At 41.1% G+C, this 288,358-nt stretch overlaps 1 protein-coding gene, 1 long non-coding RNA gene, 1 other non-coding gene and 1 pseudogene across 4 annotated transcripts; 1 reads left to right on the top strand and 3 right to left on the bottom strand.

Moving 5' to 3' along the window:
• Nucleotides 1–9,504: 9,504 nt before the first annotated feature.
• On the bottom strand, nucleotides 9,505–9,973 carry LOC128586486 (cofilin-1-like; annotated as a pseudogene).
• A 46,228-nt stretch (nucleotides 9,974–56,201) lies between these two features.
• On the bottom strand, nucleotides 56,202–56,307 carry LOC128586991 (U6 spliceosomal RNA). Its single transcript, XR_008380434.1, has one exon. It is a non-coding gene; the product is annotated as a U6 spliceosomal RNA (small nuclear RNA).
• Nucleotides 56,308–74,123: 17,816 nt separating this feature from the next.
• PREP (prolyl endopeptidase) lies at nucleotides 74,124–211,390 on the top strand. Its single transcript, XM_053591970.1, has 15 exons — nucleotides 74,124–74,420; nucleotides 92,357–92,431; nucleotides 104,236–104,369; nucleotides 105,792–105,922; nucleotides 109,357–109,566; nucleotides 113,932–114,053; nucleotides 127,659–127,764; nucleotides 155,754–155,945; nucleotides 160,261–160,458; nucleotides 166,471–166,574; nucleotides 200,917–201,053; nucleotides 203,582–203,676; nucleotides 206,357–206,488; nucleotides 207,551–207,707; nucleotides 210,657–211,390. The coding sequence occupies exons 1-15, from the start codon at nucleotides 74,130–74,132 to the stop codon at nucleotides 210,949–210,951; spliced, it is 2,379 nt and encodes a 792-aa protein (XP_053447945.1). The 5' UTR covers nucleotides 74,124–74,129; the 3' UTR covers nucleotides 210,952–211,390.
• Nucleotides 160,389–164,932, bottom strand: LOC128586277 (uncharacterized). Of its 2 annotated transcripts, XR_008380214.1 has the most exons (4): nucleotides 164,622–164,932; nucleotides 161,887–162,164; nucleotides 160,667–160,763; nucleotides 160,389–160,515 (listed from the first exon to the last, which is right to left on the bottom strand). It is a non-coding gene; the product is annotated as an uncharacterized LOC128586277 (long non-coding RNA). The 2 variants fall into 2 exon arrangements; XR_008380215.1 differs by lacking the exon at nucleotides 161,887–162,164.
• Nucleotides 211,391–288,358: the final 76,968 nt, after the last annotated feature.

Raw genomic sequence — 288,358 nt, 5'->3', positions numbered from 1 at the left:
ATAGCTTTTGGGGGGGGTGGTATCGGGGGTTGGTTTTCAGGGTTTTTATTTTGTTGTCGGTTTTTTTGTTTGTTTCCCCTGAGGACTAAACTGACCTTCCTGAGTAGTGAAACCCCAGACTTGGACTTGGGCCAGCTGCCTTTCAGCCTCCCATCATCAAAAACTCTGGAAGGTGCTGTTTAAATGTGAATTTTCCAGTACTCCTTCACCAGACAGGCCATGCTAAAGTGGTTGGGGCATATTTGACACATCTAATCCTAAAAATAAAGAAAAGAGGGAAAGCTTTTAAAAAACATTTATATTGAAGTGAAAGTTTACCACACCTTATAAGACTTCCTAGATAATAGCAAATCTGCAAGTCAATTTAAAGAAAGATGAATATGGCTTCAAACGGAAGTTTTTCTTGTTTTCTGCAGAAAGCAAGCATTCCAGAAATAAAGGGAAGCCACTTACACCTCTCCTTATTTTGATGATTTAGGATTCCCTTGGGCATTGTTGAGATCCCCTATAGGACCTGATTAGCCCAAAGAGAATTATAACAAGTATGCATACAAAAGAGAGAGAGAGAGAAACAGAAAGAAAGAGAGAGAGAGAAACAGAAAGAAAGAGAGAGAGAGGGAGAGAGAGAGAGAGATGGAGGGAGAGGAGGAGTAAGGTGAAAAAAGAAAAATCTGCATTTTCATTAGGTTACTATTCACATTTTAAGCCCACTTTGAGTTGAGACATGCACATGAAAATAACAAAGTCAGCCCAGGAGTCAGCCGTGTTTCGGAGCCGAGCCATACCACCACTGAAGTGAATTTCAATGTGGACGCTGGCCGGCAGGCCTCGCCTTCCCTGAATGTCAGTTCCTCTCTGTAATAGTCTGTGATGGCAGCTGAATGTCCAACCATAAAATAAAGCAGAGGCAGCCAGGCAATTTGGAGACCGTACCCTCATTTCACAGAATTCTATCAACATGTACAAAAACACAATTGTATGGGAGCACACATATAGTCAATTCCTAACCCTAACCAGTTACTGGCAATAATGTTCTCACCTTCACTGACAACACAAAACTAGTTTCTAATTGATTTCAAATTACTATACCTTCTGGTATGTATTTTTGCTTAATCTCATTTTTTTTTTTTTCGAAAAGTAAATTTATTTCAGGTTAATGTGAGGGTGCAAACAACTGGGTCAAAATATTTGATTTTGTTGGTAAAGGCCCTCTTGTGATTATGTCCTGCACACAAAAGGTGTGCCAAACACTCTCACGCTGTGCCCATTCAGTGAGAGCACCCCAGTCCCCTACCCCTGTCCTTCCCTAATTGCTCCTCCCTTCAACTTGAATTGACATGAATTTTTCTATATGGACATGCATCAGATCATCTACCAGCTTCATATTAGTATTTAGTACATTGGATAATTACTTTTCCATTCTTGTGATACTTACTAAGAAGAATGCGTTTCAACTCCATCTAGCATATCACAAAAGATGTGAAGCCACTATCTTTTTTATGGCTGAATAGTATTCCATGGTGTGCATGTACCACAATTTGTTGATATCATTTTACTATCTTTTCTTTTTTTTTTTGAGAAAGAGTCTCACTATGTCCCCCTTGGTAGAGTGCCAGGGTGTCACATCTCACAGCAACCTCAAAACTCTTGGGCTTAAGTGATTCTCTTGCCTCAGCCTCCCAAGTAGCTGGGACTACAGGTGCCCGCCACAATGCCCTGCTATTTTTTGGTTGTAGTTGCCATTGTTGTTTTAGCTGGCCCAGGCTGGGTTCAAACTCTCCAGCCTCGGTGTATGTGGTTGGTGCCCTGCCCACTGAGCTATGGCCGCTGCCCTCGTTTTACTATCTTAATACACTCTGAAGGAATCAGAGGGCTGATTGGTAATAAATAAGAATAACTGAAGAATGGCCGAAAATGTATAAAGAAACAATGAGCATTTACAAAACAGATGGTCAATAGGAAAATACTCAGACTATGCAAACATTTTGTTTTTACTATCTTCTATACTCTTAATTAATTATTTTATAATGGCAATTTAACCTTATATACATTTTCAAATAACTTTCCACTGTGTTTTTCTCAGTCATTTCCAGAACAACACAATGTGCTAAATAAAATATTAATTCTTAATATCTTTGTGACAGAAGTATATGCCTTGGGAGTTTTACTACTTCTGTTTAAATGTGATAACTTTTCCTACTTACAAACCAGGGTTAAGTTGGTGATAATTTTTTTAAAAAATTGACTTTTGACATATTACAAGTTTTGGTAAGGTGAATTACCTTGTGAACATTCTTTCCCCATAGGAATTCCTAGCACTTTGGGAGGCTGAAGTTGGAGGATGGCTTAAGGTCAGGAGTTTGAGACCAGCCTGAGCAACATAGTGAGACTCAGTCGCTATAAAAAAAATACAAAACTTAGCTGGGCACAGTGGTTGCAGTGAGCTATGATCACACCACTACCTTTATACCTAGGCAACAAAGTGAAATCCTGTCTCAAAAAAAAAAAATTATTAAAATATTAAGAAGATAATTTCATGTCTCTTTTTTATAACTTTATAATGAAAAAACACAAAAGCTGAATCTAAACAAGTCTCATAAACTTGAAAATTCTGAGTTACAGCTTACTGATTTTTTAAATCAGTAGGTAACTTTTAGAAAATCAATTCGAACATACCAAGAAAACAAAGGATCGATTTAAACAAGTTGTTAACAAAGGTGACAGTATCAGGACAAATTGCTTCTCCATGAATACTGGATCTTGGTCTTGGTAACTCTCTGTGACGGGTCCCTAGCAAGTAGAAATACGAGAACATTAGCTATGTTCACGAAAAACAAGATCCCAATTTTAGAATTTTGATCCCCTGCTTTTATTCTTTCTACCTACTTTTAAAGGAATTTCCCATTATTATCTGGTCACCAGACTACATATTTTTTAAATTTACATTTTTATTGATGTATTGTTGAAACACACTTGGGAGGATGCCAAAATGTGGACATTGTCATCAATAAAATGTAACGTGAATGCTTTAAAGGAAAGAGTGAGGAAAAAAGAAGGAAGGGAAACCATTTCAAGTCTGAAGTCATATTATTGTCATCATTAAAGTTGAGCTACAGTGAAAGTAGGAAGAGATAAAAGAATGGCACACACATGTGTCCAATCATAGTTATCTCAAAAATATGTCAAATTTCCATTTAAAATGTTATGGTATTTATTATTTCAAACCCATCTAAAACTGCTTCTTACTCAATATTTTGTACTAAGCTCATGCAATGTGAGTGGTTGGAGACAGTTATTTGTCTAACACGAAATTTTCAATCATTAGTAAAGTTATAATGTAATTTCTTTTAATTTTCAGTAAAACTTATTAAATTTGATACTTTTCTGCAATTGAAGCTAGGATTTATGTCTATTGTGATATGAAGCATCTTTAAAATGCTTTTTTTATTACTAAAATATTTCTTATACATCACGAGTTATTTAAATATGTACCAGGCTAAAATTGGTGTTATGAAATTATTGTCATACTTTTTCTAGGACACAAATTGTAACTGTGAATAGAGTTTCCAAAAGGAGTAAATGGTCATTAGGACTCTATTCCTCATTCCTTCAAAATCATTGAAAGAAATTTTCTTGTTGGGACTGAACTAGAGTTTTGTTTTTTTTTTAAATTCATCTATTTCTCCTCCTCCAATTTATGGAGACAGAAAAAAAAGCTGTTACTTAATAATACCACTCTTTCAGGGGCAGGGGGAAGATGGCTGACTAGAAAGAGCTTTCTCCAAAGCTCCTGTCCAGTAGGAGAAAAGTTGGACTGAAGTGAACTCAGAGAGGTTGAAATTGGGGAGTTGAGCACAAGAAGTAATCAAGATGCACATCATCTCCACTGAGACAAGCTGTGAAAGCGAGAAAGAGGAAGAAAGATAACAGAGACCGGGTATGGAGCAACCAGACTGGTGCCAAGGGGACAGGACTTTCCATCAGCCAGCAGGAAACAAAGGACCTCTCACCTCACCTCACAGAGCCATGAGGTCCCAGTTCTGCACCTGGGAATTTCTAACTCTGAGTTCCATTCTGCCTGGTGAGAGAGTGAATATGCTCTCTACAGTGGAAGCCCACAGCCACCTGCCCCTTCTTGGACGCCTGGCAGACTGCCCCCTGCAGAGGCCGGTGTAATCAGGAAGTCCTCTGAGAGACCTCTACATTGTATGGGACACTGAGCCAAGCCACCCCTGCTGCGAGAGGAAACAGTGTCGCTGCAGTTCTAAGGTTGGCATGGGGTGGTGTGATCTCTCCTGCCTCTTACTCCTGCTAGAGCAGACCTTTCCCTAGCCCTCTGGAGAGCTCTTGCCTGTGTCTGTGACCAGCAACCCTCAGAGAGACAGGCTTAGCCTCAGGCAACTGGCACTGGAAAGGTCCAGGAACTAGACTTCCTCCTCAGCCATGGGTGACAGCTGCATTTTATCCAGTCTGCAGCCAGAATGGGGACGGGGGGGTGGGGGTGGTAGGGGTGGGCAGGGGGAAGGACCATGGCTTTCCGAACTTGTTTGTGTGGGTTTGCTTGTGCTAACTGAGTGAGTTGGATCAGAACTCTTAGTCAGAACTGTAGGCAGATTCTTGTTCTCTGGCTGCCACTGGCTGGGGCTGCAGGTTCACTGCTTATTTGAGTTTGTTTGTGGGGCACTGGCACAGGGAGGGGCAAGAACAGTGGGTCAGTCTGTGGATTCCCCTCCTCCAGCTGTCACAGGCAGGGCTGGGGCCATAGCTGTTGGAATCTTTGTGCAGCAGTGGCTCCAGCAAAATACTATGGCACCTTTGAACTGGGTGGAGGACAGGCTGACACCAGGACAGAATCAGGTTGCACTATCACAGTAAGGCTGGCCCTCAGAGACTCTCACTGCAGCCCTGAAAGGAAGCTTCACAAGGCCGTAGGAGAAGGGCCACAAGCACAAGCTTCAGCTCATTGACAAAGGGATGGTTAGTTCCAGTTCCTATAACCTCCAGATCTGGTCTTACTCTGCCAATTTTAGTTGCCAATAGGTCTGTACATTGCTCCCTAAGGATCTCAAAATAGATTATCACTCAATAACTATTCAGAGACAAGCTAACATTTCAACCACAAAAGTATAATTAGTATTTTTTTTAAAGGTGAAAATACCAGGAGGAGCCAGCAGAAGAATTCTGGAAACATGAAAAATCAGAGCAGATCAACTCCCCTAAGAAATTAAAAGGGAGATACAGCAGAAAAATCCCATCCATAGAAAGATTACTAAAATGTTAGAAATAGAATTCAGAATATAGATGGCATATAAGAAGATTGGAATTGAGGAGAAGATGGAAGTAGAAATTAAAAAAACAAAGTCCAAAAGTTGTCTCAAGATATTAGTAAATTTAAAGACAAATGCACCAAGGATATGGACATAGTGTTGAAAGATATAGCAGAGCTTAAAAAATTGAAAGAGGCATTCGAGGAGCTTTGAAAATCAATAGAGATCCTCAGTAATACAGTAAAACATGGAGAAGAAAGAATTTCAGAAATTGAAGACAAGAGTTTTGAACTATCCTTATTATTCAAAGAGGCAGAAAGAAAGAGAACAAAAACAGAATATTCTGAGAGAATTATGGGATTATTCCAAAACATCAAACATCTGAATTATAGGGATTCCTGAAGGAGCAGAGGATGCTCCTAAAAGCACTGATGCTATACTTCAAGACATCATGATGGAGAATTTCCCAAGCATTGCAAGAAACACTGAAATTCAGATAGTAGATAGTTTCAGAACTCCAGCACAACTCAATCCAAACAAAGCATCTCCTAGATACATGCAATTAATTTTGCCAAAGTCAACATGAAGGAGACAATCCTGTAAGCAGTCAAGCATAAGAAAATACTTACCCACAAAGGGAAAAATAACAGGATGACCATAGATCTTTCAGTTGAAAATTTTCATGCCAGAAGAGGATGGTCATCAGCCTTTTACTTTCTTAAACAAAACAATTTTCATCCCAGGATCCTGTATTGTGCTAACGTGAATTTCATTTGTGATGGAGAAATCAAATATTTTACTGACATACAAATGTTGAGGAAATTTGATGTAACTAGACCAGCTCTATAGGAAGTACCCAGACCCATTCTTCATAATGACCAGTACGATGGTCCATGACCAAAGTAAACACATCCAGAAATTAAAGAACAAAGCCTACCTTCCACAATGACACAAGGGATAAAAATAAGCTCTGGACCTCTGAAAAACAGATGACCAAAACTCCACCATACCTATCCATACACTCAATAAATGTGAATTGCTTAAATCCTCTACTACAGAGGCACAGGCTGGCTGACTAGAGACAAAAGTTCAAGCCCAATATCTGCTGTATCTAAGAAACACACCTAACCTCTAAGGATAAAACAAGACTAAGGGTGAAAGGATGGAAAACAATATTCCAGGCAAATGGAAATCAGAAAAAAAGTAGGTGTTGCAGTCTTATTTTCAGGTACATGTGGATTTAAACCAACAAAAATAATAAAAAACAAGGATGGACACTGTTTACTGGTCAAGGGAAGCATGCAACATGAAGAGATTTCAATAATTAACATTTACACACCCAACCTAAATACTCCTTGATTTATAAAACAAACCCTAAATGATACAAAACAAACCCTAATATGGTATCTTCCTGCACAACATAATAGTAAGAGATTTCTTTTCTTGAGACAGAGTCTCACTATGTCGCCCTGGGTAGAGTGCTGTGGAGTCACAGCTCACAGCAACCTCAAACTCTAGGGCTTAAGTGATTCTTTTGCCTCAGCTTCCCAAGTAGGTGGGACTACAGGTGCCCACCACAACGCTAGGCTATTTTTTTGCTGCTGTATTTGTCATTGTTGTTTTTAGCAAGACTGGGCCAGGTTCGAACCCACCAGCCCCAGTGTATGTGGCCGATGCCCTAACCACTGAGCCATGGGCACCAAGCCAATAGTTAGAGATTTTAATACCAATTTGACAGTACTAGACAGATCCTTGAAGTAGAAACTAAACAAAGAAATAATAGACTTAAACATGACCCCAGAACAAATGAATTTAACAGACATATAAAGAACAATTCATCCTAAGAAAACAGAATACACATTTTTCTCTTCAGCCCATAGATTATCCTCCAAAATTGATCATATCTTAGGACACAAATCTAACCTCAACAAATTCAAAAGAATAGAAATTATTCCTTGTTTCTTCTTGGACCATCATGGAATAAAAATTAAACTCAACAACAGAAATCTTTACACCCAAATAAACTCATGAAACTAAATAACCTTCTGCTGAATGACAGCTGGGTTAAAGATGAGATTAAGAAGCAAATCATTAGATTTCTTGAACAAAATGACAACGAAGACACAAGTTGTCAAACCTGTGGGATACTGCAAAGACAGTCCTAAAAGGCATATTTATAGCATTAGAAGTCTTCATCAAGGGAGCAAGTCTTCTTCAAAAGAGCAAGCCAACGACCTAATAGGCCATCTCAAACAATTGGAAAAGGAAAACCAATACAACCCCAAACCTAGCAGAAGAAAATAAACAAAATCAGGGAAGAAGTCAATAAAATCAAGAACAGAAGTATCGTTTGGAAGATCAGCAAAACAAAAAGTTGGTTCTTTGAAAAGATTAATAAAATCAATAAATTATTATTATAGATAGTATTTCATCTGACCCTGAAAATAACCCTATATGATAAGTACTAGTATTATCTTCCCTTTACAGTGAAGAGACTTAGACTCAGGAGGTTGACTAACTTATCCCTGTTGGATGCTACTTCCCAAATTGTAAAATCCTGATGTTCTAGATATAACTATTTACTAATAACTCATTTTCAAGTACTATTAATATTCTGCATATGAGGATATTATGTAATGATGATTCTAGCTTTTAATTACTTAGAAATAAAGATAATGAGATTAGATTCATTTAAAAAAAAATCTTTAATTTAAGAGTAGGTAAACCCTTGTCAAGTCATGTGCCAGTAGTTTGAGTACAGTGTCTGCTTCCTGGGCTACCATAACAAATACCAAAAATTATGTGGACTAATCTAATAGCAATTTATTGGATTAGTTTTGAGGGCTAGAAGTCTGAAATTAAGGCGTTGTCAGTGCCATGTTCTGAAAACTCTAGGGAGAAACCTTCCCTGCCTCTTTTGGCTTCTGGTGGTGTTTTCCAGGGATTCTTTGCATTTGTTGTCCTTTACATGTGTCCCTCCTGTCACATGGCCCTTCGGTGTCTCCTTGGGTATCTTCACCTAATCTTCCACTGTTCTTGCCTTGTGTCCAAATTTCCCCTTTTTGGAAGACCACCAATCATTGAATTAAGGTCCACCCTAATGACTTCATAAAATGAAGTACTTATTGTACATATGAGAATCAATGAACTCTTTCAGTATCCCATTTCTAAATAAGGTCACATTTTCAGGTACTAAGGATTGAGACTTCAATATAGCTTTTGGGGGGATTGGGAGTTCAGACACTTAACTTGTTGGTTACTTTTTCTGTCCCAGACAGGAGAGAATCCTATTTCAATGCAGATAAAAATAGAAACCATTTATAAACATTATCGCAGGAAGGAGAACTCAAAGTTAAAATTAAAAACTATGAAATTTCCCATAAAAAGTAAATAGATTGAGCTATATGAAATTACTAAAAAAAAAATCAACCATTTTTGATCTATAAAAATAGTAAGTTCCTATGCTCCAATTTAAGAAATAAGTAGAAAGGAAAGAGAATAAAGAAATATCAAAGAATCTGAGAAATGAAAAGAAAATAGGCAAGAATGATATATAGGAGATAGACATGGATAGAGGAAATAAAAATTTAAATCAAACAATTCCCTCATCAACATTAACTATTATCTAATTTTTAAAATTTGTTAAAATATATATCAGTGTCTAAAAATATTTCTATCCCAGCACAATTATAATATTATTTGCTCTTACTCATTTGATTTGTGTGTGTGTGTGTGTGTTTTCAATCAAAGTTCCCTCGAAACAGTTCGAACCCCACCCGCGCCTGCCAAACAGCAAAACACTTCCATAAGTGGCTGAGACCAGGGGAAAAGGGAGGGGTCATCTCCGCAACACTCCATTTATACACAGAACTAAACAGACAAGCACAGAAGTTAGAAGTTGGCAGCATGGGAAGGGATGGAATAGGTGAGGTATAGGGATGTTGTTAAGAAAATACAGGCTCCCCCCAACTGGGGTGCCAGTGGGGAACTTGGTCTGCTTCAACCCCAAAACAATCAGAAGATCAAAAGCAGTTTGGGAAAATCAGAACCATCAGGGATGGAGGGAGGAGGAAAATCCAGGGAGTTGGGGGGCTGTTTGGCAACTGGGGTAAAGGGATTGCCCTCTCCCTGCTGGGATCCCCCCAGCCCTTCTAGTTTGGCGAGAAGGGGGCAGCCTGCAACCCTCAGGGGCAGGTCTGGGGCTGCCAGATGCTCCAGGCAGGGGGCAGGAGGGGGCTCACAAAGACTTGCCCTTCAGGGAGATGACGGCACTGCCCCCAGCTTCTCTGCCAGGGTGCAGCGTGCAGCAGTCCTTGACCTCCTCACAGCACTTGCTTGTAATTCATGCTTGATCCCTGTCAGCTTCTTCTTGAGTGCATCCTTGGAGCCGGCATAAATCATTTTGCTCTTAAGGGGAGCACACTCAGGAGCCCAAAAGATAAAACACCAGGTCCTCCTCTTGCTCTCCTTACTCTCATAGGTTGCATCATAGAGGGCACAGCTCCAGTCCTGGTCTGGAAGGATCTTGACAAAGGTGGTGTAGGGATTATGACAGTCTGGTCCACATCACCTACCAGGATGTTGCTCTTTTGGTCCTCACTCAGGAAGAAGAGCACTGCCTTCACCTCTGACTTTAAATATTTGTGCATCTTCATGTCATTGAACACCTTAATGACACCATCAGAGACAGCCACACCAGAGGCCATGTTTCCAGAAGCAAAGGGGTGATGGCAAGGAAAGCAGACCAGAAGACGGCCACTGTCGCCTCTGCTGGGGTCCAACTCCCTACTCATTCAATTTTTAAGTCACTGTATCTACTGTAACTTTTTAATCTCAGAAATCATATCTGTTTTTTAAAGAATGAGTGTAGGCCCTTATCTTACTCCCTATGTCACCTCTAAATGGATTACAAACTTAAATGTAATACCTGAAATTATAGAATTACTAGAAGAAAACTTAAGGGAAAACTTTCACAACATTAGTATGAGCAATGATTACTTGGATATAACCCTCAAAGCACAGGCAACAAAAGTAAAAATAGACAAATGGGACAAACCAAAAAGCTTCTGCATAGCAAAGGAAACAACCAATAGACAACCTCGGATTAAGGGAAAATATTTATAAATCATACATTGGATAAGAGTTGTTAGTATCCAAAATATATAAGGAACTCAAACAACTCAATAGTAAGAAAACAAATGTATATATTAAAAACAAGCGAAGAACTTGAATAGACATGTCTCAAAAGAAAACATGCAAATGGCTAACAGGTATATGAAAAAGTCATTAACTCACTAATCATCAGGGCAATGCAAATCAAAACCACAGTGATTTATCACCTCATATCTGTTAGGATAGTTACTATAAAAAGATGAAAGATAACAGATATAAGCAGGGCATGGAGAAAATAGAGCCCAGGTACACTGTTGATGGGAGTGCAAATTAGTGCAGCCATATTGGAGAACGGTAAGGAGATTCCTCAATAAAACTACAACTAGAACTACCATATGACTCATGAATCTCACTTTGGGTATATATCCAAAAGAGCTAAAATCAGTTATCTCAAAGAGATATCTGCAAATCTATGTTCACTGCATCACTTCTCACAGTAGCCAAGATAATAGAACAAACCAAAGTGCCTATCGATGAATAAATGGATTTTTCAAATGTGGTACATGTGTATATCTATATATACATACAGCTGAACTATATTTCAGTCTTTAAAAGAAGGAAATTCTGTCATTTGTGACAATGTGGATGAATCTACAGGACTTTACGCTAAGTAAAATGATCCAGGCATAGAAAAGACAAATAAAGAAAAATACTGCCTGATCTCACCTATATATGGAATCTAAAAATCTCACATTCATAGAGGTAGAAAGTAGGATGGTGGTTCCCAGAGGCTGAGTAGTTCAGGGTGTCAGATGGGGACAGGGAAGGTGCTGGTGAAAGGGCACAAACTTCATTTAGAAAGGAGGAATAATTTCTGGTCATATATCGATTATAGTTGATAATAATGTCCAACACAATGATTATAGTTGATAATAATGTCCTATACATTTCAAAATTGCTTTAAAAAAGAGGCAAAAAAATAAAAATAAAATAAAAAAGAGGCATTTTTAATATTCTTATTAGAAAGAAATGATAAGCATGTGAGGTGATGTATATGTCAATTACCTTGATTTGGTCATTCTGCCATATACACATGTATCAAAATATCACATTGTACTCTATAAATACATATTTTATTTTTATCAGCCATTTGAAAATAAAGTTGTTTATAAAAGCAACATCAGTGAAAGCCAAAAGATGGTGAAATGATCAAAGAATAAATAATGCAGGAAGGAGGAATGTAGTGCAGCAAGGCAAACCTTCACCATTGCTGTGCTTGGAACACAAACCAGATAGATACAACATTATGGGAATCTCCATCAGAAAAAAAAAATTGTATTCAAATCAGTTTGTTTTTTTAACATAAATAATACTTTTAGATCCCTGAGTATTTGCCCTGCCATTTGATCCTGCAATTCCTCTTCTAGATGTATATCCAAAGGACCAAAAATCATTTGGCAATAAAGATATTTGCACCAGATTGTTCATTGCAGCTCAATTCATAATTGCCAGGTCATGAAAGAAGCCCAAATGCCCATCGACCCATGAATAGATTAATAAGTTGTGGTATATGTATACCATGGAATACTATGCAGCAGTAAAAAAAAATGGAGACTTTACCTCTTTTATGTTTTAATGGATGGAGCTGGAAAATAGTCTTCTTAGTAAAGTATCTCAAGAATGGAAAAAAAAGTATCCAATGTACTCAGTAATACTGTGAAACCAATTTATAATCACTTACACTTGCATATGAAAAATGAAACACAACTTTAGCCTAGGATGAAGGAGAGAAAGGGAGGGAGAAGGGAAGAGATGGGGTGGGAGGGATAGTAGGAGATAGTAGAGGGTGCCACACCTATGGAGCACATCGCAAGTACAAGTTGGATTTATCAGGTGTAGAACACAAATGTCCTAATGCAGAGATCCTCAAACTACAACCCATGGGCCACATGCAGCCCACCGAGGACATTTATCTGGCCTGCCGGGTGTTTTTGCTGCCCTGACTGTCCTGTTTAGCAGCTGACTCGTCCCGGGCCACAGTGTACATGTGTGGAATGTGCACCAACTCTCCGACTCAGCTCCTTCCCTCTGTCTCTCCCCACCCCTCCTTCTCTCTGTCTCTTGACTCCTCCACTCAGTCTCTGGTGTAATCGGAGGAGTCACCAGGTTGCCTGTGCAGAGCCTGCTGCTGCCTAAGGACCAAGGTAAGAACAAGTTAGGATTTTTTTTTTTTTTTTTTTTGCAGTTAAGAGGGGCCTTTTTTTCTGAAGTTAGGAGGTATTTTTTTTTTTGCAGATGGGGGAGCCTTTTTTTTTGAAGTTAGAAAGCCTTTTTTTTTTTAAGTTGGTTAGTTGGTTGGGGGTAGTTTCTAGGGGGGTTGCATCACAGTGATAACGCAAATAGTCAGCACTCAGTGCTAATGCAAATTGTCAGTGCTCAGAGGTAATGCAAATGGTCAGAGCTCAGAGGTAATGCAAATAGTCAGTGCTCAGTGGTTATGATAATTGTAAGTGCTCAGTGTTAATGTAAATTGTTAGTTCTCAGTAGTAATGCAAATTGTCAGCAGTCAGTGTTATCACAAATGGTCAGCGGTCAGTGTTAATGCAAATGGTCAGTGTTCAGTGTTATCACATGGGGGCCCCAAACTGGTAATCTGTCAGGGGCCCCATGGGAACTTAATCTGGCTCTGCAGACAGCTGAGGAGTAGGAAACCAAATTTAATTGACATTAAGTGCATTTATATTCTGATTGCTATTGAGCTGTGTATGATGTTGTATGTTGTATGCTGTATAAGCCCCTGTTCACACTGTTGCGATCTCTGAGCAGTGTGAGTTCAGCCATGTGCTTGTATGGATGAACTTGCATTCAATTCAGAAGAAAAAAGGCATATGTGCCTTCTTTTTTCCTGCAGTGGAATCTGATCACATGGGTGAAAAGACCCATGGTCTCACACAGGCAATCAGATACCTGTGCAAGTTCACAGATTGCAGTGCGGTTCACACAGGGTAGTGTGAATTGGAAAAGTGGTGGAGGAACTGGCTTTGTAATCATGCCTGTTCCTCCACTGCACCAGTGTGAGCCTGAGGTAAAAGCGGAGTTCCACCATATGGGCACTGGCGAGGCTGAAATGATGTGGACCGGTAAGGCTGCATTGATGGACACTGATCAGACTGCATTAATGGGCAGTGCAGTCTATGTATCTCTGTGTGGGCAAATTTATTGCTGGTATATTGTTTTTGGAGTGCTGTATATATATATTAGTATTTTACTAATAGCAATTTGGAATCCCTAGGAAACAATGATATCAAGAAAGAGAAAAATTGACTCGGAGTGTAGGATATTCAAAGAACAGTGAACTTATGATTACTTTTTTGTGCAGTACAAGGAAAGGGCTGTGTGTTTGATATGCCAGAATACAGTGTCTGTGTTCAAAGAATACAGTTTGTGTCGACACTATCAAACTCAACATAAAGATAAATATGATTGTTTGGTCGGAGAAGTGAGAAAAGATAAAATATTAAAACTGAAATATACATTGATAACTCAGCAAAATACTTTTGTGAAGCAAGAACGGCTAAATACTTCATCACTGTGAGCAAATTTTCAAGTTGCCAAGCTAATAGTGTGCACTGGCAGACCTTCATGGAGGGAGAATTTGTTAAAGAATGCCTTCTTTCTGTTGCCACAGAGATGTGTCCAGAGGCCGATTTATTTAGTACAGTGAGTCTTTCAGGACCCTCAATTACACAAGGATTGAAGAAATGGGAGACAATTTGAATCAGCATTTGCAAAACTCCACCAAAAACGTTCCTATTTTTCCTTGGCACTCAACTTCTAATTTTTATTCAGGGATGAATGACTATTTTGAAGTCACAGAGGAGCTTGCTGCACTGCAAAGCATCAAAGGAACAACTACAGGAGAGGATATCTATGAAAAGGTTTGCCAAACTGTGAATAGTTTGGAGCTGGACTGGGAAAAACTAGCCAATGTGACAACTGATGGTGCTCCTAGCATGGTGGGGTATAAGAAAGGAGTAATTGCTCACATTAACCAAGAGATGGACAAACATAACCATTCTCATCCAATAGCCATACACTGCCTCATCCAGCAACAAGTGCTGTATAGTAAATCACTGAAGTGGGACTCTGTTATGAAAACTGTGGTATCTTGTGTTAACTCCATTAGAGGTAATGCACTAAACCACAGACAATTTCAGGAATTTCTGTCTGAGCTAAATATTGCCTCTGAAGATGTTCCGTACCACACAGAAGTCCGTTGGCTAAGTCAAGGGAGAGTTTTGAAACATTTCTATGACTTACTTCCACAGATTACAGCTTTTCTACTTTCAAAAAACAAAGAAGTACCAGAGCTCAATGATGCAGAATGGAAATGGCACCTTTCTGACAGATGTAACAGAGCTACTCAACAGTTTCAATGTGCAACTTGAAGGACAGGGGAAGCTCATCTGTGATATGCAATCATATGTGAAAGCATTTAAAGTAAAATTAGGCCTCTTCATCAAACAAGTGAAGGAGGAAAATTTCTGCCATCTCCCCACAACTCAAAATCTCTTAGTGGAAAATCCATTGGTCATATTCCCAAATAAAACATGTGTGAATTCACTGGAAAAGTTGCAAAAAGAGTTCCAATTTAGATTTAAAGAGCTTCATCTCCATGAACAGGACATACACCTTTTCCATAACCCATTTTTCTATTGACATTGAAAATGTGGATATGATTTATCAAATGGAACTGGCTGAACTGCAGAATTGTGACTATCTAAAAGACGCATTCAAGTCAAGCAGCCTTCCTAATTTCTATGCATCTCTCCCCTCTGAGACATATCCTAATCTCAGGAACCATGCAGTTGAAATGGCAACCATCTTTAACAGCACTTATTTCTGTGAACAGACTTTTTCCAGAATGAAACATCTCAAATCCCCAACCAGATCTAGACTAACTGATGCACACTTACATCACTTGTTACAACTAGCAATGATACATAGGGAACCAGACATTGACCATCTCATTAGCCAAAAGCAGGCCCATAGTTCCCATTGAAATACTGGTAAGTTTGTTGATTTAACTTCACTTGTTCTTCATTTTAAATATTTTATTTGTTCCTGTTTTGTTTTTTTACTTCAAAATAAGATATGTGCAGTGTGCATAGGAATTTTTTCATAGTTTTTTTTTTTTTTTTTAACTATAGTCTGGCCCTCCAATGGTCTGAGGGACAGTGAACTGGCCCCTGTTTAAAAAGTTTGAGGACCCCTGTTCTAATGCTATAATTGGGTAAATGAGGGTAAAGCTATGTTGATTAGTATGATGTAAGCACTTCAATTTGTACAAAGAATCAACACATTGAAAATGGCATAAGTGTATTTATGATCTATGCACAAAAGACTTAATTTAAAAAAATGAGTAAGAACAAAAAGTTAAAAAAAGGAAAACATAATAAATAAATAAGTTAATTAATTAATAATACTTTATTTTGCTTATGATTATGAGGAAGGTAAATTCTGTCAAAACTGAACCGGGCTGTTTAGGGGAAAAGTTTGACCCTCACACTATTTTGGAGCTGTTGTAGAAATGCAGATCCATCAGAGATCATTTGAGGCATTGTCTGCACAGCCTTCCAACATCTTCAGACCACATGGAAAGAGATTTCTAGCATAGCCAGGGCCTGGGAGAGCCCCATAATGAGGCTTTTGATGCAAAACTGCATGGATTAAGTTTAACACCTTGAATTACATGGGAAATGAACAGGAACTGGGGGCAGCTAAGGGAACACAGGTGTGACACGTCCAGAGAAGCCCACATTCTTAAGTGCACAGGCAGCCATAGTCTATTCAAGCTTCTTTCCCCGGGTGGTCCAGCTTACAAAGCTTCCTGTCATAAAGCTATCACTCAGTACAAGGAAAGTGTATTGTGAATGCCAGGTTCAAAATAGTTCATTGAAAACTTCTTGGTTAAGTAATTAAAGCAGTCTGAGCTTTGGGAAGTCCTCAAGGAGGGAGCTGATTTTGAGAACAGCTTTCCAATTCACACGTTTCAGGAGCCAAGGGTAAGCATAGCTCAGATGAATAACACACACACACACACACACACACACACACACACACACAACCCACAAACCGTGGTATTAAAGAATAGAATCAAAGTCAGGGCTAGACCACAGCAGAAGTGAATTGGCTTAAAGAAAACTAGATATTTTGTCACCAAATCCATCTGCTTATTGGATTATTGTGCTTGATTGCTACTTCTTGTATCTCTAGATACAAATCTATATTAGAAAAATTGCAGGTAGAGTTGCCTGCCTACCAACCACACAGCTCAGCTTTTTTTCTCCTTTGGGCAAAAACAAAAAATAAATTATAGGTGCTTCATGTAAATGAAAAGCAAGCAGAATTTTAACTTCTGTCTGTACAAAACAAAATAAAATGGAACCATTGTTCCTAGCGATCTTTAAAACCAAAATGAACATTCACCATCTCTCAGGTCAGGTGGCCAGAAAGATACTGTTTCAAAGTCCCTTCCAGTTCATCATTCAATAGTTTTGTCATCTATGTGGTTGTATATTTTACTTTTTTTTTTTTTTTTTACTTTTAAAAGCAGAGAGAGGGAAGGAGGGAGAGGGGTGGGGCCTTGGTGCATGCCACACCTTCTGGGGGCAAGACATGATTGCAAGAGGGACTTTACCTAACAAATGCAATCAGTGTAACCTGGCTTATTGTACCCTCAATGAATCCCCAGCAATTAAAAAAAAAAATTATAATCAAAGAAAAAAAAGTTGCTTTCATGGTATTTGCATCAGTCTTCTATAATTCTGCCATAACAAAGTACCGCAATTTAGTGGCTTAAAACAACACAAATTTAGTCTCTTACGGTTGCAGAGTTCAGAAGCCCCAAATCATTTTACCAAGCTAAAGTCAAGGTCTCAGCAGGGCTGGTGCCTTCTGGAGGCTCTGAGGGAAAAATCTGTCTCCTTGCCATTCGCAACTTCTCATGGCCACCTGCGTTACTTGGCTTATGTCCTCTTCCTCCATCTTCAAAACATATCCCTCCTGTCCCTCCTTCTCGTCTGACTCCTCCTGCATCCGTTCCTCTTAAAAGAACCATTATGGTTACAGTGGACTCACCTGGTTAATCCAAGATAATCTCCCCATCTCAAGATTCTTAATCACATCTGCAAAGTCCCTTTTTCTGTAAAGGTAACATTCACAGATTCCAAGGATTAGGATATGAGCATCTTTGGGATTTCATTTTTCAGAAAAGGGAGTTGATGTCATTCTACCACATTGTTCTCTGCTCTCAAATTAGAAACACAAAGCCTACATGTACTGAACACTGCTGGCTACTGTTACATCTTTGTACTAACAAGGGCACAGTTCATGCCTTTGAAGGGTTTGTAATCGAGTTTGTAATCAAGCTAGGTAGACATATACATGAGCTCAGTAAGTGGAGCAAAGCACAATGTTACTGAATATCTACTCTGTGAGATGCTGGGCGTGAAAGATGGATGAGTTAAGGTCCTTGCTCTGAGGAGAACAGTGGCTCAGAGAGTGGAGAATTAAGTATGAAAGGAAAGTTATGTTTATAGAGAAAGACTGCAGTGGTATACCCACAATTAATTTATAGATTAGATTGGTGTGATGGGGAAAGCTGTGGATTGCCATAGTCAGGAATTCAGACTTGTCCAACAAATTGGCAAACATTAGTTGTGTATCCTTGGAAAGATCATGTCTCTTCTCCACTCTGAATCCTAGCAACTTCCTAGTTTTAATAGTCTGTGAGTTTTCTGACTACCTTTCAGAATTTTAATGAAGAACTGGAAAAACACAACCCTACAAATTGAGAAGATAGAGAAAAGAATTCAAGATTGCTCCCCTAAAAAAAAAAAAGGTAACAGAAATTGTTATAGATACTGGAATAGTAAAGAATAGAGCAGATTCATAAAGATTGAGCTGCATTGCTCTCCACCCAAAATACAACTGAAGTTTTACATTTCCAGAATGGCCAAGATACATCCAGTTTGGCTTTGCTCGGCAATCGCCATAATCTACAGTGCAGGACATATCTTTATTACATTTTGTGCTCCTGATTGTTGAGGTGGCTAAAGAAGTTAAGAAGTCACTTGTTCCTTGGAGATAAACATTAACTTCTGTGTGAAAACCAGGATTTCCCGGTACATATTCTAGAAAGCCTGAAGGTACCAGAACATTCAGGAGAAAAATAATTGTGATTGACAGCTTTAATTTACATATTTAAATTTTTTTTAAATAATTTCCCAGTTGAAGGGGCTGTGAAAAAATATATGGTGATCTGGGCTGAGGTGAAAAGCTTTAACTTGAAGTATCCAATGCTTATTCAACAATTTAATGCTTTTAACTTTTCAATAGCTCAACTTTAAAGGGTCCCTGAGCCCTTTTTAGTCTTCCCAAAATAGGGTCAGGGGTGAGTATCAGTGAATGGAAAAAGAAGCCCTAAAGGAAAAAAAGGAAACACTTTCTCAAAAATGGCCTGAGATGTAAAAGCATCTGTGGTCACACAGGGAGAGTTGCTGACTGCCTCCCTCTAGCCTTGCGGTGTGAGTTTTCAGGTTGCCGTTGTTGACTGGTGGTATTAATGTGCTTCAGGAGAAAAATAAACAGCTTTCCACTGATCTCTTGATACTTGTGGAAAAGGGAGAAGGGCTATCTGTTGAGCCCTTAGAGGAAAAGGAGAAAAAAATGGGCTCATTTGAGGGAAATGATATAACTTGTAAATGGTGTTTTCAGGAAGTTTCTGATTTGGCCAATAGAAATTGTGTGTCAGCTTACAGACTTTGTTTTTTTCCACAGTTGTAGAAATGATGAAAGTACAGATTTTACTGGAAAAATAAATAATATGTTGAAATGGTTGAACGTGGCTTGTTCCACTAATCTCCCGGGAACAAGCTGCTTGGTGTTTGGTGAGATATGAGCACAAAGAAGCACAGTTCCGAGTGTGAGCAGAGACGGCATAAATACACACGCAGTTTGTTGGTTCCTTAAAATGCCTGTTGCAGGTCTGGAGTTGACAATCCTCAAACACAAGGCCATGTTTTGTTCTAGAACAGTTGAGGTCTGTTTAAATCCACAGCCTTAGAGTACAATAAATTCCACCAATTTCCCTCATGGATTTATTCTTCTTAAGTTCTTTATGTGAGAAACATCACACCATTTGAACCAGTGACATGAAAGTGTTGAAGAGAAGATTTATTCACTTAACAGGTTAATTCCCAAAAGTGTGTTCCTAATTGTTGCATTTAGCAAGTAGAAATACAACATCTGAATAGTTCTACTTATTTACTTTCTTAACAGTAGGTTAAAATAGATTAATATTTTGCAGCCCCACTTTCATTTCATGGTATTTATACCCTGTTATGAAAGCAATCAACAGCCTTTGATTGATGGTGATGCCAATTAATTCAAGGGATCTTTTCCCAGGTGTCCATGGAATTTGTCATTGCTGCTAATAAAATTTACCTTTATACTCTAGACTTTTTCCTTCATTTCCTCCATAGACTTGTCTCAGAACTGGGCACATAGCTGGCTAATGGTTGGTCAACTTGTCAACCTCAGATGCTTAGTAAAATTCACATTTTCCTATTTAAAGACATTAAAAATGTATTCCATTTTGATATTTTCGTGTTTATTTTACCTCAATGCTACTATAGCCACAAAAAGTGTTTAAGTAGAACATTTTTAGTTATATTTCTATTTCCTAGAATGCAAAGTTCTGTCTACATCAATAAGTATTTATTGGTACACAAATGCAATGAAGTATTTTCCATGTTTATACTAATTTTTACCATTCATAAGGTACTTTTTTATCCATTATGTCATTTAATCCATACGAATGCCTGACAATTGGAAAAGACAAGTATAATTTTATCACTGGCAAAAGACAGAAGTTAAATGCCTTGCTGAAGGTTGTGCATCTAGTTACCAGCAGAACCAGATCTTCAACACAAGTCTTCCGGCTGCCCGTGCAGGGCCCTCCCACTCCACCAGGAGTGTTCAACTCTCTCATGAGGAACCTCCTTTCAGTCGACCTACAGGAAGCATTGCAAGGAAATAAAACAGGGGCGCTGGAAAAACATAAAAGCTTTGATTTTAATCTCTTCTAAGGATTGGGAAACTGAATAAATTTTTGTTTGAACAAGATCCATGGCGGGGAGGAGAAAGGGAAAAATAAGAAAAAATGGAAAAGTCACTGCAATCGTCCTGTATACTACACTGTCTCAAATTGCCTAAGCACTACTGGCACAGTGAACATGCTAGTTCAATCATTTTTTTGCTTATACTAATAACTTAGTCCATTTGGGGCAAAAAAGGCAATTACAACAATAACAAAAAAATCATTAGTATTATCCTCAAAGTGTTAAGAACCTGCTTGTCTGTTAATACCAGATTGGATCATCTTTAAAAAGTGTGTCTTCTGCAAACCTATCTACTAATAATAGCAAAATCATGATTTGAGTGAACACAGAGATTTGGCCATAGGTGTGGACAGTGCTAGATGACGACAGAGAGGATGTGATAGACCTTCACCTCCACCTTTTTAGGGTACCACACAGGCCAGCCTCTGCTTCTTTAGGATGCTGTATTCTAACATAATGTGAATAGTTTTTGCTTTTCTGTCTCCAGAGGGATTTATTAGGAGGAACATTAAAATCAATAGATAGATGGGATTTTAGCAAGGCTTTGAGACTGAGGCTACTGGTGACAAGGTTTCCCTCTCCCCCACCTTCTCCCCAACACATGGAGGGGAGGGAGACAAGAACCCTTTTCAGGTGGAGAGTTGGAGTCCAGCAGAGAAGGGTCTAGCATGGCAGCAATAGAGTCAAATTGAGGGACTCGCCCAAATAGAGGCCTGCCCAAATAGAACCCTCCCACCAGGCAAGAGAAAATGTACCAGTTCCTACCCCTCCGACCTTTAACTTCCCACGTGCTGACTTCCTTCTCGAACTCAGCTCACACGCACCCTGGTGGAAATAAAGACAGCATTGCCCACACAGAACCTGGACTCCATTTTCCTTTTGTTCATGCTTCGGAATAATCTTTTATTTTCAGTCTTTGACCTCTCAGGCAGCAGCCCCTTTTCAGTTCCCATCACCCATGTTCTCAGAACAACCCTGACTTCCGCAGACCTTCTCGTTATTCTGTAAATCTTCCAATAAAAACTCTCTTTTAGCCTAAGCTTATGTGAGTTGGTTTTCAATCACCTGTGCTTACCAAAAAAAGCCTTAACACTGCAGTAGATTAAAGTAGTGAAGACAGTAAAGACTTTACAAAGAAACAACTCTGAATTTGAGTCATGACCATTCCAGCCACGTAAACCTGGGCAAGTTTTTTAATTTCTCAAAGCTCCAGTTTCTTTCTCTATTAAGTGGTCATATTATTAACTGTTCTATAATAGAGTTATGGTGATGACACAAACACACAGGTGAAAACTCAACTGTTCTTTCCTGATGTTTTCTTCCATAGGAATATTTCCAAGGCCCCTGATGTATTAATCATTCATTCATTCAACACTTACTTATTAGTCAGGTGTCAACTATATTGTATCTGGCATTGTCAGAGGAAAGTTTAAAAAAAAAGAAAAAAGAATATAAGGTTTCTGATCTCAAGAATTTTGTGTTTTCATTGGAGAAATGTACAAACTATGGGCTTAATTGATATTACAAAAATTGTTGGCATAAATCTAGATGGACAAAACATGAGAGAGTGGCCAGGGAAGTTTCTAAGAGGAAGCTGAATCTGAGCCAAGGTTTAATAGTAAATACAGTTATGCAATTGATTGCCAGAAAGACATTTATAAAGTGAAACGTCCTTCCTTCTTTGCCAAAACTTTCCCGTTCTCAGTCCTTCTGAATGAAACTTTTAGTATCAAATGGCACTCCTGGCTTGAGATTTGACTGTGCATGTTGAATTTCATGCAGACCCAAGTACCTGCCACAGTTTTTACTTTTCTGTTCTAAATTTCTGTCCAGTTATTTGACTTTCTAAAAATGCCTTGCATAAATTACTCTAAATAAGTGAAATGTAAATAGGTACGCACAAAGTATTTTTTTCAGATTTCCCCTGATAGCTCTTGGACTATGAACACCTCCAAAGTCCCCTCTGTCTAGTTGGGTTGAGAATACATGAGGTTTGAACAAATAAGAAAGTGACATCAGTTGTTCATAAAGCTAATTTTGTCTAAAGAAATAATAATATACAGTCAATATACCTAAACACCTGCTCAGGGAACAGACATTAAATGTACTTCTAAGAACTGTTTTGTTTTTATCTTTTATTCAATGCCAAAGCAACACATTTTTTGAAGGAAAGAAGTTAGGTGGTTGTGAAGAATAAGTTGTCAGTGGACTTGGTTAACCTCTCTGAGCCTGAGTTTCCTCTTCTGTGAAATGGAGAAAAAAAGAGTTATGTATCTCACAGAGGTCAGTGAGTATGAAGTGAGAGAGGGGAATATTGATTTAGGGTAATTCTTGGCACACACTCTGGTGGGTATTTTGTAAATGACTCACTTGTGAAAAGTAGTCCTCAGCCCTAGATGCATGGTAGGATCACCTGAAAAGCTTTACAAATAAAGGACATTTTAGACCCACAACAGAGATTCTGAGTTCATTGGTCTGGAGAGAAGCCTGGGCACTGGTAGTTTTTAAAAGCTCTTGCAGTGAGGCAGTGGGTAGCCAGGGGTGAGAACCATTAGGCTTTGACATCTCTTTCAACTCCTCCATATCCCCTGGCACCCAGAAGAAAACAAGTATTTTATTTTACTTTGTTATTTTTATTTTTATTGACAAATAAAAATTGTATGTATTTGTGGTATCTAACAATGTTTTGAAATACGTATACACTGTATAGCGATGGAATGGCTAAATAAAGCCAATTGGCATCTGTCTTACCTCATATGCCTATCATTTTTTTGTGTGTGTGTGATTCAAACACTTAAAACTTTCCCTCTTAGCACTTCTCCAGCATATAATGCACCATTACTAATTATAGTCACATGTTATACACTGGACCTCCCCAGCTTTCTTCTTTTGTCTAATTGAAATCTTGCATTCTTGGACCAATATCTCCCCAAACGTCCCTCTTCCTCCAGCCCCAGCAAGATTGGACTTTGAGCATCCCACGCTCCACATACTACCAGTTCATGCTCTCGTATTTCAATAGGAGGCTTTTCAACCCACCAGGACCCAGTGATCTTATCACCTTTACACTGACCCTAGCACAACCCTTCATTTCTCTCCTTACTCAGCTTTAATTCTGTGGTATGTGATTAAAATCGCTCTTGCATATCATCTCAACTCCTTGACCCCTTCCACTTCATACAGCTTCCCTGACCTACTACCTGAACTTCAAAGACGCGCCCTCGAAACCTGCCTCCCACTATCAGGCCTTCTGTAGTCCCCTCTCATACTGAATCTGGCTGACCTGTGACTCACTTTAACAGAGAGAGTGCAGTGGAAGTAACTCTTATCAGTCCGAGGCTAAGACATAAGAAGGTCTGGCAGCTCTGTGTCTGTATTTTTGGAGAGCCCTAAGCTCCCATCTAGAAATTCAGCACCCTGATGGAGGGACCACATGAAGACTCTCCATGAAGAGGCCTTACGGGAGAAGAACTGGCCGGTCACCCAAGTTTCCTGGCTGAGCCCAGCCTTACAGCTTTCTCTGCCATGGCACCACTTCAGTTAAGCCCAGATGGCCACAGCCCCCACCAACCCCACATGATGCAAAAGAACAGCTTGGTCAATCCACACGATTGTGAGAAATAATACATTGCTATTTTTTTTAAATCATTAAGGTTTTAACATCATAATGAACAAGAGACAAATGTGACAAAGGTTGGTTCCTACGAGTTTGGTGCTAATATAAAGAAAACCCCAAATCTCTGACATTGGCTTTGGAACTACATAGAAGCTAGAAGAGCCTTAGAAAGGCTGTTATTGAAGACTGTAAGGGCAGTGAAGAATTGCTGTTGGAGGCTGGAAAAAATGGGGAATCTGAGTACTAGCCCCAGAATTAGGAAAACAGTTATGTTTCCTGTGAAAGGGTGGATCTGGCTACAGAGATGTTCTGGGAAATGATCCTCTTGCCTAATGGATTAGATTATAATTTTGAAACACAGGAATCCACAAAATTGTTAAAGGAATTAAATACATTTGGACTGAAAGGAACAGAAACAGGTCAAAAGAAAAAGAGCCTTTTGACCGCCAAATTCTTATAGGTAAGAATCAGGATAAGAATGTTATTCAGATACAAACATTTGCCATTTCTTATGAAAAAGAAAGGGTGTTCTCTGTGGAGCCAAGAGTCCAAGGAAGAAGCCAAGGAGAATGACTCCCAGAGAGCAAAGTTGTACTCTGATAAACGTGTATCCATTGTCCCAGGATAGGAGCAAGGGTAGTACGTGCCCAGCTGAATTTCAGAACTGCTATGGACCAGGGACTGTTCCATGTTCCTGCCCTGCCTCTTTTAATTAAAAGTATCTCCTGGAGTTCTCCTGTTCCTGCATCACTACTGAGTGCTGGGCACGTTGGGAGGAGCTGTTATTGTCTCTTTACTTCACAGGTCTTCAGATTCAGAGGAGCTGTACCCAAGGAGCCTCATCCACACCTCATGCTGCAACAAGAGGGAGGTTTGAGGGTCTTGGGAAGTGGGTCAGGATGTTTTATATGTGGAAGAGACGTAAATCAGTGAAAGCCAGATGGTGGATTTTGGTAGCTAGTGGCAAAAAAATCATGTGTCCTCTCCCGCACTGAATCAGTGAAGTGATGCTCGCTGGGAGACCAGTCTCCCTACCTCCCTCAGGTCTTTGTTCAGTACAGCAAAGTGATTCTTCTAAAATGTGAGTCAGACCAGGTCACTGCACTGGTCAAAACCTCCAATGGCTCCATCATGCTCTAGGTGAGAGGCCTTACATGGCTTACAGGGACCTAAAGCATCTGTTACCACCCACCTGCACCAACTTCTTAGGCCTCACTCTCACTCCGCCCCTCCAAGTGGGCACCAGGGCTTTTGCACCCGCTTCTTCCTGGAATGTTCTTCTTCTAAATATCTTCATGCTTCCTCCTTCAATAGTCATAAACACACTTCAGTGGCATCTTTCCAAATAACTTTTTCTAGTGTCATCCAAGAAGTCCCTAATGTCCCTTGCCTATGGCAATTACACCATTTGTGCATCGAGACGGGAAGCGCACTCTTCCTATCACCACTGATACACACGCTCCATGAAACATAAGATTTGTCTCTTTTTAATTCATACTTGTTTCATTTTCAAGAACAGTGCCTAGCACACAATAGGTACTCAGTATATATTTCTTGAATAAATGAATGTGTAGCCTTAATAAAAATACAAATTCTGGAGTTACTAAAATACACAACAACATGGGTGAACCTCAAAAACATTCAGCAGAGTTAAAGACACCAGACCCTAGACTGCATACTGTACAAATGCATGGACATAAAACACTAGAAAAGACAAAGCCAACCTATTACATAAACACAGAAACCAAACTCATGGTTGCAGATCGGTGAGGCTGCAGATGGGTGAGGAAATTGACTGAGAACAGACTACAAGGGTAGTGAAAATACTCTGCCTTGGTTGTGCTTTATCAAATGGTAAATTATATCTCAATCAATTTTACCCATATTTATATTTATAAAAACGTGAAGTCTGTAGTTAGGACCATAAGCCACCAGGTTATGTGAGCAAGTGCCAGAAACAAGAGAGTAAATTTATGCCTTTGGGGTAAAAAGATTCACAGTTATTTTGAAGGGAAGAAAAAGGACAAGTCTCACAAATTGCCATCTATAATAAACACAGTATCTAAAGAGCATGCCGTAAATCATCCTTCCCTCCCCACCTATGTGAGGAATGAACAGTGTCCTAAGATGTTAAACAAATAGGTCATGTCTCACAGTTACTTCTTCAAGTATTTTTTTCTTTCAACAAGATTCATTCATTTCGGGCGGCGCCTGTGGCTCAGTGAGTAGGGCGCCGGCCCCATGTGCCGAGGGTGGCCGGTTCAAACCCAGCCCCGGCGAACTGCAACGAAAAAACAGCCGGGCGTTGTGGCGGGCGCCTGTAGTCCCAGCTGCTTGGGAGGCTGAGGCAAGAGAATCGCGTAAGCCCAAGAGTTAGAGGTTGCTGTGAGCCGTGTGACGCCACGGCACTCTACCCGAGGGCGGTACAGTGAGACTCTGTCTCTACAAAAAAAAAAAAAAAAAAGATTCATTCATTTCTCCTTCTTAATAAATAGAAAATGAAACTAGATTTCAATTAAAATAAAGCCAAGATGGTAGGAGGCTAATATGTAGGCAAGAAGACAGAGTGTAACAGCCTCTGTCTCACTCCAGGTCCTACCAGGAAACTTAAAATAGGGATTTAAAGTAGAAACCATCGTGAGACAACCCAACTGGAACCGTGAACTTAACTGCTTCAGAATACCTGAGAAAATGACACTTTTTAAATCTTATTTTCCAATAAATTTTAAAAGTTAGATAGATCCCTAATACATATATTTATACACATACATATATATATATATCACATAAAAATAAATTTAACAAAAAATGTATAGGAACTAAGTTTTTTTAATGGCAAACATTTCCATGGGTCTCAAAAAGAAACTAATCAATGGAAAAACTATGCCTTCTTCTAAATGGGCCTATTCTCTCTAAAGTAATCTGTAAAGGAAAGAATTGCTGATACAGCAACGGGATAAATTAGTCTCCAGAGAGTCATGCCAAGTGAAAAAAAGCCAGTCAAAAAAGGTTACATACTATCTGATTGCCTATCTGCAACATTCTTGAAATGGCAAAATTATAGAAATGTAGAAGAGATTAGTGGTTGCACAGGATTAAAGAGGTAGGTGGGGGTGGTACCTGTAGCTCAAAGGAGTAGGGCACCGGCCCCATATGCCAAAGGTGGTGGGTTCAAACACAGCCCTGGCCCAAAAATGCAAAAAAAAAAAAAAGAGGTAGGTGGGAACAGGAGGGAATTGGGTGTGGCTATGAACACAACAGGAGGGATCCTTGTCCTGGTGGAAAGGTTCTGCATCTTGACTGCACCAATGTCAAGGTCCTGAGTGATATTGTCCTATAGTTTTGCAAGATAATAGCACAGAAGGATATTGGGTGAGGAATACATGGATCTCTCTGTATAATTTATTCATGTAAATCTCAAAATTTTAAACCTAATTATGAAAAGTGGACCAATTACTTAACCCCTAGAGGGAAAAAATCAAGTCATTCCCCTATTTCATACTTGATATCAAAACTACTTCCAGGAGATTGAAGAGTCAAATGTAAAAACAGCTCATAGCTACCATTTATAGAGATTTATTGAGTAATTACTATGTGCCAGGTATATTCATATATATTTTCTCATTTTTCCTTCCAAAAAACTTGTAATAGGCCTATTATTATCCACATTTTACCAAAGAGGAACATTAGCTATTTTCCCAAATTCATGAATAAAAAAAAAGAAAAATCTACACATGGAAGAGACACAAGCATGTTAACCTTGATTTGGATGAATATGAATCTAAGAGTTTTAATTTTTTCTAATTATTTATATGCACTGGTTTTCTATAATGAATGTGTTTTATATTTTTTTAATTTAAGATTGAGCAAAAATAAAGTAAGGAGTTTTGTCAGGGTCAAGGAACAAATCAGAAAAAGACATGGCTCACACAGCACAACACAAAAAACCCAGGTTAATATAAACCAGTTCTAACCATTGCATCTAATTACAAAGGCAAGCTCAGCATTAATAATGTTTAAAGAAGTTTCAAAAATAACAATTAGCAATTATAAAGGAGAAATTTGGCAACATTCAGGAAATGACTGAACAGACACAATCGTTTTGGAAAGGTGGATTTTGTAATTACTAATTACTTTCTTTTCCAGTTTCTACCCAGTTGAAAGAAAAGTGACAGGCAGGCCTGAGGCGAGTCAGAGACAGCTACCATCCATCTATGCAAAGTATAACCAGGGCCTGGACTTGAGGATAGGAAGGAAGGGACAGAGGATCAGAAAAGCAGAGAAGGAAGTGAATAAGACTTGGTGATTCATGAGCAGTAAAGAACAATGGGCAAAGAAAAGCCAAAGCATGATGTAATAGAAAAAAAACAACGCTGGCTAGAATCTTGGTTTTGCCATAATCCAGATGCGGATCCTTGGACATCATTTAATACACTCTTGGCGTGTTTTCTTCATCCGTGTAATGAGGAAAGGGTTTCTCTGTAACTTCTAAGGTCCCGCCCAAAACTAACTGTAAGCCTAGGCAACCAGAATGATAATAGTAAAAAGAACAGGCATCCTGAGGAGGAATTTGATCAAACTTCTGGGATTTAGATGATTCTGTCCAAGCTGTGTGACCTCAAACGAATTACTTAACCTCTCTGTGTGTCAGTTTCCATTGCAAAATGGTAATAGTGATAATAATAGTGCCTATCTAATAGACTTGTCCTACACAAACCTGTAGGGCAATTGCCTTAATAGATGAGAGCAATAAATTAAAGTGCCATCTGTTCTTAGATTTAAGAATTAAGCAGAGAGACTCTCTAGACACTAAAACCTTTGCCATAAAATTGAACTTTTATTTCCTCTCCTCTTATATATTACTGGAGCAAATGCCAGATGTTTATAGAAAAAATGACTTGCAGTTATCTAGGATATCGAGTGCCTGAGTCACCAGACTTTCAGAGTTACAGCCTGCAGACACTACTTCCTAATGTGAGTGCTCAGTGTCACGTCCACTCTTCCTAGCCTAGCACTGTCATGTCCTAATATTTGTCATAGGTATTACCCCAAAGCAACTGAACATAAAGATCTGAGTCATTCTGCAAAAAAATAAGTGTTGATCCAGTAGCCGTAACTGTAAGAAACAAACCCTTCTGAGCAATGACGTCTGTGCACCAGATTGAGAGAGGTGTAGCTGACCTCCCAGCTCCCAGGTCTGTTGTTATCACTTCAGACCCTGTCTGTAGCAAGAATGGAGCAAGACGGCAAATTTATGCACAGATGTGACTTCCCTCACTGCCCAATTCTGTCCTCTCTGAATCTCGTAATAGGGCTGGCCCTTCAAATAATGTCTGCCAACCAAGAAAAAAAAGTAATGATTTGCCTGGAACCTGGGACTACAAGAAGAAAAGTGTAAGAGTGTCAAGTTCAAGGAGTGAGGGTCCCAAGGAAGAGTCATTACTAGAACACATGCTTTGATGTTAAAACTCTAGGAGACACCTATGTAAAAAATGTAGAGAAATTTTTGTCATCGTTGAAGATTCAGTAGACCGAATTTTATAAAATCTGTGACTTCAGAGACAACTTTCAACCTCAACTTACACAAGGCCACGTACACCAGACTGTCTTCTAAGCTGCCACCCAGAACAGTGCTAAGGGGACTTTCCAGTCCAAAGGCAGGGCAATTCTTTTCTATCCAGTTCACTCCACTTCACTTTAAGGGCCACAAAAATTGGTGGTTCAGAATTTCTGTAACTTAAGGGATAAATGGCAGCTAAAGGATCATTCCTTTGTTTCTCTCTCTAGTGGCAAAGAATGTTCTTGTTGTATCTCTGTTTTCAAAATTCTTTTCATAGTCATTAACATTATACACTGACTAAGTAGAATATTTATACCACACCTGTGAGTCTCCTGTTTAAAATGTTCATAAATGAAGAAAGTGACTCACTGTTCTTTCCTGATCACGGAGCACACATAACACCACTATTGACCTCAAGAGTTAAAACTCAACTGTCATGAGCATGCTGCCTTATACCTTGAATGTTTGCTGTTAGTAACACATTGAAATTTCTCATGGTCTATCCTTCTGTTTACAGGAGGATATCTGTTTACATCTTACTAAGGTCTATTAGTAGATGTGATCTATAGTCTTGATGAGTTTTTTCCAACTCCCAAGCAAAGCTGCAGAGGAGAGAGCAGGTGTTGGAAACAGCCTTGGAAATCGGCTCTTGAGTTCAATCATTGCAGTGATGGCTACAGCCCTTCCAGGAATTTTTTAAGTGTCTATTTTAAAATAGGAGATAGGCTGAGCACAGTGGCTCACGCTTGTAATCCTAGCACTATGAGAAGCCTAGGCAGGTAGATTGCTTGACTCAAGAGTTCAAGAACAGCCTGGGCAAGAGCAAGACCCTGTCTGTACTAAAAGTAGAAAAACTAGCCAGGCATTGTGGCTAGGCACCTGTAGTCCCAGGTACTCAGAAAGCTGAGGCAGTATAGCTTGACCCCAAGAGTATGAGGTTACTGTGAGCTATAATGATACCACCGCACTTTAGCCAGGACAACTCTGTCTCAAAAATTAAAAAATAAAATAAAAGAGGCATGTATTAAATCCCTTTCATTGTAAAATACCTGGAGACATGTCTATTTTCAGCTCAGAAACTAGACTGGTAATTAACACAATTTGTCTAAGACGATGACCCCTGGGGATGGTCCTAACACCGCATTTACAAAGTGAATTGCTTTGCCTAATGCATAAAAACAACCTTTGGAATTGGTTTCCTGGTTACCTCACTCTAAGTTAAGTTCTTTCTATTGGTGTTCCCATTGTACCGGTACTCCTTTTTTGAGATGGGGTCTCACTCTGTTGCTGGGCTGGAGTGCAGCGGCATGATCATAGCTTGATCATAGCTCACTGCAGCCTGAAGCTCCTGGTCTCAAGCCATTCTCCTGCATCCACCTCATGACTTGTTGAGACCACAGGCACTGTTCTTCCAAATATCAAAAAACAAAAATCCGTGAATAAACATAAACAGCTCAGCCAGGAATTCTTAGCTCAAGGAAAGGAACTTTTCTTCATGCTCACTTTCTTATCTACTAAATACTAACAATTGAAAGGATAATGACATTCATGCATCTTGGTGGGATCACGGAAGTATTTGGTTAAGACCTGTAAAGCCAGTGATGAAATGTGCATTAGTAATACACAACTGGCTTAGACTTTACAGAGCTCCACGCGTTGTTGCTTCTCCGTTATTATGCCAGTTTCAAATATGAGAAAACCGAAACTCAGAAAATTTTAACCAAAGTAAAACAGCAAGTGGCCAAGCCAAAACTCAAACCTCAGACACTGTGGTTTAAAACATCATGGCCTGTTCTCTATTCACACTGTTTCTCTGTACATTAGAGATCAGACCTAAAAGATTTAGGCAGAATAATACACGTGTGTGTATATATGTACAAGAAGCACAATATTATACATACAGGAGGCACAAAACTCATCCCAATAGCGCAGGGTCATTAGTTTTCCAGGCGCGTTTCTTGCTACAGCAAAGTTTCTATAATACCAGGATATATTTTAAACTTGATCCTATATATATAAATATATGTGTATATATACACACCTATGCATGCTTGTGTTGGCATGTGTGTTCTTTGACTAACCTCTACGGTTAATTAATACTGATCTTCACTTTTGGATCGCAAGGATGATCCCTGCCTTCATTGAGGCTGAATGTTCCAATTCTATTTTTAGATTGTCCATATATACACATTGAAGCCCTTTAAGCTTAGCACTCATCCTTGTAGTTGTCAGCTCTCACCCCTCTTTGAGTAGTCAGTTTCTTTTCTTCCAGTCCTCCTTTGCCTTACCCTCGGGCACTGTTCTTTTATATCAAAAGCCTTCCTGACTTCATGAAGGGAAATTCTTTCTCCCTAAGGGACGCCTTCAATCTCTCCAAAGGCTTCCTTTTCCGGGGTGTGTGTTGCCTTACCCGCAACTTCAAACTCTTGGGCTTAAGTGAGTCTCTTGCCTCAGCCTCCCGAGTAGCTGGGACTATAGGCCCCCGCCACAACTTGAAGGATCTTCTGACGCATCTCTCTGGGACGTTTGTTCTCTCCTGCTTTTTTGAATTCTGCAGAGCTGTGGGAGCAGGGCCAAAGACAGAGGCATAGTGGGGCAGATCCTTCACCTCAGTACACCTTAAACCCGAGAGAAAGTGTGAACAACAAAAACAAAAATATTAATTTTATTATTTCTTTATTTTTCTTCTGATAGTTGAAAATTAACTGAAATGGCTTGGCGCTTGTAGCTCAGTGAGTAGGGCGCCGTCACATACACCAAAGGGGGTGGGTTCGAGCCCAGGCCTGCTAAACACCAGTGACAACTGTAACCAAAAAATAGCCAGGCATTATGGCGGGCGCCTGTAATCCTAGCTACTGGGGAGGCTGAGGCAAGAGATTCGCTTAAACCCAGGAATTTGAGGTTGCTGTGACACCATGGCACTCTACCAAGGGCAACATTGTGAGACTGTCTTAAAAAAAAAAAAAAAAAAAGCAAAGAAAAGAAATTTAACTGAAATACAATATCTTCACTATGTAACTGAGGACCAGCTATGGGGACTATGTTCTTCTGTTTCAAGTCACTACCCAGGATTTTAAAAAATATTATTTAATAACATTTTAGAATGTTTTTAAGCATGTGGTACCCTGTGTTCTACAGTGTAAGTTTGCATCTATCAGTACAGGGCTTTAATCCGATGTGTCTTACCTTTCTCTCTCTCTCATCTGGATTTGGACATGTGAAAAGGGGGGGAAATGCTGTCAAAAAGTCACTTAGCAAATCAGAAGCTTGCAAACTGAAGAACAGCAAATACACCGTATGATGGAAATGGGACCAAATGATCATGACAGGCTAAAACTATGGACCAGAAGCAATGAGGGAAAATTATAGTAATTCAGGCAAAAGCCTGTGCCTGTGCACAGTAAAACACCTGCGGAAGGTGGGCCTGGTAAACATTTACTGAGTTTATTGAGGATTTTCTTGGTACTGGACCCTCTTCAATGTGCTTTTGCTTGAGTTATCTTATAAATTATTGTAAAAATCTAGCCAGGCATGGTTTCTCATGTCTGTAATTGCCGCACTTTGGGAGGCTGAGGCAGGAGGATCTCTTGAGACCAGAAGTTTAAGACCAGCCTGAGCAACATAGTGAGACCCTCATTCATACAAAATAAAATAAATTAGCCAGGTATGGCAGGAGGATCACCTGAGGCCAGGAGTTTGAGCTTGGGATGATATATGATGACAGCACTGCCCTCTAGCCCATGCAACAGAGTAAGACTCTCTCATTCATAGATAGATAGATAGCCACACTACCATGCTGCAGTGGGGTGAGGTAATCAACATCAATGAGAACAGAGGCTGGGTAGGAGCAGTGTTGTCTTTGTGTTCCTGTTAAGAGTGGGTGGGCTATTTTCTGGTTTTATCTCAGTAAGCGTGAGGAAATGCAGGACTTACGGTTCTCAGTAACCCACACTGCTGGTACGCTGTGTACATAGAGCTACAGCATCCAGTGCTAGTAAGATGGTAGCCACCCTGCCTTCTGGGGAACGCTGCTTCCACCACTAGAGACAATTCTCTGAGTGAGAGACAGGGAGTAGTACCACCTTCAGAAGAGAACAGGGCAGCTCTCATGTTAAGTGGCACACAAGTTCTAAAGTTACCACATTATAAACCACATCTGGTCAACCTTATCTTTGAAAATTTCTAAAATCAATCTTATATTACCAAGACCAAGGTCAAAAGATTAAAAGGCAAAAATTCACTTCTTTTGTTTTCCTGTGTATGTTTTCTGGGGGATCCCTTTTCCTGGTTCACTATGAATCTGATAGGAATGGTGTGAAGAGTGTCAGAAAATGTCCCCTGAAAATATGCCATTTTTTCCCTATTGATTATTTTGAGAAAAAAGCAACTCAGAAACAGCAGCTGTGAAAAAGGCCCTTTGTTCTTCCCTTTTCTGCTTATGGTCAAGGTATATATTTCCCATGAGAAAGGTGCCCTCATGATGCCAGGAAGAAGGAAACATTCCTATCACCAGAAACATAATGGTGGGGGAGCTCATGTGGAGATGAGTCTGCACAAACGGATCTTACTAAAATGATTTCTATTTTCGTTGGTTTCCCTCATATATGTTCCAGTCACTTTCTCACAAATTACTGACCCTAGGAGCCCAAACCCCAATCCTTTGTTTTGTCATATCTCCACAAATTCATTGCACTTTGTTAAAATGGTATATAAGCCCCAAGGTCTAACTGCTTCTTTGAGGTCTTCACTTCTTTCTTATGAAGCCCTTCATGCCACATAAAAATATCGACATTGAATAAAATTTTTATACTTTTTTTCCTGTTAACAATTCACAGGCCCTGGCCCTAAAATCTAAGAGGTTAGAGAAAAAGGTTTTCCTCCCCTACAAATATAAATGGGGAGGGGAGGAAAGGGAGATTCTCTCCTCATTTTTGTTGTTGTTGTTCAGTGCAACTGAGTTTCTATAAGTTAAATGAGTTTTTTAATCCACCTCCATTATGACCAGGAGAGTAAAATAGGCTCAAAATCATGTCGTATAAGTCCAGAAATTCGAGATATTAAGGCTTAGAATAACATAATCACAGGAGATTCCACAGTTACCTTAAAATATTTGAAGGACTCTCCATTGAAAGAGTAATTAGAAAAGAGATGGCCATTTTTTTTAAGAGCTAACTTTTATTTTAAATAATCCATACATATAATTAAAATAAAATTGTTTTTTTTGTTTGTTTGTTTGTTTTTCTTTTTTTTTTGGATCACTATTTATTTTGTTTCATGTTTTTTTTTTTTATTAAATCATAGCTGTGTACATTGATATAATCATGGGGCATCATTCACTAGCTTCACAGACCGTTTACCAAGTTTCACATATACTCTTGTAAGATGCACTGCTGGTGTAATCCCACCAATTCCCTTCCCTCTACTCCCCCCTCCTCTCCCTTTCCTCCTTCCCCCTATTCTTAGGTTGTAACTGGGTTATAGCTTTCATGTGAAAACCCTAAATTAGTTTCATAGTAGTGAAACTATAAAAATACTAGAGGAGAGTGCAGGGAAAACCCTTGAGGAAATCGGTCTGGGTGAGTATTTTATGAGGAGGACCCCTCGGGCAATTGAAGCAGCTTCAAAAATACACTACTGGGACCTGATCAAACTAAAAAGCTTCTGCACAGCCAAGAACACAGTAAGTAAAGCAAGCAAACAGCCCTCAGAATGGGAGAAGATATTTGCAGGTTATGTCTCCGACAAAGGTTTAACAACCAGAATCCACAGAGAACTCAAACGCATTAGCAAGAATAGAACAAGGGATCCCATCGCAGGCTGGGCAAGGGATTTGAAGAGAAACTTCTCTGAAGAAGACAGGCGTGCGGCCTTCAGACATATGAAAAAATGCTCATCATCTTTAATCATCAGAGAAATGCAAATCAAAACTACTTTGAGATACCATCTAACTCCAGTGAGACTAGCCTATATCACAAAATCCCAAGACCAGAGATGTTGGTGCGGATGTGGAGAAAAGGGAACACTTTTGCACTGCTGGTGGGAATACATTCCTTTTGGAAAGAAATATGGAGAACACTTAGAGATCTAAAAATAGATCTGCCATTCAATCCTGTAATCCCTCTACTGGGCATATACCCAGAAGACCAAAAATCACATCATAACAAAGATATTTGTACCAGAATGTTTATTGCAGCCCAATTCATAATTGCTAAGTCATGGAAGAAGCCCAAGTGCCCATCGATCCACGAATGGATTAATAAATTGTGGTATATGTATACCATGGAATGTTATGCAGCCTTAAAGAAAGATGAGACTTTACCTCTTTCATGTTTACATGGATGGAGCTGGAACATATTCTTCTTAGTAAAGTATCTCAAGAATGGAAGAAAAAGTACCCAATGTATTTTTTTTTTTTTGAGATATAGTCCCACTATGACACCCTCAGTAGAGTGCCTTGGTGTCACAGCTCACAGCAACCTCAAACTCTTCGGCTTAAGCAATTCTCTTGCTTCAGTCTTCCAAGTAGCTGGGACTTTAGGCACCTGGCTATTTTTTGTTGATGTTGTTGTTGTTATTGTTTTTTAGCAGGCCTGGGCTGGGTTTGAACCCGCCAGCCCCAGTATATGTGGCTAGTGCCCTACCTCCTGGCGCCGAGCCAGAGAAATGGCCATTTTCAAACAGTTCACATGACTGTCTGGACCTTTGTATTAAAAATAATGTGAAACAGCAACCAAGCTCAGTGGGAAAGAATTCTGCTTGACATTGACAAATGCTTGAAAGAAAGGCAGTGCCCACATGTTGAAAACAGAATGGTTAGGGTCATCATACACTGAGCACTGGAAAGAGGAATTTGTGTGGGGTTTGGAATGTCATTTTCTGTCATGTACCTTGAAAAACCTAGAAAGTTTAAAAAGATAAGGAAAGAATAGTGCAAATTTTCAGAAATGAGAGAATTAACAACCCTAACGTATATTGTTTTTCATTTTTGGTCAGTTTTCACTTCCTCTTGCATTTACTCATAAGGAAATCTATCTATCCTTCCATTAAATTTTCTCTCTTGGCTTTATCTAGTCATCTAGATTTCTGGTTTTTGTAGATCAACAATCCCTAAGAGGTCTATGTGTCTGGGGCATATTTCAATCCCATGTCATTCAATTCAACCAATGTTTACTGAATGCCTGTTTTGCCTCTTATATGGAGATAATGTGGGATCAGTTTTGAATCAGGCCTATGACTAGAATCTATGGAAAATACAAAGAGAATGGCAGGCATAGATGATGAATCAACATGAATAAATGAAGCAACATAATATACAGGTTTTTGTTCTTCCCACCGGCTTGTACATTTTGAGTTTTCTTTAACATTCTGTCCAATTGGGTGCTAATGGGCCCGAGATGTGAGTGGTGGTGCTGAGACAAAGCCCCTCAAATTGTCTCCTGTGTAAACCCAGGAGCAAGAGGAAATTTGACTCAGGAAATGACAGCCAGCAGCCGGGCTCTCTGATGGTAAAGAACACTATCCAGGGAAGCCCTTTAATTAAGCAATATTTTTTTTTTAATTTGTTCGGAAAATACCACCTTAATCTCTGAAGAAAATAAACCTCATTTAAAGTCCTGAGTTGACTCACTGTCCATGATGAATGAGAGACAAGCTTTTATCTCACAAAAAGCATTACCAGGACATAACCAATTTAAAAATTTATCTGTGTTTAAATAATCCAATCAGTTTGACCTCATATGATAGAGAAAGACTCAAGGGTACATCTTTTGGAGTGGCTGTTTTCAGGTATCTTGAAAAATCACAGTATTATCCCTAAGAACATCTAAATGGTATTTTCTTCAGCATTCCTGCCATTATAATGGAAATACCAAGAGCAAAGGTGGGGTAGGAGTAGATCATTAGCTTTTCATTATTCACCATCATAACAGTGGAAATATATGGATATATACAGAGGGTGCCAAAAAACATTTAAGAAAGGAAAAAACAATTAAAATTGTAATGCTAGGAGAGAGATTAAAGATGGTGGCCGAGTTACAGCTTCCCTGCAACTGGGAACAGCGAGTCTGGGGAGACAAGACTACAGGCATCTCTGGCCGGTGGGATCTGCCTATAATCATCCCTTTGAGGATACAGGGAGCCAGCAAGGGACTTCTGAACCCCAAGAGGAGGACAAAAACAGTGGAAAACTGGCAAGTGGTTGTGTGTGTTCGATGGACCTAATCACGCCGGCAACTGTAAGTACAAGCAGCAGTGAGACTGCAAACCGGAAAGGCCTTACCTGTGAAATGTTTTGGTGTTCTTGGACTTGGCACTCAGTTGAACTGCCTTGGGGAGAGCTTGAGCAGGAGTGTGGAGAACTTTGGGCATTGTCTGGGGCCCCAGAATGAGCCACTGAGCTGGGCGCAGGAAGCCATTGTGAAAGAAGTGCCCCGGCAAGTTCTGCCCTCAGGGTCTCAGAGCAAGGATTGGGAGGGTCAAAGTAAACTACTGACTGAGCAGCCTAAAGGCAGGGGCTGAGCTGCCTTACAGCCTTAATCCTTAGGGGCAGAGTGAGACGGTTTTGGCACACTGGAGCCTTGGGCTGTTGCCCTGGGTAGAGTGCTGTGACGTCACAGCTCATAGCAACCTCAAACTCCTGGGCTTGGCGCCGCCCAGACCTCCATAAGAGCTGTGCAGCGACCCCCAACCGGTGACCCGCACCCCCCGGGCCTCCACATTCCCTGACCAAGAACTGCGGGAGCCACGCAACCCTGCGTCCTCCCTCCTGTGTCCTCCCAGCTTCCACACTAGCCCGTTCATCTGGACAGGGACTCTGGTAGCTGCATGCCCTTTGGAGCCCTCCCTGCCTCTGCGCAGAGCTCTTCTCCTGGCCAGAGACTGCTGGAGCCTTGGGCTCTCTGTGCCAAAGCCACTGGGCGCCTGGCACTCCCAGAACCGTGCGCACCACCCCCAGCACTGTTGCTGGATCCAGGTGTGTCACAAACCGGAGCTGCTTCCACAACCAGAACTCACTAGCTAGAGCAGCCCCAGAGGAACTACACAGATCCAGCAACAATAGAGTGATCCCACTGGGGTCTAATCTTGGAGAGACACCTCCCCAATGCTGAGGCCAGCCAGAGGCAACGGTGAAAAACAATCATGACGTGAAATCAACAGAAAAATTCTGGCAATAGGGTCAGATCTACTCTGATTATTCATATTATTGAATAATAATAATCAGATAACAATAATATTATTGAATATGAATAATCAGAGTAGATCAACTCCCCCAAGGATCGATGGGCAGAAACAGCACAAGACCCCATGCACAAACAAATAGCTGAGATGTCAGAAATTGAATTCAGGATCTGGATAGCAAATAAGATCGAATTAGAATTCCAAAAGTTATCTCAAGAATTCAACGGATTCAAAGACCAAATGACCAAAGATTTCGACACATTGAGACAAGAAGTTGCATCCCTCAAAGATCTGAGAAACACAGTAGAATCCCTCAGTAACAGAATGGAGCAAGCAGAAGAAAGGATTTCTGACATTGAACACAAAGCTTTCGAACACTCCCAAATCCTCAAAGAAGAAGAGAAATGGAGAGCAAAAACAGACCACTCTCTCAGAGAGCTCTCGGATAATTTGAAGAAAACCAATATTCGTCTTATAGGGATCCCCGAAAGTGACGGAGTGGCTTCACAAGGCACAGAGTCTCTTCTCCATGAGATTATGAAGGAGAACTTTCCAGACATGCCAAGAGATTCCAAAATTCAGATAGCAGACAGTTTCAGAATTCCAGCACAACTCAACCCAAATAAGACATCCCCCAGACACATCATAATCAATTTCACTAAAGTTAATATGAAGGAGAAAATTCTGAAAGCTGCCAGACGAAAGAAAACCATTACCTACAAGGGGAAGAATATCAGAATAACTGCAGATCTCTCTGCTGAAACCTTTCAAGCTAGAAGAGGATGGTCATCGACTTTTAATCTCCTAAAACAAAATAACTTTCACCCAGGATCCTTACCCAGCTAAACTGAGCTTCATTTATAACGGAGAAATTAAATACTTCAACGACATTCACATGTTGAAGAAATTTGCCACAACTAAACCACCTCTCCAGGACATTCTTAGACCTATCCTCCATAAAGACCAGCGTAATTCTCCACCACAAAAGTAAACCCACCCAAAAAATTTTTGATCAAATTCCAACTTCCACAGTCGCAAAAGGATTAAAAATGTCCACCGGTCTCTCGAAAGGCTTATCAATACTCTCAATTAATGTGAATGGTTTAAATTGTCCTCTAAAGAGGCATAGGTTGGCAGACTAGATACAAAAACTCAAGCCGGATATCTGCTGCATCCAAGAATCACATCTTACATTAAAAGACAGATATAGACTCAAGGTGAAGGGATGGTCATCTATATTCCAGGCAAATGGAAAGCAGAAAAAAGCAGGCATTGCAATCCTGTTCTCAGATGCAATAGGCTTTAAACCAACCAAAATAATTAAGGATAAGGATGGACACTTCATATTTGTTAAAGTTAATACTCAGTATGATGAGATCTCAATTATTAATATTTATGCATCCAACCAGAACGCACCTCAATTTATAAGAGAAACTCTAACAGACATGAGCAACTCTATTTCCTCCACTTCCATAGTAGTTGGAGATTTTAACACCCCTTTTGCAGTCCTGGATAGATCCTCTGAAAAGAAGCTAAGCAAAGAAATTTTAGATTTAAACTCAACCATTCAACATCTGGACTTAACAGACATCTACAGAACATTTCATCCCCCAAAAACGGAATACACATTCTTCTCATCAGCCCACGGAACATACTCCAAAATCGACCACATCCTAGGCCACAAATCTAACCTCAGCAAATTTAAAAAAATAGAAATTATTCCTTGCATCTTCTCAGACCATCATGGAATAAAAGTTGAACTAAATAACAACAGGAACCTGCATACCCATACAAAAACATGGAAGCTAAACAACCTTATGCTGAAGGATACACGGGTTATAGACAAGATTAAGAAGGAAATCACCATATTTTTGGAACAAAGCAACAATCAAGACATGAATTACGAGAACCTCTAGGATATGCAAAGGCAGTCCTAAGAGGGAAATTTATAGCGCTGCAAGCCTTCCTCAAGAAAACGGAAAGAGAGGAAGTCAATAACTTAATGGAACATCTCAAGCAACTGCAGAAAGAAGAACACTTCAACCCCAAACGCAGCAGAAGAAAAGAAATAACCAAAATCAGAGCAGAATTAAATGAAATTGAAAACAAAAGAATTATACAACAGATCAATAAATCGAAAAGCTGGTTTTTTGAAAAGATCAATAAAATAGATAAACCTTTGGCCAACCTAACCAGGAAAAAAAGACTAAAATCTCTAATTTCATCAATCAGAAATGGTAATGATGAAATAACAACAAACCCCTCAGAAATTCAAAAAATCCTTAACGAATACTACAAGAAACTCTACTCTCACAAATATGAAAATCTGAAAGAAATCGATCAATACCTGGAAGCACGCCACCTACCAAGACTTAGCCAGAACGAAGTGGAAATGTTGAACAGGCCTATATCAAGTTCTGAAATAGCATCAACTATACAAAATCTCCCTAAAAAGAAAAGCCCAGGACCAGATGGCTTTATGTCAGAATTCTACCAAACATTTAAAGAAGAACTAGTACCTATACTACTAAACCTCTTCCAAAATATAGAAAAAGAAGGAATATTACCCAGCACATTCTACGAAGCAAACATCACCTTGATCCCCAAACCAGGGAAAGACCCAACAAGAAAAGAAAATTATAGACCAATATCACTAATGAATATTGATGCTAAAATACTCAATAAGATCCTAACAAACAGAATCCAGCAACACATCAAAAAAATTATACACCATGACCAAGTCAGATTTATCCCAGGGTCTCAAGGCTGGTTCAACATACATAAATCTATAAATGTAATTCAACACATAAACAAACTTAAAAATAAAGACCATATGATTCTTTCAATTGATGCAGAAAAAGCTTTTGATAATATCCAGCATCCCTTCATGATCAGAACACTTAAGAAAATTGGTATAGAAGGGACATTTCTTAAACTAATAGAGGCCATCTACAGCAAACCCACAGCCAATATCATATTGAATGTAGTTAAATTGAAATCATTTCCACTTAGATCAGGAACTAGGCAAGGTTGCCCATTGTCTCCATTGCTCTTTAACATTGTAATGGAAGTTTTAGCCATCACAATTAGGGAAGAAAAGGCGATCAAGGGTATCGACATAGGGTCAGAAGAGATCAAACTTTCACTCTTTGCAGATGATATGATCGTATATCTGGAAAACACTAGGGATTCTACTACAAAACTTTTAGAAGTGATCAAGGAATATAGCAATGTCTCAGGCTACAATACAAACACCCATAAATCTGTAGCCTTTATATATACCAACAATAACCAAGCTGAACAAACAGTCAAGGACTCTATTCCTTTCACAGTAGTGCCAAAGAAGATGAAATATTTAGGAGTATACCTAACAAAGGACGTGAAAGATCTCTACAAAGAGAACTATGAAACTCTAAGAAAAGAAATAGCCGAAAATGTTAACAGATGGAAAAACATACCACGCTCATGGCTGGGAAGAATCAACATTGTTAAAATGTCCATACTGCCCAAAGCAATATATAATTTTAATGCAATTCCTATTAAAGCTCCATTGTCATACTTTAAAGATCTTGAAAAAATAATACTTTATTTTATATGGAATCAGAAAAAACCTCAAATAGCCAAAACATTACTGAGCAATAAAAACAAAGCAGGAAGAATCACAGTACCAGACCTGAGACTACTATAAATCCATAGTGACCAAAACAGCATGGTACTGGCACAAAAGCAGAGAAGTAGATGTCTGGAACAGAATAGAGAACCAAGAAATGGATCCAGCTACTTACTGTTATTTGATCTTTGACAAGCCAATTAAAAACATTCAGTGGGGAAAAGATTCCCTATTTAACAAATGGTGCTGGGTAAACTGGCTGGCAACCTGTAGAAGATTGAAACTGGACCCACACCTTTCACCATTAACTAAGATAGACTCTCACTGGATAAAAGATTTAAACGTAAGACATGAAACTATAAAAATACTAGAAGAAAGTGCAGGGAAAACTTCTGAAGGAATCGGCCTGGGTGAATATCTTATGAGGAGGACTCCCCAGGCTATTGAAGCAGTATCAAAAATACACTACTGGGACCTGATCAAACTAAAAAGCTTCTGCACAGCCAAGAACATAGTAAGGAAAGCAAGCAGACAGCCCTCAGAATGGGAGAAAATATTTGCAGGTTATACCTCCGATAAAGGTCTAATAACCAGAATCCACAGAGAACTCAAACGTATTAACAAGAAAAGAACACGTGACCCCATCTCAGGGTGGGCAAGGGACTTGAAGAGAAACTTCTCTAAAGAAGACCGACGCAAGATCTACAAACACATGAAAAAAAGCTCATCATCCTTAATCATCAGAGAAATGCAAATCAAAACTACTCTGAGATATCACCTAACCCCAGTAAGAGTAGCCCACATAAAAAAATCCCAAAACCAGAAATGTTGGCATGGGTGTGGAGGAAAGGGCACACTTCTACACTGCTGGTGGGAATGCCCACTAATACATTCCTTCTGGAAGGATGTTTGGAGAACACTTAGAGACCTAAAAATAGACCTGCCATTCAATCCTATAATTCCTTTACTAGGTTTATACCCAGAAGACCAAAAATCACAATATAACAAAGACATCTGTACCAGAATGTTTATTGCAGCCCAATTCATAATTGCTAAGTCATGGAAGAAGCCCAAGTGTCCATCGACCCACGAATGGACTAGCAAATTATGGTACATGTATACCATGGAATACTATGCAGCCTTAAAGAAAGATGGAGACTTTACCTCTTTCGTGTTTACATGGATGGAGCTGGAACATATTCTTCTTAGCAAAGTATCTCAGGAATGGAAGAAAAAGTATCCAATGTACTCAGCCCTACTATGAAGCTAAATTATAGCTTTCACATGAAGACTATAACCCAACTATAGCACAAGACTATGGGGAAAGGGCCAAGGAAAGGGAAGGGAGGGGGGAGGTTTTGGTGGAGGGAGGGTAATGGGTGGGGCCACATCTATGGTGCATCTTAGAATGGGTACAGGCAATTGCACTAATGTACACAGCTATGATTTAACAATAAAAAAAAAAGCAAAAAAAAAATTGTAACGCTCAAGTCATGTTTTACTTCTGCAGTTACAAGAGATACAAGATCCAATATGCAGGATAACAATGTTATTGATATGTATTATTACAATCTGAATAGAGTTTTTTTCCTTTCTTCAAATGTATGTGTATTTTTTTTGCACCCTCTGTATATAGACCATATATATGCTCATCTAAGTGTGTATAGGTGAACATACACACAGTTCTACGTACTTTATGGAAATATTTAAAACAATGTGTGGTTTAGACCATTTTATGTTATAAATAATTCAGAGTGGCACTGAATATCAGAGAGAGCAAAGCGTCAGGGTCACATATGAGCTGCTGCTGCTGCTGGCAAAGCATTACTTTCTGTACATTGGACGTATCACAAGAGTCTAGCTTGAGGTGCCAAAGTTGTGGATGACTCCTACTTCAGCAGATCATCCTGGCTCTCTACAGCTGAAGGAATGTGCTAATGGCGGCACCTGCTCCCTTTGGAACAGCGCACAGCCCTGGATCCAATTACCAACTACTTTAGTGAAAAGCAGTAATAATAAATAAGAGACAACACAGTGATTTATCCTCACCAGAAACTCTTCTATAAGGATAGTAATTGTCTAAAATCTTTAGTGTTTTACTTTAGGCATTAGAATCGAGGGTGACTGAAAGTATAAGTGAATAACTCTGGAGACTAACTCCTCTGTTTCTTAGAAAGTCTGCTCCACCGTACACATGGCTTTCTTTCTGCTGTTCCCATCTGTGGCTCAAGATGCAGCCATTGATTACGGCCTTACTGCCAGGCCTGCCCCTAATATTTCCAGGCTTGGGGCAAGAGTACAAATAGAGGGCCATATCCCAAATGTCTAAATATTTAACAGTTATAAATCAAGCTAACAAGCTGATAAAAGAAACAGATTGTATCCTCCTACCTTAATAAATTTGCCTAAGTGACTTGGGGTCTGGTTCAAGTTTGGGATTTTTTGATTCTTTAGGATTCTGTGGCAGAGCATTCTACCTGTACCCTACTATCTCTTTATTTCCATGACTTATGTATACCCCAAAGAGAGGAGTCCTACATCCATGCATGTGGACATCCTGGCCCACGTGTCCACACTCCATCCAACTCCCCCAAATAGACTCCTCAGTCATCCCGCTGGCTCGGAGGCCCCTTGATGCTGCTCTCCACCCTTGGACAGACAGCCACAGGAAGAGGCTTGCACAGGCCCTGAAAGCAGGCTCGGAGCCACTGGGACATAGAAGTTCAGAGTTTGAGGCCTGCAACAGGCTCCCTATGGTCGCAAAGTGTATGCTGTCAAGCAAGTTGCACAACTGGAGTTTAATCCCACCGTGGAGACCTAACCCAAGGGTCACCCCAACCAAGGGCCACGGAAGCTGGGGTGTCTCTGCAACTGCTCCCCCCAGCCATCAGTTGGAGATGGTTCCCAGAAGGCTTTAATTCCCTGGCACTTCTGGCCTGCTCTGTGCATGGGCAGGGTCGGTGCTGATGGCCAAAGAAACCTCATAAGCAGAGTCACAGGTGTTGTCTGTTGGAAATCTGGTTGATGCACAAGAAAAGAGTCAGTACTAAGGGGATGCAGAAGACACTGGCAGCGGCTGCTGCAGCCTGTCTCTGGCATCCTTAGATCCACTAGCGCCCATGTGAAGTGGACCCCCAATTGTCACAGATTATTCACAGTGGTGTTAAAATAATAATAATAATAATAACAAGGAGGGTTAGTGAGTTATCGAGACCAGCTATGGTCCCACTGTGCTTAGCCTCAAGGCTGTAACTGACATTCTCCATTTCTTCTATTACCCAGGTTCACTGCCAGGTTCGGCCACACTTCTGCTGGTCCAGGCTGCTTGCCTGGCTGGTAGCCCAGACCTTCGTCACTGTGGAATCCAAACCACAGTGGGCTCAGGTTGCCCACTGTGATTGCTGAAATGGCTCATTTGTGGTTGTCAGCAGGTACGGAGAGCACCAAGCAGTGTCCCAGGGAGTCCCTGAATTTCAGATATTCTCCTCCCTGACCACATTTTGTAGCAGTAATGCTATTTTTTTGAAAGTTGTTCATGGTTAATTTCTGCCTCCAGTATTGTAATGTCTTTCTCACCCTGCTTATCTGCCATCCAGAGGAGCCCAAAATAAGCAGTCAGCACAGACATATTGGGAACCTTGAATGAGTAGCACTCCCACCTCGGGAATCAGACCCTCTACCCCAGTGAAGTCAGAAGTGCTGTTGTGGGAAACACAAGTGAGTTACCGGGAGTGACAGTAAGTGGAGCGACGTCTACTCGCCTCTTTCCCAACACTGGATCCCAGATCCACGTATTCTACTCATCAGTGACAGCACCACACAATGGCCACGACTCAACGTACCATCCCAGGGGACAAAAGTACAGAAGTGACACAAAGTGATCTTCTACTTTGTCAGAGGATCCTTAGTTGACAGCAACAAAAATATCTCCAAGCCACAACATCAAAAATCGTTAAAATATGCTCAGAAATGGCACAGCCTGGGGAAATGCCCAGTCCCCACCTGAAAATCCCTGACTAGATGCAGGTCCTGGGGTTTATATAGCTGATCCCAGGACCAGCACCACTGCTGTCCCCAAATTAAGTGCCTTTGCCGCTATCTCACCAGAAAATGGACTCTGCAAAGCTCCTCATGCTGTTGCCTCTGAATTGAAGTCTTGATACAGTTTATCAAAACAGCAGTGCCCAGGTCACATGCTTTGGCTGTACCTGCATGAGATCCTAGGAAAGTAACTATTGCCTTGCTCATGGGGAACCAAGATTGCAAGAGGGACTTTACCTAACAAATGCAATCAGTGTAACCTGGCTTATTGTACCCTCAATGAATCCTCAACAATAAAAAAAAAAAAGAAGAAGAAGCTAAATTAACTAAAATGTAAAAAAAATAAAAATAAAGTGGGAAATTCTCCACACTCAAGAAAGTTCTTCAAAAGATTACAGGTTCGGTGCTGTGGCTCACTCCTGTAATCCCAGCCCTCTGGGAGGCCAAGGCAGGTTGATTGCTTGCACTCAGGAGTTAGAGACCAGCCGGAGCAAGAGTGAGACACTATCTCTAAAACACAGCCAAGTGTTGTGGCAGGCACCTGTAGTCCAGCTACTCAGGAGGCTGAGGCAAGAGAATCACTTGAACCCAAGAGTTTGAGGTTGCTGTGAGCTGTGATGCCACAGCACTCTACCAAAGGCAACAAAGTGAAACTCTGTCTTAAAAAAAAAAAAAAAAAAGATTCTAGTCAGCCAGAAACACACAAATATTCTTTCTGTCATCCAGAGGGCTTATTCCCCAGGCCTACCTGATATCTAAATGATTAATAACCTAGTTTGGCAAAAGATTGCCAACCACCCTCCAGGAACTTTCTCTCTTCCTTTGTCATCCTGGGTCTCTGCTGTGGCATCACAGCTCACAGCAACCTTACACTCATGGGCTCAAACGATCCTCCTGCCTCAGCCTCCCAAGTAGCTGGGACTACAGGCACCCACCACAATACCCAGCTATTTTTAGAAACAGGGCCTCGCTCTGGCTCCCTTCTTCCTCTCAGCAATGGACCTTTCTCCAGGTTTACCTGGACGTGTAGCACCACCCTAGAGTCTGCATTTCTCAGCCTCCTGGGCAGATACGACATTGACTAAATTCTCAACAATGGGATCTAAGAACAAGATAGTATTTGTAGCTCCTGGATCTTCTTTTTTTTTCATTTATTTTTTATTTGTATGGCGTTGTGGGGTACAAGTGCAATTTTGCCCCACTGATACATTGTACTGTGTGAAGTGAGAGCCTTCAGTGCATCCATCACTAGAACAACACACATGGTCCCCTCTGAGCACCTCCCATCGTCCAGACACCCTCCTGCCTCCCCCCTCGCCAAGTCCCCACTGCCATGACTGCAGACTCGGCATCCATGTGTGCACCTTATTTAGCTCCCACTTATAAGTGAGAACATGCTGTATTTATCTTTCTATGTCCGAGTTGTTTTAATTAAGACAATGGCCATCAGTTCCATGTTTCTGTGAAAGACATGATTCATTCTTTACCATGGTGGACTAGTATTTCATCATGTATATATATATTACGTTTTCTTCAACTCCTGGAACTTTTCTTAAAGATGAAGGTCTTAACCTGTCCTTCCTCCTTCCTGCTTCCTCTGGCTTAGAAATGGCAACAACTGGACTCACTGCTTTAGATACACATATGGACACAGACATTGATGAGGGCAGAACAAAGTCACAGCCTAGTGTGTAGCCAACTGACACAGTAGTGGTTCCTGGGTGACTCACAGCACAGCCATGCCTATCCAGTCCAATTAGAGCCCCTTTGGACTTGGACATGAAATAGAAATAACATCTACATTAATTAAGTTGATATATGGTTCTAGCAGCTCGGCCTCCACACTAACTGATATGCTTAGTCATTCAAGAGACAACACGGGTGTTTTTGTAGCCCTTGATCTGCCTGAAGCCTGGAGGTAGGCTAAGAAGTGCATGGTATCCCAGGCGTCTTCCCAAGTGATGCATAACAAACAGGAACCCTATGGTATGCCTCTGCGTTGCTGTCAATCTCCCGGGCAGCTCATGGAATATCACAGACAGTTAGTGGATGCTAGCACGTTCTCCAACCCTTCTTTCTCAGGCATCATGGCAGCTGAATGTCCTTAATCAGGATTCAGGATTAAAAAAAAAAAAAAAAAACACTCTTGGGTGGTGCCTGTGGCTCAGTGAGTAGGGTCCCATATACCAAGGCTGGCGGGTTCAAACCCAGCCCCGGCCAAACTGCAACAAAAAAATAGCCGGGCATTGTGGCAGGCGCCTGTAATCCCAGCTACTCTGGAGGCTGAGGCAAGAGAATCACCTAAGCCCAGAAGCTGGAGGTTGCTGTGAGCTGTGTGACACCATAGCACTCTACTGAGGGCGATAAAGTGAGACTCTGTCTCTAAAAAAAAAAAAAAAAGCTCTCCCAGAGAAGATGGTCACATTGTTGTCACAGGTGTGTTCCAGCTTAGATTTACTCAGATAAGAACTGAGCAAAAGGAGGGAACTAGGTTTAAGTCTGATCCTACATTTTCCCCAAAATATATAACTTGTTTAGGCAGAATGCTTATAAAGATGGGGTGACTGGTTTACATTTGAAACCTATTAGAAAAGAGCCCTTCCTACAATATTTCTTTCTTTTTTTTTTTTTTGTAGAGACAGAGTCTCACTGTACTGCCCTCAGGTAGAGTGCCGTGGCGTCTCACAGCAACCTCTAACTCTTGGGCTTACGCGATTCTCTTGCCTCAGCCTCCCAAGCAGCTGGGACTACAGGTGCCCACCACAACGCCCAGCTATTTTTTTGTTGCAGTTTGGCCGGGGCTGGGTTTGAACTCGCCACCCTCGGCATATGGGGCCGGCGCCCTACTCACTGAGCCACAGGCGCTGCCCTCCTACAATATTTCAATGGATGCTAACCAAGAGCTCTCTACCCATGGAACTGGGGAGAAGGGACCCACCTTGCTTGGACAAGGCTAATCCTCAGACTGGGAAAGGAAGTCATCACAGGGGCATGTTGTGCTGAACGAGTGGGGAAGCCCAAGGTTAGGGGTTGGGGAGAATAAAGGAACTATCACAGGACAGAAGAGGAGACTTCAAGCAGTACTATAATAACTGTGACTCCGTCTAGCCCCTCCTTACATCGCACACCCATCCATCCATCCATTCATTAACTTTAGTGGTGTTTACTGAGCACCCACCGTGTACCAGTTGCTGTGAGCCACGAATGAAACCACAGTAATGGCAGGAGATATAAGTGACAGGGGTGCTTATATATGATATCCCATACATAGGATAGTTGGGGAGGCTTTCTGAGGGGGGGGAAATCTGAACAAAGACTCAAATGAAGAGAGGAAGCCTTGTGGTCATATATCTGGGAGGTCTAGGCACAGGGAGCACGCAGGACAAAGGCTCTGAGGAGGAGTTAACTTGGCAAATTTGAGGATTAGAAAGGAAGGCGGTATGGCCAGAGTGTGGCATGGTAAGAGCAAAGTTATTAGAGATGCAAGTAAGGGAGCTGGGGCTAGGTGACACAGGTCTCAGAGGTTATGGTAAAGGACCCAGCAGACCATTCCCAGGCCACTGGGCATGGAGTTGGGTCTCACTCACCCAAAGTCCCCTGTAGTGCCCTGCATAGTGTTTTAATACTGTACACAGTGTACAAAGGAACTGGAATGAACTCCAGGTAACTCTGGAATAAACTGTAAACTGGCACATTAGGTATACCCAGCCATGAAAAATGCTTAAATAATGTTTACTTAGAGATTGTGGCAATTCTCTGCCCAAATAAGCTTGTCTTTAATAATCAACCAGTTACATATGCTGCAACAAAAGAATGATTGTTTTTATTTCTGTATAACTAACTGATCTTGCAACTTAAAAGGCAACTGCTTAAAATAATAAATGGCCAAAATGTCCTAAGACCTGGAGTAGAAGTGGCGCGAGTGTACTGTGCTCAACATTTTGTCAGATTCAATGGAAGCAGCATTTGCTGGGCAATGGACTTCGGCAGAGTCCTGAGACAATTACCCAGGAAGTGCAAAAGAACGGGGCCTGCAGAAAAGATTCCATATTTTGGTGGCAACATCTTGCACACCCAGATCCTCTAAGGAAAACTATGAAACGGCATTGTTTAGTTTAGAAATGTTCTTCAATGTATATTCATGCATTGTTTACGTTGAAACATCTCCCTTTGTCTTGTTTTAAGGAAGATGTTTCAATGAGGGGGTTTTCTTTTTTCCTCAGGCAAAATCGGCCTTTGACTCAAGGTTAGATTAAGATACTCTATGAAGGATTTGAGGGCTCTGTGATGGCAACAGGAAGCCCAAGAAAAAAGAGAACCTTGCTGAAGGATCCAACCCCGGGAGGGCAGGGCGGGCTGGGGAGGGGGCGAGGGGAGGAAGGCAAGGAGTGAAGCAGATGAAGGAGACCTGGAAGTGACTATTATTTCAAGAGATGGCCCTGATAAACTTATTGTAGAGCGTGGAGCTTGCTCAGTGACCTCTAACTGGACTCAGGTTACACTTGCTGTCACTATTCAGTCATCACAGAGCTAGTCCTATCCTTACGAAAGACACATGCAAGGTATAGTTCAACCGAAACCATGTCTGCAATAGCATGAGGGTTTCCACCCGCTCTGTGTAACATCCACATAGGTGTTTAAGACAGTTGTGCTTTCTAGGTACCTACCACCTGCTACACTAAGCAGGGTGCCATGGTTCCCAATCTCAGCATAATAGTGGTGGATGTTCAAATAGGGAGAGAGAAGGTGATTGTTGCCAGGGGTAGGAAAAGCATTTTGAGGAGGACAGAGAAGGAATACATAAGACGGTGCCTTAGAGATTTTACCATCTTTACGTATGTTTTTACAGTCGTTTTACAAATACGTATTCTTGAATAGTTCTATTTTTAAGACTTTTTTAAAAGACTTTCTTCATTTTGTTTTCTCTTTTTCCCCCAGAAGAGATGCCATCTCTTATTTTTAAACTTCCTTTGAAAGAATTTAGTTTTATAGTGCCCTCAAGACCAAAAATATGTCAGTTTACTGGGGCAAGATGCTTAATTGCTTCAGAACATTCACATTTTGAAAAATAAACATGTTTCCTTTTCTCCTTGGTCAATTTGGCAGCATAAAGTGACTTATTTGTGGCTGTTATTTGTCTCTACGATTTCCCTTAATAATAGGTTTCACCGTCTTTATATTCATGAAGCATTTCCTTATGTCTGGACCAAATCCCTTTTCTCTCTAATTTGAGGCCAGTGACTCTATGGAGTTGCTCGCAATTGTCTATTGGATAGAAAAACACTTGGAGTTTGTTTTGAAAACTCACTGCAGCCTTCTCTTCCCTAGAATAAACAATCCCCAGCTTCCACAGCCCTCCTTAAGGACATTATAACATACTCACGAAAACGTGCTTATATACAAAATTGGATGTGGTTCAACAGTCTCATGACTAGTTGAGAAAAATGAAATACAAAATTGACTTAATTCTATTATCTCTTGTATTTGAATAGTACTTTAAGTTACAAAGTATTTTTCATAAACAATGGCTCATTTTTCCTCGCTAAACAAATCTGTGGGATGGAATATTACTTATTTTTCTTTTCCTTTTTAAATGAGGTCACCAACTCCTGGACCCTATTACCAGTTAAGTGGGACCCAAGCCTCACTCTTCTGAGACTGGAGGGATTTCCACTACCCGGCATTTATTTGCACAGCTCTGTGCTTAGTGTTGCAAAAGATATACTATAACTACATCCCATATGAAAAGAATCTATAAGGAGGGGTCTTCAAAAAATTCTTGGAAAATACGTATTATGAAACTACTATGCATATGTAATCAAAATTGTTTTGCACCAAAATAAACTCACAGGATCTTGTTATAACATGTCTGAATGAAATCTAGTTTGAGGCACTAAAAAGGATAAGACATCAGTTTGAAAAGCCCCTATCAGAGCAACTTGAATGCTGCTAAAGTCAAAGCAAGAATAAACATTTATGGTGAATCTTGGGGGGAAGAATGGTGAAATCATCAACACTTTAGAGTAAGTCTATGGAGATAATACCCCAAACAAATCAGCAATTTACAAATTGATAACTTATTTTAAGAAAGAATGAGATGGCCAGGCATATCATCTCACACCTGTAATGCGAGCACTTTGGGAGGCCAAGGCAGGAGGATCTATTGAGCTCAAGAGTTCAAGACCAGCCTGAGCAAGAAAAAGACCTCCCTCCTACAAAAAAAAAAAAAAAAAAAATGAAAATTAGCCAGGCATGGTGGGGCAGGCCAATAGTCCTAGTTACTTGGAAGGCTGAGGCAGGAGAATTGCTTGAGCCCAAGAAATTGAGAGTTCAAGGCAGTGAGTTACAACAGTGAGACCACTGCCCTCCTGCCTGGAGGAGAGAGAGAGATCCTGTCTCAAAAAAAAGAAAGTCATGACATTTGAGATGCTCAACACATTTTGTTTGTCAGCTCTCTGGAGGGTCAAAGAACAATACCATCTGATTATTATGAGAGTTTTTTGAGAAAGCTAATCAAACCTTCAGCAGAAAAACACCCAGGAAAGCTTCACCAGGGAGTCCTTCTCTACTACATCAATGCTGTTGCTTAGACCTTTCATCAGACGAAGGAAATTTTGTGAGGGTTTCAATAGGAAGTCACTGGGCACTCACGTTAAAGTCCTGATTTGGCTCCTTCTGACTTCCTTTTATTTCCTAATCTTTAAAAAAAACCTTTAGGGTAACATATTCTGCTTAGTAAAACATCACAAGAATGCAGAAGCAAGAATCCAATGTACTCAATTCTGATATGAAGGCAGTGATGGGCTAATACAAGGTGGTGGGTAGAGGAATGAGGGGGTGGGGAGAGGGGAGGGGGAGGGGGTTACAGTGTATGGCACACTCTTGGCAGCGGGACACAATTATAAGAGGGACTTTGACAAATGCGATCAATGTAACCTAATTCTTTGTACTCTCGATGAATCCCAAACAATAAAAATAAATAAATAAAATCTTTAACATGCTCCCCTTTTTCTTCAGTTAATGTTAAATGGATTGTATTGACATCATTAAATTCTCAGGGCCGTCTGTTCTTTAGGGATAGACTAAATTGCTTACACAAGTGTCTTGAGCTTGATGGAGCTTCTGTTGAGAAAGAAAGTTTATATTTTTTTATTTTTATCTTTTAAACATTTGGAAGTCCCCTGGTTTGAGTAATCAATGCCGGCAGACCTGCTTGTCAGGGTAAAGAAAAAGGTCTTGGGAAGGAAGTGGGATGAGTTGAGTTCTGAGCATGACGTAGGGATTGAGTATGTGGAGAAGAAAGTTAAGAGCATCCCCGGGACAGGGGAACTGCCTGTGGGAAGGCACGTTTTGTAAGATCATTGCACCGTAAGTTTGTCTGTTCTTAAGGTAGGGGACATATTTGGAGAGGTGATACAACTTTATGATTAAAGAACTAGAGCTGCAGAGTCCCAGAGCCCTGAATTTGAATCCTGGTTTCAGGATTGCCCTTTGTGGTCCAGGGCAATTCCTTCACCTCTTGTGGCTTCATTTTCTCATCTGTAACATGAAGGATTAAATGTAATAATTGCTGTAAACATGCAATAAACTTCAGCTATCATGGCACGAAAGAAACTACTAATATGCAGCACCGAGTGAGAATAAGGGGTACACACGGGCGTTCCTCGGTCATCTCAGGGCATCTTACTTCTCAAATCTATGCCGTGATTCCAGAGCAGTCACCACCCAGTTCCTTGTGCTAATAAATAAGATCATTCCAATTTTCACTCTCATTGAAATGGGAAAGAAGGAAGCACGATTTGGTGGGCGAATGACTTTATCCTTTCCACAGAGATAACTTTAGTTCTCACTGTTGAATATTAGTGAGTTCAATGAACCTAAATTGTGCGCACACACACAAACTAATAGGATTCAAAAACAAATAAACTTCTTAATTGGCATAAACTGTCATTTGCTTTCTGTCTTAGAATGAAAGTTTTAAATAGGTGTTGTGCATGATTTGCATTTTGTTTGACTATTTCTGTAAACATTCACCTTTCAGTGGTGTCCCCAATCCTGAACCAGAAATAAAGGAATACAGCTGGAATGACAGTTCATTCCTTGGGGCTTGAGTCTAACCCTGAGTACTCCCAACGAAATGTGTCATGCCTGGGACAGCCTTCCATCACATGTGCTCTAGACAAAAAGAAAAATTAAGTGACCAGTTTACGGGACAGTGGAGAGGGCTGTGTTGGAGAGAGAAGCAATGCTGTGAGGTTGATGGGCATTCAGCATGAATTATTACATTTAATCCCCCACAGTATCTGGAATAGCAGGTCTGCCTGTGAACTTGGAGAGAGGCAAGAAAAGAAGACAAAAATAGTTAAGGTGGCACATGCCTTGCTCACCTTCTGCCATCCAACCTTACGTTCTTTGTCTTAGCTGCACTAAGGGCTTCCCCTGCCACAGGCACCATCAGTCCCCACTTGGAGGAATACTGAGAGTTTCAGTACAAAGTTCTCGTGACCTCTACCATGTCCTTTAGCAATCTCCTTACTGCAGCTAACGTGGGCACATACTAATGCCAGGTTGGTCTTTTGTAGGCTTCCCCTTCCATCTAAGCATTCAACTTCCCTTTCCAAAATGCCTCAAGACAACGGAACTTGACCTGATTTACGGAAAAGCAACACACAGCTTTATATTTTTAAAATTCATGTCATGACTCCGTCTATCCAGTTAACTGGAGATCTTCAAAAAGGAGTAGCTCCCCACCCCTCCAAAAAAAACAGACATTAGAAATATTTCAAGAAAGAGAAATTCAATTATAAAAGCATACGATATAAAACTTCAATAGTGCTGAAAGAACTTGTATTATTTTTTTCATTCCTTCTTTTGTACAAGAGTAAGAATCAAACCACTAACATCAAAGAAAATGAAACTGTCTTGTTTTGTTTTCAGTATTTTCACTCTGTCAGAGGCTACAACTCTATAAATTTTCTTGGTAGTCCATTCTAAAGTTGAACAGTTCTCCTATCTGGAATGCATTCTGGTATAACCTAGTTTAAATGCATGTATTCATTTATACTCTTAGTAGAAATGTAGAAAAATCTGCTTTTAAACTTTATTATGTTTAGATTCCTGAAGACCTTTAGCACTGTTTATCTTTGCTAGGTTGGCTACATATAAAGCTAGAGAACATGATATATGTTTTGGCAAGATTTGTGGTAACAGTCATGCCCTACAGTGTCTCATCTGGACCCACGTGCACCATGTGTGAGTACATGTGTGTGAGTGTGTGTGTGTGTGTGTGTGTTGCTCTTTTAAAAACAGAATTACTGCAGAACCCCATCCACATGGGACATGTGGAATTCCTGCCAAATTCCATTTTTTTTCCAAATCAAATAATCCAAGTCTCATTGAATTTTGTTTCAAAAATTCATTTATAATCTTCAAAATGAACTATTAAAGGAAGCAAGAACCACCCTGGTACTCATATGTAGCTACATGTCTGGGGTGATTAAGAGTCAAGCTTTCCTAATAACAGGAGAATAAGTAAATGAGCTTTTTTTTTATTTCCTTCTAACATTAGAATTCTGTGAGACAGAACCAAATATATCAACAGACATTTGCATATCCGATAGGTTTGCAGCGCTGATAGAGGCTCGTGGACCAGATGAGTTTCCCTGCCATTCTTGCGCAGGGGCCAGGCTAATCCTCTCGGCATCGTTCCAATTTCATGGATGCGCTACTGAAGTGAGCACAGGTGGACCAGGTGAGGAATGAGTTTTGTGACGGGCTTGAAATGTGCACAGGTGGGACTTGTCTCAGGAGTGCAAGTAGAATCATTGACTGACAATTTACAGGCTCCCCATTCACCCAGGTGGAGCTCAAAGTGGACTTCTGGTAGTTTTCCCCAAATGAACTCTCAAAAATACTCAGATATGATTGATCAAAATATATTCATCATTCAAATTATGTCCCATTACAGACATCCTACCTATGGTGCACTTTAATTTTTAATAAATCCTGTAATTATTTTATGAAAAGTACAATTATGTCGCATTGCTATGTATTAAAAGCATTAGTTTATTAACCATAAATATTTACAATATACTACAATTTTTATAGCCCTGTTATAAGATTGGGGCATGGTCTGGGGCCTCTGCCTACCTCTGGGAGGCCCTATACATGTAAAGTCCCATCTTGGCTTTTGAGCCTTTCAGTAAGCACCCACAAGTTCCCATGTGTGGCAGTGTGCCAATGTCCTAAAGAAGCAGGATCTGCCTTTATTGACCTGAAGCTTTGATGGCCTTTGATCAGGCCATTGTACCAGAGCAGCCAAGATACAAAGCAAGATGTGGCCTTTCAGTAACCTTCCTTTCTTGTGTGAGAGTAAGACAAGTTAATTGGGCTTGACAGTACAGATGACCCTTTCAAGTCGGGTAAAATGAGCCTGTTGTGCTTATCACAGGTAGATAACCATTAATATTGCTTATACTGTCTTTGGGAAGAGAAAGGGGCTTGTTTGTTTTAAATGTTTTTCAAGGAAGGCAACAAAGACTCCCAGGAAGGGTTGCTGGCCAGCTCCATCGAAGGAGACAATAGAGCCATTGGAAGGGTTCAAGACACATTGAAAGGCAGAGAACACACTCCCATTGATAAATTATTATTGATAACCTCTTCTTTCTCCTTTATTCCACATAATTGTCAAAGTTCAGACTGCTGGACTCACTAGTGGACTCACTTTAGATCTGTCTTTGGAAAGTCATATCTGAAAAGGGAGTCTTTGTGTGCTTTAGCAGTGATGGAATATCCCAGGCATCTGAACTCATATTGTTTTCCTCACAATACATTCTGGGGATATTTTTCCCTTTTTATTAGTTTGATTCTTTTTATGATCAAGGCCAATGACCACACATGTATTCCCTGAGGAAGAGGGAGATCTCCTCTCCCCGCCCCCTCCAAAAAAAAATCACTCTCTTTTCTCATTAGGCAAAGTTTCCAGGGTTGCAAGACATCACCATCCACTCTTCTTCTTTGTAACCTCCCCTCCCAAACTACAAGCTGCTCTCAAGGAATCAAAGACCTTTGGCGATAGTGTGACTACCTCAAAGGTAGCTGACTGTTCCAGTGTCAACAGTTCAGAATCTACTTTAGAAAGAAAGGGTGAGAGGGAGAAGAAGCAGGAAGGTAGTGGGCTAAGAGGAGTTCTTAGGCACCTGCGGTGGGCTCTGCTCCCTGCGCACACAGCCCCGGATTTAAGACTGTGATCTAGGGACTGACATGATGTGCATCATGTCAGTAGAGGGAGATTTGCAAATTACTCTGAGGTTTACTACTGATATGAGAAATCTGAATTCTGTTGGCTAGCACTCATGGAATGTCATCATGAATAGTGCTGGCGGGGCTTCAGAAAGAGAGGTTTGTCCATGCGTGGTTCTAAGCTTTGTCAGAATGGCAGCATTTCTTTTGGAGAACAACTTGAGAATGAATATCCAATACCAGAAAACATAATAATCCTATTTTTTTGAAACATATCTTAATAACTCAAGAGGAGAAAATGATATTGTTGGAAAGAATCTTTAAACAAAAAGATATGCTTAGACAAGCAGCACACCATCCCAAACTGGAAAGAATCTAAATTTTCAATAATGGAGGGAAACTGAGTAGTGAAGGGCCAACGGCGTGGAATGTTAACAACCATGAAAATAGTAAGTGTGGTGGGTGGGCAGTGAGAAATATTTAAGAAGTAAAAAGTAAAAAAAAAAAAATCAAAATTCTATATATATTATATAATATTTATATTTATATAATATTATATATTATTTCATGATGTAGTCTTCTGTATATATAGAATTAAAAATTCTGTATATTAAAAAGGTGTTAATAAATAAACAAAATGCATTTTATAGGATTTTTTGGCTATTAGAAGTTTCTGACATAATACTTCAAAACATAACAAACTGGCTCAGTGCCTGTAGCTCAGTGAGCAGGGCGCCAGCCACATACACTGAGGCTGGTGGGTTTGAGGCCGGCTGGGGCCTGCTAAACAACAATGACAACTGCAACCAAAAACTAGCAAGGCATTGTGGTGGGCGCCTGTAGTCCCAGCTACTTGGGAGGCGGAGGCAAGAGAATCACTTAAGCCCAAGAGTGTGAGGTTGCTGTGAGCTGTGACATTGCAGCACTCTACAGAGGGTGATATAGTGAGACTCTATCTCAAAAAACAAACAAACAAAAATAACAAGCTGTGGTATATGTATACCATGGAATATTATTCAGCCATTAAAAAATAGAGACTTTGCAACTTTTATATTAACCTGGATGGAGTTGAAACACATTCTTCTTAGTAAAGTATCACAAGAATGGAGAAGCAAGAATCCAAAGTACTCAATTTTAATGTGAAGCCAGTAGATGATCAAATACATGCTCGCATAAGAGAAAAACTCCAATCAGTTCAAGTTGGGGGGGGCAGGGGAATGAGGGAACAGGGAGAAGGGAGAAGAGTGGGGGATGAGTGTGCTCCCACTTAATTGGCACAATATTAGGGTGTTATGGCACACCTCTTGGGGGTGGGACATGATTATAAGAGGGACTTTACCTGACAAATGCAAACATTGTAACCTAATTCTTTGTACCCTCAATTAGCCTGAAACAAAAAAAAAAAAAAAACTTTAAAACTGGTTTAATCGGGCGGTGCCTGTGGCTCAGTCAGTAAGGCGCTGGCCCCATATACCGAGGGTGGCGGGTTCAAACCCGGCCCCGGCTTAACTGCAACCAAAAGATAGCCGGGCGTTGTGGCGGGCGCCTGTAGTCCCAGCTACTCGGGAGGCTGAGGCAAGAGAATCGCTGAAGCCCAGGAGTTGGAGGTTGCTGTGAGCTGTGTGAGGCCACGGCACTCTACCGAGGGCCATAAAGTGAGACTCTGTCTCTACAAAAAAAAAAACTGGTTTAATCAAAACTAATTTATAATAAAATTCCTTCATATTCAGTGAATGAGTGATTGTTGGCAGAGTACCTTTCCTTATATCACCCTATAGGGGATATTAGGAGATCTGTTTAGGCACCAAACTTATTATACAGAAAGTATGGTTCACTTGATACAGTTGAAAAGAGCAAAACTTTTGAATCCAACTCTTTCTTTCCCAGAATAATCAATGGATAAAATTTTTCTTCATCATCTAAAAAATAAAAACAGAATTACCATGTATAGTTTCAGAAAAATAGTGAAAGTATGTGATATAAACAGAACCAATTTGCACTCATTTTGAAAATTAGTTCAAGAGCTTTTGTTTCAACGTTAATAAACTAATAAAAATACTCTAAGTAGGACATAATCTTATAAGCAAAGCAAAAATTAGTTTTTTTTAAGTTCTACATGTGACAAATGTGTTTGGATGAAGACATATGTTTACTTCTTTGTTGTCTTTGAAAGTCTGTCCCTTGGTATCAGAAGCTCCTTGGAGGACAAATAATTTGCTTTTCTATCATTTAAATATACCACCACATACCTCCAGCACCTAGGGCATAATCGGTGTCTAATATTTGCTCAAATGACTAACAAATGAACAAACCAAGCCAAATTTTAAACAAATCCTTTTCCCCCTTTTAATTTCTATATCCTATGTTATATTAGAGTATGTTTAATAAACTAACACTACCATCTTTGATAGAAAACCAAAAAGACTTCAACATTTATTAGTAGAGTCAATTCTATCATAAGCAGAGCCGGAGAGGACCTCTGCTTTTATATCTTATATGCTTCTGGCTTCTTTTAATTTCTTATTATAAAAACCATATGTTTCTTCCATAATTTTTTTAAAATAAGATTAAATAAAAGAGTGAAAATGTTTTCTTTTGGCATGAACATTCACAGTTTAGGAATTTACTGTTCCTAAAAGGGTGGGGACCAAAGGAAGTTTCAAAGGTGCTGAAGCACAGAGACTATTTAATGTAAACATTAAGATTCACATAACTAGAACTTAGAAAAATGCTGTTGAACCAGATCTCCCCAGTCCATTGCTAAAGCAATTAAAGAGCATGTTTTCTTCCCCCTTTAAAGCAATAGACTATTTTTACTAGACTGTGGAGGTGGGGTGGGGGAATCGCGTTGTTTTGCTCTGCCTAAGTATGAATGCACATTAAAGAAGCAGAAGCCCTTCTCTTTCCCCCCAGTAATTTTATTCCAGGATAGTAAGAACTTATAAGACTGCTGTCCAAGTTACCTAAGAGTCTCAAATCCATGTCTAACCATTGAGGAGATTTGACTCCAAAATTCAATTTATAATGACTTCAGAATGAGTTAAATCTTCCCATGCCTTAAGATTTGTTCAAAAGATTTGTTTAAAATGCAAAGGGATTTTCTTCCAGAGCCTACAGAAAGGACAGGGGAATGAGAGTAACTTTACAGTGGTGACACCCAACAAACACTACCCCAGTCAAATGAGTAAGGTTAGAGCAACAGTGTTGAGATAAGTCTTGCCAATAGCACATACCTGGAGAGGCTATGATGAGAAGGGCACTTCACGTCTGTGGTCTTTACCCCCTCAAACCAAAAGTCTGGTCTGATCATGGGGAAAACATCAGACAGATCTCAACCGCAAAACATTCTACAAAGTACCCAACCAGCACTCCACCAAAGAGACAAGCAAGTGGATTTCTTCATGCACACAAGTTCTGGCTGTGAGAAGTAGGCACCAGTCTGCGCCTTAGTATCACTCAAAATTAGTATCACTTCAGATACAGCTCTGAAGATTGGAAGAGGCCTTAGGACTATACACACCCAAATCCTTCATGAGTTAGTGCAGAGCTCAGAGGTGGAGCCAGAAGGCAAACTCAAGACCCCTGACTCCACACCCTCAATCTGTGAAGATTCCCTCCAGCCAAGTGTCAATTGAACAAAAAGGACTCTAAGCTGTCTGCCACTCCACTCACAGTCTGCCTTGGCTTTTGATTGGTTAATTCCTATGGAAGGATGAGACTCACAGCCAGAAATTTGGTATAATTGCCTAATATTTTCCAATAACTTAAAATCTCAAGTAATCATTTCTTGTTTCTTTGCTTTACAGTTGCTCTATAACCACGGAGTGTCAGAGCCAGCACATCTAGACTTCTATTGGCTCAAAATCTGAGCAAGTTTTACATCCTGGAGCATCCCCTAGAGGGAGCGCTGACCATACCTTCCAGCCACATGTGTCCACATCAGCGACCACAACCGGATATTAGAAACGGCACTAGCTTCAGGGAATGAAGATTCTCTTTTACTTTCCCATCACTAGTTGGAGTGACTGAAAATGTCTGAGGATGTAACTAAAATACCTTAATAGAGTGCCCTTCACAGGCAAGATTACTAGATTTTATAGCATTTCCCTTCCAGAACAGAGCAAATCCATTTTAGAGACCAGTCGGGCTTCTTGGCTTCCTTCCAATACACTATTCTGGACACTCAGTTGTGGTCATTTGAATTGTTGGAATCAGATCTTATTATTTAATCTAACATTTCAAACAAATCAAAACTAAATCCAGACACCGTTCTATTTCATAAAAATAATGCACAATATCAAATACTGGATCTAAAGATTGTCTGGATATGTTCACCACAAGCTATATCCAAAATACTAGAACTACCCTGCCACTCAGAAGGATGTATTCATTCTTCCTGAGAGCTCCTTTTTAAATTGTTTTAGCCTTTGAAAAGGGACGGTAATGTTCTGAAATGTCATTCTAGAATATCACACCAACACAAAATACAGTTGTCCCTCAGTAACCCTGGGAAAGTACCAAAATCTGTGGGTGCTCAAGTCCCTAAAATAAAATGGCAGAGTATTTGTATATAACCTATGCATATACCCCTGGATATTTTAAATCATCTCCAGATTATTTATAATACCTAATGTAGTGCAAATACTATGTAAATAGTTATTACACTATATTGGTTTTTATGTGTATTTTATTTTATTGTTGTACTATTTTTTTCCCAAATATTTTTCACCCAGGGTTGGTTGAATCCATTGAGGGTGGAACCCATGGATATGGAGGGCTGATTATAATGTAGTCGATATTTTCACTGAGAAAAAAGCCACTTCCATTGAACTTGTTTCCACAATTCCAGGCCATGAAGGAGAATAGGTAGAGTTGGCTGACTCATCGTAACTCTTATAAAGTAGAAGAATAATCACATTAACTAGGTTCACTCATAGATCAAAGACCAGATATCACACAGAGTGCATTGCGACTGCATATCCTGTGCCCGAGCTTCTTAAATACATCCAGGCAGTCAAGACAGTTCAGGACAGAGAGGGTCAAAGAGTAACCTACTGTATATGGCCTATCTTCTATATTTGATGGCACATCTGTCCAGTGATAGCTAGATATATACATTTTATTATGTTCCAAAGTGAATAATGAACCCCTTGTAGGTGGAAGAAAAACTTCTCTATATTATGTGGTAAGTTACCTTAAAAAAGGATTTCATCAATAGACTTTTCCTTTCAAAAGTATGATATTTTAATTTGGGGGATATACCCCAGTGATTTAAACAATAACATTATCAACTTTGCTACACAGAGAATCCATTGGTTGAGGAGAGTAATTTGAAAGCAAACATACCATTTCCTTCCAATGTGCATCTTATATTTTTCTGATTGTAAAAGGTGGGCATTATAAACAGAAAGGGTCATACCTGTAGACAACCATAGTGTTCCACATTTGAGACCAGCATTCTCCAGCAGAACTTTCTATAACAATGCAAACACACTGTGTTCATGCTGTTCTAGCTGGTAGCCACCAGCTAGATGCAGCTACTGAGCAGTTGAAATGTGGCTACTGAGGAACTAAATTTTATTTGTATTTGATCTACATTTAAATAGCCATGGGTATCTCATTGGCCAGTGTAGCTGCAAACAATGGGAGAAGTAGAAGGAATACTGCTCATGGACCACGGTAAGATCTAGTTTAGGTACAAAATTACAAATGTGAAGTTTGGAGAATACAAGGCTTTCTTCAGGTCATTAAATCTCTTCAGCTGTAAAATGGAAATTTTTGACTCATCTGAAAAGGATGTACATACTTACAAAAAAGGTTAAGAGTATTTTTCAGATTTTTGTATGAATCATATATTCCTAACCAACCAACAAGACTGTATCTTTTATTTTTCCAGCCTTCCTTTGTCTATCATAGGTTTTTCTGTAATCTTGATAATTGACTTGATGGTGGTCATGTGTATAAACTAACACATTTGTTTTAATGTAAAGAATTTTATAAAGATTCAAACACTGTCAATAAATAATGTAATGAAATCTCCTCGTCAAGTGATCTGATTATCTTAGTCACTTAAAGTTCTATGTTCACAGCAAGTTCATTTGTGTCTATACTAAGGCTCTTTTTCTCATATGAAGGCCAAGAAGAGATGTTCAGGAGACAGTTGAATGGGCAAGTCTGAAATTTGGAAGAGCTCACACCCTCTCATTAATTTTCATGGAGTAACACTCTATCTATAAATTCACTTTAAAATTGTAAATTGCTTTAGGGCGGCGCCTGTGGCTCAGTGAGTAGGGCGCCGGCCCCATATGCTGAGGGTGGCGGGTTCAAACCCAGCCCCGGCCAAACTGCAACAAAAAAATAGCCGGGTGCTGTGGTGGGCACCTGTAGTCCCAGCTACTCGGGAGGCTGAGGCAAGAGAATCGCTTAAGCCCAGGAGCTGGAGGTTGCTGTGAGCTGTGTGATGCCACGGCACTCTACCAAGAGGCATAAAGTGAGACTCTGTCTCTACAAAAAAAAAAAAAAAAAAAAAAAATTGTAAATTGCTTTAAAAGACTCCACCTGCAAGATAGCTCCTATCATCAAGAGTCTTTTCCACAGCATTCTACCCACCTTCCTGTACAATTGCTTTGTTGACAACATTAAATGAAATGGAATTAAAAGGCATAAATCCATTATCCATATGTGTTTTTAAATTTGTGTTCTAGCACGTGGCAATAAAACCTGTGGACAGTAGAAATGTCAAAGTTCTAAAACATCCCATTCATCTCAAACTGTTAAAAATTAGAATGATTTTAACAAACAAATAAATTTTACATTTTCCAAAAGTTCTTTGGAATTCATTTTAACAAGATATGGGCTATGACAAAATGTCAAATATAGTATTGTAATGTTGCTATGTATATTAACTTTTTTCTAATACACTTAGTATAAAAATACCAAACTATTTGGCAGTGGAACAAGCCTATTTAATGGGATTTCTAAGATGCCTCTGCAATTCCTGACTTTTTTCCCTTAAATCAACATTTAAGTAGGGCTGATTGGTGACTTTTCCCTGATCTCTCAAATCTCCCTTTCAGATTCTTCCTTCCTTAGTCTCCTCCACAACTGTGTAAAAACATATTGCCATAATAAATTTTTATCCATTAAAAAATACCAAATTTATACAACATTTAAAAAGAAACTCTTGAAGGCATTAGACTATCTTTTCACATCTAAGTTAAAAATAAAGATATAAATAAAATATCTGTTCTGAATATCACTTTCTATGGCAGTTTTAGTGCCCTAATACCTTTGCCCATATTAAAAATGACAATAAGAAAAGAAACATTTTAATCTTAAAAGCCCTACTTTTTGATCTATATTACAACATGCATTCCTTCCATCACAAAGTATCTTTAGGTGGGGAACTTTTGTTTTCTCATCATGTTTAAAAAGAACAAAATTAACCAAACATTCTCTGAAATTTGGAGAATAAATCAAAGCCAGCTACCTTTCTCTTACCTCTACTCAACTAAAAATTGAGTTTTTGCTGCCACCTGTTGTCAATAATTGTAAAGAAGAAATTTTGTCTACACAAATCACAAACTTCCATACTTGAAAAAGTCCTTAAAAACTCATCCATACTACTTCCTTTATTTAGCTAGAAGAGCTAAGGGACTTTCCCAGTCACTCAAAGAACACAGGTCTGAGACTAGAATATAGATTTGGGCGTTGGAGTTCAGTGTTTATTTCCTATCTCCGTTATCAGACTCATGTAGGCAGCAGAACACCCAAAATGCATAGTGCTATTTACATGGCATTATGAAAAACTGATATGCTTACATCTATTATGTTATTAATAACTATTAATATGTTTTACCTATTACAGAGGAACAGTACAATTCTTTGCCTGCCTAAAAATATTGTATCGAGCCTGTCCATTGGATATGACATTGAAACAAGTCTGGATATGTGTAGAAGACGGGCAGGGTAGGCCCACCAGGCAGCCACCTGTGTGAGTAACCCCAGGGCCTTCTGGGAAAGAGCTCAACTCTATGGCAGAAGAGAGTTGAGGACCACAAATCTGTCCCAAGAGGACATGGGAGATCCTGAACATAGGTTAATGTGTTTTGAGTCTGTGAGATTAGGAGCTGAAATTAAAGAGTCAGTAAAAACTAAAAGAGCTCTTCCCACTCTGTGGCACTCTGGAGACACTGAATCCTAAGTGAGGGGAGACGGTCCCTGTGAAACTTCGGCCTATTTAATATGCACCATCATCACTCTGGGAGGAGCAGAAACTCCTTCAACACCAGCATCAAGGGCTTAGCAGGGACTGTCACCTTGTTGAATCAGGGCAGGGACAGACCTTGATCAGGGCACCTAACTGACCATATTTATTAGCACATAGTACACAACCCCCAGGTCTCCTGGAATTAGTTGAGAGGAGAGGGCTTGGAGTTCTGCCGATTGCTAGAAAAATGCTATGTTGTTTCTACTACTATGAGTACCAGGCCCGTGCCACAGAACTGCATGTCACTTGGGTTTTTTATTCATGTTTGTTTGAGTTAGAGAGTCACTCTGTTGCCCAGGCTAGGGTGCCATGGCATCAGCCTAGCTCACAGCAACCTCAAACTCCTGGGCTCAAGCAATCCTCCTGCCTCAGCTTCCTGAGTCTCTGGGACTACAGGTGCCTGCCGCAACATCCAGCTAACTTTTTTATTTTTAGTAGAGACGGGGTCTGGCTCTTGCTCAGTCTGAACTCAAGCGATCCTCCTGCCTTGGCCTCTCAGAGTGCTTGGATTACAGGTGTGAGTCACAGTGCCCAGCCGTGCATGTCAGTTTGAATACTACAAATAGAAGTTTGAAAAGTTGTAGATAATTTTTTTAAGCCCAAGCTGCTAATCATGATAACCTAATCTAAAAGAAAGTTATTTGATATTAAAAAAATTATTTCATCTCTTTGGACCTTGGCTTCCTCACATGTAAAATGAGCAAGTTATTAACCTACCCTTCCCATCTCCCTGATGTCTGAGAATATGCTTTAACATGGTAAGAATTACTAAAATGGAAAGGAATGTTTATTAATTTAGCTCATCCTTTGTTCCTTATTGATATACAGTTAATTATGACCATATGACTTCCTTTGGCCAATAAAGTATGAACAGAAGTGACATATCACTTCCAGAAAGAAGTTTTAAAAGCTAGTATGTATTTTGATACATTCTCTTCACTCTTAACATGGCGACCATGGAACATTAGGATGGAGCTCTGTTGATCTGGTCCCTGAGTGACTATGCAAGTACTGAGCCACACTGGACATATAGAATAAAGGAAAACACACATTTGTTGATTTCAGCCACTGAGATTTAGGAATTATACGTTACCTCAACATTCCCTGGTCTATCCTGACTGATTCAAGGGTCTAGCCACATCTTGGATACAAAAGTAAAATGTAAAGAAAACTATCTCAGTCAAATAGAGCTGAATGAAGGAGGGATTCTTGGAAAACGTGTTTTTGGTAAAGATATTTTTAAAAACTAAGACAAGAAAAGGTGGATTACTAATGAAACAACTACCCTGTTTCCCCAAAAATAAGACAGTGTCTTATTTTAAGGTGTGCTCCCAAAGATGCACTAGGTCTTATTATCAGGGGACATTTTATCTTTCCTGTAAGTAGGTCTTATTTTCAGAGGATGTCTTATTTTCGGGAAAACGGGTATTATATTCATATGGCTAGCTGAATTTGAAATATGGCTAAGAATCAAATGGTTAATAATAACTATGTAATGTTTTTAGACAATATCAAAATATTAACTTCTCACATATAATGCTTACAATGGCTTTAAGCATTCTGTACCTGGATTTCTATGAGGTTTGGATATTACCTAAAACTATAAATTAAAAAAGTCCTAACATTAAACTTCCTTTTTTTTCCCTTAACTTTCCTCCTTTTTCCTTTTCTTCTTATTTTGCTTATCATGCCAGGGAGGTTTCTGAGTCATGAGCACAGACATATGATTTTTTAGGTGTGTGAATCTGGACAAAAATGAGACAAACTCAAGGGATTTACACAAATAGAAACAAATTCTTCATCAACAAAGTCCCTGTCCCTCCTCACCTCGGCTGAATGTCAGTTTTAAACTTTTGATGAGAAGAGGAATGTTCAAATCTTGATTTTACCACTTTCACCCACACCTTAACAATGTTACGAAAGATGACCTAGAAGATGTTGCTGAGTGAAAGGATACATTAGCAGGGTGACACAAGTGAAGGAAATAGCAAATAATAAAGCCTTTGATGGGGAGCCCCGGATTTCCCAACAGCAAAGAAAAAAAGATCAGTGCTTATTTTAATAAAAGCAGCGTCCTCAACTCCCATTAAAAAAGAAAAGAGATGGCGGTACCTGTGGCTCAAAGGAGTAGGGCACCGGCCCCATATGCCAGAGGTGGTGGGTTCAAACCCAGCCCTGGCCAAAAAAAAAAAAGAAAAAAAGAAAGAGAGAGAGAGAGAGACAAAGAGAGAGAAACTCCCTGGAAGAAACCCTGAGCAGAGTGGTTCACAGTGCACTCCAATCCAGACATGTCGAACTTCTTTGCCCTTCCTGAGTGGAATATGAAGAAAGCATTTACACAAAGGAAATATTTTTGTTGGCAGTCACTTCAGAATATGCTGACATCCCTGTTTTTAACAATCAACTGGTCAGTTTGGGTGTGGTTCTCTTTTGAAGTTTGGTCTTGAGGAAGTAGGTCAAGTGAGCCAATACTATGTTCTCCTCTGCGTGCCTGAATCCTTGCATTCATTATGTGTGTGTTCCTTTGGAACTGTCATCTTGCTGACACAGAGTGCCTCCTACTGATTCACCAACCAGCATTTCTGGTTACCCCAACCAACCAGCAGGGTTGGCCTCTCTCCTTAGAGCAGGCTGAGTGGGGCAAGCAGAGCGTCACGCTAGAGTGCAAGGAGACTGATCAAAGCATGAATTAGTTGAGGAAAGACAGGCAGCTAGGGTTGAGATAAATAATCCAAGAGTTCCAACATACAATTGCATGAGGGAATTAGAAAATGAAAGAAGACCAAAACTATCCAAAAATCAGAGGCCACCCAACAAAGGGCTCTGAGGGAAAGGTGTGAGCAATGGTTCTGATTCGCAGCTCACCAGCTCTTCCCTCTATCAATGTGGCAGAGACTGCCAGCCATCCAGACTGCCAAAATCCATCTCCTCTTCTTCCTTGACATAAAACTGGGCTCCATTTTCCAGATTCCCTTGTAGTGTGGCCATGTGACTGGGTTCTGACCAGTGGAACGTGAAAGGAATCAATGTGTGCTACTTTCAGACATGACCCATGAAAGACACCTACTCACAATCCCCTTCTCCCCTCCTAGCTGTCCAGGCTATGGACATTGTGTTGAAGGTAGCACAGCTGCAGGCAGCTGGGGTCTCTGCAAGGAGCAGAGGCCACTTTCCCCCTTTGCTATTCTAGGCTGCTGACTTGGAACCACTTGGACCTGTAAGGTGACAAAGAAAGAAACTTTCTGTTCTCCAAGTTCTTGAATGTTTAGATCTTTGTTATAACAGCAAAGCCTGCCCTGACTCATAATTTTCATCACATCCATGAGATTATCTAACTCACACCCTCCATGAGCTATTTACCATAAAACCAGTGCACAACTCTATTTCCCATAGGAGACTTGCTTAATTCAACCAGTTTTCTTCTCCAGCTTCATCTCTCCTCACTCTCACATTGCTCTATAGATTCCAACCACACCAAACTCACATTTTCTCACCTGTCCGTCTTCGTCAGCTCCCAGCATTTCTATAGGATCCTCCCTTCAACATTCTGCACCTTCCCCCCTCCCACCTCCAGATCTTTAACTGGTAAATTCTTTTTTTATTATTATTATTAAATCATAGCTGTGTACATTAATGCAATCATGGGGTACAATGTGCTGGTTTTATATACAATTTGAAATATTTTCATCAAACTGGTTAACATAGCCTTCACGACATTTTCTTAGTTATTGTGTTAAGATATTTATATTCTACATTTAGTGAGTTTCACATGTAAATTCTTATTAATTTATAGAACTCAGCTTAGATATTACTATCTTGGGGAATACTTCTCTATTCCTCCAAGACTAAGTTAGGTGACCTCTGTGCTCCCACAGCACCCTGTCCTATGGGTCCTAACACATTAAATTATAGTTACCTCCTAAAATGGGCTCCATGAATCTCCAGTTCCTCTCATAGTGCCTATAAGGTGGTAGGTACTCAATAAATGTTTATTAAATGAAAGACTAGCTCCTAAAATGGCTGTCAAAATCCTAATACAATAATATGAGGCCTGGTGCAGTGGCTCACATCAGTAATTCTAGCAATCTGGGAGGCTGAGGTGGGTGGATGACTTGAGCTCAGGAATTTAAGACCAGTTTGAGCAAGAGCGAGACCTCATCTCTAAAAATAAATAATAATAAAAAACGAGATAATGTTTGAGATAAAGCCAACATATTTTGTATCTTGTAATTCCACTGTTTAATTTAGTGCCCTGTAATGTCACACGTACAGATCTGTTAAGTGACTATTTTTGAGGAAGAGTTATATTGTGTTATTAAAGAGAAAAATGGGTGAAATTTTGATGCATGACCCAATATTTGTGTTTTATCCTTCAAATGGATTTTAATCCTTTTTCCTGTATGTACAGAGTAATAGTAATATCAGGTCAGGTTTAGAAGTGAGGGGCTTTAGTAGGGTATCAAATCCTGTAGGCCAGCAAATACATATTTGATCAAGAATTCTTTTATTTTGAGACAGACTCTCACCATGTCACCCTCAGTAGAGTGTGGTGGTGTCACAGCTCACAGCAACCTCAAATTCTTAGACTTAAGCGATTCTCTTGCCTCAGCCTCCCAAGTAGTTGGGACTACAGGCACCCGCCACAATGCCCAGCTATTTTTTATTGCATTTGCCATTGTTGTTTTAGCTGGCCTGGGTCGGGTTCGAACCCGCCACCCTTGTTGTATGTGGCCAACACCATAACCACCACGCTATGGTGCTGAGCCTGATCAAGAATTCTTACTCTTGTAAAAGCCTGTTGGAGAAAAGCAGATGTGGACAACGGAAAGGTATGTATGTTATACAACCACACACACATAATCAAATGTTCTCAGGATGGATTCTGAAGAACTAAGTTTAGGAAGGCAAAGAAGGAACAGAGAGTAATGAAAACCCTATTCTTTCTAAGATTTTAAAATACTATGGCAAAGTTTGAGTTGCCAGGTAAATCTCAACTGCACACTTCATGTTTGTACTGTATTATGAGGAGAGATTGACTTATTAATAAATACTTTAAAAATATTTGTATGTTTTTTCTCAAGCACACCAGAGACAGTCCTGAGCTACATAGACAGGACAAGGGCTCTTGATAGTTGCAGGTGACATGCACGTGGGATTTCACAGGAATAGTCTTAATCAGAATAGACTGGCAGCAAGTGATATCACTACAACTTCTAGGGTACCTCAGGAAGCGCCTTCTAACTTCTTTTTAAGGATCCAGGTAACACATAGGTCAACATCATCAAAGGATCCATGCTTAGAAAATAGAATACCACAATCGCATTAATGTACACAGCTATGATTTAATAAAAAAGAAAAGAAAATAGAGTAAACCTCAGGTCAAGGCTGAGACCATGATATCCATGAGTGGATGTGCAACCTTAAGAAGGGAGGTTTCCAAAAGGATTATGTATTTAAAAAAAAAAAAAAAAGAAGGGAGGTTTCCCTTTCTGGGAGCCTCATAAAAATAAGCAGGGTATATGCTTGCTAAATTCTATATGAATTGGAAACTTTACCAGATAAGGAAAGGGAATCCAGGGTGACAGGAATTGATCAAGCAATTGATCTAGGGTGAACTCTCATCAAAATTCTAATACTTAACAACAGGAGCCATCTCAGCTCAGAGTAAGTCTGAGTCAGGCCAAAAGAGGACAGTGCAGAAAACTGAAAGACCAACTGGCTGTAGGGCATAAGACAGTGTGCATCAGGACTTATTAAACTGTTACTAACAGTTAGTGAGTAAGGGACAAGGGACTATCTGCGAGATCCTGGCTGCTTTGAGAAGTTATAGAAATGACCAGGAGTGAGCTCACACTTCTGATTAGTAGGTTTTAGAAACAGGACAATTAGGAATTAGACTCCACTTCACTTCAAAGAAGATGGCTTAGTAAGCAGCTAGCCCCTTTTTCTGACACAGGAAGAAAGGACCTCAAGAAATCACATCCCAGACACTCTCCCAGGAATCCACAATTAGCACCCCAGATTTTCAAAAGATCCTGACACTTGGCTATCTTTTCCACATTCCTTCTTGACAAAGGCTTGATGGGGAGCTGGCACAGTGGTGCTATGGAATGTGTGGGGTAAGAGGAGCCCTTACCCCACACTACTGCTAGCCACCTGAATGGGAGAATATCCTACCTGTCCCAAGGTGTAGAGAGCATAAAGACATTGCTTCCTTCTTTATCCACTGGACTCCAAATCTCTAGGCTTTGCCTTTAAAAGGGGATGGTATATTCTGAGTGATTTGTTTGGTCTGTCCCCATATGGGTACTAGAGAAGGAGATGAGTGAGTGAAAGTTTTTCTTTGAGTCCATTGCCCAGTCTAAGCTGTTAAAGAGGTCCTGGGAGCATCCAGGGTTGCTATCCCTTAATCTAGTGGACAGCAAGTATTGAAAGGGGAACACTTGAGCTCTAAGACACCAGGATAAAACTGGAAGCCTCACTGCATAGCAGAAATGTATGCAGAAAGAAATCCTGAGCATCTGGTTCAGTGAGAGTTCAAAGGAGCTTTCCTATTGGCAAGCTATGTGATCACTCTTTGTTGATAAAAATGGAAATGTCCCAACCTTACACTGTAGTCAGCATGCTTGCTAGTCTTTCTCCCTGAGCTTTTACTACTGTGGAACCACCTTTGCCCTGCTCTCTTGTTGGGCCTTAAATAAGGTACAGTAACAGCTGATTGTGAGCCGTAATCAATTACTAAGGACCTTCCCCTAGTCCCTCCTGCCTTTATCTGTATCTTTCTCTGGTTTACAGTTCACAACTTACATAGCTCTGATTTTCCTGGCCCCAAACTCTAAATCTCACACACTAACTTTGGTGTCTGTCTTTGGACCTTTCAGATTTTGCACACTTCAAACCCAAATCAGGGTCTTTGATCTCGGTCCCACAACATGGCTTTAATTTTTGCCTCCAACCTAAGGGATGACCATGGCTTCTGAGCAGGGCTCCACTGTGTTTGCACAAAGTCTGGCAATAATGTGAGTTCTTCCAGAACTAAAGATTCTCAGATTGCCCAAAGAGGGGATGTCCCGGGTCAGATGCAGAAAACGGTAACCACACATTCAACCACAAACAGAAACAGTGAACTAAGGGTGAGTTGGGATAACACTAAACAGAAGACACCCATTTCCAATAGTTACCTATCCACTTGGAAGCCAGGTTGTGAAGGTGTTTCTGGTCACATCCGTGCTCTCGCCCAGAACTTTTAAGAAGCCAGGGATACAAAACACACTGGGCACACCCTCCAGCCTTGATGACTGAGGCTATAATGCCTCTTCCGGGTGGTCCAGAAAGCAAGACCAGAGTAAGATCATCACTGAGGATGATGTGATGTAACCAGCAAATTTTCATAGGTTGGAGGGGAAGCATCTTGTCTAATATCTTTTTCCCCACAGGGACAACAGCAGGTGCTCAATAAACAAACACTTTAGCAGGAGGAGGAACAGAGGCACCGGCAGGATGAATAAAATACCCTTGACGGTCTGCAGGCCTCCCACCCTTGGTCCCCTCTCAATTAGTAAATTTCAAATACAGGCTCGTCTGTTGTCCCACAGACACCTCAAAGCCTCTCCATAATCCTGGTGTCGAACCACTCAGTGTCCACCAGGAGTCGTGGGAGGAAAGGAGATGAGACTCCTTTACGGTCATCCTGATCCATTTCTCCCCTTGCAAGTCCAGAGTCGCAGGCAGTGGCGATTAGGCCACTACAAGCCCTCTGCTTCCAAGGCTAGGTCGGCCTTCGCCGCCTCCACCCTGCCTGGAAACAGGAAGGCTGGAGAAGATGGGAGAAACCATCTGTAGATAAACCTTAAGTTCGTTCTCCGAAAGGGAGCCCAGTGAGCGCCAGCACTGCGCCGCGGTGCGCGAGGTACCTTGGGAACAGCGGACGGCGCTCCTGCAGAGGGAGCTGTGCGCCCGGCCTGGCCGCGATAGGCGCCGCCCGCTCCCTCTTACAGCCGCTGGGCCCGCCCGCCGGGGAGGAGCTCGTGGCCGCGTCGGAGCCGCCGCGCTATGCGCAGATTCTCGCGGGTGGCGCGTGGGATCTCGCGGGCGGCGCGTAACATTTCCGCCCCAGCGGTAGTTCCTGGGGTGCGCGTTAGCATTCGCGCTGGTCATCGTTCTGTGGTGCTAGCTCTGCCGGAGCGCCCCGCCGCCCGCGCCGCCTCTGTCTGCGCCCCCACCGTGCACTGTGGTCAGCCCGGCCAGCTCAGTCGCTCCCGGAGCCCGTGCCGCGCCGCCCTCTGCACGTCCCCGGCCATGCTGTCTCTCCAGTACCCCGACGTGTACCGCGACGAGACCGCGGTGAGTACCCCTGCCGCGCTCACCGGGCGCCTGAAGCTCCTGCCCCCTGCCTCCCTCCCCTCCCCCTCGGCCTTTGTCTGTGCGGAATGGGCCGGGGGCGCGGGGCTTCTCCCCAGCGCAGGGGTCCCCGCCGGAGGTCAGCAAGCACCTACTGGCGCCGGAGCCTACCGTCAGTACTGCTTGCAGCTTCCTAAGATCAATGGGGTCAAGGGCAGACGCGGGTTGGGAATGGGCGTCCTAAGGAAGTGGGAAGACATGAGATGTCAACTGCTTTTGACTGGCAAAGCCTCTTGTTTACACGTGGTGGTAGGAGAAAGTGTACAGATGGGCTGTGTGATGATGCAAAATTTAAAAACAAAAACAAACTTTTAAAACTTAACAGTTTTAAAGTCTTTGGAGTTGAAGTTTATCTACTCTGTGTTAAAACGTGTATTTGAGCGCCTGCTTTGCCCTAGGCCACGTGCTGAGCAGGTTTTGGGCACTAGGGGTGCAGGACACCAAGACAGAGCAATGGGGAAGGGGGAGACAGTGAGCCCATAGTTTGGCCCTGCCGATTCAGGTTTTCTTAAATCAGAACAGGAATTAAGAGAGGAGGAGGAGGAGGCCTTAGAAGGAGAAGGGGAATGAGTGAGTTCCCTAAGCTATAGGTGAACTAACTCATGGTAACTGTTGAGATCCAATAAGTGGAATTCTGGGCAAACACCTCTTTTGTGTCTAATTTAATTTGGCATCTTAAGAAGTGGATTAAATCCAAATGTTAATAGCCAGATCTTTCAGATTATGTAAAATAGAATCAGAATGAACATATTTTTGTGTAATACAGTTTTGATTTCTTTATTTTCCCAATTTATGCCAAAAAGTCTGTACTTTATATCTTTTCCATACTTTTTGAAAATTTCAAATGTTAAGGGGGTACAAATGTTTTTGTTACATGGACAGCTTTTGTAATGCTTGAGTCAGGGCTATAATTGTGCCCATAACCCAAATGATGTTTATTATACATATTGGGTAGATTTTTGGCTCTCTCCTCCTCCCTGCCCTCTGCTTGATTACCTTCTTTATTATTATTATTATTATTAAATCATAGCTGTGTACATTAATGCAATCATGGGGCACCATCCACTGGTTTTATATACCATTTGACATATTTTCATCACACTGGTTAACATAGCCTTCCTGGCATTTTCTTAGTTATTGTATTGAGACATTTATATTCTACACTTAGTAAGTTTCACATGAACCCTTCTAAGATGCACTGTAGGTGTGATCCCACCAATCACCCTTCTTTCACCCATCCTCCCCCCTCCCTTCCCCTCCTCTCCCCTTCCCCATATTCTTAGGTTATAACTAGGTTATAGCTTTCATATGAAAGCCATAAATTAGTTTCATAGTAGGACTGAGTACATTGGATACTTTTTCTTCCATTCGTGAGATACTTTACTAAGAAGAATATGTTCCAGCTCCATCCATGTAAACATGAAAGAGGTAAAGTCTCCATCTTTCTTTACGGCTGCATAATATTCCATGGTGTACATATACCACACTTTATTAATCCATTCGTGGATCGATGGGCACTTGGTCTTTTTCCATGACTTAGCAATTATGAATTGGTCTGCAATAAACATTCTGGTACAAATATCTTTGTTATAATGTGATTTTTGGTCTTCTGGGTATATATCTAATAGAAGAATTATAGGATTGAACAGCAGGTCTATTCCTCTGCTTAATTACCAATGACTTTTACTTCCATCTGTGGACATGGGCACCTTTCCATTAGTTCCAGTTTATTAGATAGTACATGTGACATTTGTTTTTCCATTGTTGAGATACTTTACTTAGCCATCCAAATGGCTGCAAAATGCATTAATTCATCCTTGTTAATGCCTGATTAGTACTCCATGGCATACATATGCTGCATTTTATTAAGATGTTAGAGATGCTAAGTGATTCTGTATTATAAGCAGCTGAGAGACGAGCAGGGGAGAAAGAATAAAATAGTCTGAATTTGGGACAGCCGGGAATTAAGACTGGGAGAAATGAATTAGGGAACAGCTGCTGTGTTAACACACTGTTGACTGGCAATTTCACACAGAAACTATCCATCTACGTTACTGGGTAACTTGTGATTCATCTTCAGTTGACTGTAGATCTTTGCAGTTGTGAATTGTGCTACGGTAAACATTTGAGTGCAGGAATTTTTTTTTTTTTTTTTTGTAGAGACAGAGTTTCACTTTATTGCCCTCGGTAGAGTGCCATGGCCTCACACAGCTCACAGCAACCTCCAACTCCTGGGCTTAAGTGATTCTCTTGCCTCAGCGTCCCAAGTAGCTGGGACTACAGGCGCCCGCCACAACACCCTGCGATTTTTTGGTTGCAGTTTGGCCAGGGCCTGGTTTGAACCTGCCACCCTCAGTATATGGGGCCGGAGCCTTACTGACTGAGCCATAGGCGCCGCCCAAATTGTTTTTTTTTTTTAATAAAATGACTTCTTTTCCTTTGGGTAAATACCCAGTAGCAGGACAGTTGGATGGAATGGTAGGTCTGTTTTTAGACCTTTGAGAAATCTCATACTATTTTCCATAGAGGTTGTACTGATTTGTAGTTCCACCAAGACAGTGAACAAGGGTCCTCAAACTACGGCCCACAGGCCACATGAGGTGGTGTGATTGTATTTGTTCCTGTTTTGTTTTTTAACTTCAAAATAAGATATGTGCAGTGTGCATAGGAATATGTTCATAGTTTTTTTTTGTTGTTGTTGTTTTTTTAAACTATAGTCCGGCCCTCCAAGGATCTGAGCGACAGTGAACTGGCCCCCTATTTAAAAAGTTTGAGGACCTCTGGAGTATTCTTTTCTCTCTGCACCCATGCAGGCATCTATTGTTTGTGGACTTTTTAGTACAAGCCTTTCTAACAGGGTGAGGTGATATCTTGTTGTGCTTTTAAGTTGCATTTTCCGGACAATTTGTGGTAGTGAGCATTTTTTCATGTTTTTGGGCCATTTCTCTATTCATTTTGAAAAATTTCTGTTCACGTCTTTTCCTCACTTTTTAATGGCATTGTTTTCTTCCTAGTGATTTGAGTTCTTTGTTGAGTCTGGATATTAGCCCTTTATCAGATGTATAGTTTGCAACTATTTTATTCCATTCTGTAGGTTGTCTGATTATTTTCCTATTTGTGCAGGAGCTTTTTAATTTAATCAAGTCCCCTTTATTTATTTTTCTTGTTGCTATAATTCTTTACCTGGGCCACTCTCTAGAAGAATTTTTACTACATTTTCTTTTGGCATTCTTAATGGTGTCTTGCCTTACAGTTAAGTCTTTTTTCCATCTTGAGTTGATTTTTGTGAGTGATAGATATCCAGTTTTCCCAGCACCATTTATTGAATAGGGCTGCTTTTCCCAGTATATGTTGTTGTCTGCTTTGTAAAAAATCAGTTGGCTGAATAGTTGAATTTATATCTGGGTTCTCTGTTCTGTTCCATCAATCAATGTGTCTATTTTTGTGCCCAAGCATGTTGTTTTAGTGGTTACAGCCCTGTAGTATAGTTTGAAATCTTATTATTTGATGCCTCCTGAGTTTTTCTTTTTGCATAAGAATGCTTTGGCTTTTCAGGCTTTTTTTCTGGTTCCAAACAAAGCATAGAATTATATTTTCTAGATCTGTGAAATAAATCGTTGATACTTTGATGGGGATTGCATTGAATCTGTAGATCACTTTAAGGTGGACATTGTAACCATGTTGGGTCTACTAATCCGTAAACATGATATATGAGTATTTGCCTATTATTTGTGTCATCTGCAGTTTCTTTCCTCAGTGTTTTGTAGTTCTCCTTGTAGAGATCTTTCATCTCCTTCTTTAATATATTCCTAGGTATTTTATTTTCAATGTAGCTATTGTGAATGGTACTGAGTCTGATTCCCAGGTTGACTGTCATTGGTGTATAGAAATTCTACTGATTTGTGTACATTGATTTTGTAACCTGAGACTTTGCTGAATTTTTTATCAGTTCCAAAACTTTCTTGGTGGAGGCTTTGGGGTTGTCTGTATATAAGATCTAGATTTTTAAAAATATATTTAGGATATCCTAGATCACTGGTTCTCAACCTTCCTAATGCCATGGCCCTTTAATACAGTTCCTGTGGGTCATGACCTACAGGTTGAGAACTGCTGTCCTAGATATTTAGGATAGTTATGCCTTTTTGCTTTTGGCTCTTTTTACCATTATATAATGGCCATCTTTGTCTTTCTTTACCATTGTTGGTTGAAAGTCAATGTTATCTGATATGAGAGTGGCAACACTTCCTCTCTTTTGGTTTTTGTTTGCATGCAATATTTTTTTGTATCCCTTCACCTTTGGCCTGTAGGAGTCCTTTAGATGTGTTTCCTGGACACAGTGTATAGTTGGGTTGTATTCTTTTATCCATTCAGCTGGCTTATGTCTCTTCAGTGGGGCATTAAGATTGCTCACTTGTTGCTATAGACTGCAGTCGAATTGATATGTAGGATGCTGTTTTATTCATCATGTCAGCTATTGCCTTATTACTTTGTTTTCCCTCTTGTGCTGTAGTGTATATGAAATGACAGTTTTAGCTTTGGGTGATTTTACACTAGTGGGTGTCTATTATGTGGGTCATGAATAAGGCAGTTGGGAAGATTTCCTGCAGGGCATGTCTATCATGCTAAATTTCCTCAGTGTTTGCTTGTCTGAAAAAGTCTTTATTTCTTGTTTGTAGAAGAAACTTAGTTTTGCAGGATACAAAACTCTAGGTTGGCAGTTGTTCTATTTAAGAACACTGAAGATAGGACCCAAATCCCTTCTGGCTTGGATGGTCTCTGCTGAGAAGACTGTGTTTAACCTGATGGGTATGCATTTGTAAGTTCTAAGTTATTTGATGTTTTTGCCTCTTGACTCGGAGGAATTCCTCTTTCTTTTTTTGTCTTTGGCCCGTAGGATGACTGTTGTCTAGGTGATTGCTTCTTTGCAGTGAGTCTCCCATGTATTTGTTGAGCTTCTTGTATCTAGAGGTCTACATCTCTCGCAAAGCTAGGTAAGTTTCCCTCAATGTAGGTTTCCTAGCCCCTTGTGATTTTTCTTCTTCACCCTTAAGGAGACCTATGATTTTTAAATTTGACTGTTTTATATAATCCCACATTTCTTGTAGGCTATGTTTTTCTTGACTTTTGTTCTTTATTTTTGACTGGGTTAATTTGAAAGAGTTGTCTTTAAGGTCTGAAATTATTTCTTCTTCCTGGTCTAATATGTTTCTAAAGTTTTCATCTCTGTTTTGTATTTCCCTAAATGAATTTTGTATTTCCAGAAGTTCTGTTTATTTTTAATATACGTGTCTCTTTAGTGAATTTCTTATTTACTTTCAGATTTTTTTCTGGGTTCTATGCTTTTTTTTGTTGTTGTTGTTAAATCATAGCTGTGTACATTAGTGCAATCAAGGGATACAATGTGCTGGTTTCATATACAATCTGAAATATTCTCATCAAACTGTTCAACGTACCCTTCATGGCATTTTCTTACTTATTGTATGTAGACATTTGTATTCTGCATTTAGTAAGTTTCGCCTGTACCCATTCTAAGATGCACTGTAGGTGTGGCCCCACTCATTACCCTCCCTGCACCCTAACCTCCCCCCTCCCTTCCCCTTCCTTAGCCCTTTTGCCATAGTCTTGTGCTATAGTTGGGTTATAGCCTTCATATGAAAGCTATAAATTACCTTCATAGTAGGGCTGAGTACATTGGATACATTTTCTTCCATTCCTGAGATACTTTGCTAAGAAGAATATGTTCCAGCTCCATCCAAGTAAACATGAAAGAGGTAAAGTCTCCATCTTTCTTTAAGGCTGCATAATATTCCATGGTATACATGTACCAGAATTTGCTAGTCCATTCGTGCCTTAATTGTTGTTTTGTTCCAAAAATTTGGTGATTGCCTTCTTAATCTCATCTATAACCCATCTATCCTTCAGCATAAGGTTGTTTAGCTTCCATGTTTTTGTGTGGGTATGCAGGTTCCTGTTGTTATTGAGTTCAACTTTTATTCCATGATGGTCTGAGAAGATGCAAGGAATAATTTCTATTTTTTAAAATTTTGCTGAGGTTAGATTTGTGGCCTAGGGTGTGGTCGATTTTGGAGTATGTTCCGTGGGCTGATGAGAAGAATGTATATTCAGTTTTGTTGGGATGAAATGTTCTGTAGATGTCTGTTAAGTCCAGATGTTGAATGGTTAAGTTTAAATCTAAAATTTCTTTGCTTACCTTCTTTTGGAGGATCTATTCAACACTGCTAAAGGGGTGTTAAAATCTCCAACTACTATGGAACTGGAGGAAATCGAGTTGCTCATGTCTGTTAGAGTTTCTCTTATAAATTGAGGTGCGTTCTGGTTGGATGCATAAATATTAATAATTGAGATCTCATCATATTGAGTATTAACTTTAACAAATAAGAAGTATCCATCCTTATCCTTCCTTATTTTGGTTGGTTTAAAGCCTATTGCGTCTGCAAATAGGATAGCAACGCCTGCTTTTTTCTGGTTTCCATTTGCCTGGAGTATACATGACCATCCCTTCAGTCTATATTTGTCTTTTATTTGTAAGATGCAATTGTTATATGCAGCAGATATCTGGCTTAAGTTTTTGTATCCAGTCAGCCAACCTGTGTCTCTTTAGAGGACAATTTAAACCATTCACATTAATTGAGAATATTGATAAGCTTTTTGAGAGTCTGGTGGACATTTTTAATCTTTTTGTGACTATGGAAGTTGGAATTTGATCAGAATTTTCTGGGTGGGTTTACTTTTGTGGTGGAGGATTACGCTGGTCTTTATGGAGGATAGGTCTGAGAATGTCCTGGAGAACTGGTTTAGTTATGGCAAATTTCTTCAACATGTGACTGTCGTTGAAGTATTTAATTTCTCCGTCATAAATGAAACTCAGTTTAGCTGGGTACAGGATGCTGGCTTGAAAGTTATTTTGCTTTAGGAGATTAAAAGTCGATGACCATCCTCTTCTAGCTTGAAAGTTTTCAGCAGAGAGATCTGCAGTTATTCTAATATTCTTGCCCTTGTAGGTGATGGTTTTCTTTCGTCTGGCTGCTTTCAGAATTTTCTCCTTCATATTAACTTTAGTGAAAGTGATTATGATGTGTCTGGGGGATGTCTTATTTGGGTTGAGTCATGCTGGAGTTCTGAATTTCAGGATCTGTCTGCTATCTGAATTTCAGGATCTCTTGGCATGTCTGGAAAGTTCTTCTTCATAATCTCATGGAGAATAGACTCTGTGCCTTGTGAATCCACTTCGTCACTTTTGGGGATCCTTATAAGACGAATATTGGTTTTCTTCGAATTATCCCAGAGCTCTCTGAAGGAGTGAACTGTTTTTACCCTTCATTTCTCTTCCTCTTTGAGAGTTTGGGAGCATTCGAAGCTTTGTCTTCTATGTCAGAAATCCTTTCTTCTGCTTGTTCCATTCTGTTACTGAGGGATTCTACTGTGTTTCTCAGATCTTTGAGGGCTGCAACTTCTTGTCTCAATGTGTCGAAATCTTTGGTCATTTGGTCTTTGAATTCGTTGAATTCTTGAGATATCTTTTGGTTACTGCTTGGAATTCTAATTCGATCTTATTTGCTATCCAGATTCTGAATTCAATTTCTGACATCTCAGCTATTTGTTTGTGCATGGGATCTTGTGCTGTGTCTGCCTCATTGATCCTTGGGGGAGTTGATCTACTCTGATTATTCATATTGCTGGAGTTTTTCTGTTGATTTTGCCTCATGATTGTTTTTCACTGTTGCCTGTGGCTGTCCTCAGAGTTGGGGAGGTGTCTCTCCAAGATTAGACCCCAGCAGGATCACTCTATTGTTGCTGGATTTTTGTAGGGAGTGACCCCGTGTAGTTCCTCTGCGGCTGCCCCAGCTAGGGAGTTCTGGTTGTGGAAGCAGCTCCAGAGTGTGACACACCGGATCCAGCAACAAGGTGGGAGGTGGTGCGCATTGTTCTGGGAGTGCCTGGCGCCCAGTGAGTTTGGCACATAGAGCCCAAGGCTCCAGCAGTCTCTGGGCAGGAGAAGGGCTCTGCACAGAGGCAGGGAGGGTACAGGAGGGAGGATGTGGGGTTGTGCAGTTACCGCAGTTCCTGGTCAGGGCATGCAGAGGCCCGGCTGGCGCAGCTCTTATGGAGGTCTGGGCGGTGCCAAACCCAGGTGTTTGAGGTGGCTATGAGCTGTGACACCACGGCACTCCACCCAGGGCAACAGCCCAAGGCTCCAGTGTGCCAAAACGGGTCTCACTCTGCCCCTGTGAGTTTAGGCTGTAAGACAGTCAGTCCCCGCCTTTAGGCTGCTCAGTCACTAGGTTACTAGCTCCTGCTGGATCCTTGCTCTGTGACCCTGAGAGTGGAGCTTGCCAGGGCAGTTCTCTCACAATGGCTCCCTGAGGCCTACAGCCAAATACTATTAGGTCTGTCTAGCTCAGTGGCTCAGTCTGGGGCCGTAGACAATGCCCAAAGTTCTCCGCATTCCTGCTCAAGCTCTCCCCAGGGCAGTTCAACTGAGTACCAAGTCCAAAAACACCAAAACAGTTCACAGGTAAGGCCTTTCCGGTTTGCAGTCCCACTGCTGCTTGTACTTATGGTTGCCGGCGGGATTAGGTTGATCAAACTCACGCAACCACTTGCCAGTTTTCCACTGTTTTTGTCCTCCTCTTGGGTCCAGAAATCTCTTGCTGACTCCCTGTATCCTCAAAGGGATGATTATAGGCAAATCCCACCAGCCAGAGATGCCTGGAGTCTTATCTCCCCAGACTCTTATCTCCCCAGACTCAGCATGCCCAGTTGCAGGGAAGCTGTTACTCGGCCGCCATCTTGCTGCACCCCTCTTTCTGGGTTCTTTGAATTGATTTTCTCCTTACTGTTAGATCTCATTGAGCTTTCTTACAATCCATATTTGGAATTCTTTATGTCATGTTAGTATTTTCATCTTGGTTGGGATCCATTTCTACATAGTTGGTGTGCCCCATGGGATTGTTCTTTTGCTATAATTTTTCATGTCTCTGGAGTTCTTGTGCTGATTACTTCTTATCTGGAGCAGATGCTGGTTCTTGTTTTTCTATTTTCTTTTGTTTAGATGGGACTTCCCCCCCACCATCACTCTGAAGGGCATGTCTGTAGCACACCTTGGATAAAAGCCTTTGGCTTTGCTTGTAGGTGCTTTGATGGAGTCCAGGTTCTGGGCCCTTTGTTATAGAGATCCTTAGTGTGGTAGTGTTGTCAGTTGTTAGTTAATTGTAGGCTGGGGTGGTGATGAGCTATGTGTGGTGTGGGCTGATTTCCTATCTTGTTGAGGGAAAAAAGAGATCTTTGAAATCCTTTCTATGTCCCCTGCCCTGTGGTCTTCTAAACAGTGTGATTATATTTGGATGTCCAGGTTAATTTCTGAGGTAGTCAGAGGTGCTGTGGATTAAGAATCAGCCACACCCTGTATGATTGAGTTACTAAATGTTGTAAAGGGCTGTATAAGTTGTATTCCTCACTGATAGGTGGTACTTGTCAGAAAAAAAAACAAGCTGCATTGTTGCTTTTTTTGGAACCTGTGACTAGCTCTAGCCCTTCAGGAGACCCACAAAAATGCCTCAGATAGTGGTAAGCACCCTGGAGCTTTCAGGGGCCTCCTTATTCTTAACTATCTGCAGGGAGAGGTGGAGAAGTGAGACTGTGTGGGAATGGGTCAGGTGACCCTGACTTTGGGCTCCACCAAGACCAAGTAAGGGAATTTACTTGGCAGGGGTTAAGGGTTTGCTCACAGGCTGGTGGGAAAAACCATCAGGGAGGGGCTGAAGCAGCTCCATTCAGCCATAAAGTCTGCTTTGGGGGGTGGGGCCTTCTGAGATTCAAAGTCTGGCTGTCAGGAGTGCGTTTCACTCTTTGGCCCCCTCCTCCACACTATGGTCTTACTCTGGCATCTGACCATAGGCAGGAACTCCAACGAGCTGAGCTGACCAGCAGTGGTGCTGTGGACTTCACAGCGCAGGATCTTGCCCTGGGCAGACAGCATGGCTTTCCCATGGGCAAAGGGATCTTCTAAGAGTGTGCTGGATCTGGGACCCACTGCACTGGGTCCCACAGCTGCTCACACAGGCTCCCTTACCTCCCAAGATTAGTTCACACATTTTTCATCCTCCATCCCACTGAGCAACACAATCTAATCCTGGAGCTATGGGATCCAGCCTTCCCAGGTACCCCACACTCAATCTCCAACTGTGCCAGGGAGAAGCGGGCTGGTCCCATGTTGCCTGTGGAATGCTCCAGCAAGTTTTGATGTCCCTGCACTTTGGAATGTGCCCTGCTCTGCAGAAGCAGCCAGGCAAGCAGTACCTGGGAAAGCCAGCTGACAGAGAGCTCACAAACTGAACACCCTTTGAGCTACTGCAGGTCTTGAAAGGAAGGATACGAGCCCCACTTGCTGTGGAAATCACAATGTGGTAAGTGCACCAGCAGAGGAGAAATAGCTGTTTCTGACAGCCCTGGCTCAGTTGTACTTCTCAGTAGCAGGGGGTGGGGGAGAAAGTGGAGGGAGTCTGAATGGAAGGACAGCTAACAATCTGGTCATCTCTGTCCCTGTTTCTGGACAGCAACCTGCCTTATACAAGAATCCTTAACCAGGGGCTGCAGCTATGGCTCATAGGAGTAGGGCACTGGCCCCATATGCCAGAGGTGGGGGGTTCAGGCCCAGCCCTGGCCAAAAAGTGCAAAAAAAAAAAAAGGAATCCTTAACCAGAATATTAGAGTTCAGAGACTCTATTGGGACGATATTGTCCATGCGGTTTCAACTAATTAATCTTGATAGTATCTGGTGGAGGGGCTTTAGAATGATTTTTACTTTTGGCTCTTGTTTTATTTGGATATGGTGTGGTGTGGTGTAGTGTAGTTTAGTTTGGTTGTGACAGGGCCTGGCTCTGTTGCCCCAGGCTGGAATGAAGTGGTATCCTTATAGCTCACTGCAATCTCAAACTCCTGGACTTAGGTGCTCCTCCTGACTCAGCCTCCCAAGTAGCTGGGACCACAGGCAAGTGCTACCACACCAGGCCCATTTAATGGGGTACACGTGTTTTTGGTTACGTGGATCACTTTTGAAATGCATGAGTCTTGGCTATAAGTGCATACATTACCCAAATAGTGTTTATTGTGTTTATTAGGTAGGATTTTGCCCCCTTTCCTCTCTTCTCCACCCTGCTTGATTTCCACTGAGTTTACTTCCCTCTATGCACATGAGTGGATATGCCTTATTTCTTTCTCTTGCCTGATTGTATTGGGAAGACTTCCAGCACTATGTTGAATAGAAGTGGTGATAGCAGGCATCCTTGTCTTGTTCCAGTTTTTAGGGGCAGTGCTTTCAACTTTCCCCATTAAGCATAATGTTGGCTGTGGGTTTGTCATATATGCTTTATAATTTTGAGATATGTTTCTTCTATGCTTAATTTCTTGAGTTTTTTTTTTAGTTATTAAATGGTACTAGATTTAGTCAGATGCTTTTTCTGCATTAATTGAGATGATCCTATGATCTTTATTTTGCTTCTGTATGGTGAATCACATTTATTGATTTACATATGTTGAACCATCTCTGCATCCCTGGGATGAAGCTTACTTGGTCATGGTGGATTATTTCTTTGGTGTGTTGGATTCAGCTTACTATGTTTTTATTGAGGATTTTTGCATCTGTATTCATAAAGAGTATGGTCTGTAGTTTTCTTTTTTTGTTGTTGTGTCCTGCCCCTAGCATTGGTATGAAGGTGATACTGACTTCATGGAATGAGTTAGGGAGGATTCCTTCTTTCTCAGTGTTAATGGAATAATTTCTATATATAGGTACCAGCTCTTCTTTGTAGGTCTGGTAGAATTCAGCTGTGAATCCATCTGTTCTGGGGCTTTTTTTGGTTGGAAGATTTTTTTTATTCTTTTGATCTCACTGCTCATTATTGGTCTGTTCAGAATTTCTGTTGTTTTTTTTTTTCTTTCTGATTGAATCTTAGGTTCCGTGTTTCCAGGAAATTTGTCCATTTCTTCAATGTTGTCCAGTTCATGTGCAGAGAGATTTTTGTAGTATTCGTGGATAATGTTTTCTATTTCTGTGAAATAGTGTCTCCTTTTTCATTTCTCATTGAGCTTATTTGGGATCTTTCTCTTCTATTCCTGGTTAATCTAGCAAGAGTCCTGTCAATTTTGTTTGTTTCCAAACAACCAACTTTTTTTTTTTTTTCATTTATCCTTTGTATTTTTTTTTTTTCCATTTTGTTTAGTTCTGCTTTGACTTTGGTTATTTCTTTTTTTCTGCTGGTTTTGGGTTTAGTTTGCTCTTTTCTAGTTCCTTGAGATGTGTCATTAGGCTATTAATTTATCTTTATGTCTTTTTGATGTAGGCATTTCAGGCTATAAATTCTCTCCCTGGTACTGCTTTTATTGAATTCCATAGATTGTGTCCTCTTTGTTGTTCATTTTGAGGAATTTTTTGATTTCCATCTTAATTTTATTATTGACCCAAAGATTGTTCAGCTGCAGGTTGTTTAATTTTCATAGCTTTGTGTAGGTTTTGAGTCTTACTCTTGATTTCTAGTGTTATTCCATGTAGTCTGAGAAGATATATGGTATGATTTTATTTTTTTGAATTTGTCAAGACCAGTCTTGTGGCCTAAGACATGGTAAAATCTTGGAGAATGTCTCATGTCCTGATGAGAAGAATGTATATTCCATAGTTTGGGGATAGAATGTTCTATAATTGTCTTTTAGGCCTATTTGGTTTAGTGTCCAGTTTAATTAGATTGTTTTCTTTCTTTTCTTTCTTAACTTTTTTTTTTTTTTTAATGAATTGTCCATTTCTGACAGTGGGGTGTTAAGGTCCCTGGCAATTATGATTTGCTATTTATTTTAATTTATTTCATTTATTTATTTGTTATTTCACTCTAGTAAAATTTTCGTTATGAATCTGTGTTCTCCTATGTTAGGTGCGTGTATATTTTGGATTGTCATCTCTTCTTGTTGAATTACTCCCTTTGCCATTATATAATGTCTATCCCTGTCTTTATCTTTGTTGGTTTAAAGTTAATTTTATCTGATGTGAGAATGGCTGTACTTGCTCTTCTTTGATTTCCATTTGCATGGAATTTTTTCTTTTTCTGTCCTTCCACATTGAGCCTGTATGGATCCTTGTGCATTAGATGTGTTTCCTACAAACAGCAAATACTTGGGTGACTTTTCATCTGTTCAGCCAGCCAGGGTATTCTGAGAGGAGCACTGAGACCATTAATGTTGAGTGACAGAATTGATATGTGGGATATTGATATATTCCTAATGTTGGGTAGCACCTTATTCCTTTGTTTTTTCTCTTGTGCTATTGTTTTATGAGAGTTATGAGTCTTAAAGTTTTGGGGGGGTGATTTTACACTAGGGGTATCTGTTACGTTGATTCTTGTCAAATGCAGTTCTGAGTATTTCCTGCAGGGCAGCTCTGTCATGGTAAATTCCCTCAGTGTTTGCTTATTTGAAAAAGACTTAATTTCTCTATCAATTGTGAAACTTAGTTTTGCAGGCTAAAAAATTCTAGGCTGGCAGTTTTTCTTTTAAAAAAAGATGAGGCTCCAGTCCTTTCTGGCTTGTAACATTTCTGCTGAGAAATCATCACTTAGCCTCATAGTTTATCCTTTGGAGGTTATTTGTTGCTTTCTTCCTGTTAGTTGTAGAATTTTTCCTTCATTTTTACGTTGACCATGTTGATTGCTATGTGTCTTGGAGATATTCTATTTGCTATGAATCTTCCTGGTACATCTGAATCTCTAGTTATACCAGGGAAGGTTTTTTTCCTCATAGTTCCCTTAAATAGGTCTTCTGTATCTTTAGCTCTTTCTTCTCTGTTAAAAATACCTACAATTTGTATATTTGCTTTACACAGTCCTACATCTCTTTCAATGAGTACTCAGAATTTAATATTCTCTTCTCTGCCTCTATTGACTGTGTACCTCAAAAGCCTGGTCTTTAAGTTCTGAGATTCTTTCCTCTTCTTGGTTTAACCTATTGTTCAAGCTTTCTGCTGTATTTGAAATTCTACAGATGACTCTTTCATTTCTTAAGTTCTGTTATATCCTTTCTTATGTTGTCTAGGTTGGACTTTACACTAATTTTCTTAAAAAAAAAGATTTTGGCTTTTTGTATGTTTGGTTTTCAACTTTCTCTTCAGTTCCATTCATTCTGTTTGCAATCCATATTCTAAATTCCATTTCTGTCATTTTGGGTATTTGCTTGTGGGTGGAGTCCATTACTATAGCTTCATTGTAATCCATTAGGGGTGTTAAGCTATTTCTTGTTTCTGTGTTGCCAGGGTTTTCTTGCTGGTTTCTTCTTATCTGGCTCCTCTTCTCTTGGCTCTGGGTAGTAGGATTGCAAGGCACTTGTTTCCTTTGCTGGTAACTCTCCTGTATAGTCAGTGGATGGGGAGGCCCCCTAGATGGAGCTTTTGTGCCCTACTCTGGAATGCTGACCCATTAGGGGAAGGGTGGGTGCACTGGAAGCTTGTAGAAGAGCTGTTCTGTTTTGACCCATTCTCCTGTGATTGGCACAGTTGGAGCATGTGCTGGACGATCTTCATGTGGGATGGAGGGTTGTTCCCCAGTGCAGTGTTGAAAGTTTGAGTTGGTAGCTGTTGTTTGGGGGGATCACTCTGGCCAGAGTCACCCACTGGAGGTGATGGTAGCAACAAGGTTTGTCTACTTAGGAAGTTATGATGAATGACCAGGCTGTAGACATTTGCATGAACCAAGTCCCAGAGTAATGGCTGGTCAAGGTTGGTGGGTCCAGGATGAACTGTTGGACCTCAGGGAAGTTCTGCTATTCCAACAGCAGTAATGGAGACTCAGGGGTGGGATCTTGGGGTCTAGGCACAGCCTTGAAATCTCAGGTTTTGTGTTATAGGCCCAGTGGTAGCCCTGAAGCTACAGGGGAAACCCTTGGGCTTGGGAGCAGCAAGAGCATCAGAGCTGGCTCTGGGGATTATGGCACAGAACTGCACAGATGGAGGGCCATTCCGCCAGTGTGGAGACTGCTGATGCTCAGTCATTCAGGCAGGGATATGTCTCAGTAGCCCAGGGACTGTATAGGTACGCAGGAGCTGCTGGGGAGCCAAGGTTCTCCCCTACCCTCTGCCTAGGACACGCTTAAGCAGTTGTCCAAAGCTTCCCGGGTAGTTCCTGTGGCATTTGAGGCTCCCCTGCTCCGATCTCACACCAGGAGGGAGGCATGCTCAATACCCAGTCACCAGGGCATAGCACAGGGAAGTGTCTGTTCTGGCTGCTCTTTCCCTGCCCTGGTGGGTGTGATGCAAAATCTTTTCCTAGAAAGCTGACTCATGAGTGGACCTGGCGTCATGTACCACAGCAGTCTGAATGGCGTTGGCTGCAGATTCCAAGGATTGACAGCTACCAGCATCTGCTGTCTGATGTGTTGTCAGCCCAGAGGTCTGCAGTAAAGGAAGGTGACCTCTCACAGCTAAGGCTGACAACAGCTTTGACTCCTATTCTGCATAGCGGTGCTCCCTTTCTGCTGCTCCTATTCTGTGGTCTTCCCCTCTCCACAGTGGTGTGAATTTTTCTGGGACTCCCACCTTGATCACTGAGGTGGCAGGTGGTGTTTGCAATGTTTGATTGAGTCAATAGATGCTGTAATGGGCTGTACTGTTGTTCTGTCAGTAGTTGATGCTTGCAGGAAAGAGCCAACTGCAGTGATACTCTTTTGTGCTTGTAATAGGCTCTAGCCAAGTATTTTTCAACCTTTTTTATCTGAACCTATAGTTAAACTTCCACGGCACACTTAAATTATGTTGATCAAAAAAAAAAAAAAGAGTAAAAGAAAGAATATACTTACTGTGCTTTGAACTTCTTTTGAAAGCAACTTAATTAATGATTTAAAAAAATTTTCACAGCACACTGGCTGAAAATCACTGCTCTAGTCCCTCAGGAGAAGCATTTGAATGCCCCATGCAGTGGGAGGGGCCCTATATCTCCCAGGGGATTGCTTGTTCTGCACCACAGCAAATGTGGGTGAAGGTGAGAGGCTCGGTGCTCCACCAGTTTGCTGCAGCTTGGACCCACACTACTCTCTCCCATCAGTTCTGCCCATGTGGGCTCTCTCACCTCCTAAGTTTAGTCCTCAAATCTCTCCACTGTGTCTCTAAGTAACCTGATCAAGTCGTGGGCATACAGAATCTAGCCTGCGTGTCTGTCCCATGCAGACTGTCTGTAGGTGCCTCTGGGGATTGTGACAGGCAGGGAAGTTTCAGACAGAGCATCCCTGAGTCCAGTGCAGGTCACCAAGGGAAAGGTGTGGGCCCCACTCTCTCAGAGTGGCAGGTGTACCAGCAGAGGGTAGTGACTACTTGTGAAAGTCTTGGCTCAGTCGGCCCTCTGGGCTGGAACAGGGTTGGGGAAGAAGAGAGTTTGGATGGAAGAGACCTGGCATCCCAGCTCTTCTAGACCATCTCCCTAGAAGGAAACCCACACGGAGTGTCCAAGCCCTGTGATCACACAGTTTTTCTGGGGCCCATTACAGGTGTTGGGAACTATCTGTGTGGGAACAGGTGATGTGAAAAATGAAGGGCTGGAGCTCCCTCAGTTGTTAAATGGACACTACGGGTGGAAAAGTGGTGTGGTTGCAGCAGTGCTTGGGCTTCCAAGCAACTTGGCAGCCCACTGACTACCAGAGGTGTGTGGGAAGGAGAAACAAAATCCCCATCTAACCCCCTCATGGGGCTCTGAGCTTCTCTGAGGTTGATTTTTGCCAGTATCTTTTTTTCTTCCTGTGGTCCTTCACAATTTCTTTCCATCAAGTCTCTGGCAGGCTCTGGCACCTTTCCCTCTAAACTACACCTGAGCTATACCCATCCCCACCTCTCCTTTATCTGAAACTCTTACTTCTTGCTGGGACGCTCTGGCAACTGGTGTCTCTAGTTGACCGTCTTGCTCTTGCCCGCCCCCCCTCCCCACCATACTAGGCTAATTTTTTGTAGAGACGGCGTCTCACTGTGTTGCTTAGGCTGATCTCAAACTACTGGTCCCAAGCTGTCCTCCCACCCAGGCCTCCCAAAGCCTTAGGGTTATAGGAATGAGCCATGGCACCCACCCTGGATCATTTCTTTAAGTATAATCACCTAGGCAGTGGTGACAAACCAGTCCCACGTGTTCTTTTGAGCAACCTCAACGAGTCTGTGAGGCCAAGACCAGCAATTTGTTTGCAGGAGCTCCAGAAGGCCTCCTCCTCTCCGCCACCCTCTGCTTCCCCTCAGCAATTTTATTTCTTCAAATATCAAGGTGGTCTGAATGGGTGATGGTTTTGGGCTTTCTGTAATAAAAAGGAAGGCTTTGCTTTTAAAATATTGTTCTATTGCATTTAAGTCAGCTTTTATAGTGTCAGATGGAATCACATAGCCAATTAGTAACTTGCTTTTTGGCACTTTAGACTTAAAATCAAAACTGCTCACACAGAGGTTTTGGGAAGCTCAGCAAGAGCAAGGATGTGCTCGTGTGTGCTGGCTCCCGCCCAGACGCACCTCCCCACATGCCCACTGCATTGCATCACTCAGTGCCTGGCTGCTGACTGCATGTTTTCAAATTTCTTTAGCTCAGTGGCAGGTCTTTGTCTTGTGTTGCACAGAGTTTCCCGTTCTGACCTTTCCTCTTTCTCCTTCTCCAGCTAAAACATTCTTTTCAAGAAGGGTGGTTTGGCACCTTTGAGAACTTGACAACTTTGGTTCATGTGGTAATTTGGGCAGACACGTTGCCAGTGAGCCAATTAGTATTTTTGACCCTTTCCTATTTCTCCATCACATTCAGAACATACCACGTTTAATTGGGGTTAGACACTAATTATCTAATACTTCATTTTTTCTTTTTCAGGTACAGGATTATTATGGAAATAAAATATGCGACCCTTACGCTTGGCTGGAAGACCCAGACAGCGAGCAGACAAAGGTAATTTTGGCTTGTAATCAAGGACAAGGCAGCCTTAGTAGCTGGCACCAAATTTTAGGTGTCAGTAACTATAGCTTTTTTCCCTGATCTCTTCCTGTGTTTTCTGCCATGGGATGGTGGTACATCACTTTTCCTCAAATGATTCACAAGGAAAGGATGAAAGTGTACGTAATCCCAGAGGAAAGCACATAACTGTTTTGAACGGTATTTGTGGTTTATAGTGGTACCAATGAACCAACTACAGTAGACCACTATAGCTGACCACCTCCCTACATTGACCACCTCCTGGAGTTGACCTGATTTTCATAGGCTGGACATGCACCACATATGTGTATCAGTTTGTACATCTTACATGATCATGTAACGTTAAGAATGAAGGTTGAATCATTCTTTCCAAAAAAAAAAAAAACCACTCTATCTCTTTCTGTTTCTTATTGTAAGTGTAAGTGGAGTAAGTACTCTCAACTCTACTGTACCACTCAGCACACCTGGGTGTTTTTCCGCAGCACACGACTTCAGCTGCACTATCAGATGCCAGACATCCCCTTCTTTTGTAATCTCTGCAATTGCTGTGTCATCCTCACTTCTTCCGCTTCCTCAGCTGCTTCATGCACTTTTGTCCCGCTCTGTAGTACAATATTGACAATATTCAGTCAATATTGCTTGAAAACTTGCTCCTGGGTCAGGTTCATTATAGGTTGCCACCTCATCATCTATTGCAACAAAACCTTCAAATCTAATCCTTCAAATTCTGCCATGGGAGATAGACTGTCTTATCCAGAGGGCGGCATCCAGAGTGTTAGCTGATGGCAGTGGGTGACGTTGCTTCCACAGGCAGACCACAGGTTTGTGTTTTAGTGATGACCCGCTGCTGGAGCTGGGCTCCTGCTAATGTTATAATGCATTGGTCAAGAGGTTGGGTTTCTGAAGTTATGTTTGGAGGCAGAGATTTCAGTGTCACGTTTGTGAGTTGATTTACTTGCAGGTGGTCAGGACAGTTGTCTGTTTCTTCTTCTTCTTTAAAATACACCTGTCTTCCTTTTCATTTCTCAGTTGACACCCCTTACCCACTCCTCAGGGCACCAGTCATCCATTTGCATTTGTTTGATCTCCAAGTGATGGGAAAGTCTTTAGGTTCTTAAATGCACGTGGCTTTGCCAATTTACTGATCACCAAGGGCTTTAGTTTCTCTCTGGTTGAGCTAGTGTAAAGCAGAACTGTGAAATGTTCTTTGGAAAGTTTTCTACTTTTACATTTGTCACCCTTCATGAAGAGGCTCCTGTCAAGTATTGTCTTGAAAAGAGTCGGCATTCCTTGGCATTAAAGATGTTGTCATCTTTGAGGCCTCTGGCGAAGTCCAGGAACTTTTTGATGAACTCTTCCACAACTTCCACTGGAATTTCGTGGGATTTACCACAGAAGACTTTCTGGGAAGTCTTATGTCGCAGTTTAAATTTCTTGAGCCAAGGGTACATGTCGGGTCTATGAAGTACAGAGTATAAATGTCTTAATGGAATAATTAAGTAAATGTGATGAGGTATATATTCACCAGTGCGATGTAAGCATTCCTAATTGTATATGAAATCAGCACATTGTACCCCATAAGTGCATTAATGTATATGTGATCCATGTGTTTATGATTTAATAAAAAATAAAAATAAAATAAATTTCTTGAGCCAACCACTTGATGTTTAGAAATATGCCACCCTGAATTCTTATGCAAATTTTTTAGCAGCTTCTTAGATCAGCAGCCTAGAGATTTGGGTGTTACCTGCTCTCATTTGTTTGAACCAGCTTAATGTGACTTCCCTGACATCGTAGAAGGAAGTTTTCCTTCTTTTTATCTGTCCAAGTACTCATGTTTACATTTTTTAATGTTACCGTGGTCTTGCTAAAACCAGAATTCTCCTTTGTCCTTCTTAGCTGCTTTCCAGAAAATGTAGAAGATCCACCTTTTCCTTCAGTGTCAGCTCTTTGAGTTCTCCTTTGGATCCTTAATTGGATCACATCTCAGTTAACTATAAAATTTTTCAGTCACTGTAGGATGATGTATCTACAGTTCAGACCAGTCCTTCACATTGGAAAAAAATCTTCCATAACACGTAATAAATCACAGGATGCTAGGCCTAATCCAATATGGCAATAATGAAACATGAAAAAAACCTTGTACTAAATAAAAAATAATGCAACTAAGGGGCAAAGCTCACACCTTCAACTGGTCAAATTGTAGAGGGTAAATGAATATTGTGTGTCACGGTCTAAGTGGTCAAATATAACTTACAGAGGTGGTCAGTATATAAAGGTCAGTCTTCCATTGAGGACACATGTGGTGCATGTCTGGCCCGTGAAAATAAGATCAGCTTAAGGAGGTGAATTGGGAATTCCATTTCCCATTAAAAAAAAAAAATAGTATTAAATGCATTCTGGGCAGTTTTCCAGGCCGGCTCAGAGCCTGTGTCTTAGGTTGTCATGTGTCTTATATCACCGTGTATCCTGGTGATGGCTAGAGAGCTCAATTCATATTTGTCAGGAAAGCGTCCCCTCCTGGTGTGGACCTGGCTCATGGCATTGGGATTCTAGGAGGGGTGCTAGGACAGGACTTTTTTTATTGTCTGTGCTTGCTGTGCGATTCTCCCTGTTTTATTATGTCCTCAGCCTTTTAGCTGAATATTTCAGAAGCTGTTACTAAGTTGCTGTGGGAGAGGTACACAGAGAAAAGAAAAATAGATACTTTTCACCCGAGGTACACAGAGAAAAGAAAAATGGATACTTTTTACTGGATGGCTGCCTTCTTCTCAAGTCTGGCTTTCACAGAACTGTATCCTTGGGCTTGGGTACATTCTTGAGTTCAAATGTAGACTATCAGAATATCCCTGTTTCCTTGGGCAAAATAAAAGTAACAACAGTTCCCTTTCCTTTGTGGATGCTGAAAAGAAAGCTCTAACAAATCAGAAAAGAAAAAAAAAAACACGTTTTTATGTATATTCATTTCTTCTAAAAACAAAAGAACCATTTGTTTCAAAGGCATGTACAATATAGGTCTTCATTTCTAGGACATGTGTGCTCCCTTCCATCCTCTCACTGGCTGAATAGTTAGAGGTCACCCCACTATGCCTGCCGATAAGGGGCTACGGAAAGTAGAGAACAGCAATCCTTTGGGGTTGCAGGGTGAATAGATGAAGAACCTGGAAATGTTTCCTCCTTTTTCCCCTGTCCCAGGACCGTTTCTTTCCCTGGCAGGAAGAATTTAAACATGAAGGACTTTCTGATCATCTCTAGAATATTTAAATGTCCTAGATTTCTGCATTGATATTTTAATGTCACACAGGCCAGCAGGAACAGTTTGGGAAGGCATGCACCTGCTTTCGCTGGTGCCCTTCCTCATCTGTCCTCAAGCTGTTTTTTTCATTTATTTGCTTGCTTTTGTTTTTGTTTTTTAAGGTTGACCCTAAACGTGTGTAGCGTACACACGAGGAGTTTCTGCCCTGCTCTGGGATCGGTCTGGCGTCCATCTGCCTGGCCCGTGTGCTTTCTCTCGCAGGCTAGAGCTAACCTCTGGAAGAGCAGATGGCCTGGCCCACCCAGACGCCACGTGGCCAGGCTGAGGGAAACCCACTGGAGCGGAAGCTGGCACCCGGGACTTTTAGTCCCGAAGGGCTCGCTGACCGTCTCTATGACAAGAGACAGCAGTTAAAGCTTACCATTCTTTGAAGACTTCAGGAACAAACCAGGAATAACTTCTGTAGGGATATGTATGTTTCTGGTGTTCCCTCTGTTTGGAGGCAGTTGGGGGGAAGGGAACGTTTACACACAGAGCTAGAAGTCACAAGACTGTAGTCCCTGGTCTTCTGCTCTCTGTGACCCTCACAAGCTACCTAAGCTGGGTTTTATTTTCTGAATCTATAAAAAGAGTAAAATCATGTATATTCATTTAGCCCCAAGGTATAATGTCACCCAAGTGGTAAAATGTCTGTAAAAATTTGTGCGCACAGCAAAGCTCTGGCCACCAAAAGTAGTGCTGCTGGAGAGTGTGGGGTGCAGTCCTGAGTCGGGTTCCCTGCTTGCTTAGTCGGAATGTTGAACTTCAAAGACTCCTATTTCTCTTTATTTTCATCCATACAAGCAAGCCAACTTTCCTTTGAATTCTGCGTTTTTCACAAAAAGATACATTGTGAGCATTGATTTTTCTATGGCATTGTGGCTTGTAAGTGTAGTTTCATTGTTCTGCATGTGGTGGTTAAACTAGGCCAGAGAGGACATCAAAGCTATTTGGTAGCATCCCTTTTAATTGGTACCTGTGAACACCACTGGCAAAACTGGCCTGTAAACATTTGTTCCCTTTTATTAATCTGAAATTTTTAAAAAGATTAAGAAAAAAAACTGGCCTGTAAAATGCCTTCCACCCATTCATTAATGTTTCATGTAAGGACCTGGATTGAAGATTACTGCTGCTTGTCACTCCTTCTCTAGTGCAGACAGGAAATGCTCTCAGTAAATATGTTACCACATATCTCCATCTCCAAGACTTCTAAACCTCTCATTACCTGCTCTAGGAATGTTTAGCCTTATTATAGTTTGTAAACATACTTTCTGTAGGTCCAAAGTTGAAATATGTTATGAAATATGTTTTTGGGTAGCGACTTCCTTCTGATCTCTGGAAGGGATAATTATCAGAAGTATGAGGATGTTCCTGGTACTGGGCCACTTTTCTCTCCAAACCACTGTTTTTCTTTTTTTTTCTTCTATTTATTTTCTCCTGCCTCTTGTTTTCTGTACCAGGATTCCCTTTTTAATTTCAGAATGTTAAGAGGGTACAAATGCTTTTATGATGCTTACGTGAATGATATTAGTGTGTCCACCTGCAGAGTCTTCACTAGGCAGGTTTTTACCCCTCCCTTTGTTAATTTCCAATGACTTTTACTGCTCTCTGTGCCCATATGTGCCCGTCAGGTAGTCCCAATTATTGGAGAGCACATGGGGTGTTTGATTTTTCATTCATGACCTACTTCACTTAGGATAATGGCTTCCAATTCCATCCAAGTTGGTGCAAAAGATATTATTTCATTCCTGTTTATGGCTTTATGGTGTATATATTATTTCATTCCTTTCAGTACTTTATGGCATATATATATATATTACTTCATTCCTTTTTATGGCTGAGTCACTACTTTATGGTGTACACATACATACACACACCAGTCATACATTGATGGACTCTTAGGTTGATGCCACATTTTTGTGATTGTGAATGGTGCCACAATAAACATTTGAGTGGAGACTTCATGAAATGACTTCTTTTCCTTTGGATAGATACTCAATAGGGGAATTGCAGAGTCAAATTATAAGTCTATATTTATTTTTCTGAGGAAATTCCATACTGTTTTCCATAGAGATTGCAGTGCCATCAACACTATATAAGTGTTCCTTTCTGCATCCACACCAGCATCTGTTGTTTTTTGACTTTTTAATAATGGCCATTCTAAGGGGGTAAGGTGTGATTTCAACGTATATTTCCCTGGTTAGTGATACTAAGTGTTTTTTCATAGGTTTGTTGGCCATTTCTCTATCTTCTTTTGAAAACCTTTTGTTTGTGCCTTTTGCCCACTTTTGTTTATTTTTTTCTTGCTGATTTATTTGGCTTCTTTGTAGATTCTGAGTATTGGCCCTTTATCAGGTTTGTGAATATTTTCTCCCATTCTGTAGGTGGTCTGTTTACTCTGTTGATTATTTCTCTTGCTATGCAGAAGCTTTTTAATTTGATCAGGTCCCATTTATTTATTTTTGTGGTTGCTATAATTGCTGTTGGATCTTAGTCAAATTCTTGGCCTAGGCCAATGTCTAGAAGAGTTTTTCTTACCTTTTATTCTACATTTCTTACAGTTTCATACCTTACATTTAAATGTGTTATCCATCCTGAATTAATTTTTGTGAATGATGAGAAATAAGGGTACCGTTTCATTCTTCTGCATTTGGCTATCCAGCTTTTCCAGTACCATTATTTATTGAATAGGGCTTTATTTCTCCAGTGTATATTGTCTGCTTTGTCAGAGATAAGTTGGCTGTGTCTAGATGGTTTTATATCAGCGTTCTCTGTTCTGTTCCACTGGTCCATGGCCCTACTTTTATACCACTACCATGCTGTTTTGGTTACTTGTATAGCCTTGTAGTATTGAAATCTTATAATGTGATGCCTTCAGATTTGTTCTTTTTGCTTAAGATTGCTTTGGATATTTTGGCATTTGGAGGGAGGAGAGGGTTCCAAATGAAGTTGGGTATATATCCAAAGAAAAACAGTCAGTATACCAAAAATGTATCTGCACTCTCGTGTTTATTACTATGCTTTGGCCAGGATTAGGAACTAACCAAGTGTCCATCAGTGGATAAAGAAATTGTACATTTACACGATGGAATATTATATAGCTACAAAAAGAACGGAATCCTGCCATTTGCAACAATATTGACAGAAATGGAGGACATTATGTTAAGTGAAATAAGCCAAGCACTTACTTATGAAAAGATAATTCTAAAGATGTGGGGCCCTTGCTGAGAGGGGGTGTAGAGCCAGGAAAACAAAAGTCCTTCACTTAGTTGAGGTTAGTGGTGTTTTGGTCACAACTGTGTCCTGAGCAGCAAGCTTTTCTTTTTGAGATTTATGGTTTCCTTTGTATTCTAATATACTTGTAATTTTTGTAGGCATTCAGTGAGTACTGGAAAATAAGGGGTACTCTGTTTTGGGGGGCGGGTATAGATTACTTGATTACTTGGTATAGAATATTAGCCTTGGAAAATACATTATTCTAGTTCTTGATAGTCTCAGTTTCTAAGTGTGTTTCCTGGAAAGCAGCACCATCTAATTCTCTGTTTGGTGTGACCTGCTGCCGGTTTTCTGTGCGACTGCCCTGCCTTCTTGGCCCTGCAGCCCCAGGGTGAGCTTTCCACCTCCCTTGGCTTCTTTTTGGCAGGGTCATCCCTGCACTTGAAGAGGCACTCCTGACTTCCGCTCAAGTGAGTGGGGTCCCAGTGAGCTGTCCCACTGGCTCCAAGACACCGTCAGCCTTCACTTAGGCTGTGCTCGTGCTTTTCTGCCGGACCTTGCAGGGACACAGGCACTTTCTCCCAAAGCCCATGGCAATTGCTTTAACCAGGCGTTATATATATTATGTGTAGCAGAAAGTCCTCAAAGTTTGTGGGGCGTAGATGGCACCCTCCCTAGTTTTCTGTGGTATTTCAAAAGAGTAGTGGATGATACATGCCCCAGCTGACCTCCTGCCGCGAAGTCCCTCCTGGTCATCTCAACTGTGTGCATACCGCACTTAGCCCAGCCCACCTGCCCTATCCTGGAAGTAGTTTTCCCTTCCTTACTCTTGTGTAGTATTTGTCTCTATCCCTGGCTCATGCTGCTAATTGCCTTGGTGCACATCATGGTGTTTGTGTTAAGTATTTAATGAGTCACCATAGGCATCATTTTTATTCATTTATGTGAGAATTAGACTTGTGAAAAGACTTGAGGTTTTTTGTTTGTTTGTTTTTTGGTTTTTTTGCAGTTTTTGGCCAGGGCTGGGTTTGAACCTGCCACCTCCGGCATATGAGGCCGGTGCCCTATTCCTTTGAGTTACAGGTGCCGCCCAAGACTTGAGCATTTTTTAATTAACTATATTTTTATTTATACTTCTTTTGAGAAAGATAAGAGTTAGAATTCTGTATTCAGCTATAGAGCAATCAGCAAGTGAGCCTATATCTGCACTATATGAGTATACATTTTTTAAATTGACAAGTAAGAATTGTATATAGTACTTATTGTGTGCAACATGATATTTTGATATGTGTATAAATTGCGGAATAGCTAATTCAAGCTACTTGACATAAGCATTACCTTACATACTTCGTTTCTGTGGGATGAGAACACTTAAAATCTCTATTAGCAGTTTTTAATTATATAGTTGTTATTAACTATAGTCACCAGGTTATTCAATAAATCTCTTGAATTTACTCTTACTGTTTAACTGAAATTTTTTGTCCTTTGACCAATATCTCCCCAGTCTTCCAGTAACCATTGCACTTTCTGTTTCTGTGAATTCCACTCTTTTAAATAACACGTATAAGTGAGATTACGAGGCATTTGTCTTTCTGGTGTCTGGCTTATTTTGTGGAACTTGAGACTTGTGTATATAAAATACAGTACATGTGAGGATAATCTGAAAGAATTCTTTCTGAAAATAGTAGACTCCCAAACTGAGCCACCCTGTGCCAGGTAGCTTTACTTTTGTTTTTTTTTTTTCAATATAGTATTGTTAAATTTAGGCACAATCTTGTAAAGCAGATCTCTAGAACTTAATGATCTTGCATAGTTGAAACCTTGCTTTTAAGCTTTCTAGTAGTCAAGACAAATGAGATATATTTATAGGATATCTTAGTTTGGACGCTGCTACTCTTTTCTGGAAAATGTGTTCAGATTCATCTATAAATCTGGAATCTAAACTGTTGATCCTCTTTAGAGGCTCAGCTGTGTGTATCATTAATGGGCTTTCATGTTTCAGTTATTTTAATAAATCCTGGAGTATGCTTGATGCTGGAACACCTTGAGGAACAGAGAATTTGCGTTCTCCTCACTCTGCTTCCTTGTCATCTTGTAATTCCTCCAATTTTTTTTATCCTTACTTTTTTTACCCTCTTCCCAACATTTTTTCTAATTTTTAGAGCAAGAAACCAGAACTGCTAAATACATAAGGGATCCTCAAACTACAGCCCGCAGGCCAGACGAGGTGGTGTGATTGTATTTGTTCCTGTTTTGTTTTTTTTACTTCAAAATAAGATATGTGCAGTGTGCATAGGAATTTGTTCATAGTTTTTTTATTAAACTATAGTCCGGCCCTCCAACGGTCTGAGGGACAGTGAACTGGCCCCCTGTTCAAAAAGTTTGAGGACCCCTGAATGATCAAGAAGTTATTTTCCTGGTTAAAATATCAACAATTATTGGCACCTATGGAACCCTAAATTTAACAAAGCCTCTTTACAGAAAATCTACTACCCTCATGAAAAAGATTTGCCCAAGTTAGGAAATTGTGTGTTACGAAAGAACTTGAGACTTTTAGGAATTTAGACATTGTTTGGTTTTGAATCTAGATATTTGACTGGGATGAGAGCTGTCCTTAAATTTCGCCCTGTTGAAAGTAATTGGCTAACATTGGTGGGTGTGAGGTGACAGATAAAGTTAGATGTGCTAATCCTAGAACTATTTGATAGCATTATTATGCTTGGCATAAAAATTTTCTCATGTAACATTTTGTTAAAATAAAATTTCATGAAAATTATATATGAGAAAAGCCAGCACAACTGCTTTTAGAGTCAGGTGGACTCTTACCGTAGTAGTTGTATTTCCACCATGAGGTATGTAACATAAGCAAAGCAAAATAGGAAAACAATTGAGAATACACTTCTTCCTTTCCAAGGAAAATGAATGAGCAATCTATCGAGCAGTTATGACCCTTGCCAGAGGGCCTAAGTGCTACCTAACCCTTAATCTGAAAGATCAGGGAAATGATACTACAGTGGTGTCAAATTGCCATGAAGGTTTTCAGCACTCACTCTTGGTTTCTTGGTACGATCCCATCATGAGCTGGTACCAAACAGTGCAGGAACCATCACCGATCCATAGAGGATTCCTTGAGTAGCAGCATTGCTCCACCAGTTACCTTGTGTGTGCCCTTAAAAGCAACCACTCTGTAATCCTCTGGCTTGTTTTTTGTATCCCCAGTGAGTCCCGTGATGACCGAGATTTTATCTTGGACTAGTAGGACCAGTGCTAACACACACTAGTTCTTGTTAAATCCAAGTGGACACCCAGCCCCTGATGTGCCTGCCCTGTCCGGCCCATTCCAAACAGGAGAGGATCAGAGGAGGCCCAGACTGTGCCTCCCTTTCCCCCCAGGTGGATCTAATTCATTTCCACATCCAGCACCTGTCACTAAGTGATAACTACTCCTGCATGGCCCTAACTTTGGTGCTGCATGCCCTGTCTCTCTACCTGCAAAGCAGGCAAGCTGTTTCCTCCACCATAAAACCAAGGTCATCCTCCTGGACACACTTTGTGATCATGCTCTTGGACACGCTGCGTGGCCTCTCAGATTTGCATCAATTTTGTAACTATAAGCAAATGCCGGTTTCCCCCTTGACGCCGTTTAATGTGCTAGAATGGGGTCAGCAGACGCTTCTGTAAAGGGCCACGTAGTAAATATTTTAGACATTGTAAACTATGTAGGTCTTTGTTGGTCACTCCCCACCCTCGGCCACACCAACTCTTTAAAAATATAAAAACCATTGTTAGGTCAAAGGAAAAATATAACAACCATTCTTAGCTCGAGGGCCTTGTGAAAGCAGCCCAGGGCTTAGTTCGCCAATCCCTAGTAAGAGTTGGAATTATATTTCTGTGGGGCTCAGTACATTTTATTTTATGTTTGAATGAGATAAGAAATGTGACGCATGACAGTTTTATTTTTCTTGAATTGGTCCTCTTACAAAAATGTTAATTACCGTGTTCATACTTTACGCCCCTTCTCTCTTGTTTTCAAGCACCCTGTAAACACCAGTGAGCTTCGGAACAGCTTCTCTCAGCACAAAATCACCATTCTCCAGAGTAGGTTTTGTGGTTCGTGTAGGGGAACTCACAGCATATTTGCCCATTTATATAGACCATTTTGAGGTTAGAAATACATACTGATAATAATACACTTTTGTCTGCCATTCAAAATACATTGCATTCTTTTCTGAAATCTGTCCCTGATGTTTCACCTACTTATAGACATCTGATGAAACATATGGAATTTAAAACTGATATAAATGATCCTGTTTTATTTCTTAGTAGTAGCCAGATGCGAATTATTATGAGGCCAAGGTTTTATAGTATTGTAAACTTTCTGAGGGCTTGGTTATAAAAGAGGTGTGCTTAGATACGCTGATCTTCTGTAGAAGCGGTTCTTTTCCCTGCCTTGGCAGCCAGCATCTCTTACCCTTCTTACCGTTGTCGTCAAGGTTCTTATTTATATTCATTTCCATTTTTTTTTTTTTTTTACTATATTCTTTGGCTGCAGATTTTAGTAAAGTACTCTGACCAAAGCCGATACGGTGGTAGGTCTTAGTAAGTCAGAAACAAAATTGATCAAAACTGATAAACTAGTAGCTAGGTATCTCTGTCTCTTTAAATGTGAAATGCCGTGGGACCACTAGCTCCCGAGTAAGAACCTGGAACCCTGGTACTGTGTAAACATGGCTTATGGACAACTCATGACCTGAGCCACGGTACAGCATGTTTAGAGCACAGATTCTGGAGCCGGCGCTGCCACTTGCTGTGTTATACTGGGCGGGTTTTTTTTATGGGAAATCATTGTTGTCTTACGGCTAGCAATTGGTGAGATAGAATAATTCATAAACAGTAATAGAACTTTGTCTCTAAAATGAATTATCTTTGATGTATAATACTGGAAAGCATTTCATTATATTCATTTCTTTCAAGATTCCCCCTCTGGAAAGTTGGCCAAATAAAAGAACCTATTTCATAGGATTATTGTGAGTTCTAAATGAGTTCAGACTTGCTCTGTAAACAGTAGTTATTACTTACTGATAATTAATAAATCAGCATCTCAGCAGGAGCTCTGAGAAGAGTAAGGAGGTAAGTGAGGCTGGGAGTGAGGGAGAGATGAGACACCCACTGAGGAGGAAATACACTTTCCTGTTACGTGGTGGTGGTCAATGCTCCACATCGAACATCTCACGTTGAATTTGCTTTGTCCATTTTAACTTTTCCACAGGCTTTCGTGGAGGCCCAGAACAAAATTACTGTGCCATTTCTTGAGCAGTGCCCTATCAGAGGTTTATACAAAGAGAGGATGACGGAGCTGTATGACTATCCCAAGTATAGTTGCCACTTCAAGAAAGGAAAACGGTACGTGAAATTGCTTTCATTTGAATTTTCTTCCTACTTTCAAATGAATGTGCTTTCTTAAGTTATAGAATACAAATTCTAAGTGCCTTACCAGTTTATAAAATTCATCCATTTTAAAAGGAATTAATTTGTGTTCTTGAATAAGAGAATGCTGCTTTTTGGCCTATTAGGTATTGGTTCAAATTCTTGAAATAGTGATTAAGAAATTTAGTAGAGGGCGGTGCCTGTGGCTCAGTCGGTAAGGCGCCGGCCCCATGTACCGAGGGTGGCGGGTTCAAACCCAGCCCCGGCCAAAGTGCAACCAAAAAAATAGCCGGGCGTTGTGGCGGGCGCCTGTAGTCCCAGCTACTCGGGAGGCTGAGGCAAGAGAATTGCCTAAGCCCAGGAGTTGGAGGTTGCTGTGAGCTGTGTGAGGCCACAGCATTCTACTGAGGGCCATAAAGTGAGACTCTGTCTCTACAAAAAAAAAAAGAAATTTAGTAGAGATATGTCTTACGAAGAAATCTAGATTATGGCAAATCGTTGTTGTCTTGTGGCTAGTAATGGGTGAGGTAGGATAATTCATAAACAGTAATGGAGGTTCGCTTGCCTCCAAAATTAATCATGTTTGATATATAGTACTGGAAAGCATTTCATTATATTCAGTTTTTCCTCGCAAGAACGATGAAATGGGCAAGAGGTAGCATGTGTGAATTGTTACTTTTTTCCCCTTAACATCCACTTAAACATACTTTCTTGTTCTTTTTTTAAGTCTCTTCGGAGCCACCATCACAAACTTACTTTAGAATTGCTTTGGCTCTCTCCTACTATTACATAGAGATCAGCAAAGTGGAGTCTGAGTGCCAAGCCCTGCCTGCCTGTTCTTATAAATAAAGTCTCACTGACCACAGCCGTGCCCATTTGTTTATGTATCTATCATCTATAGGTGCTTCTGTGCTACAACCCCTGAGTCAAGTGGTCTGGCCAACCCTCACTGCCAGGCCCGAAGTGCTTGCCACCTTGCCCTTCATGGAAAGTGTGCTGACCTCCCACCCCAGCAGCCCAGCTGAGGAAGAGAACCAGGATTTTATTTTAGAAAATCTGTGTTCTCCTTCATTTAAAAGAACAAGGAAAAATAAATAAACCCACAAATAAAGAAGTCACTGCTATATTTGAATATCAGTTTTCATTTTAACAAATAAAATAATCTTTGTCTCTACATAGCTAATGTGCAGAATTACATAAATTATTTGCGTAGAGAGAGCAATGCAGGTCATAAGCTGTGGTTGCAGGGACAGGTGAGGCTTTCATCCTGGTCCTCATGTTGCCGTCATGGCCTTTGTATGTTTTCAGCTTTGTTTTGACTTTCTGGTTATATGTGTTTGGTTTTACTCCACAAATAGAAAACACCACAGCTAAATTAAGACCACCTCTGTCCCCCAGGTATTTTTATTTTTACAATACAGGTTTGCAGAACCAACGAGTATTATATGTACAAGATTCCTTAGAGGGCGAGGCCAGAGTGTTCCTGGACCCCAATATACTCTCTGAGGATGGCACGGTGGCGCTCCGAGGTGAGTGCTCTGCAGCCAGCCCTGCACGTGTCCCAGGGCCCTCGCTTGCAGCTCTGAAGTTAGTGCAGTTGCCGCACCTCTGAAATACCAGGCAGGGTGTGGACCATATTGTAGAACAGATGCACATGCAGTATCAGGAAAGCTAATTCTTGCACACATGTATATTTAGAACACATGAATAGTCACATTCCTCTCTTTTACGCTGATGGCATGAAGAAGAACTGGAGAATGATTTACGCTGGACCCAAATTAGCTTCTAGGCCTTCTGGAATCTTGAAGTATCACCATCATTTCCTGCAACATCCCCAAGACCTATCTGTAGGAAGAAAAAAATAAATTCTGTTCTGTGAGAACTTTAAGCTGTACAAAGAATGTTCAGACTATATGTATTAAACAGGAAAGAATATGTATTAGATCTGTTTCTCACTGGGAGGAGGAGGTGGTTAAGAGTTTTCAAATCTTATAAATTAGGCCTGGTGGGATAACTCTAGCTTCCTGGGAGGCTGAGGTGGGAGGTTCACTCGAGGCTAGGAGTTCGAGACCACCTGAGCAAGAGTGACACCCTATCTTTACAAAAGCTAAAAAAATTAGCCATAAATGTGGCACATACCCATAGTCCCAGCTACTCAGGAGGGTGAGGCAGGAGAATTAGCTGAGCCCAGAAATTTGAGGTCATAGTGAGCTATGATGACACCATTGCTCTCTAGCCAAGGCAACAGAGCAAGACTCTATCTCAAAAAAAAAAAAAAAAAAATCTAGTTAATTGTCAATATGTTAAAAAGTAAAAGAATCCACACACAATCTTGTAGAAATCGGGCAACTCGGTACCCTGTCCTCTGAAAATGAGTGCGTTTTGCCTGCAATTGCTACACACCTTCTCCAAAACTTCAACAGCCTTCAGACAGCCTCTACCACAGGCTATGGTGATTACTCCAGCTTTGCACCATAAGCAGAGTTCTCCAGTAAGGATGTAGATTATTCTCTAGTTTTATGTTTCAATAATTATACACTCTAAAAATTTCATCTCTTGATGACATCCTAAATGAAGTTGGCTTGGCGTTCCCGTGTGGCAGCAATCCTCAACCTTTTTGGCACTAGGAACTGGTTTTGTGGAAGACAGGTTTTCCATGGACAGTGGTGGTGGGGGCGGGTAAGTGTCATCAGATTCTCATAAAGAACATGCAGCCTACATCCCTTGCAGGTGCAGTTTACAATAGGGTTCACGCTCCTATGAGAGTCTAGTGCCAGTGCTGGTGTGACAGGAGACACAGCTCAGGCAGTGATGCAAGTGATGGATGCGGCTGTAAGTACAGAGGAAGCTCGCCTGTCCCACACTCGCCTTCAGTGCCTGGGACGCCATCGACCAGTATCGGTCTGCAGCCTGGGGATTAGTGACTGCAGCCCTGTAGTATCATCTGTGTCATAGACAAGGCACAGGAAGAGTCGGTGTGACCCTCAAATTGGAACCCCAAAGTCCTCTGTAATCAGTAAGATGGGAGATAGAGCCCTGCTCCATCAAATCTGTGCAGAGGCCCTTTTATACAAGCGTTTCCAACCATGGTTCTTTCTTCAGTGCTCCACCCTCCCCTCTCTCCAGATAGGCAGTGTATATAAACAATGACTTTTGTCATTGAAAGTATTAAAGTACTGATACTAGCCAGTTTAATAAGAACAATCTTCCATGAGTCTGAGCTGTAGTTTTAAATGAACTGAATACACTGATTCTGTTAAAGTAAGGTATCTTTCATAGGAATTTAATTTTCCCCAAAATCCATCTTACAGCCCACCCAGAAGGACTTCATTGTAATAGTCTTCCCTCTCCCCCCAGTGATCCATTCTTCCACTGACTTCTTTCTGGAATGTTTGCCACATACAAGGCCCTGATGGATAAGAAAGTAAATTAGGCACCAGAGTGTCCCACTTGTTGAGTTGCCTGAGAAGGGGAAGTTTTAATAGGATTAAACATTCAGATTCTTTTGATAGTATGTGATTTTTTAAACATACATTTCAAGTCAAATATTTTATTTAAATTTTTTTCTGAAATTTTTCTAATTATATATAAAAATTTCAACACTACAATGCTGTTTAGAATAAAAGGTAGCTATCTTTTTTCTCCTTATCATCTTTCAGACTCTTTTCTGCATTTACATAAAAGGCTAGAGATGCTTCATAGGTTTTAAAAGTGATTAATGAATAGGTTTCATGACCTTTTAAACTAATTTCTCATTAATTGAAATTCCATGCAAAATAGTACAAAACCTCCTGTGATAACTGAGTTGGTTACAATTCTCAATCTCTAGTGATGTTTAGCAAACATCCTAAGACGAATCTCTGGTGTAAGAGCCTCCAGTAAGAGGTGTGGTATTGAATGCTCAATTGAATTTTTTTTTTCATATTGAATTGATATTTATTTCAGGACATAGCTCAAATGCTATGCATACTTCATAATTATAAAAGCTAATATACAACAGTTAAGTGTTTGTCAAGAAACATTCCAGATGATAAGAGTTCTTTCAGGGCTCTAAAGAATTGGATGAGGCATAACACAACATTTCTTTTCCTTTTCCTGGTCACTTTTGGAATGTGCATGCTTGGAGCCTTCATTGCAAACCCTCAGGCTTTGTTTACCTGGGCCTGTGATGGTCTGATGGGTGGACTTTAATTCTTAAGTGCCAGTAATGCTCTGAAAATGAGGTTGCAAAGATAGTTTGGAATCTGTCCCAAAAGTTACCTAATGGCTACAATTTAGTTCTATGATATGGCATGTGTCATAATTCAGTTCTTACTCTAAAAGCAGTTTCCTTTTTCCTCTTATTCCCTTTAGAGTATAAATAAAATAAGCCAAAAGTCCCAGATGAGCTCAGCTTTCAACTGAACTGCTACTGAATTATAAAAATATCAAATGCTAGCACTCTGGGAGGCTGAGGTGGGCGGATTGCTTGGGGTCAGGAGTTTGAAACCAGCCTACACAAGAGCAAGATCTTATCTCTATAAAAAGTAGAAAAACCAGCCAGGCATGGTGGCATGCACCTGTAATTTCAGCCACTCAGGAGGCTGTAGTATGAGGATCACTTGAGCCCAGGAGTGTGAGGTTTCAGTCATCTATGATATGCTACTACACTATAGCCGGGGTGACAGAGTGTCTCAAAAAAAGAAAAAAAAACCCAAGATGGAAGTATTTAGAGGGCATATAATTCAATTCTTTTTACAGATGAAGAAACTAGGACCTAGAGAGATTTGGAAACTTGTCCAAGGTCATGTGGGTAATTCCTGTCAGGCATGGGCTGAGGCCCCAGGAGTCCCCACTATCGCTTTTCTATTGCTTTCGTTACCACATTCTGCCTCCATATGTCAGACAGCGTCACGGGCAGTTGGCAAGAACAGAAGGTGAGTGTCTGTGTTCATCATCTGACGAGTGCTCCTGTGACCCATAGGTTATGCATTCAGTGAAGATGGGGAATACTTTGCCTATGGTCTGAGTGCCAGTGGCTCAGACTGGGTGACAATCAAGTTCATGAAAGTTGATGGTGCCAAAGAGCTTCCAGATGTGCTTGAAAGAGTCAAGTTCAGCTGTATGGCCTGGACCCATGATGGGAAGGGAATGTTCTACAACTCATATCCTCAGCAGGATGGAAAAAGCGATGGTAAGTGTAGACTCCACATAAAGCACTTTTTTCACAAAATAAGGTGTGACTTTCCATGAGTTAAAAGAGAAGCTAAACCCTACATAGAAGTTTTTGGTTAAGAACCATGTTTCCTCAAAGGGCATTGTATCAGCTAGCTTTGCTGTTGAACAGACCACACCAAAATTTAGTGGCTTAGAATAATAACCATTTATTTTTGCTGTGAGTCTGTGCGTTTGCCTGGCAGTCCTTCTGGGCTTAGCTGTTTTAACATGTATCTGTGGTCAGCGACAGGTCAGTTGGGTGGTTTAGACTTGTCTCTTGTATGTTCTGGGGCATTAACTGGGACAAGTAGGCTGCCTCAAGTCTGATCCCTGTGGTTTCTCAGCCTCTAGCTGGCTTTCCCTGGCACCTTAGCAGGATTGCAAGAGGGAGAGCTAAAAGACACAGCCTTCTTGATGTTAGGCTTGCTCCTGGGACATCAGCTTTGCAGCATTCTGTTGGCCAAAGCAAGTTTCAAGGCCAGCCTCTTTCCAATGGGATAGGGAAGGGAGAAATTGTGAAAAATTAGGGTCACTAGTGCAGTCAGTCCCTCACAGGTGTGTTGTATTACATATCTCCCAAGGGGATTGTGGAGGAGGTAGACGTTTTAAATAAAACCAACCTATTTGATGATGATGAGTGATTGTAAAACTTTCCTCCTGTAACAACCACATCTCTTCCTCTTATCAGAAGTTACAAGTCACCTGTTGATTTGATTTATCTTGATACTTTTCTCCCTGGGACTTCCTGGCCACACCTTTGTTCTTTTCATTTGTACAAAGATCCTATTGTGTTCATATGGTCCTGTATTTCTTGTCTTTCTTTTCTTCCTTCACTCCTAATCTTCCCAGACAGGCAGGGCCATGTACCTTGAACCTCACTGGTTATAGGGTTTTAACATCATCTTCCTTATCACTGGTATGGGGTTTTAACATCCTCTTCTTCCTTATGCCGTCCCACGTTTCTGTTTTGTGTGTAGCATTTTCTTGTGACCTCAGTTGACCTCTACAGGTGAGTTTTATGATTGCTGTGCTAGATGAGGAGTTTGGGTGCGGAGGCTTAGTAACTTGCTGCAGGAATGGTGCTAGCTGGAAGCACAGCTGGGCCAGTGCTTTACACCACACGTGCTGTCCGCTTTTCATGACTTCTGTCTTTGTAGTCTTGAAATATGCTTGCATGCTTTTCTCCCCCCACACCAGCCCGCAGGTGAATTGGGAATGTGGCTAGGATGCTTTTCATCTGTTTGGGCTGTGTTTAGCTTTTGCTGCCTTTTGATTAGGCTACAGCAAGACCTTTCTCTTAATTCACCAGTGAACTCCAAGGGGAACTAAGAGCAGACTTTTATTCAAGGTAAAAGAAAGAAAGACATCTGTGCTCTGTATACCCAATTAGCTGCCTGTGTTAAGAATGCCCCAAAGTTAGAAAATGTTGGTTATTTCCAAGTTCTGGGAGACAAAATACGTATAATGGTCCAGTTCTTATGGGAGAATAGTGTTACTAAATTAATTTGTAAAAAGCATGATCGTTCATGGCAGAGCTAATGATTTCACTGGCAAAAATAATGATTAATAATTATGATTGATTTAAGAAAGCCAGTGTCTTCTCCCAGCTAGTTTTGCTGCCGTCTGGCTGAGAGGACCTCAGCAATCTGTCAGGCCTTGCAGATGAAGTAAGCAGGTCATACCATGTGCTTCCTACCAGTGTTAACGCAATGAAAATTACTTAAGTACCATAAAGCTTTTTTTTTTTTACTTTATGGTACTATCTTACTTTTTTTATTTCACTGCTGTAAAATCTTGGTACAAATTTTTTTTAAATTAATTTTATTTTTTGGAGCAGCTTAAGTTCATAGCAAAATTAATTAAAAAGTACAGAACTTTGCTGTATGCCCTCTGCCCCCACACAGGAATGGCCTATCTCATTACAACATCCCCCATCAGAGTGGTACGTACATTTGTTATAATTTATAAATCTACGGTTGACGCGTTATCACCCAAAGACCATAGCGGTGTATCACCCAAAGTCCACGGGTTTGGACAAGTGTGTGACGACAAGTATTCAACACTGGTAATAGTATCAACAGTATCACCGCCCTAAAAGGCTCTGTGCTCTGCCTGTTCATTCTGGCAATCACTCATCCCTTTACTGCCCCTGTAGTTTTGCCTTTTCTAGAATGTCCTATAGTTGGAATTTGCATCATGTAGTCTTTTTAGTTTGTCTTCTTTCACTTAGAAGTAATGATATATTTAAGTTCCTACATATCTTTTCATGGCTTCATGGTTCATTTCTTTTTAGTACAGAATAATATTCCACTGTCTGGATGTACCTCAGTTTACCCATTCATCTGCTAAAGGATGTCTTGGTTGATTCCAGGTTTTGGCAATTACAAATGAAGTTGCTATAAAAAGAAATCTGTGTGCAAGGAATCCCCAATAATAAATAAATTTAAAAAAAAAAAAGAAATCTGTGTGTGGAGGTTTTGTGTGGGTATCTTTTCTTTTCTCTCTTTCTTTTTTTTTTTTTTTTTTTTTTTTGATTTTTTGAGACAGAATCTCAAGCTGTCAGCCTGGGTAGAGTGCCGTGATGCCACAGCTCACAGCAACCTCAAACTCTTGGGCTTAAACGATTCTCTTGCCTCTCAGCCTCCCAAGTAGCTGGGACTACAGGCACCTGCCACAACACCTGGCTGTTTTTTTTTTTGTTGTTGTTGCAGTTGTCATTGTTGTTTTAGCTGGCCCGGGCCAGGTTCGAATCCACCAGCCTCAGTGTATGTGGCCAACGTCCTACCCACTGAGCAACAGCACCGTCCTGAGTTTTAACTCCTTTGGGGCAATACCAAGGAGCACAGTTGCTGGATTGTGTGTTAAGACTATGTATAGTCTTGAAAGAAACCTCCAAAACTGCTTTGTAAAGTGGCTGCACCATTACTGGCTGTATCATTTTGTGCTCCCACCAGCAATGAATCAGAGTTCCTGCTGCTCCCCAGCCTGGCAAGCATTTGATGGTGTCAGATCTGGTCCATTTTGACAGGTGTATAGTGGTAACTCATTGTTTTAATTTGCATTTCCCTTAAAGACATGATGTGGAGTCTTTTCATATGTTTATTTACCATCTGAGTATCTTCTCTGATAGGGTGTCTATTAAGGTCACTTGTCTGTTTTCTTATTGTTAGGTCATAAGAGTTCTTTATATATCTTTGATAAAAATCCTCTATCAGCTGTGTCTTATGCAAATATTTTCTCCCTGACTGTGACTTGTCTTTTCATTCTCCTGACCATATATTTTGCCAAGCAGAAGTTATTAATAAAGTCCAGGTTATCAGTCTCTTCTTCATGTATTATGCCTTTATTGTTGTATTTAAAAAATCATTGCCAAACCAAGGCCATCTAGATTTTTCTCCTCAGTTATCTTCTGGGAATTTTATAGTTTTATGTTCTGCATTTAGGTCTTTGATCTCTTTTGAGTTAATTTTTCAAAAGGGTGTGACTTCTTGCCCAGATTGATTATTTTTGCCTGTGGATGTCTCTCTGTTCTGGCACCATTTGTTGAAAAGACCATCTTTGCTCCACTGAATTGCCTTTGCTCTTTTGTCAAAGATCAGTTCTGGGTCTATGTCTGGGCTTTCCATGCTGTTCCATTGATTCTTTTGCCAAGACTACCTTGATTACCATAGCTTTTATACTAAGTCTTTTTTTTTGGAGACAGAGTCTCACTTTGTCATATGAGCATCACAGCTCATAGCATCCTCCAGCTCTTGGGCTTAGGCGATTCTCTTGCCTCAGCCTCCTGAGTAGCTGCTTTGTATTAAGTCTTGAAGTTGGGCAGTGTCAGTCCTGCAGACTTTGTTCTCCTTCTATGTCATGTTGGCTATTCTGAGTATTTTGCCTCTCCATATGAACTTTGGAGTCTGTTTGTCAATACCCACAAAATATGTTTCTATTATCCTGATTGGGAATACTTTGATTCTATAGATCAAGGTAGGAAGAACTGACATCCTGACAGTGTTGAGTCAATCCTATATCCATGAGCATGGACTTCATTTATTTAGTTCTTCTTTTATTTCTTTCATCAGAGTTTTGTAGTTTTTCCTGAGTTATATCTTGTACATATTTTGTTAGATTTATAGCTAAATATTTCAGTTTTAGTGGTGTTAACGTACTATGTTTTTAATTTCAAATTCCACTTATTCATTGGTGGCATATAGGAAAGCGATTTATGTTTACATATTAGTCGTGTATCCAGGTACTTACCTTTTTAAATGTTTCTAGTATTGTACCATGTAGATGGAACAGATTTTCTTAAAATTGCCTGCTGCAATTCAGTATATATTTTTAACTCCTTCAGGCACAGAGACATCCACCAATCTTCACCAAAAACTCTGCTACCATGTCTTGGGGACTGATCAGTCTGAAGATATTTTGTGTGCTGAGTTTCCTGATGAACCTAAATGGATGGGTGGAGCTGAGGTACTGTACAGCTGGGAAATTTCACACTCAAAGACTGTGTCTCAGGGCTGTGTCTATAAATATTCCTATTAGGTGATGATCTTTATGGATGGTAAAAGTTCTGTGAGTAAATATTCTTTTGTTAAAAATATTGGTAGTTAAATTGACTCTTAAAAATGAAGGTTGCAAGCCTTTTAACTGTAGTCTCAACATAAAAGTCATAATACAAAAAGGTAATACAGGGTTATAGTAAAAAATATAAATACACACTCGTAAAATATGACTGTTTCAAATCTTATAATCCTGCTTCTCAGAGGTGAGCAGAGCTTCTCTCATAAATTTTCTTTGTATATACAAGTAATGTCAGGGGAGAGTGTGCGTGTGTTTTGCTTTTTTACGCAACTATACTCTTTCCATGTTCACTTGTTTTTACATTAAAATAAGTTTCTTAGACATTTTTCCATCTTATACATATTTATACATTCTTTGAGGGTTTTGACAGTAAGCAACTTTTATTTCTTTTTAACTAAATTATTTTTGTTAGAAGAAGAAATATGTGAGGTGAGCACATTAATAATAGTAAAAATATATTTAAAATTACAAAAAGAAGTGATGAAGTAAATCCATAAATTTAAACATCAAATATACAAGTATATACAAATTTCAAAGAGCTCAACCACGATTACCTCATATAACTGGAATACATATTCCAATGGAAAATATAATTGTAAGGGAAGCCCAGCTAAAACTAGGAAGAAAATGAAAAAGGTGAGTTTATTTTCAACATAATACTGTCCTAATTTGTTCGTTCTCACGTGCACATGTAAATGGTCTGTGCTATTGCATTTTATAGCTATTGTATTCAAAGTTCAGTGCACAGTATAAAGTTGGTGCCTCTTCCAAGTAGTAAAAATTTAGATGACTGATCTCGTACTGAGTGACTAACTTATTGAAGTGATATGTTTTTTAGGTTGATGGCCCCAGTTTTATTCTGTATTTTACTAATCAACTGGAAAGAAATTTAGGAGCACTTAGAATAAGATTTTGATTCTTGTTCATTCATTTTTCTGTAGTAAGAAAATATTTTTTGTTTAAGAAAGAGAAACATTCTGAATGTTTTAACATGGGTGAGATTTTATCCCATTTTTAGTGGAAATGACGAATCTAGTATAAACTTTTTAGCTCATTGAACCACTTTACCTCTTTTCTTGAAAGGATTAGAACTTTAGATAGGAAAGAGACATTTAAATTTTTAACTTTTGCTGGTAGGTCTGGTTCATTGAAGGACAAAATAAGAATCTTTGGGGTGGCGCCTGTGGCTCAAAGGGGTAGGGCGCCAGTCCCATATACTGGAGGTGGTGGGTTCAAACTCAGCCCAGGCCAGAAACTGCAAAAAAAAAAAAAAGAATCTTTGGTATTTTAGTCAATGTGCATTGATATACTGTATTTTAAATTATCTTTTTATTTATTTTGGTTTCTAGACCAGGCTTTCTAGCCAAACTGCTGCTCTCAGACCAAATCTGTGGGCTGCATGTTTTTGTAAATAAAGTTTTATTGTAACGCAACCACACCATTAAAGCTTGCTTCTGTGCTAAAGTGAGTAATGGCCACAGAAGGCCATGTGGCTCACAGAGCTGGAAATATTTACTATATGGACCTTTATAGAAAACACTTGTCAGATTTTAATGAAATATTTTTTAAATGAATTTATAGGACTTACATTTTATTACCTTCAAATGTGTCCATTTTTCATGCTTTTTTTTTTCCCACCCTACCTGATTTTTTGTAGAGTCACTGTTCTCATTTTTCTCACATGTTTGCTTTAGCTTCCTTGACATCTGTTGTGGATTGTTCCTCTTAAGTTTTCTTCTCACTCCAACTTACCCTCATGCCGAAGGCTTCTGCTTAACTACAGATATGGGTGATTATTTATAAAATAATAACATTTTCCCCAGCTTCTGAGGGAAACACAATTAAGGAGATAAATATGCTACAAAAAAAAAAAAAAATTAAGTCCTGTGTGTTTCTCTTCCCCTTTTTAGGTGTTAAGGGGGAACACCTAAAATAGTATATTTTAATAATCAAATTTTATTCCCTCCTAGTCTTCATAAAATGAAAGACATGCTCTTCTGGAGAAATTTTTATGCTTCAAAAATAATTTCATTGTAGCAGAACTACTTTAATCAAGGTAAAATTATCTGGTTTGTAGAATAACATGAATATGGAAAATAAAAGCCAAAATATCAATGTATTTTAGCTTGTAGGTCTAAAAGGAAACAAAATAGCCTTATGCCCACAACTCTTGATCTTTTTATTAGCATTTCGTTGAAACTAGTTTTTCATAATTTTTTTCTTTTTTCTTTTTGAATTGCAGTAAAATGCACATAACATAAAATTGACCATTTGAGTCATTTTTAAGCATATGTTGCGGTGGCACTAAGGATATTCACACTGTAGTGTACCCATTTTCATCCAACCATCTTCAGAGCCTTGTCATTGTGCAAAACTAAAACTCTGCACCCGCTGAAGAGTGGCTCCCATCTCCCCCTCCCCCCAATCCCCTTCCTGGCAGCCGCCATTCTGCTTTCTGTCCCTTTGTATTTGACCTCAGTACCTGGTGTAAATGTCATCACACAGTATTTGTCCTTTGTGACTGGCTTCACTTAGTGTAGTGTCCTCAAGGTTCATGTAGCGTATGTCAGAATTTCCTTCCTTTTCAAGGCTGAGCAATATTCTGGTGTGTGTACGTACCACGTTTTCATTTCCTGATTCGTCTGTGGAAATCAGATGGGGTTGCTTTCCGCAGCATTGTTGTAAGTAATGCTGTGATCAGCTAGTGTTCACAGTGACGGTGGAAGCATTCACATATGCATTGGATATATCCATGGTCAGTTCTATGTAGACAGGCAAATGAAAAGCAGATTTAAATAGCTCAGGTCATCCTCCGTCCATTCAGTAGGTGAACACTCCACATAACTTATTTAATACAACTGTTACCACAACTTTAAGAAGGAGGTGATCATTCTAGGAATAAACAAAATAAAATACCTGCTAGAGTAATTACCTTGCAAGCCCGTGACTGGCACTGCCTGCTGGGGGTGCAAGAACCAGGACAGCCCTGAGCTTCGTGGATGAAGCTGGAGGAGCCCTGTGGGGGACATGGCGGGGGCGGGGGGAGGGGTGCTGGCTTGCTACTGTCCTATCCTTTGGCTGCAGCAATCCAAGTTCACCAGAACTTCCCTTTGTATCTAGACACTGTCTCCTCACGACTCACCCCCTTCCTTCACAGACACCTCCTCTGCCCTGCTGCACGGACAGGTCTTTCTTCCTTTAACAGGTATGTCTCGGGAAGTTTCAGTCAGGAAACTTCCTAGTGTTCCCACCCAGCCTGTGACAGGGAGTCTCCACAGGACACCTGCCTTCTCCACGCAGAACCCCTAGCTTTCTGACACTTTGCAGGTGGCCCGCAGGCCACATGAGGCAGTGTGATTTTATTTGTTACCTTTTTTACTTCAAAATAAGATATGTGCAGTGTACATAGGAATTTGTTCATAGTTTTGTTTTTTTTTTTTTAACTATAGTCCGGCCCTCCAACAGTCTGAGGGACAGTGAACTGGCCCCCTGTTTAAAAAGTTTGAGGACCCCTGCTTTAGGGTATAAAAACTGTTAATAAAGGTGTGTTGCTGTTTATAACAAAATATGATTCTCAAGTCTGTCTCCTTGGTTATCTATTCATCCTGTCCTAATTTTTCTGGTGGCCTGCAGGGAGGAGGCATTGGGGGGGGGGGCTTCTCACTGGGAGCTGCCAGTTGGCCTCTCATCTGTTGTTCCTTCGTGTGGACTAAGAACTCTGGCTGCCCTTTTGCAGTGACCCCCTCTGCCCTGTCCCCTTCCTAGTGCCTCCTGACCCAGGGAAGCTACTCCCATGGGCTGCTTTATCCTGGAAGTATTGCCTGTGTCCCCACGGCCCTCCTGACTTGCAGCCAGGGACCTCTGGCCACCCTCAGTCCCTCCTGTACACATCCTGACTTCAGGGCCTGGGAGCAAGGTGTAACACGAAGCAGGCTGGCATTTGGCTAGGACAGATGGATGACAGTCATTATCTAATACAGATTCTGATGCCTTGCTTAGTTGAAGAGCAGGATTGTGGGAAGATAGAAATTACTGTGTTTTAGGAAATTCTATTGGACAAAACAGTGAATTGTGAGCATTTGGGAAAAGGAAAACTCAAGAAAATCTGATACTTGAAGCACTGTTCCCAGCAGAGGGTGCTGTAGAATGAAGATTATGAAGCTGCATTGATTCCCTTTTAGAAAAGATTAAAGAGAAAATGCCCAGCTCTTTGTGATTATCTAGCTAAATCCAATATAGAGGACCTAATTCTTTTCCACCTAATTCTTACAAAAGGTTTTCTCCAAAGGCAATCCTGGGTGTAACTATTTGTCACGTATCTCCATAAGCCATTTTATATATTCACTTGTATTGCTTAGTAATTTCTTAAAAATGTAGATTTATATGTTACTCATATTAACATGCAGAATGTACTGGCTGGCGCTCAATTCATAGTAGGCACCTAATGAAAGTTAATTTCCTCACTGTCTCCATTTCTCCTGATGAAGTTCATGCACACGAAGACCCACAGGGTTGGCCTTACAGAACATACACAGGCGAGTCCAGTGGTCTTCCTGTGATAACTCTGCCTCCTCTGCCTCGACTTGCTGGGCATTTTTGAGTGTTTTCTTCCCAGTCTGCACAGGCCATACGTTTATTCCCCCAGGACTTAGGAAGCCTCCCCTGGTGCCCACCACTGTTTCCTCCTTCATTAGTACCCTCGTACCTGCTAACACTCACCATGCTGGTTAGTATCCATGAAAATCTCAGCAGCACGGTTGGGAAGGCAGAAAAGTCAGGGAGGCCAACAGGGAGCTGGTGTGAGTGAAGCAGGAGGGCTGTGCTGCGTGTCCCACCTAGGACAGCTCCTGATGGAGGGAGTTGCTCTGGGAGTAGAGATGTTGGCTTTGCTGCTCAGTCACTTTCTCACGTGACCCCTGATGTTGCTCAGTGGAGGAGAAAAGAAGACAAATAGTAGATTCTTGAGTAACCATGCTTGTTTGCCAGAAAAACCAAGTCGTTTAGAAACAGTAGTGCTCTGTCCTGTCAAGACGTAATCTTATTTTAGTTTGCATATTTTTTTCCTTAGAACTTTCTGTTTTGTTCGTTTCTGGCATGCCAAGCAACAGGTCACAGAGTATTTTGATTGATTTCTTTTTTTCCCCATTGCTGTAATTACCACACTGTACTGGGAAAGCTGGGTGATTTGGTTTCATGACTACCTGTTAGAAATATTCATGTTAATGCGTACTCCCACGTGCTTTATGGCTACCCCTGTATTTCTGGTAGTGCCGTCGTCTCTTGTTTTTATTACAGATCCATAAATGAGTCTTGCATAAGGAAAGTCATCATTGTAGGTGCTTAGTTGAAGATTGAAAAGTTTTCCTAAATTTAGTTGAAAAATACTTAATATTGGGCGGCGCCTGTGGCTGAGTGAGTAGGGCGCCGGCCCCATATACCAAGGAAAAAATAGCCGGGCATTGTTGCGGGTGCCTGTAGTTCCAGATACTCAAGAAGCTGAGGCAGAAGAATCGCCTAGGCCCAGGAGTTGGGAGGTTGCTGGGAGCTGTGACACCACAGCACTCTACTGAGGGCGACCGAGTAAACTCTGTCTCAAAAAAAAGAAAGAAAGAAAAATACTTAATATTAAGGGCATGTTGTTATGATTTGCAGTTATTACGAAAGGAATTCAAAAGGGTCTGTAGCATAAATTTGATAGTTTCCTCCTCTGAGAGCACCATGCTTAACTCCGAAAGCTATTAAAATCCATTCTCATTCCTTTTGTTAATTTTCAGGACGATTTCAAGTGTCATTGCTTTTTAGTATCCTTTTTTTATATACACAATTAATACCTGTGTTACAATGTATAAAAAGAAAATTCTTCCTTCAATTGGAAGAAATTCATATAGATTCAAGTTATGGGGAAAAAATGTCCACCCTATTTTTGTTAGATTCTAAGTGGAAAAAAATTATGTTAAAGAAATTTCATATCCGTGAAGATTTGGTTTTTAACACAAGACCACATGACTCTGGAGCTCAGTATTCTAGCATAAAATGGCTTATGAGTTTTTCTTTGAAAATGGTATGTTTGTTAAAAGTCCACTTAGTTTTGTATGTGTAAATACTAGGTTTTGTGTCCTGCTGTTTTGAAGAGCAGGTAACTATAGAAAGCTAAATGGTTGGGAGTTTAAAACATGAAATGTTTTTCTGTTAGTTTTCTCTTACCATGGGATACCTGAAGAAAGGCCTACTTATTTAGGTCATTTGGAAAGCCTAGCTGTCCTTAGCATTATCTAGTATTAAGACTGAAAATAGCCAAATTCATCAGCTTTAAAATTTGTACTGTGCTAGTCATGATACCTGATCACCGTCACACCTATGTGAGGCATTAACTGGAGGCATTTTTAGAAAACATCGTTTGGTGCTAAATCTCCCTGGAGGCGACTCTGGCTGCTGCTTCTCCTCTGAATTCTAGTGCATTTTCAGTTCTTGAGTTGGTGGGAGTTGTATTCCTGAATGTGCCACCTTGCCTAAGTCACGTCTTTTGGACAGCACATGTGAACCCAGCAGAATTAGGTATAAAACACATATTCTAATGCTATATGTCACTGTGGCCTGGCATCAGGCAGCACGGTTTGTGCAGTCAGATGTTTTAATGAATTAATGTGGTTTCCTTAGTGAAAACCGAAAGCACAGTACCCCCATACTTTATGCCCTACCTTTTGATAAATGCAACTTCGTGACAGCTATTATTTCGTGCCCTCTTCAAAAGTAGAAAACGACACTTGTAAACATTTGTTCAGGTTAGCATAAAATATGCCACCGTAAGAAGCCAGGTTAGAGGGAGAATCTTCGCTCTCCTTTCCTCTGACCTTGCAAAGAAATTGCTTTCACTTGGTTTTTCAATGGTGAGGCGTGAGAGAGGTGGCGACGGCCCTAAACACGTTTTTTGAGGCTGTGCCTCATCAGCAGTAAAGTTGCTATCTTGGTTCTCTATCTTTTGACAATTGTTGGTCAGACCTTCAGTAGGGAGAAGTGGATGTTCGTTGGGCCTGCCCAGGACACTGAATGGGAGGATGGTAGCTGTGGGCTGTGCTTTTCTGTATTGGTGCCTTGCGTGCTGTCACTGGTGGGTTTCCTGGGAAGCAGACTCTGAGATAGAAATTAGCATTCTGAAAGTTGAATGGCAGAGCTCTTAAAATCTATCCTGTGTGGGGAGTGAAGGAAGCAGAATGATAAGTTGAACTGTAATGCAGTTATCACAAAGGTGCCAGCCAAGCTACAGGGAGCTCTCAAGCTAGGGGAGCCCTGAAACATTTCCTACCTGGCAGTTGGGGGATCTAGACCTTTATAACCCTGCAGCAACCAGTTGTTGTATGTGGATAAGTGCAAAAGAATGTCCTGGGAGGGGCGACTCTTCAACTTGAGGATGAATCCTGGAGAGGTTCTCAGCCGAGAGCTGTTCCCAACGCGGAGCAGCTAAGACAAAGAGTGCTTCTGTCCTAGAGGGCGGCCACCACAGCATCCGCTACGCATGCACACATGCAGCTGGAGTATGTATTAGCCATCGCTCTCTGTACCAGATACCTATACCAACATACCATTGAGTTGTAAGAATGGAAAATTTTAAGCATCCACTTTCAGGGGAATTCTGCTTCTTTAATAATCAATTAGGAGCCATTTCTTCCCGAAAGCCTTCCCCATCTTGTTCTTCTTCCTGCCCCCCCCTTTTAGATGCCCCTCTCTGGCACTGCGATCATCTTTTGTATTTCTCACTATTAATATTCTGCAACATGGCCGTGTGTGTGTGTGTGTGTGTGTGTGTCTCTCCTTCTCCCCTGAGCATAAGTTCCTGAAGGTCCTTTCCTTTAGATCTGTGGGTCCCAGAACCTAGTTCAGCCGCAGACATTGGTAGATCCTTGGTAAATTTTGGTTGGATAAACAGCCTCACCTTTAACTCTTCTCCCCATTGGTGGACAGCTGTGTCTGATGGCACATGTTAAATCATGTCTTTGGTAAGGGAGATGGAAAGTTGGCTGGAGATGGAAGTTGACCTAGATTCTTCTGTTAAGACTAGCCACCTTTGGTAACAGTGGCCATGTCCAGCCTTGTCCCTGCTGGGCAGCCAAGGAAAGACAGAATTACTCCCTAAAGCTTAGATAGGAGCATTCTGTTTCTCTTACTCTTACCTGCTGGAGACATGCCTTTCTGCCACCCACCAGGGGTGTGGCCTTTGCCTTTGCTTTTGTTTTTTTTTTTTGTTTGTTTGTTTATTTTTTGTAATCTCCCAAGTGTGTGCCATAGGAAATGAAAAGCTAAGTACCACTGAATTACCAAATCATAATTAGCCCATTCGTAGGATACTGTATTCTTTATTCATGTAGATTTCCCTCTGTCCAGATACTTTCATCAATACAGATGTCAATACATTCTTCTTTTTTAATTACTGTTTTTAATTATATTTAATCAGTACTCTAAATGTAATCCAACAAATGACTTTCAGAATTAGATTGTGAAAGTAACTTCCATGTTTAAAATTGACAGTAACAAGACTAGTAAAGTTTTAGCTTTAATCCCAACTGATGTTGTTAGGAATATAAGTAATGGATTTAATAGCAGCAAAGATAAATGTTTCATTTGTGATAATTCTTAGTTTCATTTACATAAATTGTAAATTTCATGAAATCAGGGAAAACTTGTTTTTTTTTTTTTGTGGTTTTTGGCCGGGGCTAGGTTTGAACCCGCCACCTCTGGCATATGGGACCGGCGCCCTACTCCTTGAGCCACAGGCGCCGCCCGGAAAACTTGTTTAATATAGACATAAAATCGAAGGCATGTGTGAAAAGCACAGATTTAGGAATTACCTGTTTCATAATTGGTCGGGTTAATAGTATTGCACCTCTATCGCAAAAAGTCACTGTTTTTGTATTAGAGTAATTGATTTCGGAGAGAACCATTATTCTAGCTGATGTCATATTGCTTAAAGAAAAGCCAACAGGTTTTATGAACTGGAATTTCTGCTGTTCTATTTTGTTGATTGTGAGGTTTGAGACCTCAAGCATTTGAAAATTCAAAGTTATTTCCTGTTAAGCAAATGTAAGTGGCTATGAAACATCTCCAGATTGTGATAGAGTTATAGTGAGAAAGAAAGACTTAATTGGCATAACAGCAGTGTACTTTGGGACTTCCTGCCTCGGGTTAAATATAAACTGTTACGTCTATTTAGTCCAGCCAGAAATGCTAAGAAAAACTCACTATATGTGCTGGAGACAGCTATCACTGAAGGTTTGGTGTGGTTCTTGCAGTGAATTTTACTGCCTTCTCTTACTCTTGAGGGAATCACTGTGTCTGAATTAGCCATCACTTATGATTGATGCAACACAACTTTAAGGACTTAAGCTGTAAAGATTTCTGTCTCTATTTAAAAGACAAGAGAACAAAAGTATAAAGGCTTGCTAATGAGGCCGCTTTCAGTTATATTTAATAAAATTATAATTATGAGGTTGCTGGTGATATTCTTAATACAGGACGGTTTGAAAATAAGGTTGAACTAAAATTCTGAACATTGATTTAAAAGCCATGTATATTGAAAGCTTAAGTAAGACAGAATATAACTCCCAGGTCAAAGAACAAAATGTACAATAGGAAGAGGAGGAAAGGAAAAAGCAAAAGTGAATAAAACATTGCAACTTAAGAATGTAGAAGCAGCGGCAACCACAGGGCTGATCCACGGGCAAGGTGAGTCCAGCAGGTGTTCCACCCTTCTCTGCCTGGAGGTATTTTTTGGACTCTAGGGCAAGGAGGAGGAACAAAAAGTATTATGTTCCCACTGGACTAAGGATCCAAAGGTTGGAATTCAGGGAGACTGAATCCACGGGAAGTTGCGGGACAGAGTACCAAAAGAAGGGAACTACCTACCAGAAGTCTCAGAAATCTGTCTCGGGATCCTCTTTTACTTTGGGCTGATGAGGAAGTGATGTGCACAAGTGAATAAGGCTCCATGATTCAAGCTAAAACAGCTGTCAGGGAGCTGTATAAACTGGCAACTACCAAAGATTGAACAAGACTGAGGGACTTCCACATTCTGAACAGTCAGAGTGGGAACGCCTAATGAACATACTGACTATCCCACAGTCAGAGTGGAAATGCCTAATGAACACACTGACTATCCCACAGTCAGAGTGGAAACGCGTAATGAACACACCGACTATCCCACAGTCAGAGTGGAAACGCCTAATGAACACACCGACTATCCCACAGTCAGAGTGGAAACGCCTAATGAACACACCGACTATCCCACAGTCAGAGTGGAAACGCCTAATGAACACACCGACTATCCCACAGTCAGAGTGGAAACGCCTAATGAACACACCGACTATCCCACAGTCAGAATGGAAACGCCTAATGAACACACCAACTATCCCACAGAGACCTCACAGAGGCCAGGCCTTAAGAGTGGAGTTGTAGACCTTACCCAACAAAACCTGAAAACAAGTCTAATGGATCAAGATGATCTACCACAAATTGACTGCCTCAAACATTTTATAGGCAGGCCAGAAAGAAAAAAATCCTGACAACACTCAAAAGCCTAGAGTCTAATTAAAACATTGCTAGGCATGTCAAAAAACTGTGATAATACAATCAAGAGGAAAGTTATCCAGGAGAAACAGATACAGAAATAATAGTAGAGTTAACATACAATAATTTATAAAAAGCTATTATAAAAATAATTTTCAAAGATTTGTAAGAAATGTTAATGTACTAGCCAAAGAAATAGAAAATATAAAAATGAACCACATATTCTTCTAGATACAAAATAAACTCTGAAATGAAAGAATCTCTGCAAGGGCTTAACAACATTTTATTTTTTAAGACAAAAGAAAATGTCAGTGAGTTTAAAGATGGGATAGTTGAAACTGAAACACAAAGAAAAACTGAAACAAAAATAAACACAGTCTCATTGACCTGCGAGACAATATCAAGTATTGTAATATGAATCTGAAGTCCTAGCATAGGGGTAAGAGCACAGCAAAAATACACACATGGGAGAAATGGCCAAAAATGTTACAAATTTGGTAAAATATACCAAAGCCACATATCCAAGAAGTTCTGTAAATCTCAAGCTGGCTACTGTAGCAAAGCCCATTACAATTACAACGCAGCGAATTTTCAGAATACCAAAGATAGCAAGAAAATATTAAAAGCAGCCAGAGAAGAAAACTACACATTATATGTAGGGAAACAAAGATGAGAAGTAACAGTGCGAGTCAGAACCCAATGGCCAGGTACCTTTTCTAGGAGCCCTATTGAATACTGTGGGCCCCCCCAACCTGTTTACCTTTCCCAGACCTGTTCACCTTATCGTGACATTTATCATTTTATAATATACCACATAATTGCACATTTAGGTTTGTCTCCCTTACTAGATGTAACATTTTTTCCTGATTGACTTACTGATGTATCTTTAACACATAGAAAAATGTTTTACACATAATAGCTGCTTAGCCAATGCTTATGGAATGACCAAAGAATAACAGTTGTTGTTAAGTGTATTAGGTGGGGTTCTCCAGAGAACAACCAACAGAGGTGTGTGTGTGTGTGTATGTTTCATGTAGGGAGGATTTTAAGGTATTAGCTGCCATGATTGTGGAGGCCCACAGGCTGGAGACTCGGGGAAGACTGCAGTTAAATCAAGGTCTCCGCTGGCTGAACCCCTTCGTACTCAGAAGAGGTCAGTCTTTGTTCTCTTAAGGCTCTCAAGTGAGTGGATGAGCCCCACCCACATTATGAAAGGTAATCTACTTTACTCCAATTCTGTTTATTTATATGTAATCTTATCTAAAAAATAACCTTCACAGAAATATCTAGAATAATGCTTGACCAAATATCTAGGCAGTGTATTCTAGTCAAGTTGGCACGTAAAATTCATAATAAGGATGTGGGAAAACAGGAAATGTCATATACTCTACTGCCAAGTAAGAGTATAGGTTGGTGCAACCACTTTGGAGAATAATTTGGCAACATCTAATAAAGTTGAAATATGTGCACATCCTATCATTGAGCGATTTTGCTTCTTGTTATATACCCAAGGAAGCAGTTTAGGTCACACATATGTTCACTCTAAATGATTGTTTGTACTAGTAACAAAAAAATGGAAATAGTTTTTCTTTGCTTTTATGTGTATAAATTTATGGATTACAAGTGTGATTTTGTTGTGTAGATATAATGCATATTGATGTAAGTGCTATTAGAGTACCTATCACCTAAATAATCATACATTGTACCCATTAAGTGATTTCTCATCTTCCACCCTACTCTCATACCCTCCCCATTCTGAGTTTCCATTTTCTGTCATTGCACACTCTATGTACCTGTGTACACATTATTTATCTTCTACTTATAAGTGAGAAAATGCTGATTTGTCCTTCTGTGTCTGAGTTGTTTAACTTAAGACAATGGCTTCCAGTCTCATGCATGTTGCTGCAAAAGGCGTGAGTTCATTCTTTTTCATGGCTGAATAATATTCCAGCGTGTGTGTGTATGTGTGTGCACACGTGTCCATGTATACACACATGTACATCTAGTCATCCATTGATGGATACTTAGATTGTTGATTCCATATCTTTGCTGTTATGAATAGTGCTGTGATAAACATGCAGGTGTGGTTATTTTTTTGTTACAATGATTTCTTTTCCTTTGGGTAGATACCCAGTATTGGGATTGCTGGATCAAATGGAAGGTCTAAAGAAAATGGAATTACCTAGGTGTTTTTGGTAGGAAGAGGGTATATTCTTAGATTATAATACCGTACAGCAGTTAAAATGAAGCATATTTACATGTACCAATGCGGATTAATTGTAAAAATAATACTGAATAAAGAAATGAGTTGCAAAAGGATGTATATGATTGATACCATTTTGTCACCTCAAAATGGATTGTATTGGATTTTTCATCTCGACTCTTTTTGCAACCTAAGATTCTGCTGTTTTGTACTAAAAAAAGAAATTCCCAGGAAGCACAGACCTGTCATCTCTGCAATCTTATAGTAGAAGTGACTAAAGATAACATAAAATGTGGTTCACTAGAAACTTGTTAATGTGACCAGCATGACCTACACTGAATTTCTTGCGTCTATACCAATTTTACTAATTCTTATTTAGAATACTTTGAACTTATGTAACCCATGAAGAAACCTTGAAGTTGAGGATATTATATTCAAAATGACAGAATTTAAATTTCAGTTTAAAGAATAGATTAGAAATTTAAATAAAAATTGTGTTGAAGTCATGATATTCAATTATGTCTACTAATATTTTCTTCTTAAATAATTCACTGTGTTAAACTGCGATTAAGAGTGTAACAAGTTAAAATTAATGTTCACCTTTGATCATAAGTTTGGGGTGAAGACACTCATTTGAAAGTTAACCTTAATTTTGTACTTAATATTTAACGGTGTTCTTAGAAAAATGTACATATTCTGATTAGCACTCTGCCCTATTTTTGTTTCCTTCACAGTTATCTGATGATGGCCGCTATGTCTTACTATCAATAAGGGAGGGGTGTGATCCCGTAAACAGACTCTGGTACTGTGACCTACAGCAGGAATCCAATGGCATCACTGGTAAGTAAGTTATTTTTTTAGATGCTGGTAATTATTGCGAGAAATTCCATTATAAAATAATTATTTTGGTCTTCTAATTGATTTTCCAAGAAACTTCTTCCATTCTACCACATCATATCAGTTAATATGATTTTTTTTCTTTCAGTCCTTTTCAATAAAATGAGGAAAAATTGAACGCAACTATTTGCTTTAGCATTCTTTCTGTAGATTGGGATTAGCCAAGTTTTCTGCCCATGAGTGAAATATTCTGTGAGTATTGCAGATGAAGAGTGCTCAGGCCCTTTGGTCTGTAAAGTATTATAATTATTTAGTTAGAATGGTACAAATTGTCACAGGCAAGGGTTATTAGACCAGTGAGAATTTATTAGATTGACGGGTAATGAGTACAGTTGCTCCTCAGTGCTGAGCCATGTGCAAAAGAACAACTTGCTTTTGCTTTCTGAATCCTCGCGTATCATAAAGGCAAGCACAGAACCAACCAGTCGCAAGTTCTGCAGATGGCTCGTATTAAATGCAGTTCTCTTCTAACATCTCTGTCATATCAGCACTATTATCAAACATTAAAACTTTATACCTACACAGCGGACTATGCTGAAAGTTCTCAGACCCAGACATTCTGTCAGGTACATTAGTACCCAAATAAGGAAACTAAACTATTTTCACCATGTTCTAGTTAACATAAAATGCATCTACCTTAGAGACGGTTCACATTTTCAAATACACCATAGAGAGTGCATTTCTGTAGTAATTTATCTACCTCATTATTAGCATTAATTGGTATTGTGATAGGAAAATATTTAGATCTAATTAGGCATTATATCACTTTTAATATTCTCTGTGCAAGATCCACATCCTAACATTTTTAGATACTATACAGCACCATTCACACATATGCATGAGGTCAGCAACTTTCATTATGGTGTTAAAAATAGATCCATTTAATAAAACCTTGTATTTTTTCTATTAAAAAAAAATAGATACACACCCATTTGGTCTCAAGAAACCAGCATCAACCAAACCGATATTCATGTTCTCTGACAGAAACAAACCACCACCCTGGACTTACGTTGTGTGTCTAGGTCCACAGAGAACAGAGCAGACCTTTTAAGATTGAACTGAAAGGCGGTGGCAGCAGACGTCAAGGTGCCACTGTCCCGTGGACATGTTCCCGTGTGATCCTGAGGTGGTGGAAAAGATTTTACCTTTCTTCCTTGTATTAAAAATTCTAGTTACAGGGTTCTTCATTAGGGGAGTTCCGTTCTTATTTTCTGTTTATATTTTGTTATATATTTAAATTATTATCCTGGGTTGTGTTTTTAAAAGATATGTTAACAAATTAAGAACATGCAAATTAAAAAAAAAAGAAATTTAAGATAAATAAAAAAAAAGAACATGCAAATTGCTTAATTACTCCAAGTACAGAGAAGAAAATTCCATCTAATATTCATGTACTGAACTGCCATTGCTACGTCCACGTTAGCAAGAGATAGTAATACTTTGTTTTATTTCTTTTTTTATTAAATCATAACTGTATATATTGATATGATCATGGGGCATCATACACTCGCTTCATAAACCATTTGACACATTTTTATCACAGTGGTTAACATAGCCTTTCTGGCGTTATCTCAGTTACTGTGCCAAAACATTTACATTCTACATTTACCCTGTAAGATGCACCACAGGTGTGATCCCACCGATCCCCCTCCCTCTACCCACCCCCTCCCTTTCCCACTTCCCCCTATTGTTAAGTTGTAGCTGGGTTATAGCTTTCATGTGAGAGTCCCAAATTAGTTTCATAGTAGGGCTGTGTACATTGGGTACTTTTTCTTCCATTCTTGGGATACTTTACTAAGAAGAATATGTTCCAGCTCCATCCATGTAAACATGAAAGAGGTAAAGTCTCCATCTTTCTTTAAGGCTGCATAGTATTCCATGGTATACATATACCACAATTTATTAATCCATTCGTGGATCGATGGGCACTTGGGCTTTTTCCATGACTTAGCTATTATGAATTGGGCTGCAATAAACATTCTGGTACAAATATCTTTGTTATGTTGTGATTTTTGGTCTTCTGGGTATATGCCCAGCAGAGGAATTACAGGATTGAATGGCAGATCTATTTTTAGATCTCTGAGTGTTCTCCATATATCTTTCCAAAAGGAATGTATTAATTTGTATTCCCACCAGCAGTGCAGAAGTGTTCCCTTTTCTCCGCATCCACGCCAACATCTCTGGTCTTGAGATTTTGTGATATAGGCTAGTCTCATTGGAGTTAGATGATATCTCAAAGTAGTTTTGATTTGCATTTCTCTGAGGATTAAAGATGATGAGCATTTTTTCATATGTCTGAAGGCCTTGCGCCTGTCTTCTTCAGAGAAGTTTCTCTTCAAATCCCTTGCCCATTCTGCGATGGGATCCCTTGTTTTTTTCTTGCTGATGCGTTTGAGTTCTCTGTGAATTCAAAGGTTATTAAACCTTTGTCAGAGTTATACCCTGCAAATATCTTCTCCCATTCTGAGGGCTGTCTGCTTGCTCTGCTTACTGTGTTCTTAGCTGTGCAGAAGCTTTTTAGTTTGATCAAGTCCCAGTAGTGTATTTTTGAAGCTGCTTCAATTGCCCGGGGGGTTCTCCTCATGAAATACTCACCCAGACCAATTTCTTCAAGGGATTTCCCTGCATTCTCCTCTAGTATTTTTATAGTTTCATGTTTTAAGTTTAAATCTTTAATCCAATGAGAGTCTATCTTAGTTAATGGTGAAAGGTGTGGGTCCAATTTCAGTCTTCTGAGGTTGCCAGCCAGTTCAGCCAGCACCATTTGTTAAATAGGGAATCTTTTCCCCACTGAATGTTTTTAATTGGCTTGTCAAAAATCAAATAGCGGTAAGTAGCTGGATTCATCTCTTGGTTCTCTATTCTGTTCCAGATATCTACTTCTCTGTTTTTGTGCCAATACCGTGCTGTTTTGATCACTATCGATTTGTAGTAAAGTCTGAGGTCTGGTAGTGTGATTCCTCCTGTTTTGTTTTTATTTCTGAGTAATGTCTTGGCTATTCGAGGTTTTTTCTGATTCCATATAAAACGAAGTAATGTTTTTTCAAGATCTTTAAAATATGACAGTGGAGCTTTAATAGGGAGTGCGTTGAAATTATATATTGCTTTGGGTAGTATGGACATTTGGATAATGTTGATTTTTCCCAGCCATGAGCATGGTATGTTTTTCCATTTGTTAACATTTTCAGCTATTTCTTTTCTTAGAGTTTCATAGTTCTCTTTATAGAGATCTTTCACGTCTTTTGTTAGGTAAATTCCCAAATATTTCATCTTCTTTGGCACTACTGTGATTGGGATAGAGTCCTTAACTGCTTTTTCAATTTGACTGTTGTTGGTGTATATAAAGGCTACCGATTTATGAATGTTGATTTTGTAACCTGAGATGCTGCTGTATTCCTTGATCACTTCGAGGAGTTTTGTAGTAGAGTCCCTAGTGTTTTCCAAATACACAATCATATCATCTGCGAAGAGCGAGAGTTTGATCTCTTCTGACCCTATATGGATACCCTTGATCGCCTTTTCTTCCCTAGTTGCGGTGGCTAAAACTTCCATTACAATGTTGAAAAGCAATGGAGACAATGGGCAGCCTTGTCTGGTTCCTGATCTGAGTGGAAATGATTCCAATTTAACTCCATTCAATATGATATTGGCTGTGGGTTTGCTGTAGATAGCCTCTATCAGTTTAAGAAAAGTCCCTTCTAGACCAATTTTCTTGAGTGTTCTGATCATGAAGGGATGCTGGATATTATCAAAAGCTTTTTCTGCATCAATTGAGAGAATCATATGGTCTTTGTTTTTTAATTTGTTTATGTGCTGAATTACATTTATAGATTTACGTATATTGAACCAGCCTTGAGACCCTGGGATAAAACCAACTTGGTCGTGATGTATAATTTGTTTGATGTGTTGCTGGATTCTGTTTGTTAGGATCTTGTTGAATATTTTTGCATCTATATTCATTAGTGATATTGGTCTATAATTTTCTTTTCTTGTTGGGTCTTTTCCTGGTTTGGGGATCAGGGTGATGTTTGCTTCATAGAACGTGTTGGGTAGTCTTCCTTCTTTTTCTACATTTTGGAACAGGTTGAGTAATATAGGTACTAATTGCTCTTTAAAGGTTTGGTAGAATTCTGACGTAAAACCATCCGGTCCCGGGCTTTTCTTTTTAGGGAGGTTTTGTATAGTTGATGCTATTTCTGAACTTGATATGGGTCTGTTCAACATTTCCACTTGATTCTGGTTAAGTCTTGGAAGGTGGCGTGCTTCCAAGTATCGGTCTATTTCCTTCAGATTTTCATATTTCTGAGAATAAAGTTTCTTGTAATATTCATTAAGGATTTTTTGGATTTCTGATGAGTCTGTGGTTATTTTGTCTTTGTTGTTTCTGATTGATGATATTAGAGATTTTACTCTTTTTTTCCTGATTAGGTTGGCCAGAGGTTTATCTATTTTATTGACCTTTTCAAAAAACCAGCTTTTTGATTTATTGATCTGTTGTATTATTCTTTTGTTTTCAATTTCATTTAATTCTGCTCTAATTTTGGTTATTTCTTTTCTTCTACTGGGTTTGGGGTTGGAATGTTCTTCCTTTTCCAGTTGCGTGAGATGTCCCATTAAGTTGTTAACTTCCTCTCTTTCCGTTCTCTTGAGGAAGGCTTGCAGTGCTATAAATTTCCCTCTTAGAACTGCCTTTGCAGTGTCCCAGAGGTTCTGATAGTTTGTGTCTTCATTGTCGTTTTGTTCCAAAAAATTGGCGATTTCTTTCCTAATCTCATCTGTGACCCAGCTATCATTCAGCATAAGGTTATTTAACTTCCATGTTTTTGTATGGGTATGCAGATTCCTGTTGTTACTCAATTCAAGTTTTATTCCATGATGGTCCGAGAAGATGCATGGAATAATTTCTATTCCTTTAAATTTACTGAGGTTAGACTTGTGACCTAAAATGTGGTCAATTTTGGAGTAAGTTCCGTGGGCTGATGAGAAGTATGTGTATTCAGTTTTGTTGGGATGAAATGTTCTGTAGATATCTGCTAAATCTAAATATTGGATGGTTAGGTTTAAATCTAAGATTTCTTTGCTCAGCTTCTTTCTGGAGGATCGATCCAACACTGCCAAGGGAGTGTTGAAATCTCCGACGATTATGGAGCTGGAAGAAATCAAGTTACTCATGTCTGTTAGAGTTTCTCTTATAAATTGAGGTGCATTCTGGTTGGGTGCATAGATATTAATAATTGAGCTCTCATCATATTGAGTATTACCCTTAACAAATATGAAGTGACCATTCTTGTCCTTCCTTACTTTTGATGGTTTAAAGCCTACTGTATCTGCAAATAAAATTGCAACACAGGCTTTTTTCTGATTACCATTTGCCTGAAATATTGATGAACATCCTTTCACCCTGAGTCTGTATTTGTCTTTTAAGTTGAGATGTGACTCTTGTATGCAACAAATATCTGGCTTGAGTTTTTGTATCCAGTCAGCTAACCTATGCCTCTTTAGAGGACAGTTTAAGCCATTCACATTGATGGAGAGCATTGATAAGTCTGGTGGAATTTTGGGTATCGAGTTTTTCAAAGGTCCAGTGGACATTTTTAATCCTTTCGCCAGTGTGGAAGTTGGAGTTTGATCCGAAGTTTCTGAGTGAGTTTACTTTTGTGGTATAGGATTGGGTTGGTCATTGTGGAGGATAGGTCTGAGAACATCCTGAAGAGCTGGTTTACTTATGGCAAATTTTTTCAACATATGAATGTCATTGAAGTATTTAATTTCTCCATCATAAGTGAAACTCAGTTTAGCTGGATACAAGATCCTGGGTTGAAAGTTTTTTTGCTTTAGGAGATTAAAAGTTGATGACCAGCCTCTTCTGGCTTGAAAAGTTTCAGCAGAGAGATCTGCAGTTATTCTAATATTCTTACCTTTGTACGTTATAGTTTTCTTTCGCCGGGCTGCTTTGAGAATCTTCTCTTTCATGTTAACTTTAGTGAAGCTAATTATGATATGTCTGGGGGATGACTTATTGGGGTTGAATCGTGCTGGGGTTCTGAAGCTGTCTGCTATCTGAATTTCAGATTCTCTAGGCATGTCTGGAAAATTTTCTTTCATAATTTCATGCAGAAGGGCCTCTGTGCCCTCGGAGGCGACTTCATCGTTCTCAGAAATTCCTATAATTCTTATGTTGCTTTTTTCCGAATTATCTGAGAGTTCTCTGAGTGAGTGATCCGTTTTTGCTCTCCATTTCTCTTCCTCTTTGAGAGATTGGGAGCGTTCGAAGACTTTATGTTCAATGTCAGAAATCCTTTCTTCTGCTTGCTCCATTCTGTTACTGAGGGATTCTACTGTATTTTTCATATCTTTGAGGGCTGTAAGTTCTTGCTTCAGTGTGTCTAAGTCTTTGGTGGTTTTGTCTTTAAATTCGTTAAATTCTTGAGACAATTTTTGAATTTCTCCTCGAATTCCTAATTCCATTTTATTAATCTTATCTGCAATCCAAATTCTGAATTCGATTTCTGACATCTCAGCCAGTTGTTTATGAATGGGATCTTCAATCACATCTGCCGTATCTTTTCCTGGGGGGGTTGATCTATTCTGGTTATTCATGTTACCAGAGTTTTTCCGCTGATTCCGCCCCATGGTTATTTTACTCCCTTTGGTTTTTCCCCTGGGGTTTTATCGAGGGCCCGTACAGTGTTGTGGCCTGAGAAACTGGGGCCCTGTCTGGTGTGGTGGAGCAAAGTGGTTCTGTCTTGCTTTCAGCTGGTTTCTGTTCGATCCTATGGCAACTTCTACTCTGGCTTGAAGTCTCAGCTTTTGTTTGCGTCCTTGTGATCACAGCTTGCCTCAGCGGTGTTGATGTGCGTTCTTCAACCTTCTCTCTTGGTGAGGCTCAAGTCCACCAGGATACTTACTAAATTCCTGTCCCTTAACTCTCCTTCTGGATGGGAGCCTCTCAAGAGATAGTAATACTTTGAATGGAACTTGGAAGTGCTCGCCAAACTCAGGGAAACTGTGTTTGCTCCCTAATCTCTTGGTCCTTGTGTGTCCCTGCCCCGCGTTATCATTGCAGTGTTAGGGGACTTCCACAAGGAAGGCAGAGCACAGGTGCACTAGGCTCTCGAAAAGTAAATTCTAGGCAGTCCTGCCAGGAATGAAGAGGAAGAAGAAAAAAGAAATTTACATGTAGCTAAGAAGCCCTTAATGCTGCGATGCATTCATGTCTTAAGACCTACTTACAAAATGAGTCACATCCTGGCCTGTCTTCCACCTTTATCTTCTTTTAAGTTACTAGAGAGTTGTCTTCTTTGCTTTCTGGGGTGGTTTTTGTGCAGCTTAAATGAAGAGGCCAGCACATAGCAAGCACCCAGGAAACGTCAGCAATGATTATTTTCCAAATTGTTCTCTTTTTTCTTAAGTCTCCCAGAGCATTTTAAGATGATTGCGCCATTGATGATTTGAAATAAGTCCAGCTGCGAGGAACGTGCATAACCTAAATTTATTTGAGACGGTATCTGTTGGAGTCATGTAGGAGTCACACATTTGTTATCAAAATTATTTCTGGATATTTTCTATCTGTGAGGTTTATGAATGTATCAATCGGGGTTTAATCAAAGAATCACAATGAATAGGAAATATATAGGGATTTAATACAAAGAATTAGCTTACATGTAGGGGCCACGTAGTCAAGTCTGAAATTTACAGAGCAGGGCACCAGGACAGACAAACTGATGCTGCTGTCCAGGGTAGAAATTCTTCTCCGGTGAAGTGTCAGCTCTGCCCCTAAGGCCTTTCAACTGATTGAGTCAGGCTAACCCAGATTATTTCAAGTCAACTGATTGTAGACTTTAATCACACCTACAAAATATCATTATACCAACACCTAGATCCATACTACAGCCATTAACCCAGGTAAGTTTACAGCAAAAAGACCATCACAGCAACTTCATGGGCAACCACATGGAGTAGAACAGAGCAAGAAAGTGTTAGGATACTAACCTGCTAATTTCATTTTTTTGTAAGATTACCAAACTGATCAGTGTTTGCACTTTATTGAAACATTTGGAAAAGTATGTCATATCCTATGGATAAGAAAGGAAAATTTGAGGTAAATAATAAATAGGAGCATTTGAAGCTGCATACTCACAGGTTGGACCCACCTGGACAGGATTCCCCAGTGATGACTGCTAGGTTCCAAGTGTAGCGCTAAGCCTGTCCTCTTTATCTAACTACTGCTTTACTACTACAGCATTGCATTTGTGGACAGCATAAACTTCTGAGTAGTGACTCTTTTGAATAGCAGTCCTGAGACTCTGAAAAGTCTTGCCACTTGCAGTGATTGACCAAATGAATATCCGTTTTCACCCTTAGGTTCAAAAGTCAGTTGTGCCAGGCAAGATTGGAGAAATCTTCTTCATCTGGCTGCTTTTTAATTGATTGTTGATTTCTCCAGTAGCTGATATCATTATCACTATTTAAAGAAACAAACTATGAGTGTGTCACTATTGAAGAGATTAAGTAAATTTAGTCTATAGAAGGTTAGATAGCAGATTGAGATAGTAATCATTAAAATTTTTTTCTTTTTTTTATTATTAAATCATAGCTGTGTACATTAATGCGATCATGGGGCACCATATATTGGTTTTATAGACTGTTTGACACATTTTCATCACACTGGTTAACATAGCCTTCCTGGCATTTTCTTAGTTATTGTATTAAGATATTTACATTCTACATTTACTAAGTTTCACATATACCCTTATAAGATGCACCACAGGTGTAATCCCACCAATCACCCTCCCTTCCTCCCCCTCCCCCCTCGCTCCCCTCTCTTTCCCCCTTACCCCTATTCTTAGGTTGTAACTGGGTTATAGCTTTCATGTGAAAGCCATAAATTAGTTTCACAGTAGGGCTGAGTACATTGGATACTTTTTCTTCCATTCTTGAGATACTTTACTAAGAAGAATATGTTCCAGCTCCATCCATGTAAACATGAAAGAGGTAAAGTCTCCATCTTTCTTTAAGGCTACATAATAGTTCATGGTGTACATATACCACAATTTATTAATCCATTCGTGGATTGATGGGCACTTGGGCTTTTTCCATGAATTAGCAATTATGAATTGAGCTGCAATAAACATTCTGGTACAAATATCTTTGTTATAATGTGATTTTTGGTCTTTTGGATATATACCTAGTAGAGGAATCATAGGATCGAATGGCAGATCTATTTTCAGATCTCTAAGTGTTCTCCAAACATCTTTCCAGAAGGAATATATTAATTTGCATTCCCACCAGCAGTGTAGAAGTGTTCCCTTTTCTCCGCAGCCATGCCAACATCTCTGGTCTTGAGATTTTGTGATATGGGCTAATCTTACTGGAGTTAGATGATATCTCAAAGTAGTTTTGATTTGCATTCCTCTGATGATTACAGATGATGAGCATTTTTTCATATGTCTGTAGGCCATGCACCTGTCTTCTTTAGAGAAGTTTCTCTTCAAGTCCCTTGCCCAGCCTGCGATGGGATCACTTGTTCTTTTCTTGCTTATACGTTTGAGTTCTCTGTGGATTCTGGTTATTAATCTTTGTTGGAGCCATAACCTGCAAATATCTTCTCCCATTCTGAGAGCTGTCTGCTTGCTATACTTACTGTGTTCTTGGCTGTGCAGAAGCTTTTTAGTTTGATCAGGTCTCAGTAGTGTGTTTTTGAAGCTGCTCCAATTGCCTGGGGGGTCCTCCTCATAAAATACTCGCCCAGACCGTTTTCTTCAAGGGTTTTCCCTGCACTCTCTTCTAGTATTTTTATAGTTTCATGTCTTAAGTTTAAATCTTTTATCCAGTGGGAGTCTATCTTAGTTAATGGTGAAAGGTGTGGGTCCAGTTTCAGTCTTCTACAGGTTGCCAGCCAGTTCACCCAGCACCATTTGTTAAATAGGGAATCCTTTCCCCACTGAATGTTTTTACTTGGCTTGTCAAAGATCAAATAACGGTAAGTAGCTGGATTCACCTCTCGGTTCTCTGTTCTGTTCCAGATATCTACTTCTCTGTTTTTGTGCCAGTACCATGCTGTTTTGATCACTATCGATTTATAGTATAGTCTGAGGTCTGGTAGCATGATTCCTCCTGCTTTGTTTTTATTTCTGAGTAATGTTTTGGCTATTCGAGGTTTTTTCTGATTCCATATAAAACAAAGTATTATTTTTTCAAGATCTTTAAAGTATGACAGTAGAGCTTTAATAGGGATTGCATTAAAATTGTATATAGCTTTGGGTAGTATGGACATTTTAACAATGTTGATTCTTCCCAGCCATGAGCATGGTATGTTTTTCCATTTGTTAACATTTTCAGCTATTTTCTTTTCTTAGAATTTCATAGTTCTCTTTATAGAGATCTTTCACATCCTTTGTTAGATAAACTCCCAAATATTTCATCTTCTTTGGCACTATTGTGAATGAAATAGAGTCCTTAACTTTTTTTTCAGCTTGACTATTGTTGGTATATATAAATGCTACCAATTTATGAATGTTGGTTTTGTAACCTGAGACGCTGCTGTATTCCTTGATCACGTCTAAGAGTTTTGTAGTAGAATCCCTGGTGTTTTCCAGATATACAGTCATATCATCTGCGAAGAGCGAAAGTTTGATCTCTTCTGACCGTATATGGATACCCTTGATCGCCTTTTCTTTCCTAATTGCAATGGCTAAAACTTCCATTACAATGTTAAAGAGCATTGGAGACAATGGGCAGCCTTGTCTGGTTCCTGATCTGGGTGGAAATGATTTCAATTTAACTCCATTCAATACGATATTGGCTGTGGGTTTGCTGTAGATGGCCTCTATCAGTTTAAGAAATGTCCCTTCTATACCAATTTTCTTAAGTGTTCTGATCATGAAGGGATGCTGGATATTATCAAAAGCTTTTTCTGCATAAATTGAGAGAATCATATGGTCTTTGTTTTTCAATTTGTTGATGTGCTGAATTATACTTACAGATTTACGTATATTGAACCAGCCTTGAGACCCTGGAATAAAACCAACTTGGTCATGAGGTGTAATTTGTTTGATGTGTTGCTGGATTCTGTTTGTTAGGATCTTGTTGAATATTTTTGCATCTATATTCATTAGTGATATTGGTCTATAATTTTTTTTTTCTTGTTGGGTCTTTTCCTGGTTTGGGGATCAGGGTTATGTTTGCTTCATAGAACATGTTGGATAGTCTTCCTTCTTTTTTTACATTTTGGAACAGGTTGAGTAATATAGGTACTAATTCCTCTTTAAAAGTTTGGTAGGATTCTGACGTGAAGCTGTCTGGTCCTGGGCTTTTCTTTTTAGGGAGATTTTGTATGGTTGATGCTATTTGAGAACTTGATATGGACCTGTTCAACATTTCCACTTGATTCTGGCTAAGTCTTGGAAGATGACATGCTTCCAAGTATTGGTCAATTTCCTTCAGATTTTAATATTTCTGAGAATAAAGTTTCTTATAATATTCATTAAGGATTTTTTGAATTTTTGAGGAGTCTGTTTTTATTTCGTCTTTGTTGTTTCTGATTGATGAGATTTGAGATTTTACTCTTTTTTTCCCTGTTAGGTTAGCCAAAGGCTTATCTATTTCATTGACCTTTTCAAAAAACCAACTTTTTGATTTATTGGTCTGTTGTATAATTCTTTTGTTTTCAATTTCATTTAATTCTGCTCTAATTTTGGTTATTTCTTTTTTTCTACTGGGTTTGGGGTTGGAATATTCCTCTTTTTCCAGTTTCTTCAGGTATCCCATTAAGTTGTTAACTTCCTCTCTTTCCTTTCTCTGGAGGAAGGCTTGCAATGCTCTAAATTTCCCTCTTAGGACTGCCTTTGCGGTATCCCAGAGATTCTGATAATTCATGTCTTCATTGTCATTTTGTTCCAAAAATTTGGTAATTTCCTTCTTAATCTCATCTATCCCCCAGCTAATCATTCAGCGTAAGGTTATTTAACTTCCATGTTTTTGTATGAGTATGCAGATTCCTGTTGTTACTGAGTTCAACTTTTATTCCATGGTGGTCCGAGAAGATGCAAGGAATAATTTCTAATCCTTTAAATTTACTGAGGTTAGACTTGTGACCAAAGATGTGATTGATTTTGGAGTATGTTCCATGGGCTGATGAGAAGTATGTGTATTCACTTTTGTTGGGATGAAATGTTCTATAGATGTCTGCTAAATCCAAATGTTGGATTGTTAGGTTTAAATCTAAAATTCCTTTGCTCAGCTTCTTATTGGAGGATCTATCCAGCCCTGCCAAAGGAGTGTTGAAATCTCTGACTATTATGGAGCTGGAGGAAATCAAGTTGCTCATGTCTGTTAGAGTTTCTCTTATAAATTGAGGTGCATTCTGGTTGGGTGCATAAATATTAATAATTGAAATATTATCATATTGAGTATTACCCTTGACAAATATGAAGTGACCATTCTTATCCTTCATTACTTTTGTTGGTTTAAAGCCTATTGTGTCTGCAAATAGAATTGCAACACCTGCTTCTTTCTGATTAACATTTGCCTGAAACATGGACGACCATCCTTTCACCCTGAGTCTATATTTATCTTTTAAGATAAGATGTGACTCTTGTATGCAGCAAATATTTGGCCTGAGTTTTTGTATCCAGTCAGCTAACCTGTGCCTCTTTAGAGGGCAGTTTAAGCCATTCACATTAATGGAGAATATTGATAAGTCTGGTAAAATTTTGGGTATCAAATTTTTCAAAAGTCCAGTGGACATTTTTAATCCTTTCACCACTGTGGAAGTTGGAGTTTGATCAAAAGTTTCTGAGCGGGTTAACTTTTGTGGTAGAGGATTGGGCTGGTCATTATGGAGGATACGTCTTGAGAATATTCTGAAGAGCTGGTTTTGTTATGGCAAATTTCTTCAAGATATGAATGTCATTAAAGTATTTAATTCCTCCATCATAAATGAAACTCAGTTTAGCTGGATACAGGATCTGGGTTTGAAAGTTATTTTGCTTTAGGAGATTAAAGTCGATGACCACCTCTTCTGGCTTGAAAAGTTTCAGCAGAGAGATCTGCAGTCATTCTAATATTCTTCCCTTTGTAGGTAATGGATTTCTTACCAGACTTCTTTCAGAATTTTCTCCTTCATATTAACTTTAGTGAAGTTAATTATGATATGCCTGGGGGATGTCTTATTCAGATTGAGTCGTGCTGGGGTTCTGAAACTATCTGCTATCTGAAATTCAGAATCTCTTGGCATGTCTGGAAAATTCTCTTCCATAATTTCATGGAGAAGGGCCTCTATGCCTTGTGAGGCCACTTCATCACTTTCAGGGATTCCTATGAGGCGGATATTAGCCTTCTTCGAAATGTCCCAGAGCTCTCTTAGAGAATGATCCGTTTTTGCTCTCCATTTCTCTTTGTGTTTGAGAGTTTGGGAGCATTCAGAGTCTTTGTCTTCAATGTGAGAAATCCTTTCTTCTGCTCGCTGCACTCTGTTACTGAGGGCTTCTAGTGTATTTTTCAGATCTTTGAGTGCTGCAAATTCTTGCTTCAGTGAGTCAAAATCTTTGGTGGTTTTGTCTTTAAATTCGTTAAATTCTTGAGACAACTTTTGAATTTCTCCTCGAATTTCTAATTCTGACTTTTGAATTGCTCCTCGAATTTCTAATTCCAAATTATCCTCCATTCTATTAATCTTGTTTGCAATCCAAATTCTGAATTCGATTTCTGACATCTTGGCCAGCTATTTATGTATGGGATCTTCAGTTACATCTGCGATATCTTTCCTTGGGGGGGTTGATCTATTCTGTTATTCATGTTACCAGAGTTTTTCTGCTGATTCCACCCCATGATTGTTTTACACCATTTGATTTTTCCCCTGGAGCTTTGTCGAGGACCCGTATAGTGCTATGGCCTGAGAAACTGGGGACCTCTTTGGTATGGTGGGGCTAAGTGGTTCTGTCTTGTTTTCAGCTGGTCTATGTCTGACCCTAGTGAAACAGTTACTCTGGGTTGAAGTCTCAGCTGTGGAGAAATACCACAATTAAGTCACCCTGCCCCTCACCGGCAACAATTGGAAAAGGAAAATTAAACCTTCTTACAACCACACACCCAGGGCACTACCTGAATAGTCCTCAGGTGATTGGCTCAGTTCAAAAAGTCCAAATCAATTGTCTCAGTCAGCACCTGTCTCGGGTGGGTAAAAGGTGTCTGGCAACTAGATCGTAGGGGTCTGGTGACAACTCAGATATGGCTTGCTCCAGTGCTCCGTGGAGTCAGGGGGACCCACCCAGCAAATAGATCAGTCTGGGAAGGTTGATGCCTCCTTCCCCACCTTGCACCTCTGTCACACCCAGTCACTGATAGCCCCGTCGGGGTGTGACCCAGTTGCCTGTAGTGAACAGATACTCCAGGGGTTTGCACCTGCCTGAATCACAAGGAAATCTGTTTATGCTCAGCCAGGCCACTGCGCTCTGCCTCTATCTAGCAGGAGGAGGTGAGGCCTGACAACCTCGTGTGCTTGATGGAGGCTGGGGGGTGTTCACTCAGTTCCAGCCCCGCCCCTGATTGATATTACTGACAGAATAGAACAGGACAACTTCGTGGGAATTTGTTTCTGTCCCTGCTAAATTCCCTTGCAGAAGAAAAGCTGTTTTGAGTTCCCAGAGCCTGTGCCTCAGGCCCTGTCTTTGCTCCTGCAGGTTTGTATTTGGTTACTTGTCAGTTCTAGCCTCCTGTCTTCCTTTGTCTATAGGCTGACGACCCCCTGAGGGCCGGGTGCATCTTAGGCTCAGTAAAGCAGTCCTCTGAGTCAGCCCCGTCCTGAGAACTTCCCAGCTCTGCATGTGCATTTCTAGTCCCCGCATTCCACCTAGGCCGGTACCGCTTCAAGCAAACCCTTTACTCATGGGGCCTGCGTTTCCGTCCCAGATCTGTTCCATGGTGGTTGCCACCTGAGTAGATTCCCAGCCTCCTCTGGTTGCCCAGGGAGACAGGGGTTGCGGCTTTGGAATGTCCGGGAGTGAGTCCTATTGTTGCCAAAAGACAGCTGCTGGTTTGCACCTCGGGGCACTGCTGCTCTGGTGTGGTTCCCTCTCAGTGGACTGTCCTCTCCTCACTCCCCTGCTGCATAGTCAGCCCTGACCAGCTGCAGTTTAGGTCCTGTGATACCCCTCGAGAAATCTCCCAAGAATCTGGACTCCTCCCAAGGAGGGAGGGGGATTAATGGGATTACACCTGCGGTGCATCTTACAAGGGTATATGTGAATCCTAGTAAATGTGGAATGTAAAGGTGTTAGCAAAATAACTAAGAAAATGCCACGAAAGCTATGTTAACTATTGTGATGAAAATGTGTCAAACAGTCTATGAACCAAGTGTATGGTGCCCCATGATCATACTAATGTACACAGCTATGATCTAATAAAAAATAAATAAATAAAAGAATCTGGACTCCTGGGGGACAGGCCTCCAGACCTCAGAGTGAGAGTGGAGGGCAGTGCTGGGAGCTCAGAGTTGCAGGTAGGGAATATATATATACAGTTTTATATCTGGCAGGAGAATGCCTTGGCACCCTAGTAGGGGACATAGGTCCAGTTTTTAGAGGATCTCTCCCATGGAGTGTAGTGGGAGGACCTTTGAACTCTGCTCGTTCATTTGTGGGGCACTCCGAGCCGTTCTCATGGGGGAGGGGACTCCTGTCTGCTTGGTGTTGGATTTTGTACCTTTTGTTTGTATCCTTGGGGTTGCAGCTCACCTCAGCAGGGTTGATGTGTGTTCTTCAGCCTTCTCTCTTAGTGCAGCTCCAATCCACTAGGTTACTTGCTAAATCTCTGTCCTTTAACTCTCCTTCTGGATGGGAGCTTCTGTAGAAAGCTGGGTTCAGGCAGCCATCTTGTGTCCGCCCCCCCCAACATTTTTTAAGAAAAAATAAATATACAAATTTTTAAGTAGCTCCTAACAATTACAGTTGGATATATTGGGACAATAATTATAGCCTTTCAAATCAGATTTGAATTTTAATCTCAGCTCTACCACTAAATAACTGGTGACCCTAGGAAAGGTTTTTTTTTTTTTTTTTTCCACTCTCAGTATTTCCTGTCTGCTAATAGGGTAATACTGTTTACTTCACAGGATATAGTGAGGAATAATGAAAGTGCAAGGAAAAGGCTTAGCCGGGTTCCTAGTATACAGTGGCTTCTGAAGGATTCCTTTCTCTTTTTCTTTGGTTTTGACTAAAGGGGGAATATTTAGAATCACCACACTTTAGTTTTAGGTAGCTCAGAAAACTAGATTGAGGACACTCTGGAAAAAAAAAAAAATCTATCTTCATTATCAAAGAGTCTTTCAGTACAGATTTTCAAATTAAGTTGTTTTCTGCAAAACCTCATTCATAATCAGGAAAGAGTCTTTTCTTCAGCTAATGTCTAATCCTGCAGGTCTAATTGAAAATTCAGGGGTATATGTGCCCCGTTGATGAACTACCTTCCAGAATCTTTTTTTGCTATTTCTTTACCTGTACCCCATTTTTGTTATCCTTTTCAAATTAAGGGGAAGAATAGTTAACATTTAACTTAAATGCTGAATGTACTGGTTAACTTAGATGAACTTAAAACTTAGAACTTAAAACTTCTGGTTTTATATTACTAAAATCTGTACCTCTTTTGATAACCTTAAAGCCTTTAAGCTATAATTTTAATCTTTTTACCCTTAAAAGCAAGGGAAATTGTCAGCATTTTTCATATAAATGAATTCATTATATTTTAGGGCACCACTAAATTGCCTTTCTTGGGAACTAAATAAATCCACTGAGATGGCTCTCACCTCACATTTCTACCATCTTTGTCTCCCAAGAAAACCTTCTCCCTGGGTGCTTTCTTAAATAAGCACAAAAAAAGTAGTCCCTGACAATTTAATATTGTAGAGAAAGCATGTAAGAATAAAACTGCATAAATGAAGGATGGAAAGAATCTAGAATCTTGAGAGTTAAATACACTCTCTATGAGACAGGATTCCTTTTGTCGTATCTGTTTGAATTTTGAGTCTCTTACCTGCCAGCTATCTTTCCTACCCCCTGCCTTGTGAGAGCAGTCTCTCTTCCTGTTACCCTTTGCTTCTCTTTGGAGAACTTCATTTGCCCCATTTACATGTGCAATATTTTTGCTTCAGAATAGTATGAACGTGTTTGTTTCAAACCGTGTGTCACATCCTTTCTCCAGTAACTGGAGTTGGGCTGGTGGTGGTTCCTTTTTCTCACCTTTTCTGAACAGGTGATTCCCGTGACTCGCTGCATATATCGCTGTGTAGAAATGGCAGTGGGCCTGTCATCTGGGCCTTAGAAGTTTGCATAATTTTTCAACTCTTCAAAACAACTAAGCCAGTCTTCTCCAAGGAGTATTGCACCCTTTTCTCCACTGGCTGCCAGAGAAACATGTGAAGGCCTTAACTGCTAACTTAGGGTATCAAAAGAGATGTTTGCAGCTGAGGTTACCGGGCTTCTTATGATTTTGGTGGATGCCATCTCTCTATAGCTGGCCCTCCTGCTTTCCTTTCCTGTCCAGGCAAAAGCACTCTGCATGCGTGGGAGTCTGTGAGCTGCCTACCATCGGGACCTTACCTGTGGCTATTCTCTCTCTCTAACTCTCTTAATTTACCTTGCAGCAGTTTGAATCTTCATCCTCCGTGGCCTCTCAAATTTTTTTTAAGTTAAATTGTTGTCCTTTATTAAACCCCAAGGATGGTAGATTACAGATCATATTTTTTTGGTCCTTTATGTTAAATAACAGAAGATTTCTGTTTCTCGTATGCTGTTGTGTGTTTAAAACCAAAAGTGAAGCAGTAGCAAGGTATTACTGAGGACATCAGGCATGCGTGATATTTCATTAGTTCTGCAATAGAAAAGACAGCTGAGTTTGACTCCTGTGATTTTTAATGTGATTTGTGCCTGCGGATTAGTTGAAATTAATCATCCTGAACCTTACAAGAGCATACTTTTTATGGATTTTCTTAATTATATTTTCTCTACTTTCCTATCAAGACAATTTCTTTTGAATTTTGTGTGTATGTATACCCATATGTACACTGCTTTCTAAGTGTGCGATAAATTATCCTATTTTGAATATAGACGAAGTTGCTTCATACTCTTAGGCTGAGTGTACAATAAATTTTCACATATTTTCTACATTATGCTTAAATATCAGGGCTCAGAGCTGTCTCTTTTTCTCTCAAATATGTGGACCTTTAAAAATTTATAAGTAAATTTGTACCTTAAAAATATATTTAAGGTAGGGATATGTTTCTAAACACTTTAGTTATAAATGCGGAAGATACTACCAACGTCTTTAAAATTAAATTTGGTGAATTTTGTTGTCCTTACATCATAAGCAACTCTGTGTAAGGTCGGTATAAAATGTAGGAGTGTATGAAGTTCATGTTTAGTCATGAAGTAGACACCTAGTCCTGCTCCCCTCTGGGCCAGGCATCATGGTGGGCGGGTGAGATCGTGACGGCTGGTGCTCCCTTCCCTTCACAGGCGCCCCCCCCCCCCCCCCCCCCGTGGATGATGGACACAGAGACGGCCAGTGCAAATTCCTGGGGATGTCAGGTGCTGCAGCTGAGTGCTCAGACTCCCTCTCTCCTCTCTGTTTTCCTCATTCCCTGTCTCTCTGGTTCTTTCAAAAAGCCTTATTGCCTGCTTTATAGGATAATTAACAGCAAAAAAGGAGCTGACCATTTGTTTTTGTTCTGAATACATTTAAAATCATACCAGAGGTTTTTATATTTAATCCTTAAGAAGCAATTTTTCGGGGGGGGGGGGGACTATCAATAAACCTGAATTCCTTACTGCTAGTAACTTAACAGCAAAAAATATGCAGCCTTGCTTTTTGATGTGGTACAAGGATTTGAAGACAGAGTTCAAAATTTCCATGAAAATAATCAATATTTTGATGCACTTGTGACTCCATTTTCAGTCAACATAAATATTGTTGACTGAATACCAGTTTTCAAATGGAATGCAGAGAGCTGCAGTCTGACATTCAACTTAAAATATTGATCATGTCTCTTTACTGGACTTCGGGTCCTATCTTCTCAGGGACAGATATATCCGTTGCTCCACAGTCATACCTTATTCATGTCATTAATTTTTGGCATCACCTACATTTGGGAGCAACTGTTCTCAAGAATGAAGCACATAAAGAGAAAAATTAGAAGCAAAATATCTGATGAGCACCTTCAGAACTCACTGAAAATTGTAGCTACTTCCATCTAACCAGGTGTTGATGCATTGGTTTCTTAACTACAATATCAGATATCCCACTAGTTTAATGTTGACCACTCTTCTTTTACTTTAATAATAAAAAAATCAAAAAACCCAAAGATGCTTTATTTTAAATATGTACGTTTTCTACATTATTGATCACAAACTTGGAACCTGCTTGATGATTTTGAAAGACCCTCTGAACAGGCCACTGCATAATTAGGATTATTATGTGAAAATTTTTTGCTTACCTGTGTTTGGGATATTACAAAAATTATATACAGACCTTTTTATTTTTACTTACCAGGATTTGTTAATGTTTGTATATTTAATATGTGGCCCAGAGAAGCCAAAAGGTTGGACAACTCTTGCTTTTAAGCAAATAAGTTATCTAAAACCTAGCAAAATCATCTGAGGGCTAGAAGCCAGACCAACAGAAGAGGAAGGCGTTAATGTGAAGACGGGGAGTTGGTAGAAATGTTATCTGTATCAGAGTGGGAATGCAAAAAAGCTAAGAAGAATTAGGACATCAAAAGACAGTGTAGGAATAAGAAGCAAAACATGAAATTTGATGTAAAAGCCAAAATACCAGCAATAAAATTTGTATTTATACCAATTTTAAAATTAGTGATTATAAGGGCTTTAGGTTGGAAAATGGCTGTATTGTGAGAGAAGGAAATTAGATTTTTTTTTTTTTCTGGGCCAGGGCTGGGTTTGAACCTGCCACCTCCAGTATATAGGGCTAGCGCCCTACTCCTTTGAGCCATGGCCGCTGCCCTAGGAAATTAGGTTTTAAATATTCACTATATCAAATTACAGTGTTCGGGGCCACAGATTGTTGTCACTTGAAGAATGCTGAGACTATTTGGAATGAGAATAGGTATTACTTATGTAACGTTTTCCTATGTGCCAAGTACTGAACTATGATTGTAGGTAATTCATTCATTCTTCTCCATAAATTATCATCCCCAGGAAACTGAGGCTGGTAAGGCTAAATGGCCTTTCTAATGCCATTAAAGGTTTGGATCAAGCTCATTTTAATCCCAGTCTCGTGTTCTAACACTTCTGTGGCAGAATGAGACAGACAGAAGCCATTCAGGCCGCAGAGAACAGCAGCCCTTGCTCCTTCCGCCTCAGAGCCTGACCATACCGTGTGTTTATTATCTTTGTCAAGCCCTTAGAGTTTTTGTAAAGTATGAAAGCACTTTAGCTCCTTTTTATTAGACAGCCTGTACAACATTTTTTATGAAATGTAGTTAATATCATTGATGTTTTTCAAAAAAAGTAATGGAAGTATGACTTTGCTCTAGGAAAAGCATACAGTGATTTATTTTAAGCTAATCTTCACTCGGTAAATTAATCAGTACCCACCAAGAAGCAGGTTTATAAAAAGTAATTTTAACTTTCTAAAGTAGAGTTTCAGAATTGAATTCTGTTGCCTTCAGAGTGAATAATGCCACTTATACAGACAAAAGAACCTCAGAGAAGGTAGCCAAAAAGTGAAATGGTTCAAGAGTTAAGTCGAGTCCCTTTTTTAAAAGTAATTTTCCTATTTTCCATTTAAATCAATAGCGTTCTGACTTGTGAGTTGCAAAAATGAATGGGCTCCATTGTTCAACTGAAAAACCTTTTCTCTTGATTTATTTCTCTGGCAAAGCCCTAAGGACCAGGGTTTCAGGAGAGTGAAAGGATTTCATGAGCTTTCTTTGAAAACATCCTGCCCTGTGAGGGCCTGGACTTTGGACTGGATTTTTTATTTTTGTTTGTTTTCTTCCAGATTTTATAGCTGGATTTTTATAAGTCAAGCCATATTCCTTACTTTTTTTTTTCTTTCAGAATATTACAGAGGTACAAACATTTTGGTTACATATATTGCGTCTATGCAGTGGGAGTCAAAGTTGTAAGTGTGCCCATCACCAAGATAAGGTGCCTTGTAGCCTTACATTTGAATTTACCTGTCCCTTCCTCTCTCCTCCATCCTGTCCCTTCCCTCCTCCTCCCTCCTTCCCCTTCCCTCCTCCCTCCTCCCCTTCCCACCTGCTTGGTGTCCATTGACATTTACTAGCAGATGTGCACATGGGTGTTGATCAGTTAGTTCCAGTTTAATAGTAAGTACATGTGGTGTGTGTTTCTTCCATCTTTACAATACTTGGCTCTGTATTAATTCATTGTTTTTAAGACTGATAGTACTCCACTATATACATACGCCACATTTTATTAATCTGCTCAGGTATTGATGGGCACTTGGCGTTGATTCCACACCTTTGCCGTTGTGAACTGTGCTGCAATACACATTCCTCATGTTGAATAAGGTAGGCTTGTGTGTATTTATGGCTAAATGGCTACGGTTAATGCTTTAGAATTTGGTACCAGATAATGACCACAAACCTTCCTATTGTTCATTGGAGTTTTATAGTTTAAATTAATATATCACCTTTTCAGACTTACCTGATCATACAGCAGTACTGAAGGACATTTCTATTGTGTTTTGCATTTGATGGCTACTTCAGTGACTTTGGATAGGAAGCAGTCATGATAAATACTACTGGCTAAAAGACCTTTTCAGGCAGAAACCAGGAGATGGTTACTTTGTGAAATAAAGGTTTCACATCAGGAAATGCTTTTTTGTTAGGGGAACAATTAAGAAATGTGACATTTCACTGAACCAAGAATTTGTGTTTATAAATGTCACAGTCCAGAAAATTATGTTTCATTATTCTTACTGTAAACATATGTGCATTTCTTGTAATTTCCACATTTTTTATTACCAGTTTATTATTTTATTTAAATTCTTCTTTTAAAGAATGGGTTTTTTTGTTTTTTTGTTTTTAAATCTTTGTTCTGTGTAAACTAGGATGCAGTTATCTTTAAGTGGATCACCTGCTAAGGAGTCTTTTGAGATTAGCAGTTTTTTTTAGTGGAAAAAAACAACTGCATCTCAGATACAGAGTTTAACCTTTTGTGAAAATTAACTCTACAGACTTCTGTTTCTGGGAGTTTAGCAGATTACATATTTGAATAACCTAACTGAAACAACTGAAATGTTATATAATATTTATAAAGCATCTTTCCAACTACATTGCTAAGTTGACACAAAAGAAGGAAACTATAAAGACCAAAGAAAAAAATGAAAGCAGAATTCTAAAATGTGAGTTGGATAGTCCCTGAATGTTTCTTCTCAGACAAGGGGGGTGGGAAATGAAGCGTGTGGTTCTCCATAATGGGATTCTAATCAGAGATTCCATCAATGTAAGAGTGATTGCTAAATAAAGCTACCAGTTGTTAGGCTGGGTATGTAAGGAAACCATAACATTGGTGGAGGGTAGCGTAAGGGAGGATGTGAATTATGCTAAAAGATGAGAAAGACTGACCTTCATGTGAATGCAGGTTAACTTTGTTGGACCCATGAGGTTTAAAATCCTTAGGCCGAGAATGCAATTTAAAGAGCACTCAGGTTGGTTGCATCCTAAGAGGCAAGAGCAGCAAATGCAGACCTTCTGCAAGGGTGCCACTTCAGCCCAGGGGTTCAGTAACTCCCCCACAGATGATGTTTCAAGGAAAATCAGCAGTTCACAGTTCAGTGTCATCAGACAGTTGAAGAAATTCATCAGCATGAGATATAAAGCCAGCAAAAACACTAGCATGGAATTCTTTCAGATTCTTTAACATAAAATAAGTATGTTCAATAACACTTAAACAATCAATATGACGCTGCTTTAAAAAAATGAGAAGCTGAGAAGCTTAAGGAAGAAACAAGATACTGAAAAGAACTACCAGAGAGATTTGAAAAAGAACTAAGTAGAGCTTTTAGAAATAAAAACAGAAAAAGTAGTGATGGCATGTGCCAATCAATAGTCCCAGCTACTTGGGAGGCTGAGGTGGGAGAATCGCTTGAGCTGAAGAATGTGAGGTTGCAATGAGCTGTGATGACACCACTGCACTCTAGCCTGGGCAACAAAACTAGACCCTGTTCCCTCCCACCCACCCCCAAAGAAAATGCAGTTAATTGGTTAAAGAGATGATTAGACACAGCTAAAGAGAGAATTAGTGACACAGAATGTAAATGTAAAGGAACTACCAGGAATGCAGCCCACAAAGAGATGGAAAAACTGAAAAGACACCCCATGAATTCATATACACAAGGAAGAGCAGACTCTTCCAAAAATTAGATAAAGTACAGATGGAACGAACTGTTTTGCAGAAGACAGCTAGAAAGGCCAAGAGGAAAATGTCTATTTGGAGATATCACAGAACTAATGAGAAAGAAATAATAACTGGTCTAACATACCACCATGAAAATGGTACAGCTATTTTAACGTCACTGTAGGCTTTAAAGAAAAAAGCATTACTAGATAATACTTCATGAACGGTTTAATTCAGCTCTATTTAGAAATGATAATTCTAATTGTGTATATCTAACAGTATGGTTTCAAATTATAGGAAGGAAAAATTAATAGAAATACTAGTAAAAATAGATAAATCCATAGTCATAGAGGAACATTTTTTTAACAGACTTTTCCTGTGACTTACAGAACAGATGGCCAAAAGGGATAAGTAAATATACAGAAAATTTAAACCAAAAAAGGGATAAGTAAATATACAGAAAATTTAAACCGAATTTTCTAATACAGAAAATTTAAATCACATCCCATTAGACATATTTAGCATGTGGCACCAACTGCAGGGTACGTATATTATTTTCAGTTATATATAGGAACATTTATAAAACATTTTTAAAATTTAGGTTACAAAGCTTTTCTCAACAAATTTAAAAGGTTTGAAATAATACCATGTATATTCTTTGAGCACAGAAGGATTTAGCCAATACTCAATAACAGTAACCAAAGGAGGGACAGTCTCAGAAGCATAATATCAAGAAAGGCGGATACAAAAGAATGGGTTAAATGATTTCATTATGTGAAGTCTAAAAATGATACAAAACTAGACTAATGTTGTGGATGCATATACAAAGGAAAGCAAAAAAATTAGCATAAAAGTCAAGATGATAATTGTCTTGCAAGAGAGGGGTCTTGTTGACAGCAGCAAATGGCACTTTTTATTGTATTAGTAAACATATTTCAACTATTCTTACATGTTTATTCTTCAAGATGAGTTTTAGAACAATGACGTTGAATTCCCCAAAGGTCTTATTTGGACTTTGATTGGAGCTGTGTTAAATCTGGAGATTTCTTCCAGGATTATTTGTGCCTTTGAAATTTTGAGTCTTCCCATGTACCATTATGTTGTGTTTCTAGCAATTCATGTTTATCTGTTTTTATCTTGAAGTTTCCTTAGATACATTTTAGAGCTTCCTACATATAGATTCCACATTTCATCTTAAATGAATTCTAAGTATTTTATTAATTTTACTTTTATTATGAACAAGATCCCTGCCCACGTTTTCAAACTTATTTTTCTAACTATTTATGTCTTAATATCTGTCAGTTACTTTTAAATAATAATTGTTGTTTTTATTGTGGGTAAGGTACTAGTAGTTACTTTCATAATACTTTTCATATTTACTACCTATTCCTAGTTTACAGTTGAGAAAATTAATAGAAACAAATAGGAACAAAGAGATTGCTCAAGGTCACCCAACAAAGTAGTGTTAGAGCTGGAGTTTTAATTCAAATATGTTGTTTCTGTAGAGGGATTTATGTTCCCAGATAAGCTTAATTCAGTAACAAATTATATAAAGATAACCTATGGAGATGAATGAGGTAATGAATGTAAAATTGCCTTGAAAGGTTCAAGGAATATAAATGAACTATCCAAGATTAATGTAGCAATTTCACTGTGAAATTAAAATTGATAATTAGAGAATAGCTAAGATTTGGCATTGCCTTTTAGTAGTTTGGAAGTCATAGAACTTTTTTGTTTATAAAACTTTCGAGATGTTCTCTGAATATCTGTGTCAGATACATTGCAAAGTAGATGTCTTTCCAATGGGCTTGAGGGTTTGTTTGTTTTTTTAGTATTAAAAGTTCCATTTATGAGCCCTTTAAATGATGATGATTGTGAACATGTTTAAGGTTTTTTTTAGTGATGACCATGGCCAAACTAGTTCTTTCCTTCAATGCAAATTTTATTTTGTAACTTACAAGTTAACCTGCCATGCTATTTTGGTGCTGAATGTGAAATAGTGAATAAAAAGACAAATAATAAGCAAATACATAATTATATCTTAAGAAAAATGCCATGAAGAAATGAGCTGTGTGCCTGTTAGAATTGGCTAGCTATTTGATAGTGGGCCAGGCAGAGGAAACCACCTGTGACAAGGCCCAAAGTACATTTTAAGAACTCCGACAAAGCCGGTAGCACAGAGGGTAACAGGTGAGGCAAGAATTGGAGCTGTCTGGCGTTGGCCAGCTGGGAAAGGACCATAGCATGCAAGCAAGCTTGCTTGAGGAAGAATTTGAATTTCATTCACAGAGCAATGGGGCATCACGGAAAGTCTCTAAGGGCACCAACACGGACCAGTTGAGTATATTAAGGCATTGTGGGGGCTGTTATGCCAAGAAAACTCAAGAGTGGCAGTGGGAAGACGAGGAGGAAAGCCAGTGCTGTGAGCCACGTTTTCTCAGTCTTAGCACTGCTGGCCTCTTGAGTTGGCTGCTGTTTTGTTACAGGGCTGTCCTGTCACCATAGCACATTCAGCAGCATGTCTGGCTTCCACCCAGCAGGTGCCAGTAGCAGCCCCACCCTCAAATTGTGAGAACCAGAAATGACATTTCCATGTGTGCTCTAGGGGTGAAGTATCCCTGGTTGAGAGCCCACTGCTAAGCCCAGGAGCAAGAGGACATCAGAGTGGTGTGATGACAAGAGAGGCGCAGAGAAGTGATTCGGGAGGGGGGTTGGGTGGAAGGAGAGGTCCTTCATTCTCTCCCTCTTGTCAGGTGTTCCAGATGTTCCTTAGCAATTTTCATAAACATAATTACCCACAACAGGTCCTTACTCTTCCTTGCCCCTTAGATCGGGGGTGGTGAACCTTTCCAAGTTGGAAGGCCCCATTAATTTAGGTGTAATCAAATAAGGCCACATACAAGAAACATCAACTAGATGAATGTCAAAATGTACATTATTTTGTAAAACTACTATCTGAAGTTAACTTTTAAAAACTTGTGTCTGCTTCTTTCTGGAAAGCATTTGAATATTTCGTTCCAGCATGGAGGTCCACAGTTTCAGTTGATCCTTTAGATGGGTGTCAGCCATCTGTGACCTTAAGGACATCTTAATTTGGGTTAGGTGGGAGAATGTAAATGTGTAGCAGTAAGTGGTTGAAAAGCAAGAAAGCATTTTTCAGGCATGTTGCTGAAGGCATGGGTATTCTACTTCATTTTTCTGTAGAATTTTGATTGGATCTTTCTTAGCATCAGACAATGACTTTAAAATGTCATCTGCTAAGTAGTCAGTCAGTTCCATCTGAAGTTCTTTAGGTGTCTTGGTGATGCCAACTAGATGAGGCTGAAATGCTGATTTGAGTGTTATGTCTTGATTCTCAAAGTCAGTGAACCTTTTGTCTTCCCCAGTTAATACATCTGTAACAGCTGTGTATGCAAATGATTCACATATATCATGCTGCTCATCAAAGGCCTTAGCTATCTGGGGAAAATATTCATCTGAAATTTCCTATTGAAGAAGAAGATGTAGTTTGAAAAAGACACTTTTTTCTAAAATACTTGGATTTTTTTTGCCAAATATCATACTTAGTTTTATCTTACAAAAAATATTCAAGTCATTTTGATTTGACATGGTATCACACAGAAATGCTGCATTCGTATAGAAGTTTTCTTTTAATAATTCACATTGCTGATTCTGTTCTTCATAAAATTTAACTGCCTCACAGAGATAAAATTCTGCTAACACCTGTCCCTGTAGTAATCGACACACTTTAGAATGATACACCAGATCCACACTGAATACTTCATCCTTGAACTTTAGCTCATTGCTTTTGCATGAATATAGTTAATAATACTTACAGCTTGTTGTAAATTGTCACTTAAAATAGTAGCTTTAGCACAGAGATTTTGCTGATGCAAAATACAATGAAAAGAAAGAGCACCCAAAGCAAGTAGCTCTTTGTAGCAAATAAAATCTTCTGTTAAGATCTGCATAAAGGGTAAAACCTGTGCTGAGTCAATCTGTGGATTGATCCAAAGCAATTGAATAATACATATTTTCCTTTTGAAGTATTACGTGAAGTTGTTCTGGTAAGTTGAAGGCTGATAACAAACTTGTTTACTCAACCCCGTAGACTCTTAACAACCAGCCTCAGACAGTAGTGGCACAAATCAGGCGGGGAAGTTAGAACTAACTCCTGAGTATAGCAGCTGTCAGTTCAGCCCTTTAGCTTACTAATGTTCTAATTGTGCCAGTCAATCTAGGATGATTATTTCACTGAAACTTATTTTATTTTTTAGTATTTTAAATACATTCACTTAAAGTAAAAATATAAAGACAAACAAAAAATGTATTAATCAAAATAAAAGGATTTGTTGTGTAAAATTTGGATTCCGTCAAAAGGCTGTACTTAAGGACCTAGAAGACCACAGTTCCCCATGCCCGCCTTAGGTTTTCCCAATGTCATCTCTGTTTGTGTTCCATAGATAGGAAAGATATACCGTCCGCTCCCGACACCCAGACCAACACCGTTTTTAAACATCAGAGAGGTGATGGGAATGCTTGGTCTTTTCCCAGGAATCCTGAAGTGGGTAAAACTGATCGACAACTTTGAAGGAGAATACGACTATGTGACCAATGAGGGGACGGTGTTCACGTTCAAGACAAATCGCCATTCTCCCAACTATCGTCTGATCAACATTGACTTCACGGATCCTGACGAGTCCAAGTGGAAAGTGCTTGTTCCTGAGCACGAGAAAGATGTCTTAGGTAAGAACACGTGCTACTTGAAAATAGTGCTTTTTGCTCTTGATGAGAACAAGGCAGGGTAAAAGACCTTCAACCTGTCATCATCACATAACCTTGATGCAGAATGAGGTGCCTCCAAGTCTTCACGGTGGGACATCTTTGTAGTTTAGTATGATATTGCGTGGAACTTTCTTTTTTTTTTGTAGAGACAGAGTTTCACTTTATGGCCCTCGGTAGAGTGCCGTGGCCTCACACAGCTCACAGTAACCTCCAACTCATGGGCTTAAGCGATTCTCTTGCCTCAGCCTCCCAAGTAGCTGGGACTACAGGCGCCCGCCACAACACCCGGCTATTTTCTGGTTGTTTTGCATTTTGGCCAGGGCCGGTTTGAACCCGCCACCCTTGGTATATGGGGCCGGCGCCTTACGGACTGAGCCACAGGCGCCGCCCTGCGTGGAACTTTCAAAGGTGCTTTTGTAAACTGCCAGTTGTCTTTGTGTAATTAACTATCTGATGACAATCACAAATGTTTAATTTTTTAAACTGTTTAAGCATGAAACTTTATCTTTAAGCTTTTGAATGACCTTTGGCTATTTGCCTTGTGCCTGTTGTAGATCTTAGGCTGGATGTACAGCCCTCTTACTAGAAAAGAGGATAGACGGTTATCAGGTTTAGTCTGAACCCAGTGTAGCTGCTGCTCTGCAGTGAGCTGCATTCACTTCCAGAGAACCCCATTCCGTATCAGCTGCCTCTCACAGTGCCTTTTGTTTCCCTTTTATTTATTCTCTCTGTGATCTTTCCAAAAATGATACTCTGCACTATAAATTATTTATTATGTGAAAGCTGAATTTGGTTAGAATAAGATTCACCAATTTAAGGACGAATTTTTACACAAAAGGAGTGTTCAGTCCCTCTAGGCCAATGAACAGTTTCCTTGTTGGAGGTGAGCTGATGGATTGAACAGGGATAAAATCCTGGGCCATTTATAAATGCAAAAGTATATGGTATATCATCAGGAAAATAATTTCTTTTGACATTTGCAGAGTGTCCTTGTCTCAGATAAAATATTCCTGAAATAAGTTTTTCATTGAATTAAAGCACAGGTGTTGGAGTCAGATCAAAGTTCATGGCCTAGACTACCAGTAAGGGACTCTTTCTCCCTGGCTCAAGGCAGTGTGTTGTCTGTGCCTGGCAGGTATTTAAACCTGGCGCTGCTTGGGGTGGGGGTGGCAGGTGATTGCAGCTGACTCTCTCAGGGCAACAGGTTCCTATGGACCTTTCCTGCCGGGCCCTTGGTGTTGCAGATCCCTTTTCCTTCGAGGAAGTATTACTGACTGCTTGCTTAAGACTCTGCTCACTCCTGGCTGCACCTCGCCACCCTCTTGTACTGAGGTCTTTGCACCCTTGCAGGCAGTTCTGTTGGTCAGGACCCAGGATAACCCCATGCCTGCTCTTTCTTCCAAAATCCACCTCTGCACCCTGCAGAGGGACCCCTCCCAGGCTCCTCCAAAGCAGTTGGCCCTTCTCCTGCTTTCCAGGTTTCCCTTTGACTTCTCAGGTTTGGATTAGGTCTATTTGGACAGACCAGTGCTCTGTCTCTCTCAGGCTGGGGTTACTAGAAGACAGTAACCCTGTCAGCCTCCCTTCAGTCAGGAGAGGGACTCACAGCACGGCATAGGTTTTTTTCCCCTGGGAAACCTTATCACCTGTCTTCTCAAAGCCTTCTGACCCTTCTTTATGTTTGGATCATACATTGTGGAACAGGTTTTTAAACATTTCCTTTAATGTCTTTTGCAGCGAATCTGTTTCATGGTCATTTTGGGAGCCTAATGGCTTCTGCCTAAACTAAGGCAGGAACGCCCCGATAGGTCTGACAGTCAGCGTTTAAGGAGTGTTTCCTGAGTTTCAGATTTAGCACTCTGCACCGCGAGTATTCACCTGAGATGAGACTTGCTGTCACGACTCAGCATGTGGGGTCCCCTGGGGGTTTTCCAGGTGCAAATCAGGTTGGAACAGTGGTTCTTGTACAGAGAGCCATCATAGATGTAAATAATCCCCATAGCATCTGAATTTTCTGCCATTTAAAGTCAAAGAGATTTTAACTGCACCTCAAGGTGACACCTCATCTTATAAATCTCATGAAATGCAAATTAATACTCGGAGATTTTAGGGGGTGAAGTGTTTTTATAACCCTCCTTCTGAAAAGGTTATACACGTAAGTTCTTTAGATTAGAAAGGGAAACCTTGGCTGTTCACTAGAACTCATCAATTCAAAGAGAAGCACAGTTGAATTTGCCTTGTGTCATTAGCACAGAGTGCCCTGTGAAGAATAAAAACTAGAGATGAGTCATAAAGTAGAGCCATAAAGTCAGAGCTTTTATTAATGACAGTCTACAAAACACTGTGGCCTTTTCGTATTCATTTTTGTCTGTTTCATAATTCTGATGTACTCATAGTTAACACGGATTGATGATTCTCTGACAGCTATAATTTACTTCACCTTTCCCCCATACTCTGCTCTCTTTAGAGCATTAGGCCGCATGAGGCATTTTTTAAAAAGTCATATTGGAGAATGAAAAAAATTACTTTTGGATGTAAGGGTTCTTTATAACCTCACTTGAGGAAAAATTAGCTATAGTAATCTAAACAATCCAGCTGAAGCTTCAGAGTTTCCTGTCTTGTTTACGTGGATAAATTCTGACATCACAAGTGTGAACTGCTGGTTTCCAGGGTTATAAAAAAAAAAAACAGTGTCCAGAACTACCCCCCCACCCCCGCCATGGAACCCAAGGGCATGTTTGCCACTGCAGCACTGTCCTTGCCTCTGTCGGCCACAGCATCTCCCCCCAGATGACACTGCTGACCTCAGACTGGCCTCTGCCTACTCCTTGGGCCTTTTCCCTCCCTGTCACCTGGCTCACTCCTGTTCTCCCAGCTCTGTCGCTGCAAGCTGCAGCCCTGGTAGTCAAGGAAAACTCGTTTCAAGTTGTTAAGTCCTAGGGATTCTTCTTGAGAAATACCCTTCATTTCTTTTCTTTCCTTCCCAGTCTTTATCCCCAGCTCGATTTGCTGCACCGCCTGTTAGGCAATGGTGTTTGTCTCAGCCCCCTTCCATCCTAACATAGACTTCCATTGTTCTGCATTCAGCTTTCAGATATGGGCATTATTAATGCCATCTTTATTTACGTCACCCTCTGTTCAAACAGCAGCCGCTCAGTAACAGGTAACCAGCTCCCTCCTACCAAGCTCACAAGAATCCCCCATTAGGCCACCACCAGCATGATCACCCATTCCTGAGCTGAGAATTCTTCTCTTCTTCTTCTTTCTTTCTTTCTTTCTTTCTTTATTTTGAGACAGAGTCTCACTTTGTCACCCTTGGTAGAGTGCCATGGCGCCATAGCTCACAGCAACCTCAAACTCTTGAGCTCCAGTGAGTCCCTTGCCTCAGCCTCCCAAGCAGCTGGGACTAGAGGCACCCGCCTCAACACCTGGTTATTTTTTAGAGACGGGATCTCACTCTCACCCAGGCTGGTCTTGAACCCCGGAGCTTAGGCAATCCACCTGCCTCGGCCAGAGTGCTGGGTTACAGTGTGAGCCTCAGCGCCCAGCAGCAGTTTTCTTGAAAATGGATCTCTCACTTGTTCTCTTTACCACTCTTCCTCCTGTCCTTCCTGTTGGCCGTGCATCCGTACTCTTTTCTGCTCTCCTCATTTCTAGCTTGGGCCTCCATCCCTTAAGTTACCTGTCTTCCCACCACCTCATCCCTCTTTTCCTGGTAGCCCCATCACCCACCCCCACCCATCTCCACACACTCAGTGCAGCCCTAGCTCACTGTGAGTCCTCAAAGCACCAACCCCGTACCTTTGTTCACATCTTACTACTTGTATTTTTTATGGTTGTGTCTCAGGGGCAGAAATGACCTCATCTTTCTACTTGTCTCTGTAGCATCTTGCAGGGAATCTGTGTATAGAAAGAGCTTAACATATTTTTGTCAGATAACCTTTTCAGACACAAATCATGATTCAGTTTGTATTGTTATTGTTTTTAGTATCTCTTGTAATCTGATATTAGACACAAAATAGGTAGGCAGACTATTTGGATTCTATACATTACCGTCATAAGCTCCTGGCCCAAGGTGAAGAATGTTTTATTTTCTCTGGACATAACAGCAGCAATCGCTTATTAAAGGGATATGCTAAAAACCAGATGGAATAATTAAAACCAATTACGAAATGATTTTGCAGGCCTCATTGCTGCATAGCACATAACTGTTTGTCAGTGTAATAAATAGTATGGTTTTTATTGACTTTCAGAAGGTTTGCTCTCTCCTTTCCAGAATGGGTAGCTTGCGTCAGGTCCAACTTCTTGGTCTTGTGCTACCTCCATGACGTGAAGAACGTTCTGCAGCTTCACGACCTGGCGACTGGTGCTTTGCTCAAGACCTTCCCACTCGAGGTGGGCAGCGTTGTGGGCTACAGCGGTCAGAAGAAGGACACTGAAATCTTCTACCAGTTTACTTCCTTTTTATCTCCAGGTAAGTGTCTTTCCACCCTTGCTGCTCCCTTTAAAAATCAGGTGGATATTTGGGTTTCTGTGGGAACGTGGAAATAGTACTATGTTGTTGAAAATCACGTATCCTGTATTACAGCCAAAATTACTTAATGGGAGGGAATAAAACCATAAACCATGCTCAGAACAAAGGGAAATGTAAATGGCTGACACTGTATTCTCATCAAACTTACATTCTGAGACTCTGTTCTTCTGGGAGCAGGAGCAGCTATTGTTCTATGTTGATGAAAAATCAGCACCAACAAATACAGCATTTGATTCCGGCTTGGTCTGTATGTCCCAGAACATGCAGTGCACATAACAGAAAACAAAATAAACCTGTAGCCATATCTGATGTTTAAAAAAAGTTTTTAATAATAAACTGAGGTATTAGACTGAATTAAAATGTAGTTCTAAAAGTCTAGTCTTACATCATGAAAAAACAATGTGCATTATTTGGTTCTAGTAGAAAAGGGAAAATGCTTGTAAGTTGTGATTTCACATCATGTGATATGGGATAATTTTCCCCAAAATAAACATGGCTCTTGTTTTAACTTTAAAAAAAACAAAAAAAAGGTTGTTTTTATTTTGCTTTGTTTTGGTCTTTCCCCACTTTTCACTTTGGCTACACTATTTCTGTGCGGTTGTCGCTGTACACGCACTGTGATTTGTCCCTAGCTCAGTTGGCAGCTTGCAGCTGACCAGGCAGACCTTGTCCTAAAAAAAAACCTGGCTGAAAAAAATCTCTGCGCTTGTTCATTTGTTGAGCTCCTCCAGGGTGCTTTTGTGTCCCACCCACTTTGGTCCCAGTCCTTTGCCCAGCTGACGGTGATATCTCATCCTCTTTTATTTTGAGCCTCTGAGTCACAGAGCAGGCAGTCCTTAAGGACTGTGGCTGTGGTGACAGGTTGCTGCCAGGGTTATTAAAACCAAAAGAATGATGTTCTGTGAGTCTGACGGTGTATCTGGAATACCTTCACTCTAGCACCGTGCAGAGGATGGAGAGGGGCTAGGAAACATGCCCCCAAGACTGTGGAGGCCAGGGGAGGAGTCAGGAAGCACGTGACCACTCCCCTTCAGGGTGCCCTGTGCACCCCTCCCCCTCCCCCAGAGCCCAGAGCAGAATAGCAGCTTGTGGATAGACCAGGAAGAATCTCTTTCTTCCAGATGGCCATTCTTAATCCACTGTGGGGTCCACCATTTATTTCCTTAAACTTTTACATTGGAAGTTACTCCAGAAATTTTACTTTGGAAAACTTTCTGTCTTAAACCGTTTACGTGGATAAATGAGGACGATAAGGAAGACACAGTGGTGGTGACTCTCCTCTTCATAAAAGCAGAGTCCCCAAAGGCCTATAAACTTCCTTCAACAACCCCATGTGACCGTTTATTTCAGGAACAAGCTCATCATTACCTGGGGAAGAAAGGGCTCATTGTCCTAGTGTAAAATGTTGGGTTCTATTCCAAGCAGTGAAATATCATCTGTGACTGCGGCTGTGACATTTGAAAAGGGAAGTGTGTCCCTAGTTCTGTACTGCCTGGCAGCTCCGACTAAGCTTTAATTTGTTCTTGGGATGCTTTATCTGTTTCCTTTGTCTCTTCTCACTCTTTTTGCCTCCATCATTCTCCTTTCTCTGCTGAATGCAATTTCATCTCTAAAACCAGAGAACTGGGCTTCCAGACCTGGGCCTTCTGCAAAAACAGCCATCAGATAATTAAATTAGATCTCATGAAAGCAAAAGTTGTTAGTGTTTGTGTATACACACATGCGTACACATCCCAGCTCACAAGCTGGCTTGCACCGGTCTCTAAAGGTTAGCTGTTCACAGCTGCAGTAAACAGCAGAGGTACTAAATTAACATGGGTGAGTCAAGCCCCAGGGTCACAGATTACTACAGCTCCATCTTCCTGCTGTGGTCGTGTGGTCCATCTGGCAGGTGCACACCAGCTGACTTTGTTTCCCATAGAGGCACATAGTAAAGACACATCTTGAGCCAAAGCCGTGAATTACTTTTGTACCTTTAGTAACACTTGGGAGAAAACAGGCAGCCAGGGCAACTTGGAGCACATTGTACTTACTCCCTGTGGTTCAAAGCACTTAATGGTTGAGCTGATTAGTTTTCTACTTGTGAAACCTTGGGGGGTTGCCTAAGGTTAGCTCCAGAAAGACTTGCATGTTATAATAATTCAGTACAGCAGTCCCAGCCTCATGGCCCTGGGAGACAGGGGTGAGAAATTAAAAAAGCCTTTCACAATTCTTTGGAAAGATGAACATTTTTTATGAGACTTGTTTTTGGTTTTTTTCTACTAATAACATTAAAACCCAACCTATAGTCTGTTGAAACAATGCAAAGCCTCCATGGGTGGTGAAGTTTTGCCTTTGTACATATCCAACTTTTTAGATCTCTCTGATTCTTCATGTGCAGTTCCTCCTAGAGTCATTCTTCTAACTCCCACTTCTACCTCTTTATATTGATTTCAAAGTAAACTGAGAACATGCCACCTGATCTCCCTTCCTGTGGCTAGAATGGCCGCCTTAAGTGTTCTCATCAGGAGACTTCCCCTCAAGTCCAGACACCTCTTCTGGCCTTATGGTCCTCCATTGTCCAATTCTCTCTCACCCTTAAATTTTGAAATTTATTTATTTACTTATTTTCTGAGACAAAGTCTCACTCTTGTCACCCTGGGGTTGAGTGAGTGGCATCAGCATAGCTCACAACAACCTCAAACTCCCTCCTGGGTTCCAGTGATCCTCCTGCCTCAGCCTCCCAAGTAGCTGGGTCTCCAGGTGCCTGCCATAACAAGAGACAGGGTCTCACTCTTGCTCTGGCTGGGCTTGAACTCCTGAGCTTAAGCAGTCCACCTGCTTGGACCTTCCAGGGTGTGAAATTTATTTCCTAGAGATTATCTGCCAGGAGCATCCAACCACAGCCTGCATCTGACAAAAATTATGCACAGACCTTTTTTGCTCACCAGCGTTTGTTAGTGTGTGTGTATTTAATGTTTGGCCCAGGACAACTCTTAGATATGCATCTGTAGCCAGCCGCAGGCTGTGGTTAGAGGCCCCTACATGGTCCTTTCTGGTTTGTGATTCTAGGATGTTTTCTTCAAACCCCACCTTCCCTTATTACCCCATGAGAACCAAATCAGGTAGGATGCAAAGCATCGTTCCGTTTCAGGGACTCACATTATGGTGTGAATGTGCAGTGGGCTAACCTGGGGCTAACCCAGATGGGTCTATAAACAGAAAGTATTGATAAAATACACAGAGCACCAGTACCTTCCATTTTAACACAGCTTCCCTCAAAGTTTTACTTCTACACAGGACAGAAGAATAGAGGTCAGGCGTAATACTCTTTCTCTGAGCAGTGACCAGCCCCTGTTGTGTATTTATTTCATCCTGCTGCTAGATTTGATGTCCCAGCCTAGGTAAACAGGCATTCAGAGTATAGTTCCTCCGTACTGTCTCCCACTAGACGGTTTGCTTTTTAATCCTTTAGTTACTGATCCTGGGCACTAAGCTGGTGACTGCCAGAGCTGGGCATTCTGGCTCCTGAGGCCTTCAGCATCCACAGTACTACAGGTCACAGGGATACAGGGCTGGTGTCAGGAACTCTGGTGGCACATTCTCAGTCTACATGCTCTGTTTTTGCTCGATTGTTTGGAGGTTTTTATTTTTTTTTTCCCAAAGATTCAGATGCTTTTTGCATTGATGGGGTACCAGTTACTGATCAAGAAGCTCTTGTAAATTTAAGTATATCACAAATAGCCTTTTACCCTCACGATTACAGTCCTCCCGGCAAGAGCAGTTTTCAGTATATCTGGTGGATTAGAATTTAGAAGTACAGGTGGCTCTCGGGTTATGGACAAGATACATCCTTGAGAATGTGTTTAGGTCAGATTCATATGTGACTCAGTTCCCAGATGAACCATCCATTACTACTGTTATACAGTAGTAATAATAATAACAGCAGTACCTTAATGGCTCATATGTGGTCATACTAAGGTAGTGTAATAGTATAGCAGTAATATCACTGTAGTATAATAAGTTACGGAAACTGCGCTCTTTTCTTCTAATTCAGACAAACAGAACATAAAAACAAACCTACACGAGAAATTTAGCAAAGAATATTAAAGTTTAACACTCACCTAATGTACATCAGTGTCTTAGTGGAAAGCTCATTTTTGAGGTAAGAAGGGAGGCTGATGCCAGTCAGATGAGGAGGGGATGGAGTGGGTGCTGGAGGGTCAGGATTTGATTCTATTGCTGGAAAAGGGACACTCACCACTGACATTGGTCTCTTGAAAAGGGAGTCTAAGATTGTTTGCACAACCTTTTTCTTATTATAAATGACCTTGTACCAACTGATCTCGGTAGCCTTTGTCACCCCCTCTGAGTTAGGATCTTTCCCTCCAAGCTTAGCAGATGCTGCTTCAATGAGACGAAAGGCTTCAGCTAATTCTTTTGCTGTAAACTTTCTTGGCTCTGGATCTTCTGTTTCTTCACATGCTTGTCTGTCAGCTGCGTCTCTATCCACTAGACCAGCTGCTAGCGTAAGGATGCTGCCCCAGTGAACCACTTACACCGTGCAGGTTTTTTTCTGTGCACAGAAGAAATGAGTTCCTGAGTGATTTAATTATAAATTATCCTTATGGGAAGCCTTGGGAATCCAAAAGTGGGAAATGCCTTAAGCCAGGGACTACCTGTATGTTATATATAAAGATGCACTCTAACAAATACCCAAGTATAACTTGAACTAAGAAAGTCAGCACTTCATGTTATGTACCTCCTTTCTGTTGGTGTTGATCATACAACCTATTATAGCAACCTTAAAATAGATCGTAAGCATGAGAACTGAAATAGCATCCAAAAAGATCAGCAGCCATGCTGTTAACAGATGTCAGTGTATTTACTCCTTGCCGGCAGGGGTCAGAGTGTTATTGTTCCTTGGTGGTTAGGGGAGTTGAGGAGAAGGGGCGTTTAAATGTGCCCTGTGGGAATGTCATTGGTTTTTGGTTTTCTAGCAAGTACTGGTGAGATCACTAAATCAATTTTTCATATACTTGACAGCAATATGTTTAAAGTATTAGGTGGGGAAATGCTGTTTCCACACCAGCCACTCTGCCAATGACTAATTCTGTTTCATAAACCACTGTGGTGTCATTGTTTTCAAACATTAATGACTTGTCTTATTGTTTCTTTGATTTAGTTCTTAAATGTTAAAGTAGTAGCATCAAATTCAGGAAATGGAATTTTAATTAGTGTTAAATAAGCTGGAATTCATGGTGCATATTAATCATTTTGTGTTGTGCATTATTACTGGGATAATCAGAACTGAAAAAGCAGTTTTGCTGTGACTGTCAATCACGTTGGTCTCTGATTGTTGTCCGCAGGCGTGTCCATGTGTGGGTGACGTCAGGTGTCAGGAAACCCCACCACCACCACTGGCTTTTGACCTTGGGCAAATCATTTGAATTTTCTGTCAATTCCTTCCCAGATAAAATGGCCCTGAGTGAAGTCTTCTGTTTTCTTTGACCTGTCCTCCTATGTGACCTGGCTGGGGGAAGACCTTCAGTTTCTGTAACTTTTTTAATCCCTTCACTTTTAAGCTGGCAGTCTTTGCCATTTTCTCTATGTGTAGGAAATTTGTCCGTGTCAGCTGTTGCATTTGACCTTCACAAGGCCTAATTCTGATCCTTGGTGGACTTCCTTTTCACCTTTCTCATATTCAGAATGAGTTTGAATCTTCTAAAGCTTATACACAGATGTGTATTATAGGGAGGAAAGCCGCATGAACTGATGATGGTGAAGAGTGCATTCAGGTAGCGCTCCCCCGCCAGAGGGGCTCGTGGGGAGCCTCCCTGCAGTGCTGAGTGACCAGACCCCTGACTCTGCTTCTCTCTAGCCATCCTGCCATCTGCCTGTGTTCTGTGGTCCTCACCCCTCTTCCATCCAGTGAGTCTTGCAAGCTAAACTAAGACTTCCTCTCCCTTTCAGGTATCATTTATCACTGTGATCTTACCAAAGAGGAACTGGAGCCAAGAGTTTTTCGAGAAGTAACCGTGAAAGGCATTGATGCTTCTGATTACCAGACAATCCAGGTATGGAGAATCTGATCTTGTCAGTGTGAGAGTTAGGAAGTCTCACTTTCAGGCTGGACCATTCATACTCCAGCTTGTCAGAAGCCATGGAGGTAATCTATGGTGATACAAGCAACAGGTATTTCTGGAGTCCTATTGCTGTGCATTGGGCCTTGTGCCTGGCACAGTCCCTGCCCTCCCCTAGCTTGTAGGTTCTGCTCCGTGGTTTGTTATTCTAGACTAGAAGCCTGAGTTCCTTGTCTTGGGGCTCTTTATTACAGTAGCTGTCAAAGTAACACTATTGGTATCAGTCTACTAACTTGAAAGTGGGTTTTGTTCTAGCTCAGGTCTTTGGGTTTCATAAACAACAGTGAAGATTTGCTTTATTTAAAATGCCAACTGAAGGTGCTGTGAGTCAGTCTTTTTAGTTTGACATCATAAGTACTACAACCTTACGCAGAGTAGGCACTCAACATGGTATTTCAGTGAGTGGATTAACTAATGTCATGTCACCACAAGCTCAGTTTTTAGTCACCATCTTTTCAGGATAAGAATCTCCTTTTTTGTTTTTCAGCTCCCCAAGGGTACTGAGACTTTCAGAAACTGAGTCACTGATTGATCATGACGAAGAATGTCTCTGCTCCTTACAATGAGAGGTCACTAATAGGCCACCAGGTGTTGATCAAGGCTCTCCCACCTAGAGTGGCTGGTTTAGGAATCAGAACATTGTTTGTGAAAGATTAGGACAAAGAGCACCGACTGTTCCCGAGAATGTGTCTGTGAAACCAGGGCATGGTTATAGTTTGATGAATTACCCATTAGCTGTCTAGAAGTATTGTAGGTGATAGGCTGGATTCTAGATCAGAAATAAAGCTCTGTTTGCACAAAAAAGGTGGTGGGCTGGGTTTGGTGCAGGGCTGAAGTTTACCTACCTCTGTTCTGTATTGTTCTAAATCATGAGTCAGTCGGCAAACAGGCCTCCCGTTTATTGGAGACCCGCCATGCTCACTCATTCACATAATGTCCTTGGCAGCTTTAGCACTTGAGCAGAATGGTCACAGCCAGGACTGTGTAGCCCACAAAGCCGAAAATACTTAGTATTTGGCCCTTTAGGAAAAAGTTTGCTGGATCCTCCTCTATGTAAGTAGTATTTAAAATCACAAGGCATGGTACCTCTGTCAAAAAGCCTTGCTAGACAGGCCTGAAACCTGCCATATGCTTCTTGGGTGACATTGGGCAAATCACTCAATCATTTAATTTTTTCAGCTGTAAAATAGGGGTATTATCTCTTTTTCAGAATTTTTGGAGGTGCTGCAATTTATTTATGAGATGCGGTATTTAAGGGTGTGGCAGACAAAATAATCTAATTTTTGTAGTCAGTATTTAAAATATTAGACTGAGTTTTTCTCATCTCTTTGGCTTACTTCTTGTTAGTTTCGTTTTCAAGGTGAGCTATTGTCTGGAGAAGGATTCTGTAGAGCCTGCAGCCCTGTCTACTGTTGACACAGTTCATGAATTCATCCTAGTCCTGTGTATTAGACTTCTTAAATCTGTTCACTTTTAGGCTGGCATTCTTTGCTGTTTTCTCTATGTTTAGGAAATTTGTCCCTGTTAGCTGTTGCATTTGACCTTCACAAGGCCTAATTCTGATCGCTGATGGGCATCCCCAGGAAGGACAGGTGTGGCTCCCAGGCCAGGGACACCCGGCCATCCCCAGCAAGTACTCCTCTGCTCTGAAGAGCACAGTCTCAGCTGCCCTGGGATTGGGCCGAGTCGCCTGAGAGGCCCCAGTCTCCTCCTCCTTACCTCTACTACTATCTCTACTATGCAGTCCCTCGGCTCTCTATGAAAAAAGATGTTATTTTCCTCTTTTTTCCACCTTCCCACAAACAGTACCCAAGTACACAATTGGTTACGGAGTTGGGGGCTGGAGGGGTCCCAGTAATACTGCCAGGGAGGTTGCTTCTTCTAGGGAAGAACCTCTTCCTTCTTAGCATCGGGGCTGTTTCTTCAGTCACGTGGCTGTTATCCCCAGCTCTGATAGTAATAATGTTCTTTATAGATGGTGAACTAGTTACCATCTAAAATGAATTTTCATTTCAGAGCAGTGCAAGTGCTTGTGTGGATTAGAAACCTGTCAGTCGTGTACATAGCAGCTTGAAGTTCCCAGATTAAACTGAGGAGAAAATGTACTTGGGGGCTGTCAATTGCCTGTGTCATTGGAGAACTCACAGAATTTCTCTGTGGTTGGCTCTTTACTTCCCAAAGAAGACTTCCCTGATGTTAAACTACTCAGATGTGGGCAGCTTTTTATTTGTACTGCTGCAGAAGGGAGAATAAAAAGATTCTTGGTAAATATTTAAAGCAGTGGTAACTGGACAGACTCACTGGCTCACAGATCCTAATGCACTACACTTCATTTCCATGCTTAGAAGGTAGAACTGTGCCTATTACTATCAGGGTTAGCTGCTGTGTATAGTGCTAGCAGAAGAGCTTAGACCCACTGATGGTGCACAGCATACATATTGTACTGTTATTAAAATAGAACTCTTTTATTGTGCAGAAAGAAACATACGATGATGTCACAAGACCATCAACTTGTGTCACTTAAAATCATTTTGCAATGGTTTAGGTCAGTGTATGCAGCAGGACTTTGACACGCAAGCATGACGGATGCTCTCCAGTTTGATTAGGCTCTTGGCAGCGTTGCCAGCAGTGACTGCCACTGTAGAAAGCAGGCTCTGGAGAGTGACTGTGCATGAATGGAGAGCATCCTAACAGTGGGTAATAGAAACCATAGTATTTTTGGAAAAAAAGAGGTTCACTTTTGTTTTCAGATACTCGGGGTAATGTTACGTTTAACACCTTTGGACCCTGGGGTTTGTATTTATTCTGTATCTGAACTTAAAAAGAATATCTTCCAGGCTATTTACCATGCCTTCTTCCATTCTCTGAGGCATGTCATCACTTCCATGCAAATATTGCCACACAGGTGACCCTGCAGGGCTGGTCAGTGCTGATTAGTGGTGGCCGTGAGCATGCACAGCTTTTAATGTCCCCAGCTTCGTGGTGGCGGAGATGGTAAAATAGACCAAGCCAACAAGAAAGAAAGGTGGAAGAAACATATGGCTACATGAGCCTCAGAGGGCTGTATTCCCTCAAGACATGAGAATCTTGACTGGGAAAGTGAAGGATCTCGTCATATTTTGCTCACAGATGCAGAGCAGAGTTGCTGTCAGCCCAGCCCTTTACTCATTCCTGATTGTAGCAATGGGTAGGAAATTGATCTGTATCAAAAGTATAGTAGAACCTCCCTACACTGACCACCTCCATAAGTTGAGCTAATTTTCATGGACTGGATATGTGCCACATGAACGTTATGTTGGTTACCTCCAAGTGTTGACCCATTTGTTAATAGTCCCTCAAGGGGTCCATTTACAGAAGGTCTACTGTAATAATGTTGAAAATCAGATCCTGAAAAAACTATCAGTTTCTCTTCTAATCTGGGGCAGAGATAAGAATTTAGTTTTAGCCTCGATGCCTATAGCTCTGTGATTAGGACACCGGCCACATACACTGAGGCTGGCGGGTTTGAACTCAGCCCAGGCCAGCTAAATAACAATGACAACTGCAACAAAAAAGTAGCCCGGCATTGTGGCAGGTGCCTGGAGTCCTAGCTACTCCGTGGGCTAAGGCAAGAGAATGGCTTACACCCAGAGAGTTTGAGATTGCTGTGAGCTGTTACGCCACAGCGCTCTACCAAGGGTGCTTTTTTTCTGTCTCAAAAAAAAAAGAATTTAGTTTTCTAAAATTGGTTAGTCTTTTCTGTTTCCTGCTTTTTATGGGAATGGCACAACCACAAAATATTGATTAGAACCTCCATGTCTTTGTCTTTTAAAAAGAAATTGAAAAGCCAAGCATTCGAAATTACGTTTATAAAACAGATTTGGTAATGAATGAATTTACTTGAAGAGAATATGTCTACATTTATAATCAGTAATGTTTCATTTTAAAGAAAGGAATAAGGAAATGGTAATTAAATTTGGACTATCATATATATTTATAACTATGGTGTGCAGTGGCATGCACTATTTAGGTACAAAGAAATTCCAGACATAGGCACTGTTCCTGGGTAATTTAAAAAGTGGACTGAACTTTGAAATATATAGATCTGAATCATCAAACATTCCAAGGATGATATCGTAGTGGCCAAGGGAAAGGTGCATGCTTCGGTCGGTGATGTGGAAGTCAGAGGCCGTCCTGGCCAGAGTAAAGGAAAAGGGTTTACAGGACTGGAAGTTGGGCTCTGAGGGGTGGATGTTTTTATAATTCCCAGTTCCCCACAGAGTGTCCTGAAAGATTTCACCTCTGCCTTTTGTTCAAAGACTGCCTCTGCCTTTTTGTTGCAGTGTAATTCCATAATTTCACAGTAGATTCAAGATCAGAATCAGAACCACAGGACTGGGATGGGGCTGCCTGTGGCACTTGCCGCCGGTGGGTGGAATCGTGCAGGGCTGAATGTGAGCTAGCAAAGCAATGTAGTGGAGCAAAATACACTTTCTGGTTTTTAAATCTCTTGCTTTTGTTCAGACAGCTGAGAGGTTGGCTTTTCTTCTTTCAAAACTCATAGACCTGAAAAAGAACAGTTGACTGAGTATTCTGCAGATAAACTCCAGTAACAACAGTGTCTACATTTTATAAAAGACAAATCAGGAGAATCCAAGTGCTCATCTTTTAAGGGAAGAAGCAAAGTAGTAAGGATTTTATAAGTATTTAACATACATTTTTAATCTTTATTCCTCTTTTCTTGGTAGGAATTTTACTTTTCTGAGGATCACTGTGTAGCTTAATGGAAATGTTAAAATTAGATGTTCCCTAATTTACCAACATGCTTTGGGATAGAGGGAGTGGGATTATTTTTCCTTTTTTTTTTTTTTGTAGAGACAGAGTCTCACCCTATGGCCCTTGGTAGAGTGTCGTGGCCTCACACAGCTCACAGCAACCTCCAACTCCTGGGATAAGCGATTCTCTTGCCTCAGCCTCCCGAGTAGCTGGGACTACAGGCGCCCGCCACAACGCCCGGCTGTTTTTTTTTGGTTGCAGTTTGGCCGGGGCTGGGCTTGAACCCGCCACCTTCGGTATATGGGGCCGGCGCCTTACCGACTGAGCCACAGGCGCCGCCCGGGATTATTTTTTCTTTAGATTTTTTTTTTTTTTTTTTTTTTTTTTTTTTGTAGAGACAGTCTCACGCCCTCGGTAGAGTGCCGTGGCATCACACAGCTCACAGCAACCTCCAACTCCTGGGCTTAAGCGATTCTCTTGCCTCAGCCTCCCGAGTAGCTGGGGCTACAGGCGCCCGCCACAACGCACAGCTATTTTTTGGTTGCAGTTCAGCCGGGGCCGGGTTTGAACCCGCCACCTTCGGTATATGGGGCCAGCGCCTTACCGACTGAGCCACAGGCGCCGCCCTTCTTTAGATTTTTCTAAGCTTGGCAAGAACTAATTTGTGATTGCTAGCATATAGTCTTTGCTATTCAAAAAACATGTTCTGGAAATATTAATTAGTATCTTAATACTCATTAATTTCTGTACCGAGGACCTGGCACATGACTTTTTAAGGGTTGACTCATCCACATCTTTGGTGAGCTGACTGTTGAACTGCTGATAATGTTTTCCACAGTGCCGTGCTCTTGGAAGTAGGTGAAGGTCAGAAATCTTCAGAACATATTAGTGAAGAGTGAATGGAGGAATGTTTTTTTAAAAAAAAAAGTTTGTGAGGGGTCACTGAGCTTACATATGATTAGGAGACTGCTTGGAATGGAATCACTCATTCTTGACCATTGATTGTCTAAGCAAGCATTCCTATAATTTTTGAGATTATGCTTTGCAGAGGCATGCAGGTGTTCTCACATAAACAGAATCCTGCCCTACTTTAGAATTCTCCGCGTCATGTGGACATTAAGATTGAGCACCTCTTTCTACTTCTCTAGAGAGCAGCTATGTTAAAATAATTGGGCGCTAGACAACAAGAGTCTTTTCTTTTCTTGCTATCTTATGATAGAGAAATAAGTCGTGTGGCCCAAGTCTATGGTTGCTGCAGTCTCCTCGCCACTGTATGTAAACTCTCACTCATGTCTAAAAACAGGCATGACTTCGGAGCAAGATCACGTAACCAATAATTTGTAAAAATTACAGGGCAGCTTTGAGACTTTAGCAGCTACTTGTCAGGTAGCTTTGTAAAATCCTCATAACGAAGGCCTAGGAAGATTCTTGGCCCTTCCCTGGGGCTCCCTGTGGCAAGGTAGATGAATATCCAAAGATGACTTAGGCTGTCTTACTCTGATCTCTAAAGTTTGCTCTGAGGAAATGGTCCTGTTTAAACTGTGAATGTGGGCTGCACTGACACAGCATCCAGGAAAGAAGCTGCACTCAAGCCTGTGACTCACAGCATGGGAGGCAGTGGCCAGGGAAAGAAACACAGTCAGTTTGCCTCTCCTTGGGGGGTGTGTGACATGGCCCCAGGTCACGGGAATCTTGCTTTGCAAACTTGCTTTTCCCGAGATGTTAGTAAGTCAGATGGGTGTGGATTACACATGAATGGCTTAGATTTAGTTCTGGGTGATTCCACCTAGGTTTACTGCTCTTCAGCAACTTGTTGTGTTCGAGGCCATAACTGTCACAGATTAGACCGTTCATAAATTTTTACCATAAGTGACAGCCATACTCACTATAGATTTGTTCACTCTTAGTATATATAAAATTTTTAATATTTTAAGAATTTACAGATATTGCTGGGTTTACTATTCTATGTACTAAAGTCACTTCAATAGGTTTAAATTCTTTTTCAGTTATTCTAAAAGTCATGGCTTTTGAGACCCATAAAAGTTGGTGTCGCTGAGCTTTGATGATATTGAGGTGGACAGATTTCAGGTTACCCGCAGCTAACAATTTGCTCCAACTGCTTACTAGAGAATGATCTTGAACAAAGAATAGTATTATTTCACTGTCCTTTAAAAACAGATAGTCACTTCTTATTAAAACTGAATCACTGGCATAATATGTTTGATAATGATACTTTTGCCATTTTAATAATTATTTCTATTTTTTAAAATGAATCTCAAGATGTGTTGTTCAGTGTACATTCATCCGTGAGCAACAGGAAAAATAAAATCAAAATAATTGTGACTTTAAAATGATGTTTTATGTGAGAGGGGAATAAACTAAGTGCAGGGGGTGTCGGTCTCTGGCCAACGTGGCCCACAGAGTAAGGAATCCAGCTTCTTCTCTTGCTGCTTTTGGATGTGTGGCTTTTGTTTCTAGAATCTCTTCATGGGTCTAGGTGGCTGCTGGGATTCCAGCCTTGTGATGTCTCCTTTCCAGCCAGCAGGAAAGTGGCTTTCAGAAAGTAATGGGAAAGAGTGCTGCCTGCCCTACTTTGCCAGACGGTGGCATGCATTATATCTGCTTACATCTTACTGGTTAAAAGATACTCACACCTGGGCGGCGCCTGTGGCTCAAATGAGTAGGGCACTGGCCCCATATACCGGAGGTGGTAGGTTCAAACGTGGCCCCAGCCAAAAACTGCAAAAAAAAAAAAAAACATACTCACACCTTGTTGCAGGAATGCTTGGGATGTATTTTTAATCCCACCCACACACACACACACACATAGAATGTGCCTCACTATAAATTTGGGCCTTATTATCAAGGAAACCAGGGGAATGGATATGGGGGGGGCAACTGACATTCTGCCAAAACAGGCCTTCACCAAAAGTTTATAGGTCATGAGACCTAGGAACCTAGATACCACCTACTAGCCAGTTACTTCAATCTCAGGCTCAGAGTTGAAAAAATGAAGACTCCTAAAAAATTGAATTTCCAGATACAATTGTTACAGCAAGAAATCATATACCACAAAGACAGAAGCACCCGTTATGGGGGCACTTCTTCCATAAAGAAAGAGATTTAATATTGCTTCTGGAACATGAAGTGTGATGCAGGAGCATGTGGGAATAGTTGATGTGGAGCATGAAGTGTGATGCAGGAGCAGCAAGGTGAACTCTGAGGGGTTATTCTGGCCCGTCTTAAGGAAGCTGGTAAGCTAGCATCCACGTGGCTCTCCAGTGTTTGATTCTGTTACACTAAGGTCTGCTTCTTGCCTGGCACAGCCAATTCCCAACCGTCTTCCTGCGCTGTCCCTGTGAAGAATGTGGAAACAGACCATCACGGACGGGCCCGTTGTTTGGAATAGGAGCAGGGCACAAGTCCGCCTGCAGGGAGGAGATAGTGTCCCTAATTTCATAACTGCCTCCTTTGCTTATACATACGTGGCACGTTCTGCTAATATGCTTTGGCTTCAGGACCAAGTTATATGCCTTCTAGTTACATATGCATTAGAGTTCCTCTAACTGAGAGCACTCTCGTTTTCAGAGGAGGAAATTCAATGTATGTGTTCTAACAAAGGTTACACTGTTAACAGTTGTCAGAGCCAACACCAGAACTCAGAACTCAAGATTGATGCCGATCCTGCACATTTTGTTATCAAGATAAGTTATTTGCTCTCTTATAGCTCAGGGTTGGGTTTTTTTACTTGTAAAATAAACAAATTAGACCAAATGGTCTCTAAGCTCTCTTGCCTCTAAAGGGTACCTCTCGGTGCTATATAATATCTGATGGGTACTTTGTGGACCTTTATGGAACCTGTTCAATAATACAAAGACTCTTTAGGTAGCAGAGGAGACACAAATTTGTATTTTTATTATTTATAAATATGATTTATTTAATGACTTATTTTAGAAATAATTTTAAATGATAAATACTTTATGATGTATTTTAATGTTCACTTCCAATCCCCTTGTCACGTATTACATTAATGGAGGTTTCACTGCCTTTTCCATTTGCTTCTGTAATATACAGACATACCTCATTTTATTGTGCTTCATTTTATGGTTCTTTGCAGATATTTCATCTTCTACAAATTAAAGATTTCTAGCAACCCTGCGTCCAGCAGGTCCATCAGTGCCATTTGCCCAACAGCATATACTGACTTAATGTCTCTGTGTTAGATTTTGGTAATTCTTACAATATTTCAGACATTTTCATCATTATTATATCCGTCTTGGAGATCTCTCTGATCAGCGTACTATCTTTGATGTTACTATTGAAATTATTTTGGGATATCATGAACTGTACCCATGTAAGATAGTGAACTTAATTGATAAATGTTATCGACTGGCTGTTCCTCTGTCTCTCTCCCTCTCCTTGGGCTTCCCTATTTCCTGATATATAATAATATGAAAATTAGGCTAATTAATAACCCTGCAGTGGCCTCTAAGTGTTCAAGTGAAAGGAAGCCTCCCACATCTCTCTCTTTTAATCAAAAGCTAGAAATGATTAAGCTTATTGAGGAAGTTATGTTGAAAACTGAAATAAGGCCAAAGGAAGGCCTCTCATGCAAATAGCCAGGTTGTGAATGCAAAGGAAACTTGTTGTTGTTGTTGTTGTTGTTTTGAGACACAGTCTCACTTAGTCGCCCTTGGTAGAGTGCCGTGGTGTTAACAGTTCCACAGTAACTTCAAACTCTTGGGCTTAAGCGATTCTCCTGCCTCAGCCTCCTGAGTAGCTGGGACTACAGGCGCCCGCCACAATGCCCAGCTATTTTTTGGAGACGAGGGGTCTTGCTCTTGCTCAGGCTGGTCTCGAATTCATGAGCTCAGGCAATCCACCGGCCTTGGCCTCCCAAGTGCTGGGATTATAGGCGTGAGCCACTGTGCTGGTCATGGAAACATTCTTAAAGGAAATTAAAAGTGCTACTCCAGCAAACACACAAATAAGAAACTGAAACACCTTTATTGCCGATATGAAGGAAGCTTGAATGGCCTGGATAGAAGATCGGACCAGCCACACATTCCCTTAGGCCAAAGCCTAATCCATACTAGGTCCTCAGTCTTTAATCCCATGAAGGCCGAGAGGTGTGAGTGAAGATGCTACAGAAGAAAAGTGTGAAGCTGGTGGATGCTGGTTTGTGAGGTTTAAAGCAGCAGGTGCTGATGGAGAAGCTGTAGCAAATTATCCAGAAGATCTAGCTCAGATCACTGATAAAGTGGGCTACCCTAAGCAACAGATTTTCAATGTGGATGAAACCTGATAATTTTAAAAATATTCCATCCAGGAATTTCATAGCTAAAGAAGGGAAGCCAATCCTTGGCTTTAAAGCTTAAAAGGACAGGCTGACTCTCATTAGGGTCCATACAGCTGGTGAACTTGAAGTTGAAGCCAATGCTCATGTTCCATTGCAAAAATCCCAGGATCCTTAAGAATTACGACAAATCTACTCTGCCTGCGCCTTGTCCATGGATCAGCAAAGCCTGGGTGACAGTGTTTCTGTTTGTGGTGTGACTTACTGAGTAAGTCCACTGTTGAGACCTACTTCTCAGAAGAGATTTTGTTGAGACATTACTAGTTGTTGAAAATGCACCTGGTCTCCCAGAGCTGTGATGGATTAATGTTTCCATGCCAGTAACAGAATATATGTTTTGTAGCCCATGGATCAAAGAGTAATTTTGACTTACAAATCTTAGTATTTCAGAAATACGTTTTATAAAGCTATTGCAGCCATAGATAGTGATTCCTCTGATGGTTCTGGGCCAAGTAAATTGGAAACCATCAGGAAACCTTTCCTTCACCATTCTAGATGCTACTAAGAACGTTCATGATTCATGGGCAGAGGTCAAAATACCATCATTAGCAGGAGTTTGCAGGAAATTGATTCTCACTCTTCCAGATGATTTTGAGGGGTTCCAGACTTCAGTAGAGGAAGTCCTGCAGATGTGGTGGAAATAGCAAGAGAACCAGAACTAGAAGTGTTCATGTTTTTATCTGAGGAGCTTTAAGTTTTAAATGTTGGCTACCATGTGGCAGCTCCAAACCTTATTTGAAATATATTCAGAAATGAAGTGAAATTTAAGTGTTGTTGTCATCTTGTCTCTGGTGGATTTCTCCGGAAATGTCATTCAGGGGTTGGCAGTAATACCAACACTGACACCAGTTAGCTTGTAAACTGAAATTCACAAGACTATTCTCAGGTTTGTTTTGGAAACTGCAGCCCAAGACCTCTGCTCCTTACTGTGCATCTGGATCACAACTTCTATTCCCAGAGCAAGTGACCTCGTCTCCTGCTGATTCCTGCAGGGGTACGGCAATTCATTTGTCCGTGTGTTTCTGCTTTCTTAGTAGGTGAAGGCAGACAATTAGGAAGGATTAGGATGACATCTAGAAACTAGAATCTGACAATTGTCTAGATTTTCTCCGCCTCAGGAAGGCTCAGCAGGAGAGAGTGGGGGGCAGTCTTTTCCTGCTTTGCTGTGGTAGTACCATCCCTAAGCCTCAGTGGCGATGTTGTAGTTTGCCAGCTCCACAGCTGTCTTTGGCTTCCCACTCTGCTCTGTCTCTTAGGGCAGAGAGAAGAATCAATAGATGCCTGGGTGTTGGCTGCCCACCTGCCTGCTCCAGTTTTCTTCTCTGCTCTCCTCCCCTCCCCGCTTCACTCAGCTCTCCTCCTCTCCTCCCCTCCTCTTGCCTCCCCTGCACTTTGCTAGAGTAACATTGATGGTGGATGATGGGGTGAGTAAAAATAGACCTGGTACTGGGGATATTCCAAGGTCTCCCTAGAGGAAAAACCATTCCTGGTGTAACTGTCATTGGTCTGTGAGGAAGGGAGGAAAAATTTTCCATCTCTACAAGTGTGACCTTTTGATTTGGATTAAGTGTATCCTGGCCTGAGGTTAGAGAGGTAGACTTGATTATGCTGCATTCTCATTCTGTGCTAAGTGTAAGGTGTAGATCAGAAATGTTGCCCTAGTAAATGATGGTAAAATGTTGTGATATGGAAGGCACTGTGAGGTTACCGCCTGGGGACACACACAGGTTCTGGTCATTGTGTCCTGTGTGGCCTCAACTGTACCCTTTTTCATCCCTGGCCAGGTGCACCCCAGTGCCCTGGAGTCCCCACCCCGAATACTCCAGGCTCCCTCCCAGCCAAGCCTGAGGCCCGCGGTGCCCGAACTCCCTTCTCTTCATCTCTCCTTCCTCCGTGCTCCATCCTGGTCCGGCTCATTTTTCTTTACCCCATTTGTGAAATTCCACGCATTTTCCGGTATCCAAGGAAACCCCAACTCCTCTGTAAAAATGTTTGTCGTTCCTGCCCTTGGGAACTCAGTCCAAAGCAAAAGGCAGGGAAAGGGGGCATTCGCCTTGAGAACGCAGCATGGGTGTGTGCCAGGCCCTGTGACCAAACTCTGTGCAGAGCTCATCTCTCCAGAGGTAAATCCGAGGTAAATTGCCCTGGGAAGCTGTGCCAGCTTCTTCGGTCAGGCTGTCACAACTAAACAGCTGAGTGCTCCCAGGTGGTTAGTTCCAGGTCTTCATGTAGAAATTGATGTAAATTATCGTGGCTTTATTAAGACACTAGAGAAAGTCTCATCGTTTACCTTGGTTAATGTCTCAAAAGGAAGAAACGTAAGTTGTCTACTCAGACTACATTGATAAATTTGGTCCATTTTAATTCTGTGTTTGAAATCACCTACTAGTCAATTCTGTGATAGATTACACCAGTGTCTTCCCAACCGCCAGCTGTGTACATTTGAACATAAGTGTCTATAGTCATAAGCATTCTATGCAAACAAACCTGTTTTTCACCAGAATATACTCTCAGATCCCGGTTCAGATGGTGGGTGATTCTGAAATTGGATTTCAAATAGAAAATCATGTAGGCCTCTAGTGAGGCTATCATTACTTACGTGTTGTTTGTTGCCTACATCTGCAACCTCACATTTTCTGTGTTCTACCTGAGTTGTATCTAGTTGAACTCCAGAGTTTAGTACATACAGCTAATTTAAGCATTTGGAAGAGATTGGGGGAAAGTATTAACAAATCTGAATTGTGGGCGGCATCTTGTTTGAGAATCTGTGGATTTGATAGTGTTGGCAGTGCTGACTCTTGGGGCCCAAGGCGTGTTCTGAGGAGCTGCCTCCGCTCACCTGTCTGGATGTTGCAACTCATTTGTGTCCACATGCGGCTGCCAGTGGGTCTCCTCCTTGCCTTCCATCAGAGATTCTCCGTCAGCCCTGAGGAATCGGGGGTGGGATGGGGAAGAACCACTTTCATTTACCTACCAGTGTGTGTTTATTAAGAAATTTACCATGTGCCAAGCTTTGTGCTAAGTACTGGTATTGTAGCAGTGACCTTCACCCTCGTGAGGAATACAGGCAAAAAATAAGCAAACAGAAATAAATGCCAACATTGCAAGTTGGGAGAAGAGCCGTGAATGAGGTAAATAAGGACTACAGCCAAGAATGGCAGAGAGGCCTGCTGTGGCCACAGAAAGCTCTCCCGCACTTTCATTTAAATGGCAACCAACCACGTGGAGTTGGGGCTGGGCAGCCCAGAATGTTAGCACAAAGGCCCTGAGAACAGAACGCTTGGCCTTAGAGACAGCCTAAGAGAAGACTGGGGGGAAATGGCTGACAGGTGGAGGGGAAGGCAGAGCTTTATGGTCATGGTAGAGATTTCAGATTTATTCCAAGTGTGGTGGGAGTCATTGCTGGTTTTATGCTAGAAAGTGGTTCGTTTCCTGTTCTGTGGAGAATAGATTAGAGGGGCTGATAAGGAAGCAGAGGTCGGGGGTGGGGTGGGGGGAACACGTGTAGAGTAGACCAGGGAAGAGGTAAGATGGTTGGACTGGAGTGGGGTATGTGGACGTGGGAAGGGTGTGTGCAGTATGTCATGCCCAGCACTCACTGAGGGCTTGCAGGCTGGAAAGGGGAGGGAAAGACCTGCCCCAAGGATGACTCTGAGATGACACCTCTGAGCTCCAAGTACAGTTTATCAACGAGTAGGCAATGGGTTGGGTAGGCTGGGTTTGGGAGCAAACATTGTCAACATGTGAAGTTTTCAGTACGTATGACATTGACATTGTCGTCCGAGTGGCAATGTCAGGTATAGAGTTAGATACTTAGTGCCGTGCTCAAAGGAGAGCTCTGAGTGAAGGCCGTAAGTGTGGGAGTCTTCAGCATAAATGTGTTGCTTAAATCCAGGGACAAGGACAGACACGTGAGGAGCACGTAAAGAGTGGAGAAGGCTCAGAGTGAGCCCTGAGGAGCCGCACGTCTAGGGCTCAGTTGGAGGAGGAGGAGCCAGCAAAGGAGCCTGAGAAGGAAGCGGCCAGAGAGGTGAGAGGAAAACCAGCAAACCGCAGTCTAGGCGGGCCAGGCACTTTCCGGCGGCACCGGAAAGTCAAGGAAAGGGAGCAGAGACGCCCCTCAGGGCTGCTGGTTGGTCAAATGAGGAAGGAAGAGCTCTTGGGGTGGACATGGTGGATTTGTTAGTGATCTTGACCAGAAGTCTTTTGGGGTGGGGGGAGGCAGACTGGGGAGGTGAGGTGGCTGAAGAGGGTGTACCACTGTGTACCGAGAAAGACAGGAGGGGTGTACCTGGGGCCCGTGACCGCGGCGTCATTATGGGTGAGTGTGATTGAGGGGTGGGGAGGAGCAGCTCCTCTGTGATACATTTTCATGGCGTTTTATGGCAACAGTCTCATATTACTGCTGTAATATGGAAAGCTTGAATTAAAAATAATTTAAAATATTTTAAGAAAATAGTTATAGCTGGTAGGTTGAGCATCTCTGAGTCTTAACAACTGTGGTTCCTGTCTTCTTCCCGCTCTACTGTTTTCTTCCTCGGATTACGTTTCAAGTCTATTTTTTTCTCCCTGTAGAATAACGTGCACAGCTGTGCCAAGAAAACCTGTCAGTCAAAGTGAAGTCAAATTTTAGTTTTGTAAAACTTACTGGATAAACAGGGCTTTCCATAGCTTTTGTGGCAATCAAGTTCAAGATCAGTGAGAGGGTACGAGAGGGGCAGAAAACAGACCCCATATAGATACAAACAACAGTTGGACAGGCGGTGTGCGGTCAATGTCGTGCTGGAATGAGAGAAAATGGTTATTTTGGTGCATGGACGGTTTGGTTCCTGTAGGCGGGGAGGCAGGATGGGAGCCTCATCCTTGAGAAGGTGAGGGATCAGGCCCCAGAGGGAGGACTGGGCTTCACAGGAGGGTCACTCCCTCCATTCCACCAGGAGAAAGAAAGAGAGCTTACGCGAGAGCACCCCGGGCTTCAGAGCTGGGAATCCACCTGCCAGCACCTGGCTTTCCTTCTGGGAGGCCTCTTCAGCCCTGAATTCTCTTATTTGCTTACCTGTTTTTTCTTCCAGACGATATTTGAGTTTCAACTAAAAATCAGAAAGTAGTTTTAAAATTTTTGTTTGTTTGTTTTAGTTTTAAAAATTTTAAATACAGTAGAACCTGCATCGTTGACCAGCTGCTTAAGTTGGCCTGATTTTTATAGAGCAGACGTGCACCACATGCACGTATTAGTACGGTAGGCCTAGGTCCTTGTGTTAACCGCCTGTGTATGTTGACCAGTTTGTTACAGCCCCTTGTGGGGGTCAACTTACAGAGAGCTTAGTGCTTTGTGTTAAATTTCATTTTAGGGGTGGGAAGACCCTCAAGCATTAGAATTTTCTGCTTCTTACCATTGGATTCCTACCTGGCTGATTTTTTTCTTTCTATACCAGTCAGGATGGCAAGGTCATTATAGTTAGCACACAACTCCAAAATCTGAAGAACTCAAAGCCAGAAAAGTTCATGCCTGATCCCTGCATCCTGTCTGTAGGACGTCAGCCTGGACTCCTGCACGTCCCCTCATTCTGGGACACACTGGAGGAGTGTCCACTCATATCCACAGAGGGCGAGTGTACCCTGCAGAGCATCCCGTGGCAGCCCTGCTCCATCCTTATGTGTAGAAGCCACACCTCCCAGCCCCAGACCCCATCACCAGCCAGCCTCGTGTCATGAGTACAGACCGACTCGAGGATGAGCAGAGTGTACTGGACAGTCTTCTGTGTGCTGGAAGGAGACAGGAGGGAGCAAGCTAGTTTTGGGTGGGCTTTGGGAGTCACCTCTGTACCCTCCCGCATCTTTTTACGACAGCACCTGAAATTGTCAAGAGAAATTCATTCTATTATTTAGAGTTTTCATTGTTTCTGAGCATTTTCCTTAAAAATAGAGCTCTAGAAAACCTAGTGAATCATCATGTTTTTTCCCCTCAAGGGCCTTATTATTTTCTCTGGCAGACTCAAAGTAGTGGGAGACGTTGTGTCCTGAGCACGTGGTTTTTTTATTAAATAGCATCTGTTTTCCTACTGCACTTAATGAGGGACACAGAGGACTGCCGATGAGTGAGCTGAGCTACTGTGAACTTCCAGCTCATCTGTGTGGCCGCCTCTTACAGGTCAGCTTCCCGTCACTGGTCTCAGGCTGCCTTCTCCTCGGGAGCCCATCTGAATGGAGGAGCTTGGACTGGCCCACACTTCTTCACAGGGCAAGGGTCTGAGAGGAGGGCAAGAGCCACGGAGGTCTGGGCCAGCCCTGAGGCATGGTGACCTGTGTCGCAGCCTGGCAGGCACTGCCCTCACTCTTCTGATTTTTGCATCCACCTGCTCCAGCCCCCGCTTCCTTGGGGCCAGCAGGGGAGAGCTCTTCCTGGAGCACTGTGGCCCCTTCTTGGGCCACTGTCCTTCACAGCCCCTGGGTTTGCCCTGTGCTACAGGGCCAGTGCAGCAGGCTGGTCAGCTGTTAGCAAGGAGATAACTCTCCCTGCTAGATGGGCATGAATACAGGGCCCTTTCCTCAGTGGAAAACCTGAGTGTGGTCCAGCCAGGCTCTTTCCCCAGGGGTGATGATAGTGAATTACAATCTCCCGTAAAGACCCCACAGTATTGAGAGTTGACTGTGGCGTCAGTTTGGGTGAATGATTTGTGTCAATCTTGATGCTTCAGCAGCCTGATGTCCCAGCTGGGTCAGTGTTAGCAGGCAGGGTGGCCGGTTCTGAGACCAGGGCTGGGAAGAAAGTGACTCTTTCTGTTGTTTCATAGGGTAATGCAGCTTCTTAGTAAATAGCATATCCCTATGATTACGTTTGACCAGCCTTGAGTAACGCCCAAAAGACCCCCACCATGTGACCCCTGCCCTGTCCCTGACTTCATCTTCTGCCACTTGCCCCTCGGCTGCAGCCGTACCGGCCTCCTTGCCTTTCTTATACCTCCCGTCTCCCTGGGGTGCCCCCCTCCTCCTGGCCAGAGACTCCTTCCCTCTTCCCCCTGTGCAGTGCGCAGCCCTTCCCCGTGTCCAGCCTCACTGTTCTCTCCATCGCTGTCAGCACCAGCATCTGTTAATGTGTTCATCCCTCTCCCCCTCAGAATGCCGTTCTGCCTGCTGCTCTGTCCTCAGAGCCCAGAACGCAGAGCCCATACATATAAATACTTGACGAAGGGCTGAAGGCGGCCCGATAGATGATGGACTCCGAAGTAATCTGGTTGTTGCCAGAAACCTATAAAAACGGAACATTTGCTCTGTGTAATATTTCTCTGTGAGACCATCTGCCTCTCCACTCATAGGGTAATTGGTCCTGTCCACTCAAACTGGACAAATACTATCATAAAATGAATGCTCACTTGCATTTTTCCTTCTGTGGAATTTTTTGTGCATTCTGGTCTTTAGGAATCATTTTTGGTCATAGTTTATGACCAAAGAAGAAATAATAGTGCCCTCCCCTTTACAACATCAGAGTGAGTTTTTCTTTGTTTTCCTCCCACACATAGATTGCCCTGCAGCCCTCCAACACGAGCTTGTCGCCTGCTCACAAACGTTTGGGAACCGCTTAGACAAGTGGAGCAATAAAGCAATTCTACTGACATGTAAATTCCGCTGAGGGGTTTCTTACCCTGCTTTATGAGAATTTGTGATCATTCCTTTGTATCCATTTTCTTCAGACTCTGGACACTTACCACTTCGTCCTTTTAAGTGTCCTTTGGCTTTTCAAACATCGTGTTTTTCAAAGCAGCCTCTTGCTTCATGCGGTTTTCTTTTCCTTCTTCGCTTCTCACTCAGTATTTTTATTGATTTGTATATGCAACTCACATCATCTTCATCGTGTGGGTTTCTCGTAATGTCTTGATGCTACAGCCAAAGCGAGGCCCTAGAAGTCCTCGTGCCCCACGCAGAAGCCAGAGGAAGCTAAAGACAATAGTAGTTATACTGACAAGTCCTAGTTTTTTTAAAACTACAATTTTCATGTAAGAAATCAATTGAATATTTAGGAATGACTGGGTGAAAAGAAGATTGCTTAAGCAAATAAAAATAATTACTTCACAAGGACTGTGCACTGGCAGTGTTGGGAGTATAAGGCAGGTCGTGTTTACTAGAGGAAAAGGGAATGTAATCAGACAGTTCGAGCTGTCTGTGGAACAGACACTGAGAGCACTATTATTTCTTCTTTGGTCAAAAACAGTGACCAAAAATGATTCCTAAAGACTAGATTGCACAAAAAATTCCACAGAAGGAACTGTGATGGGAGGGGAAACAATATTTAAGTTAGTCATAGTTCTTGTGGGAGCCTAGAGGAGGAAGGATGTCAAAGACTGCCCCTGGGAAGGGGGACAGGTCCAGAGACTTCCAAGGGCTCGGGTGGGATACACGTGGGGCCATGTGTCTATCAGAGTCAGGGTCAAGAGCCGGGACCCTTGTGAAAAGTGGTGGTAGTGGTAGTCAGTTAACCCATGGACACACCTGGAAACAGGGCGTATAGAGAGTGAAGAAGACCAAAGTCTTAAGGAACACTAACATGTGAGGGACCAGGAAGGCAGAGGAGTCAGGACAGCTGGTATAACAGAGGCTGGGGAGAGAGTGTCAAGAAGATGGCACAGGATTGCAGAGAAGTCACAGGGGTACAGACTGGGTAGGGCTGGGATTGGTCGTGACCGTTTGACCACGAGAGGAGCCAGTGAACATTATGTAACAGTGGACTGAGAGGGCCAGGGAGTCCAGCTGCTTCTAATGGGTTGAGAGGTCCTCTTTCGTATAGGCCAGGGCTTTGTGCTAATTACTAGGTAGTAGGAAAAAAGATTACTCCAGATGTGCTAATTGGAAGTTTTTCCACTGAGTGTATTGGCTTTATTGCCATCCTTTCTGCACATATCCCAGTGCTTCATAATCATCAAATAGTCCCTGTCCACAATCCTGAGTGCCATGTATGGGGTTGGACTATTAAATTCCCAAATTCATCCTAGAAGAAGTGCTACATACCTCATTGCTGAACATCACCACTGTTACCTTCAAAGTACCCCCACCTTGGGAAGCTGTGCACCAACCAACACCAGCACCTGGCCCCTCCTTCAGAGCACTTTTAGGACTCTTCTTTGGGGATGGCCATTAGAGCCATCATTTTTCCTCCCTTTTTTCCTGCCCCCTGGCAAGCCGCCTCCCAGGAGCAGTTTGCAGTGCTGCCTGTCACCTCCTCCTCGGTCCCTTCCCATTGCCCCCATCTTTGCAGGCTACATTTATTCGCCAGCTCACATCCAGAGTCTCACTTTCTCACCCTCAGTAGAGTGCTGTGGCATCATAGCTCACAGCAACCTCCAACTCCTGGGCCTAGGGCATTCTCTTGCCTCAGCCTCCCAAGTAGCTGGGCCCACAGGCACCCGCCACAACGCCCAGCTATTTTTTTGTCACAGTTTGGCCAGGGCCAGGCTTGAACCCACCACCCTCGGTATATGAGCCCAGCGCCCTACCCACGAAGCCACAGGTGGTTTCTTAGTGACAGTTCTGTAAGTAACTTGAAATCCTCTCTGATGGATTTCTGTTTGCCTCTGACTCACTTGAAGATTTATTTTGGTGATTTGCATGTGTCTTTTCTGAGAGACTGGATTAGAGTATAACACACGTAGCGTTAGATGTGTCCAACAGAAACTTGCATAAATGGCTGTGCCCTGATTTATGCACGTTTATTTCCAAATTTATTTATTTATTTTCAAATTCACCTTTGCAATATTCTGGTCATTCATTTTTCTTCAATAAAGATTATTTTGTGTATATTTGCTTGTGACCATGTTGACTGGATCTCAGGTTCCCTTGGATATACAAACATAAAAAGGTAATTGACCTGGTAGGCCACCTTCCTATTCCTGGGACCTTTGTGGATGTTGTCCCCAATTCGGGGCCACACTCAGTTTTACCCAGTCCTGTTTAACCCGCCATGCATCCCTGGCCAACTTGACTGCACAAACGCCTGTCTGCTTCCTCCTCACCAGCGTCTGTTTCTCTGAGACAGTTCACCCTCACCAGAGTGAATAACCACCAGCCACAGATTGTTAAAGTATGCAGTTCTCTTCCATTCCATTAATGAACTTTCTGACCGGAGTTTGTTTTTCAGGATTTGGGTTATTAATTTTTTTTTCTAAGGCAGTAAAGTAAGTAAGTGATCTGCTGGGTTAATGAGGATTTGAAATGGATTTCAAGTGTCCTTGCTGGGTTTTTGTTTTGCAGGTGCAATCTCCTTGCAGTAAATTACCATAACTAAACAGTTTAGGAGCCATAAAGTTCCTTGCCCTGGCATTGCTAAATTAATAGATGAACAGCTGTACATAAAGAAAATGTCAGATGTTAAATGTTTTTCATTGCTAATAAGTTAGAAATTTGTGACCTTAAAAAGCTTATATAATCTCGTAAGTACTTCAACCAGAATTCATTTTTATTTTATTACTTTTCAACTTACATGTGTTTTTGAGGCCAGACTCCAGGCTGCTCTCTGTATATAGATTTCTTTTCAATGAAATACCTCTTAAAATACTTTTTTGTATATTGTTTAATTCAAATACAGTTAATTGAGCATTAACTTATGCACTTATCTAGGCTGGGTTTTCTAAGTACCTCCTATCTCCTGCGTACCATGCTAGACATAGAGGCAAATGAATGCACAGTAACTTGAAGTTATCTATGAGGGATCCAGTCGTCTAAGCCTCTCCTAGACGGGAGACCCAAGAGCACAGCACAGTGCCATGGAGGATTCAGAGAGAAGAACCTAGGGGGATTGGCTAAGAGCATGGCATCTGGAGGCAGAAGGCCTGGGTTCAAATGCTGACTCCATCATTTACGAATTGTATGATTCAAGCTAGTTACTAAATGTCTCTGGGTCAGAATAACCCCAGCTGAAAAGTGGGGGTATTCACAGTGCAGGTGTCCCATATACACGGGGGGTTGGTTCCAGGACCCCTGCAGATACCAAAATAGATAATAGTGTCCCTGATAGAAACTGACATAGTATTGGTGTGTAACTTGTGCACATCTTCCCACACACATTAAGTCATTTCCAGATTACTTATGTTACTTAATGCATTGTCAACGTGGTATAAATATGTAATGTATATAATGTAATATGTGCATTATGATGTTATAAAGTATTTTTTTAAAGATTATATGTTTTATTGTTGTTGGGGGTCTTTTTCAATGTATACAGTAGGACCTTCATAGTTGACCACCTTCTGAACTTGGCCTAATTTTCATAGACCAGATACATACCACATGTATGTATCAGTACATTGGGCCTAGTTCCTTATGTTGACCAGTTTGTTACAGCCCCTTTAGGTGGTCAACTTACAGAGGTTCTGCTGTATTTTCAATCTACAAACAGTTGAATCTGTGGATATGGAACTTGTGGGTATAAAAGGCTGACTACATAGATCTTATATGGAGATTAAAAGGAGAGAGACTATTTCCAAAGCCCTTAGAATCACGCTTAGTACATGTAAGAACTGTAAGCATTTTAAATAAATCAAATAAAAGAAATAACGTGAATTTTGGCCACAGTAAAACACAAGGAAAGCTATATTGTGAAAAATGTAGAAACCATCTGGCAGATACTGTAACATTTGTTGTTAAATGTATAGAAACGTTGGCTGATAATTACCTTGCATAGGACTTTACCATCACTAGATTCCCCTCCAGATCCTTGGCTAACTTTTGTTTTCTGTGTTTTGGGGCATTTCAGTGTTTTCAGGTAAGGAATAACTTTCTAACAGAGAATCTCCAAAATGAAATGAGTGACTACTAGTGCTGTTTTAAATTTCTTTCTCATTACTAGAAACACTCAAGCAAACAGCAAACTTGCCTGAGTTATAGCTTCAGGGCACCAGAACTGACTAGGGGTGGGGAGGCCCAGCAGGTAAACTCCCAAGAGCCAATGAACTCTTTTTCAATTGTGATTTAGTCTGTAAAGGCTTATGATATTGTGGGTGGGCCTCTGGAGGTATGAAATGGCAGTACTAGAGAGATCAGTTGGGACTGATTTCCAAAGGTCGTAGGCAGAGAGTGGAGAGCTTTAGTTGCTGGTCTAAAGCGTGGACTTCATTTTGTAGAGAAAGGAGGGGTTGTTGTATGTTCTGAACATGGAGCGACCTGGACTAAAAGGAAGACTTCGGGGGAATAATCTGGTAACAGGTGCTGAAAGATCGGAAGCAGAAGTCCGTGGAAGGCAAGGCCACTGTGCAGACAGGCAGGAGGGATACAATGGTGTGAGAGAAGTAGCCAGGATGTCGCTGAGCTCAGGAACTGAGGTGGGCTCATAAAGGTATCTTGGGATGAAAAAACAGAATGTTTGATATGCAATTCTCATTCATTCAGCACATATGTATTGGATACAAATAGTCCAGAGCTCCAAGCCTCTGGTGGTGGATTCATCATTTCCATGCAGGAGCAAAACACGCCCATGTGTGATCCAAGTGCTGTCTAAATCCCATGTCGGTTCCCGGGGGTGCCGCCTGGGGTTCTTCATCTTGACGGTCTCTGCGAACCCTCCCAGGCTGATCCACTGAACTGAACCCACAGGAAGACCATCAGGTTTCAAAAGCAGGTGGGGCAGATTCGGCAGCACATAATCCAGCGACAAAAGCAAGAAAAACTTCAGCCTGGAGTAATCTGAGTCGGCCACCTGCCTAACGCTCTTTATGAGACCCAGACCTGAGTGTATTTCTCTCACTTTGGCATTGTTACAAGGTCTAGACTGTCCAGAAGTAAAAGGCCTGGAAGGAGCAGACAGTAGACCTTTTAGAGTTTGAGTCTGGTGATGTTGCCATGGCAGTTGCTGAAACAATAAACAGCTATCTTTTTGGTGAGACACTTGTGCTGTTGTTTTATACTACCTGGAAAAGTGAAGAACTTTTTAATAAGTTCTTGGTTTAAACAGCTATTATATCCAGTAGTGACACTGTATAATTAGAGACAGACCCTTCTGCAAAGACTCAGATGGAGAGGCAATTTAAAAAGAAAAATTACTCAGGAAGAAATTAGCTAAAAAAGAAATTGTTTATAATTTTTCTCCATTGCTTTTATCTAAGAAAAAGAAACCACAGGTTTCAGGCCATCCTGACACTCCCTGGAAGACTGGCCAGCCAGGGCCCATGCCAGTTCGTATGTATACCAGCATTTTTAGAGAAATGAAAGTCTGAAATGGCTGAAATGAATAATGGTAATAAGTACAATGAAATGAATTTCGAACTGCCTGAATCCAGTATAAAAGAAGAAATACAAGAGAGTCAAATGCCTACCTATTCACAGAAAAAAAAAAAAAGAGGAAGAAAAAGCAATCAGTGATTCTGACTATATTATATATGATGTTTCTTTTTTAAAAAACCTGATTATAATTCTGTAGGAAGTGTGGCGAAATGCAACCCTTGACAAGATTTTTGGAGGAAAAATTACTATGTGGTCAAATCAGTAAGGAAAGCAATTTGTAGTTTGGCTTGGCCGCCCTTTCTGAAATACAGGGGCACATTCCAGCTTGGAGGGGCTGGGCTCCTGTGGCCTCTTTTTCCTGGTGTCCTCTAGTTTTCCTTGCAGATTTAATGGCTCTCCTTAATTATCATACCTTGCCTGGATACGAGGGTCACCATTAACTGCAGGTTTAATTAAGTCCTGAATTGCAGCCCTTTTCGTCACTACCAAGTAGAGGCTGCAGTCCTGTTTGACCATCTACATGGTTCTCACATGCTTTTCACCCTCGAGGATATTTGAACTTCAGATGGTTGAAACTGGAAGTCCAGTTGTATGAAGAGTGAGAAGGAACTTCAAGTGTTAGTGCAGATTCATTTAGGTATTAGTTCAGGTGTTAATAGAGATTGAGAAATGACTTTTTTTTTTTTTTTTTTTTTGTAGAGACAGAGTCTCACTTTATCGCCCTCAGTAGAGTGCCGTGGCGTCACACAGCTCACAGCAACCTCCAACTCCTGGGCTTAAGTGATTCTCTTGCCTCAGCCTCCCAAGTAGCTGGGACTACAGTCCACTCGCCACAACACCCAGCTATTTTTTTGTTGCAGTTTGGCCAGGGCCGGGTTTGAACTCTCCACCCTCAGTATATGGGGCTGGTGCCCTACCCACTGAGCCAGAGGCACTGCCCAGAAATGACTCATTTTTACCAATGTTGTTAAATTAGTTTTTGGTGGGCTAGCATGGATTAATACCATTTTGTATCAGTATCATCAAGGGGGAATTCCAAGATTCCAACAATGACCAACAAGTAAATTTTTCCCTACAATTTAAGGATAAATAAATAAACCCCATTGTAATGAGCCTTGCTACTGGGCAGTTTCTGCCAGGACCCAAACAGCAGCTGCTTTCACCAGGCCTGGCACATAGAGGGGCCTGATCATGATCCCACTTTAATGAAAATGTCTGTGTATGTGTTTTCACTGTCCACAAACTGAGGTGGCTTTGATGTTCTATAATTAAGTCAAATGTATTCATCCCAGCCCTGCGTGTCTTTCTACCTCCAGATTCCTGAGTCCCTCTAAATTCTAGGCGAGCTCACCAGAGCACTGCAGCACGAGACATTGCTGTCTCCACCGCCACTGTTCTTTCCTGGAGTTCAAAACGTTTACTTTCTTGCTTCACAGCTTGAGATAGGACAAAGAGTATTATTCCAAAGAACAGATGGCTGAGCCTTCGAGAGCTGATGAATTTCAGCAAAGACTATCAGTATAGCACTTAGCACATTGTTGATGCTCAAGAAATGTACAAAAAATTAAAACAGATTTTTAAATAGACTGACTTTGCTGTTACTGAAGTGCCCCATGGAAGCTTTTAAATCTCCACTGCTACAAAATTGCCCAACCATCCTTGGAAAAATTAACTAACACCATCTGGAATCCACTATGCATTTGTATTTCTGCCCAAAGGTGACTCTTAAAACTCTTCCCCACTTCCAAAGTCAAATGCCTGGAAAATAGCATTACAACCTTCTAATTCCAGGCTAGTATTTTTAACCTGAGCACAGTACAGAGATGTGCAGTGACTCCCTCTAAATCCTAGGAAATTCTTTATCTGCTTGTTTTTACAAGTTGAGGAGGTGCAGAGGCGTCTGTCTGCCTGGCACGTTAGGTCATGGAATGTCTTATTCCCTCCTTGCACTGATTGTGGACTCTCGGAGCACTTCTGCTTCTTCTCAGATTTATTTGCCACTTTCTGCACAGGCCACACAAGTGGCCTCTGTCGACTGATAAAAAAGGAGGAGGAGCTCAACACCCTTTTATGAACATTCTCTTCTAAACCTGCGAGGCTCTAAAATTAGGCACGAGTTGCTGTGTCCCGGACTTCTCCCTGCAGGGCCCGCCCCTTGCAGTCCACCTTCGTCTGTCCTGTATGAGCAGAGTCACTGTTACTGGTGGTAATGGGAAGTTAGCATTTGACTCAGCCCCAAATCTGAGCTACATCAAAAGATTGGGGGGAACTTAAATGGTTGCATATATTATATATGAGTGTCTTAATGTAATCGATGCCATTACTAACTGCATTTATCCCACGGAGGGTAATCATTTCACTGGATCCTTCCACAACTCAAGTCATTCACTGGAAGGAACAGTAATGTTCCCTTAATCGGTTATGTTTACTTGTTCCTCTTTTTCTAAAGGCAGATATTTTTATTTTGTCTGAAACCACCTTCACATGTTAAGGCAGCTAGACGTGTATTCCATGACTTGTGCCAAAACATGCTTCCAGCGTTAAACAGCTTATATCCAGCAGTGCGTCTGGATGGTCCCACCCGACAGTAGGAATGGGTCATTTCTAAAATTTTAGACTATGTACTTTATATAAACATAAACCTTTTCTTCAGTAGTTTTTTTTAATTTAAAGGATCTGTGAGCTTTTATCTGTTAAATGATCATTCATTAAAATACGGTATTTGTTTTGTTTTTTTCCAGTTTTTGGCCGGGGCCGGGTTTGAACCCACCACCTCCAGTATATGGGACCAGTGCCCTACTCCTTTGAGCCACAGGCACCACCCTAAAATACAGTTTTAAATGAGCAAAATTTTAAACTGATTTCATTTTCATTGATTACTAAGAAAGTTGGAATTGCTGTCAAGCTTGAGTCTTTCAAGCATTTGTGAAGTTAATTGTATCTGTTAAGCCTTTTACAAATACTGTTGATACCTAATTTTTTAGTAGCATGGTATGGCAAAACATACAGGGATTTTTATTGTTTTAATAATCTGTCTTCAAGACGGTAACACTGGAGACTGTGTGGAGAAAGGTTGTCTTTCTAAGCTGACTCACTTTGCTAAAATGATAATGGGAACAGCCACTCCAATATCTGGAATATGGCCTTGTGAAATGCTTGACAAGTCTTCTTTTAAAGAGCATGACAAAAACAGAAAAGCAAATAAAGCGTACCATCTCTGGAGGAATGATATTTGTCCCCTAGATTTCCTAGAGACAGGTGGTCATTGTCTCGGGGGAAAAAAGCGAACGTGTTAAATCCATGCCAGAGACTATAACATTCACAGCATTTTGCCTCACTGCATACAAAGAAGTAATGGTTTGAAGTGAATTGTTTTGTGATACAGTAGAAAAACTCTGGACTGGGGACTTGGGAGACCTTGGTGGCAATTTGCCATAAGCTGGCAGTGTTACCTTCCCAGGTATCCTACCTTCTTGGCTCTTATTTTGTCATTTGTCAGGTAAGAAAGGACTCTCAGGTGGATAAGGTGTCCCAGAGTGACAACCTGGGACCTCACCACCTTGCCTTCCCCAAGGGTGTGGTGCCTTACAGCCTTCTTGCACTGAATGTTTTTGGTCTTAAATGTGCCCTAATGTTGTCACGCTATTGTGAGTCTCCAAAATGAAGAATTTTTTTTTTTTTTTTTTTTTCAGTTTTTGGCCGGGGCCGGGTTTGAACCCACTACCTCCGATATATGGGCCAGTGCCCTACTCCTTTCAGCCACAGGCACCACCCTCCTTTATTATTATTTTCTTTTTTTTAAGGAAAATTTTTATTGTTTTTAAGCAGAGAAAACCCAACAGTATACATTTAACCTAGTTCAGTAGCAAGTTCTTTGGCCTCGGTTTTTTCCAGGTTAGCGATGCAAGCCATAGGTTTTGACCCCGGGCATTTCCTCCCCAGTGACAGTGGATCTCACTGTATCTGCAGTTGTAATTGGTGGTAACAGCTTCCACCAGCGTAGCAGGAGAACTTTGTCTCCTGAGCTAAGCTGTGTGAAGGTGATTGTGGCATAGATCTTCCTGTGGCTAGAATCCTCGGCCTGGCCTCCCACTTGGTAATGCAGGAGGGGCCCTGTCTTCTCACACAGGTCGAATGAAGTTGACAGGAGGCTTTTCAAGAACTCCAGGCAGATGGGCTCTGTGAAAGCCAGGCAAGGCTCGGTGTAAAGAGTGGGAGATGCCCCTATGTGGTGTGGCAAATGGAAGAAAATGGAAAACACTGGAAACAGCCACTCTGGAATTGATTAGAGAGGAAAAAACTATAAGGAAGACATTTAGGAAACAAGACATAGGAAGGAAAACACATAAGAAATTCATTTGTTGCGGGGGAGGCGGAGGAGATGTAAGCTCAGAGCCCAGCTGAGTTCAAGTGTTATTAATTTGTAATGAAGTGAGTTGGCATTTCCTGAGTGTCCAGCTTCTCAGGGGAGGAGAAGGAATCAGTGGGGTTAGGAGCAGAATTAGAGGAATTCTGGCATTAGTGACATTTAAAGGGCTGTCCAAGGGTCCCAGCGCCCAAGGGAGCTGGCAGACAGAATACAAGGAACTGAATGTCATAATAAATGTTTCAGAAAATAAAAGGGTAAAGTACAGGCAGATAACCCAGGAGAAAAGAAATGAATGAGTTAGTGGAAGGACCAGTGGAGTCAAAGGAATTGTCCCAGTTGCTTGCAGGAGAATCTCAAACTCCAAGCCAAGGTGAATGGTATGTGTTGTGCTGCTGGTTGGTCTCAGGAGACGTTTAAGTCCCGTGAGGACAGGGATTATGCAGGTCATCTTCATCTGCAGAGTCAAGTGTCTGCCTGGTGTACAGTAGTAGACATGCAGCAAACGTTCGAAGGAACCAGTGGTTAGGTGGGCTGGACACGCGGCGTTGGCAATGAGACTTTCCTGCATGTACAAGGTGAGGATGCGGACAGCTCATCAGTTCCCTTGTTAAAGTCACGGAGGGAAATCTCAGGAGACACGGTAAAGAGAAGTAGAGAATCTCCTATTAAAATCGTCAAGGATCGTGGGGGAAATGCCTGGGTTTAGTTGCTATTCCTTGGTAAGGATAAAGGGGATGATAAGAGCACATGGCATGATGAGCTTTTTGAGTCCAGATGTAGTGGCCACAGTATCTAGGATATGTGCTAAATCTGTGCTTTGAGGGCTCCATCCCAGACCTCTGGAATCCACAGCTCTGGAGATGAAGCCCGAGAAACTGTATTTTTAACAGGTTCTTCACAGATGCATAGGCCTCGCAGTAAGGTCCAAGAACCACCAGTGTGGAGTCTGATGTGGCGCTTTTAGGCCAGATGTGGGAAGTAAGTGGAAGCAAGGGGTTTGCAGACTTGTCTGCCAAACCTAGTAAATCCAGAGAAGTAGGAAAGAAAATGCCCCCAAATCCTCTTAAAAGTTTCAAAAGAAGTGGCTTCAAGAGAAACCCAGCTTTCATTAAGTCAAAGAAGTAGAAAGTGCATGATAGAAAATACCTGGGCTATTTTTAATGATGTTTCTAAAATGTCCACTTGGACTCTCTTCCCTAGGTCTGAGAAGACTCAGGCTTCAGGTTGCCCTGTCATTGACGACTCAGGTTAGGTTAGTAACAGTTGTCATCCATAAATGGACAGGGCAGAGGATACTGCTTTATGTGCACACATATGCCCGGAGGGAGAGTTAATAAAATACATATTTGCATGCATTCCTTGTTTTATTGTGCTTGCTTTATTATGCTTCGCAAATATTGTGTTTTTTACAAATTGAAGGTTTGCGACAGGGAGCAAGTCTGTTGGTGCCATTTTTCTAACAGCAGGTGCTCACGTCCATGTCTCTGGGTCATATTTTGGTAATTCCCACAATATTCAAACTTTTTAATTATTGTTATGAATATCTCTGACCAGTGATCTTTGATGTTACTATTGCAGTTGTTTAGGGGTGCTGCAAACCACGCCCATTATAAGACAGTGAAGCCTGAATGAACTTCACTGATACATGTGTGTGTTCTGATCGCGCCATGGACTGGCCGGTCCTCAGTCTCTCTCCATCTCCTCAGGCCTTTCTATTCCCTGGGACCCAGCAATATTGAAATTATGTCAGTTAATAGCCCTACAATGACCACCCATTGTGAAAGGCAGATTCTCAGATCTCTTACTTTAAATCAAAAACTAAAAAGGATTAAGCTTAGTGAGGAAGGCACATCAACCGCTGAGGATGTCAGACGCTAGACTTACGACGCCAGTCGGCCCAGTTGTAGATGCAAAGGGAAAGTTCTTTGTCCTGGCCATCAGTATGTTTTCAACTGGTTTTGATTTTTTGTGTACAGTGAGGAGCTGGCCACCATAAAGAAGCAGAGCAGCTATCTATATCAACCCTCTGTAGTTTTTTGAGGTTTTAGCAGCCTGTAAGTTTAGAGACCAGATAGTTCAGGAAGTATCTGACATGTTAGTTGTGCCTAGAGAAAATTATGCCATTTGTACCAGACCCAGGCTGTGTCCCTCTCCTGGTCTGCTCAGCCCAGGGCTGGACTATTGGTTAGATGGAGATCCCTAACCATCACTCTAGCACTTAAAAAAAAACTTCTTAAAGGAAGTGAAAATGCTGCTCCAGTGAACATATGAATACTAAGAAAGTGAAACACCCTTGTTACCAACACCAAAAAAGTTAAGGTAGTTGAATAGAAAATCAAACCAGCTACAATAGTTAAGCAAAGCCTGATCCACAGCAAGATCCTACCTCTCAGTTTTTTGAAGGCTGAGAGAGGCAAGGAAGCTGCAGAAGGAAAGTCTGAAGCTAGGCTGAGGTTGGCCCGTGAAGTCTAAGGGAAGAAGACACCCCCATGCCGTGAAAGTGCAGGTGAGGTTGCAAGTACTAACGTAGAAGCAGCAACAAGTTTTCAGAAGATCCAAAGAGCTATCTGACATCACTGAGGAAGGTGGCAGCACTGAACAACAGATTTTTGATGAAGATGCAACAGCCTTCTACTGGAAAAATAGGCCATCCAGCGCTTTCATAGCTAGACAGGAGAAGTCAGTGCCTGGCTTCACAGATGCAAAGGATGGTCAGCTGTCTTGTTTGAGGCTAATCAGCTGGTGACATTACGTTGAAGCCAGTGTTCATTTACCATTCCAGAAATCCTAAGCCCCTAAGAATTACGGGAAATCTACTCTTCTGAGCTCTGTACTTGGATGACAGCACATCTGGTTATAGCAAATAGTTTGCTTAATATTTTAAGCCCATAGTTGAAACTACTACTCGGGGGTGGGGGAGATTCCTTTCAAAATATTAATACTTATCGACAATGCACTTAGATACCCATGCTCTGATAGACATATACAAGGAAATTGATGCTATTTTCATGTCAGTAACACAATTATCCACTCTACAGCCCATGAATCCAAGAGTAGTTTTGCTTTTGAGTCTTATTGTTTAAGAAATACATTTGTAAAGCTACTGCTGTCATAGATAGTGATTCTTCTTATGGCCCTGAGCAAAATGGGAACCTTCTAGAGAGGATACACCATTCTAAATACTGTTAAGAACATCTATGATTCATGGGAGGAGGTCAGAGTATCCAGGTTAACAGGAGTTTGGAAGAAGTTGATTCCAACCCTCATGGATGAGTTAGAGGAGTTCAAGACTTTAAAGGAGGAAGTAACTGTAGATATTATAGAAAGAGAAAGAGAACTAGAATTAGGAGTGGAGCCTAAAAATGTGACTGAATTGTAATAATCTGGTGATAAAATTTGAATAGATGGCTGGGTACAGTTGCTCATGTTGGTAACTTTAGCACTCTGGGAGGCCGAGGTGAGTGGATTGCTTGAGCTCACAAGTTCGAGACCAACCTGAGCAAGAGCGAGACCCCATCTCTAAAAATAGCCGGGCGGGCTCGGCACCCATAGCACAGTGATTATGGCGCCAGCCAATACACCAAGGCTGGTGGGTTTGAACCCAGCCCAGTCCAGCTAAACAACAATAATGACAACTGCAACAAAAAATAGCTGGACATTGTGGCAGGCGCCTATAGTCCCGGCTACTTGGGAGGCTGAGGCAAGAGAATCGCTTAGGCCCAAGAGTTTGAGGTTGCTATGGCACCACAGCACTCTACTGAGGGCGACATAATAAGACTCTGTCTCAAAAAAAGAATAATAATAATAAAATATAATAAAAATAGCTGGGCATTGTGGCGGGCGCCTGTAGTCCCAGCTACTTGGGAGGCTGAGACAAGAGGATCACTCGAGCTCAAGAGTGTGAGGTTACTGTGAGCTATGATATCACAGTACTCTACTGGGAGCAAGAAAGTGAAATTCTGTCTCAAAAAAAAAAAAAAAAAACCTGAATAGATGGGGAGTTGCTTCTTATGGCTGAGGAAAAGAAGTGGTTTCTTGAGATGAAAGCTGCTTCTGGTGGAGATGCTGTGAACATTGTTGAAATGACAAAGGATTTAGAATATTCCAGAAATTTAGTTGATAAAGTAGTGGCAGGGATTGACTCTAAATTTGCAAGAAGTTCTGCTGCGGGTAAAATGCTATCAAAGAGCTTCACATGCTACAAAGAAATCTTTCATGAAACGTGGAATCAATGCGGCAGTCTTAATTATCTTATGTTAAGAAATTGCCACAGCCTCCCCTGCCTTCAGCAGCCACCACCCTGATCATACAGTAGCCATCGACCTCAAGGGAAGACCCTCCACCACCAAAACAGTTATGACTTGCTGGAGAGTCAGATAACCATTAGCAAGTTTTAGTAGTGAAGTATTTTGAAATTCAAGCATATACATTGTTATTTTAGACACAACACTACCACACACTCAACAGACTTATATAAAAGTGTAACCATAACTTTTATGGGTACTGGGAAGCCCCAACATTGGTGCTGCTCAAAGTATTTGCTTTATTGCAGTGGTCTGGCACCAAACCCACAGTATCTCTAAGGTATCTCCACATGTTTATTTTAAGACTAAAGTAGGCTTCCTGGAAGAAGTTCCCTTGCCCACAGCAAAACCATCTTCACAATGCCCTTACACTTTTGAGTGGTGTTACTGTTCTAATGTTAAAAAGCCAACTTAACACGCGGATATATTTTTGCAGCTGCTGGCATATAGGGGACTTTGTGTTTTGATGGTGTTCTGAATGGATGCCTTTGTCCTGGAGCCAGATGAGAGAGTTACAAGGCAGCTTGCAGGCATTGCAAATCGTACAGGTAGTAGCAAGAAAAGCAGTATCAGGAGGATGCTGAATTGTCACGAAGGATTCGGAGAGAGCATTTTGGGAACAGGTGGGAGGTCTCAGAGTCGGTGGTGGTGGGGAGAGGTGCATCAGTCCAGCTGGCTGGGTGAAAAGCAAGGCACATGAGGATGGGGTCAGCCTGGAAAGGGTTTTGAGACTAGGTGGGAAGTTGGGGGTAGCTAGAGAGAACACCGTTTTTGAAAAGACAATTCAGTGAAGTGGCATCAGATGACATAGTTTGGGCATTTGCCCCTTTGATGCCTTTGCCTCTTTGGCTACAGCTCTGCAGCTTGAAAGCCTCGTGTTTTAGCTCATCAGCCCCTGCAATTCCTTGAAAGCTGTGCTCTAAGTCAACATTTCTCAGTAGCCACCCACCTGGGACACTTACCAGTAGATGCTGACTGGCACCGAACTTTAAATCAAACTGTATTTCTTCTGATAATTTCGAACTTTGCAGAGTATTGCCCATGATCTCCTGAACTGCCAGTTTTACATATATCTCTCAGACTTACAGGCATTGACCCGCAAGATCCTGTAATGCCCATCTCTAAATCTGCATCCCTGCCCACTGTCCCCTCCCTGCCCCCCACTGTTCTAACTCCAGGGACATTTTCTAGCAGCCCCCTGCGGCAGAACTACTACCTTTAAAAGCTTTGGCTGTAACCTGGCTCCGGGTCACACTAAGGGTAGAGGCTTGTTCCCTCCCATGTGAGTCAGCAAGCACATCTGAACTGAGCACTTTCCAGGTGTCATTTGGGGTAACGACAACATGTTTGCCCAAAGAGAAAGCTATTCTCAGCTTTTCTGTCTGGAAGAAGGAATTATCAGCTATCTGTGGCTTATTATTTATTCTATGGCTTATCATTTGAATAGCACTTCATGTTCTTTTCCCTACCCACTTTCTCTTCATCCTTTATCCAAAAAGTAGTGAATATGGAAATGTTGACTGTGAACTTGCCTGGGGTTGCCTAGATTCGTGAAGGCTTTGTTGAGCCTTAATTATTAATACAGACCAGGAGGAATAGGTTCCTGTGTTGTTCATCATCAGCTCTCCAAGCTAATATGGTTTGTTTTGCTCATATTTAACAGTTGATGGGGAGAAGGAGGGATGATGTATTGAGTGTCTTAATTAGAGAAGAGTTGAATGTAAAATTTCTTTTTTAGAAACAAGTCTCCCAGGGTGGCGCCTGTGGCTCAAAGGGGTAGGGCGCCGGCCCCATATGCCGGAGGTGGCAGGTTCAAACCCAGCCCTGGCCAGAAAAACTGCAAAAAAAGAAACGAGTCTCCCTAGGTAGAGTTGCTTAGCAGGATGGCCAGATCTGACTTTTCCAGGGCTGAGAGGGAGAACAAGGAACAGAGGACTGAATGCCTGTTGTCCTGTGTGCGGTGGGCAGGTGCTAAGAGGAGGTGTGATGGCTGCATTTGGGAACAAAGTATCAAGGCTGAGGGAAGACAGTCAACCTGCAAAGGTCACCTTGTGGCCTAGAGGGTTATGGACTAAGAATTCTAGTTCAAGGCTTTCTGTGTTCAGACCCAGGTTTATTCCACATCATCTCCATAAAAACTGAATCAGATAGCTCTTTAGAGGCACCAGGTTTTCACTGTTCCACTGTACGTCTTCAAGAAATTATTCTTCATGTTTCTTACTTAAAAACACATAAGTATTTATGAAGTCATGCAAAATCTAAGTGTTCTGTTTTCTTTTGTTCTAGATTTTCTACCCCAGCAGGGATGGTACAAAGATTCCAATGTTCATTGTACATAAAAAAGGCATAAAATTGGATGGTTCTCATCCTGCTTTCTTATATGGCTACGGTGGCTTCAACATATCCATCACACCCAACTACAGGTGAGCATGGATCTCACCTGGCATGGCACATCAGAGTGTATTTCATCTCCTCCAGATAGTGAGAAGCCAGAGACTGGCCTGCTGAACCGTGTTTCTCTGATACACTTAACTACACATGTGTATTTGTTGTCTCTGTAGAGGGGCAGGATAATATGCTAGCTACCTGAATTTCTTATCAGAATTATCGGATCATCAAAAATTACTGTCTTCAGTGGAATAGGTTGGTTGAGAACTAGATGTTGAGGCTGTGGACACCTGGCTACAGAAGATCAGTTTCACTCCAGGTCTTGAAGGAAGGAGGCGCCTTGTCTTTGTCACTTTCTGCCACCCCCACTGTCCGCAGGGGAATGACTTTTTAGCTGATGACTTTTTTTTGCCAGCACAGAGCCTTAAAATTTACTATCTTAACATTCAGTCATAAATGTTCATTGTTTCTGTAATTACTTACCAGATAACATATGTTTAGGAGGAAAAAAATCTACATTTTTATACATTTACTATTGTTCAGATGAATATCATTGCTCACTTATTTGCAAACTTGATTTTAATATTTCTAGCATAAGATGAAATTTGCTTTAAACATTTTTAATGAAAACAAGGAATTTCCCTGTTTTTAGATGCAGGTTTATTTTACTCTTTTACCAGCAAAAGTGGCTTTCAGCCAACTTATAAATAGAGCCCCACATGAAATCTGATTCACAGATCCGTCCAGGATCATTCCTATGTGGGAAGAGGTTCATGGACTGGTTGACTACCAGGACATAAGATCAGAGTAAGCTCAACCAGCTGTCCCCAAGTTGAATACAAGAAGACTGCTCCTTTGTTTTGACCACTGAGTATCATTTTAGATCATTAATTTAGATCTAATGAACTATGAAACATGGTCCTTGCCCTCAAAAGGGCTACCTTGACCAAAAGGTATGTGATTTTATTCACTTGTTAATGAGGAGCTGATGATGGCTCTTGTGTAAAATCACGACATAGAATAATATTTTCACGTTTGTGTGGCATCGTCATGTGAGTAAGTTGAAGGGAAGCTAATTAGAAGAGTGCTGTTAATGGGGGCTGTTCATTCATCCTTCATTGGAAGCACCATAGCCCACTCATGACCCCACAGATGGACTTCCCGTCTCTTTCCACAGTTGCCAGGTAATGAGATTTCCTGTGTTGTAAAACCATGTGCCATATTTATTCCTTGAGATTATTACAGCAGAGCTTCCATGGTTGACCACTTCTCTACCCTGACCACTTCCTGAAGTAGACCTAATTTTCACAGACCAGACATGTACCAAATGGAGGCATCGGTACAGTAGACCTAGCTCCTTATGTTGACCACCCCCACTATGTTGACCAGTTTGTTACAGTCCCTTAGGTGATCAGGTTACAGAGGTTCTGCCATAGTCTAAAAATTAAAGCTTTAGAGTAACCTTGGGCCCTGAAAAAATAAAAATATAAATAATAAATAAAATGCAAGCTAATACGTGAATTAACCTAATCCTTACAATAAAATGTGTCACTTGCTACTCTTTATCACTGAAAGTGGTAAAATTACAGGCTTGGGTTTCAGGTTACACTGACACTTGAGTTACACTCAGCACATTTAGGGTCACAGTGCCAAAAGGAAGGGATAAACAAAATCCAGATTTCCCAAAGAACTTAACACTTTGTCCTAGAAAGGTTGTGCTGTAGTTACTTCTGTTTATTTCTAGAAAATATTCTCCAGCCCTGAGAACTCTATTCTTGATCTTTTCCTTTCATACATCTTGTGCTATCTGATTTAACATCTAAATTTGTTTAGAAACTGGAAAACATGTTTAAAATTCATGTACTAGAACGAGTTTTCTTCCCAACTTGAACATTCAGTTTGGAGAGAACTATTGGAAAAAGTGCTCATGGGGCCATGATCAGGTGCCCCTGTATACCAAGCACAGTTCATACCTGGGTTGCCAGTGTTCTGTTTGTCAGGATAGTTGAAAGGGTAGATTCAGTCTGCCACGAGGCCCTTGGTTTTTCCTGTTTGTATTTATGCATAGTGTAGTGAAATACTTAAGTATAGAAAAATGAGGTCAAGTGTGTTGGGTCACACCTCTAATCCTAACACTTTGGAAGGTCGAGGCAGGAGAATTGCTTAAACCCAGGAGTTCCAGACCAGCCCGAGCAATAGCAAGACACTGTCTCTACAAAAAATAAATCAGCCGGGCATGCCTGTAGTCTTAGCTATTCAGGAGGATGAGGCAGGAGGATCACTTGAGCCCAGAAGTTGGGGGCTGCAGGGAGCTTTGATGATGCCACTGCACTCTAGCCTGGACAACAGAGCAAGATCATGTCTCCAAAAATAAAAATACTAAAGTATGTTCATAAAAACGTGTAAGCTTTTATTTTAATCAAGAAATATAGATAATATCGGGCTCCTATTGAGATAATGCTACTCCTAGCGTGCTCTTAGGGAATACTTTTTGAGATGGAAGGAGATAACGTGGTCCTTACTAGGCAGTTAATGGAAGTTAACTATTTTTACTGTTTCTCAGTGTTTCTAGGCTTATTTTTGTGAGACACATGGGCGGTATCCTGGCAGTGGCCAACATCCGAGGAGGTGGTGAATATGGGGAGACGTGGCATAAAGGTGAGGCATTTCCTCTACAGAAACACACGTCTGAAGTAGGCCATGCTGGTCCTTCCTGTTGAAATGAGTAGGAGTTAAGAGCAGGGAGCATTTGGGCGGACAAATGAACAATAAAGATACGCCACTCCCCCTTTAAAAACTGCTCTTCCCATATTTTATTTTCCTTCATCATCAATTTATTATAACAAAGTACATATTTTTTGGAAGCATTACTCATAGAGCATAATCAAAATTATTTTGCTTTTGTAAACAATGCCTGGGGTGCATTTTTAATTATCACTGTCAGACTGTCTTGGGGAGCTTTTGGTATTTGTCTCCTGTTAGCCTTGTTTTTACAGTTGAGCATCACTTAGGTATCTTCGAAAAGACTTTAAAGTAGGTCATTTTCCTTATTAGAAGGGAGCAGTCTTAGAGCTCTCTGTTCCAGGGTGGGCATCCTCCTGCTGGTTTTCTCTGGTCTTCCCAGCATTGCTGCTGTGACTCTGCCACAGGAGTTATTTTTCTTTTCTGATTTTCTCTGTCTCCATTCTCTGGCCTTCAGAATTATGTATTCTAGTCTATTGACTAGTACTCGACTTCACACCCCAGGTGGTCACAATATTTTTTAAATGATCATCTTTATTTTTAAGCCCTGTCTCTCCCATTTCTTCCTTTGTGAGGTGCCCCTCACCCAGTCTCCACTTGCCCTGGTCCTGTGTCCTTGGGGAGGAGGGTATGGGAGAGCACCTGCACCTCTGCCAGCTCCCTGCCTCCCCTCCCTCGTCATTTTTAACAAGGCCACCAGTGGGGGCACTGTTCAGTGGCTATAGGCAAGAGGGGGTCTTCCACAGCAGGAACGTTGGAGACTACCGTTCAGATCCATGTCTCCACGTCCAAAACATGAGGCTTAAGACTCTGATTTTCTATATCAAAGCACATCAGCAAAGATGAGGTCAGACCTGTAAAGAGATTTCCAAAGTGCCTGAAGGTGCAGAAAAGGCCAAGGCAGCCTGACCCCAGGGCATCGGTCATGCACTTCACAGTCTGACCCCAGACTGTTCAAAATGCACCCCAACAAGAGTGAGTGTTCCCAGCCTGCCTGCAATCAGAGTAGCTTTTGCCAGGTGTCATCCCTCGAGACTGTTGATTGTCACATTGTTTTTGAAATTACATAGAATTTATTGTCTAATTTTGACCTGATAATAGTTCAATTACACTCAAATCATACTGTGAAAATGTATTGAAAGATGCCTCAGGGCCAGCACCTGTGGCTAAAAGGAGTTGGGTGCCGGCCCCATATGCCAGAGGTGGCGGGTTCAAACTCAGCCCCAGCCAAAAACTGCAAAAAAAAAACAAAAAACATGCCTCATAAAAGAATAAAATTCCCACATATCATACGTTTAATTTACATCCCAAATTTGCACAAGTCGCCTTAACCCCTTGACTCACCTGATTTCCTATTCAGATTGCATGTGGCCTACACGCTCACACACAGGCACATGCCCTGACCTCTCTTAAAAGAACTGGATTCTTTGCCATAAAACCCTCTGGTCCTTGGGTACCCACCATTCTCTGATAGGGAAGAGTGACAGTCCGCTGTCTTTGTCTCATTTTATTAATTGTAGAACCAACTTACCCTACAAATCTTTGAGAGAAGGGATATTGGAGTATAACTGAGGCTAACAGGTGACTGTTTAGACTGAGTCATAAGCTTTCTCAAAACTTAAGCCAGGAGAGGACCAGAAATGGACCTTTTCCAGTGATAGCCTAGAATATAGAACATTGAAAAATCTGAATTCCATTCTGTTAATTAAGTTTAAAATTCAATGCTCTTTTAAAAATATAGTCATATACCCAAAATAAGGACACTAAGGAATCCTAGCTGTTCTAATCCACAGATAATTTCTTATTAACGTCTTAATAACATTTGTTTTGATATGAAAAAATTTCTTCAATAGCACTGCTTTATCTTTAATTGAATTTCTGTAGAAGTGGTTAATCTGGAATATCTAATTAGATCTATGTCTGCTCCTTGTTCATTTCAGAGAGAGTTATTTAAAACATCTGTTCCTTTGAGGATTTGCTTTTGGCCTTTACTTTGAGACATTCTAAGGCCCAGTAAATGTCTCTCTCTTCAAGTAATTTCTTTGGGTTAGTATATTGCAATGACTTACAGATGGTAAACCCCGAATTCTCTGGGAAACAGAGACCTCTCACACAAGAGCTGAGAAACCTGGTGTGGTGCTCTGCCACCCCACACCCAGTTCCTGCTGATAGTCTAAATTAACAAGCCAGGAAAAACCAGGGAGTTTATTTCTCTCCATCACTTGCCCATTTCAGACTTCTGCAAAGAGGCAGGGTGGGAAAGGTACATCTGCAAAGCCCTTCCATCTTCCCAAGGAGAAGCCCGGGCAGCCCTGCACCTTTGGAGCATTTCCCATTTACGTTCCAAGAGCTTTTAAAAAATATAAATCCACCATATGAATTAGCAATTGTGGTATTGATGATAGATTTCCAAAGTGCGTAACAGAATTTAAATTGAGGCATTTCTTCCAATGTAGTGTTAGCCCATTGTTTTTAAGTTGTTAATAAGTTAATCCATAGTCAAGGTATGCCTTTAACATCAGTTGAATTCCCTTTAGGTTAAACCTGTTTCTGTTTTGTTCTGTTTAATTAACTCTCTTTTACTTTGGCATTGTAGGTGGTATCTTGGCCAACAAACAAAACTGCTTTGATGACTTTCAGTGTGCTGCCGAGTATCTCGTCAAGGAAGGTTACACATCTCCCAAGAGGCTGACTATTAACGGAGGTTCAAACGGAGGCCTCTTAGTGGGTGAGAACTGGATTTTATTCATTGTACTTACCAGTTGAACCTCTTAGGTTTTCGGATACGCTGTCTGAGGCCAGCTCTGAGTTTACTTTGTGGATGGGAGCGTAGTACAAACAGACCAAAACTCATTTGGATTCGGGCATCTGATGAGCTACATAATGAGACAGCTGAACCCTCACCCTGCTGCCTCAACTCGGGTAGCATGAAAGGGTCTCTTGAGTAACTCCTAGCCATATGCCATGGTTTTTTTATTTTTTTTTTTTAATTTCGGATTAATGTAGGGGTATAAACATTCCATAGTTTGACCATAAATCAGGTCAAAGTCTGATTTGCAGGTGTGTCCTCTGCCCAGGTAGTGTGCCACATACCGATGCTCTGTACCTTTTGGGTGGGGATTTACCCAACCCCTTCCCCTCTCCTCCTGCTTGAATTTCATTGAGTTTGTCTCTCAAGTGAGCATGTAGTCATGCCAGCTTGACGTTGGAGGTCACTTCCTCCCTGAGTGCTATACATGAGTTACACACCTTACACCCACTCTCGTAGCACCTGACCTTTCTCAGCAACCGTGGTCAGCACACTCTATTGTAATTGCTTGTTCACTGCTTTATCTTTCCCCCTAAATTTAGTTTTATTCACTGATACATCTCCAAGCCTAATGCCAGGCACATGGCAAATATTCAATATTCACTGAATAATCCAAAAATAAGCATTGAAAAACAGGACAAGAAGATGTGCTGGTATTGGCTGGAGCTGTTGTTTCAGGCTCTGTTCTGCCTTGGGTGGGTTCTGAGATCCTGAACAACCTGCCTCATTGTTGTAAAAGCAAGTGGGGCTGGGAGGAGGGGACACAGGTTTTCCAGAAAGTCCTTGAACTTATCAAGTCACACTGCCCCATTGAGATTCACTTTGCAGAGAAAAGTGGTGTTACTGATGAGAATTCTACCCCTCGCCTTGGGCCATTGTGCTCTCAGGATAAAGGCAAGCAGGTTCTAGAAGCACTTCAGTGTTGCTTTGTAGATGTTTAATGACAGAATGCCTCCCTTTTCTTTCTACCTTGGTTATTAGCTGCTTGTGCAAATCAGCGTCCTGACCTCTTTGGTTGTGTCATTGCCCAAGTTGGAGTAATGGACATGTTAAAGTTCCACAAGTATACCATCGGTCATGCCTGGACCACCGATTATGGGTGCTCGGACAACAAAGAACACTTTGAATGGCTTATCAAGTAAGGATTTCATTTATACTGACATGCGCATGTTAATGATTTGATACTATAATACTGAATACAGTCATTCAGAGGATTAGTGTTTCATGCTCTGTCTCCTTTGGTGTCTTGTATTTGTATATAATGTATGGTAAAACTAGTCTTTTTTCCCTGAATTTCCTAACAAGGGCCCAGATAGCCAACACCTTGATTTTGGCCTTGAGAGACCTAGAGCATAGAACTCAGCCAAGCCAGACTCCTGATATATAGGAAGCTAGTAGATAAGAAATCTGTGTTGTTTTAATTTGCTAAATTTGTAGTGATTTGTTACTGCAGCAATCAAAAACCAATACAGAAGGCATTTTTATACCTTATCAATATATGAGATTGCCTTTTCTAAATCAAGAAGTAAGGAAAATTTTAAAAAATATATGCAGGTACAATTAAACTTAGTTTTTGCTCTCAGTATAATTGCATATGGTTGAAACCACAAGTTTCATTATTGAAATAGCCCAGTGGCCCTCATTCGCATCCCTCAGCCACTTTGATGATGACAGTGAGTAAGTGGCAAGCATTGTGGATTATTTATGAGCAGTGTGTAGGAAACGCCCTTGGACCAGCACAAGAAGCCTATTTCCACTGTTCCTGTCTTCCCAGTATACTACTGATTTTGTTAAAAACAGCTAATTTCTCAATGCAGGTTTTTTCTTTCACTTTATTCTTTCTATGGCTAGCTAGCTCTCTACTTTGAAATGCAATTAAAATGATTTTTTTTGAGACAGTCTCACTATGTCACCCTCTGTAGAGAGCTCTGCTGTTACAGCTCACAGTAACCTTACACTCTTGGGCTTAAGCAGTTCTCTTGCCTCAGCCTCCCGAGTAGCTGAGACTACAGGTGTCCACCACAATGCCCAGCTATTTTTTTGTTGCAGTTGTTGTTGTTTAGCAGGCCCAGGATGGGCTTGAACCCGCTGGCCTCGGTGTATGTGGCTGGCACCCTACCCACTGAGCTATGGGCACCCTACTCCTTTGAGCCACAGGTGCTGCCCAAAATGAATTTTTTAATTGAATAGTTTCAAACTACTAAATTCTGTTCTCTAAGGGGGGGGAAATTCACTCTGAAAGCTGTTACTTTTAAATGCTCAGATAGCCTCATTGGCACGGAGTGGTAAAAGCTACATGTTTGAAGAAGCTATAGTTCAAATTAACTTAAAGAACTCATGTGCCTGGGGAAACAAGTCCTATTTAAACTCTTTTAAAAATAGTTAGTTGTATATCGAGGACAACAAAATATCAGACAAAAACTTTATTTCCATGATCAATATGAAAGCAGAAAAAAAAGGTTCTAAGTATTTTTTTCTCTAATATTCCTCCATCAGTTTTCGAATCTTGCTTTCACAGGGCAATGTTCTTTTTACCCGCTGCTAGTAAAATGAGCGTGGAACTCGGGCCACTTGTTACCCAGAAAGGGCCTTCCAGGGAGCTCCCCAGCCTGGCCCCTGCCCCAAGTATGCCCCATGGAACACCATTCAGGGGGGTCCAACCTGTAGCCTGCCGGTGACATGTAGATTAAGTGAGGATTTTTTGTTTTATCTGTGGTGGCAGCTATCGTGAAAAGTATGCACGGACCTTTTTTTCATTCTGCTCATGAGCTTATTCATTAATGTTTCTGTGTTTATTGGGTGGCTCAAGACAGCTCTTCACCGCCTTCCAGTGCGGTGCAGAGAAGCCAAAAGGTTGGACAATCTTGAAAGGTGCTGCTCCCCAACAGCTAGAATCCTACGTTTAGGAATGGCTGGGATAAATAAAGCCTGGCAGATTTTTTTTTTTTTTTTTTTACAGAATTCAGAATCTTCAATGTACAAATGTTGCATGCAAATCTCCAGGGGTGGAGGGGAGGAGTATTATTAGTAGACAGGATCTTCCAAACCTGTTTCTCCATAGAATTATCCCCTATGTGGAGAACTGGGGTTGCACAAAAACCACTCTGAAATGAGATCAGAACCCAGGTCCATTTTTATTCTCCATCTTTAGCTATTGGGAAACCAAGCTCCAGAATATTTTAATCTTGACTTAGTTAACAGAATTTTTACCATTTTCACTATTTACCTTTCAAAATGAAACTCTGCTAAAACAGTTGATGATTATATTCACTAAGATTAAACACTTTGAAAAACGTGACATTGGAAAAATGTAAAGAAAAAATAAACCATATATTTCTCAAATTTAGCTATGATAAATCACTGTTTCGTTCAACATTTATTCCTAAAACCATTTTTGTTAACTCACCCTAGAAACATGCCTTGTACTTTAGAAAGTGCCTCCTCCACTAACTTGCTCGCCACTGGCCAAAGGCAGTTTCTTTGTGCCAGACTCCCAGCTGTGGGAAGGAGCAGCAGCTCCTCCCATGTTCCTCGGTTTACAGACAAGAAATTAGGCCCAGACTGGACATGCGCTCTTCCTGAGATTGCAAAACTGAGCCTGAAATAAAGGCTTTGTACATGTCAAAAGGGCAGAAAGCTGCTATACACTGCAGATTTCAGCTTCTTCAACAAAAGGCTGGCACTTAATTACATCCACGCTGAGTGGTTTTAAAAAACACTCAGTAGTCCACTATGTAGCAATGAAAAAGTCTAGAGACTATGAAAGTATCCAACCCAAGACAGTAAGTGTGCATGGAGTTTGGGTGGTTTCAACAGTCCTGTGAGTTTCTTTCTTACACAACCTTCCAAAGTCAGAGCCAAATAAGTGACATGGCCTACCAGTTCCTAGGAGCCCTGGTCAGTCATGCCCAAGTGGCGATGCCAGCGTAATCTGGGGTGGTCACGCACATACTAGGTAGCTGCAGTCCTCGCTGCTGGCTGGGTTAGTAAACTCCATAGGTCCCTGGGCCACACAAGTTCACCTCAGTCATCCTACGGGACAACTCAGCTTTTGCTCTCCACTCATGAAAGCACCTTTGCCTTGCAGATACTCCCCACTGCACAACGTGAAGTTACCGGAGGCTGACGACATCCAGTACCCGTCCATGCTGCTCCTCACTGCCGACCATGACGACCGTGTGGTTCCTCTTCACTCCCTCAAGTTCATCGCCACTCTTCAGTACATTGTGGGCCGCAGCAGGAAGCAAAGCAACCCCCTGCTCATCCACGTGGACACCAAGGCTGGCCACGGGGCAGGGAAGCCCACCGCCAAGGTGATAGAAGAGGTCTCGGACATGTTCGCATTCATAGCACGGTGCCTGAACATAGACTGGATCCCGTAAGCAGAGTCTCCTGCTCCCTTCTGATACTACAGACAACCTCAAGGGCTTCTCACTCCATTCACAGAGAAACCACCACATGGGTGTGATGCTTCCCCACAGGAACGCTGTTCCTGCAGACTCTAGTTGATCAGAACTGCCATGGGAATTTTACCTTTTTTAGGCTTCTCCTTTTTAGCAAGCCCTTGCTGTTTCTTTTTCCACCCTTTCCAGACACATTTTTTTTTTTAAGGCATGTTTGGATAAATAGCTCAATGGCAGCAAACATGTTGTGAATATTAGATTACAGAATTAAGAGACGAACTCGGGCAACCTTCATATATAGCACCTCGATGAAATCTGCTTCTATAACCATAACCTATATATCTTTAAGTAAATGTGGGAAATGTTCTCATGAAGAAGACTTCTTTGCAACAATAATAAATGTTATTTAAGAATGGGAGGCTTTATTTCTGGTTTCTTTGTGTTGAGGGGCAACTCCAAAAGCACAGTTTTCTCTAGGAATAAAGCATTCCACATTTCTGTAACAAGTTAGTTTCCAAACTGTTAAATCGTAGAATGTTGGCACTGAGAAGAAGTCAGGTTCATCCATCCCGCTGCCTCATTCAGGAGTGAGGAAGCTCTCAGAGGAAACTCACCGTCTTCAGTATTAACCACTCTGTCCGGTGATGACCTAATCTGAAGCCCTTTTGTTTTGGATGCCTATTATAATTCAGTGAATTGGAAAATTCAGATTGTTTGCCTCTTTGTGTATTGGTTTTGGTTACCTGAAAATCAGAGTTCTTTGGATATAAAGCTAAGAGACCACGTAAGTAAATTATCCACACAGATGCATTTATCCAACCTTATCTTATAGTCAGAAATTTCAGCATTTCCCAAGCTTTTTCTCCCCATTGACCACTTATAAATAAGCATACTTAAAAAAAACACTCACACAGTTTTGGTTTGTCCCTCCTACCCCCAGAAATCTTTAAGAAAAAGAACACTCCTCAAACTTTTATTCATAAAAATGTTTTTCAAGGCAGTTTTAACATACTGTAAAACAGTGTTCCTTTGTGGATCAGTTTGGGAAATGCTGATCTAATTTACCTTTTTTTTAAGTTTTTTATTTTATCAGATGTGAGAAAATAATTACCTATTTTGTTTGAAATATCTTAACTTTGCATAAAATAGCTTAAAAGATTACATCATGGCTCGGCGAGGTCTGAGAGGCCAAGGCAGGAGGATTGCTTGAGGCCAGGAGTTCAAGACCAGCCTGAGCAAGAGTAAGACCTCATCTCTACAAAAAAATAGAAAAATTAACTGGGCATAGTGATGAGTGCCTATAGTCCCAGCTACTTGGGAGGCTAAGGCAGGTGGATTGCTTAAACCCAGGAGTTTGATGTTGCTGTGAGCTATAATGACATCACTCTAGCCCAGGTAACAAGTGTGCCTCTGTCTCAAAAAAAAAATATATATATATACACACACACACACATATATATATAACTTCGTTATTCCCATAACTTACACTTTTCCAGGTAAGTCTTAACTTTCCAGAACACATAATGTGTGTGTTTTTCTTTAAGAGCTCACTCTCTGCTTTTTTTTTTTGCAGTTTTTGGCTGGGGCTGGGTTTGAACCCGCCACCTCTGGCTTATGGGGCCAGTGCCCTACTCCTTTGATCTACAGGCCCCGCCCTCACTCTCTACTTTTAAAGTTGTAGTCAATAATTAGACTCACTTATCTATCAAGCAGCTACTACATACCAAACATGAATGAAAGGTGGCTATGTGCTTTGGTTTTTCTATGCTAGATTTATTGCTTTCTATTACTGTTTAAGTACTGTACATAATGCAGCTGTCATGAAACACGATTCACTATAAACTCCCTGGAGACAAATGTATGCTAGCTAGCGATGCACACTGGGAATGTCGCCATCACCATCTACTCGGGGAGATGCTAATACCAGCTAACTGTCATGTGACTTGTGTCAATGGGGCAGGAAAATAATCAAATACATTCGCACAATTCAGCTAAGGGCAGCCTCTCTCCTGGACCAGCCCAGGTCATAGGACATACAGACAGCACTTGTACCCACTCAGCTGGAGCATTGTTAAGATTGCACGGTATCCAACCATGCTTCACCAGGGCAGACCACAGCAGGAAGTAGCGTACAGCTTCGGAAATCATTCAGGCCTGGGTTCAAATCACAACTCTCAGTTACAGGTGATGAAGAGGAATAAATGAAGTAATACATTTACAAGCACCTAGCATGTAATTGGCCTCCAATTAAGAGTTCTCCTTTCTAAGCTAATTTTTATGTTTAGATTATAGCAAAACAACTGATCTCACAAAATAGAGGTATTTCTTTTAAGACTTTAAACGTTAGAACTAAAACTTGAGATGGAGCTCCCTCCCAGAAGTCTCAGGGGGTCTTCACTATTCAATGCCACCTTTGTGTCCTGTGTTGGTCTTTCTTAAATTATTTTTATTGATGCATAATAGTTTCAGGATACATGCAATACTTTAACATATATTCTAAAGATCAATACTTAAATAGCTACCTTTATTCTAGATACATTCAAATTATTCTCTTGTAGGTCTTATTTCTCTTACCAAACTGTCTATTTGCACCCACTAATCAGCTTCTTGCCATCCCCCAGTCTTCCCTACCCTTCCTGACCTCGTCCACCAATCTGTTACCTTCATGAGATCTGCTTTTTTAGCTCCCACAGATGTGTGGGAACATGGGGCATTTGTCTTTCTGTGTTTGGCTTATTTCAGTTAACATAATGACCCCCAGTTCTATCCAAGTCACTACAAAAGACAGGGTTTCACTTTTTATGGCTGAATTATATGCCATTGTGTAGATACCACTTTATCCATTCATCTTTTGATGGGTGTTTTGGTTGATCCCATATTTTGGCTGATATAAACAGTGCTACGATAAATATGGGAATTCAGATATCTTTTCAATACATTGAATTCCTCTAATTTAGGTATATACTTACTAACAGAATCCTATGGTAGTTCTGCTTTCAGTTTTTTGAGGAATGTGTTGTTTTGGAATAAAAGTTGTACCGGTTGCAGATGGCTCCCGCCTCGTCACAAGGCCTTGCTGAACGCATCACTGAACCTTTGCTGCCTTAGTAAAGTCACATTTACAATAATATGTACACACCAGGAATATTGTAAAACCTTTCAAATTAATCCCATCTGTTGATACTCTCACTAAAGCTTAAGCAGCTGCACACAAGTGGTGCTCCAGTCTCTTGTTTATCAGATGCTTTGACCAGCTTCCAGGAGTTCCCCAGGACAAACAACATAGTTACTACCCTGGAAGGAGCTGTGAAGACTGAAAGACAGGTGAAGGATGGGCTGGAGAGCTATGGGGTTGGGGGCTGGAATGAGGCACAAGTGTCAAGGGTGGTCAGGCCAGTGGGATGGATACTGAGGCAGGTACATCTATCCACTCATAGAGAGGCCTGCCCCCATCAGGTTGACACTCTGGGCCTGGGACAGACGATAAATCTTGCTGAATGTTTGCCCCATGCCACCCTGTCTAAGCATTCTGGACCAACCTCAGACCTCACACAGCCTTATACAGCATGTACTATCCTTTCCTTGTCTGGCAAGGGCTCAAGGTTCCCAGGGGTAAGTGGGCGTGCAGGGTGGTAAACCTGGCAGCTGGGTCCTAGAGACCATCCTCTTCCTGCTATGGTCTGAATGTTTGTGTCGCCCAAAATTTACATGTTCAAATCCTAAACTCCAAAATGATGGGGCTAGAAGGTAGGAGGTGATTATGTCATGACCACAGAACCCTCATCAATGGGATTAGTGCCCTGATAAAAGAAGGCAGAGACCTTACATAATAAGAGGACACAGGGGAAGCAACGCACACCAGACACCAGATCTGCCAGCGCCTTGATCTTAGACTTCACAGCCTCCAACACTGTGAAATAAATTTCCATTGTGTACGAGCTATGAAGTTTGTGTTCCCTTGTTAAAGTGGCCAAAAAGGACCAAGATGCCTGTCTTTTGTCTTTTTTCTTTCCTCTCCCCTGGTTCTCCAACCAGCTTCTCCCTTCCCCTTCTGAAAAAAAAAAAAAAAAAGGGAAGGGAGAGAGGGGCAGGTCTCTCTAGACAGAGACCTTACACCCTTCACAAAAATGAATTCAAAATGGATTATAAACCTAAAAGTAAAATAGAAAATATAAAAATCCTCGAAGGTAACATAGGAGAAAATCTACATGACCTCAGGTTTGGATGACTTTATAAATATAACGCCAAAAGCATGATTCATGAAAGAAATAACTGATAAATGGGACTTCATGAAAATTTAAAATTGCTCTGTGAAAGACAATGTGGAGAAAAGAAGACCAGCCATGGACTAGGGGAAATACTGGATAAGACATACTTGATACAGGAGTATAATCCAAAATGTGCAAAGAACTCAACACTGAACAATAAGAAAACCCAAATAAAAAGACCTTAACTGAAACCTTACCAAAGAAGGTATACGGATAACAAAGACGCATATGAAAATATGCCCCCCCAAAATCATATGTCATGAGGGAAACAAACCAGGGAGATACCACTACTCACCAGAATGCCCAGATCTGAAACACTGATGATGTCAAATGGCGGCCAAGGATGTGGGCAACGAGAACTCCCATTCATCACTGGTGGGAAAGGAAAATGATACAGCTACTTTAGAAGACAGTTCGGAGGGCTTCTTGCAAAACTAAACATACTCTTAGGATTCAGCAATTGTGTTCCCTGGTGTTACTGGAATTTCTTTCTTCAGTAGGTCCTTGGTCTCACGTATTTGAAGAATTAACCCACAGACCACAGATCAGTGGTAAGACAGGATTTTATTAGACAGAAAGGAATATAGAAGGGGTAAACAGCACCAGAGTGTCTGGATTGAAGGACTAAAAAACACCAGAGCTTCTATCAGAGGGAAGGACCCAAGTGGGGAGTCTGTACACGGGCTCTTTGGGGTATAAGGTCTTGAGAATTACACTTGGCCAGGACTTGGCAGATGAAAACATGTTTTCAATGTTAATGAGTGTTATCAACAAACGAATGAATGCAGTCCCTCCAGCTCGGGGCAAAAGGTCAGGGTGTTGTTCCCTTTATGAAATTGCCCAGGCCTAGGAAAACTGGAGTGCCCTGTCCTTGAATGTGGGAACCCTGTGCCACTGGTATTTATCCAAAGGAGTCAAAAACTTATGTCTACACAAAAACCTTCACATGGACGTTTACAGTAGTCTTATTCGTAATTGCCAAAACTTGGAAATGACCAAGATGTCTCAAAGTAGGTGGATGGATAAACTGTGGTACACAGAGACAGTGCGATATTACTCAGCCTGTAAAAACAAATGAACTATCAAGCCAAGAAAAGACATGGAAGAGACTTAGATGTGTATTGCTGAAACCACTATGTTCTATATAATCCCAACTGTATGACATTCTGGAAAAGACAAAACTATGGAGACAGTAAAAAGATCAGTGGTTGTCAGAGGGGATGAATGTATGGAATACAGAGGATGTTTAAGGCAGTGAAAATATTCTGACGATCCTGTCATGATGGATACACATCATTATACATTTGCACCCATAGAACATACACCAGGAGTGAACCCAATGGACTTTGGTGATTATGACGTGTTGATGTGGGTTCATCAATCGCAACAAATATTCTACTTAAGTGAGGGATGCTGGTAACAAGAGAGGCTGTACATATGTGGGGCCGATGATATATGGCAAATCTCATATAATGACATGTATCTATCATGACAGGATTTTGCTGTAAACTCAATACTGCTTTGAAAAAATAGTCTTAAAAATGTGTATGTGCATATGTGAGTGTGTGTACGTGCCTGTATACACACAAATTTTCCACAAGAAAAAAATAACAAAAGAAATGGGAATGGAAAAGTTGCCTATAGGCCTGAGAAAGAGTCACATTCTGCAGGGTTCTGACCCAGAATGGAGGGTGCAGAGAACTGGGTAGTTGGACTATCACGGAATACTTCACCCTGAGACTGCAAACCCCTTCTCTCTGCCAGCACTTTCCCAGGACAAGCAACTGCAAAACCTGCAAGACAGGGAGAAATGGAGGGAGGCACATGTGGACTGTTTATAAAAAAAGAAGTCTGATTAGATGCCACTCCTCTTATTTTGTGGGAGATAAAACATTTGTTCATATGATATATTTAATATGAACTTTCAAATTCATTGGTGGAACGTATTTTGCTAGCTCAGAAATGAGGCTAAGGGTTGCTATGTTGGGAACGATGCTGAGGCTTTCAGAAGTCTGACGTAAGGGCTTTGGAATGTCTTGACCCTTATAAAAGTATAATGAAGTTAATAGACATAATTGTTTGCTTAGATTTTTTAAATTGCTTTGTTTTTATCTAAATTTTAAAACACTGGGAATGACTAAAAAGATACCCTTAGCATTAGGTCAACAGGCTCTCAGCCGAACCCTGGGAGCCCACGTGATGTGCAGTGCCCAGCCTGAGTTTTAAAACATGGGAACCAGGGTGGCGCCTGTGGCTCAGTGAGTAGGGCGCCAGCCCCATATGCCGAGGGTGGTGGGTTCAAACCCAGCCCCGGCCAAACTGCAACAAAAAAATAGCCGGGCGTTGTGGCGGGCGCCTGTAGTCCCAGCTGCTCGGGAGGCTGAGGCAAGAGAATCATGTAGGCCCAAGAGTTGGAGGTTGCTGTGAGCTGTGTGACGCCACGGCACTCCACCGAGGGCGGTACAGTGAGACTCTGTCTCTACAAAAAAAAAAAAAAAAAAAAAAAAAAAAACATGGGAACCAGAGCTTGGCAAATGCTTTTGCTGGACACCAGGATCTTTAAAATAGGACAATAGAAATTAATGTCATGATCCCTTAATGTCAGTAGAGGGTTAAAAATGAGTCTTAGGAAATAAACATTTTTCTTTAAAATAACATTTTTATAATATATGCAAATTCAATAAAAGTTAGACTATGCCAAGAGTTCATATTTAGCTGGCTTTTAATGACACCTTTAGAATATTATAGTTTTAAATAAATTTAGGCACATTTAAAAATTATGGCACAATAGCATTGCTGAAAGTTGGAAAATAGAAGACAAGATTCCTTAGATACACCTCACCCCCAAACCCCCCAGAACCAATACCATGATGCTGTGCTTGGGTAGTGATTGCTCAGCTGACCCCCACTTCGGAATCACCTAGGAAGCATGTTAAAGTGTGATCTTGAGTTTCTTCTGCTGATCGAAATCTCTGTGGGTGGGACCCCATGGATTTGTAGTTTTAACAAGCTCCCCAGGTGATTTGAATTTGTAGCTGGAAGATTAACTTCTTCACCTACTCCAAGGATCCTGTTAACACCAGCTCCTTCTGGAAGGCCTATTCCAGGCTGCTCCAGAGGTCCTCTCTGCTTCAGGGAAGCCACTGAAGGCTCACAGTGGGAGGTCACCTGATCCTATTTGCTTTTAGGAGCTCTGAAGTCAGTGAGCAGATGGGACTTGAAGGGAGCGAGACTTAAAGTCAGGTAGACAAATTATGAAGCATGGTGAGGATAGAGGTAGACACATTTCAGGCATATTTAGAAGCTGGAATTTGGTGGCACCTGTGGCTCAGTGAGTAGGGCGCTGGCCCCATATACTGGAGGTGGCAGGTTCAAACCTGACCCCAGCCACAAAAAAAGAAGGTGAAATTTTTAGAACTTGGTGATGACTTGATTTAAGAAGGAAAAATCAAGATACTCTTCTAGGTTTCTGGAACAGGATAGGTAGTAATGACCTATTTGTTGAAAGAGAGTACACAGGAATCTTATTAATATATAACTTTTGTTAATTCATCTCAAATGCTTTTCCAAAATGTGGCATTTCAATATGTATCTTTTTTTTTTTTTTTTTTTTTGTAGAGACAGAGTCTCACTTTACCGCCCTCGGTAGAGTGCCATGATGTCACAGGACTCACAGCAACCTCCAGCTCGTGGGCTTTCACGATTCTCCTGCCTCAGCCTCCCAAGCAGCTGAGACTACAGGCGCCAGCCACAACGCCCGGCTATTTTTTGGTTGCAGTTCAGCCGGGGCTGGGTTTGAACCCGCCACCCTAATTAAGGTGAAATATAACTAAGTTGTGAAGTAATCTTCAAGAGGGTAAATAGTCACTTTGCAGTGAAGAAACTTGGCCTTAACCAAGTGATTCAAAATGAGATCACCAGGATGTACCCCAAGTATGCTGCGCCCAGAAGAACACAACACCACTTCTGGAGTATTTTTGCCCAAAATGAATAACCTCAATCTAGTTAAGAGAAAACATCAGACAAACTCAAAATGAGGGACATTCTATTATACAAGTAACTGACCAGTCTTCTTCAGCAGTGTTAAGGTCATTGAAAAGGAAAGATGAAGGCACTGTCAGAACAATATACAGTATGCTTTTTTTTGGGGGGGGGGACAGAGTCTTATTTTGTTGCCCTTGGTAGAGTGCTATGGCATCACAGCTCACAGCAACCTCCAGCTTTTGGGCTAAGTGACTCTCTTGCCTCCCAAGTAGCTGGGACTACAGGTGCCTGCCACAGCACTCGGCTATTTTTTTGTTGCAGTTTGGCCAGGGCCAGATTTTAACCCACCACCCTCAGTATATGGGGCCGGCACCCTATCCACTGAGCCACAGATGCCACCCTATTTTATTTATTTGGCACTAATAACCTCCATAAGTGGCCACAAAGACATTTTTCTCTTGCATAATAGAGAGAACAAGAGCTTTCTTAGTCACTTACTCAACATTAAATGGGCCTCCCTGCCAGTGCCTGTCCCTGACTGCTCCTCAGGGCTGCAGTAACGGTCTGCGGGAGGCCCTGGGCTCCTGAGCAGAGGGAAGCCAGCAAGGTGGTGTTAAGGGCATATTCTCAGGACTGACCATATCAGCAGGCCTGACATTTGATCTACAGAAGCAAACTTAGCAAACTCAAACTCTACAGGACAGCTTTGCCTCAAGATGTGAACTCTGATCTAAGGATGGCTGCTCAAAATAGCTCTCATCCTCTTTGTCCAAGTCTGATAGCTTTTATCTCAATTGTTTCCTGTCACCTGCCTTTCTAACTTGACATTGCAATTATCCAGGTGGCTATTCTGGATCATGCTTATTCAGAGAGATTTATTGCTCCTTTTTTTCTCTGTTTCACTATCAGTTTATTTTGACAACTTTTATTAAGGTATAATTTACAAACCATGAAATTCACCCATTTCAAGAGTACAATTCAATGACTTTTTAAAAATGTACAGGTTGTGCAGCCATCACTGTAATTCAGTTTTAGAACATTTTCACCACCCCAGTAAGATCTTGTATGCCCAATTAATCACCATTTTCACCCCCAAGTCTAGGTACCTACTAGTCTACATTCTGTCTTTATAGAATTGCTTTATCTGGAAATTTTGCTTAAATAGAATAATACTTTACCTGGTCTCTCACTAAGCATGATGATTTTTGAGGTTCTTCAATGATACAGCATTGTCAAGAGTTATTTTTGTGGTGGTGGGTTCCTACTAGCCCCAGTGTACCTGAAGGGTGCTAAGACCACCTGCTCTTTCAATGTCCCTTCTGCTTCACCCTATCTATCTTCACCTAGGCTATCCTGTGGCCAGTTCTCTACAGGGCTATGGTCCCATCTCTGGGTGGCTTCACCTGGCTGAGCCCACTCCCTCTCCAGCCAGACCCCCAGGCTCTACCTGTCTCACCACTGCCCCTCCCTTAGTGGCTCCCTGTCCTTCCTGCTATGGCCTGACTGGTTCCCTGCCTATTGCTCCCACTCCCAACCCTCATGTTGTTGCCCACTGTTTATCCCCTCACTCTGTTCAGGCCTTTGTTCAAATTTTGCTTCCTTAAAGTGTCTTTCTCTGACCAACACTCAAACAGCATTCGTTGTCACAGACTATTTGTTCTGTTTTGTTTCTTCCCAACTGTTAATTCCTGAAATTAAATTTTCTGTTTATTATCTTGTAACATATTAGTGTGGGCTGGGCATGGTGGCTCATCCTTATAATCCTAGCACTCTGGGAGGGGAGAAAGACTGGGAGGGGAGAGAGAAAAGGGAGTGTGGGTTACAGTTCAGTGTAAGCTGACATTCTTGAGAATCTGCTGGTGACAGCCTGGATTCCTCTGCACCCCACCACCATAATACCTGTGGGACACTGTCAGGGCATTAGGAATATTCATCAGTTTAGACATAGATCTATGGGTCCTGTGCTGGAAAAGACTTAAAGGTTGAAATTGCTTAAGGGTTAAGATACAGATCAGTAGCACAGAATAGGGAAGTTAAAGTTTACCCCTGAAGTACTGTAACTTTCTCTTTTAGTTTGTAATCTTATGATAATTTCTTCTGGTTTTCTTTCCATTGCTTCCTCAATTCAGTGACATCGCGAAACTTCTTTGCTTTTTGGCAACACAGCTAGAAGAAGTTTCTATCTATAATCAACTTGGTATGTTCCCTACATCTTATGCATTTTTCCTGGTTCCATAAAAGACCCTTGAAATTTTTGTTCGGGGCAGCACTTCCTTGCTACAGCTTCTCATGAGAAGTTATGGCTTGCCTCTCCAAGCCTCATTGGCTATTTCTTTGAAAATTACTAAGTGTAAGAGTCAACTTTTCATGCTGTCCCCTCACCACCACCATTTCATCCCTGGCAGCAGAACAACAACAGAGAAGAAGGTAAGAGTAGGGAGAAGGTAGGGGAAGGAGAAGGGAGGGAAGAAGAAAGAAAAATTGAAAATAAATGAAGCAGCCCGCCCTCCCCTCTGACCCTACTTAGTCAACTCCCAGCCTGGGGCTCCCCAAGGGCCCAGCCACAGTTGGTCTCATCGTTCACTTTGGGGCTTCTCAGATGTGACAACAGTCATACTACTAGTTAATATTCCCTTTTTAAAAAACATGTATTTCCTCAATTAAACACTGCAACCTAAGAGTTAGAAGTAATTATACTCCCATTTAAAAAAAAAAAAGGAAAAGAAAATAAATGAAGCAGTATAAATTTGAAAACTCAATGTTCTGCTGTGTTTAACTATTACTCTTTGATTTTAGAGTCTAAAATGTAAACCCCATTAGCTCCAATTGAATGAGTCACAAAATCAACTGGGAAAACTAATCAGGGGTTTCCCCAGTAGCCAGTTTTATACTGTGTGGGATTTTCCACTTGGGATTACTATAGTATTTTTATTAAAAGATGACTGATTGCACCATGGGGCCAAACCCTGCATTTTATTGTTTGGAGCATATATCTTGGAAACATTATGGGTATCTTTGAAATGAGATTAGAATCTAAACATAGAAACCAGGATAAAAAAAATAAAACATTGTCAAAGAGACCAAGAAATGTAAGCACCTGCTGAAGCTGAACACTGAATTCAGCTGTCAGACCAAGTCTACCTGCCCCTGGATGAACCTGTAAATTGTCCTAAACTTCAGGAGCCTCATCTTCTTCAGCCACAAAATAAAAATTCTATCTTCTTCAAAGGGCTATTACACAAACGTTGGATTAAATAAGAAAATGACCTCCCTGGCTAAAGACAGCTCTTTACCCTATCTGGTCTCTCTCCATCTTCCTTCTAGGCCCAGCCCTCTGCTCTGGAGTCACGGTCTGCTCTGTGCCCTACACCAAGTGACTGCTGAGTTTCGCCAGGCCCATCTATCTGCCCACTGGGCACAGCAGTCTGTCGTCCACTATGTGGCTGCAGCATGGTGGCCACTTCCTCTGACTATGCACCTTCTTCATCCTGACCTCAGGCTCTAGATCAGTAGTTCTCAATCTGTGGGTCGCAACCCATAGGAACTGTATTAAAGGGCCATGGCATTAGGAAGGTTGAGAACCACTGCTCTAGAGGGTCCTATGTCCTTCCAGAATTCCTGAATTTCTTCAGTGAGACATTTAAAGGACCTCTGGTCCCCTGCACACCTCCTGAAGGCTGTGGAGAGCCACGAGCTGCCTCAGGCCCACAATTCATGCCAACTTCAAGGGCAGACCATGGCCCACATGTGAAGACTGATATTCCTCCTGGGAAATCTAGAATGGGGAAGGGCACAGCCCCTTTACTCGTTTGTATCCACCTCTTCATCATGGCTCCTCTCTCTGGTTATTATCTCCAAGAAAAGTGGTTGGGATATGGCCCTTTGCAGCTTTCCCCTGTGTACTCCCCCCCTTTCACACTCCTCACCTTCCCTGTGCCACACGCTGAATTCCCTCTGTCCCTGCATTTGTTATCTAGTCCACCAGGAATGCTCTTGATGGGTATTAAAGAAACTCTCTCTCCACAAAGCTTCCCTTTCAAAACCAGTCCTTTTCTACAGACCCAGAAGTTCTGCTATAGAAGTCTAGGACCAAATGTGGAATCTTTCTCTTTGCGTTCCTGCTGTGGCAATCACAATCCTCCCTCAAGGCAAACCAGGTAATCTCTCCCTGTGATAGTTTCTCTATTTCATATTTCCACTCTCTGGATTAAACAGAATTAAAAATTTCCCCTAAAGAGGAAGATTTTGAACTAAGAAGGAATATCTTGTTAAACCAAGAAATCCAAAGGCATAGTTGGGGAAGAAGCAAATAGCTTTTTCGCTTCATCCCACCATCAATTGCCTTTAGGTTACATACATATCCTAAGACAACTGACTCAAAAGTCTCCTTTCCTTTACATACTATTTCGAAAGACAATTCATCCCTTGCTATAAGAACTTCAGAGTCTCAAACCTCTCACAGCTGCAGAAAATTCTTTTGCTACCCTAATAGTTCTTCACTCCTCCTGAAAGAGTGCTCATTGTCAGTCATAGGTCTGCAGAATATTTTGTGAAATTCCTCACACAGACACTTGACTCCTTCTAGGGTACAGTGCTATGGGCAATGTAGAGTTAAGTCAGGGCCTCTGCATCCCAGGAAAGTCCAACCAATGAGGGAGCAAACATGGGAGATGAGCAACTTTATAATTAGTTGGAAAAAAAAAATGGGAAACATGACACAGGTACAAAATGCTATGGAGGTACTGACAGTGGATTCCAAGGGGTACTTCTCACATGTGATCTCATAACAGTGACACTAAGTCACGTGCTGGAAAATCGCTTGACAGCTGTTTTACAGCTGGTACAGGGACAGGCTTTATGGGGCTGACTTCTCCTAACAATTACTGAGAAAACTACCTGAGCCAAACCATCACAATTCAGGCTCTCTGGCTTCTAATCAAGTTTAAGAGGCTGAAGTCCTAGCCAGACCCTCAGACTAAATGGCACTTCTCTATGCAAGCTTTTTTGGACACTGATTGGAGGACAGGAACCAGGGACAGGACACAAGAGCTGGCATGGAAGTCTCCTGCAGCTCTGTCAGCTGTTCCGAGTTGCTGATTGAGGGTGGACACATGCTTTGGGAACCTGATAAGTGGGGGATAAAGTTACTATTGTACCATGAAACTTGAAACCATGCTCTTCAACCTCAGGAATTTCATCCAGATGAAAGGCAGAGAGGGGCCTGTAGAGAACAGCAATTGAAAAAAGAGCAAAATGAAACAAGGAAAGCCGCCAAAGGTTAACTGTGACTGCCGAGAGGGGGACACAGCCATCCTTAGTGACAGGGAAATGTTCTGAGAAGTGCACAGTTAGGAGACTTTGTCCCTGTTGCTAGGAGGAGCTTGAAAATTAAAATAAATTCACTTAAATGAATATGTCAGGGTCTTCTTTTTTTTTTTATTGTTGGGGATTCATTGAGGGTACAATAAGCCAGTTACACTGATTGCAATTGTTAGGTAAAGTCCCTCTTGCAATCATGTCTTGCCCCCATAAAGTGTGACACACACCAAGGCCCCACCCCCCTCCCTCCGTCCCTCTTTCTGCTTCCCCCCCCATAACCTTAATTCTCATTAATTGTCCTAATATCAAAATTGAGTACATAGGATTCACGCTTCTCCATTCTTGTGATGCTTTACTAAGAATAATGTCTTCCACTTCCATCCAGGTTAGTATTAAGGATGTAAAGTCTCCATTTTTTTTAATAGCTGAATAGTATTCCATGGTATACATATACCACAGCTTGTTAATCCCTTCCTGGGTTGGTGGGCATTTAGGCTGTTTCCACATTTTGGCGATTGTAAATGGAGCTGCAATAAACAGTCTAGTACAAGTGTCCTTATGATAAAAGGATTTTTTCCATCTGGGTAGATGCCCAGTAATGGGATTGCAGGATCAAACGGGAAGTCTAGCTTGAGTGCTTTGAGGTTTCTCCATACTTCCTTCCAGAAAGGTTGTACTAGTTTGCAGTCCCACCAGCAGTGTAAAAGTATTCCCTTCTCTCCACATCCACGCCAGCATCTGTAGTTTTGAGATTTTGTGATGTGGGCCATTCTCACTGGGGTTAGATGATATCTCAGGGTTGTTTTGATTTGCATTTCTCTAATATATAGAGATGATGAACATTTTTTCATGTGTTTGTTAGCCATTCGTCTGTCATCTTTAGAGAAGGTTCTATTCATGTCTCTTGCCCATAAATATATGGGATCATTGGCTTTTTTCATGGGGATTAATTTGAGTTCTCCATAGATCCTAGTTATCAAGCTTTTGTCTGATTGAAAATATGCAAATATCCTTTCCCATTGTGTAGACTGTCTCTTTGCTTTGGTTATTGTCTCCTTAGCTGTACAGAAGCTTTTCAGTTTAATGAAGTCCCATTTGTTTATTTTTGTTGTTGTTGCAATTGCCATGGCAGTCTTCTTCATGAAGTCGTTCCCCAGGCCAATATCTTCCAGTGTTTTTCCTATGCTTTCTTGGAGGATTTTTATTGTTTCATGCCTTAAATTTAAGTCCTTTATCCATCTTGAATCAATTTTTGTGAGTGGGGAAAGGTGTGGGTCCAGTTTCAGTCTTTTACATGTAGACATCCAGTTCTCCCAACACCATTTATTGAATAGGGAGTCTTCCCCCCAAGGTATGTTCTTGTTTGGTTTATCAAAGATTGGGTGGTTGTAAGATATTAGTTTCATTTCTTGGTTTTCTATTCGATTCCAAGTGTCTATATCTCTGTTTTTGTGCCAGTACCATGCTGTCTTGACCACTATGCCTGTAGTACAGACTAAAATCTGGTATGCTGATGCCCCCAGCTTTATTTTTATTACTAAGAACTGCCTTAGCTATACGGGGTTTTTTTCCGGTTCCATACAAAATGCAGAATCATTTTCTCCAAATCTTGAAAGTACGATGTTGGTATTTTGATAGGAATGGCATTGAATAGGTAGATTGCTTTGGGAAGTATAGACATTTTAACAATGTTGATTCTTCCCATCCATGAGCATGGTATGTTCTTCCATTTGTTAATATCCTCTGCTATTTCCTTTCTGAGGGTTTCATAATTTTCTTTATAGAGGTCCTTCACCTCCTTCGTTAGGTATATTCCTAGGTATTTCATTTTCTTTGAAACTATGGTGAAGGGAGTTGTGTCCTTAATTAGCTTCTCATCTTGACTGTTATTGGCGTATACAAAGGCTACTGACTTGTGGACATTGATTTTATATCCTGAACCATTACTGTATTTTTTGATGACTTCTAGGAGTCTTGTGGTTGAGTCTTTCGGGTTCTCTAAGTATAGGATCATGTCGTCAGCAAAGAGGGAGAGTTTGACCTCCTCTGCTCCCATTTGGATTCCCTTTATTTCTTTCTCTTGCCTAATTGTATTGGCTAGAACTTCCAGCACTATGTTGAATAGTAAAGGTGACAGAGGACAACCTTGTCTGGTTCCAGTTCTAAGAGGAAAAGCTTTCAGTTTTACTCCATTCAGTAAAATATTAGCTGTAGGTTTGTCATAGATAGCTTCAATCAGTTTTAGAAATGTGCCACCTATGCCTATACTCTTCTGTGTTCTAATTAGAAAAGGACGCTGGATTTTATCAAATGCTTTTTCTGCATCTATTGAGAGGATCATATGATCTTTATATTTGCCTCTGTTAATATGGTGGATAATGTTTATGGACTTGTGTATATTAAACCAGCCTTGCATCCCTGGGATGAAGCCTACTTGATCATGATGAATGTCTTTTTTGATGGTAAGCAGTAATCTGTTGGCTAGGATTTTGTTGAGAATTTTTGCATCTATATTCATGAGTGAGATTGGTCTGAAATTCTCCTTTTTGTTTGGGTCTTTTCCTGGTTTTGGTATCAGGGTGATGTTTGCTTCATAGAATGTATTGGGGAAGATTCCTTCTTCCTCAATTTTTTGGAATAATTTCTGCAGTACAGGAATAAGCTCTTCCTTGAAGGTTTGATAGAATTCTGGTGTGAAGCCATCTGGACCAGGGCATTTTTTGGTTGGAAGATTTTTTATTGTTTCTTTGATCTCAGTGCTTGAAATTGGTCCTTTCAGGAGGTCTATTTCTTCCTGGCTAAGTCTAGGGAGAGGGTGTGATTCCAAATATTGATCCAATTCCTTCACATTGTCAAATTTCTGGGCATAGAGTTTCTGGTAGTATTCAGAGATGATCTCTTGTATCTCTGTGGGATCAGTTGTTATTTCCGCTTTATCATTTCTGATTGAGGTTACTAGAGATTTTACTTTTCTATTTCTCATTAGTCTGGCCAATGGTTTATCTATTTTATTTATTTTTTCAAAAAACCAACTCCTTGTTTCATTAATTTTCTGAATGATTCTTTTGTTTTCAATGTCATTGATCTCTGATTTGATTTTGGATATTTCTTTTCTCCTACTGAATTTAGGCTTAGATTGTTCTTCTTTTTCCAAGTCCATAAGATGGCTGTGAGTTTGTTGATGCGCTCTCTTTCTGTTTTTCAAATGTAGGTATCTAAAGCAATAAATTTTCCTCTCAAAACTGCTTTTGCAGTATCCCACAGGTTTTGGTAGCTTGTGTCTTCATTGTTGTTGTGCTCAAGGAAGTTAATGATTTCCTGTTTTATTTCTTCCTGCACCCATCTGTTATTCAACAGAAGATTGTTTAATATCCATGCCTTTGTGTAGGGTCAAGCATTTTTGTTAGAGTTGAGATCCACCTTTAGTGCCTTATGGTCTGAGAAGACACAAGGTAAAATTTCAATTCTTTTGATTCTGTTGATATTTGTTTTGTGTCCCAGGATATGATCAATTTAGGAGAATGTTCCATGGGGTAATGAGAAGAATGTATATTCTTTATCTTTGGGATGGAGTGTTCTATATGCGTCTATCAAGCACAGTTGTTCTAGGGTCTCATTTAAATCTCTTATATCTTTGTTTAATTTCTGTTTAGAGGATCTGTCCAGCTCTGGAAGAGGAGCATTAAAGTCCCCTGTTATTATGGTATTATCAGATATCATATTGCTCAGACTGAGTAAGGTCTGTTTCAAGAAACTGGGAGCATTTAAATTGGGTGCATAAATATTTAGAATTGAAACATCTTCTTGTTTTATTTTTCCCTTGACCAATATAAAGTGACCATCTTTGTCTTTTTTACTTTAGTTGCTTTAAATCCACATGTATCTGAAAATAAGATTGCAACTCCTCTTTTCTTCTGAATGCCATTTGCCTGAAAAATTGTCTTCCAACCCTTGACTCGGAGCTTTAATTTGTCTTTTGAAGCCAGGTGTGTTTCTTGCAGACAGCAAATGGATGGCTTGTGTTTTTTAATCCAGTAGGCCAATCTATGTCTCTTCAGTGGGGAATTCAAGCCATTAACATTTATCGAGATAATTGATAAGTGTGGTAGTATTCTATTCATCTTATTTGGTGAGAGTCCATTGCTTAGTTTTATCTTTTGCATCAGTGGGGAGGTTAGGTTCTGTCCTTTAATTTCTGAGTTTTTACTTTCCTGCTGATCCATTGTGGTGGTCAGTGTGCAGAACAGGTTGAAGTATTTCCTGTAGAGCTGGTCTAGTTGTGGCGAATTTTCTCAATGTTTGTATATCCGTAAATGATTTGATTTCTCCATCAATTTTTAAGCTTAGCTTGGCAGGGTACAGAATTCTGGGCTAGAAATTGTTCTGTTTAAGTAGATTAAAGGTAGATGACCATTGTCTTCTTGCATGGAAAGTTTCATTAGAGAAGTCTGCGGTCACTCTGATGGATTTGCCCCTGTAGGTCAACTGGCGCTTGCTCCTTGCATCTTGCAGAATCTTTTCTTTTGTTCTTGACTTTGGACAGGTTCATCACAATGTGTCTTGGAGAAGCTTGGTTAGAGTTGAGGCGACCTGGGGTCCGATATCCCTCTGAAAGCAGTGTTTCAGAATCTTTGGTGATATTTGGGAAATTTTCTTTTAAAATATTCTCTAGTATGGCTTCCATTATTCTGGGGCATTCTTCTTCCCCTTCTGGGATTCCTATAACTCGTATGTTGGAATGCTTCATAAAGTCCCATAACTCTGACAGTAAACGTTCTCCTTTCTCTCTCTTCTTTTCTGCCTCTTTTACTATCTATCTCAAGAACTTTGTCTTCTACCTCAGAAATTCTTTCTTCTGCATGGTCTAACCTATTGCTGATACTTTCCATTGCATCTTTAAGTTCCCTAATTGACTGTTTCAGTTCCTTCAGCTCTGCTATATCCTTTTTATATTCTTCATATCGTTCATCTCTTATTTGATTCTGTTTTTGGATTTCCTTTTGGTTATTTTCCACTTTATTAGCAGTTTCCTTCATTGTTTCCATCATTTCTTTCATTGTTTTCATCATGTGTATTCTAAATTCCCTTTCTGTCATTCCTAACATTTCTTTATAGGTGGAATCCTCTGCAGTAGCTACCTCATGGTCCCTTGGCGGGGTTGTTCTGGACTGGTTCTTCCTGTTGCCTGGAGTTTTCTGCTGATTCTTCTTCATGAGTGATTTCTTTTATCTGTTTCCTTGACCTAATTTTCCTTTCACTTCCTCTTGCTCTTTAAGTTCTCGTGGCTGTGGACTAAGGGTTCGATGAGTTCTTTTGGTACAGGACCAGAAGGGTGAGAAGGTTGAAGAGCAAGAGAGGGATGAAAGAAAAGAGGACCGAGTGAAAAGAAAAAAAAAAATAGAGAAAGGAGAGGGGGTGGGTAAAAGGAATATTGACAAAAAGAAGAGAGGTACAGAAAGTGCGAGACAGAGCAATATAGGAGTACAGTAGGGTACTTTGACATAACCCTAAAAAAAAACCCACCTTCTGGGGGTGCCCAGTTGGGTGTTCCCTTGAGGTCAGCAGCTCTTTGCTAACCTGATCAGACACGGTACCCCACCTCCACCAAATAGAGAGGAAAGACAAAAATGCTATAAATCAAACCAAAAATAAGCGAACAGAAAACTTTACGGGATAAAATTGGGTGAAAAACCAAATAATAGTGGTAGAAATAGTAGCAAAAATGAAGTTCTAGTTATTGAAAAAGGCAGCAATGGGAAATTATAATTAAACCAGAAAAATTGAGAAAGAAAAAAGATCTGTATGGAAAAGGTTGAAATTAAAAAACAAAGCAAGATCAGTAACATCAAAATAAACAAACAAAAAAAAAACACACAACCAAAATCAGAGCAGTATGTATATGTTGTTGAATATTGTCTGGGCAACCCGTGGTCTTCTGGGGTATGAGATGTTAATCACAGTTGTGATATGACTGGAGGCTGCTGATTTCTCAAACCCCAGCAGGTAGACACCCTAAATCTCTCTTCAGCCCACTAAAAAGGCACTTTGAACTTATAAACTTGCTGAGCAGAAGATTTCCCAGGAAAGTGCTTGTCGCTGGTATCAGTGCTGAAGTGGCTATCCACTTACCCAGTGTGCCAAAACCAGTCTCACTCTGCCCCTGAGGGTTAGGGCTGTAAGGCGGCTCAGACCCCACCGTTAGGCTACTCAGTTGCTAGGTTACCAGCTCCCACCCAGTTCTAGCTCTGCGACCCTGAGGGCGGAGCTTTCCGGGGCAGATCACTCACAATGGCTCCCTGAGGCCCAGCCAAACCCTATTAGCTCCACCTGGCTCAGCGGCTCAGACTGGCACCATAGACAATGGCCAAAGTTCTCCGCACTCCCGCTCAGGCTCTCCCCAAGGCAGTTCAACTGAGTGCCAAGTCCAAAGACACCAAAACAGTTCACAGGTAAGGCCTTTCCAGTTTGCAGTCTCACTGCTACCGAACTTACAGTTGCGGGCGGGTTTAGACCCATTGAACACACGTGGTTTTCCACTGTTTTAGTCCCCCTCTTGGGGGTCCAGAAGTCTCTCACTGAGTCCCTGTATCCTCACATGGGTGATGATAGGCAGATCCCACCAGCCAGAGATGCATGGAGTCCTATCTCCCCAGACTCACGGTGCCCAGATCCAAGGAAGCTGTTACTCGGCTGCCATCTTGCTCTCTCCCTATGTCAGGGTCTTCTTATTTCACATCATGTGTCGGGGGCTGGCAAAGCCCTATCAGGGTGATGAGGGTAGAGCTCAAGGACTAGAATGTGGGCCAAAGAATACTGCCCTGGGCTGCTTTATATCATAGTCTGACAGCCAAACATAACATGCTTAGGAAACTGTTATTCAGCCCAAAATATAAAAAGAAAAGTGAGTCAAGAGGCTAGATGTGTGAGGCTTAGCCAAGTCTGTCCATGGAAAGGAACATCGATATGTATTTTATGTCTGCCATGCAGATTAATAAATTGGGTGTTCTGGTTTGCTATGAATATGTGATAACCCAGAGCCTCTGAAGCAAGAATCAATAAAGCAAAATGCAAAACCATGAAAGAAAGTGGTGAAATGGGAGAGACAAGATGGCGGACTGAAGCCAGCTTTCAACAAAGGCTCCCGTCCAGAAGGAGAGTTAAGGGACAGGAATTTAGTAAGTATCCTGGTGGACTTGAGCCTCACCAAGAGAGAAGGCTGAAGAACGCACATCAACACCGCTGAGGCAAGTTGTGATCACAAGGACGCAAACAAAAGGTACAAAATCCACCACCAAGCGGACGGGAGTCCCCCTCCCCCATGAGACCGGCTCTGTAGCCCCACAATTGAACAAGTGGGCAGAAATTAAAGGCCCTCCCACTACACTCCACGGGAGAGACCTTCTAAAAACTGGACCTACCTCCCCTACTGGGGTGCCGTGGCATTCTCCTGCCGGACATAGGGCTGAATAAAACTTTGGGAATCCTTTGCCGGCAACCCTGAATCCCCGGCGCTCCCCTCCCGCCCACTGAGGTCTGGAGGCCTGTCCCCCAGGACTTCGGATCCTTGGGTGATTTCTCAAGGGGAGTGGACAGTCCCCGAGTTGCGTCTGGTCAGCATTGACTCTGAGGCGCGCCGAGTGAGGAGAGGGCACCGGGCTGAGGGGGAGTCACGCCTCGCGGCACTTCCCTGCGGTGCAGTGCACCAACCCTCCCCGGGCATACGGGGCCCAAGACTGAATCAGACTCTGGCCTCCCCGCTGAGAGCTGAGAACCCCTACTCTCACTCGGGGTCTGAGGGCCTATCCCCCAGGAGTTCGGCTCCTTGGGTGATTTCTCGAGGGGAGTGCACAGTGCCTGAGCTGCGTCAGGTCAGCGCTGACTCTGGGATACGTGAGCGAGGAGAGGGCACTCCGCTGAGGGGAAATCAAGCCTTGGCGGCACTTCCCTGCAGTGCAGTGCAGGAGCCCTCCCCGGGCACAAGACTGAATAAGACTCTGGCCTCCCCGCTGAGAGCTGAGAGCCCCTACTCTCACTCGGGGTCTGAGGGCCTATCCCTCCGGAGTTCGGCTCCTTGGGTGATTTCTCGAGGGGAGTGCACAGTGCCGGAGCTGCGTCAGGTCAGCGCTGACTCTGGGATACGTGAGCGAGGAGAGGGCACTCCGCTGAGGGGAAATCAAGCCTTGGCGGCACTTCCCTGCGGTGCAGTGCAGGAGCCCTCCCCGGACCGTAGTATTGCGTGAAACTGAATGAAACTCTAGCTTCCCCCCGCCCCACTCCCAATCCGGGTCTGGGCGCCCATCCCCCAAGAGTTCTGATTCTTGGGGGATCTCTTAAGGGGTGTGGACCCAGCACAAACTGCGGCCGCTCAGTGCTGACTCTGGGGCGCGGGACAGAGGAGAAAAGGGTCGCCTGAGTGCCCACACCAGAGCAGCAGTTCCCTGGAGGTAGATCAACAGCCGTTTTTTCTTTAACGGCAGAACGCTCACTTCTGGATATTCTGAGGCCACACCCCCTGTCTCCCTGGGCAACCAGAGGAGGCCACCTGTGTCACGACTCACAAACCCAGAAGCCTCCAGGGCGGGGCCGACCCAGAGAGGTGTTCAGACGCAATTCTCCAGCAGCAAAGACGTTTGAACTCAAAACAGCCCGTCTCCTGTAGGCGACGACAGGAACAGAGACAGAACCTCACAAAGTTGTCTGTTCTGTTCTGTTCTGTTAGCAGCATCCATCAGGGACGGGGCTAAGCCTGAGTGAACACCTCCTTCCCATCACCTGCATCAAACACTCAAAGATGTCAGGCCCCATCTCCTCCTGCTAGATAGCGGCAGTCTGCGGGGGCCTGGCAGACTTCCTCGCGATTCAGGCAGGTGCAAACCCCTGGAGTGTCTGTTCACTGCAGGCAACTGGGTTAGCCATCTGCAGAGATACCAGTGACTGGGTCCGACGGAGGGGCAAAGTGGGGAAGGAGACGTTAACCTTCCCAGACTGCTCTGTTTGCGGGGTGGCTCCTCCTGACTCCACGCTGCACTGGAGTGAGCTGTCTCAGAGGAGTCACCAGGCCCCTGTGATCCAGTTCCCAGAGACCTCTTGAACCCTTCCACCTGAGACAAGTGCCGATTGAGACAGTTGATTCGGACCTTTTGAACTGGGCTAATAGACTGAGGACTTTTCAGGTGGTGCCCTGGGTGTGCGATTGTAGGAAGGTTTGATTCTCCTTTTCCAACTGGGGCCAGAGGTGGGCAGGCGGGGTGACTTAATTGCTGATTTTTCCACACAGCTGAGACTTCAAGCCAGAGTAGAAGTTGCAATAGGATAGAACAGAAACCAGCTGAAAACAAGACAGAACCACTTTGCTCCACCACACCAGACAGGGCCCCAGTTTCTCAGGCCACAACACTGTACGGGCCTTCGATAAAACCCCAGGGGAAAAACCAAAGGGAGTAAACCATGGGGCGGAATCAGCGGAAAAACTCTGGTAACATGAATAACCAGAATAGATCAACCCCCCCAAGAAAAGATACGGCAGATGTGATTGAAGATCCCATTCATAAACAACTGGCTGAGATGTCAGAAGTCGAATTCAGAATTTGGTTTGCAGACAAGATTAATAAAATGGAATTAGGAATTCGTGGAGAAATTCAAAAACTGTCTCAAGAATTTAACGAATTTAAAGACAAAACCACCAAAGACTTAGACACACTGAAACAAGAACTTACAGCACTCAAAGATATGAAAAATACAGTAGAATCCCTCAGTAACAGAATGGAGCAAGCAGAAGAAAGGATTTCTGACATTGAAGATAAAGTCTTCGAACGCTCCCAATCTCTCAAAGAGGAAGAGAAATGGAGAGCAAAAACGGATCACTCACTCAGAGAGCTCTCAGATAATTCGAAAAAACATAACATAAGGGTTATAGGAATTTCGGAGGCTGATGACGTGGCAGCCAAGGGCACAGAGGCCCTTCTACATGAAATTATGAAAGAAAATTTTCCAGACATGCCTAGAGAATCTGAAATTCAGATAGCAGACAGCTTCAGAACCCCAGCACGATTCAACCCCAATAAGCCATCTCCCAGACATATCATAATTAGCTTCACTAAAGTTAACATGAAAGAGAAGATTCTCAAAGCAGCCCGGCGAAAGAAAACTATAACGTACAAAGGTAAGAATATTAGAATAACTGCAGATCTCTCTGCTGAAACTTTTCAAGCAAGAAGAGGCTGGTCATCAACTTTTAATCTCCTAAAGCAAAAAAACTTTCAACCCAGGATCTTGTATCCAGCTAAACTGAGTTTCATCTATGATGGAGAAATTAAATACTTCAATGACATTCATATGTTGAAAAAATTTGCCATAAGTAAACCAGCTCTTCAGGATGTTCTCAGACCTATCCTCCACAATGATCAACCCAATCCTATACCACAAAAGTAAACTCACTCAGAAACTTCGGATCAAACTCCAACTTCCACACTGGCGAAAGGATTAAAAATGTCCACTGGACCTTTGAAAAACTCGATAACCAAAATTCCACCAGACTTATCCTTACTCTCCATCAATGTGAATGGCTTAAACTGTCCTCTAAAGAGGCATAGGTTAGCTGACTGGATACAAAAACTTAAGCCAGATATTTGTTGCATACAAGAGTCACATCTCAACTTAAAAGACAAATACAGACTCAGGGTGAAAGGATGGTCATCCATATTTCAGGCAAATGGTAATCAGAAAAAAGCAGGTGTTGCAATTTTATTTGCAGATACAGTAGGCTTTAAACCATCAAAAGTAAGGAAGGACAAGAATGGTCACTTCATATTTGTTAAGGGTAATACTCAATATGACGAGATCTCAATTATTAATATCTATGCACCCAACCAGAATGCACCTCAATTTATAAGAGAAACTCTAACAGACATGAGTAACTTGATTTCCTCCAGCTCCATAATCGTTGGAGATTTCAACACTCCCTTGGCAGTGTTGGATCGATCCTCCAGAAAGAAGCTGAGCAAAGAAATCTTAGATTTAAACCTAACCATCCAATATTTAGATTTAGCAGACATCTACAGAACATTTCATCCCAACAAAACTGAATACACATACTTCTCATCAGCCCACGGAACTTACTCCAAAATTGATCACATTTTAGGTCACAAGTCTAACCTCAGTAAATTTAAAGGAATAGAAATTATTCCGTGTATCTTCTCGGACCATCATGGAATAAAACTTGAATTGAGTAACAACAGGAATCTGCATACCCATACAAAAACATGGAAGTTAAATAACCTTATGCTGAATGATAGCTGGGTCAGAGATGAGATTAAGAAAGAAATCACCAATTTTTTGGAACAAAATGACAATGAAGACACAAGCTATCAGAACCTCTGGGACACCGCAAAGGCAGTTCTAAGAGGGAAATTTATAGCACTGCAAGCCTTCCTCAAGAGAACGGAAAGAGAGGAAGTTAACAACTTAATGGGACATCTCACGCAACTGGAAAAGGAAGAACATTCCAACCCCAAACCCAGTAGAAGAAAAGAAATAACCAAAATTAGAGCAGAATTAAATGAAATTGAAAACAAAAGAATAATACAACAGATCAATAAATCAAAAAGCTGGTTTTTTGAAAAGGTCAATAAAATAGATAAACCTCTGGCCAACCTAATCAGGAAAAAAAGAGTAAAATCTCTAATATCATCAATCAGAAACAACAAAGACAAAATAACCACAGACTCATCAGAAATCCAAAAAATCCTTAATGAATATTACAAGAAACTTTATTCTCAGAAATATGAAAATCTGAAGGAAATAGACCGATACTTGGAAGCACGCCACCTTCCAAGACTTAACCAGAATCAAGTGGAAATGTTGAACAGACCCATATCAAGTTCAGAAATAGCATCAACTATACAAAACCTCCCTAAAAAGAAAAGCCCGGGACCAGATGGTTTCACGTCAGAATTCTACCAAACCTTTAAAGAGGAATTAGTACCTATATTACTCAACCTGTTCCAAAATGTAGAAAAAGAAGGAAGACTACCCAACACGTTCTATGAAGCAAATATCACCCTGATCCCCAAACCAGGAAAAGATCCAACAAGAAAAGAAAATTATAGACCAATATCACTAATGAATATAGATGCAAAAATATTCAACAAGATCCTAACAAACAGAATCCAGCAACACATCAAACAAATTATACATCATGACCAAGTTGGTTTTATCCCAGGGTCTCAAGGCTGGTTCAATATACGTAAATCTATAAATGTAATTCAGCACATAAACAAATTAAAAAACAAAGACCATATGATTCTCTCAATTGATGCAGAAAAAGCTTTTGATAATATCCAGCATCCCTTCATGATCAGAACACTCAAGAAAATTGGTCTAGAAGGGACTTTTCTTAAACTGATAGAGGCTATCTACAGCAAACCCACAGCCAATATCATATTGAATGGAGTTAAATTGGAATCATTTCCACTCAGATCAGGAACCAGACAAGGCTGCCCATTGTCTCCATTGCTTTTCAACATTGTAATGGAAGTTTTAGCCACCGCAATTAGGGAAGAAAAGGCGATCAAGGGTATCCATATAGGGTCAGAAGAGATCAAACTCTCGCTCTTCGCAGATGATATGATTGTGTATCTGGAAAACACTAGGGACTCTACTACAAAACTCCTAGAAGTGATCAAGGAATACAGCAGCGTCTCAGGTTACAAAATCAACATTCATAAATCGGTAGCCTTTATATACACCAACAACAGTCAAATTGAAAAAGCAGTTAAGGACTCTATCCCATTCACAGTAGTGCCAAAGAAGATGAAATATTTGGGAATTTACCTAACAAAAGACGTGAAAGATCTCTATAAAGAGAACTATGAAACTCTAAGAAAAGAAATAGCTGAAAATGTTAACAAATGGAAAAACATACCATGCTCATGGCTAGGAAGAATCAACATTATCAAAATGTCCATACTACCCAAAGCAATATATACTTTCAACGCACTCCCTATTAAAGCTCCACTGTCATATTTTAAAGATCTTGAAAAAACATTACTTCGTTTTATATGGAATCAGAAAAAACCTCGAATAGCCAAGACATTACTCAGAAATAAAAACAAAACAGGAGGAATCACACTACCAGACCTCAGACTTTACTACAAATCGATAGTGATCAAAACAGCATGGTATTGGCACAAAAACAGAGAAGTAGATATCTGGAATAGAATAGAGAACCAAGAGATGAATCCAGCTACTTACCGCTATTTGATTTTTGACAAGCCAATTAAAAACATTCAGTGGGGAAAAGATTCCCTATTTAACAAATGGTGCTGGGTGAACTGGCTGGCAACCTGCAGAAGACTGAAATTAGACCCACACCTTTCACCATTAACTAAGATAGACTCTCATTGGATTAAAGATTTAAACTTAAGACATGAAACTATAAAAATACTAGAGGAGAATGCAGGGAAAACCCTTGAAGAAATTGGTCTGGGTGAGTATTTCATGAGGAGAACCCCCCGGGCAATTGAAGCAGCTTCAAAAATACACTACTGGGACTTGATCAAACTAAAAAGCTTCTGCACAGCTAAGAACACAGTAAGCAGAGCAAGCAGACAGCCCTCAGAATGGGAGAAGATATTTGCAGGGTATAACTCTGACAAAGGTTTAATAACCAGAATCCACAGAGAACTCAAACGCATCAGCAAGAAAAAAACAAGGGATCCCATCGCAGGCTGGGCAAGGGATTTGAAGAGAAACTTCTCTGAAGAAGACAGGCGCACGGCCTTCAGACATATGAAAAAATGCTCATCATCTTTAATCATCAGAGAAATGCAAATCAAAACTACTTTGAGATATCATCTAACTCCAATGAGACTAGCCTATATCACAAAATCTCAAGACCAGAGATGTTGGCGTGGATGCGGAGAAAAGGGAACACTTCTGCACTGCTGGTGGGAATGCAAATTAATACATTCCTTTTGGAGGGATATATGGAGAACACTCAGAGATCTAAAAATAGATCTGCCATTCAATCCTGTAATTCCTCTGCTGGGCATATACCCAGAAGACCAAAAATCACAACATAACAAAGATATTTGTACCAGAATGTTTATTGCAGCCCAATTCATAATTGCTAAGTCATGGAAAAAGCCGAAGTGCCCATCGATCCACGAATGGATTAATAAATTGTGGTATATGTATACCATGGAATACTATGCAGCCTTAAAGAAAGATGGAGACTTTACCTCTTTCATGTTTACATGGATGGAGCTGGAACATATTCTTCTTAGTAAAGTATCCCAAGAATGGAAGAAAAAATATCCAATGTACACAGCCCTACTATGAAACTAATTTGGGACTCTCACATGAAAGCTATAACCCAGCTACAACTTAACAATAGGGGGAAGTGGGAAAGGGGGGGGTCGGTAGAGGGAGGGGAATCGGTGGGATCACACCTGTGGTGCATATTACAGGGGTATTTGCGAAACTTGGTAAATGTAGAATATAAATGTTTTGGCACAGTAACTGAGATAACGCCGGAAAGGCTATGTTAACCACTGGGATAAAAATGTGTCAAATGGTTTATGAAGTGAGTGTATGATGCCCCATAATCATATCATTGTATACACTTATGATTTAATAAAAAAATTAAAAAAAAAAAAAAAAAAAAAAAAGAACCAAAGTAAGAGGAGCAATAAACTGGCCCACAGGGGACCTTGCCCTGGGGCTCTGATCTGGAAAAAAAAAAAAAAAAAAGAAAGTGGTGAAATGGCATTTTGTTAAAGAGGCATTCATGGAAGCTAGGTCAGTGATAATTTCTTCTGCACAATTTGAAAAGAGAATATGGGGAAAAATTGTAAGACAAAAATCAAGTAGAAAGAATAAAACATAAATGATGAATTTGGACATTAACAGAAAGAATCAGTGTCTGGCTTTGCTTGGTGTCCACTCTCTGTGGTTACTTCTACATGACTCACAGAAACAGGGGACAGAGGCCACAGAAACAAGGATGGAAGTCCAGTGATAGGAGGACAAGACTCAGAAGATGTTTCTTGATTCTACTATCAGAGGGTGGGGTACTATCTATTCATTTCTGCTTCTCAGTTTAATTAATTTATTTAGGGGAGAAAATGATAAGCTCTGGATGTCAAGGGTCAAATCACCGCCCCCCCATGCAAAATGATGGAGCTAGAGAAATACCATGGAGGGGAAGGAAGGTGTGTACAACCCAGAAGGACTGTCCTGGAAAAAGTTGTAGTAAGTGGAACAAAACAGAATGTTATAAAGGCCAAAGATCTGGGACAAGTGGGAAAACCTTATCCCGTGAGATAGAAAATCAATTAGGAGCACTGAAAAGGATTTGGAGCAGTGCTCAGGCAGTGCATGGCATCTGCCTCCACCTCAGTATCCCTACAAAATAAGGAAGTTAGAGTAGACCATCTCTGAGGTCAGATTCAGCTTGAAGATTACCAAATAATATTTAGGAACCAGCAGAATACAGAAGGATTAGGCTAACACATAGCGATCCATTGAAATGTCTTATCTGACAAATTGCACTAAAATTAGTACATAAAGATCCTGCCCCAAAGTAGAGTTTGGAAAAAAAAAATGGAGCAGCATACAGTCTTTGAACAAAAGACTTTTTGCAGTTAGTTCCAAGAGATCATGAGGAAGAAGCTATGATGCTAGGAAAGACTGATGGAGGGAAGGGAGAGAAAGTAAAGAGAAAACAAAATAACTTAAGACCTTATATTTAAAATAAATTTGTACCTACTATCTCTTAAATTGTCTTTAGTGTTATGGGAGGAAGAAGAAATGCAAAGTTGCTCACATATTTTAAAAAAGAGAACAATTTCAAAACACTTTACAAATATACAGTAGTTCATGGCTTTGTCATCATTTAACTAACTCAGCTGGACACAAGTTCTTTGATGTTCCAGTGCCCTCAACTCTTTCCTGGGGATGTTCCAATATATGCTACAAAAGCAGAAATTGATGACCCAAATCATGAGTGGACCTTAAAACAATTAATATGACAAAGAATATTCTTTAAATAGCAATGGTAAAAATTTAAGAGGGCCCGACAGCTCCAAATGCAAAGAAATAAGCTAAGATACAAGAAGAGATGGGCAGTGCCCGTGGCTCAGAGGAGTAGGGCACCGGCCCCATATGCCGGAGGTGGCGGTTCAAACCCAGCCCCGGCCAAAAACTGCAAAAAAAAAAGAAGAAGAGCTGACATTTTAAAAGTCTTTTAGGTCATCATTAATATGAATATTAGTACATGTGTATGAAGGATTCTAGCTAAGCTCTTAACAATCTCTTATTCTCTCATCAAGACTACAGAGCAAGAGAGTGCATTTCCAAACTGAGGTAAATGGCCATGATGCTATTGTCAAGCATCTTACACAGCCAAAAGCTCTAACATTCATTTCTTGAGAATCTGTGCCAGTTTTCTGGGAATTGACGCTTCCATCCCCTTCCTGTCACCTTTGCAAAGATCATCAATAAAAATATGATGGAAGTTTTCTTGCACTAAAAAGGGAGTCCATGCTGCTGCATTCTATTTGCTGTCATGATGACGGGCAGTTGCACCAAGCCAAGGAGTGGTCTAAATATTTAATGAAGCAGGAAAGCCATTCTTCAGTTGCAATGCAGACCCAACTAGACAGTCGGAAAAGATCACCTCTGTTTGTTTTAAACTGGGAATAAGTTCCTGAATATTTAATGCATGCCACAGTATTCAGCACTGTGAGGGGCCAGCAAGGGTCAGGTAAAGGCTGCCTGCTGCTCCTGCAATTTCGGATTCTCTCTGGTTTATTGGAGAGAGCACGGTTGAACCAAGTCAGTCTTCAGCAGCACACTCTATAGTATTGCATAAGTAGAAATAAAAATGGGCCATCACGGACCTGTCCTGGTGAAGCATTGTGAAGAATCAGGAGCAATCATTCAGGAAAAATGAGGAGCAGTCCCAGCTTTCATCGCTGTTATTCAGAGGTGGGGGAGAACAATGGTGTTAGAAAAGAGAAGCAATACATTATCTTGTGATTAAAGAAATCTTACAGGCAGCTGATTCCATTGTTCATTTGTAATGTTAGACAAACTTTCCTAACTGAATAATCTTAGTTCAAGAAAAGAGAACTTTTATGAACAATGACCCCATGGCCAAACTTAACATTCAACCGATTTAGATTCTGTTGCAATAATAGGGGTGAGAGTTGGACAAGGATGGTAGCAGAAGTAGAACCAAGAAGTACCTGCTGGTTAAAAATTTACCAAGGATGACTCCAAGATTTTTGGCTAGAGCATTTGGAATACTGGAAGTGCCATTTACTGAGAATGCAAAGGAATGAGAAAAGCAGCTTTAAGGGGGAAATAAAAACTGTACTTTTAGACAATGCTAAATTTGAGATGCCCATTAGACAACCAAACCTAGATGTCTACTGGACAGTGGCATGCACTGAGCTGTCATTCTGAGTGGAGATATTTTGGATTTATCACCATGGATATGGAATTTAATTAAATAAAATCATCTGGGGACTATAGAGAATAGAAAGATTCTAAAGCTCGAACCCTGAGGCACTCCGACATTTAGTGCTCAGGAAGTTGAAAGCTGATGAAGGAGAGAAAGGGCCCTACTGTGTAGGAAGACAAGTAGGAGAGAGGTATAATGAAGCCCCAGGGAATGGAATGCTTCAATGAGAGAGTAACAATTGTGTCAAATACTCCTTAAATAAATGAGGACGGAGAATTGGCCATCTCTTTTGGTGTCATGGAAGTCACTGGTGACTTTGATAAGAGTTGCAGAGACAAAAGCTTGAGTGCAATGTGGTCAAGAAAGACTAGGAGGAGGGTGAGTGGAGAATGTGAAGTTCAGAGAAATATTTCAAAGAATATCCGTGTAATCTCAAGCAGGAAATGTTGATGAGACTGCAAGATAGAACCAAGATTTGTGTTCTGTTCTGCTTTGAATGGAAGGCATTATGCTATATTTGTATGCTGATGAGAATAATCCAGATAGAGGGAAAAAATGGACAATGAGGAAAGCGTGCTGTCCTTGGTTAAGGAGCAGAGGGTGGAATCTGCACCAGTGGAGGGTAGTCCTTATAGGGGGCTCAGTAGGAGGGGAGCAGCACGTAGGTACACAGGGGTAGGTCACCAGACTTAATGATGGCCTGTTGAAATTGTTCTATTTTTAAAAGTTATTTATATTTTCAGGAAGTAGATGGTATCATCTAGGATACTTTTAGCTGGAAAAAGCAAAATATCCAACCAAAAGTGGCTTAAATAATGAAAACCACTATCCCAAAATTTGCAACTATTTATAAAACGTTCTCTGCATGTTGGCCACCTCTTTTTAAATCTTGTAATGAGTATTTTGTAAATAAAAGTAAATTTAGCTATAATTTCTAATGTTCCCTATGTCTGATGACTTTAGGGGCAACTTTTGGGACAACCTGCATATATAACCTAAAATTTGCCACTCCAACCATTTTAAATGCACACGTCGGCGTCACGAAGGAGATGGACAATGTTGTGTGATCATCACCATTCCCTATCTCCAGAACTTTCTCATCATTCCAGACTGAAACTAGGAACCTATTAAAAATAACTCCTATTCCCTTCCCACCAGCCTCTGGTGACCCCTCTTCTGTTTTCTGTTTCTGTGAATTTGCTTTTTCTAGGTACTCATGTAAGTGGCACCCTATAATATTTGTCCTTTCGTGCCTGGCTTATTTTATCCAACATGACCTCTTTAAGGTTTAGCCATGTTGTAGCCTGGCTTGTCAGCAATTTCTTTTCACGCTGAATAATACTCTGTCATACGCAGAGACCACCTTTTGATTACCACTCCTCTGCTGAGGCACCCTCGGGCTGTTGCCATTGTTTTACCCTCCATTCTTCACACTGCTGGAGGGTCTGTCTTCTTTTTCTTTACTTTTTTTTTTGTGGGGGAGAGACGGAGTCTTACTTTATCGCCTTTGGTAGAGTGCTGTGGCATCACACAGCTCACAGCCACCTCTAACTCCTGGGTTAGGCGATTCTCTTGCTCAGCCTCCCAAATAGCTGGGACTACAGGTGCCCACCACACTGCCCAGCTATTTTTTTATTGCAGTTTGGCTGGGGCCGGGTTTGAACCCACCACCCTCGGTATATGGGGCTGGCGCCCTACCCACTGAGCCACAGGCACCGCCCCCTTTTCTTTACTCTTAACATCTAGCCTTGTTTGCTCCTGGCTTTTTTTCCCTACACGTCTCTTCCTGTAAACCTCCCGTTCGCTTCTCAACCATTCTCATTCCCTCACTCCTTGATACAGAACTCTTCTTTCTCACATATGATTTTGAACATCTCATCTTCCAACTCAAAGATGCCTCCCAGTTGTTTCTCAATCCACGTATCTAAGAGCAGCAGGTGACAACTCCCCTCCATCCCTAGCCCTGATTCAACTGTGTTTTAGTCTATATTCCGGTGCATGCAAATCAAATAGTTAACAAACATGCCCACACGACTCAGGCAGTCTTATAAAACAGGTCTTTCTATCCAGTTAAAATTCCTGATTCTGTCTTTGTAACTATCTTTCAAACATGTCTAAGACATTTCCCTGAATATTTATAAATTATTTTCCTCAGGCACCTGTGACAAGTCCCAGCTGTCATTAATTAATGACAATGTAATTAATCAACAATGCTCTTTGTCTTTACAGGTAGATCCTCCCATTAACGGAAATCTGATCAGTGGAGAAGAATGGGGATAACCATAAATGATCACATGGTGGTTGTGTGATAAGAACTGGATTTAGGGTATAGTAATCATGATTTTTATTTTATGACGTTTTGACATCTTGGGGGCTTTAAGGAAAGACTGTCCTTCTGAGGGATGGCTAATTCCTACCAATAATAAACAACTTGCCTGCAAATATACCTTTCATCTATAAACCAATCAGTCCAGAGTTCCTATCCCCAGCCATTTCCTTTATCTGACTCTCACACGCCAAGACAATATTTCCTTTGTCTTAAATTAACCCAGGGCCAGGTACCAGACAACCAGATACTACCCAGAGTCCTCCAACATTTCTCAAACTAGCTAATTCCAAGCTCTTTCCCTTGTCCTATGTAGAGGAATGGACACCATGCTTGCAAAGGACAGTTACTGATTCTTATCACATTGCAAGGACACGTTGAGAACAGGACAGTCTTCTGGCAAGCCTAGAGATGTTTTGTGACTTGGGGGCAGTCCCCCAAGTAACTCAGTGTTCCAGAATGAGATAAGATTTGTCACTCACTAGTAAGCAGGTGTTAAACATTGATGCTTAGTACTTCTTCATGAGGGTTGTGGGGAAAGAATACGTGGGGAGAGCAGGTGGCAATCCTTACACACGCAGCCCTCCTATGTAATTACCTTAACTCTCCACACCTGTTGTGTATAACCTTACTAAATAGCCGTTGTGGAGGGGGCTCGGGGCTACTCTGCAACTAAGGTTAGCCCACCTCCCGCAAGCTTGTACTTCTAATCCGTGTCACGCCTGGTTCCTTCCTGCGGCAACCAATACCAGTGCATAGGGGTCGCCCCAGCCCTGCCTTGCCTTTCCCATGGAAAGCACAATAAAGCCCCTGGGCTACACTTTCCTTTTACTGCTGGCTCCTGACCAACCCTAGTACTTTCCATGTGGCTCTATGACATGGCATGACCCCTTCTCTTGGGTACTGGAAATAGTTAAGTTCTTCTTTCCATGCCATTATTCTCTCCAGGTTGTCCTTCTGTCACCTCCACAAATGAAACATTCTGCAGGTACAGTTTAAAGGGCCAGTCAAGACCACCAGCGGTGCCCATCCATTCTGAAAGGGATAGTGAAACAGACAAAATCCTTCTATCAACTCATCCTATCTAAACAGAATCCAAAACGTTGCTGTGCAGCAGAGTTAACACCGCAGGCCTGATGCTACCTTTCAAAAAGCTTGCTGACAAAGGCTAGCCTTTGGCTGGTGTCTGGAAACTTAGATTTTTGAAAAATTACCACCACTAAATGATTAAGAGGGGCTCACTGTGTCTAAACTATTTGTACAAACAATGGGGTTTATGATGAACACATACTTTCCTATGAGAGTCTGAAATCTGGGTGCATGTCATGGAGAGGGTACCTACATGGATCAGCTCCCAGTAAAAACACTAAATGGTGAATCTTTACCATTTGCAACATTTCACGGGTATTACCAACTTCCTGCTGGGGAAATTAAGTTCATCCTGTGTGTCTCCACTCGGAGAGGAGCCTTGGAAGTTTGGGCCGGTCTCCCTGCACTTTCTGCCTTTGTAATTGTGCTTGGGACCCTGTGGCCACAATCCATCGTAGCTCTGAGCACGACTGTGTGCTGAGTCCTGGGAGTCATCACAGTCATTCACTTAGTTCAGGGGCTGTAATTTTTCCTTGCTTTCCTAATCACAGCAATTCTGGTCCCCATCCATCATTCACCAAAGGTGATATATACCGTCATTACCTTCAGGGTCCTTTCCCCTCCCTAGAATTGTGGAAGTGTCCCTTCGGCATGGGACTCCTGCTGTTTCACTGCGGCTTCCTCACCCAGGCCCAGGCACTCTGCAATGGTTCCCTTTGCTGGGGCCTTCAGCTGTCCACAGGCCAACACGTGGGCATCTCACTTCACCTCCCACTCGCTGTACTACAGTCCAGGCAACTCCAAAATAATATAGTTTCTAGGGATTCCACCTCAGCCCCTTTATTTGTCTTTTAAAAAATTACTTTTAGAAACAAGTTGTCATTCTGTCACCCAGGCCGGTGAGCAGGAGCATGATCATAGCTCCCCACCACCTTGAACTTCCTGGGCTCAAGCGATCAGGCATACACCACCAGGCCTAGCTAATTTTTCTCTTGTTATGTTGCCTGGGCTTGAACTCATGGCTGGTCTTGAACTCCTGGCTTTAAGCGATTCTCCTGCCTCAGTCTCCCAAAGATTGGAAGTGCTGGGATTACAGTTGTGAGCCACTGTGCCCAGCCCCAGCCCACCCCTTTCCTTTCTATTGAAGGGTATAGCTTTGCTCTCCCTTTCAGACAATGATTTCACGTCCTTGTTTCTGAGAATTTTGGCCCCTAGACACCAATTAATTCCTCCCAGGGTTAAGGATCTCAGCACTCAAGAGCAAAGACTGAATAGCCAGGGTATGGAGGTGAGGATGTGTGCGCGGGCACCTATGTTAAGAAAGCAGAAGGAAGAGAAGGGTGAGGGTGGATAGTCATTAACTCCTTATTCTTGGGATCTTCTACAACAGAATGAGCAAAACAGAAAAATAGTATTTCAACAGGTTATCTTGCTATAAAAATACCAAACATTTTTATTCTTTAGGAACATACTGACCAAAGCCATCTCCTTCATAATACCAATCAGCAACTTTTCTCCCATGCTACTGACAGCAGCTCCCTATTACCCTTTCTCCAGTCCGCAGTCTCTACAGGGCATCGCCAGTCTAGTCTTTGTTTATAGCATTCGCAAACAACTTCCAACAATGATTTGTGACTCAGAAAAGAGATTTCTAACCAAAACAACTATTGGCACAAAGGCATTAAGATTAATTCTGGGAGATTAACAATCACAGATAACAACCGCAAAAGCCTGTTTGATTCCAATATATTTGATTTAGTCATCCCAATTCCTGTTGAGAGACTGAGCAAAAAGAAGATCTATGTCTTTCTGCATCAATTCTGAAGGAGCAAGACGTGAAACGCTGTCACCTCACACATAATATGAAACCCTCTGGATCTGCACCCCAAAGCTCCTTTCGGGTCATTTGATACTATTATCATTTAATTCCCTCGGGATCCAAGGTGGACCTGCTTTGTGCCAAAGTTTTCTTGACAAACGACACTGCTAAAACTTGTTAAATATAAGATTCAAATCTCCAATAAAAGGCATCAAAGTTTCTTGAATAAATGGCTGATTGTAAAGCAGCAAAAACATAAGCCTGAAACATTTCTTAGTGCCACAAAGGAATGTGGCACTAAGAAATAATGCCACAAAAATAAATGAATTGAGGCCAGGAGTTTGGGATCAGCCTGAGCAACATAGTGAGACCCTATCTTTATAAATTTCAGTTGTTGTTTTTTTTAATTAGCCAGGCAAGTTGGCATGGGCCTGTAGTCCCAGATGAGGCTAAGGCAGGAGAATAGCTTGAATGCGGGAGTTTGAGGTTGCAGTGAGCTATGATTGTGCCTCTGCACTCACTCCAGCCTGGGTGAAACAGTGAGAAACTGTCTCTATAAAAAATATTAAATCTTCCTTCTCTCAGTGGCTAGGGCACCAGCCACATACACTGGTGCTGATGGGTTCAAACCCAGCCCAGGCCTGCCAAACAACAATAACAACTACAACCAAAAAATAGACAGGCATAGTGGAAGGCACCTGTAGTCCCAGCTACTTGGGAGGCTGAGGCAAGAGAATCACTTAAGCCCGAGAGTTTGAGGTTGCTGTGAGTTGTGACAACACGGCACTCTACCGAGGGCAACATAGTGAAACTCTGTCTCCAAAATAAAAAATAAAATAAAAAGAATTATTGCAGAATAGTTCTGAGTATATGTAACACATATCTATATGAAAGTATGTGTATTACAATGGGCACTTATTCAAGCCAATAAAAGTGTTCTATCTGGGTGCTTCTATTTTATTTATTATGAATTTGTTTTGTATGAAATCTGATTCCTCAAAATTGAGCAGGGTAGGTGGATCTGGAAGAAAGCCTTGTCTTCATGAGCTAAAACAAGTATTATAGAGACACTTTCAACCCCATGGGCAGAGCTTGTAATGCCTGGGACAGCATCTGCCAAAGATGAGCAAAGATGAGCTATAGGTCAGCATTGAGGAGCCTTTATCCCACCTTTGTAATTAACAGTTTGCTCCAGTGCCATAATTCTGCAGGAAAGAAACCGCAAAGGAACCAGCAGCCTCTGCCATTAAAAATTGCCAGTAAATGTGTTATTTGCAACTATTAACACCTCTCAGTTGTGATCTTTGGTAATTACTTCTATACCCCAGCACTGCCTTCATTTTTCACTGTAGTTCTTTCTAAAGCTCTTTTAGAACGCACAGAATATCTGGATTAATTTTACATGCAAAATCAAATCTTTAAAAACCATTTGAGTCATTTCCTTAACTAGTATATATTTGAACAAAATAAAATTTCCCCTTTCACATGAAAAGTAAAGATTCAAACATGTTGATAACATCTAACTTTATCCTAAACATTCACAACACACTTTTTAAAAATTCTTTATTAAATCATAACTGTGTACATTAGTGCTTTTATGGGGTACAATGTGCTGATTTGATATATTCCTCTTCATGGCACCAGCACTTTCAGTAGGCAGGGCAGATACCACCAAGTTAGAAAGTCAAGCAAGTTGACCTAAGTCACCATGGATGTCGGCAGCAGGCAGGTGGGAAATGGAAGAAAGCAGAGTGGCAGGGACTGGTGTCTGCAGAACTGATGCTGTCACAGAGCAAACCCCCCAGAGGGAGAGCTAGCAGAAGAGGGATGGGCCAGGCCTGGCCTGAGCCAGAAAACTTCCGTTATCTGTGGCATCTGGACAAGGAGAACAGCAGAAAGAGCCCCAGGAAGCCTGTAAAGCCCTCGCTGAGGATTAAGGTCCCCAGAGAGAGAAGACCTTGGCTCTAACTGTGGAGAGGTTCCAGTCATGGTAGAGTATTAACCAACACAGAAGCAAAACACCTCACCTCAGGCACTTCTTACTCTGTTCCAGGATGGTCCGAAACAACACAGAATTCAGACTTCTTCTGGGGACTTTAGGAATACAAGTTTAAAAGCCTGGAGAGATGGGTTCTAATGATCATTCCCATTTTTCAACCGAAGAAGTCATTTAATCAAGATGGGCCAGGCAGCCAGACTGCCTGCTTTCACATCGCAATTCCACCACCCCCTGGGCGTATTATCTGCAGCAGTTTACATAGGGGTTAGGAGCAGCCCCTCAAAGGTTCAAAGGTCTGGACTAGAAGTAGATTGTTTCCACCTAAGTGATACTCCAAGCAATGTGCTCCTGGTTGGTGGGAGCGATCCAGGGAGCCCGGCTCCCTCCACCTTGGCATCCAGTCGGCAGGAGGTGAGAGAGTATGTAGGGTCCTTTCTGTGTCTTAGAAGCTTTGGTCTAGAAATGGCACTCTGTCACCTTCCACCAGCTAATAAGGAGTCTCCAAACCTCTCCTTGCTGCTAAGGAGCTGTAAATATCAACAGGCAACGTGCATGAAAGGAAGGAACATTTTTGTTTTTTTTCATGAGATAGGGTCTTGTTCTGACACCCCAACTACAGTGCAGTGGTGTCACCATAGCTCACTGCAACCTTCAACCCCTTGGGTCAAGCAGTCCTCCTGCCTCCGCCTCCTGAGTAACTGGGACTATAGGTGCCTGACACTTGTCTTGCTAATGTATTTTTTTAAGAGATGGGGTCTCGCTATGTTGCCCAAGCTAATTTTGAACTAGACTCAAGCCATCATCCTCTGACCTCAGCCTCACAAAGTGCTGGGATTAGAGGCATGAGACATCACACCCAGCTCAGAAACATCTTTTTTTTTTTTTTTTGAGATAGTTTCACTATGTTGCCCTGGGTAGAGTGCTGTGGCATCACAGCTCACAGCAACCTCAGACTCCTGGGCTTAAGCAATTCTCTTGCCTCAGCCTCTCAAGTAGTTGGGACCACAGGCGACCACAACACCCGGCTATTTTTTGTTGTTGTTGTTATTGTTGTTGTTTAGCAGGCCCAGGCCAGGTTCAAACCCGCCAGCCCCAGGGCATATGGCCAGTACCCTAACCACTGAGCTACAGGCACAGAGCCCCCAGATACATCTTAAGATCAACAGCGTCAACTACATTAGCTATGTAACCTTGGAAAATATGCTTAGCATCTTTGTGCCCAATTTTTCCCTCCCGTCTCAAAGGGTTTCAATGAGGACAGTGTGAGCTAATACATGGAACGCATCTGAACAGTGCCACATTCTCAGTAAGCCATCCATATTGCTCGCTGCCACCATCATCACCATAACCATCTTTGTCCCCACTATTCTCATCCTCATGGTTATGTGAAAACCAAGTAACGGGGATTAAAATCTACATCATTTAACTCAGAGTCCAAGAAGAATTTTTCCTACTTTTCTACACTGCTGCTACAATTGGAACATCTATATAAAATAATTCCATTCCCAGCTTTCCTCCTGAAATACAAATATTGTTTCTCTAAAAAAGCACAAAGAAAATCTGGTCACAGTAATTGGAAGCAACTGTTGGGGCTAATGGAAGGACATGGTAGCCTTATTTGATTTCATGCTATATTTTGGGCTTTTCGTTCTCACATTGGAATTTTTCATTTCAGTGAAAGACAGCATAAAAATGCCATGCTGGGGGAAAAGTCCAACTAAAAGGGGATAATGTACATATTTAATATTTCTTTTCCCAGGGAATAGCCTAGTCTCTGTCCCCTCGTATTTGTTTATTAAGAACATATTAAAGAAGCCATGGAGGGCTTACTTGATTATTCCATGCCCTTCTAGCCTTTTGGCTAAAGCAGATTAGATCATTCCATTTTTAGTTAATTCTATTTCATTTGGTTCAGCATTGAGAAGAATATTAGGAAATGAAAATTTCCTTCAACGGATAAGCTGGACACTTTCAATCAAGTAAACAGAAATAGAAGGGCAAGTATCTCATCATTCACGAACAATAAGGTTTTCGTGCAATATCCTTGAGCTATTTGACCATCTACCGTTGCTATTTGTCCGCAAAGTAAACAGGGGCTTGATTGTAAATGTGTTGTGATTATAATTCAGCTCTCAGGCTGCCTGTGCGTCTTGCCAGCTGCCTGGTCTCATTTATGATCCTATCTCACTCAGCAGACGGGAAAACCTGCGGCTCGGCGAGCCAGACCAGCAAGACTGTCTTTACTGGAATAATGTGAGACCGGGTTTGTACCATCAATTTATTCTCACCAGCACAGGAAGCTCTAAGCAAGTAGATTTTGAGGAGGCATGATCTGGTCCTCTTGTTCACTTCCAAAGTCATCAGAGTGGAAAGAGAAAGTCAACTTGGGCTTTCTCTCCTAAATAGGCCACCTCTGTACTTGGGAAATTCTGGGAGCAGAATTTTTCAAGTATGTGTTGATTGAAAGAATGCTGTGAAGTTCAGGTCTGGAAAGCCTCCCGCACATTTCTGAGTACAGGTCACCTGATGGGGTGATCACTAGAGGTCTCTAGGGAGGGGCATGATAGGACTTCAGATAGAGAAGTGTGGCAGGGACTGTGACTTGTCTGCCAACATCTGCTGCCTGCTCTCTGAGAGTAACAGAACTGTAGCTGGGAGCAGGGCTGCCTGAGATCACACTTCCCACACTTCCTTCCAGTGAGGTGCGGCCACGTAGCCCAGGTTTCAGCCAGGGAACGTGAGCGAGTGATGTGCCACCTCCACGTCTGGTATCTAAGACATTAAGGGGGCCTCCCCACCCTGCCTTCCCCTTTTCTGCATGTTAGAAGGTAACCGTGGGCCAGGTGCCATGGCTCATACCCATAATCCTAGCACTCTGGGGGGCAAAGAGGGATGCGTTGCTTGAGTCAAGAATTCAAGACCAGCCTGAACAAGAGTGAGACCCCATCTCTAAAAATAGCCGGGCACTGTGACAGGTATCTGTAGTCCCAGCTACTCAGGAGGCTTGGGCAAGAGAATCACTGGGTGAGACTCTGTCTCAAAAAAAAAAAAAAGAAAAAGACCCTAACTGTGGCATCACAGCTTTGACAACACAGATGATCATACAACCTAGGGCCATGCTACTCCAGTGTGGTCAGGGAAGAGCAGCATGGCATCATCTGGGAACTGTTAGAAATACAGAAGCTCATGGCCTGGGGCCTGTTGCTCAGCAGCTAGGGCACCAGCCACATACACCAGAGCTGGCGGGTTCAAACCCAGCCAGGGCCTGTCAAACAACAATGACAACTACAACCAAAAAATAGCTGAGTGTTGTGGCAGGTGCCTGTAGTCTCAGTTACTTGGGAGGCTGAGGCAAGAGAATCACTTAAGCCCAAGAGTTTGAGATTGCTGTGAGCTGTGACACCACAGCACTCTACCGAGGGCGACATAATGAGATTCTGTCTCCAAAAAAAAAGAAAAGAAATACAGAAGTTCAGCTTCACCCCCACCCACACACACACTACTAACCTACTAAAATAGAATCTATGTTTTAATAAGATCCCTAGGGAAGTCACATACCCAACTTTGAGGCACCCAGGGCAAGGGACGGCGGACCCAGACCTAGAACAAATCAGGGTCCTCATGTGAGCTGAGCTGCCCCAGCAACCTGCAGTGCTCACTGTGGAACTATTTATGTGAGAGATGTAAGTTTCTTATTTATCATTTAAGTCATTGTATTTTGGAGTGTCTTTGTTACTGACACTTAGATTTATCCTAATACAGTGTGACACCATTCACAGGGTCTCATTTGTCATACCTGATTTTAAACTTGCCATGGAAGTTCTGATCCCAAAGAAGGTCCGTCTCAAAGCCTTCCTGAAGCCTGAACTCTCACTGCCTTGAAGATTTACCTGGTCTTGGGTGGCGCCTGTGGCTCAGTGAGTAGGGCGCCGGCCCCATATACCGAGGGAGGAGGGTTCAAACCTAGCCCCAGTTGAACTGCAACCAAACAATAGCTGGGCGTTGTGGCGGGTGCCTGTAGCCCCAGCTGCTCGGGAGGCTGAGGCAGGAGAATCGCTGAAGCCCAAGAGCTAGAGGTTGCTGTGAGTCCTGTGACATCATGGCACTCTACTGAAGCCGGTAAAGTGAGACTCTGTCTCTACAAAAAAAATTAAAAAATAAATAAAAATAAAAAATAAAAAAAAGATTTACCTGGTCTGGCTTCAGGCCCCAAGGATGGCTCCCACTACTAACGAGGGGTCCTTATCCTACAAGATTTGGCTACTCAGAAGTCATCCGCAAAGTCAGGAACTAGGAAAGGAGACAAGAGCTCCTTATGAACAGTCACTGGTGGACACCAGGACTAGAAATCAAGAGAGGAATTGCAGTCGGATTTGGAGCTACAGTTCTGGGAACTGTCTGCAACAGCCACCTTCCAAATGCCTTCTCCTCGCCCAGCCTGAGCTCTCTGCCTTCCCATGTCTGCTGGTGTATTCAGAACCCCGCGGTCTTTGCCCTGCCTCCCTAAGCCCCAAAATTATTTTTAGGTCAATATCTTATCTACAAAGAAAATGAGAAATATTCCCAAAGGATACTTCCCACATGAGTTTAATCATGTGAAACATTTAAACAATTCAAATGGGCAGGCACAGCATACAACCCCGCACTCCACACATCTTCAGACTCAGTTCCCCCCCTCCACATCCCAGCCCTGCGCCATGTACCCTTTCTTTGTATTCCCCACACAAAACATTTGGGCCGTCCCTTTGGAAACTCTCAAAGTCTTCTGGAGTCACGTCAGCAGGAGTCAGGAAAGAACTTGTAAAGGCCCCCACTGACCAAAGAAGGAACAAATTGGAGATAAAAGTATATGTCTCTTGTGTGAAATATAAATTTCAATAGATTAAAATACATCAAGTTTAAAAAAAAAATCCATAGGTATGCAATGATATGCCCACTCCTCTACAAAAACAAAGCAGCAAACGCTCATCCATCATTCTTGGAGGATCTATGGAACCAACTTACTATTATAAAAAACTGTTCAAAAGAGAGAAAGTCAAGCATTTATCTTGCCTTTCTTGTATGAAGTGTACCTCAGGGAATACAAAATGTGGCTTATGCACATTCTCATATCTGAACAGCCCCACCCGTCCCTGAGTCTTGGCCACTTGTTCAGTGGACATCCCCACCACCACCACCACCACTGCCAACTTTCTCAGCAACCCTGAGATAAGGGCTGGACTCTGAGCAGGGCAGGTGTCATACCTGCCGCCATGGGAACAGCAGCAGTTCAGATGCCCCGTTCTGACCTGGGAGCATGGGCCCAAAGGTGCTGGCTCCTTTAGTTACTTCTGGACCCAGATAAAGTGCTCAACATTGGTGCAATGAACTTGGCTTCTCCAGATGCTGCCCTGGGCAGTCTGATAGCTCAACCCAGAAGGTTAGAGTAGTTAATATCTCTTGAGGCGAGCATTGCAATTTGGCCAATAAGAAAAGAACATGGGAAAGCATCAGCAGATGAATTTGCCTCCCTTCCTCCCCAGGGACTATTTCAAGAGATAGTGTTTCACACCCGCCCTCTGGAAGACATGCTATGTAACCCAACAACCAGATGCACATCTCTGCAAGGCTACGGCCCCTCGGCACCACACTACCTTGCCTCTGCTCTTCTTCCTTCCCTGCCTCACTAACCTTTTCCTTCTCTCGTGTTGCTCTTGAATTGCATCTCCCAATGACAATTTAGTCTTTAAACTTTTCCTCAAACTTTTCCTTTGGAGTTCTAGTGGACTAGTTCATTCATGGTAATCTAATGATTGAAGAAGCAACAATTTGGCATTATTTTAGTTAGTATGCCAAGAAATTACAGAATAAGAATATTACCATTCTGCAAACTCTTATAAAATTCATTATTTTATACCTATCAATGGCTGATGATATCCCATGAAGAGAGATACGTAGATATTTCCATTCCCCTTAACAGAAGCAGGTAGAGAAAGAATGTTTGCACTGGGTGGTGAGAGGAAAGTCCACCTCTTCCTTTTTCACTTTCCTATTCACTCACTTGCCCATTGCCCTAAACACAACCAGCACAGGTGGCAGATGATGAGCAGTAGATACAGACGGATATGTGTAAAGATGCACACACACCGGGTTCTTACATGTTTTTCATTTAATCCTAAGGAAAATTTACATTCCTTGGGGGGCAAAAACCTCCTTAAGTGTTTCCTCGCCTACTCCTCTGAATACAGAAAGGTGTGGGTGGGCACTCAGTGAAATTTATGAACCAGGGAAGTTATGTTGGGAGTGTCACCATTTGCTCAGCTCTTGCAGGAAATAAGGATTTGGGTTATATTAACGGTACATTAACAAAAAGCTGCCTCCCTGGGTTTCACGATGTGATTTTCTTAGCTAATACTTTCATAATACCAAAACATAGTTCTCCATATTTAATGACAAGAAACCAATAGTGAAAGATTTAAGAGATTACATTTTATCACATGAAACAACTCCCTTATGCAGGAATTCAATTTTGTTATGAGCTGGAAAGGATCTTAATTTATGTCAACAGAGACCTATACTAAATTTAGGGGGGTTTTGTGTCGATGCAGGTATTGTCAGAATACAAGGAGTGCCTTCATTTCCTTGGAGAACAGGGATGTAGAAATAGGAGGCTCCATGTGTCCTGTCAGAGAATTAACAAACACATGCACATATCTATAGTGGGCTTTTCAAGGAAAATTGCTGGTTTGGGTGGCACAGTCTCTCATTGCACAGCAAGCACCCTCTCCTGCCCATTGTTTGAAGAATCAGATGCTTGTGCCAAAACATTTTGTTTCATGAAGCTCTTTGGACTTTTGCCATAACGAGGACATGTGAAGCTTACAAGGTCAGTAAAGGCTATCAATAAAGACCCAAAGTCTGCAAATCAATCCTAGCCAAATAAGTTGTATGTTGGCTATTATAAGAGCACCAGCATCAACAGAATTATAACAACAAAGAAAAATAATGACTTTCTCAGTCCAAGTACAAAGAGTGACTGGCTTGCTAGCAGGCCACATGGAATCAGCTAGCACGGATTGTGATGTCCAAGACTTCTCAGAAATGCCAGCTTTGCTTCACTCTTGGTTGACTCCAAGATTCACAGTATAAATAACTTCATTTGGACTTTTTCTATCTATTTCCTCTTGTTAGACCTGTTTTGGTAATGTCATTCCAACTGCTATCTGTAATAAGAAAAAAGAACCTATGTTCAACAAGTTATTTGCAATAATAACTCATCAATAAGACTAACATAGAAATCAGCATTCACCAATCTGCCTTATTCCTTTAGTGCACATTTAAATATACTTATTTAGAATAAAATTATGAAGCCTATCATATCTATATTATTGCTTAGCACATAAGACTAAACCAATGAGAAAGTATTATTGGAAGGTTTTCAGGAATATGTATTTAGGTACGGACGTTCACATAAGGCAAATCCTAAAGAAGATATTTACTAAGTAAATACCAGTTGAGTAAAATATGGGGGGTATGACTACTGGGAGTGTTAACACTCAGTAAATAAGAACACATTTTTAACTGATAATGCAATAATCGCCATTAGATTTCATGAGGTTTAGAATTATTTTGATGAGAAAAACATGTAAAGCAATAAAAGTTCTAGGGAAGATGGCTTTATACCTTTTAAAAATCAACTTTAAGGTATAATTTACATACAATAAAATGTACCCATTTTAAGCATAAAGTTTTATAAGTTTAATAAACATGTATACCCACATGACCATCACCACAATCAAGATATAAATCATTCCATCACCTCCAAAAGATCTTCATGGCTTTTGTATTTGGTCTACTTTCCCCTCAGCAGCCAATAGTGTGATTTCTTCCACTTTATTTTTGCCAATTTTAGGATTTCATGTAACTGATGTCATATAAATATACAAATTACACCTGCCTTCTTTTGTTCAGTTTTTGAAATTCTGTATGTTTTAAGCATGAAAAAGTAATATATTCTTTCTTATTGCTAAGTGGTATCCATGGGCCATGATACCTTTCAAATATATTTGCTTAACCAGTTATTTTTGACTTGTAATGTGTTGGTTAAACTGATATAAGAAAACAACACTCAGAAACTGGAAGAATTGGGTAAAGGCTAAGCATGGTATGATTATATGGGCCAGAATTACAGCACTACCGTTATGGCAGATACATTGTTTAAAGAATTGTTTACATTTTGTAAAAGTCATTCTTTATTTTTCCCTACCCAATAAGCTTTCCTTTTATATATAAGCATTTTTCATGCCTCATTAAATATGGTAAATAAGAAACTGTCATAGTATCCACTTTTTTTATTTCCTGAATTTTACAAGTTGGCATAGTACTTTCATGTCGCTCAGGGTCAATGGATTGTTTTGTATAACTATTTTAAAGTTAAAACATTGAATATTGGGGCTGAGAGTGGTGACTCAGGCCTGTAATCCTAGCACTCTGGGAGGCTAAGGCAGGGGTGGGCACCTGTAGTTCCAGCTACTCAGGAGGCAGAGGCAAGAGGACAGCTCGAGACCAAGAATTTGAGGTTGCTGTGAGCTATAACGCCATGGCATTCTACCAAGGGTGACAGAGTGAGACTCTAAGAAAAAAAAACAACAAATTTAATATTTTTACCTTTTTAAAAGGGTTTAAAGGTTTAAATATTTAAAACTTAAAAGAATAAATCTTCCCAAATCCCTACTCTGAGAAACTCTCATATATGTATATATGTGTGTATGTATATATGTGTGTGTGTATGTGTGTGTATATATGTGTGTGTGTATGTGTGTGTCTATTTGTGTGTGTTTGTGTATGTGTGTATAAATACGTGTGTGTATGTGTGTGTATATATAGTGTGTGAATATGTGTGTGTATATATATGTGTGCGTGTGTATGTATGTGTGTGTATGTGTGCATATATGTGTGTGTGTTTGTATATGTGTGTATGTGTGTGTATATATAGTGTGTGAATATGTGTGTGTATATATATGTGTGCGTGTGTATGTATGTGTGTGTATATGTGTGTGTATGTGTGTATATCTGTGGTGTATATGTGTGTGTATGTGTGCATATATGTGTGTATGTATATGTGTGTGTGTTTGTATATGTGTGTATGTGTGTGTGTTTGTATATGTGTGTATGTGTGTGTGTTTGTATATGTGTGTGTATATATGTGTGTGTATATATATATACGTGTGTATATATGTGTGTGTGTGTGTATATGTGTGTGAGTGTCATCTGTATTTGTCCATTAGTGAGCAGATCCCTGAGCTAATTGGTCTTGACTTGAAAAACAAAGTTCTTCCATGTAGATATGAGTTGATTCAAGGCAGGCAAAAAGAAAAGAGCTAACTAGGTAGGCTACTGCAATCGTAATTTTTTCATTTAGTTTTTTTATATCACCAATAAGTTTGTGCCATAAGCACAATGTTTAAAAATATACTTAGAGACAAAAAGAATTCTCAGTCAAAAACTTGGTATAAAAGCACGAGCTGGAAGAAAGTCTTCTTGAATTTCTTCTCGTGAACACAAAATGGAAAGTAAAGTTTGTGCTACCAAGTCGCCAATGTTAGAGCTTACAGAAAATGGGGCAAAACAGTTAAACTGAAAAGAGCAGGGAATCAGGGGTGATGTGGTCAGTAAAGTAGGCATTCCTAGCTCCCACTGGGCTCATGTTCTAGTGGCAAGGCAGAGGCACAGAAATTGAAATAAAAAACTAATATACACACTTTAAAGAAAGGAAGAAACAAAGCAGGCTCAGGGGCTAGAGAATAACAAGGGCCATTGGGGACATTCTTAGACAGCCTCAGGAAAGGGCTAAGAAGAGACCTGGGGGGAGTGAGGCGCGAACTATGTCTGTACAACTATAAGACAACTATAAAATATGGGTAATTTATTTTAATGTTAGAAGCATCATAGAGGTAAAAGATACTAAAGTGTTACAGGCCAAAATTTTGAAGAGGAAGGTAGTGAGGTGTTAACTACCAGGCAGAGGGGGCAAAGGAGTTGATTCCCTCAGTGCAGCCTACATGATCCTAGCAATCACGGTCCAGTCAGGTCTGTATTACATGTTCTCCAAATAAATGAAAACCACGTAATCAGAGTACAGTCACACATATACACGCTCATGATACTCCATCCCAAACTCACGAGGTGACCGGGAAAATGAATTAGCTAAATGGTTCTCAAACTGTGTATGAGAATCACCTGGTGAAGGTTTCAGGCCAACCAGCAGTCTGCAGGGCACTTGGTTAGTTCTCACTTTTCGTTGGAGTGATCAGGCTTCCAATTTCTCTGAGCTTAAACTTTTTCAGTAAAAGGTATTTGCTAATGTGGGTTTAGGAAGGAGAGGGGTGTCATGAGAAGAGCAAAGGCCCACTTTCAGCTGGGCTCACAGAGCAATTCTTCTACCGAAGACAACTATAAAATATGGACAATTTTTTTTTAATCTTACAAGTATCATAGAGATAAAAGGTAGTAAGGTTTTTACAGGCCAAAATTTTGAAGAGGAAGGTAATATAGAGCCTCTTCTACCTGGAGAACATCTCGCAGTCTAAAAAGTAGCTAAAAGATGATTTTGTGAGAATCGGGAGGTGATAAGACAGAGTATCAGAATTAAAGTCTAGTACCTTTCAGGGCTAAGAAGCTGCAGAACATCCCCTCCCTAGGTCCTGAGCTAGAATTCCCAAGGGTGACTGACACTGGAAGCAAGGGTGTAGACTGCAGTCCAGTCTGAATGGTCCAATTAACCTCAAACGTTGGCCTTGAACTATCACCCTCATATACTGGCAGAAGAAAATGCTTTCTAGAGAAAGAAAATCATCATTGAGTTCCCAATTATTTCTATGAGTTTTTTTTTTTTTTTTCAAATACAATGCCTGGAAAAAATTTAAAAATAATGAGGTACATGAAAAAAATAAGACAACATAAGCCAGAACAATGAGAAGCATAAAGTAGATAGAGGCCCATGGGAAGAGCAAATATTGGCATTATTAGACACAAATTATAATATAACCTTGCTTACCACGTTTATGATGATAAAGGGCAATCAGGGAAACCTCAGCAAGAAACTGGAAATCTAACAAGCGAAATTTCCGATTGGAGAAATAATCAAACAGAAAGGATAGAGTTTTTAAAAATGCAATAATTGAAATTGAGAAACAACAGATGGGTAGCTGAAGAGGGAATCAACAAAATGGAAAATAGTTTTTAAAAGTCTAGAATGAAGATTCATAAAAAAGAGCAGAAAATAAAACAGACGGTAAGAAGGTAGAAGATACTTAGAGTCACAGAAGAAGAGGAAAAAGGAACAGGGCGATGCTGAAGAAACAAAGTCAGAGTTTCCCGGAACTTTTAAAGCATTAACCTGCAGACTCAAGAAGACTGACAAAGTAAAATTTAAATCCAACCAGGATTAAAAAGACAAAAACCCATAGGTAGATACATCAGAATGAGCATGTCAGAAAAATATTCTGCAGAGAACATGGAGTCAGTTAGGAACTAGATTTGAATCCCAACTCTACCATCAAAGCCATGTGAGCTGGACCAAGCCACGTCTCTCCATGCCCCCGCCTTCTGTACTATGTAAATATCATAATAATCACTAGGTCACATAGTTGAAAAAGTTCAACAAAATCCCTTCTATTAAATGCCTACTACAGTAACTGACACATAAAAAACAGTTTCTTCCCAACTTAGAGTACTCTTTGAGCTTCATCGCTGTTGCCAATTTGCAAGCCCTGACTTGCGAACAGAGAAAAATTTAAAGTTCTAGAATAGATTTTTCTTTAAGTTATTCAGAGGTGTAATACTGAATCCAGAAATAAAGTCAAACTGTTCATCAGGTTAATGAAATGAATGCAAAGAGCTTTCTTCTAGCCTTTGAGTTAAAAGAGGAAAACAGAATATATACCTAGTATTTGCAAATTAAATGAGAACTCCACTCAGCACCAACTCCTTTGTGAATTATTTCTTTCAATTTTTCTAAAAGTTGGTTTTCTTTTTGTCAAAGTAATATGTCACAACAGGAGGCTTCAATTTCTTACTCAAATTTTATCTTCTTAATTTTAATTATAAAATCTTTTTTAATTTATTTATTTTTATTGTTAAATCATAGCTGTGTACATTAGTGCAATCAAGGGGTACAATGTGCAGGTTTCATATACAATCTGAAATATTCTCATCAAACTGTTCAACTAGCCTTCATGGCATTTTCTTAGTTACTGTATGTAGGTATTTGTATTCTGCATTTAGTAAGTTTCACCTGTACCCATTCTGAGATGCACCATAGGTCTGGCCCCACCCATTACCCTCCCTCCACCAAAACCTCCCCCCTCCCTTCCCCTTCCTTCGCCCTTTCCCCATAGTCTTGTGCTATAGTTGGGTTATAGCCTTCATGTGAAAGCTATAATTTAGCTTCATAGTAGAGCTGAGTACATTGGATACTTTTTCTTCCATTCCTGAGATACTTTGCTAAGAAGAATATGTTCCAGCTCCATCCATGTAAACATAAAAGAGGTAAAGTCTCCATCTTTCTTTAAGGATGCATAATATTCCATGGTATACATGTACCACAATTTGCTAATCCATTCGTGGGTCGATGGGCACTTGGGCTTCTTCCATGACTTAGCAATTATGAATTGGGCTGCAATAAACATTCTGGTACAGATGTCTTTGTTATATTGTGACTTTTGGTCTTCTGGGTATAAACTTAGTAAAGGAATTATAGGATCAAATGGCAGGTCTATTTTTAGGTCTCTAAGTATTCTCCAAACATCCTTCCAGAAGGAAAGTATTAGTGTGCATTCCCACCAGCAGTGTAGAAGTGTGCCCTTTTCTCCACATCCACGCCAACATCTCTGGTTTTGGGGTTTTGTTATGTGGGCTACTCTTACTGGAATTAGGTGATATCTCAAAGTAGTTTTGATTTGCATTTCTCTGATGATTAAGGATGAGAAATGCAAATGTGTTTGCATGTTTTCTTTTTTTCATGTATTTGTAGATTGTGCGTCTGTCTTCTTTAGAGAAGTTTCTCTTCAAGTCCCTTGCCCACCCTGAGATGGGGTCACGTGTTCTTTTCTTGCTAATATGTTTGAGTTCTCTGTGGATTCTGGTTATTAGACCTTTATCGGAGGTATAACCTGAAAATATTTTCTCCCATTCTGAGGGCTGCCTGCTTGTTTTACTTACAATGTTCTTGGCTGTGCAGAAGCTTTTTAGTTTGATCAGGTCCCAGTAGTATATTTTTGATACTGCTTCAATTGCCTGGGGAGTCCTCCTCATAAAATATTCACCTAGGCCAATTCCTTCAAGAGTTTTCCCTGCACTTTCTTCAAGTATTTTTATAGTTTCATGTCTTAAGTTTAAATCTTTTATTCAGTGAGAGTCTATCTTAGTTAATGGTGAAAGGTGTGGGTCCAGTTTCAATCTTCTACAGGTTGCCAGCCAGCCCATTTGTTAAATAGGGAATCTTTTCCCCACTAAATGTTTTTAATTGGCTTGTCAAAGATCAAATAATGGTAAGTAGCTGGATTCATCTCTTGGCTCTCTATTTCTCTGCTTTTGTGCCAGTACCATGCTGTTTTGATCACTATTGATTTATAGTACAGTCTCAGGTCTGGTAGCGTGATTCCTCCTGCTTTGTTTTTATTGCTGAGAAAAGTTTTGGCTATTCGAGGTTTTTCCTGATTCCATATAAAATGAAGTATTATTTTTTCAAGATCTTTAAAATATGACAATGAAGGTTTAATAGGAATTGCATTAAAATTATATATTGCTTTGGGTAGTATAGACATTTTAACAATGTTGATTCTTCCCAGCCATGAGCATGGTATGTTTTTCTTCAGCTATTTCTTTTCTTGAAGTTTCATAGTTCTCTTTGTAGAGAATTTCACATCCTTTGTTAGGTATACTCCCAAATATTTCATCTTCTTTGGCACTACTGTGAAAGGAATAGAGTCCTTGACTGTTTTTTCGGCTTGGTTATTATTGGTATATATAAAGACTACAGATTTGTGGGTGTTGATTTTGTAGCCTGAGACATTGCTGTATTCCTTGATCACTTCTAAAAGTTTTGTAGTAGAATCACTAGTGTTTTCCAGACATACGATCATATCATCTGGGAAGAGTGAAAGTTTGATCTCTTCTGACCCTATGTGGATACCCTTGATCACCTTTTCTTCCGTAATTGCAATGGCTAAAGAGCAATGTTAAAGAGCAATGGAGACAATGGGCAACCTTGCCTGGTTCCTGATCTAAGTGGAAATTATTTCAATTTAACTCCATTCAATATGATATTGGCTGTGGGTTTGCTGTAGATGGCCTCTATTAGTTTAAGAAATGTCTCTTCTATACCAATTTTCTTAAGTGTTCTAATCATGAAGGGATGCTGGATATTATCAAAAGCTCTTTCGGCATCAATTGAAAGAATCATATGGTCCTTATTTTTTAGTTTGTTTACGTGTTGAATTATATTTATAGATTTACATATATTGAACCAGCCTTGAGACCCTGGGATAAATCCCACTTGATCATAGTGTATAATTTTTTTGATGTGTTGTTGGATTCTGTTTGTTAGGATCTTATTGAGTATTTTAGCATCAATATTCATTAGTGATATTGGTCTATAATTTTCTTTTCTTTTTGGGTCTTTCCCTGGTTTGGGGATCAAGGTGATGTTTGCTTCGTAGAATGTGTTGGGTAATATTCCTTCTTTTTCTATATTTTGGAAGAGGTTTAGTAATATAGGTACTAGTTCTTCTTTAAAGGTTTGGTAGAATTCTGACGTAAAGCCATCTGGTCCTGTTTCTTTTTAGGGAGATTTTGTATAGTTGATGCTATTTCAGAACTTGATATAGGCCTGTTCAACATTTCCACTTCATTCTGGCTAAGTCTTGGTAGGTGGCGTACTTCCAGGCATTGGTCGATTTCTTTCAGATTTTCATATTTCTCAGAGTAGAGTTTTTTGTAGTATTCGTTAAGGATTTTTTGAATTTCTGAGGGGTCTGTTGTTATTTCATCATTACCATTTCTGATTGATGAAATTAGAGATTTTACTCTTTTTTTCCTGGTTAGCTTGGCCAAAGGTTTATCTGTTTTATTGATCTTTTCAAAAAACCAGCTTTTGGATTTATTGGTCTGTTGTATAATTCTTTTGTTTTCAATTTTATTTAATTCTACTCTGATTTTGGTTATTTCTTTTCTTCTGCTGCGTTTGGGGTTGAAGTGTTCTTCTTTCTCCAGTTGCTGGAGATGTCCCATTAAGTTATTAACTTGCTCTCTTTCCGTTTTCTTGAGGAAGGCTTGCAGTGCTATAAATTTCCCTCTTAGGACTGCCTTTGCAGTATCACAGAGGTTCTGGTAATTCAGGTCTTGATTGTTGTTTTGTTCCAAAAATATGGTGATTTCCTTCTTAATCTCATCTATAACCCATGTATCCTTCAGCATAAGGTTGTTTAGCTTCCATGTTTTTGTATGGGTATGCAGGTTCCTGTTGTTATTTAGTTCAACTTTTATTCCATGATGGTCTGAGAAGATGCAAAGAATAATTTCTATTTTTTAAAATTTGCTGAGGTTAGATTTGTGGCCTAGGATGTGGTCAATTTTGGAGTATGTTCCATGGGCTGATGAGAAGAATGTGTATTCAGTTTTTTTGGGATGAAATGTTCTGTAGATGTCTGTTAAGTACAGATGTTGAATGGTTGAGTTTAAATCTAAGATTTCTTTGCTTAGCTTCTTTTTGGAGGATCTATCCAGCACTGCTAAAGGGGTGTTAGAATCTCCAACTACTATGGAACTGGAGGAAATAAAGTTGCTCATGTCTGTTAGAGTTTCTCTTAAAAATTGAGGTGCATTCTGGTTGGATGCATAAATATTAATAATTGAGATCTCATCATACTGAGTATTACCTTTAACAAATATGAAGTGTCCATCCTTATCCTTAATTATTTTAGTTGGTTTAAAGCCTATTGCATCTGTGAACAGGATTGCAACGCCTGCTTTTTTCTGCTTTCCATTTGCCTGGAGTATAGAGGACCATCCCTTCACCTTGATTCTATATTTGTCTTTTAATGTAAAATGTGATTCTTGTATGCAGCAGATATCTGGCTTGAGATTTTGTATACAGTCAGCCAACCTGTGCCTCTTTGGAGGACAGTTTAAACTGTTCACATTAACTGAGAATATTGATAAGCCTTTCGAGAGTCTAGTGGACATTTTTAATCCTTTTGAGACTGTGGAAGTTGGAATTGGATCAAAATTTTCTGGGTGGGTTTACTTTTGTGGTGGAGGATTATGCTGGTCTTTATGGAGGATAGGTCTGAGAATATCCTGGAGAGCTGGTTTAGTTATAACAAATTTCTTCATCATGTGGATGTCGTTGAAGTATTTAATTTCTCCGTCGTAAGTGAAACTCAGTTTAGCTGGGTATAGGATCCTGGGTTGAACGTTATTTTGTTTTAGGATTAAAAGTCAATGACCATCCTCTTCTAGCTTGAAAGGTTTCAGCAGAGAGATCTGCAGTTATTCTAATATTTTTGCCCTTGTAGGTAATGGTTTTCTTTCATCTGGCAGCTTTCAGAATTTTCTCCTTCATATTAACTTTAGTGAAATTGATTATGATGTGTCTGGGGATGTCTTATTTGGGTTGAGTCGTGCTGGAGTTCTGCAACTATCTGCTATCTGAATTTCAGAATCTCTTGGCATGTCTGGGAAGTTGTCCTTCATAATCTCATGGAGAAGAGACTCTGTGCCTTGTGAAGCCACTTCGTCACTTTTGGGGATCCTTATAAGACAAATATTGGTTTTCTTCAAATTATCCCAGAGCTCTCTGAGAGAGTGATCTGTTTTTGCCCTCCATTTCTCATCCTCTTTGAGAGTTTGGGAGCATTCGAAAGCTTTGTCTTCAATGTCAGAAATCCTTTCTTCTGCTTGCTCCATTCTGTTACTGAGGGATTCTACTGTGTTTCTCAGATCTTTGAGGGATGCAACTTCTTGTCTCAAAGTGTCAAAATCTTTGGTCATTTGGTCTTTGAATTTGTTAAATTCTTGAGATATCTTTTGGGTTACTGCTTGGAGTTCTAATTCAATCTTATTTGCTATCCAGACTCTGAATTCGATTTCTGACATCTCAGCTATTTGTTTGTGCATGGGATCTTGTGCTGTGTCTGCCTCATTGATTCTTGAGGGAGTTGATCTACTCTTATTATTCATATTGCCAGAGTTTTTCTGTTGATTTCGCCTCATGATTGTTTTTCGCCATTGCCTCTGGCCATCCTCAGAGTTGGGGAGGTGTCTGTCCAAGATCAGATCCCAGCAGGATCACTCTATTGTTGCTTGATCTTTGTAGGAAGTGACCCTGTGTAGTTTCTCTGGGTTTGGTCCAGCTAGGGAGTTCTGGTCGTGGAAGCAGCTCTGGCGTGTGACACACCCAGATCCAGCAACAGGGAGGGAGGTGGTTTGCACCTTCTGGGAGTGCCTGGCGCCCAGTGACTTTGGCACAGAGAGCCCAAGGCTCCAGCAGTCTCTGGACAGCAGAAGGGCTCTGCGCAGAGGCAGGGAGGGCTCCAGAGGGCATGCGACTACCAATATCCCTGGCCAGATGAGCCGGGAGTGTGGAGGCTGGGAGGACACAGGAGGGAGGATGCCGGGTTGCACTGCTCCCGCAGTTTCTGGTCAGGGCATGTGGAGGCCCGGTTGGTGCGGGTCGCAGTACAGATCTTATGGAGGTCCGGGCAGTGCCAAGGCCAGCGATTTGAGGTTGGTATGAGCTGTGACACCACGGCACTCTCCCCAAGGTAACAGCCCAAGCCTCCAGTGTGCCAAAACTGTCTCACTCTGCCCCTAAGGTTTAAGGCTGTAAGGCAGCTCAGCCACCGTCTTTAGGCTGCTCAGTCACTAGGTTACTAGGTCCCACCCGATCCTTGCTCTTGGACCCTGAGGGTGGAGCTTGCCGGGGCAGTTCTGTTGCACAATGGCTCCCTACAGCCCAGCTCAGTGGCTCTGTTTGGGGCCCCAGACAATGCTCAGAGTTCTCCGCACTCCTGCTCAAGCTCTCCCCAAGGCAGTTCAACTGAGTGCCAAGTCCAAAAACATGGAAACAGTTCACAGGTAAGGCCTTTCTGGTTTGCAGTCTCATTGCTGCTTGTACTTATGGTTGCCGGTGTGATTAGGTCAATTGAACACATGCGACCACTTGCCAGTTTCCCACTGTTTTTGTCCTCCTCTTGGGGTCCAGAAGTCCCTTGCTGACTCCCTGTATCCTCAAAGAGATGATTATAGGCAGATCCCACCAGCCAGAGATGTCCAGAGTCTTATCTCCCCAGACTCACCATGCCCAGTTGCAGGGAAGCTGTTACTCGGCCTCCGTCTTTAATCTCTAATAATTATAAAATCTTAAAGCATATAGGCTACACAATCAAAGAAAAACAATGGGCCCAGCATGGTGGCTCATGCCTATAAGCCTAGCTCTCCAGGAGGCTGAGCAAGCAGATCGCCTGAGCCCAGAAGTTTGAGGTTGCAGTGAGCACAAGACCACAGAGCAAGACTCTGTCTCAAACAAAACAAAAGAGAGAGAGACAAATGGATATTTATCTACAGACACTATGCAATCAGATTTTTTTTTTCTTTTTTAGAGACAGAGTTTCACTATGTTGCCCAGTAGAGTGCTGTACTGTCACAGCTCACAGCAATCTCAAACTCTTGGGCTTAAGCAATTCTCTTGTCTCAGCTTCTCAAGTAGCTGGCACAACAGGCTTCCACCACAATGCCAAGCTATTTTTTTTGGTTGTAGTTGTCATTGTTATTTGGCAGGCCTGGGCTGAGTTCGAACTTGTCAACTCTGGTGTACGTGGCTGGCACCCTAGCTGTTGAGCTACAGGCGCTGAACCAATCAGGTTCTTCAAATTCCTCTACCTTGATAGCTATTAATGTCATAATTCTATTTGTACTTCTTTTAGTAAAAGTCTTTCCCCTAAACGAAAGAAAGAACACATCTTGAATTTGTACATGCTGGTAATTTCTTTTAGTCTAAATGTGATGTGGGAACTTCTGCAAAGAAATGATTATATGTGTGCACCTGGGGAAAAAACTTGCATGAGTAATACAATAGTGATGCACAGTGAATCAACAATGTTAACACGTGTTCCTTATTGTACAAAGAGAAAGAAGGATGTGAACCTTTCATACTGACCCCACGTTCCTTTTATCTTTAAATTTTATAATACTTGAACTAACCTTGCTAGTAGTTGAATAAAGCCCTGATCTTTGCTTTTTAATTTTTTTTATCTCCCCAAAGGAAGAGTCCTGCAGATTTATATTGCAAAATATGCTTCCTGAATATTGGCCATTTTACAGATCTCAAAAATCCATACATAACTAATTTAATTTGACTTGAAAGTCACAAGGTCAAGCAAGTCCTGCTTCCATACTGGAGTACAACCAAGGCAAGTTAATACTTGGCTCCGAGTCTCAGCTTATGAGGGTATCTGCCCCTGGTCACCAACAGAACTTCATGCCATGTGTTCCAATGATTAAAAGGCTTAGCCAACGGTGAAATGTTTAATACCATATCCCTCAGAATAAGCCTTGTAACCCCTCTCGATCATGAATGTGTTCCAGCATGTGGATTCATGGTTGGTTCAGTCCTCCAGTCAACTTATTTTTGAGGTTTGCTGACTTAAGGTCTCCTGCTCCCCTTCTGAGGCATCAAGATGAGAGATAACCTCTCCCCTTCCTGGGTATCAGGAGGTCCCTTCTCCTTGTTGACTCAAGTCAATTTTCGGATGGGGTATTACATTGTACTCATAAGAAAAACTTCAGACAAACTCCAATGGAGGGACATTCTATAGTCTACACCTAACCAGTACCCCTGAGGGAAGTCTGGGAAATAGTCACAGCCAAGAGAAGCTTAAGACATGACTAAAGGTAATGTGGTTTCCCAGGTAGGATCCTGGAACAGAAAAATAATACTAGATAGAAATTAAGGAAATGAATAAACTACTGGGACTTCAGTTAATTACATATCATTATTGGCTCGCTATCACAAACGTACCACATTAAAGTGAGATGTTAACAGTAAGGGAAACCAGGTGTGGGATATATAGACACTTTCTATACTATCTTTGTAACTTTTCTGTAAATCCAAAACTATTCTAAACTTTAAAAAGTTTACTTATTAAGAAAAAGAAAACCTGCCATTCTGATACATTAAGAAACTAGATCTCGGCTAGGTACAGTGACTTATGCTGGTCAGACCAGCAATGTTGGAGGCCAAGATGGGACACTGCTTGAGCTCAGAAGTTTGAGACCATACCGAGCAGGAGTGAGACCCCACCTCTATTAAAACCCAGAAATTATCTGTGTCATGGAACACACACCAGTAAGTCCCAGCTGCTCAGGAGGCTGAGGCAGGAGAATTGCTTGAGCACAGGAAGTTTAAGTTTGCTGTGAGCTATCATCACACCACTCTGCTCCAGCCTAGGCAATAGAGGGAGACTCAGTTTCAAAAAAAAGAAAAAGGGCCAGGTGCAACAGCTCACTCCTATAATCCTAACACTCTGGGGGGCCGAGACAGGTGGATTGCCTGAGCTCAGGAGTTCAAGACTAGCCTGAGCAAAAGTGAGATCTTGTCTCTACTAAAAAAAAAATTGTTTTTAACTAGCTAGGCATGGTGGCAGGTACCTATAGTCTCAGCTACTCAGGAGGCTGAGGCAGGAGGATCTCTTGGGCCCAAGAGTTTGAGGTTGCATTGAGCTGTAACTGCATGGCACTCTACCCAGAGTAGACAGAGAGACAAAAAAAAAAAAAAAAGAAAAAGAAACTATGGTGCTATGATCTCCAGCCTCAGGCTGGTAAGGACTCCCCTACTTCCTGAGCAAGTGTTTATAAAATGAAAGCATATTGGGTTTTTATTTAATCTAACAATTTTAATTCTGAGTCTGTTCTACTTTTCCTGCAACTCAATTTCTCCCCCTATGAAGCTGACATGTTGATAGATGGCAGAATGGAAAGAACCCTAGGCAACGAGGCCAAGGCAACCCTATGTCTGGGGACACTAACTTGCAAGACTGCACTATTATCAACAAGCCCCAAACATCTTCAGCAGTAACAGGCAAATTGGCCGCCCCTACTCTTCACGTGAAAGTCAGAACTGGCCCGCCTCCATAACCCTCCTTCAAAATGTCTCATTAGCTTTCTTTTTTAAACAACCACACGATCGTACTGGCAATTTCTGAGTCTTCCAGAGCACGGTGGCATTTTACGAGATAGCCAACCAGAAACTCTAACAAAGCCCTGTCAGGCTCTCATCAGCTCATCTCTGAGGCACATAACCTTTCGTCTTTGCTGCCATCATGAAAGGTGAATGGAAAGATCCATCAAGTGACAATAAGGAAAAATGTCACATTAGAACTAAGAATTCTTTCAAAAGAGTCTGTTGTTTTTGTCTTGATGTAGCTTTCTCTGTGGAATTATATTCCATGAATGAGACTAATCACAGACACAAATGAAGTCACGCTGTCCAGGCGTATTCATTGAATAATTAGGAAAGAACTTCCTGCCCTGTTTGTTTTAGCACTGCTGTAATGAATTACATTAATAATGTAATGTAATGCTGTAATGAATTACATTAATAATGTAATGTAATAATGTAATGTTTAGGGAACATACCGCTATTTTCATCCTGCGGAAGTAAACACAGTATGTACAGTGTTCTGATGTATGAGTTTGGGGTGTGTCTATACGTGTATAAAGTAAACAGCAGTTAGGATGGAGTCAGAAATCAATGAATTCCCCTGAGATAACACACTAGAAATATACAGAGAAGGATGCATCGCTAAGCTTTTGCTATTAGAGACGTTTATTATAATGTGCCCTGAAATGTGTACAAATGTCAGGAGGAATTAACACCTTTTTCACCTAAAAATTGTCACTATGTTGCTCTTAAGCATCTGACCCCCTTCCTGGGACTGAGGAATTCCCCCACTTGAGAGTTGTGATCAGAGGTAAGGCTCACCTTCCAGCGTGCAAGCTGAACTTACCACATGCCCTCCCAGCACGACTTGCTGTTAACAACTTGGGCCTCACTGGATAGAGGCCTCCACTCCAGACTGAAACAGGGAACCAGAGGAGCCAGGATGGCAGGCCCCTGTCTCCAGGAGCAGTGGTGCCCAGCACTGAGGGCTGCAGCAGAACGGTGCCACAGTGCAATGTCCTGTCTAGGACACAAGCTATAAAATTCGATGTTTGGGATGCCAGTGCCACTGTCCTCAGGCCAATTTTGTGATATAGTATTATTTATTTATTCTCTTTTTCTAGAGACTCAGGTCTCATTATGTTGCCCACCCTGCCAAACTCCTGGGCTCACGCCATCCTCCTGCCTCAGCCTCTCAAAGTGAGGGGATAAGATGTGTGAGCCGCCATGGCTGGCCAAATTTTAGTATCTAGGACCCAGATGAATTGGGCTACTTGATTTCAGTGGGGATACCAGAACCCAGCCCTCCTGGTGTTTCTGTATCAGTATGCTCACTATAAACTTTTCTGTTTAAATCAAAGTGGGTTGGTTTATTTTTCTTGAAATAGCATCTTAACTGATACAGGAATGGCTGCAGGCAATAAACTCCCAGATAAACAGAAAGGATTTTAAGATTGATTCCCTAGCCTGGTGGAGGGAAAAGGCAATGAAAATCCAGCCAGTGTTGAAACACTGAGAGGGGGAGGGCACAGGAGAAACGATTTCACTGTTTCCCCAAGTCATCTAGAAGGCAGTGCCAAGTGAGTGTCACTAGCCATAGAGCAGGTCCGGCTGTTCTATCTGTTGTAGGATGTTTAGCAACATCCCTGGCCCCTGCCTGCTAGAAGACAATAGAGCTCCTACACACACAGTTAGGACAACCACCAATTTCTTCAGACATTGCCAAAAGTCCTCTGAGGGGCAAAACTGCCCCCGGTTGAGAAGCACTACCATAAAGAGCAAGAAGAAGCCAATGAATGGAACCACTGTGAGCAAGGATGAAAATCCTGCTTCTTAAATTTTTAGTCCACATTGCTGGAGAAGATGCCAGCCTAGTAACAGCTTCTTTGCAACCAGGCACGGTGAGATTGAGGAGAGAAGACTGCAGGCATCTGTGGCTGGTGGGATCTGCCTAGAAACATCCCTTTGGGGACACAGGGAGATAGCAAGAGACTTCTGGACCCCAAGAGAAGGATGAAAACAGTGGAGAAGTGGCAATCGGTGGGTGTGTTTCTTCCATCAGAGGCCTCCCGCAGCTGTAACTACAGCAACAGCGAAATTGTAAACAGGAAAGGGCTTACCTATGGGCTGTTTTGCTTTTTTTGTTTTTGTTTTTGTTTTTTGTAGAGACAGAGTCTCAACTTATTGCCTTCAGTAGAGTGCCCGGATGTCACAGGACTCACAGCAACCTCTAGCTCTTGGACTTCAGCAATTCTCCTGCCTCAGCCTCCCGAGCAGCTGGGACTACAGGTACCCGCCACAACGCCCGACCATTTTTTGGTTGCAGTTCAGCCAGGGCTGGGTTTGAACCCACCATCCTCAGTATATGGGGCTGGCACCCTACTCACTGAGCCACAGGCGCCACCCCTGTTTTGTTTTTTTGGACTTGAGCACTCAATTAAACTGCCTTGGGAGATCCTGAGCATGAGTGTGGATGACTTTGAATGCTGTCTAGGGCTCCAGACTGAGCCATTGAACCAGAAGGACACTAATATTGTTCAGCTGTGGGCCGCCCACACAGCCACTGTGGGAGAACTGCCCCTGCAGGCTCTGTCTTCAGGGTCGCAGTGTGCAGATCGGCCAGGAGATCTTGCATGAGTAACCTAGTGACTGAGCAGCCCAAAGGCAGAGACTGAGATGCTGGGGAAGAGCAGAGATCTCAGTGTTTGGCAGATTACAGCCTTGGCCCTCAGGGGCATAGAGTGAGACAGGTTTCGGCACACTAGATACATGGGCAGACACTTCAGAGAGATCCGAGCGACAAGTGCTTTCCTGGGAAAGCTTCTGCTTAGCCAAGGATAACAGTTCAAAGTGTTTTTAAAGCAGACTGAAGAGTCATTTAGGCTCTCCAGCCTGCGGTGTTTGAGAAATCAGCAGAGGCCTCCAGTCTCCACCTCATACAGCTGTATCAGCATTGTGATTAACATCTCCTATCCCAGAAGATCACCTGTTGCCTGGACAATATTCAGCAAGATATATATACTGTTTTGTTTTTTGATTTTGGTTTTTTTTTTTTAATTTCAACATTTTCCCTCTAGATTTTCTTTTTTTTTTCCTTTTTCTTTTTTCTTTTGCCTTCTTTTCTTTTTTCATTTTTCCAGTTTAAATACAATTTTCCATTGTTGCTTTCTTTAACAATTAGAACTTCATTTTTGCTAGTGTTTCTGCCCCTATTATTTGTTTTTTTCCTCCATTTTTATCCCATAAGGGTTTGGGTTTGTTTGTTTTGGTTTGATTTATAGTATTTTTGTCTTTCCTCTCTACCTGGTGGAGGTGGGGTACTGTGTCTGAACAGGCTGGCAAAGAGCTGCTGACTTCAAGGGAACCACCCAACCCAGCAATCCCAGAGGTTGGGAGTTTTTAAGGTTGGGCCAGAGTACCCTACTCTATACCTATATTACTCCTGTCTCCCTCTTTCTGAGCCTCTCTTCTTTTTGTCAATATTCCCTTTTATTCACCTCCCTCCTTTCCTTTCTTTCTTTCTTTTTAAAATCTTCTTTTCCCTTCTTGCTTTTCAATCTTATCATCCTTCTGGTTCTGTACTTAAAGGACTCATCAACACCTTAGGCCAGAGGCACAGTAACTTTAAGAGCAAGAGGAAGTGAAAGGAAAATTAAGGGGAGGAAACAGATAAAAGAAAACACTCATGAAGAAGAATTAGCAGAAAAATCCTGGCAATATAAAATGCCAGTCCAGAGCAACACCCCTAAGGGACCAAGAGGTAGCTACTTCAGAGGATTCCACTTATAAAGAAATGTTAGAAATGACAGAAGGGGAATTTAAAATACAGATGATGAAAACAATAAAGGAAATTGCTGAGAAAATAGAAAATAACCAAAAGGAAATCCAAAAACATAATCAAATAAGAGATGAATGATATAAAGAATATAGAAAGGATATAGCAGAGCTGAAGGAATTGAAGCAGTCAATTAGGGAACTTAAGGATGTAATAGAAAGTATCAACAGTTGATTAGATCATGCAGAAGAAAGCATCTCAGAGGTAGAGGACAAAACTCTTGAGATAACTCAGATAGTTAAAGAGGCAGAAACAAAGAGAAAGAAAGCAGTATGTTCACTGACAGAATTACAGGACTTTATGAAGCGTTTCAACATACAAGTTATAGAAATCCCAGAAAGGGAAGAAGAATGCCCCAGAGGAATGGAAGCCATACTAGAGAATATTATAAATGAAAATGTCCCAAATATCACCAAAGAGTCTGACACCTTCCTTTCAGAGGGATATTGGACCCCAGGTAGCCTCAACTCTAATACAGCTTCTCCAAGATACATTGTAATGAACCTGTCCAAAGTCAAGACAAAAGAAAATATTTTACTAGCTGCCATGAGTAAGCACCAATTGACCTATGGGGGCAAATCCATCAGGGGCACTGCAGACTTCACTAAATAAACTTTTCAAGCCAGAAGACAATGGTCATCTACCTTTCATATAGTTAAACAGAACAACTTCCAGCCCAGAATTCTATATCCCACTAAGCTAAGCTTTAAAATTGATGGAGAAATGAAACTTTTTACTGATATGCAAACATTGAGGAAATTCTCCACAACAAGACCAGCTCTATAGGAAATACTTCAACCTGTTCTACACATAAACATTACAATGGACCACCCAGAAATTAAAGGACAGAACCTAGCTTCCACAATGATGCAGAAGACAAAACTAAGCAATGGACTTTCACAAAATAAGATGAATATAATGCTACCACACTTATCAATTATCTCAAAAAATTTTAATAGCTTGAATTTCCCACTGAAGAGGCATAGATTGGCTGACTGGATTAAAAAACACAAGCCATCCATTTGCTGTCTGCAGGAAACACACTTAGTGTCAAAAGACAAAGCTCAGAGTTAAGGGTTGGAAGACAATTTTTCAGGCAAATAGAATCCAGAAGAAAAGAGGGGTTGCGAACTTATTTTCAGATACATGTAGATTTAAAGCAACTAAAGTTAGAAAAGACAAAGAAAGTTACTTCATATTGGTCAAAGGAAAAATACAACAAGAAGACATTTCAATTCTAAATATTTATGCACTCAACTTAAATGCTCCCAGATTTTTGAAACAGACCCTACTTATTCTGAGCAATATGATATCCTATAACACCATAATAACAGAGAACTTTAACACTCCTTTACAGAGTTGGACAGATTCTCTAAACAGAAATTAAACAAAGATATAAGACTTAACTGAGACCCTAGAACAACTGTGCTCAATAGACATATATAGAACACTCCATCCTAATGATAAAGAATATACATTCTTCTCATCACCCCATGGAACATTCTCCAAAATTGATCATATCCTAGGACATAAACCTCAACAGAATCAAAAGAATTGAAATTTTACCTTGCATCTTCTCAGACCACAAGGCACTAAAGGTGGAACTCACTCCAACAAAAACATTCAGCCCCACACACATGGAAATTAAACAACTTTATGCTGAATGACAGTTAGGTGCAGGAAGAAATAAAAAAGGAAATTATTAATTTCCTTGAGCATAACAACAAGGAAGACACAAGTTACCAAAACCTGTGGGATACTGCAAAAGCAGTCCTGAGAGGAAAATTTATCACTTTAGAAGCCTACATTCAAAAAACAGAAAAAGAATGCATCAACAAACTCATAAGCCATCTTATGGAATTGGAAAAAGAAGAACAATCTAAGCCTAAACCTGGCAGATGAAAAGAAATATCCAAAATTAAATCAGAGATTAATGAAATTGAAAACAAAAGAATCATTCAGAAAATTAATGAAACAAGGAGTTTTTGAAAAAATAAATAAAATTAATGAAACAAGGTTTTTTGAAAAAATAAATAAAATTGATAAACCTTTGGCCAGATTAACTAGAAATAAAAAAGTAAAATCTCTAGTAATCTCAATCAGAAATGATAAAGGGGAAATAACAACTGATGCCACAGAGATACAAGAGATTATCTCTGAATATTACCAGAAACTCTATGCCCAGAAATTTGACAATGTGAATGAAATGGATCAATATTTGGAATCACACCTTCTCCCTAGACTTACCGCAGAAAAAAACATCTCCTGGACAGGCCAATTTTAAGCACTGAGATCAGAGAAACAATAACTCCCCCCCCCCAAAAAAATGCCCTGGTCTGGATGGCTTCACACCAGAATTCTATCAAACCTTCAAAGAAGAGCTTATTCCCATACTGCAGAAATTATTCCAAAAATTGAGGCAGAAGGAATCTTCCCCAACACGTTCTATGAAGCAAACATCACCCTGATACCAAAACCAGGAAAAAAACCAACTAAAAAGGAGAACTTCAGACCAATTTCACTAGATGCAAAAATTCTCAACAAAATCCTAACCAATAGATTACAGCTTATGATCAAAAAAGTCATACATCATGATCAAGTAGGTTTCATCCCAGGGATGCAAGGCTGGTTTAATATACACAAGTCCGGTTTAATATACACAAGTCCATAAACATTATTCACCATATCAACAGAAATAAAAACAAAGACCATATGATCCTCTCAATAGATGCAGAAAAAGCATTTAATAAAATCCAGCATCCTTTTCTAATTAGAACACTGAAGAGTTTAGGCATAGGTGGCACATTTCTTAAACTGATCGAAGCTATCTACAACAAACCCATAGCTAATAATCTTACTGAATGGAGTAAAACCGAAAGCTTTTCCACGTAGAACTGGAACCAGACAAATTTGTCCTCTGTTGCCATTACTATTCAACATAGTGCTGGAAGCTCTAGACAATACAATTAGGTAAAACGAGGAAATAAAGGGCATCCAAATGGGAGCAGAGGAGATTAAACTCTCCCTCTTTGCTGATGATATGATCTTATACTTAGAGAACCCCAAAAACTCAACCACAAGACTCCTGGAAGTCATCAAAAAATATAGTAAAGTCGGGCAGTGCCTGTGGCTTAAAGAGCCGGGCGCCAGTCCCATATACCAAGGGTGGTGGGTTCAAGACCAGCCCCAGCCAAAACTAAAAAAAAAAAAAAATACAGTAATGTCTCAGGATATAAAATCAATGTCCACAAGTCAGTAGCCTTTGTATACGCCAATAACAGCCAAGATGAGAGGCTAATTAAGGACACAACTCTCATCGCCATAGCCCCAAACAAAAGGAAATACCTAGGAATATACCTAACAAAAGAGGTGAAGGACCTCTATAAAGAAAATTACGTAACCCTAAGAAAGGAAATAGCAGAGGATATTAACAAATGGAAGAACATACCATGCTCATGGCTGAGAACAATCAACATTTGTTAAATGTCTATACTTCCCAAAGCAATCTACTGATTCAATGCCATCCCTATTAAAATACCAACACTGTACTTTCAAGACTTAGAAAAAAGGATTCTGCATTTTGTATGGAACCAGAAAAAAACCCGCATAGGTAAGGCAGTTCTGAGTAATAAAAATAAAGCCGGGGACATCAGCATACCAGATTTTAGGCTGTACTACAAGGCCATAGTGGTCAAGACAGCATGGTACTGGCACAAAAATAGAGACATGGACATTTGGAATCAAATAGAAAACCAGGAAATGAAACTAACAACTTACAACCACCTAATCTTCGATAAACCAAACAAGAACATACCCTGGGGGAACATACCCTACTCAATAAATGGTGCTGGGAGAACTGGATATCCACATGCAAAAAACTGAAGCTGGACCCGCACCTTTTCCCCACTCACAAAAGTGATTGATTCAAGATGGATAAAGGACTTAAATTTAAGGCATGAAATGATAAAAATCCTCCAAGAAAGCATAGGAAAAACAGTGGAAGATATTGGCCAGGGGAAAGACTTTATGAAGATTGCCATGGCAATTTCAATAACAACCAAAATAAACAAATGGGACTTAATTAAACTGAAAAGCTTCTGTACTGCTAACGAGACAACAACCAAAGCAAACAGATAAACCTATGCTATGAGAAAGGATATTTGCATATTTTGAATCAGACAAAAGCGTAATAACTAGGATCTATAGAGAACTTAAATTAATACACATGAAAAAAGCGAACAATTCCACAGATCAATGGGGAAGAGACATGAACAGAAGCTTCTCTAAAGAAGACAGACAAATGGCTAACAAACATGTGAAAAAATGCTCATCATCCTTAATTATTAGAGAAATGCAAATCAAAACCACCCTGAGATATCATCTAACCCCAGCAAGAATGGTCCACATCACAAAATCTCAAAACTGCAGATACTGGCGTGGATGTGGTGAGAAAGGAACACTTTTACACTGCTGGTGAGACTGTAAACTAATACAACCCTTTTGGAAGGAAGTATGGAGAAACCCAAGCTACATCTCCCATTTGATCCTGCAATCCCATTTCTGGGCATCTATCCAGAAGGGGAAAAAAAAAAACCTTTTATCATAAGGACACTTGCACTAGAGTGTTTATCACAGCTCAATTTACAATCGCCAAAATGTGGAAACGGCCTAAATGCCCCCCAACCCAGGAATGGATTAATAAACTGTGGTATATGTACACCATGGAATACTATTCAGCCATTAAAAAAAATGGAGACTTTATAGTATTTGTATTAACCTGGATTGAGGTGGAACACATTATTCTTAGCAAAGCATCACAAGAATGGAGAAGCATGAATCCTATGTATTCAATTTTGATATGAGGACAATTAATGACACAGTGGGCAGTGGGGGAAAGGGAAGAGCAGGAGAGAGAGAGAAGGAGGGAGAGGGTGGGGGAAAGGAAGAACAGAGAGAGTAAAGGAGGGAGGAGGGAGGGTCTCAGTGTGTGACACATCTTGCACCCTCAATGAATCCCAACAATTAAAAAAAAAATTCTTAGTACAAAGCATGGAGAGGAAACCAGGGATTCCATTAGACTTTGCCAAGAGCCTCCTTTATCTCTTACAGCTACAGGGCTTTAAGGGACAAAGGTCAATCTCACAAACTTGAAGCTTGCTCCCAACTTCCTAACCCAGCTGGCCCAGTGGTACTCAAAGAGCTGCTATGGGGCTTGGCACCCATAGCACAGTGGTTATGACGCCAGCCACATACACCAAGGCTGACGGATTCAAACCCAGCCCAGGCCAGCTAAATAATAATGACAAGTGCAACAAAAAATAGCTGGGTATTGTGGTGGGCACCTGTAGTCCCAGCTACTTGGGAGGCTGAGGCAAGAGAATCACTTAAGCCCAGGAGTTTGAGGTTACTGTGAGCTGTAACGCCACAGCACTCTACCAAGGGTGACAAAATGAGACTGTCTGAAAAAATTAATTTAATTTAATTTAATTTAATTAAAAAAAAAAAAGAAAGAGCTGCTATGGGAAGCCAAATGAGGAAGCTGTGGCAAGCCTCTCTTAAGGTCTTAGTGCCACAGGATCTGGACTGGTGCCTACAGACACTCTTCCTCTGGGATGGCCTTGGTGAAGAAAGTTGCCTTGCACAAGGTCACACCTCCTTCAAAAGGAAGTCCACAGCCATGGCTGATCCCATGGAAGTATGGATGTCTAGTCCTTTCATTTGAAACCCAGGACAACTCTGAAGGTCTCTCCCAGGTCCTGGACTCTCTGACTGGAGCTGAAGACCAATTGAGATTGCCTTGCCCAATTTCCATTCATGCTAGCTGCCACATCCCACGTGCCATAGCCAACTCCCACCCCCCACCTCCCAGCCCTCTTCAGCTTTCTCCCCTCTCTTCCAAAGATCACACCGTGATAAAGCCCCTCTCCAAAGTGTCTCAGACTTTGCTTCCAAGGGAATACAACCTGCAACCAATGTGACTGAAGACAGCGGCTAACACCTAGAAAGAAGGATACGTTTCTGTTAGTTGAGAGTAAAGATCTTGCTGTTCAAATCATGAAGAGCCCCACTCATCATACAAAGCTGTTTGGAATTTACCTTGTAGGCCAGGCGGAGACCGTGGAGGGTTTTGAGTAGGGCACTGACAAGATCAAACATACATTTTAGGAAAGTTGTTCTGAAGCAGAGCACAGAATAAATTGGAGTGGCAAGAGACTGTTCTAAGTAGTTCGACCAGGACAGTGGTGGTGGAGCTGCAGAGGAAAGCCCACAATAAACTGGGAGAATTGAGGACTCATGAGATGTGAGTTTGGGAGAGCAGGAGTCAGAGGTAAAGATGACTTACTAGTTTGGGAGACTGGTTGGATTAGTTCATGGCAGAGAATTTAAGGAGGACAGATTTACAACATATTGAATTTAAGATATACCACCTGGGCAACCAAGGTAGAGATAATGAGCAGGGGTGCACGGTCACATGCCACATGACATTTTGGTCAGTGGCAGACCACATATACAACTATGGTCCCTAAGGTATAATGGAGCTGAAAAATTATCACCTAGAAATTTTGATCATTAGAGTATACTTCTACCTTTCTAAAAAAATTAATTGTGAAACATCCTCCTTCAGGAGATATTCCAGAACTGCAGTCCTCAGCCCCCTGGTCTGTAGCCTGTGAGGAACAGTTCTGCACATCAGGAGGTGAGCAGCGGGCTTGGGGATGAAGCTTCGTCAGTATTTATAGCCCCTCTCCCTCCCTCCCATCACCGCCAGAGCTCCACCTACTGTCAGATTGGTGGTAGCATAAGGATCTCACAGGAGCACAAACCCTACTGTAAACTGCATGTGAGAGAGCTAGGATGCCCACTCTTTATGAGAATCTGATGCCTGGGCTGGGCATGGTGGCTCACGCCTGTAATCCAGCACTTTGGGAGGCTGAGGTGGGCATATTGCCTGAGCTCATGAGTTCGAGACCCGCCTGAGCCAGAGCGAGACTTCATCTCTAAAAATAGCCAGGTGTTGTGTCAGACTCCTGAGGTTCCAGCTACTGCGGAGGCTGAAGCAAGAGGATCTCTTTTTTTTTTTTTTTTGCAAGAGGATCTCTTGAGCCCCAGAGCTGGAGGTTGCTGTGAGCTATGATGCCACAACACTCTACCGTGAACAATAAGAGAATCTTTTCTGTCTCAAAAAGAATCTGATGCCTGACGATCTGAGGTGAAGCTGAGGCAGTGACTCTAGCCCTGGCAGGTGCCTACAAATACAGATTATCATTAGCAGAGAGGTTCGACTGCACAGAGACCATAATGAATCAATTGCTTACAGATTCATATCAAAACTGTCTGCCTCCCCACCCCATTCATGGAAAAATTGACCCCCATGAAACAGGTCCCTGGTGCCAATAACAGTTGGAGACCACTGTTTTAGAAGGTATTGTCATCATAGGCGACAGACAATTCCATGCCTGTTATTGATTCTGAACACCTTCCAGAGCCTCACGACGTGGAGGTGGAAGACAGTGATACTGATGGTCCTGACCCTGTGTAGGACTAGGCCAATGTATGTCTGTGTCTTAGTTTTTAAACAAAAACAGTTTTAAAAAAGAAATAAAAATAGAAAAAAACTTATAGGATAAAGTAGTTTTGTACAGCTGTAGAAAGTATGTTTTAAGCTAAGTACTAGGACAAAAGAGTCAAAAACATTTTTAAAGTTTATACATTTATAAAGTAAGAGTTACAGGAAGCTAAGTTTAATTTATGATTGAAGAAAGAGAATGTTACTATATAAATGTAGTGCAGCCTGATAAAGAGTGTTTGTGACGTCTACAGCAGTAACCCCTGTGCAGTAACCCCTGGGCGTTCATATCCACTCACCAATCACTGACTCACCCAGAGCAAGTCCTAGTCCTACAGATTCCATTCATGGTAAGTGCCCTATGCAGATGCTCTGTTTTGTATCTTTTACATCATGTTTTTACTGTACCTTTTCTGTGTTCAGAACACAAAGCCTTACCATGGAGTTCCAGCTGCCTGTGGTGGTCAGTACAGTGCCTGCTGTCCAGGTTTGCAGCCCAGGAGAAAGGGCTGTACCTTACTGCCTCGGCATGTAGAGGGCTGAGCCACCTAGGTTTGTGTAAATCTACCGTGGTGTTCACACAATGACAACATCTCCTAATGATACCTTTCTTAGAACATATCCCATCACCAAGTAGCACCTAACTATATTCTGATGTACAATAAGCCCTCCATATCCCTGGGTTCCGTACCTGTGGATTCAACCAACCACAGATTGAGAATATTCAGAGAAAGTGGTCGGTTGCATCTGTAGTGAACACATACTTCTCTTTCAATTTAAAGAGGACTTCTCTTTAAATTTAAGGAAATTTAGGGACTTCTGTTTAAATGTTAAGGAAAAGGACTTCTCTTTCAATTTAACTTGTTTATTTTCTTGTCATTATTCCTTAAACAACACAGTAAAGCTACTTACATAGCATTTGCATTGTATCAGGAATTATAAGTAATCTAAAGACCATTCAAAGTATATGACAGGATATGTGTAGGTTATGTGCAAATGTTAGACCGTTTTCTATCAAGGATTTGAATGTCATGGGTTTTGGCATTTGCAAGGGGTCCTGAAACCAATCCTCCATGGAAACCAAGAGATGACTATGTATATAAAAATATATATACAGTCTGCATATATGAAATATGTTACATCACATTATTTATATCATATCCTTACTAGTTCCAAAGCAAGGCTATATAGCTACATATACTACAACAGGATAAAAGAATTAACAGATTAAAAATTGAGGTAAAGGGAATTAAGATAAGTTTCATACACAAAAAGCAGGTTATGAACAGCTATAGAGGGGCCACCAAATCGGTCCTGAACTTCCTAGTGGTGGGGGAAACAGTTGTGATTTTTTTTTCTTTTGAGACAGAGTCTCAAGCTGTCACCTTGGGTTAGAGTGCTATGGCCTCATAGCTCACAGCAATCTCCAACTCAGGCTCAAGTGATCCTCTTGCCTCAGTTTTTCTATTTTTAGTAGAGATAGTGTCTCGCTTTTGCTCAGGCTGGTCTTGAACTCATGAACTCAAGCAATCCACCCACCTCAGCCTCTCAGAGTGCTAGGATTACAGGCATGAGCCACCACGCCTGGCCTGTAATTTTTTATTGTTATAGTTTCTCTCTAATTTGGTCTTAAGAACTCTCTGTCAAGAGTAGCCATAAGTATAGATAGCTATTCTCTAGGAAAGCCTTGACCCTAAAAATGTGAGGGTCTAGTGTGTGGGTCAGGAGATAAAACCAAAATGCATGAAACTTACCACTTACAGACCCAGAGAGGTTGGGTTTTTTAAATGACTCTGATGTTGACAGAGGTTAATCAGGGTTAGCAGCTGTGGCATACATTGGGTTTGGGGTTGGTGGGATGAGGAACAAGTGGCTCTATGATAGACATCCACTCAGGAAGGGGAGGTTTTAAACAGGTCAAAGGTGACAGGGTACCACTGGGTTTTCAACAACTGATTTCAGGCCTAAAAATGGGTGCTAAGGCAGCAACTGTATTAAATTTACATCAGAAACACAATCAAGCACATGGTTCTTTGAAACTCTAGGTTAAAAGCAAGTCAGTAGCTTCAGAGAATCTCTCATTTTCAGGTAAGGAGATCCGAGGGGAAAACATCTGCAGAGAGGGCCTAGGGGGGCCTAGCCTGGTGGGCCTAGGCTAAGACAGAAAGGTGTCAGGCCTAGGCTATAATGGAAAAATACCAGTTAACTCCTGGCAAATTCCCAGACTGCAAACTTTCAAAAAGAAGAAGAAGAAGAAGAAAGAAAGAAAGAAAAGAAATAAGTTTAGTTCACTCCCAAGATAGATGGGAAAGTACTAATTAATTTCTTGCTTCTAGTTCACTCCAAGTTTCTTGGTTGGCTAACTCCCTGGGAAACAGATTGGGAGGTACCAACTATTCCCAGACTGACTTTTAAACAATACCAGGCAGGGAAAATACTGAAACTAAGATGTAGTGGGGGAAACTACTGAAACTAAGATGTATAGGAGGAAAATATTAAAACTACGATGTATGACGTACGACTAACCACAAATTCTGCTTCTGTACAAGGCTTGCGTGCTACCCTATCCAGATGCACCTGGACAGCCTGCATGCCAACCAGGATGCAGACCAAGCCTTAACAACCCCACCCCTTAAGCACTCGGGGCTACTCTCAGAAATCCCATGTTGGGACACTGAGGCAGTCGCTGGCCAGCTCTTCAATAAAAGGACTCCTCTGTAACTTGTTTAGCAGTGTGGCCTTTGTGGAACTCCTGGACACAACATTTGGCAGAGATGGAAATGTGGGAGCCCAGGGATGTGGGTGGTAGTGGGGATCACAGGCACAATTAGAGGTGTAGCAGAAGAAAAAGGACCAGAGGCGAAACACCAAGGAGCACAGGTGTTTCAGGAGAGCTGGGGAACCAAGGAAAGAGAGAAGGAGCAGAGAAAATTAAGTTGCCCAAAGTATCACCGCTGTGGGGATCGCAGATCTGCTGTTTGGGAATACCTACCTGCAAGTATGTTTTATACTTCCATTGTTAACTTTAATAATAGCAGGAACCAACCCATAGTCCTGAAATATACCAATAACACCCTTCCAATGCTTGTCTGGGCAGAAAAGACCTCAGCAATCTCTTATCCATCCTTTCAAACACACAGATGAAGGTCACTGTCATTAACATAACCCAAAATGCAAAAAATATTAGATTCTATCTACAATACCTCGGTAATTATTATATGACTGAATGAGCATAACTGGTAGTGGCAGAATACCTATATAAGACATTAATAAGAGTTTCTATCTTCCCTGTAATTTTTTTTTTTTTTTTTGTAGAGACAGAGTCTCACTTTACTGCCCTCGGTAGAGTGCCATGACATCACAGGACTCACAGCAACCTCTACCTCTTGGGCTTCCGCGATTCTCCTGCCTCAGCCTCCTGAGCAGTCTTCCCTGTAATTTTATTTTTTTTATTTTTTATTTATTTATTTTTTTATTAAATCATAGCTGTGTATATTAGTATGATCATGGGGCACCATACACTTGGTTCATAGACCGTTTGACACATTTTCATCACACTAGTTAACATAGCTTTTGTGGCATTTTCTTAGTTATTTTGCTAAGACTTTTACATTCCACATTTACTAGGATTCACATACACCCTTGTAAGATGCACCGCAGGTGTAATCCCATTAATGTAATTTTAAAGTAAAAACTAGATTTTATGTTCACAGAAATGACTGATTCTTTAGAAAAAATAACATTTTTGAAGACGTTTCTTCCACTATCTTGTCTTTAGCACATAAAAGTTTGTTCAGTGTTTTTTACTTACCTTGCAAATAAATCCCTCTTTATATCCCCCCATAACAAAAGAATCACTAGGATTATCCATGGATTAGCTGATAAATGAAATCAGGTAATCTCTGCCCCGAAGAAATTTAAGACCTGCCCATTTGCTCAGAGGAAGGCTTGAGAGAAATCAGTTCAACAGTTCACAAAAGGCACTCAGGAGGAGATGAGATACATAAAACTCAGAGAAATAATGTAAACGAAAGTGATCCAAATGGTTTCTGATAAATTTTCAACCAATGGAACTGTCATGGAGAAAAACACACTATTTGCATCAGATTTTTAAAAGAAAATAAGAGCAGGCTGTGCATCTTGTATGAGAAAGGAATGAACAGATGTAAAACGGGCAACCATCTGAAAAGCCCATTGAAGAGAACGGGATGATTAATATACTACAAACAGGTTGGGACAGCATGATTTATCTCCACCTCAGAATGGAAATCTGTGATGCAGAAAATGAGGTTAAAATGAAAAATGTAGGAATCCTGACAACCAACAGAATAATGGACAGGGCATAGGTTAAAATGAAGAACCAAAATTCTTTTCGTAAAGAATTTGAGAATGTACCAACAAGTGCTGGTGAGTAAGCAGTTAGAATACCTCCGTTGAAAACTTGGAGTTGTTTTTTCTAGCACAAGTCAAACCCTAGATCTAGAATGAAATTACCCAGTGCATTTCTTAGTAAGATGATGATGCTTTATTAGGAACAAAAAAAAACTTTACAGAGACAGCAAAAGCAAGGAATGGAAGCCCCCTCTATTTCTCTTTGTGGTAGATGTATAGGAATAAGTTGGGGTTTCCAGGAAAATAGTTGTACCCAGGTGATGACTCATTATAGAAATTAAATAGAAACTAGAACCAAACTTGCTATTTGATAATATTCTAGTAACATTATTAATGATCAAAAGATCACTTAGGTGTCATGAAGTGCGACAGATGGGTATTGCCTTCCTTCAGATGAAGAAACAGGCTTAGTGCAGACCTTCATAAAGACGACTGTCAGAGAACAAGGTTAATTAATACCTGGGTCAAACCTCTGATGGCCAAGCAAGAAGTTCCCTTGGGCCATTTCCTGTCACTACACTTCTCTCAAGGGTAGCAATCCTCTTGACTTCCAACACAATTTTTTTTATTTTATTTTATTTTATTGTTTGTTTGTTTGTTTTGTTTTTTTGGCTGGGGTTGGTTTCAACCCGTCCCTCTGGTATATGGGGCTGGTGCCCTACTCCTTTGAGCCACAGGTGCCTCCCATCAACACAATAGTTTTAGTCTATTTTCTGTTGCTATAACAACAGATCTGGTAATTTATAAAGGAAAAAAGTTTCTTTCTTACAGTTCCGGAGGCTGGAAAGTCTATGAACATGGCACGGCATCTGGCAAGGCATATCCCCTACTATAACAAAAGAATCACTAGGTTTACCTGTGGATTAGCTGACAAATGAAATCAAGTAATCTCTGCCCTGAAGAAATTTAACAGCAAGAGAGCCAGAGAGAGCTCACTTATATATCACAGCCACAATAACAAAATCACTCCCATGATAGCAACATTAATCCTTTCATGAGGGCCAAGACCTCAATAATCTATTAATCCATTCATGCAGGCAGAGAGATTAAGTTGCCAATACATGATCCTTGGGGGGGGGGGTCACATTTAAATGATGGTGACAATAAATTAGTGGGGTTTGTTTCTGAACTTCATATAAATGGAATCATACAAACTTATATATTATTATATTCAGCTTCTCTCATTCATCATTATGAGAGTCATTCATATAGTTGATTGTGAATTATAGATTTTTTTTCATTTTCATTGTTGCATTGATAGGTATTTATTGTTTTTTTTAAATTTTTTGACAAGAAAAATGCTGCTATGAATCCTTCTATTTATCCTTTTGCAAATACACCAGGGTCACTTTGCACTCATTCCCATTCATTGGCTTTAAGGACTTTGAATGGAACTTTAAAATACATTATATCTCTCTTGTCAATGTACCCCTCATATGGATCTAGATAATATATCGTACATGTTCCAAATGCATATGTGCAAGAGTTTATCTAGGGTATAAATTTAGGGGTGGAATCACATACTATTATATACTCTGACAATGTAGAAAGATTTTAAATCATCAGTTCAATTTCTGTAGGAGTGCTCAGTTATTTCTTTTTAACTCAGGTTTGTTAAGTTATGGACAAATTTCTAGAAAATTATAACTATGATTTTAACAGGCCTGGCCATAATTGATGAAGAGACAGAAAAGTTCTGTTATGAAAGTTTTCAAAACACGAAAATAAATAGAATTATATAATAAACCCCTATAAGTTCCCAGGGATGAGGACCATGACATACATATATTTTATAAATATTCTTTTGATATACTCAATTGTTAATTTTATTTATTTATTTATTTATTTATTGAGACAGAGTCTCACTATGTCGCCCTCGGTAAAATGCTATGGCATCACAGCTCATAGCAAACTCAAACTCTTGGGCTTAAGCGATTCTCTTGCCTCAGCCTCCCAAGTAGCTGGGACTACAGGCACCCGCCACAATACCCGGCTATTTTTTCTTGCAGCTGTCATTGTTGTTTAACTGGCCTGGGCCAGATTTGAACCTGCCACCCTCAGTGTATGTGGCTGGCGCCGTAACCACTATGCTCTGGCACTGAGCCCAATTGTTAATTTTAAA

This window comes from Nycticebus coucang, chromosome 5 (assembly GCF_027406575.1).
Source record: "Nycticebus coucang isolate mNycCou1 chromosome 5, mNycCou1.pri, whole genome shotgun sequence".
Classification (NCBI taxonomy): domain Eukaryota; kingdom Metazoa; phylum Chordata; class Mammalia; order Primates; family Lorisidae; genus Nycticebus; species Nycticebus coucang.
This window is presented reverse-complemented; position numbering and strand designations above follow the sequence as displayed.

What these genes read in the sequence shown, in the direction of transcription:
- PREP (XM_053591970.1), top strand. Translation starts at nt 74,130, where the DNA reads ATGCGCAGATTCTCGCGGGTGGCGCGTGGGATCTCGCGGGCGGCGCGT. An exon ending in GCAGGATGGAAAAAGCGATG is followed by an intron (nt 109,567 to 113,931) that starts GTAAGTGTAGAC and finishes TAACTCCTTCAG; the next exon opens with GCACAGAGACATCCACCAAT. An exon ending in CACTTTGAATGGCTTATCAA is followed by an intron (nt 207,708 to 210,656) that starts GTAAGGATTTCA and finishes TTTGCCTTGCAG; the next exon opens with ATACTCCCCACTGCACAACG.